The sequence below is a fragment of the Microcaecilia unicolor genome, chromosome 3 (genome assembly GCF_901765095.1).
Source record: "Microcaecilia unicolor chromosome 3, aMicUni1.1, whole genome shotgun sequence".
In the NCBI taxonomy this organism is placed as follows: Eukaryota; Metazoa; Chordata; class Amphibia; order Gymnophiona; family Siphonopidae; genus Microcaecilia; species Microcaecilia unicolor.
Genome location: NC_044033.1, coordinates 55750914 through 56039271, shown reverse-complemented (window position 1 = coordinate 56039271; position 288358 = coordinate 55750914). Strand labels below are relative to the sequence as shown.

At 44.4% G+C, this 288358-nt stretch overlaps 2 protein-coding genes across 2 annotated transcripts in view; both read right to left on the bottom strand.

Moving 5' to 3' along the window:
- Positions 1-10100, bottom strand: part of AHCTF1 (AT-hook containing transcription factor 1) — a 553711-nt gene extending 543611 nt beyond the window's left edge. Inside the window, 1 exon segment of the mRNA XM_030195951.1 lies at positions 9433-10100. The gene's annotated coding sequence lies outside the window, so the exon portion shown is untranslated.
- Positions 10101-74739: 64639 nt separating this feature from the next.
- Positions 74740-206716, bottom strand: SRD5A2 (steroid 5 alpha-reductase 2). The gene is made up of 5 exons (XM_030195950.1): positions 206328-206716; positions 106522-106685; positions 93821-93922; positions 80358-80508; positions 74740-75466 (listed from the first exon to the last, which is right to left on the bottom strand). Exons 1-5 carry the CDS (start codon positions 206687-206689, stop codon positions 75400-75402), a joined length of 846 nt encoding a protein of 281 aa, XP_030051810.1. The 5' UTR covers positions 206690-206716; the 3' UTR covers positions 74740-75399.
- Between the last annotated feature and the right edge of the window lie 81642 nt (positions 206717-288358).

The window sequence follows — 288358 nt, the reverse complement described above, 5'->3', positions numbered from 1 at the left end:
AAATCTTCAACAGAAATGTTGATGAAAAGTTTCAACTTTCAGCAGCGTAAAATAGATTTCCTTGAAAACCAAATTCGCATAAATAATTTACATTTTCTTAACTTTCCCAAATCTCCACTCATCCCAGCACTGGAAATGTTGAGGAAATATGTGCATGAGATACTGGGTGTCCCCTTTGAGGGATTCCCTCCTATTATTAGAGTACAATATATTTCTGGTGCAAGAACGGGTGATATTCCTCAAAATCCTCAAGCTGCTACAAATTTAACTGACTTCCTGGAAAGTTCTATGGAGGTCATAACCGAGAGAACCACACTGCTTGCTACATTTGCACTGCAAACAGACCGTAATAACATCTTGAGACTTTATTTTCGCCATATGAACTCCACTTTTCTTGGGTCAAAAATACAGATTTTCCCAGACTTTTCCAAGGATACCCAGAGAAGAAGAAAAGTTTTCCTGTTACTAAAAGAAAGAGTTCTCTGCTTAGGTGGAACTTTTCAATTGAGGTTTCCCTGTAAATGTCTTATTACTATTGATTCTATATCATATATTTTCTTTGACCCAGAAAAACTACAAGAATTTATTACCTCTAAAGAATAATGTTGTAATAGGCACTGTATTAAGCGCTATTTGGCTGCGATTTTCCGCCATCTCTCTCTGTTCACTTAAACTGATTGCTTTTTGATTTTAGTTATTTTCCTAAATCTTGGATCATAATTTGTGGTCGATATAATGTTGAAAATTTCCGCTTTGACTGAATTTCCTTTATTTTTTATCTTGATTGATTTATGTTGTATTGCATAAATGTAAATTTGAATAAAGTATAAATAAAAAAAAATAAAAAGAAAGAAGGTACTGGGCGCAAAACCATTCGCTCTTTGGAAAACTCCAAAAACGGAGGCCTACAGGAACAGGCTTGGAGTTCCGAGACTCTCCTAGCTGAAGCAATGGCCACTAAAAATACGGTCTTGAGAGTTAAGTACTTAAGGGAACAAGAAGACAACAGCTCAAAAGGAGGACATGTGAGTGCAGAAAGCACAAGGTTGAGATCCCAAGCCGGAAAGACAGCTCTGACTGGTGGACGAAGAAGGCCGACTCCTTTCAAAAAACATGAGATGTCGGGAAGCTTAACCAACGGCTTACCTTACACCTGGCCTCGGAAACAGGATAGAACCACAACTTGCACCTTAAGGGAAGAGAGAGACAATCTTTTATCAAAACCTGACTGCAAAAAATCCAACATCTCCACCACCGAAGCCCGGAAGGGAGAAATATCACCCTCTGAACACCAGACCTCAAAAATCCTCCAGGTATGAATATAATTCAAGGAAGTAGACCAACGACGTGACCGGAGCATGGTAGAAATTACCAGGGCAGAATAACCACTCTAAGTTAATCGAGCCCATTCAAGAGCCAGGCAAAAAGACAAAAATCGAGCCGGGTCTGGATGAGGGATCGGGCCTTGAGACAGCAGATCCTTGAGAACAGGGAGATGAAGAGGAGGCACAGACCGAAGACGCTGGAGGTCCTCGTACCACGGATGGCGAGGCCAATCCAGCGCCACTAGGACTACCGGACCCCCGTGAGCCTCAATCTTTTGCAAGAGACGACCCAAGAGAGGACACGCATACAGAAGACTGGGATGCCACTATTGTAATAAGGCATCTATTCCTGATGCTCTCCGACAACTGAAGAAGTGGGGAACCTTTGCTGGATATCCTGGAGGGCTGTTCCACCATCCACCGGAACAGTATTATGCTTGATAACCACCGAGACCACCGTGTCAATTACAGGGACCTTCAGAAGAGACCTGTCCATCTCTAGCACTGGGTAAAGGCAAGTCATCGATCTGGCTGGGCGAAAGGAGGAATCAGGAACACCCCACTGAGCCTGAATAATATCTCGAATATCTTGATGCATGGAAAAGGTTCTCCCTGAAGATCTGGTGCCTTTGACCAACAGGTCTACCTTGCAGACTTTGGAGTCTGTTCCTCTTCAAAATAGAGAGTGGAGACCACCAAGGCGATGAGTTCCTGTAGGTCCTCTATAAAAGATCCGGACCAGCAAGGGATCTTCTCCCGGAAGCAAGGTGTCAGCACTAGCCTCTGAAGGAACTTGGTCCTCACAAAGCCCCTCTGCCAGCCCATCCTCCTCGTCCAGGAAGGGCATCTCCAATTTGTGGCCTGAAGCTGGTTCCTCTTCTGGATGCAAGCAGACTCGGGCTCTTTTTGGAGGAGCTAAGGATCCGGAAGCGGACTCCCCTGCAACCCCGACTTATGCATTAAGCCTGGTACATCTGGAGGACAAACTCAGGGGGAAAGCCCCCTTCCTGAGACCTGTAGTGTGTACCGGGGACACTGCCTCTGGTTGAACTGATGGCAGAGCGCCAGAAGGGAGCTCACGGGCTGCAGAGAATGCCGGAGGAGACAAGATGGCGGACTTCCCCGCCAAAACTGAAGGTCCAGCCACCTCCGTGGCAGAACAGGAGGGCACTGAGAAAGGCACAGCTGCCGAAGCGGCAGGAGGAAGAGGCGCTGCAGGGACATCAATCGCCGTACAGAACTTGCAAGAACCTGCGCTGGCAAACCGAACATCTTTTTAATTTTTCTGCCATTGCGCTAACCCGCTCCTCTCTGCGCCTCTTTTGACTTTTTTTTTTTTAAGAAACAACCACCGCTGAAGCACGCAGCAGAGAGAGAGAGAGACAGAGGAAAAAAAATCCCAACGGAGCAGCCTGCTCGTTCGAGCGCCGGTGAACTTTTATTTATTTTTTTTCCAACAGCCACTGAGAGGCGGGAGGAATTGAAGGGGCAAGAAAACCAAAAAGCAACTAGGACACGACGTAGCTGTCTGCTCGTTCGTGCCTCGGGGAGGATTGGGGTTTTTTTTTTGCTTGTTTGTTTATTTATATAGAAAACAAAAAGACAAAGTGGCTCTCTCTCCCCAAAGGCTAAACACCTTTCCTCTTCCCTGCACAGCAAAGGGAGATGGGGAGGAAGGGGGGAGGGACCAGGGAACCCCCGAGTTTAGCACCCCAGAGGCTGGAGAAGAAAAGACTTATCTGCCTAGCCTCTTAACAAAATTCCCCAGGTACAAAAGTTAAATTTTTTTTTTGGTGGGTGGGGGAAAGGTAAAGAAAGAGCTAATGAGCTCACCTCCTACCACCTGCTGAAGGCTGAGAATACTAAGGCTAGGGTCACATGGCCAGGGCTCTTATTGGCTCTCTAGTCTGAGAAGTTTCTCAGTCTCCACCTGCTGGAAGGCATGCACAACCCATCAATCCATTCCTGGGCCGGTCCGGAGGGACGCTAAGGAATACAAGTTTTTCTTTCTATTGAAAATGCTAAGGACAAAAAGGTTCCTCATGTGAGGATTAATGGAGAATTTCAAACTGCTGTCCACCTCCTTGTGAATGAAGTGTTTTCTCATACCTGTAACACACTTCCAGATGGTGTGAAAAGTGCAAAAAAAAAAAAAACAAGGTCAGAATTCAAGCATGTATACGAGACACAAAGGGGCCTTTCTGGCAAAGGTTGTGAGATCCCATTACCTGTGACATGTGATGTATACCACTTATTTTGTCAAATGAGAAAAAAATGTGCTCAAAAAAAGTGTTTATAAAAGATACATTTGGGGATATAATCCTTATACATATCCAAACAGCTTCAATAAAAGCACTGCACAAAGCTCAATAAATCCACACATTTTTCGTAAGTCTTAAATGGTAAATCAAGTGATGTCACTTCTGGGCCTGCAGGACTCATACCACAGGCCATGGTTTTAAGCCACTTAGGTTATTGTAACAATTTATGTAAGTTACTGAAGGGTGTGTTGTAAGACTACAATCAATTCACAATCCAGCAGCCAAGTGATGACTTTGCTATTCTTTGCACTGGCTTTCAGTGGAGTTGTGTATAAAGTTCAAATCAGTGTGTCTAAAGTTTAAAGTATCCCATGAGACTGGATCCAATTATTTGAATGACAAATGGAAAAAATACAGGCCCACCAAAAATTTGAGATTTGGACAACAATGAAAATCGGTGACCAAGTCTGAAGACATTTAGGGGGTTGTTTACTAAAGCTCAGCTCGAGATATCTACAGCAGGGCCCATAGGAATAAAATAGGCCCTGCTGCAGACAAGCTTTAGTAAACAGGGGGCTTAGAATACAAAAATCCAGCTTCCTCTTTTGGATAGAGTGCCTCCCAACCCGACCCCACAATCTCTGTAATATGCTGCAACAAGAAATTCAACTGATCTCACATTATTCTTTTTTCTATAAGATTTTAAAGACATACGTATTAGAGATCCAGAAACAAAGTTATGAATAATTATGATCATTTAAAACATTGTCCAAAAAGTTTAAATAGATGACATTCTCTAGAAAACTCAAAAACTACTGACCAGTCTCTAATATTCTTTTCCTGGCAAAACTTATAGAAAGGACAGTCTGCAGTCACCTGAATGACTGGCTAACAAAGTAACTGGCTAGACCCATGTCAATCTGGCTTCAGAACAGAAACAGTTCTTGTGTCCCTTCTTGATCTGCACAGAAACCGTGAAAGGGGATCTGCCTCGATACTAGTGCTGCTAGATTTCTCAGCATCCTTCGACACCATGAATCATAATATTATGTTTACAAGGCTGGCAAAAATAGGTATTAGGGGCACAGTGTTTATCTTATCTGTCAGAGAGACAACAATCAGTTCTGTTCAGCAACAGCACATCATTTACTTTGGGCACTGGACTGTAGATTGAAACAGGTATCCATACTGTCTCCCATTTTAATATCTACCTCAAGCCTCCGACTGAGTTGCTTCCGTCAATGGACACAAAATTCTACATCTATGCTGATGATGTGCAACTACTCATACTCACTGAACCAGATCTATACCCATAGCTCTGAGTAAACTGACTGCCTGCCTAACTGCAACTCAGAAAAGGGCAAACAACAAACTTTGCCTGAGCCCAAATAAAACTGAGATTCTTTGGGTACCAAACACAAGTGGACAGATACCCAACTTCAAAATACCTTTTGGGATGAACTCCCCATAAATCACAGTCAGGAATCTTGGGATACTGCTAGACATCACTCACTCTGATCCCACAAATTCAAATAAGCTTCAAAAATTCTCTCTATCGCCTACAGCAGCTACGAAATCTCTCTCCATATATTGAAAAGACGAGCCTGATCACAGTGGTCCATACCATGATAACATTGTGACTGGACTACTGTAATGCCCAGTACACTGGCCAAACCAAAAAAAGTTTGTATCAACTCCAACTAATTCAGAATGCTGCAGCACAACCGATAGAAGGATGCAAGTGGCGTGATCACATCATGCCCTTCCTGCAAAAGCTACACTGGCTACCAGTATCTTACAGGGCTAAATTTATATGTTTGATTTTCAAGGCCCTCGGACAAAATGGACCAGAGTACTTCAAGAATAAGTTAACCCTTTACACACCTTTAAGACCTCTAAGGTCCTCTCAAGAATCATCACTATCTGTACCCTCATCAAAAGATATTGTACGATGTGATACCCGCCAGTGAGCCTTCTCAGGAGTAGCCCCCGCACTCTCAAATTTACTCACAGAGGGGCTACGTATAACTCGAGACTCTCTCTACTTCAGGAAGCAGGTGAAAGCCTGGCACTTCTCCCAAGCCTTTAATAATACATAGGGTGACTGACTATACACCCACTCCGCACCTGGACTAGCTGCTACACATACTGTAACTTCGATCATTTCCGTGTACAAAGAACTTGCCTTGATTTTAGCTAACCATCAAATTATCCCAGCTGACTCTGTACCATGCATCTTGTTCCCATCATATATCTGCTCTTGGTCCCTCAGCTATACAGTAAGCCGTATTGTAGAAAATCTTTAGTATTACATCTGTTAGTTGAATGTTCTAATGCATGTTTATTAGGTGTATCATTAGTATTATTCTAACATTTTGTTATATTTCTGGTATTTGATTTCCAGTGCTGTTAAATGTCGCAAATAAGAAAGATTTAATACCTGTAGGTCGCATATGTACTGTTCTTCCCTTAATGGCTCAGGATATTAACTAAGGCTGAAGTGTTTTCCCCTCCCAAGCGGCAAGGGATCAGGAAATACAATGTGTATATTTTTGATACTGTTTCATGTTAGTTCTATTCTTCGGTTTCAATTTACTGTTCTCAAGTTTCTCTCATTTATTGTATTTATGTTAATTCTTGATTATTTTACTATTCTTACGCCATTAACAAAATTGTAAGTTTTATGTTAAACTGTACCTGCTGTACACCGCCTTGGGTGAACCTCTTCATAAAGGCGGTTAATCTCAATACATAAATAAGATAGATATTAGTCATTACATTATAAATCCCAGTTTCAAGACACATTACACCTTTAATAAACTAAGCTACATGGTCAGAGGCAACTGTTGAAGATGTTAAGTATAGCATGCCCAAAGCTTCATCAGGGAAAACTACACTTCAAAGACAAGCCCTGGTGGACTGAGATGAGGAAACTGATTTTATTACTCAGAAGATATTATCACTCCACAGCGCACCCTTAATAAAGCTAAGTGTCTAATAATTGAGCTTTATAATGTAGTGACTGATCAATATCTAGATATTAAGTTAAAAATTGTTTGGACTATGTTTCCTTAGATTTTTTTTAAATAGAATAATATTAGCTTCAATATAATCCTTTTTCTTCATTTGAGGAAAAAGTGGGATATACAAAAAAAAACATGCAAATGCAGTACATTTTTTAAATTTGAGCAATTAAATATCTGGGAATACAACTCCCAATGGATATCAGGAAGATTTATGATCTTAATGTTGCCAAATTGCTAAGTGACACAAAAGAGCAATTGGCAAGATGGTCTTTGCTCCCTGTGTCGCTAACGGGACGGATACAGCTGTTCCGTATGATAGTATTCCCATGCTGGCTCTACATATTACAGGCCCTTCCTCTGAGGTTGGCAAGGCGGGAACTGGGGTCACTCAGAAGAATAGTGATGAAGTTTTGTTGGGCCGGCAAGAAACCCAAGATGAAGTGGCAACACCTATTAGGGAACTGGAGGGCGGGGGGGGGGGGGGGGGGTTAGGACTGCCGGATATGCAGGTGTACAACCAGGCATGCCTCCTGCGACATCTGCGGGATTGGCTCCTGGGCACGACCACATACACGGATGTAGGATTGGAGAGGGCATATTTTTACCCGTGGCATCTGAACAATTTACTACATGTTAAACGGAAAGGATAGTTGCCTGTAAGAGAAAGCATGTTGCTGGGGCCGCTGTGGTATATGTGGCGGGAGCTACTGCAAAGTTGGGGACAGGACCCAAATTCCAGTGTAGTCCTTTCGCTGGCTGGGAATGACGATTTCACCCCAGGCAGGGAAAATGCAGTGTTTCGCAGATTGCAGGAACAGGGTGTAGAGCTAGTAGAAAGCTTCCTTCAAGAGGATGATACCTTGATCTCAATCGCAGATTTCCAACAAAGATGTTCGGGGGGATTGGCGGTGCTCTTTGCCTATCAACAATTAGCACATTATGTGCGTAGCCTAGCAAAGGAGGAGTTGTCCCTCAGATCTGGGAGACAACTCAGGGAATTCATGGAGGGGGATGCATTGGGGCAGGTCTCGGTCTCATGGTTCCACAGGGAGCTAGAGAAAGGGCAACCGGAAATGCAGGTATCAGAGGTGGCAACAAGGTGGAGCGCGGAAGTCCAACTACAAATTTCTGAGCATCACATAAAACAAGCACTGATGGGCATACCAAAGGTGGTTCACAGTGCAGAACTACAAGAGTGCCAGTTTACAATTTTACACAAAGCGTACTTTTCTCCCAGAAGGACTTTCCATGCTAAAGTAGTGCCTTTGGACAGCTGCCTGAAATGTAAACAGAACAATGCAACTTTGGTGCATTGCCTATGGCAGTGTAGACCTCTCAAAGCCTTTTGGTGGAAAATGGGTAACTACATGGGAGAGGTGTTGGGGTATCCAGTTGCTCTCACCTTTGCGAAAATGTTATTGGGTATCCCTGGGCAATGGGAGGTTGGGACCCAAGGGGAGCGGGTGTTTATGAGCAAAGCATGCATAGTGAGGAAAAAGTGCATTCTCAACCACTGGGTGGCGGACGTGCCGCCCTCTCATTGGTACTGGAGGAACAGACTACATCAACTAATGCTTTGGGAAGCAAGGGGGGCACGTCAGACACCAAAGCGAAGGATGCTTACACAAAAAGTAGCACATATGAGTTTGTCTTGTTGGGCAGACTGGATGGACCATGCAGGTCTTTTTCTGCCGTCATTTACTATGTTACTATGATGCGGTTCTTAAGTGTCTGGGGGAATTACATAAACAAGATATCGCTCCGGGCGCGTAGTCAAGTGCTTAATGGGCTGCCCTGGGGTTCGGATGAGCTCACGTATAAGATATACATACAGGAAGGGGGGAGGGTCGAAGGGGGGTGCAGAACACACAGGGATGAGCATGGGGTTAGGGGATGAAGGAGGGTGGGGCAAGGGAAATAACTAGCAAAAAGCAAAATACATGGGATATGTAATTGTATTTGTATTGTAAACATTGAGTGTAACACAACAGGCTGTGTTATGCATACAGAAACCTATGTGATGATGATATTAATGTGATTGCAGTTCCAATAAAAAATGATTTAAACATAAATTTGAGCAATTATAGTTATTTGTTTACATTGTAAATGACGACAGATAAAGACTGGTACGGTCCATCCAGTCTGCCCAACAAGATAAACTCATTTTACATGGTATGTGATACTTTATATGTATACCAGAGTTTGATTTGTCCTTGCCTTTCTCAGGGCACACACCTCTCAGGTGTTTGTAGTTATTACGTTCATCACTGGAATCAAAATTTATTCCCTCATGTATTTTAACGGTGTTAGGTGGGCTAAGTGGACCAAGAGGTCCTTTTCTACTTAACATCTATTTCTAGGCAAAAACATGAAAATTCAGGGGTTGCACAATCTTAAATGCACCTATTTCTTAAATAAGCAAACCATAAAATAAGTTAAAGCTGAGATTAAGAAATTTAGCTTAATGTACTTAATAATCGTAAACTCATTTGACAAATACCTCTTTAAACATGTTTTTGGCATTACTCACGGAAATGCACACAGAGTTTAGAAAATCTGCAAAAAGCTGTTGGATTTTTTTTTTTTTTTTTGGGGGGGGGTTAAATCCGGTAATCACAATATTGCAACCAAAGTCCACTAACATCCAGTTGGAAACTAGCTCAAGATCTGGACGAAAACAGCAGCAGTAATGTCTCGCCAGATAACTATAATAAACTGCATGCTAGTAAAAAAAATACACAACATTAAGCGGAACACCTAAAGTTTGGAAGTTTCTACTACTGTGTGATATCGGCACACATTAAAAAAAAAAAAACTCACCTGGAGTGGTTTGGAAGAGAGTTCATCCGCAGCAAGCCCGTAGAAGAAAAGTGCTTGGGATCAAACACAAAAGGCGGCACACAATGTTCAAAATCATCAAGTCAGTCCTTCACGGACATGGTGCAGGCATGTAAATTCCCATCCCGCTGTGACTCACGTGAGAGCGCAACCAGGTCACTCCTCGCAGGAAGGCCCAGGAGAAGATCCCACGCTTCAGTCAACAGAGTGGCCAAAGCACAGTATCAGCACCCCCACAGGAAGACGGGAACCTGCGGGCACGCACACGAACACTCCCGAGACCCCCCCGGCCTACCCGTGTGCGGGAAGGCGCCGTCAGCGCTCCCTAGGCCGCTTCTCGCTCAGACTGTTCAGCACCAGCCGCTGCCCTGGCCAGTGGCGTAGCTAGGTGGGGCGCAGTCGCTCCCCTAAACAATCTTTCAAAAAAAATGGCGCCTATGCACCAAAAGGGCTCCTGCCGCCTCGTGCTGTATTAACTTTTCCTCTCGGCCGCTGCCTTTTGAGTCTGTGGCAACCTGGAGGAACCGCAAGCATCCCTTCCCTGCCCCTCACGGACCGGCTCACTCCATCCGCTGCTGTTAATGAATTGATAAGTTGCCTGCAACAAAATGAATCTGTTCGTTGATAGCCCTATGCGCGCTGCCTCTGAGCGAGAGCCGCCTCTCTGCCAGTTTTCCTCCTCGGCCCCTCCCCCAAGATGTAACTTCCTGTTTGGGAGGAGGAAGCGAAGGAAGGAAAAACCGGCAGAGGCAACCAACGACGCGAACAAGTCAAGGAGGTCGAACTGAAAACATTGGAAGGCAAGGCAGCCAGTGCTGTATCTGGCTTTTACCTTTTGCTTCTATGTTCTCTCTTCCGTTTGGCGCAGCCGTTTCACTCGAAGCAAGTAGAGGAGTGTGGTAGCCGTGTTAGTCCACTCTTAAGGTTATCAATAGAAATCAAACAAAATAAAACATGGAAAAGAAAATAAGATGATACCTTTTTATTGGACATAACTTAATACATTTCTTGATTAGCTTTCGAAGGTTGCCCTTCTTCGGGCAACCTTCGAAAGCTAATCAAGAAATGTATTAAGTTATGTCCAATAAAAAAGGTATCATCTTATTTTCTTTTCCATGTTTTATTTTGTTTGATTTCTATTGATAACTCGAAGCAAGCAAATCTAGGAGGAGCTGCTATATTCCCGTTGTTGATTTCAATCATTGGCAGCATTTTTATTTGATCATTGTTTCATTATTGCTACTAAGTATTATATATTAAGGGCGTTTGCTTTAATTTTTTGTTTAAATTTCGTTTATTTAGTCCTTATATGCACATGGTTTTGCTTTTCAAAAGGTGAATGAATCCTAAGGGTGGTTGAACAATTACTTATAAACTGTTGTTTCTGACTTTACTTGTTTTGGACTGCTTTGGGTCCTGCTGATCTGTACATCTGCCGTCTAGAATTTTTGAAGATGGAAATAAGAAAATAAAAAGTTTGGGATGTACTCTGTAGAAGTTGTTTTCAGTGTGTGTATGGCTGTTCTGGTGTGTGCATGTGATATTTGAATAACTGTCTATACTTATGGCTATGAGTTCTGAACAAGCTGCATCATTAAAGGACAGACTTTTAAATCCCAGTTGGTATATATGCTAATCTCAACGTTGTCAAATGTTTCAGACATGTCTTTGTGCTTGCATCCATGATATAACTGAATTATGTGGTGATGGCACAAGGAAAGCAAGTTTGGTTCAGTGAAGACAAACCTGTTCCTTAGTTGGGCTCTAGTTTTTACCATAGTGAAAATGCGACCATACCATGCCTCTGTGGTTATGTTCCACTAATAAGTTAAAAGATTAACTGACTTTCTTGAAAGGACTATATAAACTTTGGATACATAACTAGGGATACAGACGTATACTTATTTATTCAATATCACAATTCCTCATGTACAGCAACAAAACAACCTTTTAAGGTTGATAGTGTTTGCAATGAGCTCCTTTTATTACAGACCAGACAGAGAGAAGAGTTTTCATTTTTGGCACAGTATATGTCATTACAAGAACAAAATATAAGAAAACCAATGGACTGCATTAGTGGCTTATAGCATGTTTAGTTATGTTTAAACAGAAGAAATCTGCATGAAACAAAATATTTATTTTTATTTTGACTTATAAAACCAGTTGTCCCTGAAACATGCCTCAAAATGGAATAATCCATTTGTGTATCTACAATGTAAACTTCTACAAAACAGATGAAGTTAAGATGTGATTCCATATGCCCCAATGAAAGGAGAGTCTAATTTAATTTCCATTTAAATTCAGTATATTCCATCTTTATAACACCAGCTCTGGAACTCTTTGCTGGAGGATGTGATAACAGCAGTTAGCGTAAAGACTGACTCATGGAACATGGAAAAAGAAAAAGACTAGGACCAGCCCAATTAGAAAATTAAATTCCCAGACAACAAAGGTAGAAAAGAAAAATTTATTTTTATGTAGTACTTTGTAAGGACTGAGATGTACCTGCTTTGTAAAATGTACATTTTCTTTTTTCTATTTTTATTTTGCAAAGTACAGGAGAAAATTCATTCTGTTTTGCTTTTACCAGCATTGCACTGAGTCTGGCTTTCTTGGGCAGAGTGGAGGAGGTCTCTATTTCAACTTTTGTATGTTTTTGTTTTGTGGCTCCCTATTCTGTATTAGATGAGATGAGGGTCTGTCCATGTTCTGCATGTGTGACTGAGATGAAGGATTCTGCTACCATGTAGTGTCTATGTAGGAGTGTGTAACAGTGCAGCTTGTTCCAGTTTCCCAACAGTAGATATATTGGTGCTCTAGTAGGTATATTGGTGCTCTAGAGTCCAGTGTAATATATATAGCACTGTCTTTACATTGGTGGGTTAGAACTGTTATGGTGTGGTAAGCTTGGTATTCTAGGGCAGTGTTTCGTAAGTTGGACCTAGAGTACCCCCTTGCTAGTCAGGTTTTCAGACTATCCACAATAAATATGCATGAAGTTGATTTGCATAAACTGCCTCCATTACATGCAGATTCATTGTAGATAGCCTGAAAACCTGAATGGCAAGGGAGTAATCCAGGACCACCTAGGGAAACACTGCTCTAGGGCCCAGTGCAATATTTGTAGCACCGTGTTTTCATAGATGGTTTAGGGCTATTATGGTGTAAGTTTTCAGTATAGGTTTTGGGTGATTTTGCAGAGTTTTGTGTTATTTGACAAAGTGTCTGACCCTATTTGAAAGTAGGCTGTGGGGCAAGGGGCGCCTTTGGTGGCTCTTGTCACACAAAACAAAAATGCTCAAGGCTAGTGGTCTCCACATCCTGTAGAGCCCATCTGATTTAAACAAAGTGTCCAGCACTGGAAGAAGTATATGTGCTGTTCCTGAGATGATGGTCACAATTTTAATATTTTTACTTGTAGTTAAGAAGACAGGTTGCCTGCTCTGGCCAGTCCAAGGATCTCTTCTGCATCCTATCTCCTGATGTAACTTCCTGTTTCCTTGTAGGCAGGATGCAACAGAGACAGCCTGTATTAATCATTACCCGCCACAGCCACTACACCTGAAAACAACACAGGCACTGCTGTGTAGCTGACACCAACTGGCGCCTATTTTATATAAGTCTGCTCCCCCTGATGTCAAAACCTGGCTAGGCCTCTGCTGTCCCTATTTGAAAATAGGCTCTGGGCCTTTGGCAGCCCTTGGGGCTCATTTTCAAAGCACTTAGACTTACAAAGTTCCATATGGAACTTTGTAAGTCTAAGTGCTTTGAAAATACACATGCACGTCACCCAAATTAAAAATGCTCAGGACTAGTGGTCTCCACATCCTGTAGTCACCACACAAACAAAAGCCCATCTGGTGTAAAGTGTCTAGCAGTGGAAGGAGTATATATACTGTTTCTGAGGTGATGGTCACAATCTGAATATTTTTAATTGCAGTTAAGAAGACAGACTGCCTGCTCCAGCCAGTCACAAGACCTCTGCTGGATCCCGCCTCCTGATGTAACTTCCTGTCTCCTCATAGGCGGGAAGCAGCAGAGGCAACCTGTGTTAATCATTGATGGCCACAGCCACCGCACCTGAGCAAAAACATCATCCCACCACCTGGCTAACACTGACTGGCGCCTATTTTAGAAATGTCTGCTCCCCCTGACATCAAACCTGGCTATGCCTCTGGCCACTGCCAGTCTGCCAACTCAAGGCACTGTCACCACGCCGAGAAGTCCCACTCTCGCATCCATTAGCGAAGCCACACAGACAAGCAATAGCTCCTCAAGCTTCACGGTCAGGCGGGGGCATACAGGTACGCAGCGCAGCCTGTTCCTTCTCGTCTTCCCCTCCTGCCGGAGCGGCTCCGGCCAAACACTAATTGCTACTCCTTCTTCCGCAGTCTGCTCACTCCCTGGTTTAGCAGTTAAACACAAGCGCCATTCTGCTCCCCGCCCCTACTCAGCACACTGCATATTAAGGCCAAGCCCATGCCTCCTCAGAAAGGGAAGAAGCAATCTGTCAACACTCTCACCCTGCCTTCTTTTCTCCTCCACCCCCAACAAGCCCGCCACAGCTTTCACAAGACTTTGTTTCCCGGTGGGAATTTTCGAAATGTGTCGTATTATACGGGCTTACGTTATTCGCCAAATTGGGGGACGCTCTGGACTGATGATGGTTCACCCATCTTATTAGTTGTCCTCTAATTTTTTTTCTTTTGTGATGGGTTAACCTATTCCTATAGAGATGTAGTTCGTTTGTACTTGTTGATTTTTTTTCCGGGGTAATTGAGGAGTTTATTAGGAATCAGAACTACAAGTTCATATTTGACATGGAATAAGCCTAGGACTCTATCTTCTCTTTTCCCCTTTTTGTCTCTGTGTGTTTGCAGTACTTTCCTATCATACAATGGAGTTCCTTTCCTTTTCTAAATGTATTGCAGATTGTACACCACTCTGCTCTGCTTTGTCAGGGCCTCTTTTATCAAACAGTGCTAGTGGTCCCATGTGTGGTAATACCAGAGGCATAGCCCGGTTTTGATGTCAGTGAGGGCAGACATTTTTAAAATAGGCGTCAGTCAGTGTCAGCCAGGCGGTGGGCTGATGTTTTTGCTCAGGTGCGGTGGCTGTGGCCATCAATGATTAACACAGGTTGCCTCTGCTGCATCCCGCCTATGAAGAAACAGGAAGTTACATCAGGAGGCGGGATCCAGCAGAGGTCTTGTGACTGGCTGGAGCAGGCAGTCTGTCTTCTTAACTGCAATTAAAAATATTCAGATTGTGACCATCACCTCAGAAACAGTATATATTCTCCTTCCACTGCTAGACACTTTAAATCAGATGGCCTTTGTTTGTGTGGTGACTACAGGATGTGGAGACCACTAGTCCTGAGCATTTTTAATTTAGGTGACAAGGAGGGGCATAATTGAAAGGGGCCGCCCATCTGTAAGGGCGCCCATCTCCAGGAACGGCTACAAGAAGGGGCGGTCCCAACCGTATTATCGAAAAAGATGGGCGGCCATCTTTTCTTTCAATAATATGGTTGGGGCCGGCCAAATACCTAGGATTTGGGCGGATTTGAGATGGCCGGCCTCGGTTTTCGGCGATAATGGAAACTGAAAGCGGCCAACTCAAAAACGAACACATCCAAGGCATTTGGTCATGGGAAGGGCCAGGATTCGTAGTGCAGTGGTCCCCCTCACATGCCAGAATACCAACCGGGCACCCTAGGGGACACTTTTAAAAATAAAAACAAAACATTAAAATACCTCTCAGGTGCATAGCTCCCTTACCTTGGGTGCTGAGCCCCCCAAATCCTCCCCAAAACCCACTCCCCACAACTCTACACCATTACCATAGCACTTATGGGTGAAGGGGGGCACCTACATGTGGGTACAGTGGGTTTTGGGTGGGGTTTGGAGGGCTCCCATTTACCACCACAAGTGTAACAGGTAGGGGGGGGTTGGGCCTGGGTCCGACTGCCTGAAGTCCACTGCACCCACTAAAAACTGCTCCAGGGACCTGCATACTACTGTGATGGAGCAAGGTATGGCCTTTATGCCATTTCAGGCTGGCATACAGGCTGGGAAAAAAATGTTTTTAAAGTTGTATTTTTTTTTGGTGGGAGGGGGTTAGTGACCACTGGGGGAGTCAGGGGAGGTCATCCCCGATTCCCTCTGGTGGTCATCTGGGCAGTTCGGGCACTTTTTTGGATCGTGAAAAAAAAGGGTCCAAAAAAAGCAGACCAAATTTTCGTTGCGGCCGCCCTTCTTTTTTCCATTATCGGCCGAGGGCGGCTATCTCTTAAGCACACCCCTATCCTGCCTTCGCTACCCTTCTGACACGCCCCCGGGAACTTTGTTCGTCTCCACGACGGACTGCAGTTGGGGGCGCCCAAAATCGTCTTTCGATTATACCGATTTGGGCGCCGACGGGAGAAGGGCGGCCATCTCCCAATTTGGGTCGGAATATGGCCGCCCTTCTCTTTCGAAAATAAGCCTGAAGGAGCCTATATTCAAATAGGGCCAGATACTGTGAAATAAAACAAAACCCTGCAAAAAGATACTTAAAGCATTTACAGAAAACTTACTGCAACAGCCCTAACCCACCTGTGAAAACAGTGCTATATAAATATTACACTGAGTCCTAGAGCACCAAACTTACCAAACCGTAACAGCCCTAACCCATCTATGAAAAGACAGTGCAGTAAATATTACAGTGGGCCCTAGAATACCAATATACCTGCTACTGGGAAACTGGAACATGCTGGACTGTTATAGATTCCTAGACAGACACTACATGCTAACAGAATCGTTCACCTCAGTGAGGACATGGACAAATGGTCATCTGATACAGAATAGGGAACATTAAAAAAAAACAAAAAAAACATGCAGACATGAACACGTCAGGGGGCAAGCTGAAATGGAGACCATCCCCCTTCACACCTGGCCCAAGAAAGCCAGACACTATAAGCAGTACAATACTAGTAAAAGAGAAACAGAAATATATTTTCTCCTATACTTTGCAAATTAAAAATAGAAAAAATATATACATTTCACAAAGCAGGCACATCTCAGTCCTTAAAAAGTATTAAATAAATATAATTGTTTTCTACATTTGTTGTCTGAGCATTTTATTTCCACAATTAGGTTGGTCCCAGTCTCTTTCCTTTTTTCATATTTCAGTCTTCTGAATTCTTTTCTGGGTTGGCCTTTCCATTTCTTCTCTCTCCTTTTGTCTTCCTTTCACTCTCTACATCTGTTTGGCACGGATCGTTCGTTTTATGTTTTTTTCCCCCTGCTTTTCTATTCTCTGCATTTGTCCACCCATTTGATTTTACTCTCATTATCCATTTCTCTCACCTTCGCCCTTAGTCTCCTTTTCACTTTTCATCTACCTACTGGCTTTCCCCATCTCCCTCCCATTGCCCCCTCTATTCCTGTCCTTTTCCAGTCTCCTATCCCCCTCTTCATCTTTCACCCACTTCCTTACTCTCCCATTCCCATCCGCTGTACTCATTCTCTTAGCCCTCAGCTACCCTCCACTGCCTCTCATGCCCTCATCAGCCCCAGCTCCATCTCCATCCCTGTCTCTCCTTTCTTCCCTTGCCTCCAGGCCATTCTTATCTTTTACCCTATACCCCATGTCCTACTACCTCTTCCACCATCTTTTTAACACCATTTCCACCCTCACACAATCCCTTCAGAGACCCATTCCCTTCCTGCCATACCCCTCTCCAGTACCCCATCCCTTTTCAGTGCCTCTCATCCTCTCCAGTCTTCCAGGTCATTCACATTATATCTCAAGCTTCCCCTAAACCTCATCCCCCTTTTTTTTGCCCCTCTTCTCTTATCTATTTCACACCCTCACTCATTCCCCCATCCCATCAATATACCCCCACTCATACCTACCAATGCCAAGATGAGCATCCCTCAAAATCCCCATGCTATCTCCTAATGCCTCTCCAATTGGAACAGCTTTAGACTTTCTACAGATGGACCACACATTTATTTTTAATAATCTTTTGCTATTGCTATTGCTTTAGCATTTGCTATTGTTTTGGGTGAACTAAAGTCCGTATAATGGACTAGATAGGAACAAGTTAACCCATCTCCTGTTTTCTTCAACTTTCCTTTCCAACTGACCATTCAACCCTACTCTTTGCTTCCTATATTTCAACCAGTTCTTAATCCATAGTAATACCCTACCTCCGATCCCATGACTCTCCAGTTTCCTCAGGATTCTTTCATGAGGCACTTTGTCAAACGCCTTTTGAAAATCCAGATACACAATATCCACCGGCTCCCCATTGTCCACATGTTTGTTCACCCCCTCAAAAAAATGCAGTAGATTGGTGAGGCAAGACTTCCTTCACTAAACCCGTGCTGACTTTGTCTCATCGGTCCATGTTTTTGTATGTGCTCTGTAATTTTATTCTTAATAATAGCCTCTACCATTTTGCCTGGTACCTACGTCAGACTCACCGGTCTATAATTTCCCGGATCTCCTCTGGAACCTTTTTTAAAAATCAGCGTAACATTGGCTACCCTCCAGTCTTCCGGTACCACACTCGATTTTAGGGATAGATTGCATATTACTAACAGTAGCTCTACAAGTTAATTTTTCAATTCTATTAATACTCTGGGATGAATACCATCAGATCCTGGTGATTTACTACTCTTCAGTTTGCAGAACTGACCCATTACATCCTCCAAGTTTACAGAGAATTTGTTTAGTTTCTCCGACTCGCCTGCTTCAAATACACTTTCCGGCACCGGTGTCCCTCCCAAATCCTCCTCGGTGAAGACCGAAGCAAAGAATTCATTTAATTTCTCCGCTACGGCTTGGTCTTCCCTGATCGCCCCTTTAACAACATTTTCATCCAGCGGCCCAACCGATTCTTTAACCGACTTCCTGCTTTTAATGTATGTAAAAAAAATGTTTACTATGTATTTTCGCTTCTAACGCTAACTTTTTTTCAAAGTCCTTTTTTGCCCTCCTTATCTCCGCTTTGTATTTGGCGTGGCATTCCTTGTGTTTCATCTTGTTACTTTCAGTCGGTTCTCTTCTCCACTTTCTGAAGGATTGTTTTTTGGTTCTAATGACTTTCTTTACCTTACTGTTTAGCCACACCGGCTGACGTTTGGTCTTTTTTTCCCCTTTTTCTAATACGTGGAATATATTTGTCCTGTACCTCCAGGATGGTGTTTTTAAACAGCATCCACGCCTGATGCAAGTTTTTTACCCTGCGAACTGGTCCTTTCAGTCTTTTTTTTTCACCGTTTTTCTCATTTTGTCGTAATCACCTTTTCTAAAGTTAAACGCTGGTGTATTTGATTTCCTAAATTCACTTACTTCAATGCCAATATCAAAACTGATCATATTATGATCACTGTTATCAAGTGGCCCTCGCACCGTTACCCCTCGCACCAGATCATGAGCTCCAGTAATGACTAAGTCTAGTATTTTTCCTTCTCTTGTGGGCTCCTGAACCAGCTGTTCCATGAAGCTGTCCTTGATTTCATCAAGAAATTTCACCTCCCTGGCATGTTCCGATGTTACATTAACCCAGTCTATATGTGAATAATTGAAATCACCCATTAATATTACATTGCTCAATTTATTTGCTTCCCTAATTTCCTTTGACATTGCTGCGTCCATCCGCTCATCCTGGCCAGGCGGACGGTAGTACACTCCTATCACCGTCCTTTTCCCCTTTTCACGTGGAATTTCAATCCACAAAGATTCAAATAGGGGTTTTGTCTCCTGCAATATTTGCAGCCTATCTGAGTCAAGGTTCTCATTTACATACAGTGCTACCCCTCCTCCAATCCTATCCATCCTATCGCTACGATATAATTTGTAGCCTGGTGTGACTGTGTCCCATTGGTTATCTTCCTTCCACCAGGTCTCAGAGATGCCAATAATATCCAATTTTTCATTGTGTGCAATGTACTCCAGCTCTCTCCCATCTTATGTCTCAGGCTCCTGGCATTTGCATATAGACATTTCAATGCATGCTTGTTGTTCCGTTTTATATTATGTTTAATACATGGCATTATTAATATGTTATCTTCTGTCTGGTCATTATTAATTTTATTTAAGGCCATCTGATCTACTACGATTTCTTTGACATCCTTACTTACAAGTAACCTTTTCTTCCCTATCTGGGTGATATCCTCAAAAGATACCTTATCCTGAACCATGCGCTTTTGAGCGACTGTCGGCCTTCCCCCCATTTCTAGTTTAAAAGCTGCTCTATTTCCTTTTTAAAAGTTGATGCCAGCAGCCTGGTCCCACCCTGGTTAAGGTGAAGCCCCTCAGATCGAAATAGGCTCTCCCTTCCCCAGAATGCTGACCAGTTCCTGACAAATCCAAAACCCTCTTCCCCACACCATCGTCTCATCCACGCGTTGAGACTCTGGATCTCTGCCTGGTGCTTGGGCCCTGCGCGTGGAACAGGTAGTATTTCAGAAAATGCTACCCTAGAGGATCTGGATTTGAGCTTCCTTCCTAAAAGCCTAAATTTAGCTTCCAGAACCTCTTCCCCAGTGAGTCACTGCCCCTGGAGTAGAACCCCGGAGGAGCGCAGCGACATGAGAGGCGAGAAGAGGAGCGGCTGCAGAGCCGAACAGCCAATGCGTGATGGCTGCCTGCAGTGCCTGTTGGGGTGTCAGCTGAAGAAGTTGGACCCTCTCAGTTCAGTCCCAGGCCTCAGCAGTCCTCCATAGCCACAAACATGCACAGGAGCCAGCACAGTCAGTGCTCTGTATCAGGTGCACACTGACTGCATAGTGTGCATAACTGTATTCTTTGGGGAAACTCAACACTTAAAACCAGGTAAAAACAAATGTTTTCTTTTTAGTTTTATGTAATGTAATGCTGGTGGATTTATTTCTGGGTGATGGGGGGGGGGGGGCTCAGTGCCCAGCTTAAAATATTTAAAAAAAATTGTATTTAATGTTGGTGGGGATGCTCTGCAATACCGTCCTAGGTTAAAATAAAAAGAAAATGTTTATTTATAATGTAGGCAGGTTTCTGAGAGGGAGTGGGCTTTGCAGTACCCAGGACACTAAAAAAAAAAAAGGTTTTGTATTTAATGCTGGTGTGTGTTGGGGGGGGGGTTGGTAGGGGATAGGACAGGGCTGACACTAGGCTACATGGAGGTGTGGAGAAATAGGGTAGAGCTGATGTGATTCCCATGGTGGGGTTGGAGGGGAGCATAGCTCACAGTGTGGCATAGCTGCAGGGAAGCAGAGCGCTCAGGCCACAGCACAGGCATTGCGGCGCTCGCCCTGCCTTGTTGTTCACTGGAAGCTTAGTAGGGATAGATTTGTATTGGGAGTTTCATATTATTTTTATTTTATTTTGTTTTTTTGTAGACTCGGTCTTGAACACCCAAAAATGAGTGCAGCAAAAACAGATAGTGGAAGATCATTCCAAGAGGTCTGGACAGAGTCATTTGGAATTATCGAATGCAATGGAAAAGCATTATGTATTCTGTGTAATGAAAGTGTTGTGTGTCGCACATCAAGTGTCAGACAACACTTTGACACCAACCACAAAAATGTTACCAAACTAAGTGAAACTGAAAGAAAAGAGTTTATTGAAGGAAAATTGAGGAAATATAATTCCCAGTATCTTAGTTTTTGCAACTATCATTCTAGAACAAATCATCTGACAAATGCCAGTTTTCAAATTTCACTGTGCATAGCAAAACATGGTAAACCCCTCTCTGATGGGGATATTATCAAAGCGGCCATGTTGTCTGCGAGTAATTCTCTTTTTCATTATTTGCCAAACAAGGATAAAATTATTCAACGCATCTCTGAGATGCCACTTAGCAGATCGAGTCCAGCGCATGGCAAGTGATGTTAGTCAGCAGCTCACCACTGACTTACAAAAGGCAGCCTGTTACTCCATGTGCTTGGATGAAAGTACAGATGTAAATAATAACGCAAGACTAGCAGTAATTTTGCGTTATGCTGTTGGTGACATCATGAGAGAAGAGCTGGTGAAACTGTTGTCTTTGCCTGAAAGAACACAAGGGATAGATATCTACAATGCTGTGATGGAAGCTTTTTTGTCACAAGACATAAGACCAGAAAAAGTGGTTTCAATTACTAGTAATGGGGCACCTTCTATGGTGGGCACAACATCTGGTTTCATATGGTTCTTTGTTAAAGAAATAAAACATTAAGTCATTCAGTTCCATTGTATTATAATTGAAAGTTTTCTCAGGATAAGTAGAAGAGTTCTTGTGTTTATATTAATGTTGTCTTGTGTTTATTTCAATGCTATATTCTATCGAGGTTGAAATGGATGGGTTGAATAGTTAGGTTTTAAAGGATGTGTTAGTGTATTACAATAAACTTTTTCAGACTTGTAAATCCTGTGTCAACTGTTGCATTCATATTATTTTATTGTATTAGGGGTTTTGAATTTTGGTGTTTTAAACTGTGCTTAGATTGAGATTTATCACTGAGCACAGGGGGTTGGGATTTATTTTTCTAGATTCTGGTGATTAAATTTTAACTGCCAGACCTTTGACAATTCTTCTAATTTTTGGAGATCTCTTCTCATGGTTTCTACTCCTTCCAGGGTATTCATTCTATTAGCTTTCTTCTTGTCATCCGCAAAAGGGCAGACTTTTCCTTCTAACCCTTTAGCAATGTCTCTCACAAATATACAGAATCAGCAGTGACCCCCTGAGGCACTCTGTTGCTCACCCTCCTTTCCTCTAAGCGGTTTCCATTTACCACAACCCTCTTAGCTTAAGCCTTCTGTGACGGACCATATCAAAGGCTTTGCTGAAATCCAAGTATATTACATATAGCACATGTCCTTCATACAGTTCTTTGGTCACCCAGTCAAAAAAGTCAATCAGATTAGTTTGGCAGGATTTTATTTTGGTAAAGCCACGGCACCTCGGATCCTGCAACCTGTTGGCTTCCAGAAAGTTAACTATCTTTTCCTTCAGCAGCAACTCCATTATTTTTCCTACCACCGACGTGAGGCTTACCAGCATAGCCGCCGAGAGGGGGGGCAGAGGGGACAAAATTCCCCGGGCCCGGGCCTCCAAGGGGGACCCGGCGCCACAGTCCCACCCGCCCTCCGTCGTCGACCGTCTGCCCCCTGCATTGAAATCGCTGTCTCACCTCCGTGAAAGAAGCGCTGCAGGCAGCAGAACGCCTCCCTTCGGCCCTCCTTCCCTCCCTGTGTCCCACCCTCGTCTGAAGTAACTTCCGTGAGGGCGGAACACAGGGAGGGAAGGAGGGCCGAAGGGAGGCATTCTGCTGCCTGCAGCTCTGCTTTCACGGAGATAAGACTGCGATTTCAATGCAGGGGGCCCAGCCCGGTGGCGGACGGAGGGGGTGGAGGGGAGTGCAGCGGCGGCGACCTCAGGGGGTGGAGGGGGAGCAGTGGCTGCGGCGATCTCGGGGGGAGCGGTGGCAACCTCGGGGGGGTGGAGGGGGGAGCGGCGGCAGCAACCTCGGGAGGGGGGTAGGGCGGTGAGGGCAGCAGGGGCGGGGCCCTGGGGGCGGCCTTGCCCTGGGCCCGGCCCAGTCTCTCAGCGGCCCTGCTTACTAGCCTGTAGTTTCCCACTTCTTCCCTGTCCCTGCTTTTGTGAAGAGGGACCACAGCCGCTCGTCTCCAATCACACAGAACCTTTCCCAGCTCTAAAGATTATTAAATAAATCCTTAAGAGGTCCTGCCAGGATGTCTCTGAGCTCCGTCAGTATCCTGGGATGTATCCCATCCAGCCCCATAGCTTTGTCCACTTTCAAATTTTCAAGCTGTTTATAGGTGCTTTATTCCGTGAACAGTGCAATATCCACTCCATTCCCAGATATACCCTCGGCAGCCGACCACGGTCCTTCTCCAGGATTTTCTTCCATGAACACCGAAGAGAAGTAGTAGTTTAGCACATTCGCTTTATCCTCATCACTTTTCACATAGCCATTCTCAGCATCTTTCAGTATCACAATTCCATTCCTAGCTTTTCTCCTTTCCCCAATATGTCTGAAAAAGGTCTTGTCACCTCTCTTTACATCTGTAACCATTTTTTTCTTCCACCTGTGCTTTCGCTAGCCATATTTCCCTCTTTGCTTCTTTGAGTTTAATCCGTAATCTTTTCCATGATTCTCTTGTTGCGTTCCTCTGTGTTTCTTGAACAAGGCCTCTTTTAACCTTATTTTTTGGCCACTTGTTTGGAGAACTATATAGGCTTCATGTTGCTCTTTTTTTGGTTTACTTTCCTTGTATAAAGATCTGTTGCCATATAGCAACTTTCAGCTTGGACCACTGTGCTTCTACTTCTCCTATACCTACCCATGCAGTCAGCTTCTTCTTCAGGTATTCCCCCATGTTACCAAAATCAGCACGCTGAAATCCAGTACCTTTTGAGTTTTGTGTGTCTGCATTCCATTTTTGCTCTTATATCAAACCATATTGTGTGATGATCACTATTGCCTAGGTGGACACCTACATGGACATTGGAAACACTTCCTCTATGTATAAGCACTAGATCCAACATCGACCCTTCCCTCTTGGGTTCCGTCACCATTTGTCTGAGCAAAGCACTATGACAAGCATCCATAATCTCTCTGCTTCTTTCCGATTCTACCGACGGGTCATTTCAATTCACATCAGACAAGTTGATTTCTCCCAGCACCTCCCCTTTCATTCCAAGCTTATGGATATCTTCTATCAGATCCTTGTTCAGCTTCTCCATTTGTGCCAGTTTATAGATAGCATGCATATGGATACAGGTTCCATCTTCTCTTTCCAGGATGATACATATAACTTCTTCCTTTTCCCAGGTTCCCTGTATTTCAGCCACTGTGATACTATTTTTCACATACAGTGCCACTCCTCCACCTCTTCAGCCCTCCCTATCCTTCCTAAAAACATGATAGCCCAATATGATTGCATCCCATTCATGGGAATCATTGAACCGTGTCTATGTAATAGCAACAATATCCAAGTCTTCCTCAAATATCAAGGCTGTAAACCTTGAACCTTTTACTTAGACTACAAGCATTTGTGCTCATTGCTTTCCATGTGTTAAGTGAGTTTAGATGGTTTTCTATATTAACATTACCTTCCCCACTACCATCATGTTTTTTTCTAGGGGTGACTTTCTGAATTCCCTTGTTTCCTTTTGTCATCCCTGCCCTCTAGTTTAAATGTCTAGAAACATACTGTCTGAATTTCTCCCCAAGGATCTTTTTCCTGTTACAGAAAGATGTAGCCCATAATTACAGTACAGCCTGTTATTTTTCCATGTACTGCCCCATCCTCTTCTTTACACCAAGCTTCAAGCCACTTAATGAATTCCTCTGTTTTATGTAGTCTTTCCTCTCCCTTCCTATATGTAGGAATAACTTCAGAAAAAGCTGCAGTCCAAACCATAGGAGCCAACTCTATGGGTGCTTGAACACCCCTTATATTGAGCAAATCCTTGACTGTGTCCAGGGAGAGAGAATTTCTGTTGGGTTTAACACCCCCAATCAGTTTGAAGTTGGCTCCTATGGTCCGAATTAAAGACTTGAGTCCCTCCCTAAGCTTCTGGAACGCTCTCTGTGCTCCAACCTTGCTATTGATGGCCAGGTCATTTGTCCCCAGGTGGATTCCAATATCAGTATTAGAATCCTTACTGTATGTAGGGATAGATAGATAGATAGATAATTAGGTATTTGGGTTCAGACATAGAACTATGCCAATACCAAAAATGTGTTCTTTAAATACATTTGCCACAGTCTTCTGCCTGTTCTTTTCTTTGAACTACGAACCTGGAAAGTGCCATAGCTCTTTGACTTGAGCATGGGGGAACATGGGAGATGGCAGACATGGCCCCAGACACCTTGAGTAACCATTGCCCGTCTCTGATAAGACTTTTCTGGGGATGGCAGTCTCTGGCGAGTCAGTGACATATATAAAGTCTGATGCCAAGGAGATGATGGGGCTCATTTTCAAAGCACTTAGCCTTCCAAAGCTCCATAGGTTTCTATGGAACTTTGGAAGGCTAAGTGCTTTGAAAATATGCCTCATAGCTACACAAGATTGTCACCTTTCCCAAGGCCATCAACTGACTCTCCTAGTGTGTATCAGCAATTGTACCCAGACCTTGCCTCACCATCCTTCTTTTCATATTCCACCGTAGATATTGACACATTTGTTCAGTTACAGTTACCTGTGTAAGATGCCATACATTGTACATACTCGATGGCTTGTCTCTGATGCAACAAATTTTATTCACAACAGGAGCTGTAGTCAAACAGTTACAGCACGCAGTCACACAATTTGGAGTACATCACTATTGCTGTATCCACACCATATGCATGCCTCACCACAGGCAGAGAATGACATGGGGACAAAGTTTGTCCCTGTCCCCGCCCCATCCTCTTGGGTTCTATCTCTGTCCCTACCCCATCCCCACAGGCTCTGTCCTCATCTTCAGAAGCCATTTTATATTTAAATCTTTTTATTAAAGTATAAAAAGGAACAATATGCTGTGCAACTGTTGTTTTTAAATCATAACAACGAGTAACTACTGTAATTCCATCAAGATTTTTCACCATCTTCCCAAGACATCTCCCAAAGTCATCTTACCCCGTCATTCCCCATCTATTTTCTCTGAGTTCTCCCCCTGATTTTCCTTGAGTGTTACAGCTTTTCCTCTCAGCTGGGCTGAGGTTCTGGCCATCTCATTGCCTCTGAGGTGGCTAGATTCAGACTCTATGGGCAGAAGACCACAAATCTTTTACAAGCAACTGAACTCTAAGTTGGATTTTCTCTGTTTATTCTGGGTACTATAATAAAGAAGATTTGCTTGAGAATTGAGAGTCTACTAGTAAAGCTTCTACTTGGGGATGGTTTATGCTGGCTATTTAAGCTACACTATACTTTGCCTAGAACAGTACATTAACCAATATACAACCTGCATGCAAAATGGCCAACATACAGGAGAAGTAGCTTTACAGATGCTCAGCTGTTTCCTGTTTTGTGAATTCACACGTGGAAATTGCATCCTCTTACACATGTTCACCTTGGCAATATACCCGTGCAGGTAGCCATTTTAGAAATTGTCACCAGTGCTGCTGCTACAATCAAAACCATGGCAAGCAAACAGTACATCTTCACTAGAAAAGTTAACTTTAATGCTGCTGAGGTGAATGTGCTGGTGAGAGAGGTGCTCAAGCACCAGAAAGCTTTCTTTGTTGTGCCTGGCTAGTGCCTTAGCACTTACACCAAACAGAAGACATGGGTTGGGGATTTGCTACATTGTGAATTCCATCTTCCACAACAACTGGGATGCAAAGGACCTGAAATGGAAGTGGAGGTTGCTTAGGACTTAGGACCCAAAAAGAAGGTCTCCAACCCGGCCAGAAGCACACAGGAGCAACAGGTGCTGCAGATGGTGGAAGAGGAAACTTCGCATGGGGTTGGCTAATTGGATACTTGGTAACCCGAGGTAAACAGTAAGTAGGGCACTCGTACCATTTCCACAGTTCCCCCACCCCTTTCTGTTGGAAAAAGCTGGCCACACTAGCTTATGTGACTTGATAGATACTATATAGCTTCTGGTCTTCCACTTCTTACATTTTTCCATAATCTTGCTCCAACAATGGAAATCACCACCACCCTTTTGCAGGCCATGCTTGCATCGGGCATTTTGTCTCCCAGGGTTTATCTCAAATCAGTAACCAAAAATCAGTTTATCCAAAAAATAAAACCCTGGCAGCAAAATTCAACTTGCAATTCATTTTGGCCAAAACAGTTCAGCAAAAATCAAATTTTTAGGAAAGAAATATTAGCAGCAAAACTCAGCATGTCCAAAAAGCAGTTCTTTTACCTTTCTCATTGGGGTGCAGAATTTTGCCTTCTCCTTCTTAATCTCTTGAGTTCTGTGATATGTTTTTGACCATCAGAAACTCAATCTCGAATCTTTCAACAGCTGCTTTAATGTTATGGAATTCTCTACATTTCAGTTAATACTTTGAGCTGGATGTTTGTACTTTGAAGAAAAAGGTGAAGACATTTCTTCATTCAGACTTGTTGTTTAATTTGTTTTTATTATATTAATTTTGTTTTGTTATTGTAATCTTAATTTATGTTTTATAATATTTGGTGTGGAAGAGTGGCCTAGTGGTTAGAGCACCAGTCTTGACATCCAGAAGCAGCCAGTTCAATTCCCACTGCTGTTCCTTGTGATCTAGGGTAAGTCACTTAACCCTCCATTGCTTCAGGTACAAACTTGGATTGTGAGTCTTCCAGGGACAAAGAAATACCCAGCATACCTGAATGTAAATCACCTTGAGCTACCACTGAAAAAGGTGTGAGCAAAATCCAAAATAAATAAATAATTGTATTATAATATTTCTGCACTTTATTTAGAATGATTGGGTTGGTGGGTTATAAGGTGTTTTTTATTTAAATTAAATTAATTAAATAAATTCCATTGAACTAGACCTAATGCATTTTACCGTATGGTAAACAATGTTTATTATTCACAAATGTGTTACAGCAGCTTAGTAAAGAGGGGCCAGTAAGACTGATCTTGCAGTTGATTATAATGGTATTTTGTTGTTATTTGTAAAATACACAGATGTTAGAATGTACAAAGGATCATTCATGGATGGTCACCCTGAATTTTATTTATATGGCAGAACAAGCAGAAATTGACTGAGAGAACAGCTGTTATGGCTGAACTCCAAGATGAGCTAAACATGGCAGATACCAGCAGCTGCTTTAGTCCTTGACAATAGTTTCTTCATTTATTTTGCCAGGGGTGAAAGAGTAGCAGGTTTAGACACATTTGTCATATCAGCTACTTCAGATTACATGTACAAGCTCATTAGCTTCTGTCTGAATATTGTCTGAGACCCACATAAGAGCCAGTGGCCAGCACACGCCTGGATAACCTCAGATATTCATTGGTGTGCCTAAATGGAGGCACCAATTTATAGAATTGCTTCCATAGTGTCAGCAAAAATTCTGGGTCCCCATACAGCTGACCAAATACTTTCCATGGAAAGGCCATTTGTGTTGTAGACTGAATACTGCCAGCACCTGTATATAAGTATTGCCATACTGGGGCAGGCTGAAGGTCCATGAAGCCCAGCATCCTATTTCCAACAGTGGCCAATCTAGGTTACAAGTACCTGGCAAGATCCTAAAACAGTACAATACATTTTATGTTGTTTATCCTAGAAATAAGCAGTGGATTTTCCCCAAGTCCGTTTTAATAATGGCTTGTGGACTTTTCTTTTAGGAAACTAGCCAAACCTTTTTTAAACCCCACTAAGCTAACTGCTTTTACTACTTTCTCTGGCAAATAATTCCGGAGTTTAATTACACTTTGAGTGAAGAAATATTGTAGGCACATACATGGTTAACGCACGTTAAAAACCTTAACGCGCCTATAGCGCTGCTTAGTAAACAGGGCCCTAAGTGCAGCGGAAATGAACATAGAGTGAGGAGATACCAAGTGATTCTGAGCAAGATTCAAACATGTCATTCGCTGGCTGCAGCAAAATATTTGTTACTAATCCATAGGAAGAATTCTCATCAAATCAGCCTCAAAATCTTGAAGTTTCAACTGAAAAAAATCTTGTCTTTACTCCTGTATTAGATCTTGGTTCAACTATACTGGTGCCATCAGAGCCTCATTTACCCAAGTTTCCAAAATCTGTGTTTGGAAAGCAAAACTGTACCTTCACATCAGAATATTACAAGACATTTTCATTTTTAGAGTATAGTCAGCAGTTAGATGCAGTTTTCTGCTTTCCTTGCAGACAGTTATAATGTTCTAGTGTTTTGAAAGATTCTGCTTTTACTGAAAAAGGAATCAGGTACTGGAAATTTTTGAAGAAAAAGCTTCAGAATTTCACGGCTGTGACCATTCCCCTGTGTCCAGACTCACCTTTTTCCAGTGATCTGGCTCTGTGGCTTCTCTGGACTGCCTTGTCCTTGCCTGGTGTTCCTGCTATCCAAGCCTCATTCCAAGTTGTGATATCATCAGCAAAGTCCTTTTTAACGCACTTTGGAACTCTCATGCCTTGCCTTTGCAACAGATCTTTTAACCTTGTCTTCATGTTCTCTGTTGGGATCCAAAGTCCTGCTTGGCTTTATTCTTATGCCATGTTTCCTGCCTGACATTGTTCGTGAGTCTTGTCTCTGAATGCGTGTTCTTGTGTTTCTGAGTCTTGTACCTGAAAGCCTTGTTTCTGAACCACGTTCCTGAATGCCTTGCTTTTGCAAACTTTGTTCTTAAATGCCTTATTCTTGTATGCCTTGATTCTCGCCTGACTTTGTTCCTGTGAGTCTTGTCCCTGAATGCTTGTTCCTGTGTTTCCGAGTCTTGTATCTGAAAGCCTTGTTTCTGAATGCCTTGCTTCTTTGTGTGGCTTCCCATTACCTTTGAATGGCCGTGTGGCTTCCCGTTACCTTTGAATGGCCGTGTGGCCTTGCCTTGAGTGGTTTCTCTGTGTTGAGTTGCTTCTCTGTGTGGCTTCTCTTTACCCTTTGAGTGGCCGAATGGCCCAGCCTTAAGTGGTTTCTCTGAGTTGAGTTGCTTCTCTGTGAGGCTTCCCTTTACCCTTTGAGTGGCCATATGGCCCAGCTTTGAGTGGTTTCTCTGTGTGACTTCCCTTTACCCTTTGAGTGGCTATGTGGCCCAGCTTTGAGTAGTTTCTCTGTGTGACTTCCCTTTACCCTTTGAGTGGCCGTGTGGCCCAGCCTTATGTGGTTCTCTGTGTGGCTTTCCTTTACCTTTTGAGTGGCTGTGTGGCCCAGCCTTGCCTTGCTTCTTTGTGTGTACCCTGTTCCTGCTTTCTGCTATAGCCAAAGCTCCATTCCTGTTCCTGATGCCAGGCTAAATCTGTTCCTGGTTTCTGATCCTGCCAAGCCGTCCATTCCTGGTTCCTGTTCCTGGCAAGCTAAGTCTGTTCCTGATCCTGCCAATCTAAGTCTGTTTCTGATTCCTTTTGCCAAGCCAAGTCTGTTCCTGATTCCTTTTGCCAAGCCAAGTCTGTTCCTGATTCCTGTTCCTGCTAAGCCAAGTTCTGTTCCTGCCTTGTTGATAATCTTGCTTGTATCTGCCCTGTGCCAGCTTAGGTGACAGGCTAACTTTCCCTGAGTCCGTGACACAGAAACTTGTAGATTCTGGTATACATAAGCAGTGTTCTGAAAGATGGCATTTCCTCAACCAATCCAGAGAAGTGGGCTCTATCACAACAGAGCTCTCAGCTTCTCACAAGAAGTTAGCTAAAGAAAATAGAGACTATGCAGTAAAAATTACTAATGTAGGAGTCCTTTTACTATGGCATGCCGAACAATGGCCTGCACTGGTATAAGCGCATGTTTTGGATGTGCGCAGATCCATTTTTCAGTGTGCTGCAAAAAAAGGCCTCTTTTTTTTTTTTGGCCGAAAATGGCGCACATCCATTTTGGGCCTGAGACCTTACTGCCACCCAATGACTTAGTGGTAAGGTCTCACGTGTTAACCGGGCTGTAATGGTCAGCACATGTACACTGCTGATTACTGCCGGGTTAGCACCACACGGTAGAAAATAAAAAATATTGTCTGCCATGCATATCGGGCGCATAAAAATTGGAATTACCGCCCAGGGCACGAGGTAGCCAGCTGGTAGTTCCAAATTGACATGCGTAGGCACCTTAGTAAAAGGGCCCCTTACTGCTTTACTTGGCCAAACAAGGAATTGCACTGCGGAGACATGATGAAAGAGAAGAATCAACAAATCGTGGAAACTTCCTGGAATTGTGCAATTTGTTTTCAAAATAAATGAAGCATTTCCAAGAAAATTGAAGGGTTCTTTCAATCTAGTGGGCCACAGAATGCAAAATGAGCTACTACAGATTGCAGCAGATTTTGTAAAAGCTAAAATCATTCAGAAAGTGCAGGAAAATGAGTTCTTTACTCTTCATGTTGATGAAGCACGCAGTTTCAAGCAAGAAGAAATGATTGTGTGAGATATACAGAAAATCTGAAAATAAAAGAACACTTTTTGGGATTTATTGTTTGTTCTGAGCGAGGAGATACTAATGCCATCGATCAGCACATTAAACAATTCTTACAAGTATCAGGGATTGCAGATTTGCCAACTGTAGTATAGTGCTATGATGGAGCTTTTGTCATGTTAATGGAGTACAGCAAAAAATACTGCAAGATCACCCCACAGATATATATATATATATATATATATATATATATATATATATATATATATATAAGTAAAAAAAAGGCCCGTGTCTGACACAAATGAAACGGGCGCTAGCAAGGTTTTCCTTGGAGTGTGTATGTTTGAGAGAGTGTGTGTGAGAATGACTGTGTGAGAGAGAGAGTGAATGTGTGAGTGTGTGTGTGTGACAGAGAGAGAGTGAGTGTGGCAGGTGGGCGGGCCTGGAGGGAAAGTGGCTGGGCCTGGGCGGCGACCTCGGGGGGGGGGGTGGAGGGGGGAGTAGTGGCTGCGCGACCTCGTGGGGGGTGGAAGGGGGAGCAATGGCGACCTTGGGGGGTGGAGGGGTGAGCGGCAGTGGCGACCTTGAAGGAGGGGTGTGGCAGCGAGGGCAGCAGGGGCAGGGCCTTGTGCTGCTGTCGTGCGGTTGGTCAGTGCTGCTTGTGACATCAGCCTGATCTACGGAGCGTAGCAGACCAACTCTGAAGAAAGCCACGGACACAGGCAGCAAGATAGAACGTTGGAGGTGAGAATTATTATATAGGATATATATACACACACTCTGCATAGCCCATAAATTCAGGGGCTGTTTTACTAAAGTTTATCAAGTTATCTGCAGCAGGGCCCATTTTATTCCTATGGGCCCTGCTGCACATAACTCATGCTAAGTTTTAGTAAAAGACCCCCTGAATTTAGTTTTAGTAGAGGCCTGCAAAGTAAATCATGCAGCAACAGGATTTTTTTCACAGCCTGGTACACACCATGCATAGCTAGAGGTCCAAATTAGAATCGTCCAGTTTAAGTGACACAAGATGGATCTGTTGTAAAAATGTATCTGCTGTTAAAAACTCACTGGGAGCACTTCTCAGCACTTTATTGGGACTGTCAGAGCCTCCGTACCATAGATTAATTGAAGCATCAGGTTTGCTGAAAACTGTGCGCAAGTTAGAATTTTATGCTTGATTGGGGTTTTTTTTAGCATGTACTTAGTACAATTCATGTCACACACAAAGCACTGTGTACGTCTAGTAGAGCTATAGAAATGATCATTAGTAGTAGTAGAACCATTGATGTGTTGCAGAATATGCAAACAGATACTAAGTGGACTGATATTTGGGAGGAGATCCAAAAGTTCTCTGAGCTGCATGATGTTCCTGACACAGATGAAGAGCACACTTACAAACAACAGTCAAGACCTGTGAAAAGAACAACTTCACTAGAATGTTTGTTTATTACAAGCACACTTGGACAACAAGTATATCTCTCAGAGTCGTCGAGTGCAAAAGAAAAAATGGGGAAGACAACTATTTCTCTGTGCTGGTTACAGTGTTAGGAGAATGTATTCACAGGTTCTCACCTCAGTCGATGGAACTCGCAGAAAGTGTTGACGCAGTTCTGAAATGCATGTAGAGGGCAGCAATGGGCTACTCAGTAAATATGCAAGTGCACTATCGATACGAAACTTGCTCACACAGAGATAGAATTGGTAAAATTTGACTTAGAAATCACTCTGAAAACTCTAAAAGCAGCTGCTTCAACACCTTTTTATCAAAATTTTACAAAGCTTTTGAAACTGATGCTTACTCTTCCTGTCGGCACAGCTACCTGTGAGAGATCCTTTTCTGCCATGCGACGTATACGAAACTGGCTGAGATCCACAATGGCTCAGGAAAGACTGACAGCTTTATGTTTACTGAACATTGAAAGTGATCTTGTTGGAGACATTAACCCTGAGCAGATCATTGACTCCTATGATGTGAAGTCTAGTTGCTGGAAGTTACTTCACTAATGTGATCATTTCATTTTGGGGTTTCCCTGGATGGAAATAGCAATGTTTAATAATTGATATACTATTCAATAATTTTTGAATAGTATACATTGGTTAATATATGCTTATGTCTTTTGCTGATAACTATGAATGTGTTCTTTTGTATGTTCATAATATAAATGTTAGAATATATAGGTCCCTCAATTCAAGGTTTGACAAATCCTGAGGGACAGGTTGCCATGGTGCCTGCAAATTGGACCTTGGCACTGGTGCTTTTGTGTCATCCAAAAGTTCTGGCTACCTATTCTATAGAAATGTACTTTCTTTCCAACTACACTGTTCAGCCACCAAGCTCTCAGGCATTTTGAGCAGCCACTTTTTTCTTTGACATATGATACATATCTAATATCTAAATCTAATAAAGGTATTACTTGTGACTATTATACTTTTACTTATTTTCTTTCTGCATGTTGTCAGACAATTATGGATGTAAGCACCACCCCTGACCCTGACCCCTTTAGCCTTCTCAAACAGTTGGGCCACCAACTGCCTATGTTAATAATTTCTATAATATATAATCCCCCATTATAATGGGGATTACCAAAGATCATGAAAGAAGGAGGGTTCTGAGGTTTTGTGTGGTAAAGGATCCAGCCCAAGGGGATGGGTTCCTGGGTAAGATGCAGAGAGAAATGTTACTGGTTATTGAGTGACAATAGACAAGGAGTTAGAAGTTGATAAATAACGTTCATGGGGAGTGCACAAAGTCTTTGGTTGTCTGTACCCCCACTGGGACCCTTGGAGAAGAGGAGAGTCTTGGATGGGTTCGAGAAATTAAGGCTGACTAAAGAGGTGGTTTCTGCAAATTCCAGCCTGGGAGCAGGAAGAGCTGTTCGGAGCCAAAAGTAGTAGCCCAAAGAGGTACTTCTTTGGAGAATGAACAGATAGGGAGGTCTTGTTCAAATGCTACAGGCACAGCCTTAGGTTGTTTCACCCAGAAAGGATGGATATGGACTGGAGGAGCTGTAAATATGTACATACTGTAGCATAAATTGCTCTGAAGAAGATGCACCATATCCCTAAGTTTGGCTCTGGATTTGTTGTTTATATCTGAGATAATGTTTGGATTACAAAGTAACTGAGATAAAACAGTAACCTCCGCTCTCAAGACAAATTCCTACTTTCAATACCCTTTTCCACCACCGCCAACTCCAGGCTCCGCCCTTTCTGCCTCGCCTCACCCCATGCCTGGAATAAACTCCCTGAGCCCATAAGCCAGGCCCCCTCCCTGCCCATCTTCAAAGCCTTGCTCAAAGCCCACCTCTTCAATGTCGCCTTCGGCACCTAACCACCATACTTCTATTCAGGAGATCTAGACTGCTCCAACTTGACATTTCGCCCATTAGATTGTAAGCTCTTTTGAGCAGGGACTGTCCTTTTTTTGTTAAACTGTACAGCGCTGCGTAACCCTAGTAGCGCTCTAGAAATGTTAAGTAGTAGTAGTAGTAATTACAAAGTAACTGTTTGAGATAAAGGATTTGAACTGCCTGTTGCAGAATGTTCAGTAAAGTTTGGTTATTTTGCATAACTCTCTTGACTGGAATCTTTTTCTTTGATTGAGAGTGAAATCCCAAACTGGTAAAAGAAAGAGATCAGAGAGTAAAGAGAAATAAAGCCCCAGCTTTCAAAAGTGGCTTCCAAAAATGGCCAAGCCAGGTCAAAAGAAACTGGCAGAATCCTAAGCAGTAACAAGATTCCATGCTACCGAACCCCAGGGATAAGCAGTGACTTCCCCCGGAAGTCTACCTTTAAAAAATTGTTTACTCTTTCTACAAGTACAATTTATTCATGTTTACCCATTCCACTCTACTCAGGATTTTGTAGAACTCTTATCATATTCCCCCTCAGCCGTCTCTTCTTCAAGCTGAAGAGCCCTAATCTCTTTAGGCTTTCCTCGTATGAGAGTTGTTCCTTCCCCTTAATCATTTTGTTTGCCCTTCTTTGTGCCTTTTCTAATTCCACCATATCTTTTTTGAGAAGTGGCAATCAGAATTGCACACCGTACTGAAGGTGTGTCTCACTATGGAGCGATATGGAGGCATTAGAATGTTCTTTGTTTTATTTTCTATTCCTTTGCTAATAATTACTACTATTCTGTTTTCTTTTTTTTTTTTGGCTGCCACTGCACATTGAAGAAAAGATTTCATTATATTGTCCACAGTAACATCGAGATCTTTCTCCTAAGTGGTAACGTTTAATATGGAACATAGCATCATGTAGCTGTAATTTGGATTATTCTCTCCAATGTGTATCACTTTTCACTTGTCCACATTAAATTTCATTTGCCATCTGGATTCTCAGACGTCCAGTCTTATAAGGTCCTTCTTCAATTTCTCACAGTCCACAAGCAATGTAACAGCTTTGAATAGTTTTGTGTCATGAGGCATATGAACTGAAATTATTGTGTATTTGTAGTCCTGTTATTTTAGGTAGTCTCATTGCATTCCTTCTTTCTACTACTACACTCCTTCCCAGTTCTCATCTGCTCTCTTTGCTGTTCTTCACAATTAACGCAAAAAGATGCCTCCACCCCTCTTGCTCCTTTCCAACAAGAGTACTGTGAGTCCTTTGTAAAGAGAAAAATTAATAAACTACGCAACCCCCTACCATTGCAAAGTGCATAAAGAATATTCCTTAGCATCAGCAGCAGATGAATCCAGGAACTGGTGGGTTGTATCCACCTACTAGCAGGTGGAGATAAAAAACACTGATGAACAGGCAGTGACCCTGGACGTCCAGCTCCTTGTCACTTCAGTATATCTGTATCTCCAGCAGGTGGTGGACGGATTCCTTCTAGCTCCAGGGCTTCTTGCCAGTTATGCATGGGGGCGTTTAGCTAAGTGTGCCAACCTTGAGGACATACTTGTGTTGCAGGTCCCTGTCCTACCCTGTTTTCCCCCTGCTCTCTGTGGGCTCCTCCTTTCAACTGCAAAAAAACAAAAGATTCTCCTGACAGCACTGCAGCTCACAGCGAGCATTAAAAAAAAGAGAGAGAAAGTGCACTTTAGTTCTGCAAGTGCTGACTATTCTTCTGTACAGTGTCTGCCGGGCTGTGGGGGAGGGGCGGAAGCACCTTTGGGCTCCGCTGGAGAGCAACCACCACTTTTCTCTTTTCCAGCCCCAGCGAGTGTAACTTTTGCCTCTCAGGCTGCGTGTTCGGTCCTAGTAGGGTTTATGGCAGCGGAGGTTATAAAGAGATGTTCCTGCTGCGGCTCTCACTGTTACGCAGTGGAAGCTTGCGTTGCGCACTGTGCCGATGCCATTCTGCCCTCTGAGGGGTCTGTGGAAGCAGCAGGGGAGTCTTCCCACGTTTTGGATACTATCACCTGTGTCACTATGACGGTGCCTGAGGCGGTTGTGGAGCCTGCACCATTTTCTCCCTCTGAGCCCTCTCGCCTTTCTGGTTTTTCGACCGTGGGAGTCGGCAGCACAGGGGTGGGCTCGGTTCTGTTCTTGGAGCCTCTGTTAATGCTGCTGGTGCAGATACGGGGTTTTCTCCAGAATTTATCCTTCTTCTATACCAGGCTTATTTGCTTAAGAGGGGTTTGCCCTCTGTCCCCTCCCCTCCCCTCCTTCAGGCTTCATTGGAGGGCAGGGAGAACCTGGTTTCTCAGGGTGACTTAGGTTCTTCGTTACCTCTGGAGGAACTTGCTGTTAAGCGCAACAGGTTAGATTCCCTTCAAGATGGAGGATCCTTAGCTCCTCTTTCTCCTCCTTCAGTTTTAGCAGCTTCTGGAGATTCGGCTAGACCTTCTAATTTGGAAGAGTTTGAAGATGGGGATATGCTGCTTGGTGAACAAGATGATCCCACGGCAGTTCAAACTTTTCATCATGAAGAGCTGCCTGATCTCATCTCTGAGGCTTTAGCTGCTGTGAATATTTCTGAGCCTGAGGGTCAATCTGCAGCTTCTGATAATGTTAAGATGGCGAGCACGCGTAAACCACCTAAAGCATTTCCCATGAATGAGTCCATTCAGGAGTTAATTTCCACTCAATGGTCTGACCCTGAGGTTACTTTGAAAGTTGCTAGAGCTATGGCTCGTCTTTATCCATTAACCGCTTCTTCCCTGGACTCCTTCACCTTACCTAAGGTGGATGCTCTGGTGACAACTGTCACTAAGAAAACCACTCTCCCGGTGGAGGGAGGTGTCACACTTAGACATGCAAGACAGGCAGCTTGAAGCCTCGCTTAAGTGTTCTTTTGAAGCATCTGCATTAGCCTTACAGGCTTCCATTTGTAGCTCCTATGCCATCAGCCTGTCTTCCCTAGTTTCAGCAGGGCTTGGAGCAAGATTCGGCTTCTGTTTCAGCTGCTGGTGCCCCGATGGAGTCTGCTCTCACTTATCTTGCTGATGCCCTGTATGATTAGGTCAGAGCTTCTGCTAAGCAGATGACTCTAGCTGTTTCAGCTCAACGTCTTCTTTGATTACATCACTGGGCGGTCGATATGGCCTCTAAATAGCATCTCACAAGGCTTCTGTTTAGAGGGAAATTACTTTTCGGTGAAGATTTTGAAAAGATAGTGTTATGATTGGGGTCTGAACCCCTCTCAAACTTACCTCTTTCCTGGGGGTCAGCTTCTTAGCTGGCTTCTGTTTCTTTTCTCTGTCCTTTCTGAGCTGGCTCTGTCTCTCTGTGCTGGCAGCTTCCAGCAGCATGGGGTTAATTGTTTTACTTTACTACAGCTGTGTGTTGCCTGAGTTGCTCTAACTCTCTTTGGGTGTACTGGCTTCAAGGGTTTCACGGTTTTGCATTGGTGTGGGTTGGGCCTCTCTGGGTCAGTGTGCTTTTGCCTAGGTCTAGGGAGTGTGACATCATCAGGGAGGGCCTTGATAAGGAAGTGGTCTTGTTTCCTTCAGGGCCTTTGCAACAGTGGTGTTTGCTGTAGGTAGGGTGGTGCAGTGTGCACTTCTGACGTTGTGTCTAGTTTCCCTGCTTGCTTTTGCTAAGGGCCAGGTTAGTGTTAGTTCAGTGTGCACTGGTGACTGTGTGTTTAGCTTTCCTGCTTTTCCCTTTTGGTTCCCTTCTGTTCCCTCTTGGTTTTGGTAGCATTGCTGTGTGTAGGGCTTTGGAAGCTCTGTTGTTGATAGAAGTACTTCAGGGTTTGGTGTTGTTAGGAACACTGCAGAGTTTGCTGTTAGAAGTACTTCTGGTGTTTGTGCTATTAGGAGCATTGCAGTCTTTGCTGTTGGTGTTTGGTGCCTTAGAAGCACTTTTGGCTTATGTGTTAGCTTCCCTCCTTGTGGCTCCCCTGTCTTCCCTTTTAGTGCTAGGAGCTCTTCTGGTTGCTTGCCAGAGTAGTGCTTAGGAAGCACCTTGTTAGTTGTATCTAGCTTGCTAGAGCAGTGCTTAGGTAGCTTGTTAGTTTTGTGTTTAGCTTATTAGTGTAGAGCTCTGCTTGTAGCTTGGTGCTTAGTAGCACCTGTGTTAGCTTTGTGTTTAGTTCCCTGCTCTGTTAGTTTAGGGCTTAGGAAGTCCCTTTCTTGAGCAGGGCTTAGGAGCTCCTGTTTAGTATAGGGCTTAGGAAGTCCTTTTGTAAGTTTACTGTTAGGAACACTCCTGCTGGTTTAGGGATTGGGAGCACGTAGATCAGTTTAGGTTTAGGAGCACTTCTGTTTCCATTCCTGGTCCCTATGTCATCCGGTATCCAGTAAGTCCTGTCGGCTACTCGAACCTAGGAGCTCAACTCCTGGGGGGCTTAGTAGCTAAGTGCAGGTGAAGCTGTGTGGACCAGTCCGGTGTGCTCCAGTCCGGTGTTCCAGTCCTGGGTCCTCCAGTCCGGGGGATTCCAATCGAGTGTTCCAGTCCGGGGGATTGCAGTCCAGTGTGCCAGTTCTGTGTCCTCCAGTCCGGGGGATTCCAGTCCATGTGTTCCGGTTCGCTGGGCAGTGCCTGCAGTCCCTGCCGGTGTGCTTACCCAGTGTTGGTTGGTGGGTTTTGCCTGCTGCTGTCGCTCCTCGTCAGCAGCCCAAGGGCTCACGTTTGCTCCAGAGCCCGGCCCCGCGGGCTCTGAACCTGAGGACCTGACAGATAGTTAAGGATTTGGGAGACTCCAAATTCCAGCGTCTTCTGGAAGACAAACCCAGATCCAGTTCTAAATCTGTTTCTTCCAGACCTCATTTTCATGACGTACGCCATTATCGGCCTGGTCGTAGTTCATCCTTTCAGCTATCTAAGTTCCAGCAGAAGTCTTCCTTTCGGAACGATAAGCGGACCTCGGCAGCTGGTCCCAGAACTCAGGCTTCCGGGCGGTCTGCCGAATGATAGGGCGCAGGTCCAAGCCTCGACTGTTTCCATTGGGGGTCGTTTAACCCTCTTTTACAGGAGTGGGCCAAGATTACTTCAGGCTAGTGGGTTCTAGATCTTATCTGAGACGGCTACAAGTTAGAATTTGCATCGCCTGTCGGAGATGTATTTTTAGAATCTCATTGTGCCACAAAAGCCAGAAGACAGGCCATTCTAACTACATTGCACACCTTGATAGATCTTGGGGCGGTGGTTCCTGTTTCCAAGGACGAGGTGCGTACTGGCCGCTATTCCATCTACTTTGTAGTTCCTCAAAAAGAAGGTTCTTACAGACCTATCCTCGACCTTAGGAAGGTGAACATGTGTCTCCAGATTCGCCATTTTCATATGGAGACTGTTCAATCAGTTATTGTGTCAGTTCAGCCCAGGGAGTTTCTCATGGCTTTAGATCTGAAATATGCGTATCTTCACATTCCCATTTGGCCTCCTCATCAGAGGTTTCTTCGGTTTGCTGTATTGGGCCATCACTTTCAGTTCTGCGCTCTTCCCTTTGGCCTAGCCACAGTGCCTCGCACCCTTTCCAAGGTTATGGTAGTCGTGGCAGCCTTTCTTCGGAAGGAGGGGATCAAGGTTCATCTGTATCTTGACGATTGGTTGATCCGAGCAGATTTGGAACAAGACAGTCAATCAGCCACTTCTGGAGTTCTAAATTTTCTACAGTCCCTCGGTTGGGTAGTCAATCTGCCTAAAAGCCATCTTGTTCCCTCCCAGTATTTGGAATATCTTGGGGTTCTCTTCGATACAGCGCAAGGAAGAGTATTCTTGCCAGAAAGCAGGAGGCTCAAGCTTTGCTCTCAGGTTTGTGGCCTGTTGCGTTCCCCTCGGGCGTGGGATTATGTGCAGGTTCTAGGGTCTATGACAACCACTCTGGAGGTGGTTCCCTGGGCAAGGGCTCACATGCGTCCTCTCCAATGCGCCTTGTTGAGTCATTGGTCTCCTCTGTCCCAGGATTATCATCGTTGACTGGCGTGGCTTCCAATCATGAAGGACAGCATGGCCTGGTGGCTGTATGCCTCCAACCTGCGGAAGGGAATTCCTTTGGCATCCCCTTGCTGGGTGATAGTGGTCACCGATGCCAGCCTCTCAGGATGGGGGGCTCATTGTCTCCACTGAGTGGCTCAAGGACAGTGGTCTCAGACGGAGGCGCAGTGGTCCATCAACCAATTGGAACTGAGAGCAGTGATGCTGGCTTTGAAGATGTTTCAGGATCTCCTGGAAGGTCAGGTGGTTCGAGTTCTCTCCGATAACACCTCGGCGATAGCTAAGATCAATCGGCAGGGAGGTACCCAGAGTGTAGCCTTAGCTTCAGAAGCAACCAGCCTTCTGCAATGGTCGGAGGCTCACCTCCTCTGCCTCTCAGCAGCTCACATTGCAGGGCAGAGCAACATGCAAGCCGACTTTCTCAGCCATCATCTGGACTCGACGGAGTGGGAACTAGCAACGGAATCTTTCCGTCTAATCTGTCCGCGGTGGGGCACCCTGGTCACGGACCTGATGGCGACCAAAGAGAATGCCAAAGTGCTCCAGTTCTTCAACAGAAGAAGAGAGGTCGATTCTGCAGGTCTAGACGCCCTGGTGCAGCCTTGGCTGACGTTCGGTCTTCTTTATGTCGGTCTTGGTATGCGGATCTAGTGCAGCTTCTCGTGGAGCCTCCTCTGAGAAAGTCATTCCTAGGCTTCTTCATCAAGGCCCGGTTCACATAGAGGACACCTCCCGCTTTGGTCTTACAGCTTGGCTCTTGAGAGGGCGAGACTGAGGAAGAAGGGCTATGAGGATTCTGTGATCTCCAATTTGCTTTGCGCTAGAAAACAGACTACTTCGGCTTATGCCAGGGTGTGGCATAAGTTTGAGGCGTGGTGTACCGAGCGTGCATTCAAAGCTTCTATTTCCCAGATTTTAGCTTTTCTGCAGGGCGGCCTTCAGAAGGGGTTGTCTTATAACTCTGTTCGGGTGCAAGTCGCGGTTCCCGCCTGTTTCTGTGGGCATGTTGCCGGCTCTTCCCTTGCAGCCCATTCAGATGTAGCACGTTTTTTGAAAAGTTCTCTTCACCCTCACCCTCTGCTTCGCCGTCCATGTCCTTCTTGGAAGTTGAATTTGGTGCTTAGTACTTTACAAGGCCCGCCTTTTGAACCTTTGTGTTCCGCTTCAGATAAAGATCTCACATTGAAGACGGTGTTTTTGGTGGCTATTTCCTCGGTGCGCAGAGTTTCGGAATTGCAGGCCCTATCATGTCGAGAGCCTTTTTTTTTTTTTTTTTTTTTTTTTTTTACAGTTTTTTGAATCTGGCATCACTTTGAGGATGATTCCTTCCTTCTTACCCAAGGTGGTGTCTGCCTTTCATTTGAATCAGCCTCTTTTTCCTCCTTTCAGAAAGCGGATTTTCCAGCCAATTTTGCGTTGCTGCGTCTCTTGGATGTTTGTCATTCTCTGCTCCACTATCTGCAGATGACTAATGAATTCTGTTGCTTGGACCTCTGTTTGTACTTTTTTCTGGTCCTAGATGGGGTTATACGGCGTCCAAGGTGACGATTGCACACTGGCTTAAAGAGGCCATTGCTTCAGCTTATTTGGCGAAGGGTGCTGTCCCTCCGGATTCTTTGCATGCACATTCAACTCGAGCGCATGCTGCTTCTTGGGCAGAAACGTGCGTACTTTCCTTGGATGACATTTGCCACGCAGCTACTTGAGCCTCTCACCATGGAGGAGTAGCCTAGTGGTTTGTGCAGCGGACTTTGATCCTGGAGAACTGGGTTTGATTCTCACTGCAGTTCCTTGTGACTCTGGGCAAGTCACTTAAACCTCCATTGCCCCAGGTACAAATAAGTACCTGCATATTCTATGTAAACCACTTTGAATGTAGTTGCAAAAACCTCAGAAAGGCGGTATATCAAGTCCCATTTCCCTTTCCCTTTGTTAAGCACTACCAGTTTGATGTGGCAGCGATAGGGAATGCTCGGGGAGCAGCAGTTTCCCACCCTATTTAGGGATTGCTTTGATACATCCCACCAGTTCCTGGATTCATCTGCTGCTGATGCTAAGGTAGGTAAAATTAGGTCTTACCTGATAATTTTCTTTCTTTTAGTCACAGCAGATGAATCCAGGATCCTGTCCCTTTGTTGTTTTCTGATGCCTCGCCTTGATTTCTGAGATTTAACAGACTGTTAGACAGTGAAAGAAGAAGATTTCTACAGCCAGAAGACGGTGTTTTTCATGTTTCACTCGTTTGGATTTTTTGAACTGTGTTTCACTCAAGTTGCCGCATTGTTGTGAGGAGGGTGTTCTTTTCTCCTTTTCCTCCGCTTTGGGATGTGACCTATACTGAAGCGACAAGGAGCTTGGACGTCCAGGGTCACTGCTTGTTCTTCAGTGTTCTCTATCTCCACCTGCTGGTAGGCGGATACAACCCTCCAGTTCCTGGATTCATCTGCTGTGACTAAAGGAAAGAAAATTATCGTGTAAGACCTAATTTTAACTTATGTAGTGTAAAAATAAACTCAAATATTTGTTGGGGAAAAATATGAACAAGAGGAAAACAGAATTAGACAAATCCGTATCATTCACTGTCTGAATTGCAAGTCAAATATAATACTATGGTAGTTGATATTCTATTGATGACGACAAGTATGCACTAGAGAGCTGCACAGAAACAGGGTTAGCAGGAATTCTGCGGTTCCCGCCGGGATCCCCTCCCAAGTCCACGGGACTCCTCCCGGGTTCCCACGGAAATGTAGTGCCAAATCAGTCTACCTATCCTTTTCTTTTGCCATGGCAATTATAATAACACTAAAAAAAATTAATGGCTATGGTTGATAACATTGAAATCTCCATCAGCACTGAGAGGAATAGTTATCAAGATGGGCTACTGTTAAGTTGATTTATTTTACCACAAGTTGGGTTATTTTAGCACAGGGGATGGGACGGAATAGAGGAGATTACTTGTGTGGATGGGCGGAGATGGAGGAGATTCCAGTGGGGACGGGTGAAATTTCTGTCCCCGTGCAACTCTCTAGTATGCACTGTACCAGTATTTAGAACAAATCACGTTCTATTCACCAAATATTCACTAGATGGCACAGGAGGACTGAAAGTAAGAATATCTGTAGCTCACTTAGGCAAGTTACATGTCTCCATGAAATAAAGACAAGCAGGCTTCCTTTTCTTTCTGATCCTTTGTTGTTTTTAAGCATTAACCCTGGCTAAGCAGCAATATTTAGCCACTAAGGGTGCCATTCTATAAAAGATCTCAATAGCATGTCCAAAATCATTTGGGTGCCAAAATGGCCACCACATACTAAATGCCATTCTATAAAGGCCTATCAAGTGCACACATGCATCTGGAAAAAGAGCGTGTTTGGGGGAAGAATGGGCCTGTGCTGGGCAGGACCAGTATTCACGTGTGCTTGATGTATTCTACAAACGTCAGGCACGCTGATGATCCCCAAACGATGCACCCAAATGTGCACCTGCTATATATAGCAATTAAATGTCAGAGAAATTTTCTCTTTTGACCTGGAGTGTTGGATTATGCGTTGTGCTACTTGTTGGCATCATAGTGTGAGATCTGGCCTTACTTATCCCCTAGTTAGCTACATCTCTACCAACTAACTCCTTTTTGTTCCTCTTTATCAAACACCCTCTCCATACCTGACCCCTTTTCCTTCCTCCTCTTCAGCCTCCTCTCAGCCCCTCCACCCCATCTCTCTGTGCAACAGCCTGTGTGTGTGTGTGTGTGTCCATCTATTGCTGGTTGCCCATGTTTCTATTTCTGGCTGTGTATGTGGTCCTGTACCATTGTTGGTGGTGGGTAATTGTTGCAACTGATGGTGGATACTAGGTGAACATTTTAATATAAGTGTTGCCATAGTGGGACAGACCAAAGGTCCATCAAACCTAGTATCCTGTTTCCAACAATGGCCAATCCAGGTCACAAGTACCTGGCAAGATCCCAGAACAGTAAAATAGATTTTATGCTGCTTATCCTAGAAATAAGCAGTGGATTTTCCCAAGTCCATCTTTATAATGTCTTATGGACTTTTCTTTTAGGAAGTTATCCAAACCTCTTTTTAAAACCTGCTAAGCTAACTATTCTTACCACATTCTCTGGCAACAAACTCCAGAGTTTAATTACACATTGAGTGAAGAAATATTTTCTGCAATTTGTTTTAAATTTACTACTTAGTAGCTTCATTGTATGCCCCCTAGTCCTTGTATTTTTGGAAAGAGTAAACAAGTGATTCACATCTACCTGTTCCACTCCACTCAGTATTTTATAGACCTCCATCCTATCTCCCCTCAGCCATCTCTTCTCCAAGCTGAAGAATCCCAGTCTCTTTAGCCTTTCTTCATAGGGATGTCGTCTCATCCCCTTTATCATATTCGTTGTCCTTCTCTGTAACTTTTCTACATCCACTATATCTTTTTTGAGATGCGGTGACCAGAATTGCACACAGTATTTGAGGTGCGGTCACACCATGGACGATACAAAGGCATTATAACATTCTCATTTTTGCTTTCCATTCCTTTCCTAATAATTCCTAACATTCTGTTTGCTTTCTTAGAAGCCACTGCACACTGAGCAGAGGGTTTCAACATAAACAATGACACCTAGGTCTTTTCCTGGGCGGTGACTCCTAATGTGGAACCTTGTATCATATACTACTACTAGCTATAGTTTGGGTACCTCTTTCCTACAATACATCACTTTGCACTTGCTGACATTAAATGTCATCTGCCATTTGGATACCCAGTCTCGTAAAATCTCGCAATTTTTCACAATCCTCCTGCAATTTAACAACTTTGAATAACTTTGTGTCATTGGAAAATTTCATTACCTCACTAGTTATTCCCATCTCTAGATCGTTTATACTACTTGTGGTAGATAGAAGTATGAGTGGCTCACAGGAGAGAGAGGCAACAGATGAGAAGGAAAGCCCCTGTGCAGAGGGTGTACAGGCCCAGAATACAGTTGATGGACATGACTAAGGAGCAGTATGTGCACAGTTTCAGATTTGATAAGGAGACACTAGTACACCTGTGCAACCAGCTGGAAGAAAACCTAGAGCTCGCCACATGGAGAGCACAAGCCCTGTTAGTTCACCTGAAGGACACCACAAACCTAGAATTCTTTGCCACTGGATCCTTCCTTGACATACTGTCACACTTCCTTCTGTGCTCAGAAGTTCTGAGAGAAGAGAAAATTTTCTCTAGGTAAGTGACATTATTTTGCTCTGTGCTTGGTAACTTAAAGATTGGGTTTAAAAGAGGAATTGTATGTTCTTGATAAACACAGAATAAAAAAAAGGAAGCAAACTTTATTAACTAGTCTCCATACCTTATTCCCCACAGTTTTAAAACTTGAATTTTCTGCCACAGTATTAATAGACTCTAGAAGGCACAGCAGGACCTAGTTCGGTCCTTATTCCCACCCCACCCTCCCCAGCTTCCACACACCCCTAGCTCAACTCTTCATTCATAGTCAATTATCCTAATTAGGACAACAAGAGGAGAGTTTTCATTACTTTTTCTGAGAAGCAAACACTAAATAAATTACATATTATACCATATAATCTTAAGGCTCTTTATATTCATCTGATGTCCCTAGTACCTTAAGAAATTTTAATTAAACAACTCTATAACACTAAGATACAGACAGTAGTCCACAGCAAGTGCTATCTAGTCTTTTGCATTGAGTGTCACGTGTATGATTATCCCCCAGTTGGTGAGAGGCTATATATGTGTGCTCAATTCAAAGAGCTCCTAGCTCTTAATGAACGAGTCTGTTCTTGAGGCTAGAGCAGCAGGTTTGAAGGAGCTGAGGGAAATAAGTACATAGAGGAAGCCTACAGGGACATTGTAGAGAAGTCCCACCTCAGCCCCTGTGTTGCCTTGGAGGAGGAAGGTCTTCTAAAAGGAGAGCATCACCCTGGTGAAACTGGAAGTATTCCTGTAGCCAGGACCAGCCCACCAGGGAATGTAATATCCTCTTGCACCGAGGATGTGTCTCCAGGAGCTTCTACCCAGGAGGGAAAGGTTAGAATGGTGATTCAATTATTAGGTATGTAGATTGCTGGCTGGCTGGTGGACATGAGGATTGCTTGATCACTTGCCTGCCTGATGCAAAGATGGCAGACCTCACGCATCACCTAGATAGGATTTTAGATAGTGCTGTGGAGGAGCTGGCTGTCTTTACCAAGGGAGAGAGGTTCTGGAAACCAAATTTAGGCTCTTAGGTAGAAAGCTCAAATTAAGAACCTCTAGAGTAGCATTTTCAGAAGTGCTTCCTGCTCCAAACGCAGGGCCCATGAGACAGGCAGAGCTCCGGAGTCTCAATGCCTGGATGAGGTGATGGTGCAGGAAGGAGGGTTTTAGATTTGTAAGGAACTGGGCAACATTCTGGGGAAGGGGGAGCCTATTCCAGAATGATGGGCTCCACCTTAACCAGGGTGGGACCAGGCTGCTGGCATGAGCATTTAAAAGGTGATAGAGCAGCTTTTTAACTCGAAACGGGAAGGCTGGCAGTCGCTCAAAAGCGCATGGTTCGGAACAAGGTAGGAGTGTACTTCCATCCATCTAGTAAGGATGAACAGATGTAGAAATGTTATCAGAAATTAGGAAGGCTAACAAACTGGGCAACGCAATAATAATGAATAATTTCAATTACCCCAATATTGACATGTAACATCAGGGCATGCTAGGGAGGTAAAATTCCTTGACGAAATCAAGGACTGCATTATGGAACAGCTGGTACAGGAACCAACAAGGAGGAAAAATTCTAGACCTAGTCCTTAGTGGAGCGCATGATCTGGTGCAGGAGGGTAATGGTGCTGGGGGCCATTTGATAATAGTGATCATAATATGATCAGATTTGTTATTGGATCTGGAGTAAGTACACACAGGAAATCCAATACGTTAGCATTTAATTTTCAAAAAGGAAACTATGATAAAATGAGAAGAATTGTGAAAAAAAAATAGAGAGAGGAGCAGCTACAAAGGTCAAAAATTTACATCAGGTGTGGATGCTGTGCAAAAGTACCATCCTGGAATCCCAGGCAAGTTATATTCCATGTATTAAAAAAGTAGAAAGAAGGCCAAACATGGCCGGCATGGTTAAAAAGTGAGGTGAAAGAAGCTATTAAAGCACATAGAAAATCCTTCAGAAAATGGAAGAAGTATCTGACTGAAAATAATAAGAAATAGTATAAAGAATGGCAAGTCGAATGCAAAGCACTAATAAGGAAGGCAAAGAGGGAGTTTGATAAAAAGATTGCATTGGAGGCAAAAACACATAGTAAAAGCTTTTTTAGGTATATTAGAAGCAAGAAACTGGCAAAAGAATCAGCTGGACCACTAGATGACCGAGAGATAAAAGGGGCACTCAAGGAAGACAAGCCATAGCGGAGAGATTAAATTAATTCTTTGCTTCAGTCTTCACCAAGTAAGATTTGGGAGAGATACCGGTGAAAGAAATGGTATTCAAAGCTGACAAGTCACAGAAACTGAATGAAATCTCTATAAACCTGGAAGATGTAATGGTGCAATTTGACAAATTGAAGAGTAGCAAATCACCTGGACTGGATGGTATTCATCCCATAGTGCTGGTAGAATTGGAAAATGAACTTGCAGAACTATTGTTAGTAATATGTAATTTATCCTTAAAATCAAGCATGGTACTGGAAGACTGGAGAGTGACCAATGTAACACCGATTTTTAAAAAAAAAATTCCAGAGGTGATGTGGGAAATTATAGATCGTTGAGCCTGATGTCGGTGCTGGGCAAAATGGTAGAGACTATTATAAAGAACAAAATTACAGAGCATATTCAAAAGCATGGATTAATAAAACAAATCCAACATGGATTTAGTGAAGGGAAATCTTTCCTCACTGACACAATCAGAGGAACTAGATAAAGTTCTGATTACAGATATCCAAAAGTTGGGAAAGAAAAGAGAGGTGCTGTTGCTAGAAGATTTCAACATGCTGGATGTGGATTGGAAAGTGCCATCTGCGGAAACGGAAAGAAGTAGAGAGATCGTGGATGCCTGACAAAGTACTCTGCTCAGACAAAAGGTGGCAGAACCTATGAGTGGAGAAGCAATGCTGAATCTGGTGCTAACAAATGGGGAAAGGGTGCCTAATGTCCAAGTGGGTGCCCACCTGGGCAGCAGTGATCATCAAACAGTTTGGTTTGATATAATAGCTAAAGTGGAAGGCAGCCACTCAAAACTCAAAGTCCTGGATTTCTAACATGCTGACTTTAGTAAAATGAGGGAATACCTGAAGAAAGAGCTGATGGACTGGGAGGACAGACGAGAAGTGGAAAGGCAGTGGTTCAGGCTGAAAGGAGCTATAAATATGGCTACTAACTTTTATGTAAAGAGAGTAAATAAAAGCAAGTGGTAAAGGAAATCGATATGGTTCTCCAAGCAAGTGGCTGAGAAAATAAAGGCTAAAGAATTGGCATTCATGAAATACAGTAAAACTCAAGAAGAAGAACACAGAGAGGAATACAGGATGAACCTGAAAGAAGCCAAGAGAAAGATACGTCTGGCAAAAGTGCAAATGGAAGAACAAATGGCAAGAAATATAAATGGGGACAGGGGTGGCAATAATTTTTTCAGGTATAGTAGTGAAAGGAGGAAGACTAAAAATGGAATTGTGAGACTGAAAGATGCTGTGAACCGCTATGTGGAGAATGATAAGAAAAAAAGCAAACGTGCTAAACATATACTCCTATGTTCAAGAAGAAAATCCTGGAGAAGGACCATGACTGGCAAAGGTAGATATGAGAATGGAGTGGATATAGCACCGTTCACAGAAGAAAGTGTTTATGAACAACTCTTACCAGCTTTCGGTCTCACCACAGATTACGTTCTCTATATGGAACAACCAGCCCTACAAATTTCAGTAACCACCAATTCTGGGAGGTGCCAACTCACACAACAGCAGGCAAACATTCATCAATATTCTCTTTGTCCCTTTCCCTGCAGGTGACAAAGGCTATCTCCTACAAACCTGGTTGATGATCCCAATTGTCAACCTCCAGGGTGCACCTCAGGAGAAGTAGAAGGATGCACACAGAAAAACAAGGGCAGTGATAGAAAGGATATTTGGCATTCTGAAGTCAAATGTGTGATATCTTCACAGATTGCTGCATGCTCTACAACCTGGCCCTCATCTGCAAGATACTAGACCCAAAGGGACCTATGGTGCCAAGCAATGACAGCGATGAAGAGGGAGATGCTATGCAACATCAAGTCCTGACACTCTCACAGGCCTACCAGCAAGAAGTGGCTGCAAGAAATGAACTCATTCATATACATTTCTTGTGGGTTAGTGACATGTTTATTAAAAGTTACCCCATGTACATATATTTCACCTCCTATCCCAATGAACCATGGTTACATTGTGCCCAAGATGCATCTAATCACAAAATTTCCACCAAACATATATGTGCATAAGTGATCCGTGGGTAAAATACCGCCATGATATCCTCCCTCCTCATTCTCTGGGTGAAAATGTGCAACCCCTCATATCCCCTATTTTTTCCTGTCCTGTAACTACATATTATGAGATATTCCTGGAGACGTGTATTGTGGCACACTGACTGCTGGGGTGCTGAGGGCTGTCCTGGAGAGGCTGATCTACCTTGACCCACCCAACGACTGGCCTCCCTGTGGAAGTCAGGGAAGACCAGCTGTTGCTGAATGGCAAGAGTTGGCCCATGTTCAAGGCAAGGTGGACTGCAGATGGCTTGGTATAGTAGCTGCACTGAGGTGGGAGATGATGGAGTCCTGAGTTTTGATGGGCGTGGCACCATCTGGGTGAGCAGGAAGGCGAGAGTCCGGTTCAGGGACTCTAAGACTTGCATTGAGGGTACTCATGCTTTCTCCTACAGTCACCCTCAGACCCTGAATATCACTGTGGAGTCCACAGACCTCTGCCCTAAGCAGGGAGTGTTGCTGCTCAATATTGTGTGCTACCAATGTTACTATGCCCTCTTTCCCAGGGCCAGTGATCAATGGTTCTTCTGTGTGCACCACCTCAACCTTTTCTGGATGTTGAATGTCTCCTGATGTCTTTGTAGCATGGTTTTCCTCATCCTCCATCTCATCCTCATGATGTTTCATGTCTTCCATTTCTTCCACTGCATCTCCTTGCTTATCTCCCTCTCCAGACAATTCTGCAGAGATGTCAAATGCTGCTCTCTCCAGCCTTGTGTCCCAGATGTTGCCAGGTAATGATAGTGGCTGCTGAATGCTGGACATGTCTTAATGGGAGGAACCAACCTCCTTGTCCCTTCTGCCTTCCTTCCCAGTGGGAAGCACCGTTGCAGCCTCTGCCGGAATAAAAAACATTGGGACATTTGTAAGAACAGAGCAGTAACAAAGTCATGATCATCTGGGGAAGGAATGGCCTTGACTGAATTTTCAACAGTATCAGGAAAGTGGTAGAACTAGAGGACATCAATTGAGGTTGCAGGGTTTTAGACTTAGGAGTAATATCAGGAAATACTTAAGGAGAGGGTGATAGATGCCTGGAATAGCCTCCTAATGGAAGTGGTGGTGACAAAAACAGTGAAGGCTTTCAAAGAAGTATGAGATAAACAGAGAGGATCCCTATATGGAAAAAAAGATGAATCAAAATAAAAAAAAATGACCTAATGGCTGATATGTTATTTTACGCAGGAGTGGTGCTTAAGGACAGCTACCAAACTGTCCTGGTTCAGGAGGGAGAATATTTGGCCTGTCCTGTTTTTAACCTTACAGTGATGTGAAAAAGATTCCTCCCCCCCTCCTGATTTCTTCTATTATTGCATATATGTCACACTGAATGGTTTCTGATCACACAAACTGTAATAATATTTAAAAAAGGGAACCCGAGTAAACACATAACACAGTTTTTACATTTTACACTTAAATAACAGTACAACCATTCCTTTTGGAAATTATAACAGCTTCCTTGTGTTCTTCCTATTTCAGGCAACCTGAGCTGCCCTTTCTACAACAGTATCAGATAAGTACCTTTTTTTTGTATTTATTATTACTATCTGTCCACCAGTTGCAACTGTTTTCTCTCCTGTTCCCTCTCCTCGCATTTAGCAAGAATTTGATACTTTGTCCCTTTTTGTTTCTTTAGGATCCCTTCCAGTGACTACAGACTGCCCTCAGGTAAGTATGTGTCTAAAATGTATTTCTCAGTTCGGATTAGTTTAAGTAGACCTTCCTTGGACGTTACTTAGCTGGTTCCCATCTTCTCCTTGGAATTGATGCAGTTCCAATCTTGCTTGCGTGGGGGCCCGATCACCTCTTCAGACGCTTGGCTTCCACGGTTTACTTCCTTCTTCACCTCACTCTTAATTAAATAAATTTGAAAGAAGACCCTACCTCCTTATCTTCCTTAACCCATAGGACTCTACTAGGTGACATTTAAATGGACCTCAAAATACTGGGGCTGATAACTATTAGAAATAAAAATAATCAAAAAGCACCTCACTTCCAGGCCTATTCTACCACTTAAATTTCCCTATACTGGAAAGGGTATGTCCAATACAAGCATTCACAGCTTCCAAACAATGGACTCATTCCAACTACTCAAAGAGCATTATTTTCCACATTTGGCTAAGTACACTCTTTCACCCTGGTCAGACTAATGCCAGCATTTTTTTTCCATACATGCAACGCTCTTTTCTGATACCAATTACCTCCCTTTTAAATTTCCCTGCTCAGACACCATCTTGGCTGAACACTCCAAATCTCCATTTTAATTCCCCTTTCCCCATAGAAAATAATGGTAAAACTAAATTACCTCTAAAAAACCCATTCAGACTTAACCCAAATTTTCCCAACAATTAAACCCCTTACTCACTACTGAATTATGACTTTAAATTTCAAAAATACCCTTTTTTAATGCCCGCACACAATTATCGCCCCTAAAACCCCTCTAAAAATCCCAAATTTAATTAAAACCCATATCAAAAATTAAATGAACCCTTTCTTTACCTACCACATCGAATTTATAATTTTAAACCTTAAAGAACCCCTTTTTTAAGCCCCCACTTCTAAAACCCCTATTAAAAATATTTAAATTCAAAATTTAACCCACCAGAAAATTTAAAATAATTCCCTGAACTCAAATCCACAAACCAAATTCAAATCCCATTAACCCCTTAATTTCTAAAAATCAAAAACCCAATTTCCACAATTTAAAAATAAACCAATTAAAATTTTGGGCTAAAAAACCCCTTACCTTAATCCGGATTTTCTCCTCTCTCGACCACCACCAGTCGTTCCGGTCCCGATAGGCTGGATTAAAAAATGGAGCAAAAAAACCCGAAATGGCCCTAAAAACCGACATTTCTCTGGAACTCCGGTTCAAAATTTAGGCCCAGGCTTCAGCCTAACCGGAGCTCAAAAAAGAAAATGTTGATTCGTGCGCACATCCGCGACGTTCTCCTCCTTCCCGGCAGGCTAGGCCATGAGCCTGCCTCTTTCTCCTGCCGGGAGCTCCCCTCCACATCCTGCACTGGCGTCCCCCCCCCCCCCCCACAGTCGCGGCTGGACGTCAGTGAGTGGACCGATCGGCCCGGCCTTTCCGCCGTCTCCCCTCAATCCAGCAGGCCAGAACAGGCCCCCAGCACCGGAAACCACACCGGCTTTTCTCCAACACCTGGAGTGTCCCGGCCCACCGCTGCCAACCTCCACAGTTCTGAACGGCCACGAAGACATCCAGGGCAAGAAAATCGCCACGCTGCCTCCCGCAGTGCCCCTTAGGCCCGCGACTTTTCCCGGCAACTGCAGGAGCTACAGAGATGCTGTCTCCTCCTCATTCGACCCCAGAGCCCCCCTAAAACGGCCCAAAACAGCCACAGTGCTCCCTGCACTCCCCAACCCGGTGTCCTCGACCTGGGCAGCAGCCTCCAGAAACCCCCGAACTTCCCCCCAGGTACTAAAAAAAAATGTTATTTTATATTTTTTCCCTCTGTGTTACAATATCTGTTTGTTTCTTTTATTAAAGAACTAGTAAAAAAGGCCCATTTCGGTGAGCGATGAAACGGGCGCTAGCAAGGTATTTGATTTCTGCAATGATTATGTTGAAAGTGGTTTTTTTTTTTATAATTGTGTTGTGTTGGTAATGAAGCAAGGTCCACCAAACATGCAAAAAACTACCCAACTCTTCTGAACATCTCCAACATCTATCAGATGCAGTTGGGAACATATGCTTCAACCTATCAGGTGTATAGTACCATCTACTTAAAACCTTATAGGCATTTTCTTTTATCAATACACAAATTGATGCTTTTTTTCACCTCCCCACACACCCGTTCCCATTCTTTCATGCTCAGTTCACAATTTAAATCCCTTTCCCAGGCTGACATAAATGGGAACTTAATCCATTTATCTCCTCTAATATACCTATACAGTTTAGAGATACCCCTCTTCCCTCCCTCCAGAGTCTCCCATATATTCTCCAGTTGTTCTTGTTCTCTCGGATCCCCCTGTAGCCAACCCCTCTCTCTCATATAATGTGCAACCTGCATGTATGCATAATAGTCTGAGTCCGGCAAAGCATACTTCCTCTGTAACTTTTTAAACTCACGTAGGGTTCCCTCTGACATAAGATCCCTGAATTTCCGCAATCCCTTCCTATGCCATTCCCGGAATACACCCCCCTCCTGCCCTGCTGGAAATTCAGCCTCTTGTATAATGTGGGCCAATGTAGAACTTTTAACCCCCCTTTTAAATTTGCTTTTCAATGTATTCCATGTATCTTCTAAATGTCCTATAAAAGGGCTCATCATCCTGCGATGAGGGATATACATCACTCTTGACCCCCACAAGTCCCTCTCTAAATTAAACTGGAGCTCGAGTCTTTGCTGTAGAGTTGCCACCGATGATCTTTGCCCTTTACTCCACTCTGCGATCTGTTTTAACTGCGCTGCTTGGTAGTACCAAGTAATATTTGGCATTCCTCTCCCCTCTTTTTCCACCCCTTCCCACATTATAGGTTTTGATATCCTAGCCCTTCCCCCCCCCCCCCCCCCCCCCCCCCCCCCCCACGCAAACCTTGATATATCTGTTTGTATGTGATTCAAAACTGGGGTTGGGACAGCCATTGGTAATGTTTGGAAGAAAAACAACAAGCGAGGAACCAAATTCATCTTAACCACCGCTATTCTGCCCCACCAAGAGTGTAATCCATTTTTCCATCTACTCATATCTTTCCTAAGTACTCTAAGCAGAGGGTCATAATTCAGCCCATAGAGCTTTGATAGATCAGAGGGGAGCTGTATGCCCAAGTAACGGAAACTAACCCATGCCCTCTTAAAGGAGAAAGTTAGTAACACTGTTTCCAACTCAGGGTGGGTCCCACTATCCCCAAAACCTTTCCTCCCAAACCCACTTCTCCTTTCCCTCCACTCTCTATCTCAGTTGATGGCACCCTCATCCTCCCCGTCTCATCTGCCCGTAACCTCAGAGTCATCTTCGACTCCTCCCTCTCCTTCTCTGCGCATATCCAGCAGATAGCCAAGACCTGTTGCTTCTTTCTCTATAACATCAGCAAAATTCGCCCTTTCCTCTCTGAGCACACCACCCGAACTCTCGTCCACTCTCTCATTACCTCTCGCCTTGACTACTGCAACCTACTCACTGGCCTCCCACTTAGCCATCTATCCCCCCTTCAATCCGTTCAGAACTCTGCTGCTCGTCTTATCTTCCGCCTGGACTGATATGCTCATATCACCCCTCTCCTCAAGTCACTTCACTGGCTTCCGATCAGGCACCACATACAGTTCAAGCTTCTCCTACTAACCTACAAATGCACTCAATCTGCAGCCCCTCATTACCTCTCTACCCTTATCTCCCCTTACGCTCCTTCCCGAAACCTCCGCTCACAGGACAAATCCCTCCTCTCAGTACCCTTCTCCACCACCGCCAACTCCAGGCTTTGCCCTTGCTGCCTCGCCTCTCCCTATGCTTGGAATAAACTTCCTGAGCCCATACGCCGAGCCCCCTCCCTGCCCATCTTCAAATCCTTGCTCAAAGCCCACCTCTTCAATGTCGCCTTCGGCACCTAACCACCATTATACCTCTATTCAGGATATCTAGACTGCTCCAATTTGATTGACTGCACATTTTGTCCTTTAGATTGTAAGCTCCTTTGAGCAGAGACTGTCCTTCTTTGTTAAACTGTACAGCGCTGCGTAACCCTAGTAGCACTTTAGAAGTGTTGAGTAGTAATAGTAATTTACCACACACATTCTGGGGGTTGAGGTGGACAGTTAACTTATAATGGTAGATCAGGTAAACAAAGTGGTTAAAAGTTTTTCTATTAAGGAAATTAAGGGCTATGCGTAAAAATTTTGAAACATCGTGTTTTAGACTTCAAGTGCAATTACTGTTGCTTTCTAAATCAGCTTATTGCAACATAGCTTATATTGGTTACAGAAATGAGGTTTTGAAAAAGCTTCAAATAGTTCAGAACTTAGCAATGAGAGTTTATTTTTTCATTGCTTTGGGATGAACGCATATCTCCTTATCTTCATAAACTCCACCTGTAATAGCAAGATATCATTTTAAATTGTGTTCTATGATTTTTTTTGTTTCTATTTGGGGATACTTCAGTATACTTGGTTGAGTTTTTCTCTTTTTTAAAAAGACAATTAGCACGGGCTTAGGTTGTTTTGAAGTTTCCATCATGTGAACACAGTTAACACTGTTACTACTACTACTTATCATTTCTATAGCGCTACTAGACGTACGCAGCGCTGTACACTTGAACATGAAGAGACAGTCCCTGTTTGACAGAGCTTACAATCTAATTAGGACAGACAAATAGGATAAACAAGAGATAAGGGAATATTAAAGTGAGGATGATAAAATAAGGGTTCTGAACAAGTGAATAAGGGTTAGGAGTTAAAAGCAGCATCAAAAAGGTGGGCTTTTAGCTTAGATTTGAAGACGGCCAGAGATGGAGCTTGACGTACTTTTTACAAAGCTGTGCAGTAATGCCAACACAGTGTCAGCATTACTGCACTGGCAGTTGCTAGCACGGCTTTGTAAAGGGGGGGGAGTTTTGACAGCTGTCTTCATCTCTGTCTTATAAAGCTGCCTCATTTTGGCATTCTTTTCCTATCTCAGGGCCCCTTTTACCAAGCTGTGGCAAAAGAGGGCCTGTGCTGGTGTTGACGCGTGTTTTTGATGCATGCTAAGGCCCCATTTTGCCACAGCAGGTAAAAGGTAGGATTTTATTTTTTTCAGAAAATGGTCATTTCACTTGCCATGTGGCCATTTTTTTGGGGGGAGCCCTCACTGCCACCCATTGAGGTAGCGGTAAGGGCTCCTGCTGTAACCCGGTGGTAACCAGGCAGCGTGCGGCACTGCCCGATAACCGCCGGATACACACTGGCGCTACAAAAATAAAAATATTTTTGTAGCACCGGATATGACATGTGCTGGGGGTGGGAACTACTGCTGGCTTGCTGCGGTAGCCTGGCAGTACTTTCTTTTTAGAAAGCGGTGGGCCTGCTTTGGGCTTACTGATGCATCGTAAAGGGGACCCTAAGTTTGGTCACTGAGGGATTATTTAAGATTCAGAAAACAACTGAATGTTTTTCTATTTAGAAACTATGTAGGTTGATTTCCTTAGAGGCCCTTTTACTAAGCTGCGTAAGCACTTACACACGCCCAACGTGACAACTGCATCTCCTTGTGACTCTGGGTAAGTCACTTAACCCTCCATTGCCCCTGGTACAAATAAGTACCTGAATATACTAGGTAAACCTTTTTGAATGTAGTTGCAAAAAACCACAGAAAGGCGGTACATCAAGTCCCATTTCACTTTCCCTTTCCCCAAGTTACTGCCCGGCTACCGCGTGGCCCAGGTAGTAATTTCATTTTTGATGAACGTCCCCTATGGGCGTCAGAAATATTTTTATTTTCTGGCGCACGGGTGGTAATTGGCATTTGAATGCGCGTTGACCATTACCACCCGGTTAACGTGTGAGACCTTACTGCTAAGTCAATGGCTGGTGGTAAAGTCTCAGAGACAAAAATGGATGTGCGCCAATTTTCATTTTGCTGCACATCCATTTTCGGGCCCCCCTCCCCCAAAAAGGCATTTTTTACAGGTGCGCTGAAAAATGATTCTGCACATGACCAAAGCACATGCCTACACTACCGCAGGCCATTTTTCAGCACACCTTAGTAAAAGGACCCTCAGTTAACTGATTCCCAAATTAGGTTTCGGTCTCTTTGTCTTTGCAATCCACATGGAACTGCGTAGGCTTTTCTAGAATTTTAGACCGATGTGTAATGTAATATAATCCTGGGACTGTTCTGTTCAGTATCTTTGTGAGCAGTATTACTGAATGGTTAGAACACATAGGAACAGACTAGTTGAGTCCTGTCGTTTTTCAATGTCCATTTCAAAGTTTTTCATTAGGGTTGCACACATAACAACATTTCCTGTACTTTTTCTGATATTTTGGCAAATTGTTTTTAGACATTCATTTTCTTTGGTTCACTTCAAACTTTCTCCAATTTAAAAACTTTTTAACACCCATAGAAATATAATGGGTGTCTCTATCATTAGCACACGCTAATTTTTACTGCACACTAAAAAGTTAGCATGTCTACAGTGCGGCTTATTAAACAGGGCCCATAAAATCTTTTTTAACAGTAGAACATAGTAACATATAGTAACATAGTAAATGACAGCAGAAAAAGACCTGCATGGTCCATCCAGTCTGCCCATCAAGACAAAACTCATATGTGCTACTTTTTGTGTATACCCTACTTTCCTACTTTGATTTGTACCTGTCCTCTTCAGGGCACAGACCGTATAAGTCTGTCCAGCACTATCCCCGCCTCCCAACCACCAGCCCCGCCTCCCACCACTGGCTCTGGCACAGACCTTATAAGTCTGCCCAGCACTATCCTCACCTCCCACCACCGGCTGGCTCTGCCACCCAATCTCGGCTAAGCTCCTTAGGATCCATTCCTTCTGAATAGGATTCCTTTATGTTTATCCCACACGTGTTTGAATTCTGTTACCGTTTTCATTTCCACCACCTCCCACGGGAGGGCATTCCAAGCATCCACTACTCCGTGAAAAAATACTTCCTGACATTTTTCTTGAGTCTGCCCCCCTTCAATCTCATTTCATGTCCTCTCGTTCTACTGCCTTCGCAACTCCGGAAAAGGTTCATTTGCGGATTAATACTTTTCAAATATTTGAACGTCTGTATCATATCACCCCTGTTTCTCCTTTCTTCCAGAGTATACATGTTCAGGTCATCAAGTCTCTCCTCATACGTCTTGTAACGCAAATCCCTTACCATTCTCGTAGCTTTTCTTTGCACCGCTTCAATTCTTTTTACATCCTTCGCAAGGTACGGCCTCCAAAACTGAACACAATACTCTAGGTGGGGCCTCACCAACGACTTATACAGGGGCATCATCACCTCCTTTCTTGTTGTCTTGTTGGTATATTAAAATCAATTTGCACATATTTTTTGTATGTGACCAAAAAAAAAAAAAGAAAAGAACTAAGAACTAAATATGTGCTAACAAAAATGTTCATCCCTATTTTTCTTAGTTGAGAAATTTGTTGGATGTGTTGAACTGGAAGATAAAACATCAGGCTTAGCTCTCCTCGAGCCCAGTGGTCACAAGATAAAACATTGGTCTTAGCTCACCTGGATCTCAGTGGTCACAGAAAGGTTTGAAATCTGAACAGTCATTTTAAACAGTTGGGGTAGACATTAGATAGCCATCATAACTACTACTACTACTACTTATCATTTCTATAGCGCTACTAAACGTACGCAGCGCTGTACACTTGAACATGAAGAGACAGTCCCTGCTCGACAGAGCCTACAATCTAATTAGGACAGACAAACAAGAGATAAGGGAATATTAAAGTGAGGATGATAAAATAAGGGTTCTGAACAAGTGAATAAGGGTTAGGAGTTAAAAGCTGCATCAAAAAGGTGGGCTTTTAGCTTAGATTTGAAGACTGCCAGAGATGGAGCTTGATATACCGGCTCAGGAAGTCTATTCCAGGCATAACTGAAATAAATCCAGATATTCAGCAGTGGTAATGGCCAGCACTGAATATCTGGAGAGGATAGGGGCCCTTTTACTAAGCCGTGTAGACACCTATGCGTGCCCAACGCGCGTCAATTTTGACTTACCACCTGGCTACCTCATGGCCCTTGCCAAACCTGTGAAGTGAACAAGTTTCAGCACATATTGTTTTAATATATTAACGTAGAGATTTGTTTGATGTTTCTACTGTTGTTGGTTGTGTCTGTGGAGGGTCTATGCCCTACTTTTGCTAACATTATAACAGTCTGTCTTGAATAGATTGTAAGCTTTGTCGAGCAGGGACTCTCTTTTACGTGCTTGTGTTCAGCACTGTGTATACCTAATAGCGTTATAGAAATTATTATTATTTTTAGTAGTAGCAGTTGTAGTAGCTGTTACAGCAACAGACTTGGTGGAGAGCCAGAGATTGGGGGTTCCTTTTGGAATTTAGCACACATGGACCATGAATTACACTTACAGTTGTTGCTGTTGTGTGATAAATGGGTAAACACTGTCTCTGCAGCATCCCTAGATCTGCTGTCTTGATGTCTAGAAGTAAGGTTTGAATATTACATTCAGGTTTTGCACATGATAGAGCATACGCTACTGCTGGGTCATCAAGCCAATCCAAAAATGTACTCCCTAATGTTGAGCCTACAGTATCAGCATATTTTTAAAATATCTGCTGCTGAGGCAAAAATCTGGATATTCAGCTGCAGTATCTACTTACTGGATGCTGCTGAATATTTGGAATAGAGCGGTGAGGTGTTGGCACTACCTGGATAGCTTATTCAGATTGATTTAAGACAGCCATTTTGCTCTCCTAAGTTATCAGGATAGTTACCAGGTAGCAGCTATCCCAACTCTGTTGCTGACCACCCCGGTGCTATTCAGATAGTGCCAAGGTGGTCTGTAAAGATATTCAGTGGCACAATCTAAATATCGACCCCATAATTTTAAGCGTGTTTTGATATACTAACAAATTCAGGGGCCCTTTTACTAAAGTGCGCTAGGCCCTAACGCAGGCTTAGCATGCCCATGAAGGCTTACAGCAGGCCACACTAAAGCATCTTGTAATAATTTTCCTGTTTACATGCACTAAGTGCACATTATTTATATTCTTGTATTTATTTTTTGAAGGGGGCATGTCATGGGTGGAGAATTGATGTATTAATTTGCTAGTGTGCTGACATTAGTATACACTAACTGGTTAATACATCCATAATGCAGGAACCCTTAGTGCCTCCTAAATAGGAGGTGGTAAATGCTCTTGCGTTACATTTTTTTCATTTGCTGCATGCAAATACTAACATTAGTGCATGGCCTGAAAAAAATAATTGAAAAAGGGCTATTTTATAGATGAGCTAGAAATTATTATTATTATTTTTATTGTAACCCTGGCCTAGACCACGTGTAAGAGGACGAGGGAGCCCAGGCACATAATCACAGTTAATTCAGGATGTGAGCCAGGACTGGAGTCATAAGATCCAATTTTACAAAATTATTGGTGGTGCTGAACGCAACCCAATATCCTTCCTCCCCTGGAAACCACCAAAAAAAGAAATAGTCTTACATTTTATTAAACTTTATGTTCATTTTGTGTAAGTGAGAAACATATTTGCAGGATATTGGCCAACGTTCAAGACAAAATATTATCACAACAAACCAGAAGCACATGATGGGGGGAATCAGTATTTTTATATTGTCAAGGACAACGTGTTTTTTCATACTGCACTTCTGCTGATGAATTCATTTACAACAGTCTCAATAGTTTACTTAATTTGATTCTTTGTGAATCTGGAGCATGACAATACTGTTCAGTCTTGCTTGACCCATTGTTGACCCGAAAAATGTCTTCAGATGGCATAGTGCAGAGAAAGATCCCTCACTGGTGCAGGTTGTGACAGGGACTGTGAGAATTAGTCAAAGCAACTTAAACATTTCAGCAAACATAATGGAAAATGTTGGGTCAAATTTGAAAAATATCATAGTGTCTTGTATAGTTTTCATGTTGCTTGTAGATAATAAACACAGTTATGCACCCTGGAGTAGAGTCAAAGGGCAAAGGCCATAAATCGTGAGGCCCAGGAACTTATGATCTGATCTGATATCCTTACGGGCAAACAGGCCTGGGAAAAGAGGAAGCATAAACAAACATGAGAATGTGGTCTAGCAGGTGAGGGAAACCAGATCATTTTGAAAAAAGACCAGATGATCCCGAGTAAGATAACTTGCTGAAGCCTTGTAAATCATTGTTAAATACAAGTGTATAAAAATAGCTGTTTCAGGTCAGTATGTTGGAGTGATAGATACAGAGAACATATGTATGCAGTAGTTCTATCCGCCCATGAGAAAATATTAATTGTATCTATACTTGGTAAGTAAATAAATTACTTTTCTCATAAGTGGCAGCCTCGGTCTTTTATCTCTACAAATTGTGGGTAACTGGTATATGTAGATTTGGAGAGGTAGTAAAAAGACCTAAGCATTTACACTGAATTAATTCATTGGTGACTTCCGACATGATCGTGCTCGGGATCAAGCTGCAGGATTCCCGACACGGTATTCGAAGCGGTGACGAGATTCAATTGCAGGCTTCCTGTGACACCGATAGTGTTGTTTAACATGAAGTTTGGTAAGTGACATCTTTAAATTATTTCTGTTATTACTGCTAGGTCCTAGGTCTAAACTTTGCACGCAGGCTAGGTGCATTTAAAATAGCAGAAACCTCTGGTAGGTCCAGTGCATATTTTCTAGCGAAAAAGGTGCCGGTGCTCAAATGCCAGGCCACCCTTCAGGGGCTGGGGTGATCACTAAGGGACCCACCCCACAATAGCCAGGCCCCCTGCAAGCAGTCACAGAATCTTTAACAAGACAGAATTGGTGTGTAGAGCCTGAGCTCTGTCATTAAAACCTGGGTTCCTTGGGTCAATTTTAGCAGAAAATGGAAAAGGTGCCGGTACTCAGTACCCCCTCAAAAAAAAGCCCTGGGAAGGTCCTAGGGTCTGATCAGCCTTAGGTGTGAGTAAAATACCGGGTTTAGAAAATGAGTTCTAATAGGTCCTAAGTCTCGATTGTTAGAATAGGTGTTTTAAAATACTGGGCTTTTTATTATACACATAATGGTTATGCCTCTTTAGAGAAAAAAGAACTTACTAAATTAAATCAAAAATGGTATAAGTGGAATCAACAGCAAACTAATTTTTGCTGGCCACCAAATGGCTCATTTGAGGGTTCCCTATTGAAACAATTAATTGCTTACAATGAGAAACAGAATAAGGGAAAATCCCGACTGAAACACTTACCTAAGCTATTAATAAATGGATTTTGGTAGGTGAAAAACAATTAGCATCCCAAAATTTACCAGATGACACTACATTTCCAGCACCGTCGCCCACCAATCCATCATGCCCTCCTCCATATGAGCAGGAATTACAGCATACTGTGTTCAGGGGATCGTCCCAAACTAAATTACTTCCCTGTGGCATGGCTGTTGGATATCAGAAGCTGTATCCTGATTTAATTGATATGACGGAGGATACCAAGAAAATTCCCATAAACAGCCAATCCACTACTACTGTCAAGATTGTGGGAGTCGTGGATCTCATAGAATTGAATCCCGACGACCCAGAACATACTGTTGAGACCGCCTCCAATGTGACATCTCATAGCCATTGCTCAGACCCATTAATCGACCGACCTATGCCTCATCTTACACCCGTGTATCCCAGGGGGATGCCCTTGGGACCCATGGATTTAACATCGAGGTTTCAGGACATCGCTAACGAAATGCAAAATGATATGGATATCATTTGGCATAGTCTCACTAAATTACCTCCTTACTGTCCAAATCCCCAATATGATTCGGACGGTTACTGAGTACTTAACCTCCCCCATCGGGTTAATTTCCTGGGGACAGAACACCAGAATGTCAATGAATATGTAGCTCCACAGAAAAATTCCCCAAATACAACTAAAGTACTGTCTTTGCTTAATAAACAGTCTGGCGGTATAGCCCATACAGAATACACTCCGTATTCTAATATGGAATGAACTAGTTTAATTCAACAACTACACAGACTAACTGTTTGATATTTGCTGTAATAACTCTTGCTAAAAAATATTTTTATGTAACTTGAATTCTGTTCAAATTTCATTCTTTGAATTTTCTTCTTTGTTCCTATAACCAAAGCTACAGTGCTTTATAAAAAAGAAAAAAACCGGCACAGGATTGCTAGAGGAAATTCTTTGTGGCCACAGGAAATTTCTCTATATCCTTGTTTTTTAAATGTTTGATTTCATGGCTCTAAAGCACTGTAACTAGGGATATATTTAATTTTAGTGTTAGGGCAGCTTCTTTCTTTTAAACAAATGGTTTTTTTTTCTTTTCCTTCTTGGAGAGCATGGATAAATTGTTTCTTTTGTCTGGGATGAATGGTTTGTGTCTCTGTTTGTCGTGTTTACTTAGCACTTTGGAAATAGCTTTGTCTTCAGTTAAATGATAAACTGGTTTCCCCAATCTGGCTATCTCTTTGTGTAAGTTCTGAAATCCAGCAGTACCGATAAGGATGTATGCAGTAGTTCTATCCGCCCATGAGAAAATATTAATTGTATCTATACTTGGTAAGTAAATAAATTACTTTTCTGATAAGCGGCAGCCTCGGTCTTTTATCTTTACAAGTTGTGGGTAACTGGTATATGTAGATTTGGAGAGGTGGTAAAAAGACCTAAGCATTTACACTGAATTAATTCATGCTGAGGGGCTGCCAAGCTCGTATTATATCCAGCATCATACTGCATTGCAGTATTAATCTACTACTGTCAACATGTTACGTCTGTGCTCACCTCGCCCTCTGGTGGCCAGAACCAGTGGCTGGTATGGACTATCACCCGTTCCAGACTTTAGCCCAGTCCAGTCCGGATCTTCCAGGCTGCCGGATTTGTCTGTCTTGTTTGACCCTGCACAGTTCCTGTAGTGGCCTGGTGATTGCTGCAGCTGAGCCTCAGTTGCTGCCGGGCTTATTAGCCATTTGGAATCTCTCTGCCTTTGCCTTTGCATCGTCTAAGGCCCTGGTATGTTGGTGCTTGCTGCACTTCAGCCTGAGTTTGTTTCCTTGTTCTAGTTTCTTGCCTGAAGTTCTTGCCTGTTTCTAGTTAGTCTATGTTTAGTTTAGGGTTTGCTTGTTTCTTAGTCTTGCTCCTTGTTTGTAATTCTTTGTGTAGTGCTTAGGTTTCTGTGTTGTCTGTCTTCAGTGGCTGCTTGCAGCTTTTAGTTCTTTCCCCTGTTTGCCAGTGTTTGTTTCCTGCTTTTGTGGCTGCTTGCAGCTTCTAGTTTCTGTCCCCTAGCCTTGCTGCCCATGTTTATTCCTTTTCCCTCTGACCCTCAGTCCTGCCAGCCACCTGCAGCCAGGAGCTCAACTCCTGGTGAAAAGTGGCCAAGTGCAGGTGAAGTTTGAGGGTACCTGCTCTGCTTAGTCCTGCCTGTTTGCCTCTGCTGCAACTCCAGTCCGGAATTCCAGTCCTGTTCTGCCTAGTCTCCGGTGTGGGGTGATTTTGCCTGCCACTGCCGCTCCTCGGCAGTGGCCCAAGGGCTCACAAACCCAGTTTCCAGCTTTGAAAATGTGACACAACATCACTTCCATAGAACTGAAACACACTTTCTCCTGAATCTTCCACAATCACAAATTTCTCAACTTGCATAAGTAAATGCAAGCTTTCTTTGTCAAATCTGTCATGCAAAGCAGTCAATGCCTTATCAAAAACTTCAAAGCACTGCCCCAACCTACACCTTATTAAGACATTGATAATATTGACAAGGTTTTCTTTTGTTATTTCACCTGTTTCATAAAATCCAATGAAGTCTTTGCGAACCTCTTAACTGCCACCAACCAGCAAATGCAAACTGAAACTTGTTCATAGACATTTACATCAGCTGTTTCATCAATCAATCAATTTTGAATGTTTACAAGCACTTTTCTCAACACATCCTGATACAAGATCATAAGCATTGGGGCCCTTTTACTAAACCATGTAGGTGCTTATGTACGTCCAACACATGCCAATTCGGAACTACCGCTTGGCTACCGCGTGGCCTGGGCAGTAATCTTATTTTTTTCATGCGTCCACTTAGTGCGCCAGAAAATATATTTTATTTTAGGGCACAAGGTGCTAACCAGTGGTAATTGGCATTGTATGCGTGTTGATGATTACCACCCAGTTAACGCATGAGACCTTACCGCTAAGTGAATGGGTGGCAGTAAGGTCTCAGACCCGAAATGGATGTGCGCCAATTTTCATTTTGCCGCATGTCAATTTTTGGCCCAAAAAAGGCATTTTTTATAGGCGTGCTGAAAAATGGATCTGCATGTGTCTACAGCATGTGCCCAGGGGCGTAGCCAGATACCCAATTTTGGGTGGGCTTGGGCCCAAGATGGGTGGGCAGAAGAACTCCGCCTTGTCCCACAAGTGACTTGGTCTCTCCCTCTCTTGCCTGCATACCATATGGTCTCTCAACCCCCCCCCCCCCCCCACACATACCTTTTAAATAGATTTTCACCGGCAGCAAGCAGCTGCTAATACACACTGCTCATGTTGGCCCTACAGCATGTATCAGTCGCTACTTGCTGCAGGTGAAGATCTATTTACAAGGTATGCAGGAGGGACAGTTGTTGGGAGTTTTTGGCTGGTGGGGCTTGGGAAGAATGCCTGCCAGCCACATCATAGGTGTGCTGCTACTGGATGGGCCTGGGCCCACCCTTGGCTATGCCACTGCATGTGCCTGCACTAGCGCAGAACAAAGCAACCGCAAAGGAGGAAGAAAACCTCACGAAGCCATGAGAAATGAAAAGAAGAGAGTAAGGTAAATCCAAGGAGGATAACAAGGAAGTCTTTATTGAAGATATTAAAAAACGACCCAACATGGCCGTGTTTCGGCCCGAACGCCTGCCTCAGGGGTCTTGGTGAATCTCTGATGTTGTAGTGTAGTACTCAACAACAGGGAAATGTAATACAAGGATCTGACTGTGAAAATCCTTCTTTTATTTGTGGACATAGAGAGACTTGTAAAAGACCTTGCACTCTTGTACACTCTTCACGTTCTGCAGTCTTCAAGCTTGTCTTCCGAGTCGTCAACAACAGCAACAATTCACAAGTGTGAATTGTTGCCATTGCACTAGCGCAGGCCATTTTTCAGTGCACCTTAGTAAAAGGACCCCTTCATGTTGATCATAAGCATTTCATTAGTCACTTCATGTGATACCCAGCTGAAATTAGTTCACTATAGCCATTGGCTAATTTCAGGAATGCCTTCACTCATTTGTGTACTTGCAAATTTACCTGTTGCTTCCCAGTGGCAGTCTGATTTTTCATGCTTATAGAATCTTTCCAATGCATAATGCCATGCATCAAATCCATCATCAATGAATGAAGGCTCAGCTTTTGCAGCAAATTGTATTAAAGCTCTACCTGTTGTATCTTGGCAAGTTTTGCAAAATGCCTTTTCCTTTATCTTGCAATATGTGAGCCAGCTTAAATCTGACATCCACTTTTCTGGAAATGCAAATTAATTGTAAGATAATGCAAAACCTGGCAAAAAGCACACTCAGAGCTTATTGCAAACCTACCATACCATAACTGTACCATCTTCCAGGACTCACACAGCAACAATGCAAATAGGGCACCAGGCCCTACAACTCCAATATACTTCCTACTGGGAAAATAGAACAAACCAGACTATGACAGATTCCTTCATAAACACTAGCAGAATTCTACACCTTGGTCACATACAGAAAACTGGAGAGATGTTTGCCAAATGCACAATAAGGGATCATATGAGCAATGACTGGGAGCTTAGCAACAACACTCCCCCCCCTCACCCTCGAATAATATGGAGCTTGGCATCTCTCCTCACAAGAATAATAAGCGGAAGCTTATTGGCCCTCAACATATCACTTCTACTAGAAAGAAACAAGGGTGCACTGCAGCTGAACATAACCTGCCCCAGGCAACAGAATGGGGTGGGCCACTGGTACCATGGCCCAACCAATATTTTGTTCAGCACAGCATCCATAATGAGAAAACTTGGGAGGAGCCAGAGATTGGCTTGTTTGGCCCCTCCAAATAAATCAGTGTTTCACTGTTCTACTGTCCCTGACTTCCCCCATGCGTTACTTTACCCATCAACTTCCATCCTCCAACCAGGACCAGTATTTCCCCTGAGCCCCTTCTATTGCCTCTTGTTTTCCCAACAGGATCTCTTCTTCCCAGCCTCTTTTCAGCAGCAGCATTCCTCTGCTCCCCTTTTTTCTTCCTCCCCTTATTGCCCCCTCTTCTCTTTCCCACCTCAGACAGGAAAAAGGAAATTGATTTTTAGGCCTCCTTGCCAAGGAATGCATAAGGTACCTTACTATCTTTTCCAAATTCAGTTACAACAATTTCCTGTCTTAAAGAGCTTACTATTTGCGGGCAGCCTGTCCCTATACCCTATTTCTAGCTCTAGCTCCTTGCCCTCAAAATGTCCCCTCTCTTTCCCTCAAGCTCCAATCTCCCACTACCCTTAGATAGGCAAATTTGGATTCTCAGCTCTCCTTTCCAAAGTTTGTTCTAAGAAGCTTATAGTGGGCCTGATATTTAAAAGAATTTACGTGTTCTTTATTTACTCATACATCTCTCATCCTGATTCTTTATCTCCAATCATTCCTTTTTACTTCCCTTCCAATCATCTCGTCTTATCCCTCTTCATTTCATTTCATGTTCATTTCATTTATTGATTTTAACCCGCTTATTCATACAGATCTAAGCGGCTTCAATAAATACATATGCAAAATATGACAAACCTAAAACATCATTCAAAACAATTGTTGAGGCTTTCAGGTTATGCTTTCTAAACTTGCCTAGCAGAGACCTTTAGTGACTCTCCCAGGTTTCATCTTTAAAGCCTGTTGCTTCATGAAGCTGCTGACAAGGTTGCCCAATGTACCAGGACAACAAGGTTGTTATCAGAATAGACATCATGGCTAGGACACCTAAGGACTCTTGGCATTATCCTTGCAGCCGGAGACGCTCTGGTTGAGAAAACTGCACATTGTTTATGAAACCCTAACTCTTAGTCAAGGTGCCCTTGAATATGGTGCCTGTGAGACAATCTTGTTGCCTCTGAAGTCACAACAATGGGGAATAACAATGTTATGTTTACATAAGCCACAAGGCCAGGATTTGCATCATCAGTACAGCAGCAGTCCGTGATTTCTCTATGCATAAGGACCCTTATCAAAGATAAGAGCTGCTGTGTCAACATCCCACCCACTGGAGTAGAACTAAAGAGCACACTGCCATCTGGAGGTATGCACCAGGTAGTATGTGCCATGTACCTTTGTATTAGTGCTGCTATGTGGGAATAGGGTAGCCTGACTGGATTAGAACTTCATCTAGGGAGTTATGCGCATTTACTCTACTTTATTTTCATGATAAGTCTTCCTGTGTCTTTATTCTTGCTATCTCTGAACATTATTTTTGCTGCTCTTGTAAATAAAATAATTGCCTATTTTTGTATTACTTGGTTGTGGGCTTAGTTCTTTTCTATTATTTTGGCGCAGTGGGTTTGGATCTAAGGATAAAGGGAACACATTTACTTCTGACACTTCACTCACTAATGTTGGTCTTGTTTGGGACTCATATTTCCAGAATTTATACGAGGTGTCAGGTACCCCAATAATAGCACAAAAGTGTTATTTGTATTGTGCCTACAGCTGGAGCTTGGGTTCCCCCAAACAAAAAGGCATTTTGCTGCCCCTGGGGAGGAGAGAATAGAGAGAAAGGGAATTGCTAGATTGGGGGGAGGAAGGGATTAGGGAGAGGGAAGGGAGAGAAGAGATGCTGGATGGGGGTGTGGGTTTGTTGCCTACTGATAGGTTGCAGGGAGCGCCAGAAACCCTCGCTCAACCACAATTGAAGGAAATTCCAGAAAGATGATAAGAAAAGTTGTTGAAATATATCAGACTGGAAAGGATTGCAAACCCATTTCTGAACTATGGGACTCTATGAAAGCCATTATCTCCTAATGGAGAAGACTTGAAACAGTGGTGAATCTTCCTAGGAGGGGCTAACTTGCCAAATTTACTCCAAAGGCACCATAACAACTCACCCAGGAAGTCATAAAACTTCCCAGAACATCCAAAGAACTGCAGTCCTCTTTAGCCTCAGCTAAGGTCAGTGTCCATAATTCCACAATATGAAAGAGATTGGGCAAAAATGGGATTCATGGGAATGCAGCAAAGTGGAAACCACTGCTGTCCTAGAGTAATAACAATGTTCATCCCACATTTGCACAAATACACTTGGATGATCCGCAAGCCTTTTGGGATAATATTCTATGGACAGATGAGTCAAAAGTAGAAGTCTTTGGACAACCCAGGTCCCATTATGTTTGATGTAAAGCAAATATAGCATTCCACAATAAGAATATCATGCCAACAAGTCCAAAATGGTGGTGGTAATATGATAATGTGGGGATGCTTTGCTTTTCGGGACCTGGAAATCTTATATCATTGTTTATTGTAAGCCACGTTGAACTGAAATTTATTTTGGATAATGTGGGATATAAGAATGAATAAATAAATAAATGTATTTACTTTGGTTCCCTTTGTCTAATATTACATTTTTGAAACTATTCAGTGTGATATATATGCAATAATAGGGGGAATCGGGGGGGGGGGGGGAATACGTTTTCACATCATTGGAGCATTGGCGTTCAAACAAATCTGCCTGATTTTTTGTTTCTCAAATTCAATTCTGATTTCATATTTCTTAGGGATTCTTCATTGAACTTGTTGGACTTCCTTTAAATTTGCTGGCCCAAGGGTATATGATGCCGTAGGGTGGCTCAAAGCTTTTCTCTCTTGTGCCTAGCATCTCTTTTTCCTTTCCCTTTGCCTTCATTTCCTTACCTCTTATTCCCAGCAACTCCCTTTTCTCCTCCCTTCAAGGTGCCCAGCATCTTCCCTACCCCCCATCTCTGAGGTGTCCAGCATTTCCCTTCTTCTCTCCCCGTCCCCCATGTGTCCAGCATCTCACCGATTGTCGCTGTAACTGTTTTAAATCAGAGTTAGCTTGACTGGTGTATGGCCTTGAGTATCTGTTTCAGAAATAGTGGCGTTTAAATGAAACGTCAACCACGGAGTCTGAAAAATAATGTTGACATGAAAAATTCTATCTAACTTGAATCAGGTTGAAATTCCCTTGGTTCAAGTTCAACTTTAAACGGCACATATCCTAAGCAGCATATCCAGAAGTACTGATTAGCTATAATATGCAAAGAAGCTTACTATTTTGGCTACTTTCATTTGCAGTGGTTGATTAGATATACCAGTATTTAAATAACAGTACAAGTGTCATAAAGAGTTAGATCTTTAACTGGCAACTAGTTGGACTGGATTTTTGAATTTGGATTTATTTATCATTACTTTAGTACCTGAATATTATAATCCTTGATCCAGAATTATAGACACTTACATGAACAATAAGGTCACATGGTTACGAGATGGTACTTTACAACAGAATATTTTCATTCACTACAGACTGGAATAAAATCCAAGTTACAATCTCTAGAACAGAGTAATTCAGAAGCTGAAAGAGGAAAGGAAGTTGTTAAAGGCAAACTGGCCAATATTCAAAACTATTTCACCAGTCAGGAATGGCTCCTGGCCAGTTAAATAATGTTTTAGTGCCTAACTGCGAATAATCAGCGGAAGATAACCAGATATCTGAATATCTACTGTTAGTGGCTAGCCAGTTAGATGCAGATATTCAGCACCAAACTGGCTATATTTAGCGGTTAAAATAGGCCACACAAATAGCAGGCCTATCTTTGACCGCTATGCACTTAACCGCTTAGCGCTGAACATCAGCTTAACCAGTTAAGTTGCCACAGTCAAAAATAAAACGGGATATTCAATGCCAGTTGCTGCATACGGCCTGGTATTGAATATCCAGTCTGACCGCCAACGTCAGGCAGTTACCACACAGCCTGACACCAGCTCAATATTGGGAGGGGGGGGGGCTGGTTTTTAAAGTTTTCTTATAGAGAGTAATTGAGCAAATCTTTCCTCAACAGGACCCATAATATCACATCCAGCTCATTATTGGGGGTGGGGAAGAGGAGGTTTACACACACACACATCCACATTCCAATATTGAGATTGTCATCTCTATGCTGATGACTCCCAAATCTACCTTTCTACCCCTGATATCTCACCTTCCATCCAGACCAAAGTTTCAGCGTGCTTGTCTGACATTGCTGTCTGGATGTCTCAACGCCACCTGAAATTAAATATGACCAAAACCAGAATCTCTCCACACTCGTCCTTCCCTACACCCCTTCCCGTGCACTCCGCTCCATGGATAAATCCTTCTTATCTGTTCCCTTCTCCACTACTGCCAACTCCAGACTTCGCGCCTTCTGTCTCGCTGCACCCTACGCCTGGAATAAACTTCCTGAGCCCCTACGTCTTGCCCCATCCTTGGCCACCTTTAAATCTAGACTGAAAGCCCACCTCTTTAACATTGCTTTTGACTCGTAACCACTTGTAACCACTCGCCTCCACCTACCCTCCTCTCCTCCTTCCTGTACACATTAATTGATTTGATTTGCTTACTTTATTTTTTGTCTATTAGATTGTAAGCTCTTTGAGCAGGGACTGTCTTTCTTCTATGTTTGTACAGCGCTGCGTACGCCTTGTAGCGCTATAGAAATGCTAAATAGTAGTAGTAGTAGTAGCTTCTCATTTTTCCCTCTAAACCCACCTCCCTGCTCCCCCCCCCCCCCCCCCCCCCCCCCGTTTTCTATTTCTGTTGATGGCTCTCTCATTCTCCCTGTCTCCTCAGCTCGAAACCTTGGAGTCATCTTTGACTCTTCTCTCTCCTTCTCTACTCATATCCAGCAGATTGCCAAGACCTGTCATTTCTTTCTTTACAACATCCGTAAAATCCGCCCCTTTCTTTCCGAGCACTCTACCAAAACCCTCATCCACACCCTTGTCACCTCTCGTTTGGACTACTGCAATCAGCTTCTTGCTGGCCTCCCATTTAGTCAACTCTCCCCTCTCCAGTCGGTTCAAAACTCTGCTGCCCGTCTCGTCTTCTGCCAGGGTCGCTGTACTCATACTACCCCTCTCCTCAAGTCGCTTCACTGGCTTCCTATCCGTTTTCGCATCCTGTTCAAACTTCTTCTACTAACCTATAAATGTACTGACTCTGCTGCTCCCCAGTATCTCTCCACACTCATCCTCCCCTACACCCGTTCCCGTGCACTCCGTTCCATGGATACATCCTTCTTATCTGTTCCCTTCTCCACTACTGCCAACTCCAGACTTCGCTCCTTCTGTATCGCTGCACCCTACGCCTGGAATAGACTTCCTGAGCCCCTACGTCTTGCCCCATCCTTGACCATCTTTAAATCTAGATTGAAAGCCCACCTCTTTAACATTGCTTTTGACTTGTAACCACTCGCCCCACCTACCCTCCTCTCCTCTTTCCTCTACACATTGATTTGCTTGCTTTATTTTTGTCTATTAGATTGTAAGCTCTTTGAGCAGGGACTGTCTTTCTTCTATGTTTGTGCAGCGCTGCGTACGCTTTGTAGCGCTATAGAAATGCTAAATAGCAGTAGTAGTAATGGTTTAAAAAAAAATGCTGGCCTCCCTGTGCAAAAACAATCTGCATTTCAATCATAGTATCTGGATAGAGCTGTGAGGTGCTGGCACATCTAGAGAGCAGTGATATCAGCTGAAATTTGAATACTTATCTGGATAGATTTAGGACACCCTTTTTGCTGTCCTAAGTTATCTGGATATTGGCACTAAAAATTAGCGCTACCTGTATACCTGTGGGTTCTCTTCCCCAACACTATCCAAATAGTGCCGAGGCAGTCTTTAAAAATATTCAGCAGCACTATCCAGCTGCAACCTGGAAAGTCATTTTGTTATTTATTTATTTATGCTTGATATACTGCCATATGGCCTGTTCTAGGTTTCAAAGTGGTTTATAATACAATAAAATGAGAGAGAAGATGGAAAGAAGAAAAAAAAACCCAACCCAGTGAAAATCTGAAAGAAAGACTACATACTACATATTAACTCCATAATTTTTGACCCAGCATTTATCTCCTAGTTGGGATCATAGTAACGTGTAACATAGTAGATGATGGCAGAAAAAGACCTGCATGGTCCATCCAATCTGCCCAACAAGATAAACTCATATGTGTTACTTTTTGAATATACCTTACCTTGATTTGCATCTGCCATTTTCAGGGCACAGACTGTAAGAAGTCTGCCCAGCACTAGCCCCGCCTCCCACCACCGGCTCTGCCACCCAATCTCGGCTAAGCTTCTGAGGATCCATTCCTTCTGAACAGGATTCCTTTATGTTTATTCCACGCATGTTTGAATTCCATTACCGTTTTCATCTCCACCACCTCCCGTGTGCCATAAACCTTAATTCCTACTATCCGTGGATTTCCTCTCCATTTCCTCCCCCCCCCCTCTATTTTATACTTTCCCCTCCTCCACACATACTCAGTTGGATCATTGCAGAGACTATTCTGGGTTACACAGCATGGCTCCTTTCACAACCTTATAGCCATGATCCTTAATCATGATCATGTCACGCCCATAAAATTACTGCTATTTCTTTACCCCCATTCCTATTAACTGGGAATGCTGCCCTGGTGGTAATGCAAGCCCCAGCTGACCCAGCTAGTGGAAATTCTGACCTTGGGAATCATAGTGGGGACCTCAGCATTTTCCATCTGAGGCACCAGGCTGGTCCATATTTTAACACTTTAGGTACATGATATAGTTTATTTATTTAATTTATTTATTGGGATTTATTAGCCACCATTACAAATAGATTTACCCAAGGTGGGTGAATACTAGTTATTCATCCTGTACTGTAAACATACACATTTGTTTTCACTTGCAGATAAAATAAAATATTTGGACTATTGACATGAAAATAATTGATCCTCAGGTCACTTTTCCTTAGTTGTTTTCTCTAGCCAAATATGTTTAAGATCCTAAACAAGAATAAATCAACAATTTTACAGATTAAATAATGTTTGATTTACACAGCATAACTAAAGAAAAAAAATGTAGCATAAGGTCCCGAACAGCTCAGGTGACCTAGTAGTTGCACTGTATGTTGACAATTGAAAATCATCTTGGTCACTGTCTGATGTGTCAGGGATGGAGAGGAAGTGCTCGTAGTCCTAGATATGGAGGCCGGGAATATCCTTCAGCACTTGCCCTATGTCTTTTCTCCTCCCCTCTGCCATGAATAAGGCAGCTTGGTGTAGACAGACTTTATGCCTACAGTGCTTTCTTTTGGAAGGATTCATGCTGCAATGGCCTGAAACAGGGTAGAAGGACCTGAAGTTTTGAAGTTGGATTTTGCAGCTGTTCATCGAATGTATAAATGTGATGAAATACACAAAGAAGTGAAATACAGCTAGACCTTGAAGTTGAATGTTTCATTTCAGTAGACCTTTTCTAAAAAATGAAGGGAATCAGGGCCTTCCTTGACTTGGGATAGTCTGGAAACACCTGGAGATAGAACCTGGAAGAAAAAAAAAAGAAGAAAACAAATAGAATGCAAGTGAAAAGAATGAACTCATACAGACTAAAGAACTTTTTTCATATCCTAGCTTCTGGCAAATGGAAAGGCCAACACCATTAGATTTTAGGCTTTGTGAATCTTGAGTTATGCATATTAGTGCCTAGCAAAATTGACTGACTGACTATTTATTTATTTATTTATTTATTTATTCAGTGCATTTGTATCCCACATTTTCCCACCTCTTTGCAGGCTCAATGTGTCTTACATTATGCCGAAATGGTGGTATCCATTTCCGGAGTGAGAAATACATATTATTATTAATTAACAATAAGTACAAAAAGTATAAAGTACATTAGAAGTAAATGGATATATAATACATATAACATTCAGTAAAGAAAAAGAAATTAAAGTAGTTAAATAGAAGAGTTCACTGTTAACTTGTTCTAATTGAGTTTAGATGTCAGATCATTTATGAAGGATCGTTTGGATAAGTCTTTTTAAACAATTTAGTCTTTAGTAGTTTCCGGAAGGGTATCAAATCATACGTTGCTTTTATGGCATTCGGTAGTGCATTCCAAAGTTGTGTACAGATGTAGGAAAAGCTAGATGCATATACCGACTATGTGCTGTGTTCATGAATATCAGATGGAAGTACAGAAGAACAAACCCTCACAGCTCTACTCAAGTACCAACAACACAGCGAAGGTGACAACCACACACTGGTGATACTTTATGTAATTAAAAGATCTTTATTCTCAACACCCAAGACTTGACATGGGCTGTGTTTTGATCAGTAGGCCTGCATCAGGAGTCTAAAATACAAACATAAATGAAACACCATACATATTGAAAAGAAATATGCAAAAAGAAATAAAAATTAATAAAATATATTATAAAGCACAGACCAATTGTAGTGTATGTGTTTTATTTATTTTTTAGTAATGCATTGTACTATTTATTTGGTTTCTTCTCTTTTATCCTTAAGTTTTATTTTATGCTCTCCAATTGGTTTGTGCTTTATAATATACTAGTAAAAAAAGGCCTATTTCTGAGAGAAATGAAACGGGTGCTAGCAAGGTTTTCCTCAGAGTGTATGTTTCAGAAAGACTGTGTGCGAGAGATGGAGTGTGTGTGTGACAGAGAGAATGAGAGAGAGAGAAAGAGTGTGTCAGTGTTTGTGTGTGAGAGAGAGTGTGTGTAATGAAACAGGTGCTAGCAAGTGTGTGTGTTTGTGACAGAGAGAGAGAGTGTGTGGGCCAGGTGGCCCCCTTCCCTCCCTCTTGCCTGCATGCCAGATGCAAGTGTGTATTTGTGACAGACAGAGAGAGTTAGTGTGTGCGAGTGTGTGTGAGAGACAGTGTGTTTGTGAGAGAGAGAGAGTATGTGTGTGTGTGTGGCAGTGACTGCGTGCCTGCCTGGCTGCCTGCCAAGGGGCTTCCATTCCTCTGGCTCTCTCCTCACCTCGTAGTTCTCCTGCAGCCCTCCCTGGCACTTGAGGCGTTATTCGGTACTCCTCCCCCTGGCTGCTAGCAGTGACATGTTTTCCAGCGTGCCTGCCTGCCTGCCAAGGGGCCTCCCCCCCCCCCTGCCTCTCTCCCCACCTCGTACTCCTCCTCCACCCCTGCCTGCCACTTGATCAGCGTTATTCTGAACTCCTCCACCTGCCTGCTAGCAGTGACAGGTTTTACCTCCTGCTCCTCCGGGCTTCCGTGCCTCTTGATCTGCGATCGTGGTTATTCATTCCCCTGCCTGCTACACACCCACCTTCTCCTCCTCCGACCCTTCCTGTCTGTGGATCGTATAGCCTCGTTACTCCTCCCCCTGCCTGCTACACACCGACCTTTTGCTCCAGGCGGTTCATTTGTTTTTGGAGGGTGGCAGCTTCGGGATTGCGGCATTGTGGTGAGCTGTTTCCACGGCAGAGTCGGGAGGGCGCAAGAGGGCAGCGTCGGGAGGGTGGAGGTGCCTCGTTTTTTGGAGGGCGGGAGCTTCGGGGTCCCGGCGGATCAGCTTTTCTGATGGCACTCCACCCCCTGCATTGGTCACTGTTTGTCGCTGTGCATCGGGGGGGGGGGGGGCGGTGGAGGCCCTGTGTAGGTCGCTGTTTGTCGTTGTGTGTCGGGGGGAGCGTCGGAGGGCGGTGGAACTGGCGATTTGCTGAGTGTCATAGCCCCGCCCACAACATCATCACATTGTGACGTGAGGGCGGGGCAGACACTAATGGGATCTTGCAACTACAAATTTACATTTAGAATGTTAGGGTTGTGAATTATGTGTGGATGGGGCGTGGCTGAGGGCGGGTCTGTGAGTGAGAGTGAGTGGTGCTGACAGCCTGGAACACTACAGGGCTTCAGTGTTTCCCTGGCACACAGTGAACTTCAGAACATTGGAGGTGAGCTTCAGAACGTTGGAGGTGAGAATTATTTATATAGATATTATAATTAATTTTTAATTCTTAGCCATATTAATTTTCAATATGTATTATTTTCAACATGTATGGTGTTTTATATGTATGTTTGTATTTTAGACTCTTGATGCAGACCTAGTGGCTAAAACATGGCCGATGTCGAGTCTTGGATGTGATAATTCTATCCTAGAATGCCCCCAAAATAGTCAGTTTTGGCTTGAGCAATTAATAAGTGCCGCTGAACATGCCTGGTTAGTCCTGGACAAGTGATGTAAGCAGCCAGGGAACATGTAGAGCCACATAATTTAGTTAATTTCAACTTGCAAATATCGCAAAGTATGACATTCCAACCCTGGGCAGCAGAGAAGATGGACATGGCCTGAGGTGCCAGGCCATTGCTATCCTATACCTAATGCCAAACCCAGATTAATGTGGTCTGGCGAGGAGAAGAGATCTCAAGTCACCACTTTCATTTTGGCCCAGTCTTCATGGTTTCCAGTGATGCCACAGTGATTAGGGGATTGAGTGGCAAGGGCTGGATTTTACAGCCCTTGAAGCCAGATAATCACCCTAAGTTTGCCTCTTATAAATAGTTACACAGCTAGTTAGGTAGAAAAAGGACCAAAGTCTATCACATTGAACTCTATATGGTAATTGTGAGGATTTGACATTTGCCCTACCAGCCTAATAAGAGCCGCACCCAAACAATTCAAAAAAGACCTCACGAACCAAATAAACTATAGACTCCTAAATAGTCTCTTCCCCACGGAAAATGGAAACATCCTACTCACTCCGCTGCCAAAAGATGCTAAGAAAAGCACAATGGACCTAATCAACTACCGACCAGTCACTTCTATCCCACTCACAACAAAATTGATGGAAGGCATAGTGACGAAACGACTCACGGAATACCTGACCAAACACTCAATTCTACATGAGTCTCAGTCAGGATTTCAATCAAATCATAGCACTGAAACTGTACTAGTGTCTGCAATGAACTCATTCAAAAAAAACTATTGCAACCGGCAAGAACATACTCATATTACAATTTGACATGTCTAGTGCCTTTGACATTTTGGATCATGGAATATTATTACACCTATTAGAATACTTCAGAATTGGAGGCCCAGTTCTCAAATGGTTTGAAGGATTCCTCTCCACCAGATCCTACCAAGTAACAACGAATACTGACAGATCACCACCTTGGATACCGGAATGTGGAGTTCCTCAAGGATCCCTCCTTTCACAAACTATTTTCAACCTAATGATGATACCATTAGCCAAACTCCTAGTCAATCAAAACCTTAACCCCTACATATATGCCGATGACGTTACAATCTATATCCCGTTCAAAAGTGACTTAAACGAAATAACCAACGAGATTAACCAGAGCTTCCAGATCATGCACTCTTGGGCGGACTCATTCCAGTTAAAACTTAATGCAGAAAAAACTCAATGTCTAGTTCTCACTTCCCAATACAATACAAACAACTACCCCACTATAACTACACCCTACTGCACAATTCCTATCTCAGAAAATCTGAAAATTCTTGGAGCCACCATTGATCGAAACCTCACACTCGATACCCACGTGAAGAATACAACAAAAAAAATGTTCCAATCAATGTGGAAACTCAAAAGAATAAAACCTTTTTTCCCAAGAAACATCTTCTGCACCCTAGTACAGTCATTAGTAATAAGCCACTTGGACTACTGTAACGCTCTGTACGCAGGCTGTAAAGAACAGACCATTAAAAAACTCCAAACAGCCCAGAACACTGCAGCCAGGCTCATTTTTGGAAAACCTAAATATGAAAGTGTGAATCCCCTAAGAGAGAAACTGCACTGGCTTCCGCTCAAGGAACGAATTGAGTTCAAGATCTGCATGACCTTATATAAAATCATTCACGCAGATGCCCCACTCTATATGTTAAACCTAGTGGACCTACTGCCCAGAAACGCCAAAAGATCGGCCCGCAAATTCCTCAATCTGAACTTCCCCAGCTGTAAAGGAATGAAATACAAACAGGCTTATGCTACTACCTTTGCGTACAAAAGCACACAGTTTTGGAACACTTTACCCATGGCCCTGAAAACCATGAACAATCTAACCAGCTTCCGCAAAGCTTTGAAAACACATCTCTTCAACAAAGCCTACAAAAGTCATCCTCAATGAAACAAATCATTCCTTAAACCACCCAAGTACACCAAAAAACAGCTCTCACACGACCTTACCTAACACCTTTCCATCTAAATCCTCTTATACCTCAGCTTATGATCGACTGTATTTAAATCATGTAACGACTTTATCATAACAATACTCTGTAAGCCACATTGAGCCTGCTAAAAGGTGGGAAAATGTGGGGTACAAATGCAATAAATAATAATAATAATAATAATAATTTTACTACCTGTGTTACTCAGCACATGCATGGACATGCTGAAAAAAAAAATAGAAAACATGCAGCATCATGGCTTTGTTACCTGTGATGGTGGTAAGCTCGTGGTCCAATAAAACACAGTGTGAAAAATGCAAATGTAAAGGCCGGCAATGTCCATGTTGCAATTGCATAGCCAAACCATTCCACTATTTCACCGAAGTAATTAGCTCCAGATACATAATTGAACAGTCCTCCTGCATATGAAAGATTTAAAAGGTCAGATGCATCTAAAGTTCCAGCAATTAGTAACACTAGTCAAAATCCCCCAGATTCTATAAAGAGTGCCCAAAATTGGGTGTGGCTTCCAGATTGATGCCCACAATAATTAGCTAATGGGCTCCAATCATTTAGTTGTTGGAGTTAACAAACACTTAATTGGCACTAATTATGATTTGGGCACTCATCTGGCTGCACGCTATTCTGTAACAATGCGCACCTAAACTGGATTGCGTGTGACATAAAAGGGGCTGTGACCTTGGCAGGGGCATAGGCGGGTCAGAGGCATTTATAAAAGATGCGCGCAGTGTTACAGAACAGCAGGGATCTGCGTCCAACTTGCACACCAGGATTTACACCAGGTTTCAGCTGGCCTAAGTCTTTGCGCCCAAAATTGAGCGTGGAATTCAGCACTCGATGCTATTTTATAAAGAACGCTCATCACAGAGAGCCCTTTATAGAATAGCATTGAGCACTGATTTTTATCAGTGCCTAATTTTGAGCACCATTTACAGAAGATTCCCCCTAATGGAGGAGATTCTATATATGGCACCTAAAAAAAAAAATCAACGCTGAAATCAGTGCTGACTAAGCATATTCTATAATTGACACCTAGATTTAGGCGCCAATTATAGAATATGCTTAGTTGATATTTCAGCACCTAAATCTTTAGCTGGCACGTAGATTTAGGTGCACTGGGCCATATTCTATAACTAGGTGTCTAAATTTCAGAACATCCATGAAATGCCCATTTACCTCACCCATAACCATGCCCCTTTTGCCTCTGCGCATTAGAAGTTCGGCGCACATCATTACAGAATACACTTAGCAAGTTGTGTGCCTAAATTCTAGTCAGGCATTCTTCCTACGAAATCCAGACACACAGCTGAAATATAAATCTAGCAATGACGGTCTGTCTGTTTATGAGGTCTTACTATTCCAAAATTTGTTTGGCTAATCAAAAAAACAAAGTTGTTTGCCTACAAAAGGCAGAATAACTAGTCATGCATGTGGGTGACATTATCCAACAGTGCCAACACGTAGCAACTTCTGAAAAGGATTTTCTGTGTATGCATAGAAACTTTCATGTAGGTGCCAGCTTCAGCTCGTGAAGTCCCCTCAACATAGGCGGTCGGTGGCCCAACTGTTTGGGGAGGCTAAAGGGGGCGGGGTTAGGGGTGGTGCTTACATCCATAATTGTCTGACAACACACAGAAAAACAAAAGTAAAAGTAAAATAGTCACAATTAATACCTTTTATTACATTTAGATATTAGATATGTATCATATGTCAAAGAAAAAAAGTGGTTGCTCAAAGCATATATTAACCAATGTATACTATTCAAAAATGTTATCAATTACTAAAAAACACTGCTATTTCCATCCATGGAAAATCCCAAAATGAAATGGTCACATTAGTGAAGTAACATCCAGCGACTAGAGTGCGGGTCTGTGCTTACAGGGCACCCACAGCTCTAAGTTTGTTTAAGCACTGGGCCTGCCTAAGAGCAGATAAAGCAACGTCAGCAGTGGCAGGAAAGCAGGGAAGTAGAGCCTGTTATATGGGCAGTGCTATATTTGGCCAGTTTAACTTAACTGGCTAAGAGGTGAATAATGTTAAAGGTAGGCTGGCTGCACATAACTGGATATTTAATACTGGTATCCAGAAATGGCTCAGCATTGAATATCTGGGCATATGTTTTGGTGCCGCTCCTGGCTGAATATTACTTCCTCAGTCTCAAAGTAGTTTTTCTTGTGATCTTCTGTTTGGCTAAGAGGATTTTGGAGCAGCAGGGACCCTCATTTGTCTTTCTCTTCTGATGTTGTGCTGCATACTGTTCCCTTCTTTCTGCGGAAGGTGGTTTCTCCTTTTCATTTGAACCAGATGGTTTCTAGTCTTGTCTTTCAGAAGGCCCTGGGGTTGGGACTGTCACAGACTCTCCATAAAATAGACATTTGCAGAGTGCTTCTCTGCTACTTGGAGGTTGCTAATTCTTTTTAGATGCCATATCTTCCTTTTACCTTCTTTTATGTTCCTTCTAAGCAACATGTGGCCTCAAAATGTTTGATTGTGTGCTGGATTACGTGGACTATTGAATCAGCTTACATTCTTCAGGAAATTAAGGTTCATCAAGGCCTTAGACTCACTCTACCAGGTTGAAGGCTGTGTCCTGAGCTGAAGCAGAGGTCATTGCAACAGAAGATATTTGCAGGGTTGCAGGATGGTCCTCCCTCCATTCTTTTGTTAAACATCATAAGCTTGAAATTTGAGCTAGGTGGAACAATGACTTTGGTGGGATAGTCCAGGAAGGTATTGTCTTCCTTTCACCCTGTGGGTTTAAAGTTCTGGTACATCCCATAGGTCTGGACTGGTTTAGCAAGATAAGGAAGGTGAAATTAGTTTTTACCTGTTAATTTCCTTTCCTTTACCCTGCTAGACCAGTCTAGGACCTGTCCCAGAAGACTGACGGATTCTGTAAATTCCTATGTCTTAAGTCTGTGACCTGTCTGTATCAGTTCTGCAAAGGTAGCCCTAAGGTGTGCCTCTTCTGGGTTCAGTTTGGTTGTCTTTTTTTTTCCCAATCTCTAAATTATTTTGGTCTCTCTGAATGGCTTTGGTGTTAGAATACTGGAATATTCCTGGCTGTACCACGTTATACTAATGATGTCATCAGAATTTTAAAGTCTCTGCTCAGAAGACATACAGTGGTGGAAATAAGTATTTGATCCCTTGCTGATTTTGTAAGTTTGCCCACTGACAAAGACATGAGCAGCCCATAATTGAAGGGTAGGTTATTGGTAACAGTGAGAGATAGCACATCACAAATTAAATCCGGAAAATCACATTGTGGAAAGTATATGAATTTATTTGCATTCTGCAGAGGGAAATAAGTATTTAATCCCTCTGGCAAACAAGACCTAATACTTGGTGGCAAAACCCTTGTTGGCAAGCACAGCGGTCAGACGTCTTCTGTAGTTGATGATGAGGTTTGCACACATGTCAGGAGGAATTTTGGTCCACTCCTCTTTGCAGATCATCTCTAAATCATTAAGAGTTCTGGGCTGTCGCTTGGCAACTCGCAGCTTCAGCTCCCTCCATAAGTTTTCAATGGGATTAAGGTCTGGTGACTGGCTAGGCCACTCCATGACCCTAATGTGCTTCTTCCTGAGCCACTCCTTTGTTGCCTTGGCTGTATGTTTTGGGTCATTGTCGTGCTGGAAGACCCAGCCACGACCCATTTTTAAGGCCCTGGCGGAGGGAAGGAGGTTGTCACTCAGAATTGTACGGTACATGGCCCCATCCATTCTCCCATTGATGCGGTGAAGTAGTCCTGTGCCCTTAGCAGAGAAACACCCCCAAAACATAACATTTCCACCTCCATGCTTGACAGTGGGGACGGTGTTCTTTGGGTCATAGGCAGCATTTCTCTTCCTCCAAACACGGCGAGTTGAGTTCATGCCAAAGAGCTCAATTTTTGTCTCATCTGACCACAGCACCTTCTCCCAATCACTCTCGGCATCATCCAGGTGTTCACTGGCAAACTTCAGACGGGCCGTCACATGTGCCTTCCGGAGCAGGGGGACCTTGCGGGCACTGCAGGATTGCAATCCGTTATGTCGTAATGTGTTACCAATGGTTTTCGTGGTGACAGTGGTCCCAGCTGCCTTAAGATCATTGACAAGTTCCCCCCTTGTAGTTGTAGGCTGATTTCTAACCTTCCTCATGATCAAGGATACCCCACGAGGTGAGATTTTGCGTGGAGCCCCAGATCTTTGTCGATTGACAGTCATTTTGTACTTCTTCCATTTTCTTACTATGGCACCAACAGTTGTCTCCTTCTCGCCCAGCGTCTTACTGATGGTTTTGTAGCCCATTCCAGCCTTGTGCAGGTGTATGATCTTGTCCCTGACATCCTTAGACAGCTCCTTGCTCTTGGCCATTTTGTAGAGGTTAGAGTCTGACTGATTCACTGAGTCTGTGGACAGGTGTCTTTCATACAGGTGACCATTGCCGACAGCTGTCTGTCATGCAGGTAACGATTTGATTTGGAGCATCTACCTGGTCTGTAGGGGCCAGATCTCTTACTGGTTGGTGGGGGATCAAATACTTATTTCCCTCTGCAGAATGCAAATAAATTCATATACTTTCCACAATGTGATTTTCCGGATTTAATTTGTGATGTGCTATCTCTCACTGTTACCAATAACCTACCCTTCAATTATGGGCTGCTCATGTCTTTGTCAGTGGGCAAACTTACAAAATCAGCAAGGGATCAAATACTTATTTCCACCACTGTAATCAATAGGTCTGGACTGGTTTTAGTAGAATGCAAGGAAAATAAATTAACAGGTATTTTCTTTAGAGTAATAATATCTGTTTTCTTTCAGATTTAAATCGGCACTTGTCTTTTTTTAGGTAAAGATGTGTTAAATGTTTGAATAAGGGCTCCTTTTACAAAGATGCGGTAGTGATTCCTGGTGCGGCAAATGCAATGAAGTCCATTCAATTCCTATGGGCTTTAGCACAGGAGCCCTTACTGCCACTTCAATGGGTGGCGGCAAGTGCTCCCCCTTGCATGGCCACAAGGTATGAGCAATCTTACTGCATGGCCATGTCTTTTTTTGGCATTTTTATCAACTGCGGTAAAAATGGCCCCTTCTACTAGCGCAACTCCCTTTTTACCGCAGCTTAGTAAAAAAGCCCCTTAATTGTCTATCTGGCGATCTTCAGCAGAAATTAGGGAGGCTAACAGTTATCAGAAATTAGGAAGGCTAACAAACTGAGGAATACAATAATAAGTGATTTCAATTACCCCGATATTGACTGGGTAAATGTAAGATCAGGGCATGCTAGGGAGGTAAAATTCCTTGACGAAATCAAGCACTGCTTTATGGAGCAGCTGGTAAAGGAGCCAAAAAGAGGAGAAAAAAAAATTCTACGCCTAGTCCTGAGTGGAGCGCATGATCTGGTGTAGGAGGTAATAGTGTTGGGGCCACTTAATAACAGTGATCATAATATCATCAGATTTGATATCGCCTTTGGAGTAACTACACACAGGAAATCCAATAGGTTAGAATTTAACTTTCAAAAAGGAGACTATGATAAAATGAGAAGAATGGTGAAAAAAAAAAACTTAGAGGAGCAGCTGCGAAGGTCAACAATTTACATCAGGCATGGATGATGTTCAAAAATACCATCCTGGAAGCCCAGGCCAGTTATATTCCATGTATTAAAAAAGGAGGAAGGAAGACCATACGACAGGTGAAGGAAGCTATTAGAGCTAAGAGAAAATCCTTCAGAAAATGGAAGAAGGATCCAACTGAAAATAATAAGAAACAGCATAAGGAATGGCAAGTAAATGCAAAGTGCCGATAAGGAAGGCAAAGAGGTACTTTGAAAAAAAAGATTGTGTTGGAGGCAAAAACACACAGTAAAAACGTTTTTAGGTATATTAAAAGCAAGAAGCCAGCAAAAGAATCAGTTGGATCGCTAGATGACAGAGGGGTAAAAGGAGCACTCAGACAAAGCCATAGCGGAGAGATTAAATGAATTCTTTGCTTCGATCTTCACCGAGGAAGATTTGGGAGAGATACTGGGTGCCAGAAATGTTATTCAAAGCTGAAGAGTCAGAGAAACTGAATGAAATCTCTATAAATCTTGGTTTCCATTATCGCCGAAAACCGGGGACGACCATCTCAAAAACAACCTAAGGATGACCATCTCTAGGGTCGACCTAAATTTCATGATTTGGGCGTCCCCGACTGTATTATCGAACCGAAAGATGGACGTCCATCTTGTTTCAATAATACGGGTTGCCCCGCCCCTTCGCCGGGACGTCCTTAGAGATGGTCGCTCTTAGAGATGGTCGTCCCCGTTCGATTATGCCCCTCCAAGTAACCTTCCCTCTCTCCGACCACCATTGTGCCTGAAACACACGAAACTTATTCAACCACAACATTACTTTGTTACTGTTTATCTACAGGACTTGGTATACGCCTTTACGGTACTATGTAAGCCACATTGAGCCTGCAAATAGGTGTGAAAATGTGGGATACAAATGTAATAATAATAATAATAATAACCTGGACGATTTAATGGTGCAATTTGACAAATTGAAGAGTAGCAAATCGCCTGGAATGGATGGTATTCATCCCAGAGTACTGACAGAATTGAAAAATGAGCTTGCAGAACTATTGTTAGTAATAAGTAATTTAGCTTTAAAATCAAGCATGGTACTGGACAATTGAAGGATGGCCAATGTAATGCCAAGAATGTTTAAAGAATGGTAGGCTTGGAATAGGAGCCTGCCATCCTGGGAACACACAATGGTACTTTAGGTTATTATCCCACAATATTTAACACATGATGAAGTTGTGCTAATTTAGCACAGTTTAATCCTATGTTTATATCTACAGTACCTGTATTTTCTCACTCCACGATCCGTTTTGCATACAGCAGAGTGACCTGTACTTTCTCACTCCACGATCCGTTTTGCATACAGCAGAAGGAGAAATTTAAAAGAACTTTTATGTCCCTGTATTTTACCTGAGATAAGATCCTATTTTCGATGGACATAAAAAATGTGGTGTGTGCATGATGTGTCACATGATGATAGAGACTAATGTCTTTAAGGATTCAAGGACTAACAGAGAATACTCTCTATTCACTAATTATGGGGTCCTTTTAGAAAGGCATGCTGAAAAGTGGCTTGTGGTAGCATAGGTGTGGGTTTTGGGCGCTCGCAGAATTATTTTTCAGCGCGCCTGTAAAAAAGGCCTCTTTTTTTGCTGAATATGGACGTGTGGCAAAATCAAAATTACTGCGCATCCATTTTGGGTCTCTGACCTTACCACCAGCCATAGACCTAGTGGTAAATAATTTGAGCAGTAAGGACCTATACGCATTAGATGCCACTTGGCACATGTCCGAAAATAAAACCTATTTTTAAGACGCTCGTAGTAGATGCGCACAAAAAATGAAATTACCGCAGGAGCCACACGGTAGTTGGGCTGTAAGTCCATTTTGGCGTGCGTTGGGCACATGTAGGCGTCTACGCGGCTTAGTAAAAGGGGTCCTATGTTGTTTATTGTATTATTAGTTCCTGCAAAAAGATCTATGTGGGGCAGATGTTTGACTGTTCGCTTGGTTGAGCATAAAAGTACAATTAAGACTCAGAAGGTGACTTCTCTGGCGATTCATTGTGGGACTAAGCAACATGCTTTTGAGGCATTGCGCTGTCTAGCACTGCAACAGGTGGCACCGCTTTCGGGTGGTGGTGATAGATGGTGTCTTTTGCTACAGAAAGAACAGCACTTACATTTCCGGAAATCACTAAAAACCAACCTGTTCAAAAAGGCCTACCCTACCGACCCAACCTAATTGCCCAGACTCTGCACCATAACGAACCCAAAGCCCAGACTCTGAAACACAATGAACCCAAAGCACGAAATGGACATAACATAACTCTTCCGCTCAAAGATGCCATAACTCTGTTTGTACCACTCCGACCTATACTACCCAACATTACTTTGTATCTGTTTTTCTCACCGGATTTGTCTTTCTTACTGGACACTACTTTGTATTTGTTTCCTTAACGGAATCGGCAAATGCCTTTCCGATAATATGTAAGCCACATTGAGCCTGCAAATAGGTGGGAAAATGTGGGATACAAATGTAACAAACAAACAAACAAACAAACAAACAATTAAATGTTTTGCTTTTTGGGATATTTTTTTCTGCCAATGATGAAGAAGTCCTTCTCAACCAGCAGATAGCTAGGAGCTTCTTGAGGCTTTTTCCTCCTATTATTTTCATTATTCTCATTGCTTACAAGTTGTGCATGTACAGAGAACTTATATAGTTGTTTATGTTTGAACGTTACTGGTTCTCTTCCCAGTCATTAGTTCTTTAACTATTTGGATAATGCCAGGGTGGAATGAAGGCAGTTCCAGAACATCTGAATAGTGGCACTATTCAGTCTGCAATCTGGATAATTTAGGACTGCTGATGGGTCAATATTCAGATACACTTATCCATAGAGTGGCATCACTATCTGGATAGTGTTAGGGTGGGGGAAGGGTGGATTCTGCTTAACTCTTTAGATAGTTGGCAATATTCAGTCACTATGGGCCAGATTCTATTTAAAAAAATGAGCACTTTTCTATAAATGGTGCTCCAAGTTGGGTGCCATTTATAGAATAGCGAATAGTACCGAGATCTGCACCCAAGGATTTACACCAACTGAAAACTGGTGTAAATCCTTGCTCATAAATTAGGTGCAGATCCCCTGAATCTATAATACTGCATGCATTTTTAGTGAATGCCCCTGACCTACCCATGGTCCTCTCATGGCCATGCCCCCTTTTATAGTTGCGTGTTAAATAATTTGCACACGCATCTTCATAGAAATGCTTAGCAAGATGTGCTCGTAAATCCAAATTGTTGCCAATTAATGCTAATCATTGCTTGTTAGCACCCAATTGGCACTAAAGCGAATGCTACATACCTGTAGAGGGTATTCTCCGAGGACAGCAGGCTGATTGTTCTCACTGATGGGTTGACGTCCTCGGCAGCCCCCTCCATCGGAAAGTTTACTAGCAAAGGCCTTTGCTAGTCCTCGCGCGCCCATGCGCACCGCGCATGCGCAGCCGTCTTCCCGCCCGAAACCGGCTCGAGCCGGCCAGTCCAGTATGTAGCAAGACAATACACTTCAAGGGAAGACTCAACTCCAAAGGGGAGGCGGGCGGGTTTGTGAGAACAATCAGCCTGCTGTCCTCAGAGAATACCCTCTACAGGTATGTAGCATTCGCTTTCTCCGAGGACAAGCAGGCTGCTTGTTCTCACTGATGGGGTATCCCTAGCCCCCAGGCTCACTCAAAACAACAACCATGGTCAATTGGGCCTCGCAACGGCGAGGACATAACTGAAATTGACCTAAAAAATTTACCAACTAACTGAGAGTGCAGCCTGGAACAGAACAAACAGGGCCCTCGGGGGGTGGAGTTGGATCCTAAAGCCCAAACAGGTTCTGAAGAACTGACTGCCCGAACCGACTGTCGCGTCGGGTATCCTGCTGCAGGCAGTAATGAGATGTGAATGTGTGGACAGATGACCACGTCGCAGCTTTGCAAATTTCTTCAATAGAGGCTGACTTCAAGTGGGCTACCGACGCAGCCATGGCTCTAACATTATGAGCCGTGACATGACCCTCAAGAGCCAGCCCCGCCTGGGAGTAAGTGAAGGAAATGCAATCTGCTAGCCAATTGGATATGGTGCGTTTCCCTACAGCCACTCCCCTCCTATTGGGATCAAAAGAAACAAACAATTGGGCGGACTGTCTGTGGGGCTGTGACCGCTCCAGGTAGAAGGCCAATGCTCTCTTGCAGTCCAATGTGTGCAGCTGACGTTCAGCAGGGCAGGAATGAGGACCGGGAAAGAATGTTGGCAAGACAATTGACTGGTTTAGATGGAACTCCGACACGACCTTTGGCAAGAACTTAGGGTGAGTGCGGAGGACTACTCTGTTATGATGAAATTTGGTGTAAGGGGCCTGGGCTACCAGGGCCTGAAGCTCACTGACTCTACGAGCTGAAGTAACTGCCACCAAGAAAATGACCTTCCAAGTCAAGTACTTCAGATGGCAGGAATTCAGTGGCTCGAAAGGAGGTTTCATCAGCTGGGTGAGAACGACATTGAGATCCCATGACACTGTAGGAGGCTTGACAGGGGGCTTTGACAACAGCAAGCCTCTCATGAAGCGAACAACTAAAGGCTGTCCTGAGATCGGCTTACCTTCCACATGGTAATGGTAAGCACTGATTGCACTAAGGTGAACCCTTACAGAGTTGGTCTTGAGACCAGACTCAGACAAGTGCAGAAGGTATTCAAGCAGGGTCTGTGTAGGACAAGAGCGAGGATCTAGGGCCTTGCTGTCACACCAGACGGCAAACCTCCTCCAATGGAAGAAGTAACTTCTCTTAGTGGAATCTTTCCTGGAAGCAAGCAAGATGCGGGAGACACCCTCTGACAGACCCAAAGAGGCAAAGTCTACGCCCTCAACATCCAGGCCGTAAGAGCCAGCGACTGGAGGCTGGGATGCAGAAGTGCCCCTTCGTCCTGTGTGATGAGGGTCGGAAAACACTCCAATCTCCACGGTTCTTCGGAGGACAACTCCAGAAGAAGAGGGAACCAGATCTGACGCGGCCAAAAAGGAGCAATCAGAATCATGGTGCCTCGGTCTTGCTTGAGTTTCAACAAAGTCTTCCCCACCAGAGGTATGGGAGGATAAGCATACAGCAGACCCTCCCCCCAGTCCAGGAGGAAGGCATCCGATGCCAGTCTGCCGTGGGCCTGAAGCCTGGAACAGAACTGAGGGACTTTGTGGTTCACTCGAGATGCGAAGAGATCTACCAAGGGGGTGCCCCACACCTGGAAGATCTGTCGTACTACACGGGAATTGAGCGACCACTCGTGAGGTTGCATAATCCTGCTCAACCTGTCGGCCAGACTGTTGTTTACGCCTGCCAGATATGTGGCTTGGAGCCCCATGCCGTGACGGCGAGCCCAGAGCCACATGCTGACGGCTTCCTGACACAGGGGGCGAGATCCGGTGCCCCCCTGCTTGTTGACATAGTACATGGCAACCTGGTTGTCTGTCTGAATTTGGATAATTTGGTGGGACAGCCGATCTCTGAAAGCCTTCAGAGCGTTCCAGATCGCTCGTAACTCCAGAAGATTGATCTGCAGATCGCGTTCCTGGAGGGACCAGCTTCCTTGGGTGTGAAGCCCATCGACATGAGCTCCCCATCCCAGGAGGGACGCATCCGTGGTCAGCACCTTTTGTGGCTGAGGAATTTGGAAGGGACGTCCCAGAGTCAAATTGGAGCAAATCGTCCACCAATATAGGGATTTGAGAAAACTCGTGGACAGGTGGATCACGTCCTCTAGACCCCCGGCGGCCTGATACCACTGGGAGGCTAGGGTCCATTGAGCAGATCTCATGTGAAGGCGGGCCATGGGAGTCACATGAACTGTGGAGGCCATGTGGCCCAGCAATCTCAACATCTGCCGAGCTGTGATCTGCTGGGACGCTCGCACCCGCGAGACGAGGGACAACAAGTTGTTGGCCCTCGTCTCTGGGAGATAGGCGCGAGCCGTCCGAGAATCCAGCAGAGCTCCTATGAATTCGAGTTTCTGCACTGGGAGAAGATGGGACTTTGGATAATTTATCACAAACCCCAGTAGCTCCAGGAGGCGAATAGTCATCTGCATGGACTGCAGGGCTCCTGCCTCGGATGTGTTCTTCACCAGCCAATCGTCGAGATATGGGAACACGTGCACCCCCAGTCTGCGAAGTGCCGCTGCTACTACAGCCAAGCACTTTGTGAACACCCTGGGTGCAGAGGCGAGCCCAAAGGGTAGCACACAGTACTGGAAGTGGCGTGTGCCCAGCTGAAATCGCAGATACTGTCTGTGAGCTGGCAGTATCGGGATGTGAGTGTAGGCATCCTTCAAGTCCAGAGAGCATAGCCAATCGTTTTGCTGAATCATGGGAAGGAGGGTGCCCAGGGAAAGCATCCTGAATTTTTCTTTTACGAGATATTTGTTCAGGGCCCTTAGGTCTAGGATGGGACGCATCCCCCCTGTCTTCTTTTCCACAAGGAAGTACCTGGAATAGAATCCCAGCCCTTCCTGCCCGGATGGCACGGGCTCGACCGCATTGGCGCTGAGAAGGGCGGAGAGTTCCTCTGCAAGTACCTGCTTGTGCTGGAAGCTGTAAGACTGAGCTCCCGGTGGACAATTTGGAGGTTTTGAGGCCAAATTGAGGGTGTATCCTTGCCGGACTATTCGCAGAACCCACTGATCGGAGGTTACGAGAGGCCACCTTTGGTGAAAAGCTTTCAACCTCCCTCCGACTGGCAGGTTGCCCGGCACTGACACTTGGATGTCGGCTATGCTCTGCTGGAGCCAGTCAAAAGCTCGCCCCTTGCTTTTGCTGGGGAGCCGCGGGGCCTTGCTGAGGCGCACGCTGCTGACGAGAGCGAGCGCGCTGGGGCTTAGCCTGGGCCGCAGGCTGTCGGGAAGGAGGATTGTACCTTCGCTTACCAGAAGCATAGGGACCAGTCTTCCTTCCCCCGAAAAATCTTCTACCTGTAGAGGTAGATGCTGAAGGCTGCCGGCGGGAGAACTTGTCGAATGCGGTGTCCCGCTGGTGGAGAGACTCTACCACCTGCTCGACTTTTTCCCCAAAAATGTTGTCCGCACGGCAAGGCGAGTCCGCAATCCGCTGCTGGATTCTATTCTCCAGGTCGGCGGCACGCAGCCATGAGAGCCTGCGCATCACCACACCTTGAGCAGCGGCCCTGGACGCAACATCAAAAGTGTCATAAACTCCTCTGGCCAGGAATTTTCTGCACGCCTTCAGCTGCCTGACCACCTCCTGAAAAGGCTTGGCTTGCTCAGGGGTGAAAATTACGGGAAGGGCAGAAAACCCGAATGGGTCTTCCGGAACACTTCCGGAGCGCTTCCCGAACTTTTTTAAAGAAAAACAAGGAAAAAACACGTCGAAAAGGACGCGCGAGGTCGACTCTCTGGGGCACGAACGGCGTAACACGACCGTACCGAGCGCGGACGAAAGAAGACTGGCCGGCTCGAGCCGGTTTCGGGCGGGAAGACGGCCGCGCATGCGCGGTGCGCATGGGCGCGCGAGGACTAGCAAAGGCCTTTGCTAGTAAACTTTCCGATGGAGGGGGCTGCCGAGGACGTCAACCCATCAGTGAGAACAAGCAGCCTGCTTGTCCTCGGAGAATTGGTTGGTTAATTAAATTGTAAGGGAATTTGTGTGCACAGTTTTGAGCGCCATATATAGAATCCGGGGTTACCTGTATAGCTATCCAGGCACATTTAGGCCATCAAGAAAGGATGTCTTAACAAACTGCACAACTATCTGGATAGCAGTAGTATATCTCCACTATCCATACCGCTAGCAGTGGTCACTGGTGACAAGTATATTCAGCGTCTCCAGATTGGCAGATAGCAGTGCTGAATATACTTAATAGATTTTAATGCTCCACTTGATGTTTACTCAAATGGCGCAGTCAGCAAATATTTAGAGATCTTTATCTATCTATATGAGGATGATTATAATACCTGTGAAACTCAAAATATGGGACTTAGAACCCATGCAACAAAACCATTTTCTTAAAACTTACCTGGGCCATAAATCTCTCTTTTCTACCACTTTACATTTCTTTAAAAAAAAAATACAAATAAAAATAATTCTTATTTTACCTTGGGGGATCTTGTAAGTAAGTTCTTCTGGCTTCCTTAACTTTCGTAGCAAGTGATCACTGTGAATGTTGATTCCCATTCCAATGAAAAACAGTAGAATACCTATAAGTAGAAAAGCAAGCATTACTGTTTAATTGATGCCTTTTCCTATTACTATGCAGAAAGAGGGAGGGGGGGGGGGGGAGGCAATTTCCAAAAGCTATTTACCCAGATAAGTACTGATCTGCCTGGTAAGTTGGCTGTTTGTACACTGCCTCCCACATCAGTGTGGATAAAATGATGCACATCAGGTACTCACATAATTTAGCTTTGCACTGCATGAAGGTATGTAGAGGTAGGGTTAGGCCAAACAACGCAAATAACATGCATAGTTCTGCATTCTCAAAACATCATTTTTCTTGGAAAAAGTACCTGCACAAAAAGCCACTGCAAATGTCTGTGGACATTTCCTTTAAAAACTGAGACGTCTGGCAAGCAGTGAGGGGTGTGTGTGTGTGTTGGGGGGGGGGGGGGGGGGGGGCAGGAGAGGACTTTCTGTTTTCTGTTTCTTTAAGGTCACTCTGACTCCTTTAAAGAATGGTAAGCTTGGAATAGGAGCCTGCCATCCTGCATTAATGTGGTTGGGAACACACAATGGTACCTTAGGTCAGTATCCCACAATTTTTAACACATGATGAACCATACTAATTTAGCACAGTTTAATCATATGCTTGTATCTTACCAGCAATTATTAGGGTGAAATGACTTGCCAGGAATTATCAGTAGGATTTGGCTTCCCTTGCTCTCAGACTACTTTTCTCACCATTAACTTCTTCTAAACTACTCTTTCAAATTAGTCAAATATGTCATTTACATTTAAATTAGAAATTCTGGCCAGAATTGTGTATGAGGCACTACATGATTATAGGTGGCATTTGGATGATGCACAGGTGGTCAGTGATCCTAAATGTTTGGGTATTTTTGTGATGAGTCCTGTCCCTTGAGTAATACAACCTATTCTATAGCTATAAAAACATAATACAAGATGGTAGATGATGCAAAATGGCTCATACAGTTTGCTCAGCAGTGATTTCTCCATTTTGACTAGATATGCATTCAAATTCACCTGACACCAGCTTCTTATTTCCCCGTATCCTCACCCAGCCATTCAAAGTGTTTAGGATTGTCGCTGCTGCTTTATGCAAGTTACCCTATACTACTTTGGAAATCCTATCACTACTGTTTGGGGCATTTTCCTCTATGCCTTCAATTTACGGTTACTGCTGCTGCTCCATGTGGTATATTCCTGTCTTCACTGCTGTTTTGGTCTGTAATTGCTGCTTCATACAGGTTACTCCAGTGCTTCCTTTTGATCCATAACCGAAAAACATCTTGAAACGTTGTTTTACCTCTTTAGTTATCTTTTCTTCAGTTTGCATTTCTTTTCTCATCTCTTTCACCTTTAGCAAATAGTCTTCCCTGTGTTCATCTTTTTTGAAATCCTTTGTACTTTTTGAATGTTAATTTAGAAATGTCCTCTTTTACTGACTGGGTGAATGATTCTTTAAGGCTGTATAATGCAGTACACCCTCCTTATATATGAAATCCTGCTGTACATAGATCCCCCGATTCTGTAAAGGTCGTCAAAAATTGTGCATGCAAACTTAGGCGCATTCCCAATTTGCATGCACAATTTAATTGAATAACAAGTCAGTTAGTGCCAGTAATTTGCATTTAAGCAAGCAATTATTGGCACTAATTACATTTAATTGGGACCAACATGCGTAAAGTTAGGCACAGGATCTGCACCTAAAATGTATGTGCATTCCAAAAAAGGGGGCACAGAAATGGGAGGGTCATGGGCATTTCAGGGTGGAACAGGGAGTGGCTTCAAGTTATGCGCATAATTGCTCCGTGTGTAAATTTAGGTGCGGGCATTTGCACCACATTTTTGTTGGTGCAAATTTCCATGCCTAAATTTACACACAACTTTCTGCTTAACCATGTGTTCTCAATCTATGCGGGATGTAAAGAACAACTCGCAAAAAAAACTCCAGACCGCCCAAAACACAGCTGTCAGGCTATTTGGTAAATCACGCTTCGAAAGTGCTAAACCCCTCCGAGAAAAGCTTCACTGGCTCCAAATCAAAGAACGGATCATCTTCAAAATCTGCACCTTTGTCCATCTAATTATCTACGGCGTAGTCCCAGGATATATGACCTCATAGATCTACCAATCAGAAACAGAATCGGATCATCATGATCATACCTAAACTTATATTACTCAAATTGCAAAGGACTTAAATAAAAAACAACTTACGCATCCAGCTTCTCCTATGTAAGCGCACAACTATGGAATGGACTCCCAAAAGCTGTAAAAATAATCCATGACCATTTAAACTTCAGAAAATCACTAAAAACCAACCTCTTCAAAAAGGCTTATCCCACCAATCCAACGTAAATCCCCACACCCAGCAACAGAGCACAACCAATGATCGTACTGGACAATATACAACCCTCATTCCCTTCGACCTTCACGGTGCCTGACACACACCTACCTCATTCGACCACAATACAACCTTGTATTTGTTATTAACCGACTGGCGAACGTCTTTATGGTATTATGTAAGCACATTGAGCCTGCAAATAGGTGGGAAAATGTGGGGTAGAAATGTAACAAATAAATAAATAAACCACACCAAATTTTAGGCACGGCTTATAGAATACCGTTTAAGCGGGATTTTTTGGCGCCGATCTGACATGCAGGTTAGGATGCGCTCAATTCTGGTGGTATTTTGGAAAAGGATCTGCTGATGTACAGTTGTTATTTCAACTTACATGTGTAAGTGTTAGTACTTCCACATGTATGTCAGCCATTTTGGAAATTTATATGTAAATGCTGCTAATGAAATACAGAAGCCACAATCTTTCTTTATTTCGATTTAGAGAGGGAAATAAACAATGGAGGATTAAGGAGAATAACTCCCCTATTCCTTCCTGTAAGGGACTGGTGCAATGAGCACTTTTTAAAATCTTGTGGTCTTGGTTTCCTTTTCTGGTTTGTCACTACTTTGTCTATCTGTTGAGACCATTCCTCTGATTCTGTTCATTTGACCATTTTGTTTTACCATTTCCTTGGCATTCAGCTGAAGAACACCAACTTCACTGGCACCACTGTTTACAAAGCTGCGCGCTAATGTTTTGGAAGTTCTGGCTCACAATACAAATTCTGATTGTAGTTTTTTTTCCTACAATCCTACTCTGGGAAATTGTGCCATTACATCTTCCAGATTTATAGAGATTTCATTCAGTTTCTCTGACTAGTCAGCTTTGAACACCATTTCTGGCACCGGTATCTCTCCCAAATCTTCCTCAGTGAAGACCAAAGCAAAGTATTCATTTATTTTTGTTACATTTGTACCCCGCGCTTTCCCACTCATGGCAGGCTCAATGCAGCTTACATGGGGCAATGGAGGGTTAAGTGACTTGCCCAGAGTCACAAGGAGCTGCCTGTGCCTGAAGTGGGAATTGAACTCAGTTCCCCAGGACCAAAGTCCACCACCCTAACCACTAGGCCACTCTCCACTATGGCTTTGTCTTCTCTGAGTGCCCCTTTTACCCCCTCGGTGATCTAGCGGTTCAACTGATTCTTTTTGCTGGCTTCTTGCTTCTAATATACCTTAAAAAGTCTTTACTATGTTTTTTTGCCTCCAATGTCATCTTTTTTCAAACTCCCTCTTTGCTTTCCTTCTCAGTGCTTTGCATTGACTTCCCATTTTTTATGGTGTTCTTTATTATTTTCAGTCAGATCCTTATTCCATTTTCTGAAGGATTTTCTTTTAGCTCTAATATCTTCCTTCATCTCACTTTTTAACCATGTCGGCTGTAGTTTGGCCTCTCTTCCTCATTTTTTAATAGATGGAATATAACTGGCCCGGGCTTCCAGGATGCTATTTTTGAACGGCATCCATGCTTGATGTAAAATTTTGATCTTCGCAGCTGTTTTTTTTCCATACCATTCTTCTAATTTTATCATAGTCTCCTTTTTGAAAGTTAAATGCTAATGTATTGGAGTTCCTGTGTGTACTTACTGCAGAACCAATATCAAATCTGATGATATTATGATCACTGTCATCAAGTGGCCCCAGCACCATAACCTCCTACAGCAGATTATGCTCTCCAGTAAGGACTGTAAAGAGTATGTAGGCAGCCCTGGGGAACAGAAAGAAAAGAGGAGAGAGAGGGATTACAAATTTCAGCATGCCCCAAAGGAACCCTGGGGTAAGCAAGAATACCCCAGGTACAGGCAGGCAATACCCAGGGAAGAGCCCGAAATAGGAAACTACAACTCCCAGCATGCCCCAAGGGAACCTGGGGATAAGAGAAATTGTGTGCACTCCCGGGAGTCAACAGAGGAGGGCCGCAGGGGAAGGAGGAAGGCTGATTCTCCAACCTGGTGGAAGAGGTGGTGGAACAAGTGGGTGGAGAAAGAAGGGACTCCAAAGAACTTTAATGAAGAAAAGGGTGAGCAACTGGGAGAGGGGCGGGGTGAGGAGAATATGGATTGGGCTCCTGAGGAGAGAGAGGGGGAGAGTGAGCCTTGCCCTTTGGAGTTGACTGAACCGGAGAACACCCTGGAAGAGCCGATGGACTTCTCTGCTCTGGCTCAGGGAAAGCCAAGGAAGTAGCGGGGCCAAGCGGGAGGAGGTCAGGTAAGAGAGAGTGACTGACCAAGAGGGTGGGACCCTAGGCTTTGAGCCCGCGCAGAGCCATATTGTGTTTTGAAAGCCTGGCTAACCTGAACTGTGTTTTGAAAGCCTGGCTAACCTGAACTGTGGTTTGAAAGCCTGGCTAACCGGAACTGTGTTTCGAAAGCCTGGCTAACCTGAACTGTGTTTTGAAAGCCTGGCTAACCTGAACTGTGGTTTGAAAGCCTGGCTAACCTGAACTGTGGTTTGAAAGTCTGGCTAACCTGAACTGTGTTTTGAAAGCTCGGCTAACCTGAACTGTGTTTTGAAAGCCTGGCTAGCCTGAACTGTGTTTTGAAGGCCAGGCTGGGGGGGGTTTAAAGCCTGGCTAAACTGAACTGTATTTTGGTAAGCCTAGCTAAACTGAACCGGGTGTTTTTTTTTGCTTTTGGCTGCTCCTCTCTAGGAGAGACAGAGAGAGGAAGCAGCTGCTGAAGCCTGGCCTGTGTACCAAACCGGCTTGAGTAAGGTAAACGGTAACAGGGATTTGTTTTGTGTTTTGGATCTGTACTTGAAAGAAGGAGGGACACCCTTCCTATGCAGTAAATAGCTTTATTTTGAGTTGGAGGTGAGCCCGGCTGGAGAGTGTTCTTTTGTTTGGGGAGCTGCAACCTCGGAGTGAAGGGGAGCAACCTAACAGGACTAGGTCTAGAATTTTTCTTCCTCTTGTTGGCTCCTGTACCAGCTGCTCCATAAAGTAATCCTTGATTTCAGTTGGCTCTGACAGTTCCAGATATTATGGCCATTCCTAAGAAAGCAGCAAGCAGGTGGATATAATAGCCCAGTGGTCAGTGCAGTGAACAGTGAACAATAGGACCCAGTTTCAATTTCCATTTTAACTCTTCAATTTCATTACAAATATGTGAGCTCTCCTGGAACAGATAAATACCTCACGTACCTAAATATATGTGACCTGCAAGCCTGAGGGATATTATAGTGGTGGAGTTTTAGGTACAGTAGGTTTTCTCTGTTTCTGAAGGACTCACCATACAGGAATGGGTTTAAGTGGGATTTGTACCTGGGTCCCTTTATGTGAAGGCCACTGCACTGACCACTAGGCTGCCCCTCTGAACTGCTGGGATGTCTGTGTGGCCAGTTTACTAGGATTGCTGCCAGACATCCCTATGGCTTGTTTTTCTTCATAGACGGACGTGTTGAGCATGAAAATGTCTAGCTCAAAGCCATAATTAAAACAGAACTTTAGAAGTTTTTTTCTGCTAAATGTCTCAATTCAGACTTAGATGTCATATTGAAAATGCCCTTTCATGTTGCATGTTGAAAATGTGCTTTTCTCAGTGTGACACTTTTGAAAGTGAGTGATTACCAAAAAGATAATTGACCTTATTTATGTAATTAATGTATACAGTCTTTTGGAGTCCAAATTAGGTATTCATTTGCTTTCTAGAATTTTTGATTATTATTATTTTTGTTGAGTTTTGATAGCCTGCTTGTATCCTATATTGTGCATTTTTTTTTGTCTGTTGGCTGGAGAGGAGTAAAAGTTACAGTCTGGGTGGAAAAGCTGCTCCTTCTGACTGATTGACTTGGAGTAATGAGGTGATGGTGCGTAGCAAAGGAAATGTATCTTAAGAGAGAAAGACTTCTGTAGACGTAAGCAACAAACATTGTTTGCCCTCATCAGGCAGTTTTCACCTTCTGTTAGCCTCCTATCTACCATGCACCATCACTTGTCAGGAAAAAAACCTTTATTACAATCCTTAAACTTTACTTATTTATTTTGTTCAACTGTGTACTTATTCATGTTTTACTTATCATATCTTGTGACCACTTGGGTTGAGATGTTTAGAACTCAGCTTCAACAGTGTAATCCACCAAGCATAGTATTTAACTTGCAGTGGTCTTTACGCTCAGTCACTAGCCACTCAGGGTAAAACAGAAAGTGACATTCTCAACAGTAATTCTTTACACAAAACACACAAAGGTCCTCACTAAGTCTTCAATCCTTACGTGCTCTCCAGTTTAGCCCAGTGGCATAGCCAAGGGTGGGCCCGGGTGTGCCCAGGCCCACCCACTTTGGGCTCAGGCCCACCCAGTAGCAGCACACATATGAAGTGTCTGGCAGGGATCCCCAAGCCCCACCAGCCGAAAATTCCCAACAACTGTCCTTCCTGCATACCAGCCTTCCCTCTAATGTATTCCCATCTATGCGGAAACAGGAAGTTGCATCAGAGGGAAGGCTGTGGGGCCAACATGAGCAGTGTGTATTAGTTGCTGCTCGCTGCCGGTGAAAATCTGCTATTTAAAAGATATGCAGGGGAGGGGGGTGTTTGAGAGACCATATGGCACGCAGGCGAGAGAGGGAGAGACCAAATCACTTGTGGGACAGGGCGGAGTTCTGATGCCCACCCATCTTGGGCCCAGGCCCACCCAAAATTGGGTGTCTGGCTACGCCCCTGGTTTAGCCACTCCTTTTCTAGAATTAAGACTGAGAACAGGCAAGCTTAGTAGATCAGGAATCATATGCAAATTAGTTGGGAGATTTCTTATACTGGTTTCTTCAAACACAATTCCACTTTATAATACCCTCTTTTCCTATCGAGATCCTCTTTTTTTTTTTTTCGAGATCCTCTTTTTAATTGCAATTTAAAACAAATATTGTCAGTACCATGAAGCATGACAATCTCTTCATTTAACCAAAAAAGCCTTTCAGTGCCTACATGACTGGCTGACATGTAAACCACTGCAGCACAGCCCTCAACAGCCCTACCCTTCAGGATAGTCAAAAGGAATCACAATAGCATTTTCTATCCTCTATGGCTGTTTTAAAGGAAAAACAAAGAAAAAAAATCATTCATCTGACTTCTCTCCTTCAGGCTTTAATCTCTACTGAGAATATTGTCAAAGTTCCAGTTCTTTCTTCTTATTCCATTCTTGTTCCATCTGGCAGAGCCTGAGGCTGAAACATTTCAAAGTCTCAGTGTTTTATTCCCTAACAGTGAGCTTGTCCCAGTGAAGAAGACCCTCCCCCTCTCTCCCCTCTACTCTCTCCAAGGAAGGGAACTATATTGCCCTCTGGGAAACTGTGAACTCCCCCTTTCTTTGTCCTGATTGGTCTATGTGCAACGCTGATGGAGCAATGACCCCAGCTTCCTAAAGCACAAGGAACCTGCTGGTGGGTTCCTTCCCCCCATCTCTTAAAGGGTAAGCACTCCTTAACAACTTCCAGCATTCTAAGAAGCTTCTAGCCAACCCTAGCAGTTTCAACAGCTAAACAGGACCAGCTTCCATGTAGATTACATCCTAGGATCATGAGTCTAGAGTCGGAGTAGCCTAGTGGTTAGTGCAGTGGACTTTGATCCTGGGGAACTGAGTTGAATTCCCACTGCAGCTCCTTGTGACTCTGGGCAAGTCAATTAATCCTCCATTGCCCCTGGTACAAATAAGTACCTGAATATACTATGTAAACCACTTTGAAAGTAGTTGCAAAAACCACAGAAAGGCAGTATATCAAGTCCCATTTCCCTTCCCCTTCCCTTCATGTTTATACACCTCCTTATTGCTCCAGACCCCTCCTTATCACACTCTGACAATTAAATCATTCAAGCTTTACAATAATTATATTTCTATAATGCAGATAATATTCAGTAAGCATCCATTCTGTGTTCTTATAACAACAAAACACTCATAGGACTTGAAGAGTCTGTTGAACTTCTCAGGGCCAGTGTTAGCAATTGTGGGGCCCTGTGCAGACCAGTTCAGTGGGCCCCAGCACTGATGCCCGCCCCCCCGCCTGTGCCCACTCGCGCCTGCCACCATAAGCCATAATTTATCAGTTTAAAAGGAGGTTTAGAGCTCTCGAAACCTCACCTCGTCCCATACCTTGTTATGCATCCACCACATTTCAGTAGAGAGTGGCAGTGGCAGCAACATCCATATCCCGTCAGCTGCCGAGCCCAGAGCCTTCTCGCTGCTGCATCCTGCCCTTGCAGAAGCAGGAAGTGACAACAAAAGGGGGCGGGACGCAGCAGTGAGGAGGCTCTGGGCTTGGCAGTTGACGGGATATGGAAATCGCTACTGCTGCCTGATGCTCTACTGAAATGTGGTTGCTCATTAAGGTACAGAGCAGGGAGGTGTTCCGAGACAGAAGGACAGATGTGCCAGAGATGCGGGGTCCCTAGGAGTGTGAGGCCCTGTGCGATCGCTCTTGTCGCCCCTGCCTAAGACCGGCCCTGGAACTTCTAAAGATATGTCAGCATTGAAATGCTAATGCTGCCACTGATGGGTGAACACAAATCTACTCAATAAATCAATACATTTTCATAGATTCTGACAAAGGTTTTTTTTTTAATGACCTATGATGGTGGATGGAAGGCTAACAAAAGTGAAAATTGCCCGACTGATGAGGGCAAGAAATGTTCATTGCTTATATCTACTAAGGCCTTTTTCTCCTTAAGATATAACTCAATTTGTGAAACTTTGATCAAGAGCTGAATTTAAAAGCATGTTTAAGCACAAATGTACTATTTTTAAATAAAATTGAAGAAAATAAGCGGATGTATCTGTTTTCACAATGGGTTGCAAAGAGGCCTTTTGCTGCCCATGAGTTGGGAAGGATAATATTCAAAACTATTTATGTAGGTAAATTATCTTGAGGATAAATGATGGCAGCAGACTGGAGGAGCAGCCAAGATGTGTTTGACTGACAGAAACAAGGAAAGGCATGGAGATGAGAGGTGAAGGGAAGAGAAAGAAGCATTATGAAGCAGAAACTTGAGAGTGGGGTTAGAAAAGTGTGAGAACTCAGGGCCTGGGGGTAAAAGTGAGGACCCAGACAGAAAGTAGAGTCTCTGATACTAAGTGGGGTGTGTAGTTGGAAATGTTAAGCTAGAAGGGCATGAGTGAGGACTGAGATGAGATTTTGGCTGTGAGATAGGCATAAGAAAGGGGGCTGAAGGGTGATGAGGAATCAAAAGGTAGTCTGAAGGATCTGGAAGGCTATGGAAAGGTAAGAGTCAGTGGAAAAGGGTTGGGGAATGAGTAAAATTGAAGCTGGGGAGAACATGGAAGAGGAGTAGTGGAAACAGAGGCAGGGAAGGGGATGAATCTAGGAAAGGACTTTTCTTTTTAAAAATTTTTGGCAGTGGCAGGGGTAGGGAAGATATTAGATTGCATTCAGCAGTTCAGTATCCTCAATCATTTTGAAAAGTTGGCTGCTATTGTGTGAGGAATTCTGGGTTTGTAGAGATAAATTCTTCTCTGCCTGGACTTGCAGTTCTAGGACCTGTGTTGGCTTCAGGGTGTACAAATATTATCCAGCAGACTGGAGCTTTATGAATGCTATAGGCAACCCCTTGCACTCCAGTTAGATCAAACAGCAGGCTGAATGTAACAACAGAATACTTTACTTAAATGCACTTTAACTTACTGTATACATTAATACAAAGGAAATTATAGGCAGGGATATAAACAGTTTTGGGATTACGTACAAAGGCATAGAACATTAAGAATTGATTTACAGATATACCCTTAAGTTCAGTAAACCTGGCAGCTAAAGTTGCTGACAGGAAAAATAAGTAAAACCCTTTTTTTATCATGTACACATTGTTCTGTTTGAGCCGAAATATCACAGAGAAAGTAGATATGTGCTATTGGAAGAACGGGTCAGTAACATCATCCAGACGTCACCAGCTGTGTGGCTAGATGATCACGCTGTCCATGGAGAACCTTTGTTCCTTGTTTCAGCTTCTCTCATCCTGTCCCTGCAATTGGCATCCCAAGGGAGGGGATGGAACAGAAAACAGAATGTTCTTTTCTGTAGTTTCCCTGCTTCAGTCTCACCCCTTCTGTCCTCTACATTGTTGCTGGTTGCCAAGGAGGGGGGGGGGGGGGGGGGTTCTAGAGCAGAAAGCAGAGAACAGCTGTTCTCTGCAGAATTGATTTGAGGCACTTTCCCTTAGAGTCAGAGCATATGCCCTCTGTTATGGAACTTCTGCCTTTATTCAAAGACAAGTTGAACAGAGCTGTGGATGTAGTCATCATAATCCTGATCTCTTTTTGCAGAACCATTTTTAGACTGGAGCAGGCTTAGTGTTCTGCCCCCAGTGGTGAGTACGGGCCTTGTATCTATTCTTTATATCATGAATCTAAATACAGTAGTTTATTTAATGCTTTCATTTCTTAGGATTTTCAGTGCTGCATGTACTTCCTGATTAATGTGGGAGCAAAATATTCTGTAGTCCAGCATGTGAATGCAGCCTCTCTTGCTTAGTGTATAAGCTTTACTCTTGGTGGCTTTTCTCTCAGCTCAGCTTGAGCCTTTTGTCTACCTAATGTCATTTACCGATTATCTTCACAATCTATGCTCTGATGGATGAGCCAGGGTGTGACCTCTCCTTCCAATCTTAGACTGCCCTCAAAGACCTCCTCTGTGACCTGGTCTCAGTTTGTATCTGTTGATCCCCTTGCCCTGCCCTCGGGTCTTGTGGGTGTTCTCTTTGCTCTCCCCTGACCCTACAAGGCAGATGCTTCCATCTTGCCTCAGGAGCATGTGCTCCCCCGCCTGCTCACCTGAAGCGAACTCACTTTTTCACCCTGTTGCAAAATCTCCATACCCTACTTCAATTCATCTGCCAAACCCCTACACCTCTTCAGATCATTACTCTCACCTCTCAGTAACCTTGGGCAACAAGATTCTTAATTTCTACCATGAGCTGTAATTAAATTAACTACTTTCATTTGTAATAAAGTGAAATTTCAGAAAAGAACAGAGTCTTATTGTGGCACTGATGTGCAGGGTTTATATTCATGAGTTTGCATGTGCATGCTTACAAGATCAGAGTCAGTTAGGTTGTCTTTTTCACTCCCCATTTCCTTTGTTTTTTGCACCCCTCCATTTTTGCTTTTAACTCTTTCACTGCTCTCTTTCATTCCTTCCTCTTGCTGTTACCTGTCTCACACCTTTTCTTGTTTTCACCTCTCTCACATTTTCTACCCACTTGCTTTTACCTTTCACATTGGAATAGCCACAGAGACGGGAGAAAGTGCTGACTGCTTCCTTCACGCAGAATGAGACAATCAACCCGGAGAGGTGGAAATACTGCAGTTCAGAAGTGCTTCTTCCTGGATCCCACAGATATTACTCCGGGGGCTTCCCTCCTAGTCCCGGAGTTTTAGGGGACTATGTACCTTAAAGGAATAACTCATGCTATTTGCTTCTTAATGTATGTTAAATAGTAATATTGCATGTTACATTACCATAATACATGGTAGTTTGTTACTACTATGTGCAAATAATGCAATGCAGAACATCAAAATATATGCAAAATATCTCATGAATATGCAAATAAAATAATGCAGCTTGTGTTGAACTCTACAAGCTGCATTATTTGTAGAAAAATAATGCCAACTCAAAGGTGCCATTCTTTTCCTGTCTAGGAACATCTTAAGGGGTCAGATTTGTATTAATAGGAGCCCCTCCCTCCAAACAGATCCCCTGCCCCTGCAGGAACCTTTCCAAACAGTCCCCCACCATTCTGAAGACCTCACTGTAGTCTCCCCCTGACCCGGGGCCTACGTGAAGCAATCCCTGGTGGTTCAGAAGAACAGGATAGGAATGATCCCCAGTTGCTCCTACCCCTTGAAGTTCTGGGTTCAAAATGGCATGCCTGACCCATAGTGGTAGACTTGTGATAATACTACTAGGGGTCAAGTTGTAAGAGGCCCTGTTTGAGCCAGACTAATGATGGCTCCAGCTTTCAATACCCTGTGATGCACTCAAATAGGCCTCATGGCCATATGTGCTCTCATTTGCACAAATACTTTAAATATTTCCTCCTCTATAAATGAGTTTATTTCATAATCATCTATGTGCTTCAATATTGAGTTTACAGCCTTAGCCAATGTGATGTTTATATTTAGCTATGTGATATGTAGCTGATTTGTGCTAGAAAACATTTGAACTGCTCTGAAAATATCTTTTCATAATCTAACTGCACGAAATAATAAACAAATTACCTGAGGTAAATCTGCTGTCGGTAAACCAGGTTTCAGAGTATTCAGTACCATAGACCATGCAATGTCCTTGAAGGAAGCCATTAAAGGTACAGAATATTACAGCCTGGATAACTATACGAAGAGGGGTAGGTCTTCCTTTAGTCAAGGCTGCATAGATAAATGTCCTAAAGTAAATTAGAGAAAATGGAGAAAAATAAAAGAAAATCTAAGCTGATGAAAATAGACAAATACACAATCATGGATACATCATATAGTATGCTGCCAGAAGTTGTCTTATTCAAGATTAAATTAATTGTAATATCGCAGATGTTGGTAGATAGAAGTCATGTTATAACATATAATGTAAAAATTCAGGTCCGATGTGGAAAATCCTGAAAAAGCAGGCCTTTAGAAAATAGACTCACAGAACCAGCCCCTAGAGAACACAAATGGTGATGCATATATTCACTCCTGCCCAGAAGCAAGTGAAACAAGTGCATTCACTCTACATATGTGTTTGCATATTTTACAAACTACATGGGTATGTGGCGTGCATATAAGTTGGGGCTGCACGTTAATAGCAGTTAGTGCCATGCTTAACATTTTATTTATTAGTTGTGATGTTAAAAATTTATCACGTCCAATAAAATTAATCTCCCTTATCCCTTGTCTGTGGCACAATTGGCATCTCTCCCTCAAAGGAAGCCTCCACCTCAGGCAGCATATAGACACTGCTGCGTTGCCACTGCTGTCTAAGCAACTTTGTAGGTACAGGAATGAGCGAGGGAGGGAAATGCAGAAAGAGATGCTGATTACACCACTAACAGCAGTGAGGGTGGAGAAAGAGATGTTGGACTGAGGGGGTTTTATGCCAAAGCTTCCAGTAAGTTATACTGGGTTAGTATTCCACTTGGCAAGCTGAAGCTTCTAGCAATAATTGGAAGAAAAGATCAGGCGAGAACCCTACTATACTTTTCACCAATGCACAGATCAATAGCAAGCAGCTGAAACCCATTTATTTAGGGGCTTGGGATAGCCTCCCCTTTTGCCTATTGGTAAAAGTGGCTCTGTGATTCTTTGGGGTTCATTTTCAAAAGATTCTAAAAAGTGGCATAAAGTAGCATTTGGATGCTTTTCTCACCAAAAAGTCCAAACTGGTATTTTCAAAACCAATTTTCCAGACATTTTTCTATGCCGTTCATCTGCAGTGCATCCAGATCTCAAGGGGGCGTGTTAAGGGTGGGATTTGGGTGTTTCTAAGACCGGAACCTTTTTCAGCCATAATGGAACAAAACAAAAACATCCAGGACTAAAACTAAGATGTTTTGAGCTAGACCTGTTTTAATAAATACTAAGTCACAAACAAGTGCTCTAAATGACCAGATGACCATTGGAGAAGTAAAGGAATGACCCCCTTACTTCCCCAATGGTCACTGACCCCTTCCCACCTCCCAGAAATGTAAAAGAAAAAGTACATACCATCCTCTATGACAGCGTCAAATGTTATAGCCAGTTCTATTAGAGCAGCAAGCAGGTCCCTGGAGTAGCCTAATGGTCAGTGAGTGCTCTTTGGAGAAGGGGACCCAGGCCCATAATTCACTCTAACTGTTAGACTTGTGGTGGAAAGTGTGAGCCCTCCAAAACCCACCAAGAACCTACTGTACCCACATATCAGTGACACCTGCAGCCATAAGGGCTATTATAGTGGCGTACAGTTCGATACAGTAGGTTTTTGGTGGATTTGGGAGGCTCCCTATACAGTATAAAGGGGCAACGGTGAGATGTGCACCTGGAAACATTTAGGTGAAGTCCACTGCAGTGCCCCTAGGGTGCCCCACTGCTCTGCTGAGATGTCTGTGTGGTCAGTCTACTAAGAACGCTGGCTTGATTTTGAGCATTTTTCACTTGACTGTTTTTTTTTTTTTTTTTCGAAAATGGACCAAAAAGATAAATGCACAGAGCACAAAAACATCTAGCAAGTGGCCAATTAAAAAAAAAAAAGATAGACATTTTGCTGTTTCAAAAATGGCTATATTTGTTTTCGGGTTCTGGAGCAAAACATCTAAAGTCGGACTTAGATGTCATATCGAAAATGTCCCTCTGTCTATTTTTTAGTTAATTTGTGTTTATGTGTTTATAAATGTGTCTGCATATGTTTGTATATGTACATATATCTGCATGTCTTTGTGTGTATCTCTGTGTGTATTTATCTGTAGGGATATGTCTCCGAGTATATCTGTGGGTGTGGCTGTATCTAAGAACATTAGTGTTGCCATACTGGGAAAGACCAAAGGTCCATCAAGCCTAGTATCCTGTTTCCAACAGTGACCAATCCAGGTCACAAGTACCTGGCACATCCCAAAAAAGAGTAAAACAGATTTTATGCTGCTTATCCTAGAAGTAAGCAGTGGATTTTCCCAAGCCCATCTTGATAATGGCTTATGGACTTTTTTTTTTTAAGGAAAGTATCCAAACCTTTTTTAAACCCTGCTAACTGTTTTTACCACATTCTCTGGCAATGAATTCCAGAGTTTAATTGCACATTGAGTGAAGAAATATTTTTTCCGGTTTGCTTTAAATTAACTACTTAGTAGCTTCATTTGTTTGCCCCCTAGTCCTTGTATTTTTGGAAAGACTAAACAAGTGATTCATGTCTACCTGTTCCATTCCACTAAGTATTTTATAGACCTCTATCATATCTCCCTTCAGCTATCTCTTCTCCAAGCTGAAGAGCCCTAGCCGCTTTAGCCTTTCCTCATAGGGAAGTCATCCCATCCCTTTTATCATTTTCATCACCCTTCTCTGTACCTTTTCTAATTCCACTAAATTTTTTTGAGATGCGGTGACCAGAATTGCACACAATATTTGAGGTGCGGTCACACTTCTGTTGGCTCTGTGCGTGTCTGTGACTGGGTGAGGAGGTAGTTTGAAAGGAACAATTCCCTGCTATTTTTCAGTGTATCCATGGTTCAATGCTGCATCTGCTATAACCGTCTCTCCCATAGAAATTAATTGGGCCATTTTTCAAGAACTATATTTTTCTGGAGCCCTTAGTTTTCAAACTCCCCCCCCCCCCCCCCCTTTACAAAGCTGCACTAGCGGCTGCTGGTGCGGTAATGCTGACACAGCCCATTCAAAGTGAACGGGTGGTGTCAGCATTGCTGCACGCCTTTGCTAAAGGGAGCGGGGAGTTTGATTTATCTTTTTCCCAGACTGGTCTCATTCAGTTTTCAGAGAGTTCGTTTGGCCCAAAACCTATGGAGAGACATACAGTTCTGGCCCTTTATGTAGAATTTATTTTCAACATTCCACTGCACTGAAATTAATAAAAATCCATGTTATTTTACTTTTAAAAGATCAAACTCAGACACAAAAATTCATTTAGAAATTTAATTAGTGGGTACTGTTTTGGCTTTTTAAATTAAATGTAATAAATTTATTTAAGTGACCAATATTACTTATGTTTGTTTCTGGTTCCAAATTAAAAATCAATTTGAACAAAGTTTTCATTTAGCCTTTATTATTATCATGAAGATAAAGATCTACCATTTGAAGCCTCAGATCTTCACTCAGCCATGTGTGTATTTTTCATGTATCCCCAGTAGACCAAAACAAGATACTGCATGCATTAAGTATGGAGAAACTAGTCTGAGTAACAAAACCACCAAATGGTTATGTTATAGTAGCAAAAAGGACACAGAGGCTGGCAACACATTATAGACAAAGATTTGGGGGGATATCTATTAAGGTTTGGTAAAAGTCAGGCAGTTACTACACCTTGATTTCTCACAGGAGTGACTAACCACTTCTGCCATATATGAATAACACAGCTTGCGTCCTCCAGTGGGGCTGGGAGGTGATGAGAGAAATCAGGGGATCAGAACAGGGAAGGAGGGGGGGGGGGATTGTAATGGTGGAGAGAGTTGGGGCATTCATAAGTATTGCCATACTGGGAAAGACCAAACGTCCATCAAGCCCAGCATCCTGTTTCCAACAGTGGCCAAGCCAGATCACAAATACCTGGCAAGATCCCAAAAAAGTACAAAACATTTTATACTGCTTATCCCAGAAATAGTGGATTTTCCCCAAGTCCATTTAATAACAGTCTATGGACTTTTCCTTTAAGAAGCCGTCCAAACCTTTTTAAAACTCAGCTAAGCTAACTGCCTTTACCACATTCTCTGGCAACGAATTCCAGAGTTTAATTACACGTTGAGTGAAGAAAACCTTTCTCCAATTTGTTTTAAATTTACTACATTGTAGCTTCATCGCATACCCCCTAGTCCTAGAATTTTTGGAAAGCGTGAACAGACGCTTCACATCTACCCGTTCAACTCCACTCATTATTTTATAGACCTCTATCATATGTCCCCTCAGTCGCCTTTTCTCCAAGCTGAAGAGCCCTAGCCACTTTAGCCTTTCCTCATAGGGAAGTTGTCCCATCCCCTTTATCATTTTCGTCACCCTTCTCTGCACTTTTTCTAATTCCACTATATCTTTTCTGAGATACGGCGACCACAATTGAACACAATATTCGAGGTGCGGTCGCACCATGGAACGATACAAAGGCATTATAACATGAGGGGGATATGAAGGGGCAATTGGAACTAGGGCGTGGTTCATGGGATCAGAGTGTGGGTATTTCAGGGTAGGGGGGGATTGAATTGGTGACCTGGCAGCCATGATATGGAAGCTATATGGATGCCGGACAATATTCAGTGCCCGTACCCACATAGCTGAGCAGCCAAAGATGGGATAGCCTTTTGTGCATTCCTCTCTGGTCACTTAGCTATGCAGGCACCGGCACTGGATATAGCCCATGCTCGTTTAAGTTCTATCTCTTCCTCAACTCCAACCTCGGATGCCCCTGCACTGCCCAATTTTTGGAATCAGCGGTTAAAGCCAATATTCAGCAACACTACCCAGTTAGTGCCACTGAATATTGGCAGCCGGCCCACTCAGCATAGTTGAAGCAGGCTGGAGCCTCTCCTGCTTGTTTAAACCAAGCTGAATATTAACACTTTAGTTTCTAAAGCTCATTTTCTAACACAGGGGTTGGCAACCTTGGTCCTCAAGAGCCACAACCCAGTTGGGTTTTCAGGATTTCCCCAATGAACACGCATTGTCTGCAAATAGATCTCGTGCATATTCATTGAGGAAATCCTGAAAATCCAAAGACTGAAGGTTAGACACCCCTGTTCTAACACCTTTGAAAAGGAGAGAAAAGGCCTATGCCAGTCTACTCCTGGACATCAAGCTCCTGATAGATTAAGAAAGAAAGGCCAACACTTCAAGGTGGAAATGGGATTCTTGTGTGAACTGTGATTTTTGAACATGTACTGGATATGTTAACACATCTACATTTAGAAAAGAGGTGTGTTAGGTGTGTGGCATGGATGATGCTGAGGAGTACAGGTCTATGATGCATTCCACAAAGCCCATGCATATCGAGGGCAGGCAATGGCATCTGCACCTCTTATAGATCATGCCCAAATGTTGATCCAATTCTCTTCTTGACTTGGTGCTTACATTGGTGGTTACTGGAGGGGATATGAGAGCATTTTGATTTTCTGATTGTCATCTCTATCTATGTAGGCGTTTCTTTGGCTACCTTTCATACCCCTGCTCTGTACCTAGCTCTCATCATCCTTGTAGCCCCTCATTCAAACATCCTTTGTCTCCACCTCCCTTCCCTGTGTTAGCCCCCCTCCAAACTCCCAGTGTGTATGTTGGGGGGGGGGAGGGGAATTACTACTACTTAACATTTCTAGAGCGCTACTAGGGTTACGCAGCGCTGTACAATTTAACAAAGAAGGACGGTCCCTGCTCAGATGAGCTTACAATCTAAAGGACAAAATGTCAAGTTGGTGTAGTCTAGATTTCTGAGTATAGGTGTGGTGGTTAGGTGCCGAAGGCGACTTTGAAGAGGTGGGCTTTGAGCAGTGATTTGAAGATGGGCAGGGAGGGGGCTTGGCGTATGGGCTCAGGGAGTTTGTTCCACACTTGAGGTGAGGCGAGGCAGGAAGGGCGGAGCCTGGAGTTGGCGGTGGTGGAGAAGGGTACTGAAAGGAGGGATTTGTCTAGAGAGCGGAGGTTATGGGTAGGAACGTAAGGGGAGATGAGGGTAGAGAGGTAAGGAGGGGCTGCAGATCGAGTGCATTTGTAGGTTAGTAGGAGAAGCTTGAACTGTATGCGGTACCTGATCGGAAGCCAGTGAAGTGACTTGAGGAGAGGGGTGATATGAGTATATCGGTCCAGGCGGAAGATAAGACATGCAGCCGAGTTCTGAATGGACTGAAGGGGGGATAGATGGCTAAGTGGGAGGCCAGTGAGGAGTAGGTTGCAGTAGTCAAGGTGAGAGGTAATGAGAGAGTGGATGAGAGTTCAGGTGGTGTGCTCAGAGAGGAAAGGGTGAATTTTGCTAATGTTATAGAGGAAGAAGTGACAGGTCTTGGCTATCTGCTGGATATGTGCAGAGAAGGAGAGGGAGGAGTCGAAGATGACACCGAGGTTGCGGGCAGATGAGACGGGGATGATGAGGGTGTTATCAACTGAAATAGAGAGTGGAGGGAGAGGAGAAGTGGGTTTGGGTGGGAAGACAAGAAGTTCGGTCTTGGCCATGTTCAGTTTCAGGTGGCGATTAGACATCCATGCAGCAATGTCGGATAAGCAGGCCGATACTTTGGCCTGGGTTTCCGCAGTGATGTCTGGTGTGGAGAGATAAAGCTGGGTGTCGTCAGCATAGAGATGGTAGTGGAAGCCATGAGATGAAATCAGGGAGCCCAGGGAAGAGGTGTAGATTGAAAAAAGGAGGGGTCCAAGGACAGATCCCTGGGGGACTCCGACAGAGAGCGGGATAGGGGAGGAGGACAAACCATGAGAGTGTACTCTGAAGGTACGATGGGAGAGATAAGAGGAGAACCAGGAGAGGACAGAGCCCTGGAATCCAAAGGAGGACAGAGTGTCAAGAAGTAAGTTATGATTGACAGTGTCAAAGGCGGCGGATAGGTCGAGGAGGATGAGGATGGAGTAGTGACCTTTGGATTTGGCGAGGAGTAGGTCATTGCAGACTTTAGATAGTGACGTTTCTGTCGAGTGCAGGGGGCGAAAGCCGGATTGAAGCGGATTGAGGATGGCATGAGAGGAGAGAAAATCGAGGCAACAGCTGTGGACGGCGCGTTCAAGTATTTTGGAGAGGAAAGGTAGGAGGGAAATGGGGTGGTAGTTGGAGGGACAGGTAGGGTCAAGTGATGGCTTTTTGAGGAGGGGTGTGACTACGGCATGCTTGAAGGTGTCCGGGACAGTTGCAGTGGAAAAAGAGAGGTTAAGGATATAACAGATAGGGGGGGGTGGTGATAGTAGGAGAGATGGTGTTAAGTAAGTTGGTGGGGATGGGGTCTGAGCAACAGGTGGTGCATTTCGAGGAGGAGAGGAGATGGGCGGTTTCCTCTTCGGTGATATCAGGAAAAGAGGAGAAGGAGGCCTGGGTTGGTTGGTTGAGGGAATGGGTAATGGGATGAAGAGGAGGGGAGGGTTTGTTGGTGAATTCAAGGTTGATCTTCTGGACCTTGTCACGGAAGTAGTCAGCCAGTGATTGAGGAGAGAGTGAGGGGGGGGTGGGAGCGGAGGGCATTTTGAGGAGGGAATTGAGGGTGGCGAAGAGACGACGAGGGTTAGAGCTGAGGGAATTGGTCAATTGGGTGTAATAGTCCTGTTTGGCGAGGAATAGGGAGGACTGGAAGGAGGATAACATGAATTTGTAGTGAATGAAATCAATATGGGTGCGAGATTTCCTCCATAGGCGTTCAGCCGATCGGGTGCAGGAGCAAAGGTATCGGGTGCCAGGGGTCAGCCAGGGCTAAGGATTAGTACGCCTTGTGGGGCGGAAGACAGATGGTGCAAGGGTGTCAAGAGCAGAGGAGAGAGTGGCATTGTAAGTGGAGACAGCCTTGTCGACAGACTCTGAGGACATGATGGAAGGGAGGCGATCAGAGATAATAGAGGAGAAGGTGGGGGGGTCAACAGCCAGGAGATTCCTGGAAGTGGTGGTTAGAGTTGGGCGGGACTGAGGGGGAGGGTGATGAAGTGTGAATGTGATCAAGTGATGATCAGAGATAGGAAGAACTGATGTACAGAAATTGAAGGGTGAGCAGGTAGAAGAGAGAACGAGATCAAGACAGTGACCAGATTGGTGAGTAGGGGTGATGGTGGTGGAGCTCACCTGGAGGTTGAAGGAGGAGGTTAGAGTGAGGAATTGAGAAGCGTATGAGTTGGATGGGTTATCAGTGTGTATGTTGAAGTCACCAAGAATGAGGGATGGGGATGAGGGCTCAAGAAAAATGGAGAGCCAGGCATCGAAGTCGGTAAGGAAGGAAGGGAGGGACTTATCAGGGGGGCGGTAAATGACTGCAACTCTTAGTGGCAGCGGGTGGAATAGACGGATGGAGTGAACTTCAAAGGATGAGAAGCAGTGAGACTGAGGTAGGTGGAGAGGTTGAAAACTGCAGGAGGGCGAAAGTAGTAGCCCGACACTGCCACCACGGCCAGCTGGGTGGGGTGAATGGGAGAAGAGAGAGCCTCCATGGCATAGGGCAGCGATTTAGGCAGAGTCGTCAGGGGTGAGCCAGGTTTCAGTTAGGGCGAGCAGATGAAGGGAATGGGAGATGAAGAGATCGTGGGTGAAGGGAAGTTTGTTGCAGACTGAGTGGGCGTTCCACAGGGCACACGAGAAGGGGAGGGAGGAGGGGGGGAGGAGGGGAATGGAGATAAGATTGGAGATATTGCGGGAACGTTTGCATAGGTGAGGTGAGGACAGGTGTGGGGGACCTGGGTTGGGATTGATGTCTCCCGCGGATAGCAGGAGAAGGAGTAAGAGAGAGCGGAGAAGGATGGGGGAGGTAGGGCGACGAAGACGGGATGCGCATAAGAGGAATGGGGAAGGGTTCATGGCGGGAAGGAAGTGTTGAAGGTTGAAAGCTAGGAAGGAGGAGGAGGTCAGTAGGGATGGTGAGGTGGTGGGGGCCAGGGGTAGGTAGGGTATTGCAGTGGTGAGTGGGACGGGAGAGGACATGGCTGGGCAGTGAGTTTGTGTGGGGAAAAGATTAGGGAGAGATAGGGCAAGGAATAGAATGTGAGTGGGGGCCATAAGTGATAACTGAGGTGTTTACGGGCAGGTAGCTGGACTGGGAGACAGGCAGGTTGAGGTGAGCAGTCGGGGAGGAGAGTGATGAACTGGCAGGAAGATGGACTGGGAGACAGGCAGGCAGGTGAGCAGTTGGGCAGGAGAGTGATGAGCTGGTAGGAAGATGGACAGGAGAGTGATGAGCTGGTAGGGAGATGGACTAGGCAGGCAGGAACAGGTGATTGGGTAGCGGGCAGGCAGGTTGATTGGCTAGCAGTTCGGTACCGTAGCAGGACTGGAACAATCTGGAGTGGTTTGGAGCAGAAGAGAGCAGAGCTGGATCAGGCGGACTAGAAGAAGCTGGATCAGGAGGGCTGGAAGAAGCTGGATCAGGCGGGCTGGAAGAAGCTGGATCAGGCGGGCTGGAGCAAGCTGGAGCAAGCAGGGAGAAGCCGGATCAGACAGACTTCGACAAGCTGGACTAGAAGGACTGGAGCAAGCAGGGAGAAGCTGGATCAGGCGGGCTGGAACACGCTTGTTCAGGCGGACTGGAACAAGCTGGAGCAGATGGACTGGAACAAGCAGGGAGAAGCTGGATCGGGCGGACTGGAACAAGCTGGAGCAGATGGACTGGAACAAGCAGGGAGACGCTGGATCGGGCGGACTCTTCTCAGCATTCCAGTTACTTTATAAATCCAGCTATTTTTGCTAATGAGGCATCTTGGTGAAAACTTCAATATGTTACCGTGGCCGTCTCTCTCTCTCACAGACTCACACACACACACACGGCGACCCGGCCCAGCGCCTCTCCTCTATGTCCGCCTGTAGTGCGGTAGCAAAGGGAATCGGTGAAGAGGTCCAGGACAGGAAAAGGAGCTGGGAGGTCCCTTGGCCTACGACACCATTACGACCATCATCATTGCCGCCACTCGTGCTGCTAGTCTCTTCACTCAGCACAGCAGGCAGAATTAGGTCTGTCTGTCTGTGGTGAGTGACTGTAATTTAATTTAATTTAATATGAATATTTGTATTCTGCTTTACCATAGACGTTCAAATAGTTTGCCTACAAAAACAAAGCAATAAAATACATCCATTTAAAGTCATAATCATCTTAAAACAAAATGGTACAATATAAATACATTCAGTAAGATCTCTATCCTCTAAAACACTGAGCAAGCAATAGATAATGATTAAATCAATAGAAATTTACAAAAGAACCACATATTAAGAACATGTCTACAATCTGTATAGGAAGCTAAGCTTTTTAATTCTAAGGGCAAGGAATTCCAAACCATTAGTTTCCAATATATTAAATGCAAAATAGGTGTTTTTGTTGGTGGGCTGAGCATATTCTTGATTGTGATATGAAGGATTGGTCTCTTGTGGACCAAGAAGTGTCCTTTTTATCCAATGCTCTCTGTGATTTGATCTGCGCGTCCCCTAAGTCCATGGTTCTGAGTGTTGTGGCTAGGAGGGCTCTTTGGTTGCATAGTTTGTCTGCAGATGTGGCCTCTTAGCAAGTTCCTTTTTAAGGGTTCGCTCCTATTTGGTGAGGAGCTGGATAAGCAGATCAGGAGTTTAGGGGAATCTAGGGTTCCTTGTCTTATGGAGGGTAAGCCTTGTTGCGGGGCCTTGTCTATTTGGGGCAGGTTTCATGAGGCCTGGATGTATTGTCTGGGTAAGGGCGCTGCTAGTCAACAGCACAGGTGTTTCTTCCAGAGAATGCAGCCCTTTCATGGGGGCTGCAGGGGTGGATGTTACTCCGGTCCCTCCATCACTGCTGGCCCTCCGCCCAATGAGGGTGTGGGGGTCCAGCTTCTGGTGGACACTCCATTAAGGGTGTTTTACCAGAGGTAGACCCACATTACCTCAGACCAGTGGGTTCTCGAGGTCATTCGGGGTGGTTATGCTTTGGAGTTTGCTCATCCCTTGAAGGACGCATTTCTGCTGTCTCCTTGTTGGGCGTGTTGGATCACGTGGTTTGGCAGACCCTCTGTTTCCTCCTGTCCCTTCGGGCCATGGCCACTACACCATCTACTTTGTGATCCCCCAAGAAGGAGGCTCTTTCCATCCCATTCTGGATCTCAAGGGTGTAAATCTGACCTTATGGGTTCCATCCTTCCATATGCAGACTCTCAGGTCAGTCACTATCATTGTCCAGCCCATGGAGTTTCTCACTTCCCTAGATCTCACTGAGGTGTATTCCCATCTATCAGGCTCATCAGCGGTTCCTTCGCGGTTGTGGGCTGGCATTATCAGTTTTGTGCTTTCCCATTTGGCCTGGATATGGCTACTCGCACCTTTTCCAAGGTTATGGTGGTGGTGGTTGGAACAGCCTTGCAGCAGGAAGGGATCCTGGTCCATCCTTACCTCGATGATTTGGTAATCTGGGCAAAGTCCTTTCAGGACAGTGTTTGGGCCACGGCTCATGTAGTGCAGTTGCTTCAGGAGTTGGGCTGGGTGGTCAACCTGCCCAAGAGTCATCTCCAGCCTTCGCAAATCTTGAAATATCTGGGGGTATGCTTCAACATGGTGCAGAACAGAGTATTTCTGACCGAAGAGCATGTTCATAAGCTTCAGGGACAGGTGTCGTCTCTGTTTCAGTCCAGGAATCCACAAGTGAAACAGCATCTGCAGTTGTTGGGGTCCATGGTGGTGTCCTTTGAGGTGGTTCCCTTGGTCGAGGGCTCATATGCACCCTTTGCATTTAGCGCTCCTCTCATGGTGGTCCCATATGCCTCAGGATATGGAGATTCAGTTACCTCTTCATGCCTTGGTGAGGGTCAGTTTGCACTGGTGGCTGGATCATGGGGGGTGTCAAGCTTGCACCTCCAAATCGGATGATAGTTATCACGGATGCCAGTCTCTCCAGCTGGGGAGTTCACTGTGTAGGTCACATAGCCCAGAGACGCTAGTCCATCGAAGAAGCTTTGTCTATTAATGTCTTGGAAACCAGGATCATCCACCTGACCTTGAGTTTCTATAGGTGCAATTTGAGAAACTGAAGAGTAGCAAATCACCTGGACTGGATGGTATTCATCCCAGAGTACTGATAGAATTGAAAAATGAACTTGCAGAACTATTGTTAGTCATTTATCTTTAAAATCAAGCATGGTAGCAGAAGATTGGAAGGTGGCCAATTTAATGCTGATTTTTAAGAAAGGTTCCAGAGGTGATCCAGGAAATTATAGACCAGTGAGCTTGATGTTGGTGACAGGCAAAATAGTGAGACTATTATAGAGAATAAAATTACAGAGCATATTCAAAAGCATGGACTAATGAGACCAAGCCAACACGGATTTAGTGACGGGAAATCTTGCCTCACCAATCTATTACATTTCTTTGAACAGGTGCACAAACATGTGGATAAAAGTGAGCCGGTCGATATTATGTATCTAGATTTTCAAAAGGCATTTGACAAAGTACCTCATGAAAGACTCCAGATGAAACTGGAGAGTCATGGGTTAGGAGGTAGTGTTTTATTGTGGATTAAAAACTGGTTAAAAGATAGACAGTAGGGTTAAATGATCAGTATTCTCAATGGAGAAGGGTTCCCCAGTGGTCTGTGCTGCTTTTTAACATATTTATAAATGATCTGGAGATGGGAGTAACTAATGAAGTAATTAAATTTGCAGACGACACAAAGTTATTCAAAGTAGTTAAATCGCAAAAGGACTGTGAATAATTACAAGAGGACCACATCTCAAAAAAGATATAGTGGAATTAGAAAAGGTACAGAGAAGGGTGACAAAAATTATAAAGGGGATAGGACGACTCCCCTATGAGGAAAAGTTAAAGCAGTTATGGCTCTTCAGCTTGGAGAAGAGACGGCTGAGGGGAGATATGATAGAGGTCTATAAAATAATGAGTGGAATGGAATGGGTAGATGTGAATCGCTTGTTTACTCTTTCCAAAAATACTAGGACTAGGGGGCATGCAATGAAGCTACAAAGTAGTAAATTTAAAACGAATCAGAGAAAATATTTCTTCACTCAATGTGTAATTAAACTCTGGATTTCGTTGCCAGAGAATATGGTAAGAGTAGTTAGCTTAGCAGGCTTTAAAAAAAGGTTTGGATCACTTCCTAAAATAAAAATCCGTATGTCATTATTAAAATGACTTGGGGAAAGTCCACTGCTTATTTTCAGGATAAGCAGCATAAAATGTATTGTACTGTTTTGGGATCTTGCCAGGTACTTGTTACCTAGATTGGCCACTCTTGGAAACAGGATGCTGGGCTTGATGGACCTTTGGTCTGTTCCAGTATGGCAATATTTATGAACTATAACCCATCTGTGCCAATCTAGAGGGACGCTATGGAAGCTTTCAGGCTTATTTTCGAGAGAAAGACGCCCATCTTTTGACACAAATCGGGAGATGGGCGTCCTTCTCCCAGGGTTGCCCAAATCGGCATAATTGAAAGCAGATTTTGGGCGTCCTCAACTGCTTTCCATCGCAGGGATGACCAAAGTTCCCGGGGGCATGTCGGAAGCATAGCGAAGGCGGGACTGCAAGTGCTTAACACATGGGCGTCCTCGGCCAATAATGGAAAAAAGAAGGGCGTCCCTGACGAGCATTTGGCCAACTTTACTTAGTCCATTTTTTCTTGTGACCAAGCCTCAAAAAGGTGCCCAAACTGACCTCCCCTTACTCCCCCAGTGGTCACTAAACCCCTCCCACCCTAAACAAAAACCTTAAAAAATATTTTTTGCCAGCCTCTATGGCAGCCTCAAATGTCATACCCAGCTCCCTGACAGCAGTATGCAGGTCCCTGGAGCAGTTTTAGTGGGTGCAGTGCATTTTAGGCAGGCGGACCCAGGCCCATACACTGTTACACTTGTGGTGGTAAATGTGAGCCCTTCAAAACCCACCAGAAACTCACTGTACCCACATATAGGTGCCCCCTTCACCCCTTAGGGCTACGGTAGTGTTGTACAGTTGTGGGTAGTGGGTTTTGGGGTGGGGGGGTGGGGGGGGTTTAGGGGGCTCAGCACCCAAGGTAAGGGAGCTAAGCACCTGGGAGCAATTTCTGAAGTCCACTGCAGTGCCCCCTAGGGTGCCCGGTTGGTGTCCTGGCATGTGGGGTGTGCTGGTAAATTTTTAACAACAGGCTCTTTCTCCGGACGTAGCCAGCTCTGCAGTTGGAAGGGCCGGGGGGGGGGGGGGGGAGCAACACTTGCCTCTCTCTCCTCCCTCCCTTCGTGCGGGCACGCTAGGCATACCTTTGCTGGCAGCCACTACTCCCAACGTCTTGCTCTGAGCAGCATGCTGGAACTTCTCTCACATGCTTGAGAAGTCTCAGCCTGCTACCCAGAGCTGGAAACAAGGAGCGGGGAGCAGCAGTAGTCTATTTACTTGGCTGGCAGGGCTCAGCATCCCCACCAGCAAAGTAAAAGAGAATTCAGCAGGGGGCCCAAGGCCACATTTTGGAAGCCAGTTGTTAAAGTAGCAATGGAGGGCCTTACTTTAACAACCAGCTCCCAAAATTCTTAAAAACTCAACAACCGGCTCTTGCAAGCCTGTGAGAGCCTGCTCTAGCACACCACTGTGTGAGGGGGACCAGTGCACTATGAATGCTGGTTCCTCCCACGACCAAATGGCTTGGATTTGGTTGTTTCTGAGATGGGCGTCCTCGGTTTCCATTATCGCCGAAAACCGGGGACGACCATCTCTAAGGATGACCATCTTTAAGGTCGACCTAAATGTTGAGATTTGGGCGTCCCCAGACCATATTATTGAAACGAAAGATGGCCGCCCATCTTGTTTCGATAATACAGGTTTACCCGCCCCTTCGCTGGGACGTCCTGCGAGGACGTCCTCAGGAAAACTTGGGTGCCCCGTTTGATTATGCCCCTCCACGTTTTGTAATTGACCCTGATAATCGAAAGCCTCCCAGACTAGATAAGGAATTTTCTGTTGTTAAGACCTGTGCGGTTTTATAGTTGGAAGCTAGTTTTTGGTTGAATTTTCCCTGCAAATGTGTTGTGAAGTAAAGAAACATTAAATATATGTCTTATAGTCTTGCTCATTTGATTAGGTTTCTTTCAAATAAGGCAGTGTTGGGCCTTGCATTAACCTCATCCCCTAGTTAGAAGTGGTGAGTTCTATAATTGGGAAGCATATTTAAGAATAAGGACTGTGTCAGCAAATAAATTGCATACTTCCTTTTTTGGGGGGTTAGTTTTCCATAAATTGTGGGTTGAATCCATTATGTGAAATTGTGGACTGAATAGGGGTACGTAGTTATGTATTTTCCTTATAATGTGTTTTCCTTTTTCTTGTTGCTTTTTTTTAAATCAGTTCATATGTACCTTATTTTCTGCTACATCTGATTTGTTGTAATATTTTGATGTATAATAAATATTAAGAAAAAGGGTCTAATTTGCAGCATAAGGAAGCAAAATCATTGATAAGAGGCATTTCATGAGCTAAAGCAGGCACTGTCCATTTGTGTCACTCGAGCAACCCCTTCACAAAATATAATTCTGTGTTTACCATGCGATGACAGTTTTCTATAGGACTGTGGATGCTGCCATAGAGTGAGCAAACCATACCCAGGACTCCAGGAAAAGGACCAAGGAGGCACACACTTCAATAGTTCAGAGCTCAAAATGCAAACAGTTCAGTCGAGCTCATTTAAACCCATTAAAGCTATAAATCCTTTATTACAGTAATTGAACTAGGATCTTCAAATTTACATCCCTGCCCGTAGTTCAAATGGCTTGGAGCCTAATCTAATATGCATTGTAGAACTTGGCGAAGAAAAATGCAACATAAAAGAAAAGCAAGTAAAATCATATATATTGTAATAAAAGAAACTAAAAAAAAAAATTGCAACCTCTTACAATGGTAGAGAAGTCAAACAAACCGTAGACTTGTCAGACTGCTTGTCTGTGTAATGTTCTTGTGGTTGACAGTATTTACGACCCTGATTTAAATGCAGTGTTGCAAAATATAGTACACGATGAATGGAGTATTGCTGCTAGCTTCAGTTTCACAAGAACAGTTTGCTCTTAATTACTCATTTCTGTAAGAGAATTTTGAAGATAGAAAGTTGAGCTTCCAAACTGGTCTTACAATAAAAATCCTCCTTAATGACTTGATTCCATTCTATATCTAAACCAACTAATACTGATCCCTTCTAATTGGATTATGTTAATCACATTATCACTGTTGGTCATTATATCTTACCTGTTTTATTTTGTGTTATGTAAATAATTCTACTGACCTATCTACCTAATTTCTTACATAGTAATATGTTAAATTAGACCATACCTCTTACTCTGTTTATGAATATACCTTTTGCAACATAGTGTAAGCCACATTGAGCCTGCAAATAGGTGGGAAAATGTGGGGTACAAATGCAGCAAATAAATAAATAAATAAATCTTTACTGTCAAGTTCTGAATTAATGTTATTATTATCTTATTAGCTGACACCTGGTGAAATTCATGTGGATGATTCCCTTCTCCATCCCAGCACTTCTCCCTCTTCCCCCTGTTCTCATGGGAGAGTGCTTTCTCACCAACCCTATCAAACCCACCACATGTTTCTCCATCTGCGCTCTTTCACTAACACCATGCTTCCTTATCAATGCTCTTTTACCAGCTGCAGCCAGTGCACCATGTATTTCCACATCTGATGCTAACCTGGAAGTTGTAGTCCCATCCCTCCTTGAACCTACATGGGGCAGATTAATTTATCGGAAGTATTTGGTCAATAACCAGGCAGCCAACAATTTCTCAATATAAGTGGCGGCAGATCCTTATCATTTCTCTCCAGGAAATACATGAAATATTTTATACATACTAATGTAGGTTCTAATCCATTTAGAATAGATAACTTTACTGTCAAGGTCTTAAATTCACCATAAAAAAAGAAAACTGGCCTTTTAAGAATACCAGATTATTATAGGTAGGGTTCCAATACTTAGGTGTTCATCAATTATAAATTTAGAGGTTTATTTTCTAACTAATTCAGGGATATTTGAGAGCAGAGAATAATCGCAGGTCAATATTCAGTTGCCATGTTCAGCATTTTTTTTTTAGATGCCAGCTGTGGCAGTAAAAATGTAACTTGATATTCAGTGTCTGGTGCTGAATACCCAGATAAGGTGGACAGTGCCAGAACTTATCTGGGTAGTGGCAGTATTGAATGCTATCTGGATAACTTAGGACAGCATTCTAGCTGTCCTAAATTATCCAGCAAAATCATCCAGAAAGCAGACTGAATATTGCCACTATTCACATAAATTCAGGGACTGCCCTGGCATTACCTGGATAGGAAAGAGGTTGTCTGTAAGGATTTTCAGAGGTACTATCTGGAAAGTGCCTGTGAATATCCTGGTCAGCAGCATTTGTCTGGATAGTAGATGCTGTTATCCAGATAAGTGCTTTTAAATAGTGACCCCTCAGAGGGCAATATTGAGCCTGAGGCAGCTGTCATTTTTTTTAAAACACTGACTTCTGTGGGCTGAATTAGACTCAGATCTTTAGTGTTGGGCCTAATCTAGCTGCTTGCATTGAATATTGGGTCTCTTTGTGGGCTACTGGAAGCTATGTGTGTCTGGGTCAATTACATTACATTAAGGTCTTATAACCCGCTACAATCAACAAGTTCTAAGCGGATAACATCAAGAAAAAAGAGCATACTCCAGATAATTATACAAAGTAATCACAAACGTTAAAGACGGAATGCAGCATCTATAGATTATGAAGCATATTTTCTAAAAAGAAAAGTCTTTAATAATTTCCAAAACTCAGAATAATCTACTATAATAAAACTCACCCTCAACGTTCTGAGGACACTGACGTCAGTGAAGCCAAGCCCTGACTTCCTTCAAAAAAGGTTTGAAGGTTCGTGGTGGTGAAGCCACCAAAATCGCTCCGGGCCCTGCCCTCGAGGGCGGAGCAATGGCAGAACAACGAAGGGGTTGGCAGGCAGGGAGGGAGGCGGGGGGGGGGGGAATCACTCCGGGCCCCGCCCTCGCATCAAACATCATGACGTTGGGGGCGGAGCAATGGCAGAACAATGAAGAGGTTGGCCAGGGAGGGAGGGGGGGTGTTGGCGACGAAAACCTTGCTAGCGCCCGTTTCATTTGCTCTGAAACGGGCCTCTTTTACTAGTGTTCTGTATGTCTTAAGAAAGATGGAAGAGAATTCCAGCTAGAAGCTGCTTCAGAGAAGACTTTATTTATTTATTTTATTGCATTTGTATCCCACATTATCCCACCTGTTTGCAGGCTCAATGTGGCTTACAATTCATCATGGATACTGGAAATAGAAGTGAATATACATTTGGTTAACAGAGGGTTTTGTGTTACATGGTGGTGAAATACATGATGGTGATAAAGCAAAAGACATTATAAGACAATTCTTGAAGTTTTAAAGATTATACAGTTACACATGTTGATCTTTGTGATATATCTTGTCGAAGAGATAAGGATGCCAAGCCTTTACTTTATGAACAGTGGGAAAGTCTAACGAAAAAAGATTTCTGGTAACTGTCCCATGGGTCCTATTAAAAAACCCCCAATATGATCAATTAAATAACCTGGGGAATCCCCATAAAAAGCCTTGAAGGTCAAAATCAGAATTTTAAATTGCAATATAGCCTCCACTGGCAACTAGTGTAACTATAACATAAAAGAGGAGATAGGATCATATTTGCCTGCCAAAAAACAACTCTGACTGCAGCATTTTGTAGTCTCTGCAACTTCATTATTAAAGATTTTGTACAGCCAATTTAGATAAAGTTATGGTAATCCAATAATGGCAATATTAATGACTGCACTACTAAATGAAAAATCATTGGTTCAAAATATTTACTAATAACCCGAAACTTTTTAAAAAGAAGGATTTACTGACCACCTTATCAACCTGAGTATTAAAAGAAAGTTGGCTATCCAGTGTTCCACACCTAAGACTCTCCAAACTGGATCAAGGGTTAAGTCAGAAGTGCCAAGCTTGATTATCTCTCGAAAAGGTTAAAGGACCAGTCCACAGAAATTTAGTTTTTTCTTTGTTTAGTTTCAGCCTAAATGAATGTACATGCTCAAAATGTAGTTTTATTGGCGAATAACAGACCCTTATTCTCCAGTGTCCATTATTCTCCAATAAAACCACATTTTGAGAATCTTCTCTCGTTACGTGTGATTGTTTGTCAGAAGACTCATCCATTGACCTTAACTGCTTTTTGTTCCTCCACCCCTGGTGGTTTTTCCTCTCTTTTTCCTGTGCTATTTTTAAACATGTCTTTATTTTAGACACATTCACTTATGCTAGCCATAGAGTTGGTATAAAATGCTTAAGAACAGATGCACATAATAGTATTCTATAATGTACGTGCATAAATGTAAATCTAGGTCCTGCCCCTGCTCCACCCAAACTCTGCCCATATGAGCGCCTACCTGCAAAGTTACTTCTGGGTAGTGCCGTATATGGTGCGCACTGGGGGTGGGAGCTACCACTGGGCTGCTGTAGTATCCCAGCGGTACTTCTCTTTTAGCAAGCGGTAAGCCCGCGTTGGGCTTACCACCGCTTTGTAGAAGGACCTGAAAAAGTCTAGCACAGCATCCTAAAACACCTGAAGAATGCCTACACAGCAGCAAGACAGGCTAGAAGGCTCTACCATCCGAACAGAAATATCTGACAGCAATAAGGAGTCTGTCATGGAGAAACCCCCCTTGTTTCTTTTCATAAGGCACTTTTAAACAATGAAGAAAAACAATGCTGTTTGAGAAAGGGGGAAAGCTGTAGCAAGGCTTGGAGGAACAACCTGGTAGCACAAAAGGTTAATGCAGCAATAACAATGGAATTAAGACTCTAGATGTAGATAGCAAGAAATTTGCAAAACAGGAAAAGGAGGAAGATAATTGCAGAGCAACACGGAAAGAAGAGTGGCAATAAATCTCAAAGGCATAAAAAGAGGCTGAAAGAGATGGAATGAAAATCATGAAGGCACCCAGAAAGGCAACAAACCCCGAACAACACAGAACGAAGGATGGCATGAAGAAGAAGGGCAAAGGGCACAACAGTGGACCATATGACACTAGAGGGGAAAAGCAGCAGCAATAGTGATACAGGCAGCAGCGGAAGACAGCAGCAACAGAAAAGGAAGGGGGGGGGGTTCTTTTAAATTTTGGTGTATGGGGGCTCAAGATACCCGTTGGAAACTAGATAGTAGGTTGTAAAAACAGTAGAGGCAGGCAGCAGTAAGCTATGGATCACGAGAGATGGCCCAGCACATTGAAGCATTAGTGGCAGACAGAAGCAAGGGGAAAGGAGGTTTTTTTTTTCTATTGTGTGTGAGAAGTTAAAACTGCCCACTACAAATAGGCAGTAGCCCAGAGAGACAGCAGTGGAAACTGGCAAAAACACAAGACAATGAAGGCATAGGGTGTGGGCAACTGGGTTTTAGTGGAGCTCTGCATAAATATTGAGGGAAATCAAACAAAGGGGGGGGGGGGGGGGGATTGTCTTTAGAAACATCACCTTTTACACCAATTTTCATGCCGGCTGTGAGTGATGGACTTGCCGTGGAGAATATACGTTCACTGGGCTTGCTGGTTGGAGGGCAAGACAAGAAATGTTAAGCAAACTCGATCCGATTTGGCCAGACTACTGATTTTTGTGCCCAGTATGCAAAGGGATCTGCAGCCCTGGCCTTCACGGGCTCTCCATATATTGTATAATTCCAAGGTAGAATGTCACTGAAATCCATGCGAGGGTCTGACTTATGGCATACTGCTGCTTATCATGGATGAGGTAACAGTGGTTAGCGTATCTGGGTTTAAAAAAAAAAGGTTTGGACAAGTTCCTAGAGGAAAAGTCCATAGTCTGATATTGAGATGGACATGGGGGAAGCCACTGCCTGCCCTGGGATTGGTAGCATGGAATGGTGCCACTAATTGGGTTTTTGCCAGGTACCTGTGACCTGGATTGGCCACTGCTGGAAGAAGGCTACTGGGCCAGATGGACCATTGGTCTGACCCAGTTTGGCTATTTTTATGTTCTTATGTTGTGTTCTTATCACTGTAGCTAGGATTTCTGTCAAAGATTTATGCTTGGGCTTTCGGACCATTGGTGCATACAGGTGGGTGGAAGTGATAGCCTAGAGGACAGTGCTGCTCATGCTGCCACTACTGCTTGCTGGTGTGCTGCTCTTTCCCTTGCTGCATCACCACTGCTCCTCTGTTTATGATTCTCTTTCATCCACCTGACTCGCCAGCTTCTCCTTCTAGTATGTCAGTGTGCTGCTCTGCAGAGTGATAGTTCCTTTCACATTTGGGTCACAGAGAGTAGCTAGCATATAAGCATCTTCCTTCCTGAGACGTTTCAACCTTTTTCCACATGAACATGCAAGAAAGCCATCAGCACCAAAGCTGAAAACTCTAACTTCGCCTGCAGGCTATTAGCTGTCGGGATGAGAAGGCTCAGAGTAGCCAGTTTGGAACTCAGTTTTTCCATGGCATTCTTGAAATACTTCAGGACTTCCATGACCTGCATCATATTTGTCCAATCTTGAAGCCCTAAAAGGCTTTCAGTACTGATCTCAGACTGCAATAACCTGTTATGCAGAGCAGCCCATCACTAAACTAACCTCCTTAGGATCTGGCACTTCTTGATCAGTAGCTTCAGCACCGGACTCCCATTTCCCTTGCTCTCTCTAGGCCTGGGGAGTCTCTGACAGCTAGATGCTGAAAGTATGTAAAACTTATGATACCATGAAAGCCCCTGTCCCTCACTGCCTTAAACATGTTTGACTCACCATCTCTTACAAAAAAGCAGGAATCATGATGCTCCTCTTGGCTTATTTATTTATTTAGTGTACTTGATAAACTTATCTCTTCGACAAAATATATCATAAAGAACAACACGCGTAACTCTTTCTTCAAGATATCCAGGAATGTTCTTTAATGTCTTATGCGTTCACACTATCTTGCACCTAATGTCCATGGCTTTAACACTATCATGTATTTTACCATCGTGTAACCAAATCTTCTGCTAAAACAAATGTATACTCTTTTCTATTTTCAATATTATGTATTTCACCATCATGCACCCAAAACTTGCTGTAAAACCAAATGTACATTCTTTTCTATGAGCCTGCAAAAAGGTGGGATAATGTGGGATACAAATGTAATAATAATAATATACAGCCCTTCTGTTAAATCAAAGAGAGCGGTTTACAATAGAGGCTCAGCCAGTATATAAAATTAACAGCAATTAACACACTTCCCAGTGAACAAAAAAAAAAAAAAATAATGAAACAGACAAGACAAAACATAGGTATCAACTTGACTAATGAGATTCCTTCATACACTGCTTGCCAAGGTTCCCAAACACTAACCTAGGTCTCTGGAAATGCTAGTGAGAAAAGTTGTTTTTTTAATTCTTTTTTTGAGAAGAGACTGGAAGACCTGAATATGTATAGCCTAGAGGAAAGAAAGGACAGGGAAGATATGATACAGATATTTAAATACTTGAAAGGTATTAATACAGAAACAAATCTCTTCCAGAGAAGGGGAAATGGTAAAACTAGAGGACATGAGCTGAGGTTATGTTCATTGCTGATTCAATCATGAATTGATAATGAGTGTGGCTGTTGGGCAGACTGGATGGACTGTTCAGGTCTTTATCTGCTGTCACTTACTATGTTTTAAAAGCATTCAGATGACATTCTAAGTAATGCTTGTGAGGCGGCCCTGCAGCATGACCCTTATTTCTGCTCGGATATGGACTCGGGTATGGCTATCATCTATCATGTAAGTGTGCAGCACAGCCCCTCCTGGTGCATCCTCTGTATTCCGACAGCCTGTCCCTACTTCATCCAGCTGCTATCAGTGTGCTACCAGCGGGAGGTAGGCATTTGTACTGTTCTGAATAGTCCAGATATCACTGGTGAAATGCATGCTACTACGCTCTACCTTTGCCAGCTCTGCCTGCAGCTAGATATGCAACTGATTTTACAGGCTGTGAATATGCTTACTAAAAGTTGTCCTGTACAGCAGGGTGAAATGGGGCTTGACCACAATACAAAATAGCTACCGGGTCTGATGCCCACTGTTTCCAAAACCTGGAATTGGCCATCTGTGTGGCAATGGGAAAAATCATTGCACCACACCAGTAGTTATGCAGTGCCTCTGCCCAGCAGCTGCCGTTGGCATTCCGCTTTTCACATTACTAGGTAGGGGCTGGATGAAGAATGGGTGTTGCGTTGCATTCACCCTTCCTCTATCTCTTCTAAATCTGTACATTGGGGAAGGAGGTCAAACATTGTCTAGCTTGGAAGAAGTAGTTTACTTTGATATTATTTGAGGTTAATGTTATTTTCCTGTTCTTGGATCACCAATTGCGGACTAAAATGTTCTTTTCTTTACCTTTAATTGCAAATTTTCCTGTAATATCATTATGTGATTTGTGTGATTTATGTTTATTGCATAAATGTAATGTTAGAATAATCATAAATAAAATACAAAAAAAATACAAAAAAACATTGTCTAGCTTGTTTCCTCACCCCATTCCCAATCTAGCTTGTTTCCTCACCCCATTCCCAATCCAAGACTTGTTTTTCCAGCAGGTTTGTGCATAATACGGCAGACATTTTCAAGTAAATCAGAGGTTTCAGAGGCTTCAGAAGGACTATTGGTGCAGGCTCTGTAGAGCATTCAGTTCAAATGGCAAAATATGTGTTCACATTCATTTGAATCTATTGAGGCCTTTAAACTTGTATTTTTTATCCTCTCTCATTCCAGAATTAGAGTGGTATGATCCTTAAGGAGCTGTAAACTTACTTTCTTCCAGGATTTCACAAATCCAATTTTTGGATTTACATGGGTGTTGTTAAACTGTTTACCTTCTTAACAACAGAGCCATTAATGGACCCTTTTACCAAGGTGAGGTAGGGCTACCATGTAGGTAGCGTGCGGCCAAACAGCACTACCATCAGACATCCCAGGTGCAGGTGCTGTGCACCATTTCCTGTGCTGGAAAATAATTTTTATTTTGTCGTGTGGGGAGCAGGGAGTAGGCATTCCCAGTGGTAACTGAGCCGCGTGGGCACACTGCTGCATGCTGCCCGATTACCTCACGAGTAGCCCTTACCACCTCCTAAATAGGAGACAGTAAGGGCTCAGGCAGCAAGGGTCGCGTGCTGCATGGCCATTAATAGAACAAATTGAAATCTGACCATTTTCAAGTCGTACTAAAATGTGGCAGAGCATGCGGGAAACTCAAGTGCTATAACTTCTGCCAGCCACTTTTTAGCACGGCTTAGTAAAAGGACCCCTTAATTTGCAAACGTTTGTCATTAGTTCTTACAATCTGGTAGCAAACCTCCAACAAATAAGTTCTCACTGGTATGCGTTCATCAACAATAGGGAAGAGGCACATAGGGATTGGTCAACAGCTAATTTTCAAAGTAGTGCACAAAAGTGGAGGTGCCTCTATGTAATTTTTGGTAGTCGTTCGTAGTAGAAACTCAGGTTTCCTCAACCAGATCTGTGCATCGCACTACATTCAGCTGAAATTTCTGTTTAACTGAAACTTAATCGCAACTATAAATGAACTAACTGTACACCCTCCCTTTTGTCTCAATATAAAATGAGCTATTTATTACCCTTGATTATTGCTAGCTCCTAAAAGCACGTTGGCTTGCTGTATATATATTGTTGCAATTGGCACGACGCCCCTTTCACTTGGCAGAAAGATTTAGTTGAACACTTGGAGAAAAGGGGGTCTGTCTGACTAGACATAACAAAGAGATTACTATGCTTAGAAATGTGCCAAAAAATAATAATTAGCTTCTTATTTCCTTTGAGTGTGTTTTAATGATTTTTTTTTAGAAAACCTTGTTTCTAGTACAATTTCTCTGTTCCTGCAGTCATGTGAAATGAAATATTCTAGTAACCCTACTTTTGATTAGCGATCTTCTATTAATGGGGGACATACTTTCTACTCATAAGCACTTAGTGGCAGCAATCACATATGGCACTTGAACAGATTTTGAAGATATAAATTATTATGTAGCCAAAATTATCCATATGCTAAGGGGGTGGGACTTGAGACATTCTGGGAGTGGTGCCCTTTAGACATCTAATTTATATGTCTAATTTATAAGTGGTGATACTCAGCTGCTTGGAGGGCAATTTTATTGCTTGGAGGGCAATTTTATAACAGGTCACCATATGTGAAGGACAAGTACTCAGCTATTTCAAGCCTATTTTATAAAGATACATAACAGCATAAAGTACATGTGTGTGTGTGTGTGTGTATATATTTAAACATTGCATGGAAACTGACTTCTTCCTTGCTTCACTAAAAATCGACCCCTAAATATGCTTACACCAGTGTCAAGTAAAAGCAGGTGCATTTTTTCCATTGTGAGTACTTTGTGACTAGTTTTACACAGAGGTAATTTTATAAAAAGTATTTCATCTGCATATACTGGCCAAGCTGCAGCCAGATGCTCCCAGGCTGCATGTTAAATGACCTAACACCTGCCTGCAATAATGGTGGCCAAAGTGTCCCCTCTCCATGCTGAGAACCCCTCTTGGATTTTTCCCCCAATTAAGGCACCCTTGTGGTGACCCAGCCAGCCCCCTAACCCTAAGGTCCCCTCTAATGGCCAACCCCCCTGAAGACCTTCAAGGCAGTAACTCCTCTCCCAGGTGTCCCCCATTCTCCCGATGGCCTTCCCCCAGGCCTACATTATTCAAAATCCCTGGTATCTAGTGGTGCAGGCAGGAGCAATCTCCAATCACTTCGGCCCTCACTGACACCTTTGCCCAAAATGGTGCCAGTGACCTCTAGCAGTAGTCTCGCAGTACTATTCTAGGAGTCATATTTCTATATAAGAAGTAGATAACCTTACATGTTAAACATGACCCCTAGTGACGGGGATTGCCAGTGCTAATTCTAAAGCCAGCTTTGTGCCTGCTGCCTCAGGAGGACCACCCTCCATCAATACCCCAATACCTCCCGAGCTACCAAAAAATCCAGCAGTTGCATGGGCTCAAAGAAAAGACAATTTTTTATGAACACATAGAACATGACATCTAGAAAGAAATTTCATCAATTAAGTTGCACCAAGTGCCAAAACTCTCAGCTGCAAGGCCATTCTTTATAGTGCCCAAAAAAACTGTTCATGAAAATGTCAAAAATGCAAACAAGGAATTAAACTGCGATCTGGTTCCAAGGCAAATGCCTCTAGGAGTGTAGTCCTATCAATAATAGCATTGACAGAATTCTCCAAGAATGCAATGACATCCAACAAACTAGAGGCAGTATCTTCCTGATAGCCTGGAGTAGAGGTATCTTGTTTATTCTCTACCATCAAATATTGCACAAAGTCTCAGCTGGAATCAATAAAATCTTCTGAAGATATTTCCATAACAAGTTGACTAGGGATATTAATGAAGATCTGGGGAATTGTAAAAGTCTTAAATTATTTCTCATCACTTGATTTTCCAAATGCGTCACTTTATGGTCTGTCTCTTATGGACATTAATTCCAAGGTCTTAATTTCTCCCATTTGCTGCTTAAGGGCCCTCAGTTAGTTATCCTGTTGGACTAACATTTCCTCATGTGAGTCCACCTTGTTCATCACAACTGGCAATTTCTTCATCTCACCAAAGACAGGCGTTACCTTATTGGAGAAGGAGCCCTCCAACTGCACTATCACTTGGGTCTGATTTTCTTCCTGCTGCAACTCCAGCAGGTTTCCTTCACTAGTCTGCAGCTCTTCAGTCTCAACCACCATTAACATGGACACCATCCTAGCATTTGAACTCCTTTTGGGTCTTGGGGGTGCCAGCCTCAAACTGAGATTAGAAATACCTGATCAGCACTGAGGTTCATGGCTTCTACCACAGACTCCTCCATTCAATGTTGTCTGCACCAGTCAAGGCAAAGTCCCCATACAAGTGTGGGTCTTATCTTTTCACTTCTCCATCAGGTTGTAATGCTGGGTAGAGTAATGATAATAGGAGCTTGATCATCATACATCTGATCTTGTCTTCTTGGCCTTCTGCCTGCCTGTTTTTTTTCTGACCTTAGTATTTAAGATTACCAATGAAATGGGTGCTCGATATCTATCTTATTTGCCTGCTCAGTACAACTCACTTGATAAAATGCAATCTGCTCAGATGGATTTGTTGTCTGTTCCATCATTCAAACACTGGCATCTATACAGTGGTGGAAATAAGTATTTGATCCCTTGCTGATTTTGTAAGTTTGCCCACTGACAAAGACATGAGCAGCCCATAATTGAAGGGTAGGTTATTGGTAACAGTGAGAGATAGCACATCACAAATTAAATCCGGAAAATCACATTGTGGAAAGTATATGAATTTATTTGCATTCTGCAGAGGGAAATAAGTATTTGATCCCCCACCAACCAGTAAGAGATCTGGCCCCTACAGACCAGGTAGATGCTCCAAATCAACTCGTTACCTGCATGACAGACAGCTGTCGGCAATGGTCACCTGTATGAAAGACACCTGTCCACAGACTCAGTGAATCAGTCAGACTCTAACCTCTACAAAATGGCCAAGAGCAAGGAGCTGTCTAAGGATGTCAGGGACAAGATCATACACCTGCACAAGGCTGGAATGGGCTACAAAACCATCAGTAAGACGCTGGGCGAGAAGGAGACAACTGTTGGTGCCATAGTAAGAAAATGGAAGAAGTACAAAATGACTGTCAATCGACAAAGATCTGGGGCTCCACGCAAAATCTCACCTCGTGGGGTATCCTTGATCATGAGGAAGGTTAGAAATCAGCCTACAACTACAAGGGGGGAACTTGTCAATGATCTCAAGGCAGCTGGGACCACTGTCACCACGAAAACCATTGGTAACACATTACGACATAACGGATTGCAATCCTGCAGTGCCCGCAAGGTCCCCCTGCTCCGGAAGGCACATGTGACGGCCCGTCTGAAGTTTGCCAGTGAACACCTGGATGATGCCGAGAGTGATTGGGAGAAGGTGCTGTGGTCAGATGAGACAAAAATTGAGCTCTTTGGCATGAACTCAACTCGCCGTGTTTGGAGGAAGAGAAATGCTGCCTATGACCCAAAGAACACCGTCCCCACTGTCAAGCATGGAGGTGGAAATGTTATGTTTTGGGGGTGTTTCTCTGCTAAGGGCACAGGACTACTTCACCGCATCAATGGGAGAATGGATGGGGCCATGTACCGTACAATTCTGAGTGACAACCTCCTTCCCTCCGCCAGGGCCTTAAAAATGGGTCGTGGCTGGGTCTTCCAGCATGACAATGACCCAAAACATACAGCCAAGGCAACAAAGGAGTGGCTCAGGAAGAAGCACATTAGGGTCATGGAGTGGCCTAGCCAGTCACCAGACCTTAATCCCATTGAAAACTTATGGAGGGAGCTGAAGCTGCGAGTTGCCAAGCGACAGCCCAGAACTCTTAATGATTTAGAGATGATCTGCAAAGAGGAGTGGACCAAAATTCCTCCTGACATGTGTGCAAACCTCATCATCAACTACAGAAGACGTCTGACCGCTGTGCTTGCCAACAAGGGTTTTGCCACCAAGTATTAGGTCTTGTTTGCCAGAGGGATCAAATACTTATTTCCCTCTGCAGAATGCAAATAAATTCATATACTTTCCACAATGTGATTTTCCGGATTTAATTTGTGATGTGCTATCTCTCACTGTTACCAATAACCTACCCTTCAATTATGGGCTGCTCATGTCTTTGTCAGTGGGCAAACTTACAAAATCAGCAAGGGATCAAATACTTATTTCCACCACTGTAATTTACTAGGAAGTGAGCATTTTCAGTAGTATGTTTATTAAAATTTTATATACTGCCAGGTGTTCATCAAATCATGGTGGTTTACAAATAAAATAAAACAATAAAAGAAAGAACTCCATTATACAAATAGGAAAGGCCTACTACATTCACACACAGGTCACACGTACTTAAATAATCAAGAGTATCCCCTCATATATTACAGAAACATCAGTAAATCCGCACCAGGTGGAATTCAGTGATAGTCAGATTGTTTACACTTTTAGTAAAGTGGTATCGTAGCCATGTTAGTACACTTTTAAAGGTAATAAATAGAAATAAAACAAAACTGAGAAAAGACAATAAGATGATACCTTTTTATTAGATTAACTTAATACATTTAATACCCAGAGAAAATCTATTGCAGTACAAAGAAAAAAAAAAGCCACAGAGAGAATCCCCCTTGTTGAGTGTGGGGGAGTGAGTGGTACAGTGGCAGGTGTCCCTAAGAAAACTTCCTCACTGAGGTTGCAGCTTAGCCACCTTACAGCAGGTGGCACTAAACCAGCCATGTCAGATGCTGAAGTTGTCCAAGTGAGCATAGGGATGTTAGGCTGTCTGGCCAGGAGGGTGGGGCTCAACAGCAGTGTTGCCAGGTGGGCGGTTTTACCACCCAATTGGGCGGTTTTCCGCGACCCGCCGCGGGAAATTTTTGCCCGCAGTGGGTTGCGGTTTTTTGGGCTTCTTTTTTTCTTTTGGGCGGTTTTCAGGCGGTTTTTTCGGCCGCGGGGGGCGGGGCTAGTGACATTTTGGGCGGGGTTAGTGACGTTTTAGGCGGGGCCGATGACGAGGGAGGAGGGGCCGATGACGGCGGGGGCAGGGTTGATGACGGCGGGGGCGGGGTTGATGACGGCGGGGGCGGGGGTGATGACGGCGGGGGCGATGACGCGGGGGTGGGGGTGTCCGGGGCGGGGTTTGAGTTTGTGCAGGTTTTGAGCTGGATTTAGGCTGGTTTGGGTGGGAAAAAAATTTTCCACCTGGCAACCTTGCTCAACAGTGAGGAAGAAGTAAAGCAGAGAGAGGCCTACTACTACTACTACTACTTAACATTTCTAGAGCGCTACTAGGGTTACGCAGCGCTGCAGCCTACAAGGAGAGAAGGCACCCTGTAGTGTAAGGGCTCCCCTGCTTATGTGTAAACTACCAGAACCGGGCTGCGGTAAGCCAAGCTTTAATTCTAGCTTTACAAGAATCCTATTCTTGAGGGCTGACTGGAGCCAGACCTGTGTTTGTGCAATCCTACAAGTTGTTGTATGTACTGTGGGTTTGGGACCTGTCAGCTACAGACCTGGGCGAAGTTTGCTTGTGAGCAGGGCTGGTCTTAGCCAGGGGCAACAGGGGTGGTTGCAGAAGGCCTTGAGCTCGCAGGGGCCCTGTGCCAGCCTCAGCATATCCTTCTCTCTCCTTCTCCCCACCTGAAATCCAGCGTCTCTCCCTCCCTCCTGGACCCACCAAAGTTTCTTCATCCCCTTCCCCAATGCCAGCTGCCATTAAGACACGCCTTGTCCCGGGCCTGGCCCCGGCTCTCGGTGGTCGTCTTCACAAGCAATGCCTTCATGTGAACCATGGACTTCTGTATATGTACACATCTATGGAAACAATTCAACTGTATTTAAAGACCCCTTAAGAAGCAGTGTCATAATTTTAAACTTGATCAGACACAAGTCTGCTATAAAGAAAAAATACCACACCATATTAATGTTTTAATATGATCTCAATAAGGCCAACACATAATCCGCCACATCTGCCCCATTGTCCAGCATTGCCTCTCTGTGTCCCCATCTCCCCATTTTCAGCAATGCCCCTTCATGTTCCTACCTTCTTCTTTTCCAGGATTACCCTCTGTGTCCCTATGTCTCTATTTTCCAGCACTACCCCTTTCTATATTTATCTCCCACTTTTCCAGCATTGCCTCTCTGTATCTCTATGTCTGCCTTTTCCAGCATTTGCTTACTGTGTTCCACTGTCCCTCCCTAACCCCAACGTCTCCATTTACCTTCTGTTTCCTTGTTGCTATGGTCTCTCCCTGCCCAGCATCTCTTCTTTATGTCTTTGTCTCTCCACATATTCAGCATCTCCCCTCTCACTTTCCTTCTTTCCACACCCTACATTTTTTCCCCAATCCAACCCAGGGCCGCCGAGAGGGGGGGGACAAAAGTCCCCGGGCCCGGGTCTCCGGAGGGGGCCTGGCGACACCGCAGTCCGACCCGCCCTCCCTCCGTCGCTCCCAGCACTAACCTTAAATGCCTCCTTTCACCATGTTTGCAGCAAGCAGCAGCAGGGCAGGCCACTCCTTCCTTCCGTGTCCCGCCCTCGCCTGACGTAACGTCCGCGAGGGCGGGGCACGGAAGGAAGGAGAGGTCTGCCTTGCTGCTGCTTGCTGCAAACGTGCTGAAAGGAGGCGTTTAAGGTTAGTGCAGGGCCCAGGCCAGTAGCGGGTGGAGGGGGGGCCGGCGACCTCGGGTGGGGGGGGCCCGGCGGCGACTACGATGACCTCGGGTGGTGGAGGGGGGGGCCCTGGGGCGGCCTTGTCCGGGGCCCGGCTCTGGCTCTCGGCGGCCCTGATCCAACCCCTAGAGTCGTGTAATCCCCTGGTAAATGGAATTTGAGATTTTCCCCAGGGGATTACTAGAACTGATATAGAACTCTCCAGATTCACTGGGGGGAGGATGAACAGCATGAGGAGCCTAGCCCAGAGGGAGGTTTAGGAGAAAAAGAGTGACAATGGGTGTCATGGTCAGGATGGAGTTGGAAAATTATAAAAGTGATAGGATTAATAACACATGGTTATCTTCACCCCCGCCAGGACCTGTGAGGAGAGGAGGTATCTTGGTCAGGCCCAATAACCTAAGGCTGAGTAAAAAGGAAGTTTTTGCCAACAAAAGCATTAATTGTGAGGAGAGCTCGGGGTGAGTAGAAGGGTTAACACCCCCGAGAGCAGAGCAGGAAGAAGACTGTTTGGTGTCAGAGAGAGCAGCTCGTGGAAGCGAGGAGGTCTGGTCCAGAGGAGGTCTGGTGGCTGGGTAAAAGACCAGTGGGGCAGCTTACTGCAGAAGAAGTGGGAAGCCAATTGTTCTGCTGGTTATTTGTGGTTGCTGTACCTAGGTAAATGCCCTAGGATTAAAAGAGACTGCTAATTTAGGGGCCCTTTTACTAAACCGTGTTAGGCTCTATGTGCACCCAATGCGCACCAAAATGAACTTACCACCCGACTACCACATGCCTTTTGCAGTAATTTCATTTTTGGTGCGTGTCCGCTACGCACGTCTGGAAAATATTTATTTTCAGATGTGCATAGCAGACACGTGCCAAGTGGCATCTGACGCGCATAGGTCCTGACTGCGCAGATTCCTTACCGCTAGGTCTATGGCTGGCGGTAAGGTCAGACACCCAAAATGGACGCGCAACAATTTTGATTTTGCCGTAAGTCCATTTTCAGCAAAAATTTTAAAAAGGCATTTGTGGCACATGTGCTGAGAAATAGTTCTGTGCGCGCCCAAAATCCACGCCTACACTATTGTAAGCCACTTTTTACCACAGCTTAGTAAAAGGACCCCTTTGTGAATAGTACTTTTATCAATAGACTTGGACTAGCACAAAAACCTCTTTTCACTGAAGTGAATCGTTTGTTACAAAAAAAAAAAAAAAAAGTATGACGCTTGGATATCTGCTTGTTGCTCATACCAATAAAGCTATGGTTTGAATTTAGCCTAAAACCTGAAGTGGAGAGTTTCTTTGGAGTGCAAGTGAAGTCAATCTATTCCCAGACTGTTAATGAAATAATTGAAAGTGTGGCTTAAAACCCTACAGCCTACAAGGATCAAGCCTGGCCATGGCCTGCGCCAGGCTCACTTGTACAGAACTTTTGTTTTATGGCCCAGGTCTAGGATGCTCAGCTTGAAGAGATAACTGGTATCCAGGACTAGGGTGGGAGACCCGCGTTATAATTGCATCTCTCCCCTTCTCTTCCCCTCCTTCAATTTGGTCTCTCTCTCTGTTACCTACCCTGTGTAGTTCTAGCATCCCTCCCTCTTCTTCCTCCCCCTCCCTACGGTTCTCCATATTTCTTCCTGTCACCAGTGATTCAAATAGGCAGCCTTTTGCCAGCATCGGGGCCTTTCCTCTAGTGTGTCCTGCCTATCTGGAAACAGGAAGTTGTGTGAGAAGAGGTGGGACACGCCAAAGTAAAGCCCCTGATACTGCAGAAAGTTGCTTGTCTCGATTACTGCTGCTGCTTGTGATGGGGCGGAGGGGAGAGAAAGAGGAAGAGAGAAATATAGGTCTCAGTGCTAAATTTACCAATGGGCAATTGGTTGGCTGGGCCTCCTTTATGCAGGGGGGCAGGGCAGCTGCCCCCTTTGCCCATTGGTAAAAGTGGCCTTGATAAAGGGCATATGCTGGATGTGATCTACTCAGATTTCCACAAAGCCTTTGAGACTGCTCCTTCTAGGAAGCTCATAAATAAACTGAGAGCTTGGTGATGGGAACCAAGGTATGTAGTGGAGTGCCTCAGGGATCTGTCCTGTAGCTGATTCCATTCAATAAATAAATCCTAATAAATACAACAAAATAAATAAAATATATTTGTGGGTGATATTAAAGCTTTGGAAAGAAAAGTATGTCTTTTTGCACATGACATGAAGATTGGCAACAGAGTGGAATAGTAACATAGTAACATAGTAGATGACGGCAGAAAAAGACCTGCACGGTCCATCCAGTCTGCCCAACAAGACAACTCAAGTGTGCAACTTTTTGTGTATACCCTACTTTGATTTGTACCTATGCTCTTCAGGGCACAGACCGTATAAGTCTGCCCAGCACTATCCCCGCCTCCCACCACCGGCTCTGGCACAGACCGTATAAGTCTGCCCAGCACTATCCCTGCCTCCCAACCTCCAGTCCCGCCTCCCACAACAGAGTGGAATACATTTAAAGTGACCTACATAAATTATAAGCTTGGGTTAATGCTTGGTATTAATATGAAGGAATGTAGAGTTCTGCATTTGCAGTGTTGAAATCCAAAGCAGCTGAATGTGATAGCAGGTGAGAGGCTGATGTGTACAGACCATGGAAGAGACCTTGGGTGACAATATCTGAGGCAGTAGCATAGCCAGACTTCAGTTTTTGGGGTGGGCCTGGGGATGGACTGGGTGGGCACAGCCTATGCATTTCCTCTCTTCCCGCTACTCCCCTCCTTCCCAGGCAGTGAAGAAAATAATACCTTGGCTGGCAGGGCACCCCAAGCCCCACCAGTTGAAGAATCCTCTCTGAAGTGCCCTGAACTGTCTTAGCTTCACATAAGTTGGTCTTGTATTTCCAGATTCTGATACTGGCAGCACCCCCCCCCCCCCCCCACCTATGCTCATTTCAACCAGCATGCCCCCTTGCACAAATGCGTGGGGGATGCAAGTTGAACTGAACATGTGCGGGGGGCTGCTGATGGCAGCGGCTGAAAATGTGCTGCCTACTACCCAGGGTTGAGACAACTTGGGGGGGGGGGGCTCTGGAGAGGACTTTTCAGCTGGTGGGGCTTGAGGTTCCCTGCCAGCTACACTAAAGACATGTGCTGCCATTGGGTGGGCCCCTGCCCACCCAGACCCGTACATAGATACATCACGTGTCTGAGATCTCAAAATGGCAAAACAATGTCAGAAGATGGTGGCCAAGGCCAGTAGAATGCTTGGTTACATTGAGAGAGACATAAAAAAAAAACCCAGTAATAATTCCCCTGTACAAGTTATTTGGAGTACAGTGTTCAATTTTGGAGGCCTTATCTAGCCAACGACATAAAGACTTGAAGCTGTTGAGAGGAAAATAGTATGGGTTTGTGCTGGAAAACATATGAGAACAGACTTAACTGAATATGTATACTCTAGAGGAGAGAAGAGACATGATACACACCTTTAAATTCTTCAAAGAGAATAAGGAATAACAGAGCCTTTTTGAAAAACCAAGAAGCCATAGAACTAGAAGACATGAAATAAAGCTGCAGGGAGGTAGTGAATGTCTGGAATGCTCTTCATGGGAAGTGGTGGGAGTCAAAAAAAAAGTGATGAATATAAAAAGAAGCACAAAGATTGAATAGAACTATACATCATTTCCAGATAGTAAAACTTAAAATAACTTTCACAATTTAAAGAAAAAAAAATAAAAGCATTGAAGGGATAGACTGCACTGAGGGGCCCTTTTACAAAGACGCACTGAAAAATGGCCTGTGGTAGTGTTTTGGGCATGCGTAGAATCATATCTCAGTGCACCTGTAAAAAATGCCTTTTTAAAATTTTTTGCTGAAAATGGACGTGCGGCAAAATGAAAATTGCCGTGCATCCATTTTGGGTTTGAGACCTTACCACTAGCCATTGACCTAGTGGTAAAGTCTCACGTGGTAACTGAGGGGTAATGATTTACACACGTCAAATGCCACTTGGCGCGCATCTGATACGCGTGTCCGAAAATAAAAATGATTTTTTGGACATGCGTATCGGATGCGCACAAAAAATGAAATTACTGCAAGAGCCACGCGGTAGCTGGGTGGTAACTCCATTTTGGCGTGCGTTGGGTGCGCTTAGATGCTTACGTGGCTTAGTAAAAAGGCCCCTGAGTGTCATTTACAAATCAAATTGAATGGGCTGTGTCGGCATTAGCGCACGGCAGCCACTAGTGCGGCTTATTAAACAAGGGGCTAATGACAAAAGGGGGATAACCTGCTCAGAATTGTAGGTTCAACCCTGGCTGTCTTTCTGGGAAGACTGGATGGGCCACGCTGGTTTTTATTTGCTGTCATTTGCTATGTTACTTTGATCACTATTTTCTTGTAAAGGTCTTTATATGCTACAGTGTATAGTACAGTTAATAAGTGCATGCCAATGAAGTTGTTTGTTGTACACACTGTCTGTTCCAAGTTTTATTATCCAAGTCATATTAAAATTTGATATACTCCACCTAGGTAAACCATCTAGGTGGTTTACAATTAAATTAAAATTATAAGAAGTTTGAAAAGAACTATAAAGTCAATAGGACAGAGGAATCATGTAACAACGTAAAAAAGGAAAGAGACATTAAAGGGAAGGAAGAAAGCAGATTCTAAGCCACTGTGTACTATCCATACCATATCATGATGTAAAATGTTAAAGATTATCATATGCATACATTTTTTTCATGCTATTTTAAATTCTGAAAGAGAAGATTCTAAACATAATCAGGTGTGATTGACTCATTCTATACGTTGTGTCTACTATTTAGAAGTTTAAGCTAACTAATTTTTCACTTCTTTTTTTGGATCCATGAGTTGTCACTCCTGTGAAGTTTTTAGCAATAAATAGTACCAAGAGATAAGGGCATTTTTTATGCCGATGAAGAAATGGGACCCATGTTATTTCCTCCATACCGGTTTTAAAAAAATATATAGGTTGGAGGTTGGGGGTACAGAGACTTTTTCCCTTTCTCAATAATTACCTTTTCTTGCATTTCACAGGAATATAGTACTATACTAAGTATCTTGCAATCTACTTAAGAGACGTTTTTTGTACCCACATATAAATTATAAGACCATAAAAATAAAAATTCTAAACATACAGGTAGTTAATACAAATCAAATAGTGATAAACAGGACATGCATAATTAATCCATCCATAAAAACATACATTCATTCCATAAAATCAAATTATAAATGCATTAAAACAGATAATACAAATTATCCCCCCATTACTAAGCCGTGCTAGCAGCTGCTGGTACGCTAATGCCAACACAGCCCATTCACTTTGAATAGGCCGTGTTGACATAGCTGCACGGCTTAGTAAATTGGAGAGGGGGGTGTAATTAATAAACATGACATACATAAATTGATCCATCTGTGTCCATCTGTTGCTTAAAAGAGGCCATTTTTTTTGGTGAAAACATCCACAGACATGGTTTGCTGGTAACATAGTAACATAGTAACATAGTAAATGACGGCAGAAAAAGACCTGCATGGTCCATCCAGTCTGCCCAACAAGACAAACTCATATGTGCTACTTTTTGTGTATACCCTACTTTGATTTGTACCTGTCCTCTTCAGGGCACAGACCGTATAAGTCTGTCCAGCACTATCCCCGCCTCCCAACCACCAGCCCCGCCTCCCACCACTGGCTCTGGCACAGACCGTATAAGTCTGCCCAGCACTATCCTCGCCTCCCACCACCGGCTGGCTCTGCCACCCAATGTCGGCTAAGCTCCTTAGGATCCATGCCTTCTGAATAGGATTCCTTTAAAAGGCATGGATCCTAAGGAGCTTAGCATCTGGTTTGGCTTTATAATCATTTTGATAATGTTCCAATTTACTTTTCGTGGTTTCAATGATTTACAACATAAAGCAGTAGTGAAAAGGTGGGTTTTCAGCATAGATTTGAAAACAGGTAGAGATGGAGCTAGACGTACAGGCTCAGGAAGTTTATTCCAGGCATAAGGTGCCGCGAGAGAAAAGGAACGAAGCCTGGAGTTAGCAGTGGAGGAGAAGGGGGACGACAAGAGAGATTTGTCCAGTGAGTGGAGGTCACGGGGAGGAATGTAGGGAGAGATGAGAGTGGAGAGGTAATGGGGGGCTGCAGAATGGATGCATTTAAAGGTCAGTAAGAGAAGTTTGAACTGTATACGGAAGCGGACAGGGAGCTAGTGAAGTGACTTGAGGAGTGGGCTAGTGTGGGTATAACGATTTTGGTGGAAAATAAGCCGTGCTGCAGAATTTTGGACAGACTGGAGAGGAGAGAGATGACTGAGCGGAAGACCAGTGAGAAGTAAATTGCAATAATCCAAGCGAGAGGTGACAAGGGTGTAGATAAGGGTTTTGGCAGCGTATTCAGAAAGGAAGGGGCGAATTTTGCTAATGTTGTAGATAAAGAAACGTGGAATCTGTTTAGCTTGACAATATTCTGCTAGAGGTGCAGCAGGTAATTCAGCATGATTAAACCTTTTACTTAAATATCCCAATTCCTCCTAGTCAACTGTGTCCTCTGATTTCTCATCACTTTCAAAACAATCTGTAATTAGATAACAAATCACCTGCTTGCTGATCTGTAAATGATAGCACATTGTCCCAACCAAACCCTGCCATAGTTTGTAAAGAAAACCAAGATTACAAAGTTTAAGTGGGATGAATCTGATTATTCAAAAGGGTGCGTTTACTTATGGATGGAGAAAAACAGATTATCTAGAACAACATGAGACAAAACATAGGCACAATCAAGTGATTCGTCTGAAGATGAAAAGGACACAGTTTCTCAAACTAAACAAAAATCAAAAGATATGACTGAATCTAAGGCATCTGGGATTTTGAAAGGAGGAACACTGGGGAGGGGGTGGGAAAGGAGGAATGCCAAGCAGCCTCCATAGTAAGAGGCAGATGCAGCAACCAAACGTAAAAAAATCTAAATCGTTAAAGTCCCTAACGATTTTAAAATAACGAAGAATGCACCAAAAAAAAAAGTCACACATGCTGAGATCGGTATTGAAACGTACAATGTATCAAAGAATCACAATACACATCGTTAATCGGCCCCCAAATCATGCGCAGAGCAGTCAAGCGTTATGTTAGCTGCTCTGCGCATGCCACAAACAGTCAAAACACAGTCAAAACACAAGCACATGGCTCCCAAATCAAAACAAAAATAAAAAAAAAGGGTCGGGAGGGGGCAAAGGCGCTGGTCAGGAGCGTCCTGTATGGCCGTCCTTGCCCCCCCCCACCCGTGGTCGCTGTTCCCCCCGCCCCACTTCCCCCTGCATTCTAAATTAAAAAGCAAGAAGAAAAGCAAACGTACCTTTAGCAGCCCCGGCCCCCCTCCCTTCCTCACTACTCTGTCTCCCTCAGCTCCGCCTCCCGACATCCTCCGCCCTGTGCCCCGCCCCCTCTTGGGGTCGTCGCCGCCATTCCCCTCCTCCATCGGGCCCCCCTCCCTCTTACCGGGCCCGTGCAGCGCCTCTCTCCTCTGTCCGAAGGCGCTGCACGGGCAAGAAGAAAGCTGATGCCTGCCTTCGCACAGCTTCTGTCGCGCGTCTCTCTCCTCCTGGGCCCGCCCCTGTCTGACGTCGGTAACCTACGTAGGTTACTGACGTCAGACAGGGGCGGGCGCAGGAGGAGAGAGACGCGCGACCGAAGCTGTGCGAAGGCAGGCATCAGCTTTCTTCTTGCCCATGCAGCGCCTTCGGACAGAGGAGAGAGGCGCTGCACGGGCCCGGTAAGAGGGAGGGGGGCCCGATGGAGGAGGGGAATGGCGGCGACGACCCCAAGAGGAGGCGGGGCACAGGGCGGAGGATGTCGGGAGGCGGAGCTGAGGGGAGACAGAGTAGTGAGGAAGGGAGGGGGGCAGGGGCTGCTAGAATTTTGCTTTTTCGGGGGGGGGGGGGAGCGGCGGAAAGTGGGGAGCAGCGGGGGGGGGGGGGGGCAAGGCCGTCCATACAGGACGCTCCTGATGAGCGCCCTTGCCCCCTCCCGATCCTTTTTTTATTTTTTTTAATTTGATGTGTTTTCTGACGTCCTTTGGACCAATCACAGCGCTTTTAGCTCTGCTAATGCGCTGGGATTGGCTCAAAGTTTGTTTATTTTTTCACTTAATGATTTTTTCTGGCACAGAGCTGTCCTAACGAGAGGTCCAGACCTCTCGTTAGATTTCCTGCCTTTTTCCTGCGTAAAGGCAATCGGAAAAGGTTAGTGCATGTCGTTTCAATGGGGTTTTCACACTAATTGCTCATCTCCATTCCGTTTTCGTTAGCTGCTGGCTTCCTCGGTAAAAGCCCTTTGATGCATGCAACGGATCAAATTTTCCTCGTTGGAGGGTCATTAAAGGCTCATTTAGCTTTAGTGCATCTGCCTCTAAATCAGAGTGTATTCAATCTATCAAGATGCAATTTGTTGGAGGTGGAACTGCAGGTGTTACAAATAGGCATGTCTTTTATGCCTTCCTCCCCTAATTGTGCTTTCAATGTGAGGGTGAGCATCTTTAAATTTATTGCAATGGGGGCCGCAATGGCCCCAACCTTAACATGCCTATATGTTGCTTGGTTTGAAGAGAAATATTTATACACATGGACAAAATATGGACCTGGAAGCATTATATTGACGACATATTTCTAGTTTGGCAAGATTCCAAAAGTGCATTCAATTCCTTTTTTGCAGTGGTTAAATACGTGTAACCTGCATTTACAATTTTCTGTGTTTATTAATAAATATACTTTATCTTTTTTAGATATACAAATTACACTGTCAAGCTAAATTTGTTACTACATTGTACAAGAAACAAACATACCGCAACACATTATTGCACTATTCGAGCCATCACCCTAACCATTTAAAAGACAATTTACCAACAGGACAATTTTTTAAAGATGTCTTTGCTCCAGTACAGATGTGTTTAAACATCAAGCTGAATTAATGAAATCAAGATTTGTGGAATGGGGTTATTCTCCCAAAGTGATATGCAGAGCCTTTAAATGGGCTCTGTATGCTAATAGAGATATTTTACTTCAACCCACTCAGAAATCACATGAGTCTGGTACGGTATGTGTTCTTCTATATTCTCATTTGGGGTTCCAGATTAAATGTATTATCAAAGACAATTGGTTTATTGTGCAGCAATTGAATGGGTTAGAAGATATCCCATGGTTTGCTTTTTCCAGAGGTACTAATCTACAACAATGTTTGACCAGTTCCACATTGAAAGTGGATCAAGAATTTAATCAGGATGCAATAATGGGGCATAATCCATGTGGTCATTGGTCCATGTGTCAGTATACAAGTTCTGTTGCAACAATAGGGCATCCAACATTGAATTTGACTTACAAATTGAAGGAAAGTACCGACTGTTTTACTCAAGGAGTTGTATACATGATTCGGTGCCTTGTGCCCTAAAATTTACATAGGTCACACTACATGAGCCATAAGAACTTGCATTGGTGAACATTTAAGCCGCCTCAGGACTGGCTTAATGGAGGCTCCATTAACAGACCATTGGTTATCTTGTCAACATACTTTGGATGATTTGTTCTTTGCTGTTTTGGAAGCCTCTAGTTTTGAATGGGGAGGTGGCTGGAAGAGATTATTATGGAGGTGTGAACAGCGATGGATATTGGAATAGAAAACACAAACACCTCACAGTCTGAACCGTGAAGTGGAATGGTGGGGCGTATCTGTGACAGGTTTTGTTTCTGTCCATTTCAGCATTTTAGTTCTCTTTAGTGGTTTCTATGTCATTGTTTTGTTCGCTGCCAGCTTTTCCAGGGGGGGGGGGGGTCACGTGTCCCAATAGTTTAAATGTGGACTGTGTTCACTTCCGGTTTGAAAGGCAATGTATTTATGAGTGTGTTAAGAACATCAGTAAGGTACTTGTTCCTCCATCCTGCTTTATACATATATATATATATATATATTGGTAAAGAATGTATCTTTTAAAGTTTTATACAGTATATTATGAATAATTGCTGTCACTGTCTTCAGAGACCCTTACACTGCCCGAGCGAAGTAATAGTGAGTGCCATGTTGGGACCCGAAAAAAGCAATTTAAGTAAAGTGCATCCAACACTGTTACAAGGATATAAATGCTGTGATCACTTTGTACGATTGTGCGATGATTACAGCAAATGAGGGGTCTTTGAATATCCCTTGAAAAATATAAGCACATAAAAATGTATTAAAATTTATTAATATTTCACGTGAAAAGCATTTTTAGGGTAGCACTCTATGAGGCTCATTTTCAAAGCACTTAGCCTCCCAAAGTTCCATAGAAACCTATGGAACTTAGCCTATATGCCTCTATGTATGCCAGACGTCACTGGTGAAATGCAGTTGCACTGCTAGATGACTGAGGAGGTAAAAAGGCCACTCAGGGAAGACAAAGCCATAGCGGAGACATTAACCCTGGGATTCTATATCTGGCGCATCCCCCCGTTTTCTTTTGCACAAGGAAGTACCTGGAATAGAATCCCAGCCCTTCTTTCCCTGGTGGAACGGGTTCGACCGCAGTGGCCTTTAGAAGAGCGGAGAGTTCCTCTACAAGTACCTGCTTGTGCTGGGAGCTGAAAGACTGAGCTTTCGGTGGACAATTTGGAGGCCTGGATTCCAGATTGAGAGTGTATCCTAACCAGACTATTTGAAGAACCCACTGGTCGTAGGTTATAAGAGGCCACCTTTGAAAAAATATTAACCTCCCTCCAACCGGTAAGTCGTCTGGAACAGACACTTGCACTGTGGCTATGCTGCACTGGAGCCAGTCAAAAGCCCGTCCCTTGCTTTTGCTGGGGAGCCGCATGGGCCTTATGCGCATGCTGTTGACAAGAACGAGCGCACTGGGACTGAGCCTGGGTAGGCTGCAGAGAAGCAGGAGTGTACCTACGCCTATTATAGGAATAGGGAGCACTCCTCTTCCCTCCAAAAAACTTCCTAGATGAGGAGGTGGTAGCAGAAGACGCCCGGTGGGAGAGAGAATCCATAGCATCATTGTGCTTTTTGATCTGATCGACCACATCCTCTACTTTTTCGCCAAAAAGGTTATCCACCCTGGCAAGGAACATCTACCATTTGCTGCTGGATCTTATGATCAAGGTTAGAGACACGCAGCCATGAGAGTCTGCACATTACTATACCTTGAGCAGCTATTCTGGATGTCACATCAAGAGTGTCGTAAGTACCCCTGGCCAGGAATTTTCGACACGCCTTCTGCTGCCTGACCACCTGGTGAAAAGGTTCAACGAGCTCCGGAGGAAGCGCTTTGACCAAACTAGACAGTTGCCTCACTGAGTTCCGCAAGTGGGTGCTCATGTAGAGCTTGTATGTTTGAATTTTGGCTGCGAGCATAGCGGCTTGGTACGTCTTCCTCCCAAAAGAATCCAAGGTCCTAGACTCTCTGCCTGGGGGCACCGAGGCATAGTCCCTAGTACTCTTGGCTCTCTTGAGAGCAGAATCCACCACCATAGAATTGTGAGGTAGTTGAGACTTCACCATTACCGGCTCTCCATGGACTCTGTACTGGGACTCAGCTTTTTTGGGGACCACTGGATTAGAGAGAGGGAACAACCAGTTTCGCATAAGAACTTCCCTGAATGTGTTATGCAAAGGAGCCATTGCAACCTCTGTAGGTGGAGAAGGATAATCCAAGACCTTGAGCATCTCGGCCCTGGGCTCATCCACAACCTCCATAGGGAAGGGAATATCCTTAGACATTTCCCGGACAAAGGAGGAAAAAGAAAGACTCTCAGGCGGAGACATCCTTCTCTCAATGGGCGGAGCAGGATCAGAGGGGACCCCATAGGACTCTTCTTCAGAAAAGTATCTGGGATCTTCCTCTTCCTCCCACGAACGCTCATCTTCGGTATCGGACAAAAGCTCTCTAAGAGCATCCCGAACCCGAGCCTGTCTCGATGTCGAGGAACAACGACCTCGAGGGGGATGTCGAAAAGTCGACCCCTGCCTGGACTGCTCCGAAGCTCCCTCTGCCGACGTCGAAGGAGAATCGACCTGGGTGGCAGCCGACGCTGATGCCGCAAGCGGCACCGAGGTCGGGGACCTCGCCACAGGCAAAGGACCAGATGCCGCTTCAACAGTCGGTGCAGAAGGCACAAGCACCCCTGGCACCAAAGTAGACTGGCGCAGCAATCCTTCCAGAAGCTCTGGCAGAAGGGCCCTGATGCGCTTGTCGAGAGCCGCCATCGGAAAAGGCTACGGGGCCGGTGGCAGAATCTGTGGGGGCTCCAGAGCCGGTACCAGGCTGCCAGAAGACTGATGCATCGGCACCTCCTGTATAGAGGGTGAGTGGTCCTCTCGGCGCTGACGCTTCTTGGGTGCCGAATCCCTTGGCTCCCGGGAGCTCTCGGTACCGCACATGGAAGGAGATCGATGATGGTGCTTCTTAGCCTTCGCTCGACACCCGTCATCGAGATTCCTCGGTACCAAAGAGGAGGACGTGGAATCCTCACGCCTCCTCGGGACCGGGTCCAATGAAGGGCGATCCCGGGGGGCCTGCATAGCAGTAAGCCTCGAGACAGATGGAGACCCACTCGATGCCTCACTGCTCCCAGCACGATGTGGTCGTTCGGCAGCCATTATCTGTGCTCTCGAAGTCGATGCTTCCCTCGACGTCGACGCTGCCGACCTCAGTACCGAAGCCGATGCTGACGTCGAAGGACCGAACCGATCAGCAAAATGTTTTTCCCATTGAGCCTCCCGAGATACTTGGGTCCGTTTTTTCATTAAAGGACACAGCTTACAAGCAGCTGAAAGTTGATCGCGCCCAAGGCACTGGAGACACCACAAGTGGGGGTCGGTACCCGAGATGGTCCGGTTGCAGCGAGTACAATGCTTGAAGCCGCTGGGTGTCCTCGATGACATGGATGGAAAAACGGTGGCTGTGAAATTAAAGGACACGATTATGCCAAATAAGAAAGGCACAAAAAAAAAAGAAAAACAAAATCCGGCCGCGCGGCCTAAAAGAGGGCCGCGACTAAAAGAAAGAAAACTTATACCCAGTGACTAAAACTAAGGAAAACAAGGGCTAATAAAAACCTTCTTTTTAAAACTAAACCAAAAAGAAGATAAAGAAGTAAAAGAGAAAGCGGTAACGCTAAGATCTCCTGGGCCGAAGGTAACACAGCGAAAAAACTCCATGTCACCTCAGTCTCAGAAAAAATGAAACCGAGGATGACACGCTCGTGCGGCGGGCGGGAAGCCATTCACGCATGTGCGGTGCGCTCTGCCAGCGCTCCTGAGCGTTCTCAAACATTCTTATTTTGCTTGCAAAATTTTTTGTCAGTCTCCTGGGCTGCTGCAGGTGGTGACCCAATTGTGAGAACAAGCAGCCTGCTTGTCATCTGAGAATTATTTGTACGTGGGGCAATGGAGGGTTAAGTGATTTGCCCAGTGTCATAGTGGAAATCAAACCCAGCTCTCTAGGGTCAAAGTCCATTGCACTAACCACTAGGCTACTCCTCCACTGAAGGGAGGTGAGGGGAGATATGATAGAGGTCTATAAAATGCTGAGTGGAGTGGAAGGGAATGGGTAGACGTGAATTGCTTGTTTACTATTTCCAAAAATACAAGGACTAGGAGGCATGCAATGAAGCTACTAAATCAAAGAAAATATTTCTTCATCTAATGTGTAATTAAACTCTGGAATTCGTTGCCAGTGAATGTGGTAAATGCAATTCATTTAGCAGGGTTGAAAAAGGTTTGGATAATTTCCTAAAAGAAAGGTCCATAAGCCATTCTTAAGATAGATCTGGGAAAATCCACTGCTTATTTCTAGGATAAGCAGCATAAAATCTGTTTTACTCTTTTAGGATCTTTTCAGGTACTTGGAACTCAATTGGCCACTTGGAAATGGGATACTGAGTTTATGGATCTTTGGTCTGTCTCAGTATGGCAATGCTCATGTTCTACCTTGTACAGTTTTCCCAGCAGATAGGCATGATACTGATTATTCCAGTTGAGGGTTACATGCCTACTAAAAGCTGTCCTAGAGGACACATTATAACTGGAGCTAAGGGAAGCATTCTCAGTTACCTTCAGGAGTGGATCATCATGGGTAATAATATCCTTGATTTACCATGTCACCACCTTCTATGCTGCTTGTATCTTGCTCTGGGACAGCAATATTGAACACAACTTCATCTGCCCCATGGCATCAGAGCTGCTCACCTGCTACTTCACTGGGGGAAAGGGCTGGGGGCTCAGCTTGAGATGAATTTCCTTCTTTCTGTAGTTTTCCTGCCACTATTACCTACAGTGCAGGATTGAATCACCAGCACTGTCCCTTAAACCTAGCTCAAAAGGGTCTTGTTTCTACAAGTGATGTAATTATGCTACTCTTTGGAAGATCCGTTAAATTAACTACCTCCCATAAAACTCTGGTATGCCATAGACCTCGGCGGTGTCACTCACTGGATTTAGATGTTGAACCTGTAAGAATTATGTACCTACTTCCTCATTGGTCCATGGTGTAGATATTTTACATTTCAATTCTTATTTGTTCAATTATTCATAGAATTCTATCGTAATGAAACTTCAAAATAATTGTAAATACTCATCTTAAAAATGAATTCATTATCAGTCAGTCAGGGGTTTCTTAGACATAGACTATGTTTTGCCCTGGAGCTGTTTCAAGGAACACCCCCAACAATGACAAAGGTAGAGATTAATGTATATCCCCACCTCATCATCATTATCACTACTAGTAATCCAAAAAAAAAAAAAAATATGATATATAAAGTTACACAAATTTACCTATTTTAAACAGCGCTGGCATTTCTCAGCATCATACTCATACAGCTTTGAATATGGCAGGTAGGTAGCACATTAATTTTTCTTTACAACAGATCTTCTGTCAGTACATATATTCTGAATGATATTGATCCTGAAGCTTTCACACATCTGATTTTTTTTTCATGAAGTTCCTCTTTGCTTTCTTGGGGTTTGCTGCTGCTGCTACTGGAATTGGGCCAAGGGCAGAGCAGAAGATGAAAGGTCACAGTATCCTTTATACTCTTCACTACCTGCTCTACCTATGGGGGTATCTTAGCTCTGGCAGTATCACTTCCTATTTCCTTACCACCTAGTATACTAGCAACTAGATTTTCCAGACATTCCTCAACTAAAAAATGTCAATTTCTGATTTGCAGGAATTCCTCACATGAAGATTCTTCAGATTCTGTAGCTGCCAAACCCTTCTCCATATATGTCACAGCAGGAAACAGGATATGCCTGCTCTGATTGGTTCCAGTGCCCCCAGGATATGCCTGCTACTCAACTGCCGGTTTCCAGTTGCTCCCATCCTGTACCACCTCTGCCTCCTGGAAGAGCAGCCTAGTGGTTAGTGTAGTGGACTATGATCCTGGGGAACTGTGTTCAATTCCCACTGCAGCTCCTTGTGACTGTGGGCAAGTCACTTAACCCTCCATTGCCACTGGTACAAAATAAGTACCTGGATATATGTAAACTGCTTTGAATGTAGTTGCAAAAACCACAGAAAGGCAGTATATCAAGTCCCATTTCCCTTTCGCCACTGTAATTTTTTTTTTGTTACATTTGTACCCCGCGCTTTCCCACTCATGGCAGGCTCAATGCAGCTTACATGGGGCATTGGAGGGTAATGGAAACAGGATCAGACAATTGGTCTTTAACGTTTCCACTGGAAGCTGAAGCTGTTGGTACTCTCCTCTTAAATGTCTCTTCTGCTTGGCTGGTGGATTTCAGTGCATTATATAAGAACATAGAAAAGTCATGGTGAGTCAAACCAAGGTCTATCAAGCCCACAATTCTGTCTCTGACAGCGGCCAATCATCTATTTCCCATGGAGGGGAATAATCGAACGACGCCGGCGAAATAGATTGCCCCTAACGGTATACCTGGTAGAGCTTTAGAAATAATATAGTAGTTGATGACTGCCTGCCTCTGCCTATCTGTCCTGTCTGTACTCTCTTTGGATTCCTTTTCTCTCTATACTGTTTCTCTGACTAGAGACCAGAAACATTCTGAGCTGGAATCACATCCTGTGCGACACACCCACTAGCACCACCATCCTGCCGACTGTGCTGCAACCACTGCAGGGGAGACAATGAATGAAAAACGATTTTTTTCACCCTTATCTCTCTTCTATCATGCGTGGCCGCACTGCTTGCATAGCCCTCAGGATGGCCCTGCTAAAGGCAGTGTTGCCTGTCTCTCTCTCAGAGCTCTGTTTCTGCTTCTTCTTTCTGACTATGCAGTCATTCTTTCTGGCTCTATTATTATTAGCATTTGTAGCGCTACCAGACACACGCAGCGCTGAACACCTGATACAAAGAGACAGTCCCTGCTCAAAAGAGCTTACAATCTAAATAATACAGACAGACAAGACAGTTATGGGTGAGGGAGTAATGGGAGCTAAAAAGCAGCAGTGAAAAGGTGGGTTTTCAGTGGGAGTGGACAGGGAGCCAGTGAAGTGACTTGAGGAGTGGGCTAGTGTGGGTATAACGATTCTGGCGGAAAATAAGTCATGCCGCAGAATTTTGGACAGATTGGAGAGGAGAGAGATGGCTGAGCGGAAGACCAGTGAGAAGTAAATTGCAATAGTCCAAGCGAGAGGTGACACGGGTGTGGATAAGGATTCTGGTAGCGTATTCAGAAAGGAAGGGGAGAATTTTGCTAATATTGTAGATAAAGAAATGACAGGTTTTGGTGATCTGTTGAATATGCGCCGAGAAGGAGAGAGAGGAATCAAAGATGACTCCAAGGTTAAGAGCCGAGGAGACAGGGAGGATGTGAGAGGCATTAACAGAGATAGAGAAAGGGGGAAGAGGGGAGGTGGGTTTAGGGGGAAAAACAAGAAGTTCAGTTTTGGACATGTTGAGCTTTAGATGGCGTTGAGACATCCAAGCAGCAATGTCGGACAAGCAGGCTGAGATTTTGTCCTGGATCGAAACACAACGCCTGAAAGACTTTTAAAACTCACTTTTCTCTGCCACTGAGACAGAACACTGCTGTTTGTCTCTATCTCCTGACACTGTCTCTGCTAGATACTTAATTACCCCATCAGCACCCCTTCCTGCTCCAAATCTGTGTTTTCTGACAATAGTTTCCTCTTTGCGGCCAATCAGATGGGCTCCACATGTCATCCCATTAGTCATTTCACCTCATTTTCCTATTCAGCAGGCCACCCTAGTTATGTTCTTCATTTGCTTCTTCAAATGAATAACAAAATGTTATTCCACATCATTCTGTCAAAAATTAAACCCTTTCAGCAAATCATTTTTATCTCAATATCTATCATTTATATCTTTGGTCTGGTTTGGTGACATTTCATCATCTGACACTTCATTAGCATGAACATTTCATCATGCGACACTTCATCATTTATTCAAGTTAAATGTATTAAAATTATATGTGTGGAAAACTTGCAGCAAATGGGGAGGTGGCCAGCACACATCTACGCCTGTTTTTGCTCCTAAATATGGGTTTTGCTAAAATCTCTTACATATAAAATTTTCATGAGGCTCATTTTTAGGTTAGTGTTTTCATCTCACGTGCAGAAAGGTAAATATAACCAAATTATATGCATAGAAAGCTTGTGCAGCAAATTGAGCAAATATATTTATATTTTAAAATAGCACAAATCACATAATGCACAATGCATGGAAAAATCCACTCCAAGGTGATGAAAGGTCAAAACCACGACAGTTCATCACTGGCAGGTAATTACATATCACCGTTGGGTTGGGGAGGATGGGAATAGGATGAGAGGCTATCCTATGTTGTAGTTCTGCCCTCTTCCCTCTTACGTCTTGTATTGTCAATACATACATGTTAACCTATTTTAGGTTTTTAGCCTGTACGCCGCCTACCTGCTTTGATAGGCGGGAAAGTAAATCTCTAATAAAACTTGAAGTGACTTGGCATCTTGGAGACCTGTATAGATAAAACAGGTAAGAGAATCAGGGGTGTGTGGTTTGAATAAGTGTGTAGCAAAGGTCATATTTAGATGCAAAAGAACAGGTGTCAATGTGTGCTGGTATTTCTGGTTTCCTTTGGACATGCACACAAAGAAGCCTACTTCCCCCCCCCCCCCCCATGTACTGCATATAATTTGAATGTATTTAGCTTGAATATGTGATGAAGTGTCATGTGATGAAATGTCAGCAGTGGCCAGGTGTTACATGATGAAGTGGCAGATTAAGGTGATGAAAACACTGTTCTTCTGCACTTAAATAGAAGACGTTTTAGCGAGACTCATATTTAGGTGCAAAAGAACAGGTATGGACGTGCATTGGCATGTCCCACACCCCATTTGCTACAAGTTTTCCATGCATATAATTTTAATAAATTTGGCTTGAATACGTGATGATGTGTTGCATGATGAAATGTCCATGGCGTTGAAATGGCAGGTGATGATATGTCTTTACACTCTTTGGTCTATGAAGAGCAAGGATCTAACTCCCAGTTCTTTCAAACTGTCTGTATGCCAGTGGTTCCCAAATCTGCAAGTTCAGATTTTAGAATATCCACAACAAAGAAAATAGTTCAGTTCCGAAAATTAAGTACAAGGTTCGAGCATAAAAAATACATACATTCTTTACAATACCACTGGCTATTCACCTTTGTGTTTATGCACAAAGACCATGAAAAATCAGATCCTTAGTGTAGAGCTGGGAACTTTAACAAATAGTTGGTGGCTACCTACTTTGTTTACCAAGTTTATGGCATCTAGGGATGTGGTGTCTTTCATTAATAAATTTTGGCAAACCTTAAGTGAGAGAAGCTGCATTAGAACACAGAAAGTCTGGGAGAATGATTTGCAGCATTCGCTCACTGACCAACTATGGCAGTTGTTTTGGGCACGTGGCTCTCATTCCTCTATGTCGCATCGCTCACTCAGTTACTCTTTTATCATCGGTCTTTATGCACTCGTGTAAAGCCCAAGAAGTGTGGATGCCAGCAGGATAATTTGTGTTGGTCATGTAGGGATTTGGTGAGAATTTTGCTACACCTTTTCTATGAATGTCCTAATATACAGAATTTTTGGTTGGATGTTTGGCCACATGTTACAATGATTTTGCACTTTGATGTTGCACTTTCTATAAAGTTGATTATATGGAAGTCAATACTGCTTCCTGATGATGTTCCTAAGAGTGAAAAATATCTTCTTGATTTTTTGCTGTCTGTGGCTTTAAGTTATGGTGGAACTGTATGAGTTATGAGAGGATTATAGAGCAAAAACGGATATCAGGTAACACAGTAAATGAAGGCAGATAAAGATCTGCATGGTCCATCCAATCCACCCAACAAGGTGGCCAGAGCCATGCCTGCTACTCTGTTCAGGCCTCAGTCACCCATGCCTAAACACTGGTTGTCAAGTCTCCACCTTGCCAACCATATAGGCAGCCAAAGATGATGGAGTCTTGTTTATAAGCACACACCATCCCCCAAGTATTGCTGACAGTATTCAACTTACCAGTCAAGATGTCTTCCCCTCCCCAAGCTGCACAGCACCCTCACTCCCAGCATGTGACAATAAAGTGATCTACGACACTGGAGTTGACAAAGCTTCACCTGTCTTTTGCCATTTACGGGACACACATTGTAGAAGTCTGTCCGGCATCAGTCTTATTTCCCTCATCTGGATTTAGCTAATCTTCTCTCAGTCTTTTGCCATTTGCAGGACACAGACCGTAGAAATCTGTCCAGCATTGGCCTTAGTTCCGCCATGCTGAATTTGGCTAATTTTAGTTCAGTCTTTTGCCATTTTCAGGACACAGACCATAGAAGACTGTCCAGCTTTGTCCTTAGTTCCTTCTACTCTTGCCCAAAGTAACACCTCAATAGCTATGTTGCATTTTCATCCTCTTTCTATTTAGATATCCCCTGTGTCTATCCCACACATTTTTGAATTTGCTCACCATTTTTGACTCTACCATCTTTCCTTGAAGGGTGTTCCAGGCATCTACTACCCTCTCTGTGAAAAAGTATTTCCTGACATTACTCCTAAGTCTACTTCCCTACAACCTCCATTCATTCTATTCTATTTGAGTCTTATATACTGACAGTTGTTCCGCAAAGGATTCATGGCGGTTGACAATTAAAGAAGCTCTCAAATGGCCGTGTGGCCATTTTGGGGGGATCCCTTACCACCACCCATTGAGGTGGAGGTAAGGGCTCCCGCGTTAACCTGGCTATAAATTTTTGTAGCACCAGAAATGACGGCGTGTTAGGGATGGGAAGTACTGCCAGGATGCTGCAGTAGCTCAGTGGTACTTCCTGTATAGCAAGCGGTAAGCCTGCATTGGGCTTACCACTGCTTAGAAAAAGGAGCCCTAAAAGAGTTAGAGTGGGATTTGAACCTGGGTCCCTTTGTTTAAAGTCCATTGTAATAACCACTAGGCTGCCCCTCTGCCCTGTAGAAAGGTCCATGTGGCCATTCTTCTAAGAATGCTGCCAGGTAAACATCCTTGTCACTGCTTTTTTGCTGTTCATATGCTGGATGTTCCAGTTTATAAAATGGCTGTTCAAGCTAGACGTCACCGACACATGCCTTTCCATCTCACATATTTTCAAACAAGAAATTTCCTGTTGGAAAATACCTAACATAGTAACATAGTAGATGACGGCAGAAAAAGACCTGCACGGTCCATCCAGTCTGCCCAACAAGATAACTCATATGTGCTAATTTTTGTGTATACCCTACTTTGATTTGTACCTGTGTTCTTCAGGGCACAGACTGTATAAGTCTGCCCAGCACTATCCCCGCCTCCCAACCATCAGCCCCACCTCCCAACCACCGGCTCTGGCACAGACCGTATAAGTCTGTCCAGCACTATCCCCGCCTCCCACCACCGGCTCTGGCACAGACCGTATAAGTCTGCCCAGCACTATCCCTGCCTCCCAACCACCAGTCCCGCTTCCCACCACCGGCTCTGGCACAGACCGTATAAGTCTGCCCAGCACTATCCCTGCCTCCCAACCACCAGCCCCGCCTCCCACCACCGGCTCTGGCACAGACCGTATGTCTGCCCAGCACTATCCCTGCCTCCCAACCACCAGTCCCGCTTCCCACCACCGGCTCTGGCACAGACCGTATAAGTCTGCCCAGCACTATCCCTGCCTCTCAACCACCAGCCCCACCTCCTGATCTTGACTATGAGATGGACGTCCATTTTGGACGTTATGACTTGGTCAACCCTATTCTGACTTGGATGTCCTTTCAAAAATGCTCCTCCAGATGTTTACTGTATAATGAGAGGAAGTGTTGTCAGTTTTTAGATTGTAAGCTCCTTGAGCAGAGACTGTCCTTCCATGTTAAATTGTACAGTGCTGCGTAACCCTAGTAGCGCTTTAGAAATGTTAAGTAGTAGTAGTAGTTCTTGGATGTATTTTATTGTTTGCAATTTTTTAATTACAAAGTCTTAAAAAAAACAAATTCCAAACAAAAACAAACAAAAAAAAGAAAGAAAGATCATGTACTACCACATCAATGGATAATTGTTCTGTTGGACCAATAAAAGGTATTTTAACCTGGTAATAATCATAGCAATTGGTCTTTATGTGTTGAAAAACGTTTCTTCCATCATTTCTTCCTCAGACCATCTATACTCCTGCTAGCATCAAGTGGTACTACAGACTGACGTATACTGTACTACTAAGTACTTAAAAAGTGAATCACTCCCTTACAGTTTTGTACCCCCCCAAAGAAACTAATATACCAGAGATTCAACATAGCAAAATTTCAGGTTTATTTGACATTGGACTCAACATCTGTTTTTTCTTAGCCTTAACTTTTATATACTAACTCCTTTGGCTGCAGAGTGTCCGTACAGTAATCCAAGTTGTAAAACAACTCTCCATAAATCTTTTGGCTCCATTGGGGGATTTACAAAACTTGTGTGCATTATCAATGTTTGCTAAGTTTTGTATGATATAGTGCAGCCAAGTTAATAATTTTTACATAGAGTGCTTTCCATACCTTTCAGTTCTTCAGATATTGGCTGGTGTCTCTGGTAATTTCAGCACTGCCATTCAATATTTAGTTGGTATTTCCAGCATGTGCAATTCCTTACAGTCTATGTAGTGTATGTGAGATTTTACCAAAACCAATAATTATGCCACTAAGCTCATAAAAGTCATCTGGATACCTCTGGAAGTTCTTGAAGGGTATGTAATGTTCTCTGATATCAACTTTTTTTTTTTATTCAATATTTAAAATCTGTTTTTGTCCTAATAGATAAGAAGTGCTGGAAAAATTATAAAGGAGAATTGTTAGCTTGAATAAACCATCAGACTTAGGCAGAATGACTTGGAATTTATTGAATGTAATTTTCCCTTCTTTTTTTCTGTAATAAAAATGTTTAAGAAAAAAACCCATTAGACTTAGGCAAGGGGTTTGATTGGTCAATTGGGATAGATCGAGGTCTTCAACATCATTTTCAAAACTGTTGTTACTTCAGGAACTTACCATGTAAATCATATTTGTAATTTTGGGGCTGTTGGCTGGTTAACTTTTATGCAGCCAAAATTAGGGGTCATTTTACTAAACTACAGGAAAAGGGCCCTGCGGTATAAGCAGGGGCAATTTTTCCTGTGTGCCAGGGCCCTTTTAACCGCAGTGGGTAAAAAGCCCCCCCCCCCAAATGGCCATGCGGCGGGGAGCATTTACCGCCACCAATTGAGGTGGCGGTAAGGGCTCCCGCAGTAACCCAGTGGTAACCGGGCAGCACGTGGCAGTGCCCGATTACCGTTGGGAAACCTCCACATTAGAAAAAATATGTTCTGATGCGCCAGAAATGGCATGCACTCGAGCTGGAACTATCGTCGGTGACTGTGTTGGGCTGGCGGTTGCTGCAATTTAGTATGCAATAAGCCCGCATTGGGCTTACTGACACTTTGTAAAAGGGCCCCTTAACTAGCTAAGAAAAAGCAAGATATGAAATACGTTGGGGCTTTAACCAGTTACAGTGGGCTGCACAACTAGCAGATATAAAGATAACCAAGTAAATTATCATGCAGTGGTGCTGACTTATCAGGTTATAGTTTAATATCTGGTTAGAGTTAACCAGATAACTTATCCAGGTACCTTTAACCTGATACGTTGCTGCTGAATATTGACCTCTGGATTTCTTAGTGACAATCTACTTATAACAACACTATTGATTAAAGAATGCAGATCAGTGGCGTAGCCAGACTGCCAATTTTGGATGGGCCTGAACCCAAAGTGGGTGGGCACAAAATTTTCTCTCTACCCCCCTCCCCCAGCAAAATTTAGTCACGCTAATCAGATGCATTTGTCACACAGGGTAAAGTGCTGCTTTTCAGTGCATCAGATTTCAGAAAATTTATTTAATAGCCTAACACCCTTTTCAGTGAGCTTTCAGAGGCCAAAACCTCCTGCCTCAGGTCAGTATAATGCTGTTACGGTATCCTCGCCTGACCTAAGGAAGGAAGTATTGGTCTCTGAAACTTCATTAACACAGGTACCATATTACTTTATCCTAAATTAAAAATAAAATTATTTTCTTTACCTTTCTTGTATGGCCATTTACTTTTTCTCATTGTGTCACTCCCAGTCTCTAGATTCTGCTTTCCCGGTTTCCTGGCCATTTCTCATTTTTCTCTCCTTTTTCTTTGCTTTCTTCAATATTTTTCTGCCTCTCTCTCTCTCTCTGTCCTGATTTAATTCATTCTTACTATCCATTCTTTAATTTCCTTCATCTACTTATGGCTTTTCATCTTTTTCTCACCCTTGTTCTCCCCATGCCCCTTCCTCTTATTCTCAAGTCTTTCACTACTCCCCTTTTCCATCCAGCAGCTCTCTTCTTTCTCTCCCCATCCTTCCAGTCTCCCCTCTCTCGCCCCATCCTTCCAGTAGTCTCCCCTCTTTCTTTCTGCATCCTTCCGTCCAGTGTCACCTCTTTCTCCCTACCCTTCCATCCAGCGTCTTCCCTTTCTCTCCCCATCCTTCCATCCATCTACCCTCTCTCCTGATCATAGGCGCCCGGTATAAGAGGCTTGGGGAGGCTAAGCCTCCCCAAGCCGAACGATCGGAGGCGGAGCCTGATGATGTCACTAGTTTCACGCGGCACGCCCCCCCCCCCCCACGACGACACCGACACACACGACCCAGTTCCGCGCGCCCGGGGCTCGGACAGACTCACCGACGACGCGATCAGCTGATCGCAGTAGTTCCGCCCGCTCGGGCTCTCACTGGCGCTACGTGGTCCTGTGCCTTGCCCCCTCGCCCTCAGGCAGCCATTCAGTCAGCCTCCTCACTGCTCGCTCCCGTGCTGCATAGGCGGGAACACGCGGGAGGCGGGGCGCCTCACGTAGGGAAAGCACTGCAGGCTCAAGGCTGGCTGGTAAGAAGAACAATTAAGACAGGGAGCCAGGAACAGAGACTCCGCTGCCTATAGTGAATACCTCATTTCCCAGCAGATGGTGATGACTTCCTGACCTGCACTGAGCACAGATAGCAACAGAATCAGATACTGGACCAGCATGATCAGAAAAAGTCACCAGACTACAAAGGTAGAAAATATCATTTTATTTTCATTATAGTGTTTGGAATATGTCCACTTTGAGAATCAGGTGCTCAACATTAAAAGTTTATATTTATTTACTTATTTATGGCATTTTATCCCACATTAAACATGAATTAGGGTGTTTTGTGGCTCTACATGAGAATTGTGATGATATGATCCCTTGTTCATATTGTGACGGTCTGCATTTTTCTGTATGGGTGGTATTTTGGTGTATTAGGTTCTGCCCAGTGTAATATTTATGGTACAGTAGGGTTCTGAATGTATTTTTGCACAAAGTTGTGCATAGTGTTTTGCAGTTGAGCGACTGTGCTTAGAATATGCTTTGAGCAACTTTATTCTTTGACATATGATACATACAGTATCTAATATCTAAATTTAATAAAAGGTGTGACTTTTATTCTTATTTATTTATTTTTTCTGTGTGTTATCAGAGAATTATGGATTTAAGCTCCACCCCTGGCCCCACCCCTAACCCCGCCCCCTTTAGCCTCCCCAAACAGTTGGGCCACCGACCGCCTATGCTCCTGATCCTTCCATCTAATGTCTCTCCCTCTTTCTAACCAGTGTCTCTGTATCACTCTACCCTTTTCTGTTCAGTGTCCCTTCTCTCTCCACATCCTTCCAGTCTCTCCCCTTTCTCTCTGCATCCTTCCAGTCTCTTCCCTTTCTCTCCCCATCCTTCCATCCAGAGTATCTCTCCCCATCAATCCGTTTTCCCTCTTTCTCTCCCCATCCTTCCATCTGTTTTCCCTCTTTCTCTGCCATCCTTCCATCGTTTTCCCTCTTTCCTCTGCCATCTTTCCATCTGTTTTCCCTCTTTCTCCCCATCCTTCCATCTGTTTTCCCTCTTCTTCTCCCCATCCTTCATGTTTCCCTCTTTTCTCCCCATCCTTCCATGTTTTCCCTCTTTCTCCCCATCCTTCCATGTTTTCCCTCTTTCTCTGCCATCCTTCCATGTTTTTCCCTCATTCTCTGCCATCCTTCCATCTGTTTTCCCTCTTTTCTCCCCATCCTTCCATGTTTTCCCTCTTTCTCCCCATCCTTCCATGTTTTCCCTCATTCTCTGCCATCCTTCCATTTTCACTCTTTTTCTCCCCATCCTTCCATCTGTTTTCCCTCTTTTTCTCCCCATCCTTCCATGTTTTCCCTCTTTTCTTCAACGCGGCACCGGCAGGCACTGTCTAGGCAGCCTTGAGGCATTGGCTGCTGGCTCGCAGGCTCCTCCCGTCTCCTACGTCCTTAGCGCCGTTAGCGCTTCTTCTTTTTGTAGCGCCGGCCCTGCTGCTCAACAGGAAAAGCAGCAGTGGCCAGCAATGGGTGCTGGGGCTGGCGCTGGGCGGGCCTGGGCTGAAATTGGGTGGGCCTGGGCCCAGCCAGGCCCACCCGTAGCTACGCCCCTGATGCAGATATGTTCTTTTCAAGTACATAAGTACATAAGTACATAAGTAGTGCCATACTGGGAAAGACCAAAGGTCCATCTAGCCCAGCATCCTGTCACCGACAGTGGCCAATCCAGGTCAAGGGCACCTGGCACGCTCCCCAAACGTAAAAACATTCCAGACAAGTTATACCTAAAAATGCGGAATTTTTCCAAGTCCATTTAATAGCGGTCTATGGACTTGTCCTTTAGGAATCTATCTAACCCCTTTTTAAACTCCGTCAAGCTAACCGCCCGTACCACGTTCTCCGGCAACGAATTCCAGAGTCTAATTACACGTTGGGTGAAGAAAAATTTTCTCCGATTCGTTTTAAATTTACCACACTGTAGCTTCAACTCATGCCCTCTAGTCCTAGTATTTTTGGATAGCGTGAACAGTCGCTTCACTCCACCCGATCCATTCCACTCATTATTTTATACACTTCTATCATATCTCCCCTCAGCCGTCTCTTCTCCAAGCTGAAAAGCCCTAGCCTTCTCAGCCTCTCTTCATAGGAAAGTCGTCCCATCCCCACTATCATTTTCGTCGCCCTTCGCTGTACCTTTTCCAATTCTACTATATCTTTTTTGAGATACGGAGACCAGTACTGAAACACAATACTCCAGGTGCGGTCGCACCATGGAGCGATACAACGGCATTATAACATCCGCACACCTGGACTCCATACCCTTCCTAATAACACCCAACATTCTATTCGCTTTCCTAGCCGCAGCAGCACACTGAGCAGAAGGTTTCAGCGTATCATCGACGACGACACCCAGATCCCTTTCTTGATCCGTAACTCCTACGCGGAACCTTGCAAGACGTAGCTATAATTCGGGTTCCTCTTACCCACATGCATCACTTTGCACTTGTCAACATTGAACTTCATCTGCCACTTGCACGCCCAATCTCCCAGTCTCGCAAGGTCCTCCTGTAATCGTTCACATTCCTCCTGCGACTTGACGACCCTGAATAATTTTGTGTCATCGGCGAATTTAATTACCTCACTAGTTATTCCCATCTCTAGGTATTTATAAATACATTAAAAAGCAACGGACCCAGCACAGACCCCTGCGGGACCCCACTAACTACCCTCCTCCACTGAGAATACTGGCCACGCAATCCTACTCTCTGCTTCCTATCTTTCAACCAGTTCTAATCCATAATAATACCCTACCTCCGATTCCATGACTCTGCAATTTCTTCAGGAGTCTTTCGTGCGGCAACTTTGTCAAACGCCTTCTGAAAATCCAGATATATAATATCAACCGGCTCCCCATTGTCCACATGTTTGCTTACCCCCTCAAAAAAATGCATTAGATTGGTGAGGCAAGACTTCCCTTCACTAAATCCGTGCTGACTTTGTCTCATCAGTCCATGTTTTTGTATATGCTCTGCAATTTTATTCTTAATAATAGCCTCCACCATCTTGCCCGGCACCGACGTCAGACTCACCGGTCTATAATTTCCCGGATCTCCTCTGGAACCCTTCTTAAAAATCGGAGTAACATTGGCTACCCTCCAGTCTTCCGGTACTACACTCGATTTTAGGGACAGATTGCATATTTCTAACAGTAGCTCCGCAAGTTCATTTTTTAGTTTCTATTAATTACTCTGGGATGAATACCATCAGGTCCCGGTGATTTACTACTCTTCAGCTTGCTGAACTGACCCATTACATCCTCCAAGGTTACAGAGAATTTGTTTTAGTTTCTCCGACTCCCCCGCTTCAAATATTCTTTCCGGCACCGGTGTCCCCCCCAAATCCTCCTCGGTGAAGACCGAAGCAAAGAATTCATTTAATTTCTCCGCTACGGCTTTGTCCTCCTTGATCGCCCCTTTAAACACCATTTTCGTCCAGCGGCCCAACCGACTCTTTGGCCGGTTTCCTGCTTTTAATGTATCTAAAAAAATTTTTACTATGTATTTTTGCTTCCAACGCTAATTTCTTCTCAAAGTCCTTTTTTGCCCTCCTTATCTCCGCTTTGCATTTGGCTTGGCATTCCTTATGATCTATCCTGTTACTTTCAGTTGGTTCTCTTCTCCACTTTCTGAAGGATTGTTTTTTGGCTCTAATGATTTCCTTTATCTTACTGTTTAGCCACGCCGGCTGACGTTTAGTCTTTTTTCCCTTTTTTCTAATACGTGGAATATATTTGTCCTGAACCTCCAGGATGGTGTTTTAAACAGCATCCACGCCTGATGCAAGGTTTTTTACTCTGCGAGCTGCTCCTTTCAGTCTTTTTTTCACCATTTTTCTCATTTTGTCGTAATCACCTTTTCTATAGTTAAACGCTAGCGTACTTGATTTCCTAGTTTCACTTCCTTCAAAGCCAATATCAAAACCGATCATATTATGATCACTGTTATCAAGCGGCCCTCGTATCGTTACCCCCTGCACTAGATCATGAGCACCACTAAGGACTAAGTCTAGTATTTTTCCTTCTCTTGTCGGCTCCTGAACTAGCTGTTCCATGAAGCTGTCCTTGATTTCATCAAGAAATCCTATGTCCCTTGCGTGTACAGATGTTACATTAACCCAGTCTATATGCGGGTAATTGAAATCCCCCATTATTATTGTGTTGCCCAGTTTGTTTGCGTCCCTGATTTCCTTTAACATTTCCGCATCCGTCTGTTCGTCCTGGCCAGGCGGACGGTAGTACACTCCTATCACTATCCTTTTCCCCTTTGCACATGGAATTTCAATCCACAGTGATTCCAAGGAGTGTTTTGTTTCCTGCAGAATTTTCAATCTATTTGATTCAAGGCTCTCGTTAATATACAATGCTACCCCTCCACCAATCCGATTCACCCTATCACTACGATATAATTTGTACCCCGGTATGACAGTGTCCCACTGGTTATCCTCCTTCCACCAGGTCTCAGAGATGCCTATTATATCTAATTTTTCATTTAGTGCAATATATTCCAACTCCCCCATCTTATTTCTTAGGCTCCTGGCATTCGCATATAGACATTTCAAACTATGTTTGTTGTTCCTAAGTACATCATGCTTAGTACTTGACAGTATTAATTGGCAATCTTTTGTCTGATTTTTATTGTTATTTAAAGATACCCGATCTACTACAATCTCTTTTGCAACCTCACTATCAGGATACTCTATCTTCCCTGTTATGGTGATATCTTTGAAAGATACCTTATCCCGAACCATGCTCTTTTGAGCGACTGTCGGCCTTCCCCCCATTTCTAGTTTAAAAGCTGCTCTATCTCCTTCTTAAACGCCGATGCCAGCAGCCTGGTCCCACTCTGGTTAAGATGGAGCCCATCCTTTCGGAATAGGCTCCCCCTTCCCCAGAATGTTGCCCAGTTCCTAACAAATCTAAAGCCCTCCTCCCTGCACCATCGTCTCATCCACGCATTGAGACTCTGGAGCTCTGCCTGTCTCTTGGGCCCTGCGCGTGGCACAGGTAGCATTTCAGAAAATGCTACCCTGGAGGATCTGGATTTCAGCTTTCTACCTAAGAGCCTAAATTTTGCTTCCAGAACCTCTCTCCCACATTTTCCTATGTCATTAGTACCCACATGTACCAAGACAGCCGTCTCCTCCCCAGCACTATATAAAATCCTATCTAGTACTTTTCACAACTGAAGTAATATGTCATGGGAATCATCTGGCTTAAATTTGTGCTTCATAACTGTAGTAACTGGTCACTATTTAAATACTGGTGCTTGCCTTTAAATTAATATACATGTTATATGGTAACTGTTGCAGTCACTCTGTTTAGTTCAGGCCTGCTATATAGCAAGCTTAAACTAAATGTATAGCTTATCTAGATAACAGCTGAATATTACAACTGTGCTAACCTCCATCCACCCCTATACAGATGGCATTAGAGTGGTTAATGTATTTTCAGCCCGATTCTATCCATATACCCCAGATTCTACATATGGGGGGAGAGTCCATATATGGCGACTAAACTATCAGCGCGGAAATCAATGTCAACTAAGCGTATTCTATAAGCGGCACCTACATGTATGTGTGGTATACAGAATACACTTAGTTGATATCTCAGCGCCACAAAAATGTGGTGTAAATCCCAGGATGTAGATTTATGCGCACTGGGCCATATTCTATAACTACGAGTGGAAATTTCAGAATGTCCATGAAATGGCCATTTCCCCACTCACAACCACACCCCTTTTTGCCTGCATGTGTTAGAAGTTAGGCACACTGCTTAGTGAGTTGTGTGCATAAATTCTAATTATTTCCAGTTAGTACTCATTATTTATTTTTATTACATTTGTACCCTGTGCTTTCCCACTCATGGCAGGCAGCTTACATGGGGCAATGGAGGGTTAAGTGACTTGCCCAGAGTCACAAGGAGCTGCCTGTGCCTGAAGTGGGAATCGAACTCAGTTCCTCAGGACCAAAGTCCACCACCCTAACCACTAGGCCACTCCTCCACACATTATTGCTTGTTAAGTGCTGTTATCAAGTCTAACTTACACGTATTGTTATAGAATTTGCTTGTATTTCGGCGCGGATCTCTAGGCACGCTATATAGAATCTGGGAATGGTGACTACAGTTATGCATGCAAATTTTGCAGTGCAGCTAAATTGCGTGCACAACTTAATTGGTTAACAAGCCGATAATTGGCCAATAATAAGCAATTATCAGCATTAATTGGCACTAATTAGAATTTACACACGCAACTTTTTAAGTGCATTCTGTAAAGTGTTGCGTGTAAATTCTAATGCATGGATCTCAAAATGGGGAGTGCTGCAGGGATCTGTACTGGGACTGGTGCTATTTATCATATTTAAATGATCTGGAAATCGGAACAACGAGTGAGGTGATTAAATTTGCAGATGACACAAAACTATTAAAATTGCAGGAAGACCTTAGGAAACTGGAAGACTGGGCATCCAAATGGCAGATGAAATTTAATGTGGACAAATGCAAAGTGATGCACATTGGAAAGAATAATCTGAATCACAGTTACCTGATGTTAGGGTCCACGTTAGGAGTTAGCACTCAAGAAAAAGATCTAGGTGTCATTCTAGACAATATGCTGAAATCCTCTGCCCAGTGTGCATTGGCAGCCAAAAAAGTAGACAGGATGCTAGGAATTATTAGGAAAGGGATGCAAACTAAGACCAAGAATATTATAATGCTTCTGTATAGCTCCATGGCACGACCTCACCATGAGTATTGTGTTCGGTTCTGGTCGCCGCATCTCAAAAAGATATAGCGGAATTAGATAATGTTCAAAGAAGAGTGACCAAAATGATAAAGGGGATGGAACTCCTCTCATATGAGGAAAAACTAAAGATGTTAGGGCTCTTCAGCTTGGACAAGAGATGGCTGAGGAAGGATATGACTGAGGTCTATAAAATGAAGCGTGATTTTGCATAGATCATCTGGGTAGGACAAGAAACACCCAAGTGTAGACATTCACAATTAGAAGAACATTTTACCAATGGCTTGCTAAATGCAGAGCATTTTGTAAATAAATAAATAAGGGTGTGGGGAAATATACATGAAAGGTGGTATATTAAATATTGTTTAAACATAAACATATAAAGGGGACCTTTTACTAAGCTGTGGTAAAAGGGGCCCTGCGCTAGTGCTGGTGGCCATTTTTACCACACGCAGGGGCCCCTTTACCTCAGCAGGTGACATGGTTGAAAAAAGAAATGGCTGTGCGGTACGTTCGCACTTGCCATGTGGTCATTTCATGGGGAAGCACTTACCGCTACCCATTGAGGTGGCGGTAATGGTTCCTGCGCTAACCTGGCAGTAACTAGGCAGCGCACCAAGCTGCCTGCTTACTTCCGGGTAACCCCTTGTGAAAATATTTTTAAAATAGTTTTGTTAGTGCCAGAAATGGCATGCACTGGGGGTGGAACTACCACCAGCACCCGCATTGGGACAGTGGTAGTTCTGGATTGCTGCGCTACAACTTTTTAGTAAAAGGGCCCCAAAGTGAGGGCACCTATTTTACAAACAAGCTAATAAAAAAGCATGGCATCACTTGGGGCTCTACATTTGTCAAATCTAGCATTTACATGGATAAGCAGTGGATTTTGCTGTAACGAAGTTCATAGGAATTGAATGGGCTTCATTGCATTTGTTGCACCAGAATCGCTACCGCAACTTTGTAAAAGGGGTCCTTAGTAAGTGCTGGACTTTACAAAACTGTATGCCCAAGGGAAGCCAATTAAGCTGAGGGGGAAAAAAAACCTAATTTTTGGATTTTGGGGATAGTTTTAAACACAAGAGTGGCATTCAAAGCTGTCCCCTAAACTACTCCTCCAAAGCTTAAGTCCAAATCAGCAGTTATCTGACAATGTAAATGGCAATGTTTAGATTTGTAAAGCATTGCCATTGCAAAACTGGAAATACAAGTATACTTTTCTAGTACAGCAAAACCCAAATCACACTCACAACATGTCCCTTACATGGAGTGGAGGAGTGGCCTAGTGGTTAGGGTGGTGGACTTTGGTCCTGAAGAACTGAGTTTGATTCCCACTTCAAGCACAGGTAGCTCCTTGTGACTCTGGGCAAGTCACTTAACCCTCCATTGCCCCATGTAAGCCGCATTGAGCCTGCCATGAGTGGGAAAGCACGGGGTACAAAAATAATAGGAGGAAATATTTTTTCACTCCAAGAATAGTTAAGCTCTGGAAGATGTGGTAACAGTAGTTAGCATATCTGGGTTTAAAAATGGTTTGTACAAGTTCCTGGAGGAAATGTCCATAGTCTGCTATGGAGACATAAGTACATAAGTACATAAGTAGTGCCATACTGGGAAAGACCAAAGGTCCATCTAGCCCAGCATCCTGTCACCGACAGTGGCCAATCCAGGTCAAGGGCACCTGGCACGCTCCCCAAACGTAAAACATTCCAGACAAGTTATACCTAAAAATGCGGAATTTTTCCAAGTCCATTTAATAGCGGTCTATGGACTTGTCCTTTAGGAATCTATCTAACCCCTTTTTAAACTCCGTCAAGCTAACCGCCCGTACCACGTTCTCCGGCAACGAATTCCAGAGTCTAATTACACGTTGGGTGAAGAAAAATTTTCTCCGATTCGTTTTAAATTTACCACACTGTAGCTTCAACTCATGCCCTCTAGTCCTAGTATTTTTGGATAGTGTGAACAGTCGCTTCACATCCACCCGATCCATTCCACTCATTATTTTATACACTTCTATCATATCTCCCCTCAGCCACTGCTTGCCCTGTGATTGGTAGCATGGAATGTTGCTACTAACTGGGTTTCTGCTAGGTACTTGTGACCTGGATTGGCCACTGTGGAAGCAGGATACTGGGCTAAATGGACCGCTGGTCTGACCCAGTATGGCTATTCTTGTTATTATAAAACTGTGTATACTGCCTATACACATGCTTAAGCATTTTCTATAAAATCACTGTACACATGCACAGGGCATTTACACATATAACTGACACTATTTCCATGCACAAATGGTGTGCAGGTCTTTGAAAATTATTTCCATACCATGATGATCCAGTCTGATTCAAATACTCATGATCTTCTTGGTGAAAAATATATGTTTTCACATTCCTTTAGAACCTCTAGCCAGCTTCATATGATGACTGCTGGTCCTGGTACTCTTCATTCTATACAATAAGCTGCCTTCTAGCATCTTATTGAAGTCTGCTCGATATTCCAATGAGTGTATATCTCCTCTTTACCTCATTTCTTCTGGAGAATGGAAGATTTAGGATTTACCTAATAATTTTCTTTCCTTTAGTCGCAGCAGATGAATCCACGAACTGGTGGGTTGTATCCGTCAACCAGCAGGTGGAAATAGAGAACACTAAAAGAAGGCAGTGACCCAGAGATCCCAGGTCCTTCCCTATATCACACATTCCAAAGCAGAGAAAAGCTCAGAGCAACCAAACATTACTCAGAACAAAAAACATTCACTGAAATGCAGTGGACCAAAGTCCAACACATGAACCAAGAAACTCATCTCTTCTTTCCTGAACTATATATACACAACATGAAACCATGAAGGGACCCTGGATTTATCTACTGCGACTAAAGGAAAGAAAATTATCAGGTAAGTCCTAATTTTTCCTTCCTTAGCTTCAGCAGCAGGTGAATCCAGGAACTGGTAGGATGTACCCAAGCACTCCCTAAACCGGGTGAGAATCCGCAGCTCCTCGAGAGAGGACCGCCGCTCCAAAACTAGCATCGTTATGGGCTGCCACATCAATCCTATAATGCTTCACAAACGAGAGGTGAGAAGCCCAAGAAGCAGCCAGGCAGATTTCTAGCACAGAAAACATGGAAGTTTCTGCCCAGGAAGAGGCCTGTGCCCGCATAGAATGCGCCTTCCTCTGGCTGTCTAACACCTGCTGGAGATAGAGATGTACTAAAAAGGGAAGGACTTGGGATCTCTGGGTCATTGCCTTCTTTTAGTGTTCTCTATCTCCACCTGCTGGTAGATGGATACAACCAAGCAGTTCCTGGATTCATCTGCTGCTGAAGCTAAGGAAACATAGCTCATTAAGTCTCTATGTAAGATTTACCATACAGAGTAGGCATCTGTTTTGTGCTCTCTGAACTGCAGTGCTGCCCTAGTGGTTAGAAAAGAGAACTGAGAACCAGGGAAGCCAGCATTCAAATCCCACTTGGCTATCCAAAACTTAGAATCGAGCCCTCTAGGAACAGGGAAATACCTGCTGTACCTAAATGTAATGTGTCTTGATCTACTACTGGAAACACATGTGCTAAAACCCCTTCATCCATTGAAACTAATGAAATCTAATATAGGCATTTCTATTCTGCTTTACCTGGGGAGGCTCAAGGCAGATTGCAAAGTATAAGCAAATGGAACACATTCCATTAAATAAACAATTAAGTTCATTATCATGCTTATTTTTGAAAGAGAAGGGCGCCCATCTTCTGACACAAATCGGGAGTTGGGTGTCCTTCTCTCAGGGTCGCCCAAATCATCATAATCGAAAGCCGATTTTGGGCGTCTTCAACTGCTTTCCTTTGCGGGGATAACCAAAATTCACGGGGGCGTGTCGGCAGTGTACCGAAGGCGGGACAGGGCGTGGTTAACAGATGGGCGTCCTCGGCCGATAATGGAAAAAAGAAGAGTGTCCCTGATGAGCATTTGGCCGACTTTATTTGGTCCCTTTTTTTCAGGATCAAGTCTCGAAAAGGTGCCTGAACTGACCAGATGACCACCAGAGTGAATCGGGGATGACCTCCCCTTATTTCCCCAGTGGTCACCAACCCCCTCCCACCCCCCAAAAATATAAAAAAAAACATTTTTCCAGCCTCTATGCCAGCCTCAAATGTCATACCCAGCTCCATCACAGCAGTATGCAGGTCCCTGGAGCAGTTTTTAGTGGGTGCAGTGCACTTCAGGCAGGTGGGCCCAGGCCCATAACCCCCTACCTGTTACACTTGTGCTGGTAAATGTGAGCCCTCCAAAACCCACCACAAACCCACTGTACCCACATGTAGGTGCCCCCCTTCATCCCTAAGGGCTATGGTAGTGGTGTACAGTTGTGGGGAGTGGGTTTTGGGGGGGGGGTGGGGGGCTCAGCACCCAAGGTAAGGGAGCTATGTACCTGGGAGCAATTAGTGAAGTCCACTGCAGTGCTCCCTAGGGTGCCCGCTTGGTGTCCTGGCATGTAAGGGGGACCAGTGCACTACGAATGCTGGCTCCTCCCATGACCAAATGCCTTGGATTTGGTCATTTTTGAGATGGGTGTCCTCGGTTTCCATTATCGCTGAAAACTGGGGATGACCATCTCTAAGGACAACCTAAATGTTGAGATTTGGGCGTCCCCGACCGTATTATCAAAACGAAAGATGGACACCCATCTTGTTTCAATATTATGGGTTGTCCCGCCCCTTCGAGGCGGCGACCTTAGAGATGGGCGCCCTTAGAGATGGTCGTCCCCGTTCGATTATGCCCCTCCACGTTAACCAACATTACTCCAGACTACAAAGTCCTACAAAGTTATTCAACAGGGGACTAACTTCACAAAACCTGCCTGATCCTAAGATTAATGTAGCAGATGTATTCTGCAGAAGTTAGAGTCGCTGCATTTGTAGTTTATTTTTACCGCAAAATAAATAATTACAATAATCCAATAATTGAAGCAAAATTGCCTGTGCTATTGTTTGAAATCCACCGGGGCTTAAGGATGCCCTAATAGCTCTCAATTTCCTTACATGAAAAAGAATTTCCTTACCAAAGCATTAATTTGGTGTTCATAAGGTAGCTTAGAATCTACAATTCTACCAAGTACTTTTGATTTATTATCACATTTTTAAAGCAGTATCTGAGGAAAGATTTATTATTTCCTCTACTAGGATAGCATTAATCTGCCTTCTGAATAAAATAAGGTGATATATGTTTTCAGGGATCTGTACTTTTTTGTGTTGTACTTCCAGCTCTTATAATGCTGCCTTAAGCACCCACCTTTTCTCCTGATTTTCTTTTTTAACCCTGATCCCAATCTTGGTGAGTTTCCCTTTGAGGACTGTTTTCATCATATCCTAAAATAAGTGTTTCTACGACATCTAAAGTAATTAATTTTTTTATTTATTTACTTATTTATTTTGACATTTATACCCCACATTATCCTGAACATACTTGAGTTCAATGTGGTTAATGGTAAATAACAGACAAGGTTTACAAAGCCATAAACAAAATATCAAATATAGGCCATTGATCGTCAGTTGCAATCTAAGATAGAAACCTCTCAAAGAGGAGAGTTTTCAGTCTTTTATGAAATACCAAGTAATCAGGCTGACCCTCGATTGCCATTGGCAGTGAATTCCACCATTCAGCACCTTGCAGAGTGAACTGACTTATAGCGCACTCTATTGTAATCTGAAAGATGAAGTCTAAGGTAATCCTTAGAATCAGAGGCTATATTGCGTAGGGGAATAGTTACAAGAGCTGCATATAATCTGGTGTCATGCCATATAATATTTGAAAGACAAAAACACACAATTTAAAAATAATCCTGGCTTTAATGGACAACCAGTGCAGCTTGCATAATAATGGAGTGACTTTATCAAAACACGATACCTTGAGGACAAGCCTAGCTGCAGTATTTTGGGCCGTTTGTAGCCTTTTTAGGACACCCTCCTTACATCCAGCATAGATGGAATTGCAGTAATCGAACTGAGTTAAAACCAAGGATTGAACTAGCAGTCTAAAGATGTCTGGTGAGAAATATGATCTGATTTTCTTCAGCTTCCAAAGAGACATGAGGGATTTTTCCACTACTGAGGAAACCCGAGCCTTGAACATGAGATAACTGTCTAGGGGGTACAACACATTGAGGGGCATTTTCGAAAGAAACATCTATGTTTGGATTTGGACGTCTTTGTAAAACGTCCAAATCTGGGGGGGGGGGGGGGGGGGAAGCGTATTTTCGAAAAAAGATGGACACCCATCTTTTGTTTCGAAAATACCAAGAACATCTTTGAATTTGGACGTCTTTAGACATGGATGTCTTTGACTTTCGGCGATTCTCGAAACCAAAGACGTCCATGTCAAAAACGTCCAAATGCAAGCCATTTGGATGTGGAAGGAGCCAGCATTTCTAGTGAACTGAGCCCCCCAAAACCCACTACCCACAACTGTACACCACTACCATAGCCCTTAGGGGTGAAGGGGGCACCTATATGTGGGTACGGTAAGTTTGTGGTGGGTTTTGGAGGGCTCGCTGTTTCCTCCACAAATGTTACAGGTGGGGGGGGGGGGGGGGGTATGGGCCTGGATCCGCCTGTCTGAAGTGCACTGCAGTACCCACTAAAACTGCTCTAGGAACCTGCATGCGCTGTCATGGACCTGAGTATGACATCTGAGGCTGGCATAGAGGCTGGCACGAAATATTTTTAAAGATGTTTTTTGAGGGTGGGAGGGGATTAGTGACCACTGGGGGAGTATCGGGAGGTCATCCCCGATTCCCTCCGGTGATTATCTGGTCATTTCGGGCATTTTTGTGCCTTATTTGTAAAAAAACACGTCCGGGTGAAAACATCCAAGTTTTACTTTAGGACATCCTTGCTTTTTTCAATTATGGCTCAAAGACGTCCAAATCTTAGGCACAGCCAAGTCCCGCCTTCACCACGCCTCTGACACGCCCCTTTGAAATTTGAACGTCCTTGCGATGGACTGCAGTTGGAGACGTCCAAAATCGGGTTTCAATTATATCGATTTGGACGTCCCTGGGAGATGGACGTCCATGTTCCGATTTATGTCAAAAGATGGACATCCATCTCTTTAAAAAATGAGCCTGATAGTCAATAGCAAAATTATTATATGCGGTAAAGTCAAAGGGGTTGGTTACCACAAGAAATTTAGTCTTATCTCTATTTAACTTAAACTTAAATTCAGAAGCCCAGGATTCCAATAAATCCAGACCAAGCCTAATCTTAGGGACAATTTCTGGAAGACCAGTCTTGAAAGGGATATAAATTGTGACATCATCCGTGTAAATAAAAGTGCAGAACCCCGCTACTTCTAGCCTTTCACCTAATGGAGCCGTCATAACCTTGAATAGGATTGAAAAAAGCGGTGAGCCCTGGGGCACCCCATAGTCAGGAGACCAGGAAGGCGAAAGAGAACCTGACAACTTCACCTGATATGATCTTGATTTTAGGAAGCCGCAGAACCATTGGTGGACCTTCCCACACAATCCAATAAATAAATATCTACAATCCATTCTATCCACAGTTCTAGGCAGAGTACAGGTTTACATACAAAATATTTATTAAAAATGGACATACAACAGTGGCGTGGCTACGTGGGGCCATGGGGGCCTGGACCCCCTCAAATTTCCTCTGGGCCCCTGGTTTTGCTACGGTGTTAAACACACACACACTCCATCTCTCACATTCCCCCCCTCCGAGTCTGGCCCCGCAGATCTCCCTCCGTGCATGTTGACCCATCCCCCTCCCAAATCGCCAAGCCCGCCCCTACCCCTCTGTTGCATACACACACAATGTCTGTCACACACGCACAAAAACTTCCTTGAAATGCCTTCATCCATGCTGCTACCCTCCCCACCCCTGACTGGCCCCGCCGATCCCCCTCTGTGCACGTCGCCCCCCTCCTCGAAAATTGTCTACCCCACACCCCTACCTCTCTCTGTCTCACAGACACATTCTCTGACACACACACACACTCTGTCGGTATCTCACACACACAGCAAAACTCTCTCTCACACAGCCTCGCTGTGTCTCTCTGACTGTGACACACACATACACAATCAATCGACATTCTGTCTTTCTCTCTCCCACACACACACACACACATACTCTGTCACACTCTATCTCTCTCTCTCTCACTCACACACACACACACACACACACACACACACACACACACAGTCTCATACACACATACACCCTCACATTCACTCTCTCTCTCTCTCACACACAGTCACTGTCAAACACACCCTGTCAAACATACACACTCAAAGGAAAACCTTGCTAGCGCCCGTTTCATTTCTTACAGAAATGGGCCTTTTTTACTAGTTAACTAATAATACTATACAGTGAAGATAGAGAGATACATACCTTTTTTGGATTATGGTGGCTTAAGCAGAGTTTACATCACTCTTATTGGATATCTGTATTTTCTTGTTTGATGACTGTTTATACACTTTCACACTTAAGGCTCCTTTTACAAAGCCATGCTAGCGATTAGCAGTACACCAAATGTGCCAAAACCCATTCAATTCCTATGGGCTTTGTCGCATTTGGTGCCTGGTAATCACTACCAAGGCTTTGTAAAATAATCCCTTAATGGGTAATAATTCATGATATAATAGTTATTTTCTTGCAAAGATGTACAGTGGGGGAAATAAGTATTTGATCCCTTGCTGATTTTGTAAGTTTGCCCACTGACAAAGACATGAGCAGCCCATAATTGAAGGGTAGGTTATTGGTAACAGTGAGAGATAGCACATCACAAATTAAATCTGGAAAATCACATTGTGGAAAGTATATGAATTTATTTGCATTCTGCAGAGGGAAATAAGTATTTGATCCCCCACCAACCAGTAAGAGATCTGGCCCCTACAGACCAGGTAGATGCTCCAAATCAACTCGTTACCTGCATGACAGACAGCTGTCGGCAATGGTCACCTGTATGAAAGACACCTGTCCACAGACTCAGTGAATCAGTCAGACTCTAACCTCTACAAAATGGCCAAGAGCAAGGAGCTGTCTAAGGATGTCAGGGACAAGATCATACACCTGCACAAGGCTGGAATGGGCTACAAAACCATCAGTAAGACGCTGGGCGAGAAGGAGACAACTGTTGGTGCCATAGTAAGAAAATGGAAGAAGTACAAAATGACTGTCAATCGACAAAGATCTGGGGCTCCACGCAAAATCTCACCTCGTGGGGTATCCTTGATCATGAGGAAGGTTAGAAATCAGCCTACAACTACAAGGGGGGAACTTGTCAATGATCTCAAGGCAGCTGGGACCACTGTCACCACGAAAACCATTGGTAACACATTACGACATAACGGATTGCAATCCTGCAGTGCCCGCAAGGTCCCCCTGCTCCGGAAGGCACATGTGACGGCCCGTCTGAAGTTTGCCAGTGAACACCTGGATGATGCCGAGAGTGATTGGGAGAAGGTGCTGTGGTCAGATGAGACAAAAATTGAGCTCTTTGGCATGAACTCAACTCGCCGTGTTTGGAGGAAGAGAAATGCTGCCTATGACCCAAAGAACACCGTCCCCACTGTCAAGCATGGAGGTGGAAATGTTATGTTTTGGGGGTGTTTCTCTGCTAAGGGCACAGGACTACTTCACCGCATCAATGGGAGAATGGATGGGGCCATGTACCGTACAATTCTGAGTGACAACCTCCTTCCCTCCGCCAGGGCCTTAAAAATGGGTCGTGGCTGGGTCTTCCAGCACGACAATGACCCAAAACATACAGCCAAGGCAACAAAGGAGTGGCTCAGGAAGAAGCACATTAGGGTCATGGAGTGGCCTAGCCAGTTACCAGACCTTAATCCCATTGAAAACTTATGGAGGGAGCTGAAGCTGCGAGTTGCCAAGCGACAGCCCAGAACTCTTAATGATTTAGAGATGATCTGCAAAGAGGAGTGGACCAAAATTCCTCCTGACATGTGTGCAAACCTCATCATCAACTACAGAAGACGTCTGACCGCTGTGCTTGCCAACAAGGGTTTTGCCACCAAGTATTAGGTCTTGTTTGCCAGAGGGATTAAATACTTATTTCCCTCTGCAGAATGCAAATAAATTCATATACTTTCCACAATGTGATTTTCCGGATTTAATTTGTGATGTGCTATCTCTCACTGTTACCAATAACCTACCCTTCAATTATGGGCTGCTCATGTCTTTGTCAGTGGGCAAACTTACAAAATCAGCAAGGGATCAAATACTTATTTCCCCCACTGTATATTCAGCTCTGTATATATTATCTGATATATCTAATCTTTATCTGATATTCTGATAAATGGTATTTGTTGTTATTTTGAAAGGTTAATAAAAATTTTTGTTACAAAAAACCTTTCAAATGCCCATTAAACAGGAAGCTTGCTGGAGGAATATTACAAATGACCTCTGTGCCCATGACTACCAACTTTATATACATTCCATGCTGATAAACCCACACACAGGAACAATCCTTGTCTTTGAAGCATTTACCAGTTACAGCATGAGTACTAGTACATTTGTGTTCAAATAAATAATTTGGCAGTTAACTGCTTTAATGCCAACAGTGTTTGCCAGCTTCATAACCAAATTTTATGGGTTAAACAATTTTCAGTCCTCAACAGCATTATATATACAAGAGCAAAAAATACAGGGGCCCTTTTACAAAGGTGTGCTGAAACATGGCCTGTGGTAGTGTAGATGCATGTTGTGGGCGCACACAGAATCATTTGTCAGCGCACCTGTAAAAAATCCCTTTTTAAATTTTTGCCGAGAATGGACGTGCGGCAAAATGAAAATTGCTGCGCGTCCATTTTGGGTCTGAGACCTTACCGCCAGCCATTGACCTAGCAGTAAGGTCTCACGTGGTAATGGTCTACATGTGTAGGATGACGATTACCGCCCGATTACCGCTCGTGCACTAGAAAATGAAAATAAAAATAGCAAGGGATAGACAAGCTGTGCAGGGCTCCAGGGAGCCTGCCTGTCCCTAGTTATTGAAAACACAATATTGAAGCACCACCCTCTACTGGCAGCAGTGTAGTTGGAGGACTCCTGCTCATCTTAGAGAGAACAGTGTTTCACCATCGACCTCTTACACCCACTTAAGTTGGTATAAATGCAGTGTTGTATAGCAACTAAGTAAATGTAACTAGTTACTGTACGTAAGTAAAAGTTTTGTTACCGTTACTTGTAAAGAAGTACAAGATAACATTTGTTACTTTCACTTTCATAGAAGTAATAATTTTGCTATTTTTTACTACTTTTACTCAGTAACAGCTTATGTTTGCAGTTAGAAGTAAAAAGTAAAAGCAGAAGGGAGATATAATTGACGATTCCTCAGTAAACCAAACGAAACAGCAAAACTGGGAACAGGATTTTGCTATTGCAAACCTTGTCACACAAACAGTGGATCATCTCATCTTAAATTTTGCTGTTCATTACTACTACTACTTCTTATCATTTCTATAGCGCTACTACATGTATGCAGCGCTGCACACTTGAACATGAAGAGACAGTCCCTGCTCGACAAAGCTTACAATCTAATTCAGTGAATATAATCTATAAGAACAGTGGAGTTGCCTGTTTTTGTTGAACTTGTTATTGGCCTCCAGTCAAACAGAACAGTGATGAGTTGGGGCACTTTAATGTGGAGATGAAGCTGAAGCTGGTAGCAATTCTTGGTGAATAGATATATGTCTCTACCATAAAAGATTGCTGGTCATCTCATGGAAAATTTTACATTGGGGTGACTGTCCGCAGAGTCTTTAGAGAGGAAGTCTGCTTGTCTGGCCGTAAGACTGAAGGGTTCCCACACATTTGATGCCTTTCTAAAGACTGTAGTGGAAAATTGATTCTGATCTGATTTTTTATATACACTGGTCCACAGACGCCGTGCTGCCATTATGGAAATGCTCAGTATGCTTTAGTCAAATGATAGAGCAGTAAGCACAATGCTGTTGTAACATTTAAATGAATCAAAGATGTATGGAAACTGATTTAGATTTTTTATGTTTTCTCTGCAGTGTTGGATTCAAAATTCTTTACTCCCTGAAGCAACACCGTGAAAACGTGGCCAGTGTTCAGGTATTTTCAGCCGAGGTGACAAGCTAAGTTTTTGTCTTTTTGAATAGAAAAACAATTGCAGAGGTTTTTTTAAGCCAATGGTAGAAATAGACGGGTGAAAGCCATAAGACACCTGCACAACTCTGAGGATTTTCCTCCTATTTAAAAATAATTTGTTAGCTTGAAACTTCACAGCATTGGTGATATATAAGAACTGTATCATTGAGAGTTTGAAATACTGTGCATATATTTAGTGGAGTTCTTTTTCTTTTTTTGCTTTAACCGCCAATATTCAGCAGCACTTAACTGAATAGCAGCAGAAAACGGCCATTTTGGAGCAGTGCTGCACAGGGGTATTATGGGGGCGGAATTGGGAGTTACACGGATGCTGACAATATTCAATGCTGGCAGCCCAACAGCTAACTGGGCATGTAGGATCACATAAAAAGCAGCTCTAAAATCACCTGGTCAGCTCTGTGGGTGCTGGCACTGAATATTGGTCGGAACCCGAGTAACTTCCAGTACCAGCTGGCATGCTTTGAGTGTCCTCCTCTCCCTTCCACCCCACCAGTGAGGTCCAGGCCCCCCTCCCACTCCTCTTCGGCAAGGTCCAGACCCCTCTTCTACCCCCCCCCCCCCCCCGATGATAATGAAAGACCTCCCTCCCAGTCCGAATAGGCTCCCTGGGCCTACCTAATTTCCCTGGTGGTTCAACAAGGTGGCAATGGGCCCTACTTTCTCTTGCCTCTAGCAGCCATTTTGTAGAGGCAGCAGCTATGAACAGGAACAAGTGGGCTACTCTCCAGGGAGTTTAAATAGTCCTGCCCTGACCGGGGGGGAGGGGGGTTTGGGAGAGGGTATGAACCTGTGTATGTAGGGAGGAGGGGAAGGGCTTGGAGTCTAGCATTGCTAGGGAGGGGGTCTGGACATTGCTGGGAGGGGGGAGAGGAGGCATCAGAACTGCAGCAGTGGAGGAGGGGGATTGGAGGGGCTGAGGCAGCTTTGTTATGCCAGGACCTGTACAACTGTCCTATGCAGGCCCCAGCTGAACACTGGACGGGACCTGCATAAGCTCCAATGGCTACTGCAGTCCAGTGGCGTTCTTAGGGGGGCTGACACCCGGGGCAGATCGCCGATGCGCCCTGCCCCCCAGGTGCAGTGCCCCCCCCGGAACAGCGCGACACCCCCCCCCGGCGAAAGAACCTCCAATCCCCTGGCGAAAGAACCCCCCCCTCCGGGTGTACGCTGCTGGGGGGGGGGGGGTGCCGCGCGCCTGCTGGCTCTTCGTTTTCATGCTCTCTCTGCCCCGGGAACAGGAAGTAACCTGTTCCGGGGCAAAGGGAGCATGAAAATGAAGAGCCGACAGGCACGCGGCACCCCCCCCCCCCCCAGCGGCGTGCACCTGGGGCGGACTGCCCCCACCCTTGGTACGCCACTGCTGCAGTCTCAATTAGCCCTGGAAATTCAGTGCTGGTGCCTGAACATAGCTCAGCACTGAATATCTGAGGCTAATTCTGCCTGCAGTGGTCAGCACGTAAAAACTGCTGACTGCCAAGGGCTGAATATTGACCGGGGAGTCTTTTTTTAACATTGTCATTTATTTAACAAAATTACAACTATAACCCCTTCCTCTTTAAAATTCTTTCCCCTCAGAAGTCCATACAGAGACAATTACCCATTCATTTCCATTACCCACATTCTAAGAAAAATCTATCACATTTGCCTTATCAAGCACTTTGGCACTACCTTGAAGGCCCCTAGAGCTGCTCTTGGTCATACTGGCATCTGATATCTGGGCTTTTCATATCACTTATCTCCCATCCCTGATCCACCAGCTTCTCCCTCTTCCCATTTTCCTCCCTTTCCCTCTTCTTCATTATGTGCTGTAATTGCCTTATTGACCTCTTTGCCAGCTTCTCTCCCTCCAGTCCCTCCTCCTCCTATGCCCTTTTACTCTATCCACTGGCCCCATATTTCATGAACCTTTCCTGGTTTTCCCCTGATGTGTCTTTTTAGCTTTCATATTTCATGATCTTTCTCCGTATTCTGAACCATTCCAACATCATGGGACCACTTTCAGATTTCCATTGTCTGATGAATATCATTTTGGCAGCAACATGAGATGTTGAATTAATTAAAAATAATTTGTTAGTTAACAGCTTTTTTGGCTGCACATCAACCGTTTTATTGCCTGTTGTGTTGCCAGAGGCCATTGGCAACTTATAATGTTCATAATTTCATGTATGTCGAGTCCTGGCAGTTAACCAGAGGCTTTTTTTCTTTATGTCTTAAAACTGGATTCTTGCTAATTATCTTTTTGGCTCTGCCCTCTATACTGTGGACTTTGGTGGATGATATTTATCATATTCCTGTATAATTATTTTTGTGATCCTTGGTGCTTCATATCATTTCACTTTTCCTTACAAGCATTGCTGCTCAGTTATTGTTTTGCATTTGTCTAAAGTAATTCACATTATTTTCTGGGAGATGCCTGTCCAGCTGTAACTTCAGCAAATAATTTTTGAGATCCTCTATTATATCTGCTCATAGGCGCCGACTCCGTGGGTGCTGTGGGTGCTCAAGCACCCCCAATAATTTGGCAGTGGCACGTGGGCATAAAGTCCCTCCCAGTCCTGCTCCCTGCACCGTCCCGAGCCGAGACTCCCGACTCCCTGCACCGCTGTCTGACTGTCGCTGTGCTGTCCGACGTCCGTCCGCTCCTACCTCCGCTCCTTCAATCATGTTCCGGACCGGGACCGCCGATGCCGTCAGTGACTCTCCGTGACGTGTCAATGCAGCAGCCAGTAAGCACAGCACACTGCCTTCTGCGATGGTCGGAAGCTTTCCCTCTGACTGGCTCGCTCTGTTACACACAGTTTCCTATCCCGCATAGGCGGGATGATGATCATGCTGCCTGCAACAGTCAGAGCCAGAGGAGCTTCCGCAGCCGCTATTGCTTCTCTGGCCGGACGGTCCCGCGCCTTCCTCCAGCAGCCTCCAGCCCAGTCAAGTTGTCACCACCACCGCTACTGCTTCTCATCCAGCAGACTAGCAGCGGACAGCGGTAGCGGTAAGCAAACGCTGGAAGATTGCATGGTCTCTAAGCTACCCGTGGCTGCCGATCCCGCCCCTTTGATGTCACTTCCAGTTCTGGAGCAGAGTCGGCAGCCACGAGTAGGTAAGGCCCCGCGATTTGGTTATTATTTTTTCTTCTGATATTTTGAAGCGGCAGGAGGAGAAACAGCAGCATTTGGGGGGGGGGGGGGCGAATGGATCTGGAAAGGATAGAGAGGGCAGACAGTGGATTGAAGACAGGGCAGAGAGAGGGAGGGCAGATGGTGGATGGAAGGGGGCCCAGGAGCAGAGAGAGAGAGAAAGAGAGGTAGAGAGGGAAGACCCTGGATGGAAGGGACAGAAAGGACAGATGGTCGATGAATGGAAGGGGAAGAGAGAGAAAGAGGACATATCCTGGATGGAACGAAGAAGAGGGAGAGCAGACCCTGGATGGATGGGACAGAAAGGGCACATGGTAGATGGAAGGGGCAGAGATGGAAAGGGCACATCCTGGATGGAAGGGAGAGGAAGGGAAGATGGTAGATGGAAGGGGCAGCGACAGAGAGAGGACAGATACTGGATGGAAGGGAGAGGGCGGGATGGCAGACCATGGATGGATCAGAGAAAGAAAGGGCAGATAGTGGATGGATTGGGGCAGAGAGAGAAAGGGCAGACCCTGGATGGAAGGGAGAGAAATGGCAGAGGATGGAAGGGCAGAGACAAAGAGGGCAGATCCAGGATGGAAGCAAGAGAGGGCATACAATGGTTGGAAGTGGGAGAGAGAGGACAGACAGGGGCATACGGTGGATGGAATGGGCAGAGACAGAGAGAGCAGACACTGGATGGAAGGGAAAGAGGCAGCAAACAGTGGTTGGAAGGGGCAGACACTGGATGGAAGGGAAAGAGGTACAGACGCTGGATAGATGGGGCAGAAAGAGAGAGGGCAGACACTGGATGGAAGGGAAAGAGGTACAGACGCTGGATAGAGGGGGCAGAAAGAGAGAGGGCAGACACTGGATTGCAGGGGCAGGGAGAGAGAGAAGGCAGACCCTGGATGGAAGGGGCAGATGGTGGATAGAAGGGAGAGCGTGAATAGAAGATGAGGAAAGCAGAAACCAGTGACAGCAAAGGTAGATAAAATATTTTTTTATTTTTTCTGCTTTAGGTTAAAGTACTATTGTAGCTGTGTTAATACATGTTTATAAATAGGAAATGGAAATAAGGTAATTTTTTATTGGACTAATTTTAATACATTTTGACTAATGTTCAGAGACCAAAACCCCCTTCCTCAGGTCTGGACAGGATACTGTAATAGCAGTATACTGTATTGACCTGAGGAAGGAGGTTTTGGCCTCTGAAAGCTAAATGTATTAGTCCAATAAAATGGTATTGTCTTGTTTTCCTTATTTGTTTTGTTTCTATTTGTTAATTTATAAAGTGGGGATTGGTATTTGCTAGTTTTTTCAAATTTACATCTGCTATCTTTATATTTTGCACAGTAGTAGGGGACATACATCACTATCACTGTTTCTGTGGTGTTGCATTGTATTCAGACTCTGGCTTCTTGGGGGTTCAGTTTAATTTTGTCTAAATATTTCTATTGTTAGTTTATATTTTATTTAAAATTTGCTATACTGCTAATGCTCACTAGCAGGTCTCAGTGTTCACAATGATTAAAACCAGTTTGTGGTTACTTATTTTATAGTGGATTAGGGTGTATCTGTGTCTGTGAAAACGACATGGTTTTCTGTTGGCATTGACTATGCAGGATCGAGAATCTGTACTATTCTGGCTGGTTTAGTTTTACAATAGATGTTTGATGTTCTACTGCTCACTGCATTCAGGGAATACTTGGTGGAGCAGGGCCTCTTGGCCTCGCTGTGCCACTTCCTTAATAATGCTCTTTTGCTCATCAAGAAATTGATTCTGTCCTATTGAGTGGCAGAAGATTCACCACCACCACTATTTTGGGAAGCTTGCCAGGTGCCCTTGGCCTGGATTGGCCGCTGTCGTGGACAGGATGCTGGGCTCGATGGACCCTTGGTCTTTTCCCAGTGTGGCATTACTTATGTACTTATCTGTAGCTATGGTTAGTCAATATGAGGGAATGACCTGTTTTGAACTTAGGACCTATCATCACAGCTGGCAGTCTCACTGTCTGTCACAGCTGATGATAAGAAATGCTGTGGCACAAATTTTTACACTTGTACCATGCAACTAGACTCATTTTGCACACCATTCATTTTCGATTTGGTATTGCTCTGTTGTTAATTGTTTTATCTGAATGTTGCAATAAAATACATTAAAAAAAAACAAAAAAAAACAAAAGGTGAATGTAGTCTAAGACTATTTTTGGTGGTGGCAAGTGGAGGGAGAAAGAGAATATTTGATTGCGTTCATTCAGCACCCCCAATCATTTTGAAAAGTTGGCTCCTATGCATCTGCTCCCACCTTTTTCTTTATTTCAGAGTGGACCTTCCCCTAAAAGGCTTGAACCACTTATATTTGTATGATCCCTCTTCCCCACCAGTACTCCTTCCCATCTGACCTCCCCATTTTATAAAGAAGTGTAAAATGTAACTAATGGGGTCATTTAGAAAAGGTTGCAGAAATTTAGGTGTTAGGATGCTGCGCGTCAAGTGTGAATTTTATTTTGGCAATTACACATGTAATTGTTATAGAATAATAGCATAAGTGGGCATTTACGCACTAACATTTAGGTGCAGACACTTACGCCATGTGAATGGCTGGTGTAAATGACTGCAACTAATTGGAGCTGTCAGCATTCTAGAATCTTAGAGGCCGATTTTCAGATCATGGGAGTTACACCAGCTAACTCCTGCGGTCGATGCTAAGAGCCGATATTCAATGCCGGGCCATTTCCAGTGACCGGCATTGAATATCCGGTTTAACTTTGGCCAGTCAGACTTTAACCACCCAAGCTGATATTCAGCGCTGGCCAGTTAAAGTCAGACCAGCCAAAGGTTTTCCAGGGTTTCACGAAGCTTGGCCAGTTTGACTTTAAAAATCAGCGATAGCTGGTTATATTGCCTGATATAACTAGTTACTCGTTCTAAAAGTACAAAGACTAGGGGACACTCGAGGAAGTTACATGGAAATATTTTTAAAACAAATAGGAGGAAATGTTTTTTCACTCAATGAACAGTTAAGCTCTGGAACTCTTTGCTGGAGGAAGTGGTAACGGCGGTTAGCGTACCTGGGTTTAAAAAAGGTTTGGACAAATTCCTGGAGGAAAAGTTCATAGTCTGCTATTGCGACAGACATGGGAACTGCTTGCCATGGGATTTGTAGTAGTATGTAGTATGTATGTAGTATGGAATGTTGCTACAATTTGGGTTTCTGCCAGGTACTTGTGACCTGGCTTGGCCACTATTTGGAGAACAGGATACTGGGTTAGATGGACCATTGGTCTGACCCAGTATGGCTACTCTTATGTTCTTAGCTATCTGCTGGCAGCTAAGTGGCAATATTCAGCAGTACATGGCCGGCCATGTACCACTGAATATTCCCGCATTTAACTGGCCAGGTGCCATTCCTGGATGGTCAAATGCGGCTGAATATCAGGGGGTTAGTGTGTAAGTGCTGGGCACACCCCTGACACACTCTTGCCCTTCCCATGTACACCCCCCCCCCCCCGGCAGTTATGTGGTATAGCTTCTGTGTGCTCCATTTCGAGAATACTGTACAACAATTAGCAACAATTTACTCTAATTACCAGCAATTATTGGTTTAGTGCCAATTAGCACTTAATTTACCAATTAACTTATGGGCATAATTGGCAAAAAAAATAGCACAAATGGTGGTACTATAAAATGGGATTTTTTTTGGCCAACCAGTGCCTCTAGTTGTCACAAGGGCATAAAAAAAATGCCTTGAGCACCTTAAACGCAATTGCCTCCAAGTTGTTTCTAAATTCTATGAAAATGCAGAAGCAGAGAGGTGGAAGCTCCTCCTCCTGAAGCAGATCACGAAACAAGAGGGCCCTCGTCAGCAACCTTACTCTCGAGACCCAAGTAAACTCAGTAACAAAGAAAATGTTCTATTCAATGTGGAAGCTCAAATGATTAAAACTTTTCTTCCCAAGAGCAACCTTTCGATATCTAATACAATCAATGGTCCTAAGCCATGCGGATTATTGCAACGGAATCTATGTGGGTTGCAAAGAACAACTCATAAAAAAACTCCAGACCGCCCAAAACACAGCAGCCAGGCTGATATTCAACAGAACACGCTTCGAAAGTGCCAAACCTCTTCGAGAAAAGTTGCACTGGCTCCCAATCAAAGAACGGATCGCCTTCAAAATCTGCACCTTAGTCCACAAAATCATATACGGCGTAGTCCCAGGATACATGACAGACCTTATAGACCTGCCAATAAGAAACAAAGTCAAATCGTCAAGATCCTACCTAAACCTACACTACCCAAATTGCAAAGGACTGAAATACAAAACAACTTACGCATCCGGCTTCTCCTACATAAGCGCAAAACTATGGAATGGCCTCCCAAAAGCTGTAAAAACAATGCACGACCACATGAACTTCAGGAAATCACTAAAAGCCAACCTCTTCAAAATGGCCTACCACAACGACCCCACGTAAACCTCTTCACCCAGCAACACAGCATGACTATAAGCGTACTGGACAACACACAATCTTCATCCCTTACGACCAGTGGTGTGCTGGAGCAGGCTCTCACAAGCTCTCGAGAGCCGTTTGTTAAGTTTTTAAGAATTTTGGAAGCCGGTTCTCCATGGCTACTTTAACAAATGGATCCCAAAATGTGGGCTTGGGCCCCTCCTGAATTCTCTTTTACTTTGATGGCGAGAGAGAGCCCCCTGTTAACAATTTACCAGCACACCCCTGCTTACGACCCTCCACTTATAACTCATATGATCACTATACAACCTTGTATCTGTTATCAACTGACTGGGCAAACGCCTTGACGATACTATGTAAGCCACATTGAGCCTACAAATAGGTGGGAAAATGTGGGGTACAAATGCAATAAATAAAAATAAAATAAAAAATATTAAGGCTGCCTTTGATTGTATGGAGTAGTTGGCAGAGACTTTTGGGATTTCAAAGATTTCTGAGGATTGGATGAAAACACAAGCTGCCAGATAAGTTTTTTTTACGAATGCCCTGTTTTTGATGCAATGGAACAATAAGTTTTTGGTACATTATTATAAGACACGCCGTTGAGCCCATTAAAACGGGCAAGAAAGATGTTGGAGCAACGCCGGGTGCAGCCGAGCCCCCGCCCAGGAAAGCCGCCTCGGGGGATGGTGGCAGAAGAAAGCGCCCGGGTCACAGCAGCGGCGGCGGCAGCAGCTCATCGTACCTGTCGGAGACGGAGTGCGCTCGGAGCTGCTGTTGGATGATCCCCGCCCACCCGGTGCTCGCTGGTCAACGTCGGAATTTGGAAGAGATTTGTGACGTGCTGCGCTGTTCTGCGCATGTGTGGCACGTCGGTCACTCTTCATTTATATAGTAGGATTAGGTAAAGAGGACACTGCCAGTGTTTGCAATTTTTGCACTTTGATATAGGGTGGGACAGCTTTTTTCAATAGTAGTTTTTTCTCCCTTTTTAGGGGGGAGTTGTTTCCCATTATTGTTTTTGTAGTTCGCCACACCGAGCTGATGAGAGAAGCCCTGTTGGGGTAATTTTAGGTTTAAAGTTAAAACCTGCCCCAGGCAGTTGAGGCTTGTTTGTTTAAACTAAGTTTGAACGCGGGTGTGCTCTCTTTTTTAATTCTTTGTAGGCAAAATGTTCACTGTAAGTTTTGTATATATATATTGATTTGCCTTCCACAGTAGTATTTGCTTATAAATAAATAAGTTTGAAAATGCAATCAGTTCTGGGAACAAAATAACAGCAAGCTGTGGCAAACTCTTCAAGAAGCAACCTGGGTTATCAATGGCAGCGGTAAACCACGTTAGGAAAAGGTAATCTGCCATACTAGCCTCTGCACAGTAGCAGGTAGATTTCTACAGAAGCTTCTAATTCAAATTCAAATCAATTCTTGTATACCGCTAATATCCCCTTTCCAGGGTTCAGAGCGGTTTACAATCTAGGTGAGACAAAAGCAGATAATGTTAGTGTGAGGTATGAGAAGATTAGATATCATTGATGTAATGCTTTTTTAAAAATTCCCACGCTATGTAGCTGTTAGATTTGCTAAGTCTATCATCCTCACCCTCAATCTCTTTAGCCATTTTCCCTCTCCTCTTTTTCTTTAGATGCTATATCAGCAGTTTGCTAGTCCTGTTCCCACATTTTACAAATTCCCTCTTGCTTAGTTAGCATAAAAATTCTGTTTTCTCACTCGCCATCTGCTCAAGTTTGTTCTTAATTTGCACCATCTTCTTGAACATCCTGCTATCCAGGGAGATCATATAAAGTCTCTGCAACTTCTCCAGCTGTTCATGTATCTTTCTTAGTTGCTTCTTTTTCTTTCTTTATCCTAGAAGTGATTTGAATAAGCCCCCCCTGCCCACCAAGTAAGCTTTACCAGTTTCCCAAAAAGATCTAAAGAAAATACCCTCTTGATCATTACATTCGAAATATTTCCATGCCCATCACTTGAGGTGGTGCCAAGTCCCACCAGATTATCTTTCAAATATTTGAGAAGCCCTTTCTCCTTAATAAGGCTATTAATCCCCTTCCCCTCACAAAGGATGTAACCCTGTATATCTCCACTTCAAATCAACCTTGGATTTTCCAAGCATAACCCCCAATCTCTCCTTCTGTGCGCTGCTGCCTCTTCCCTCCTCCCCATTTCACTCTGTTAGTGCAACCCTCCATTCTGTGTTAGACCTGGATATTCAATACTGGGCACTGAATAACTGCGTCTGACCAGACTGCTGCTGGCCACTTGCACTTATGCGAGACCCAGACAATATTCAGCAGGGGCCCACATAAAATATTTATGTGTGTCCCAGCAAAATATGTCAGATTCTCTTTGCCCCCCTCCCCCAAATTCAGACACCCCTTCCCAAATTCCCATGCCGAATCTAACCCCCCCTCCCATAACCCCACACCACTTCTGGCCCTCTCCCGACCCCTTCCCCTGAGATCAGCCCCCAACCTGAGATCCTCACCCAGGAATTGGCCCACCAGAGCCTATCTACATTCCTGGTAATCTAGTGAGGGTATCCTGAGCAGGAGTGATCTCCACTTGCTCCTGACCTTTAACGGTAGTACCACGAGACTGTCGCAGAAACTTGCAGCAGCCATTTTAGAACATGGAGCCACTAGAAGCAGGAAAGAAAGTGGAGATCGCTATTGTTTGAGACATCCCCATTGCACCACCAGGGATGGATATAGGTAGGCCCGATGGAGGCCTGGTCTCAGGGGGGTCAATCTTGGGCTGGGGAGGGTTCAATAGGGGGCGTCAGAATTGTTTTTTCGGGGTGGGAGGTGGTTAGTGACCACTGGGGAAGTCAGGGGAGGTCATCCCCGATTCCCTCCGGTGGTCATCTGGTCAGTTCAGGCACCTTTTTGATGTTTGGTTGTGAAAAAAAATGGACCAAGTCAGCCAAATGCTCGTCAAGGACGCCCTTCTTTTTTCCATTATCGGCCGAGGACGCCCATCTGTTAACCACGCCCCCGTCCCACCTTCTGTACACTGCCAACATGCCCCCTTGAACTTTGGTCGTCCCCACGACGGAAAGCAGTTGAGGACGCCCAAAATCGGCTTTCGATTATGCCGATTTGGGCGACCTTAGGAGAAGGATGCCCATCTCCCGAATTGTGTCGGAAGATGGGCGCCCTTTTCCTTCTAAAATAAGCAGGATAGGCACCAAACATGATGAAGTCTTAGTTATAACCACATATCATCCCCAAGTATTGCTGACATTATTCAACTTACCAGTCAAGATGTCTTCCTTCTCCCCTTAGCTGCACATCACCCTCTCTTGCAGCACGTGACAATAAAGTGATCTACAACACTGGAGATGCCGAAGCTTCAAGTGTCTTTTGTCACTTGCAGGACACAGACCATACAAGTTTGTCTTGCATCGGCCTCAGTTCCCCCATGCTGGATTTTCTTTCAGACTTTTGCCACTTGCAGAGCACACACTGTAGAAGTCTGTCCAGAATTGGCCTCAGTTCCCCCATGCTGGTTTTGCTTAATCTTCTTTTCAGTCTTTTGCCAAAGCATCTGCTAATATACAGCCTTTTCTAAAACACGCACAGGAATGGACATATATGTGCTAGATACATGTAGCAGCAGCAACCATTTTACATATGTCAATGTCTTAAACATCAATGGGACCAACATGGCAACATATGCATGTGTATGTTGGCATATACATGTGTATGTTGGTATTTCAGAACAAAGAAACATGGGGCCCGGATATTCAATGCTGGGCCGTATCTGGTGACTAGCATTTAATATCTAGGTTTATTTTGGTTGCTAAAAGGTTAACCAGCTATGCCGATATTTAGTGCAGTCAAAGATAGGCCTGATATTTAAGTGGCCTATTTAGATCGCTCAACATAGTCGGTTTGGCACTGAATATCCATGCCTAACTTGCTATGTCGTAGTTATCTCCCACTGAATATACATGGTTAGGTGCTTAAATACTATTTAACCAGCCAGGAGCCATTCTTAGCCAGTTAAATAGTATTGAAGATCGGGGGAATGAAACATAGAAAATTACCATATGGCCTATCCAGTCTTTCTATACATACCATCTACTATGCCTTCCTTTCCCTTACAGATCCTATGTGCTTGTCCTATGCTTTCTTGAATTCAGATGCAGTCTTTGTCTCCAACACCTCCACCAGGAGGCTGTTCCATGCATCCACTGGCTTCTCTGTAAATAAGTATTATCTTAGATTACTCCTGAGTCTCTTTTCACGTTCATCCTTTGCCCCCTCATTCCAGAAATTCCTTTTGATTGAAAGAGACAATTCCTGTGTATTTTTGCCACTGAGGTAATAAATGTCACTATCATAACTCCCCTCTCCCGCCTTTCTTCCAAAGTAAACATATTGAGATCTTTAATTCTTTCCCTACTCTTTATGATGAACACCTTACACCATTTACATAAGTACATAAGTAATGCCACACTGGGAAAAGACCAAGGGTCCATCGAGCTCAGCATCCTGTCCATGACAGCGGCCAATCCAGGCCAAGGGCACCTGGCGAGCTTCCCAAACGTACAAACATTCTATACATGTTATTCCTGGAATTGTGGATTTTTCCCAAGTCCATTTAGTAGTGGTTTATGGACTTGTTCTTTAGGAAACTGTCTAACCCCTTTTTAAACTCTGCTAAGCTAAACGCCTTCACCACGTTCTCCGGCAATGAATTCCAGAGTTTAATTATGTGTTGGGTGAAGAAAAATTTTCTCCGATTTGTTTTAAATTTACTACACTGTAGTTTCATCGCATGCCCCTTAGTCCTAGTATTTTTGGAAAGCGTGAAAAGACGCTTCACATCCACCTGTTCCACTCCACTCATTATTTTATATACCTCTATCATGTCTCCCCTCAGCCGTCTCTTCTCCAAGCTGAAAAGCCCTAGCCTCCTTAGTCTTTCTTCATAAGGAAGTCATCCCATCCCTGCTATCATTTTAGTCGCCCTTCGCTGTACCTTTCCAATTCTACTACATCTTTATTTATTTGTAATATTTGATATACTGCCAATTGCAAAATGTTATTGCAGCTAGGGGGTGCCCAATGACGTAAAATAAGTACAAGAGAAAGAGGGAAAAACAAAGAAACAGGAAAGAAAACCCCCTGAAAAGTAAGCGATATGATTATGAGGAATGAGGGATGAAGTCAGAGGAGTGGACAAGGGTATTGGAGTTGTAGACTTGTTATAAGAGCCAAGTAGCTGCCCTCTGGACCAACTTCATCTACATAAGTACATGAGTATTGCCATACTGGGAAAGACCAAAGGTCCATCAAGCCCAGCATCCTGTTTCCAACAGTGGCCAATCCAGGTCACAAATACCTGACAAGATCCCAAAAAAGTATAAAACATTTTATACTGCTTATCCCAGAAATATTGGATTTTCCCCAAGTCCATTTAATAACAGTCTATGGACTTTTCCTTTAGGAAGCCATCCAAACCTTTTTTAAACTCCGCTAAGCTAACCGCCTTTACCACATTCTCTGGCAACGAATTCCAGAGTTTAATCACACGTTGAGTGAAGAAAAATTTTCTCTGATTTGTTTTAAATTTACTACATTGTAGCTTCATCGGTTGCTCCCTAGTCCTAGTATTTTTGGAAAGCGTAAACAGACGCTTCACATCTACCCATTTAACTCCACTCATTATTTTATAGACCTCTATCATATTTCCCCTCAGCCGCCTTTCTCCAAGCTGTAGAGCCCTAGCCGCTTTAGCCTTTCCTCATAGGGAAGTCGTCCCATCCTCTTTATCATTTTCGTCGCCCTTCTCTGCACCTTTTCTAATTCCACTATATCCTTTTTTGAGATACGGCGACCAGAATTGAACACAATATTCGAGGTGCGGTCGCACCATGGAGCGCTACAAAGGTATTATAACATCCTCATTTTTGTTTTCCATTCCTTTCCTAATAATACCTAACATTCTATTTGCTTTCTTAGCCGGGGATTTTTTTGGCCAACCAGTGCCTCCAGTTGTCACAAGGACATCAAAAAAATGCCCTGAGCACCTTAAACGCAATTGCCTCCAAGTCGTTTCTAAATTCCATGAAAATGCAAAAGCAGAGAGGTGGAAGCTCTTCCTCCTGAAGCAGATCACGAAACAAGAGGGCCCTTGTCAGCAACCTTACTCTCGAGACCCAAGTAAACTCAGTAACAAAGAAAATGTTCTATTCAATGTGGAAGTTCAAATGATTAAAACCTTTCTTCCCAAGAGCAACCTTTCGATATCTAATACAATCAATGGTCCTAAGCCATGCAGATTATTGCAACGGAATCTATGCGGGCTGCAAAGAACAACTCATAAAAAAACTCCAGACTGCCCAAAACACAGCAGCCAGGCTGATATTCAACAGAACACGCTTCGAAAGTGCCAAACCTCTTCGAGAAAGGTTGCACTGGCTCCCAATCAAAGAACGGATCGCCTTCAAAATCTGCACCCTAGTCCACAAAATCATATATGGTGTAGTCCCAGGATACTTATCTTGGCTGTCTTGATGAGTGTGTGGTCTATGTTACCTCCAGGAGATACGGGCGCAAAAGATCGCCAAATTTAAGCGTGAAGAGTTGGACTACACTAAGTGTTTTGTTTTTCCATGGATGGACTTGACAAGGAAAACACAACGTCTTAGACTTATTAAGTGGGTTGCATTCAATACCTCCAGCGGATCATCTAGTGACGATGATGCATCAATAGAATTGGAAGCACCAAGACTCAGGGAGCAAGACATTGGACAATAACCTTCATCACAGGTCAGAAACCCTTTAGATCTCCCGTTAACCGAGCAAGCTCCCCCCAGACTCCTCAGAACCAAGAAACAAAAGCAAAACATCAAACAGTGATCTTCAATTTGTCCAGTAAAGTATTAACAAACACACAGATACAAGTGTTATCTTTAGGATTATCCTTTGTTCCTTTCGCAAAGATACAACTCATATCAGACCAAGAGACAACTATATAAGTTCTTCAGGATGCTTAACCTTTGTTTATATTTTGACAGCCCAACATATGACCAAGAACAAGTGATAATGGGTGACACTTCATTCATTAGAAAGTACCATCTTCCATCTATATGGTTACCCCCAGGTCCGCCAGACCACGTCATAGAAACTTTTCCAACTAGTATTAAAAGAGGTCACAGAATTAGAAAAGCATACACAAAAAACTAGATAACTTAACAAGAACCCAATGGAATGCACTATTAGAATTACAACAGGATCCTACTCTGGTGATACTGAGAGCTGATAAAGGAGGAGCCATAGTGCTACAGGATAAAGTGGATTACTTAAAAGAAGCTCAGCGTCAATTATCTGATACGACATATTATAAAAATTTACCCGGGGATCCTACAGGTAGTTATCAGTTGGAATTACGGGACATACTGATTACAGCCAATCAAAAGGGCATTATAACTTTATGAGAATTTAAATATCTATATAGATCATTCCCTGTGATTCCTAGGATGTATTTTATACCGAAGATCCACAAGTCTGCACAGAGTCCGCCGGGGAGACTGATAGTATCAGGTAAGCAATCTTTATTTGAACCATTGTCCCAGTATCTGGATAATTTCCTATGGCCCAAGGTACAGGAGACTCCATCGTATTTGAGAGACTCAACAGATTTATTACAGATCTTGGACACTATCAGCCTTATTTCTGAAAGTGATATGCGCCCATATTTAAACCCAAATCGGGAGATAGGCACCCATCTTGCAAAGGCGCCCAAATCGGTATAATGGAAAGCCGATTTTGGGCGTCTTCAACTGCATCACGGTGAACGAACAAAGTTGATGGGGGCGTGTCGGAGGCTTGATGAAGGCGGGACTGGGGCGTGTTTATCGGCCGAGGAGAGATGGGCGCCTTCGTCCGATAATCGAAAAAAGAAAGGCGTTTTTACCGCTAATTTGGGTCACTTTTTTGGACCCTTTTTTTCACAAACAAGTCCCAAAAAAGTGCCCTAAATGACCAGATGACCACCGGAGGGAATTGGGGATGACCACCCCTGACTCCCCCAGTGGTCACTAACCCCCTCCCACCAAAAAAAAAACAACTTTAACAACTTTTTTTTCCAGCCTGTATGCCTGCCTCAAATGCCATACCCTGCACCATCACAGCAGTATGCAGGTCCCTGGAGCAGATGTTAGTGGGTGCAGTGGACGTCAGCCAGGTGGACCCAGGCCCTTCCCCCCTACCTGTTACACTTGTGGTGGTAAATGGGAGCCCTCCAAACTGCCCCCAAAACCCACTGTACCCACATCTAGGTGCCCCCCTTCAGCCATAAGGGCTATGGTAATGGTGTAGAGTTGTGGGGAGTGGGTTTTGGGGGGGATTTGAGGGGCTCAGCACCAAAAGGAAGGGAGCTATGGACTTGGGAGGTATTTTACTTTTTTTTTTTTTACTTGTTACAAGTGCCCCCTAGGGTGCCCAGTTGGTGTCCTGGCATGTGAGGGGGACCAGTGCACTACGAATCCTGGCCCCTCCCACGACCCAATGCCTTGGAGTTGTTCATTTTTGAGCTGGGCGCCTTCGTTTTCCATTATCGCTGAAAAATGAAACCGCCCAGCTCAAATCCGCACATATCCGAGGCATTTGCCCGGCACAAACCATATTATCGAAAAAAAAGATGGGTGCCCATTTTTCTCGAAAATACGGTCTGTCCCGCCCCTTCGCATACCCGTTCTCGGACATAGATGCCCATGGAGATGGGCATTCGCGTTCGATTATGCCCCGCCACAGATTTAAGTGCGTATAGCAATTACACGATGGTGATTATGGATATACAATCCCTTTACTCTAATATCCCTCAGTCAGCAGCATTACAGATCCTTGATTCATATATTCATGATTTACAGATTTCATCAGAAAAAAAGCAATTTTTGAACAATATTGGGGAATTAGTTATTTGCCGTAATTATTTTTGTCTGGAAGACACCTTTTACTTACAAACAAAAGGAGTAGCCATGGAGGCTACTGTGGCTCCCACAGTAGCCTGTTTATACATGGCCCAATTTGAAAAGGTACACGTATATACTTCATCTCATTATACAAATGTTATATTATGGCGTCGCTATATAGCCGATATTCTACTAGTATGGTCTTGGAGTTTATGTGAACTGGATATATTTATATATGACCTCAATAAATGTGATCCTAATATTAAATTTACTTCCACCATAAGTCATCAGGTGGCAGACGTTTTAGATATTCACATTGAAATACAGCAGGAGAAGTTCATCACAGCGCTCTTCAAAAAACCCACTGATAGAAACACGATTCTCCATTACTCTAGCCACCATCCAGTACCTCTTAAGAACGGCATTCCAGTTGGTCAGTTCCTCAGAGTCAAGTGATTGTGCAGAGAAAAACAATCATTCATCTTTCATGCTAACTAAATGACAAATAAATTCAAACAAAGGGGATACCCCAATAAAGTCATCAAACATGCACGAGAGAGCATTAAATGCCAACAGAGATTGGTTAATTAGCCCGCGCTTAGACAATAGGAGACTGAGTAGCAACCTGCAATGCGTTTTACCATTCTCCCCCACAGACATTGCAATATCCAAAATTATACAGAAGCATTGGCCAGTTTTACAGTTACATCCCCAGTTTAAAAATAGACCTCAGACCACTTATAAAAGAAGTAAAAACATGGGCGAGTTTCTATCCATATTCAGACAGATGCATGACAAGATAGAATCACCAGGTCACAGTAAATGTCAGAATTGCATTTACTGTAAACACGCAATGACAGTTGATAGTGTCACGAATCCAGCTACTGGTAAAAGATTCAACTTACGTTTTAAGACTAATTGCAATACCACTCAAGCGATTTATGCTATTTGTTGCCCTTGTCAAAAGTGGTGTATTGCTCAAACTCGCAGAAAGGTCAAGTTACGTATAGGAGAACATCTCAGCAATATTCGGATCAACAAAACAGAAGCACCTTTAGTAAGTCACTGGCATGCCAATGGTCACGTAGAATTTGACTTACAATACGTTGTACTGACACGAATACAGCTCCGATGGGGAGGAGAGATTACATCTATATTAACGCAGCAAGAACAGAGATTCATATACACCTGGAATACAGTTCACCCGTATGGACTAAACAAAGAAATAGAATGGCTGACCCTTTAAAGTTTGAAAAAATTTTGGGGGGAGTTTCCGGTGGGAGTGTCAGGTGCTGATGACGTATAAATACTAATTTAGCTCCACAAGTTCCTGGCTTACAATAGTAGGGAGGTGCGAGCATAGGAATCTCTCTCGGTAAGCTAAGAATATAAATACAATGGTTATTATTCACAATTGATATAAGCCTAATGAAGATATTATAATGTTTAAAGGTATATGTCTGTAGCTTTATTTAACAGATTTGAGTTATATTCCCTTGAAAAAACTTCACAAAGTGAAACGCGGCTCCGCGTTGGGGATAAAGACGGAGTAAATGATTTTAACCACCATGCACTAATGTGGGTGTTCTGGAGGTAACACAGACCGCGCACTCGTTAAGACAGCCAAGATAAGTAATCTATTAGCGCTTACATAAACATATTCGACTGTCAGCACTAGCAGTTAGTGTCTCACGTTAGTGAGAAAAGGAAGGAAGGGAGGGCGAGTGCTGTGATGTATGGCGGCTGTGTACCCAATCCAGAAACATTTGGTTTAAAGGGCACGACAGCATTACTGAGCACTGAAAATTAAAAATAAAAATTGTTTAATTTATTATTTGGCTTTATTAAAAGACACCTGCCAGCTTATTTTCAAAAGAGAAAGATGCCCATATTTCGACCCAAATCGGGAGATAGGTGTCTTTCTCCCATGGGTGCCCAAATCGGTATAATCGAAAGCCTATTTTGGGCGTCTCCAACTGCAATCTGTCGCAGGAACGGACAAAGTTGACGGGGGCATGTCGGAGGCTTGGTGAAGGCAGGACTGGGGCGTGTTTATCGGTCGAGGAGAGATGGGCGCACTCGGCCGATAATCGAAAAAAGAAGGGCGCCAGAAGCAAGAATTTGGGTCAGTTTTTCTGGACCCTTTTTTCTCACGAACAAGTCCCCAAAAAGTGCCCCAACTGCCCAGATGACCACCGGAGGGAATCGGGGATGACCTCCCCTGACTCCCCCAGTGGACACTAACCCCCTCCCATCCCAAAAAAATAACTTTAAAAACTTTTTTTTTCCAGCCTGTAAGCCAGCCTCAAATGTCATACCCAGCTCCATCACAACAGTATGCAGGTCCCTGGAGCAGTTGTTAGTGGGTGCAGTGGACTTCAGCCAGGTGGACCCAGGCCCATCCCCCCCTACCTGTTACACTTGTGGTGGTAAATAGGAGCGCTCCAAACCGCCCCCAAAACCCACTGTACCCACATCTAGGTGCCCCTCTTCAGCCATAAGTGCCAAGGTAATGGTGTAGAGTTGTGGGCAGTGGGTTTTGGGGGGGATTTGGGGGGCTCAGCACCCAAGGTAAGGGAGCTACGGACTTGGGAGGTATTTAAAATTTTTTTTTTACTTGTTACAAGTGCCCCCTAGGGTGCCCGGTTGGTGTCCTGGCATGTGAGGGGGACCAGTGCACTACGAATCCTGGCCCCTCCCACGACCAAATGTCTTGGAGTTGTTCGTTTTTGAGCTAGGCACCTTCGGTTTCCATTATCGCTGAAAAACGAAACCGCCCAGCTCAAATCTGCCCAAATCCGATGCATTTGCCCAGCACAAACCGTATTATCGAAAAAAAAGATGGGTGCCCATTTTTTTTGAAAATACGGTCTGTCCCGCCCCTTCACGTACCCGTCCTCGGAGATAGACGCCCAAGGAGATGGGCGTTCGCGTTCGATTATGCCCCTCCTGGTCTACTATGGTCTCTATTGCAACCTCGCTATTGGGATGTCCTATCTTCCCTGTTTTGGTGATATATTTTAAAGATTCTGAACCATGCACTTTTGAGTGACTGTCGGCCGTCCCCCAGTTTCTGGTTTAAAAACTGTTCTATCTCCTTTTTAAGTGTTGATGCCAGCAGCGTGGTTCCAACCTGGGTTAAGGTGGAGCCCATCCTTCTGGAATAGGCTCTCTCTTCCTCAAAATGTTGCCCAGTTCCTAGCAAATCTAAAACCCTCCTCCCTGCACCATTGCCTCATCCACACATTGAGACTCCAGAGCTCTACCTGTCTCTTTGGTCCTGCACGTGGAATGGGGAGCACTTCTAAAATGCTACTCTGGAGGTTCTGGATTTGTGCTTTCTACCTAAGAACCTAAATTTGGCTTCTAGAACCTCCCTCCCACATTTTCCTGTGTCATTGGTATCCACGTGTACCAAGACTGTAGGCTCCTTCCCAGCACTGTCTAAAATCTTATCTAGGTGCTGCATGAGGTCTGCCACCTTCACACCCAGGCTGGCAAGTGGCCAAGTGATCCTCAAGTCCACCAGCCACCCAGTTATCTACATGCTTAATGATTGAATCTCCAACTACATCTGCTGTTCTAACCCAAGGTATTTTATATCTTGTCTTTTATCGTATAATGCAGACAGAACTAATTGTTTTTTCTGGTTCCGGCCTGTGGTGAATGCAGTGGTGACGTCCTTATCTCTGAAACGCTCAATCTCCTGGATAAGATGCCAATGTATGGGACAAATCTCAACATGTATACATACTTTAGAAGAAAGCTGTGAGAGGGGAGATATGATAGAGATATTTAAATACAGTAGGACGCTGATTATCCAAACTCTGATTATCTGGACTGCTTCCGTTCTTTATTTTTTTAAATGTTTTTATCATAGTCTCTGCATTATAATTATCACATTATGCCTGATATACAGTAAAAAGAAAATTATAACATCACAAATAGTTTGGTATTTTTTCCCATTTATTACTGAAAACAAAAAATAATGCTCAACATGTAATGATCAAAGTGTGTGCTTTTTTCAAAAAGGAATGTCCAATCACCTGAATTTTCCATTATCCGGACTGCTCTCTGCAGAGATTAGTCCGGATAATCCAAATTTTACTGTACCTCTGTGGCATTAATACATAAAATATGGGCCTCTTTCAGTTGAAAGGGAGCTCTGAAACAAAGGAGCATAGGATGAAGGCAAAAGGGGATTGAATCAGGAGTAACCTAAAGAAATATCTATAGAAATAATTCTCACCTCCAACGTTCAGTGAAGCACTGAATGTACTGTTCCTAGGGTAGGCTGTCAGGACCACTCACCCTCACTTATAGACCCGCCCTCAGCCACGACCCTTCCGGACATAATTCTCAACCCCAATGTTCTAATGAAGCCACATTTTTCCCCTCCAACTTCCGTCATGGTGTAGATCGAGCTGGCACCATGACTGTCTGCCCCGCCCTCGCGTCAAACATCATGACGTTGAGGGCGGAGCCACGGAGGAACCAACTCCCCGCTGTGGCTGCCTGCTTGCACTCACCGTCCACCCTCTCTCACCTGCACCCCCACTCAATGGTCCACACCACCCTCTTTATCCAGTCCCTCCCACTCGCCACTGCACCCGCTACTCTCTCACTCCCCCCTCCCAAGTCCCCTCACGGCCGTCGCTCACTCGCATTCCCCCCCCCCGGAGGATGCCACTCACCCCCCCCCCGAGGTCCACGGAAGCAGCGCTTAAAACTTCTGCGACCGCACAGCAAGATCCGTTGCTCACTCGCTTCTCCCCCCCCCCCCCGGAGGCCGCCACTCACCCCCCGAGGTTGACGGAGCCAGCGCTTTAAAGTTATGCGAGCTGACAGCAAGAGAAGCACAGTACAGCAGCGTCACGTTCAACTTTCCCCTTCTCTCTCTGTGTCCCGCCCTCATTTCCTGTTTCGCTCACAAAGGGAAAGATGAATGCGACGCTGCTGTACTGTGCTTCTCTTGCTCTCAGCTCACATAACTTTAAAGCGCTGGCTCCGTCGACCTCGGGGGCCGAGTGGCGAACGTTGGAGGTGAGAATTATTTATATAGATTGTGCTGAGTGCTGACCTCGGGCTGGGGGGGAGTGAGCTACCACCGACCTGGGGGGGGGGGGTAAGGGGGTGCTGTTCTCGGAGGGACGGAGGGAGGGGGCCTGCAAATCACAGGACACAGAGGGAGAGGGAGGGAGGTGCTCTGGAAATCAAAGGCAGAGGGAGAGAAAGGGAGGGAGGGGACGCCTACAACTCACAGGGGACAGGGAGGAGGGCCTACAACTCACAGGGCACACAGACAGGGAGGGGGACACTCTATATGGGTGAAAGGAAACATACAGACACATATGGAGGGGAGACAAGGGGGAGACAACACATTGCTCGATCTGGACACAAGGGGACACCACGGCACAGGACACACTACACTCACTCAGACAACCTTGCTAGTGCCCGTTTCATTGCGTTCAGAAACAGGCCTTTTTTCCTAGTTTCTTTATAAAATGAGTGGTAGATCCATGGAACACCCTACCAGTGGAGGTGGTAGAGATGAGGACTGTATCTGAATTCAAGAAAGAATATGACAAATGCAGATGATCTCTAAGGGAGAGACTGTAGGGCTTATTGCTTGCATTTTCTATGCTTGTTTTATTAAATTTCAAAGACTGAACATTTCCTTTAGGCAGTGGTGTGCCGGAAAATTTTTTAACAGCAGGCTCTCTCTCTCAATCTACTTGTGCTGTTGCCGGCTTCCTTCCTCCTCCCGGGGCCGGTACAGCAGCAACCTGAAGGAACCATGAGCTGCGACCCTCATGCTCGCGGTGGGCAAAACAAAAACCAGCATGAAACCATGCATGGGGCTGTAGCCCTGAGCTTGCCGCTGCTGGCTTCCTTCCTCCTCCCTCCCCTCAGGATGTAACTGCCTGTTTTGGAGAGGGAGGAGGAAGGAAGCCAGCAGCGGCAAGCTCAGGGCTACAGCCCCATGCATGGTTTCATGCTGTTTTGTGTTTTGCCACTGCGAGGGTTGAAGAGGAGGAGTGCAAATGAGATGCCCAAGGATGCCGCCAGGAGGGGACCTGAGTCACCCCAGCCCAAATTTTGGGAGCTGGTTGTTAAAGTTTAACAACCTGCTCCCAAAATTCTTCAAAAAGTAACAAACAGCTCTGGCGAGCCAGTTCCAGCACACCATTACCTCTAGGTAACTTTATAAAGCAACACTTCAACAACTTTGGACAAAAGTCAATAATAATAAAATGTGGTGAATTCACACTTTCTATGCGGAGGGAAGGAGTGAGGTATATGTTTCAACTTACATCCCACTGCACTGTGGTATTTGTAGTCTTGTTGGTTCACTCTAAAATCAGCACTACAGCTAGCAAAAGTGTACCAGGTGGGTAATATAAAATGAAGGTGGAGGGGACTGATATGCAGACAGGATGGAGTTACATTCAAGTTTAAGGATGGGTGGTTGATGTACCAAACGGATCCCAATGAAAGAGAATTCAAAGAAGCACAGTACAGGAACAATACCATTCATAGGGCTATATTTACTAAGCAGCGTTATAGGCGCGTTAACATTTCTAGCATGCATAAACCATTACGCTAATTAACCATGTATGTGCCTACAATATCCCTATAGGCGCCTACATGGTTAGCACGTGCGCTAAGTGTAGGCGCGTTAAAAACACTAATGCACCTGAGTAAACAGGGCTCTTAGTGGAAGGGAAGCAAGAACAAAGCCAGCTTTGTATTTTTCATCTGCCATCATGTTCTATTATTTTATAAATTCTGCCAAAAACTCAAGAATGACTTAAAGCATCTCTACAGACACAGGACCACTTAGCAGCCTGGTTGACATGTACCAAGCAGGGATGTAGCTAGATGGGGCCACGGGGGCATGGGCCCCTGCAGATTTAGCCCTGGCAGATTTAGCCCTGGCCCCCTGCTTTCACCCCCTGCCGCCGCCCCTCCCCGCCACATTCGTACCCCTCGCCGCCGCCGCCGTCAGGTACCTTTGCTGGCGGGGGTCCCCAACCCCCACCAGTTGAAGTCCTCTTCAGCGCTGGTCTCCAGTGCGTTGCTGATCTGGATTCTGTTTCTGTGAGTCCTGACGTCCTGCACGAATGTGCAGGACATCAGGACTCACAGAAACAGAATCCAGATCAGCGAACGCGCTGGACTCGGAGACCAGCGCTGAAGGGGACTTCGGCTGGTGGGGGTTGGGGACCCCTTCCAGCAAAGGTACTTAGCGGTGGTGGGGTAAGGTTGGCGGCGGCGGGAGGGGGGGTCAAAAGGGACGGGGGAGTGGAAACCAAAAGTATGGGGGGGGGGGGCGGCGCTGCCGGGGGGGATAAATGTGCCCCCTCACCTCAGGCTCTGGAGTCCCCTCCCACCGAAGTCTGGCTAGGGCCCTGGTACTAAGGGCTTGAGGATGCCTGAATAATTTGCAGACTTGGGGACTTGGGGGCACTTTTACAAAGGCGCGGTAGGGTTATCACACGGGCAGACAGCACTACCGCCGGGTACACCCAGGGACCCTGGGGTAGTTATGAGTTTGCCACACGCAAACTCCCAGGGGGCGAGAAGTAGGTGTTCCCAGCAGTAATAGGGCAGAGTGGGCACATTGCTGCACACTGCCCAATTACCACACAAACAGCATGTGATCCCTTACCACCTTCTAAATAGGTGGTGGTAAGGGCTCAGGTGGTAATGGCTGTGCACTAATTTGGAAATTATCACTTTGCCATTAATAGTGGAAACAGAATTTTCGCCATTTTAGAGCCATGCTAAAAAGTGGCCGGAGCATGCGGAAAACTACCACTGGTCACTTTTTAGCGTGGCTTAGTAAAAAGACCCTTTAAAGAAGAAATGCAGAGGTGTAAAAATTTCAACCACCACCCTAAGGACATGTCCAACTTTCTATAGTTTTTTGGAGAAATTTTCACACACATCCTGTACCCTCCTAAGTTACATATTCATGCCTATTTTTCTGAAGGTACAAGATATCCTATTTATCTTTACAAGAGGCATTGTCAGGGTGACCTGCATAAGTTCCTAAACAGAACAGTTGAATGATTTGGAGCAAGAAACCATCATCGTCAAACAAAAGAGCAAAACATTTATTTTTTTTTATTTTATTTATAACAGCATTTATATCTCACAATTTTCCCAACCTGGTTGGGTTCAATGTGGCTTACAAGGTTATAAAATGACTGGCAAGGTTAACATATCACTTACAAGGTTAGGATATGAACATCAATGCATAGTTGAACATAACTTTAAAGGAATAAAACAGCACCATTGGCTTTTCAAGAACACCTTGAACTAATGTAATTTCATATTCAAGCCTATTGTCCACTATTTTCAATTATCACAGTTGTACAAGGCTAGCCTGTTTCATTTTCTGGAGAGGGGAAAAATTGCCGCTGTCCTGACTATGTTTCTCAGCAGTATTCACATGCAGTCTGGAAGAGATACTGTGTCTCTGATGCTCAACAAGAACACATGTCAAGTCTGTGTTTTCTATCCAACAGACTCATATCACTTACTCTACAAACTAAGCCAGCTCAGTATTTTTGCTTTAGATTACCTGTAAAAGTAGTGTGTGCAGAAGAGGAAGCAGAGCAGCTTGCACCCTGGAGAGCTGGGCTGGGGGCTGTGCAGGATGAGCAGCACAGGTACCAGGAAGGAGGGCAGCTCCTGGAGGAACCAGCCATGTTTCGCTGGACACAGGACAGTCGTTTTGGCTTGTAAATCCAGATACCTCCCGTATTCGTATGGAGTTCCAATGCAGTACCAGAGGTACAGTAACCCTGTGATGAACAGCACAGAGCTGAGGTAAAAGTCCATGTCCTGGCTGCACTGCATGCTGCTATTCTTTCTGCCACCTGTGCAGCAAGTCAGAGCTGGGAGGGAAACTGCTGCAGTACACAGTTCTCCACCTCTCTCCATGTGTCTTAAATACTGTATCCCAAAGGCAGAGCTAGCTGAGATTTATAGCGAGGTTTCGGGAGTACAGTGGACTAACAAAGCTTAAGCTCCTCCTAGCATGTCAATGCAGGAGAACTATTTACTTAAGCAGTGGCTTTTGCTTGAAGGGTGATTCGAAATGACACAAAGTAAAACCAATAAATCTGCTCTTAAATAAAGAGAGAAGTGGGCACAGTTGAATATCCACAGGCTTCCAAGAGCATGTGAAGCCAGGTCATCTAGTTAGCAAAGGTAAGGGCCAAACTTGCCCTGGATATCACAATAAGCTGAGGGGGCAACATTCACCCAGTTTCTTTAAACACTGACCACCACCAGGCTAAATTAGACTCCAATATTCAATGCTGGGCCCTATCCAGGCACTGGCACTAAATAGCTGGGTCTCTGGCAGCACCTGGAAGTACCGCTTGACAGCAAGAAAAACTGCAGTGCATAGTAAGGAACAGCATGAGATAGTGTTCTCAAAATTGGGTTCTGTTGTGTAGTCTCCTGATAAAGCCCAGTAAGGTGAAACAGACAGCTCCGTAGAGCCTTGAGAGCCTTGTGAAAAAGATGTGCATTTTTGCTTTGCATAAAGGAGGTTTACAAAGAATTTTGTGGAAAAATGAGGATAATAGAGTAAAATATGGTGAATGTGTAATAGGAGGTTTTTGACCAGTGATGATGGTGCGATTGTGAAGCTGTTTAATGTGCCTAAAATATTTGGCCATTAAAGCCACTAAGTTCCCCCCAAAAAGGAATATATATAATAAAAAGAGTAAATATATATATATATATATATATATATATATATAGTAAAAAGAGTAAATATTTGTAAGAATTAAAAGAGTTGAAGAACAGAACAGTGGGGACACTTGGATTTAATTAGTTAGTTAGCACCTAGAAACTATCCAGGTAAGGCTGATATTCAGGGCTGGTTCAAGGGAGTGTGGCACCCTGAGCCAGTTTGTATCATGCCGGCATCCCCTCCCCCTTACCTACCCCCACATCGCTTCTGCCCCTCTCCTCCTCCTCCCCCTCGTGGGCCTGGCGTCTCTCACCTTCTGCCCCCCCAACATGGTCTTCTGTATCCGCACCCCCTCCCCTGCGGGTTCAGCATCACTCCTTCTCCTCTCTCCCTCTTCCCCCCTCTCCCACAGTTCTGTAAACCTTGTGTGAGTTACCAGCAGTAGCCTGAACACAGGCTGCTTTCATCCAGGCTCTGGGTCTTCCCTCTGCTGCCCCATCTCCTCCGATACAATGTCTTGTGGGCAGGATATGGAAGAGGGATGACCCAGGGCCTAGCTGAAAGCACTTTACAGAACTGTGGAGAGGAGGGAGAGGGAAAGAGGTGAAAAAGAAATGATGCTGGATCTGCGAGGGGGGGGAGGCAGTAGAGAGACTGGACCAGGGTGCAAGAGAAGGGGAGAGATGCTGGACCTGCGGGGAGGGGGGGGAGAAGAGAGAAGAGAAGGCTTTAAACATTAGACAGGTGAGGTCAAAAGGTAGGAATTTTGGCGCCCTTTATCACTGGTGCCCTAATCCAGTGCCTCACCTGGTCCAATAGTTAAGCTAATCTTGCTGATAGCCATACCTGTATAGCAAACTGGGCAAAATGGTGGCACCCTATCCTGTGTGGTGCATTTGAAAAATGCAGATGCACCGCACAGAGTGCATCCCTTATATGGCAGTATGACTCTGCCCGGTGCATCCCAGGATACAAAGGCTTCTCTCTGCTGGATCCCGCCTCTACAGGAATAGAAAACAGTATCACAGGAGGCAGGACTGCGACGTGATAGACAGAAAATTTCAGAGCCGTCCGGTAGTGGGTACTTCAATTACTGATGCTACTGGTAACCTATTGGAAAGTTGGAGGACTGCTGGGGGAGGGGACAGACTAGAGAAAAAAATGCTGGTACAGTCTGCAGGAGGAGAGGAAGAGATGCTGGACTTCGGAAAGGGTGCATAAAAGATCCCGAACTGCATGCTTTAGTGAAACTGGGGTGGCAAGCCACCCCATAGCGATGCCTAAGGGTGGCCTTTCACTGGGGTGGCAAAAGGTGCAATATTTTGTGGGGGCATTTGCCCCCCTTGCCTCCCCTCGTAGGGATGCCTATGCATCCCACTCATTCATTCACTCCCAACTTACACACTCCCCTCCCTCCAGAGGTCTGCTCCACACTCTCTTCTCACCCATTCCATCCTTTTATTTCTCCATCCTGCTCTTCTCTCATCCTTTCATTCCCTCAGCTTCCAGGGGGACTTTTTCCTCCTTTTCTTGCTCATTAGTCCCTTCTTTCTTGCATCTACCCACCTATTTCATTCTCCAATATTAATTTCCTCTGCTTTTCCTCCTTCTTACCTTCAGCATCCCTCTTCCCCAATCCCTCCTCCATCTCCAGCTTCCATTGCACATGTCCTTGAATCACTCCCCCCTTGTATCTTTCCTTTTCCTTCCCACTCTCCCTACATCAACCTCCTTTTCCTACTTCCAACCTCTAGCATCTGCCCCTTCTTTCAGCCCCAGCATTAGACCCTTCTCCCAATTCAACCTCCAACCTGAGCACTGCCAACATCAGCCCTCTTCTCCCATTTCCAGCATCTGCCAGAATCAACCCCCTTCTCTCATTCCTCTTCACCTAGCCTAATTATCAGACCCTTCTCCCAATTCAACCCCCTTCTCCCAACTCAACATCCAGTCCTAGTATTGGCCCCCCTCTCCCATCCTTAATATATGTCAGTCAGCCCCCTTCTTCCAGCCCAAGCATCAGACAATTTCCTATCACCAGCATTAATGTCCTTGTGTTTCTCTTGCCTTCTACTTCCCTCTCCCCAATCCAGCACCTCCCTCTGTCTATCTATTTCATCCTTTATGTCCAGTACCTCCCCTCACTTTTTCTTCTGCTCCCTCCACTTAAAATATAGTCTGGCATCATTCCTCTTTCCCTGCCCCCATGTGGTGCAGCACCTTAGCCTCTTTTCCTCTACTTCCTGTGCACCATCTCTCCCTCTGTCATCTTCCTCTTGTCTCACATCTCCCCTCTTTCCTTTCTTCCTCCCCAAATAGTCCAGCATGATCTTCCTTCCTCCCCCCCTATCCGTGGTCCAGCATGATCTCCCCTTCTTTCCACTCCCTTCCCTCAAACCTTCATATCATTGCATCTTCTTTTTGCCTGATAGCTTTAGCACCATAAAGAACAACAACTCAGCATGGAGCCTCACACTGAGGCACACTGCAAGTTGCAGCCAGGTTCCACCCACACAGCAGCTAAAGTCTAGGACAGAGGGAGCAGGACCTGGCAGCAACTAGCAGCACACCTTAGTAGCAGGATACATAGGGCCAGATGCACTAAACAATCGTTAGAGCCCTTCCCTTACCGATTCCCTTAGCGAATCGGTAAGGAACGGGCATGCATTAAGGATAGGGAATGCAAATGAGCTGCTCATTGTAGCTCACTTGCATTTTCTTTCCATCGTCAAACAGTCGGCCAATCAGCCGGTCGAGCATGCACAGAGCAGCCAAGCGTTATGCTGGCTGCTCTGCGCATGCCAAATACGCCTCCCTGTGCCACCCAAAGACGCCGCGCTGCTCACCCCCTCCGATGCGGCTTGATCCAGAGGACAGTGCAGTTGAGGACGCCCATCCAAAAAAACCCATCCATTTTGGCTGTCATTCCCCACCGCAATAATAAAAACGTCTTTTTTGGCAGTGCTTCACTCAGCTGAGAGATCTGGAAGTCTCTGAGCCAATCACAACGCGTTTAGCTCAGCTAAACCCATTGTGATTGGCTCAGGGACTTCCAGGTCTCTCAGCTGAGTGAAGCACTGCCAAAAAAGGCATTTTTATTATTGCGGGGGGGGGGGGGGGGGGAATGACAGTCATAATGGACGCCCATCCAAACAAAACGCCCATCCCCCTTCCCCCCAGGGATCGCCGCCTCTCGAGATCGCTGCTCACCCCCTGCATTGAAATGACACCTTCCCGCAGCCCCGGCCTCCCCGCCATCCGAGGCACCCCCAAGGCACCGCCCTCGCCGCCCCCTCCTCCACCGCCCCCCTCCGTGTGCCATCAGGCTGGGCCCTCACAGCGCCTCTCACCTCCGCGTGAAGGCGCTGCAGTAGGCAACAGCTGATCGCCTCCCTTCAGACTTCTCTCCTTTCCTCCCTGGCCCGTCCTTGTCTTACGGAGATCATGCTGTAGCACATGTGGGGGAGAGGACAGGTAGGATGCTAGAATTGTGCTCTGGCAGCAGGAATTTTAGCTCCCCCAGCGGGAGTCCAAGAGATGACCTGCCAAAGTGGGAGTCTCCCGCAGAGTGTAGGTCTGCATGTAGAAAACCTGCTTTTAGAAAGCTTATATTTGAACATATATAACTGCAGTATTTGCAAGTGGCAAGAGGGAGAAACTTGGGTGGGAAAAAAAATCTGCATGTGTATTCCCAATTTCAGAAAGGGAGTGCATGTGGATGCCTTAATTTTTCAAGGGGCCCTTTTACAAAGGCGTGCTGAAAAAGGGCCTGTGGTAGTGTAGACGCATGTTTTGGGCGCGCGCAGAATCATTTTACAGCGTACCTGTAAAAAATACCTTTTTAAAAATTTTTGCAGAAAATGGAAGTGCGGCAAAATGAAAATTGCCGCTCGTCCATTTTGGGTCTGAGACCTTACTGCCAGCCATTGACCTAGCGGTAAAGTCTCACACAGTAACCAGGCGGTAATGATCTACACACGTCAAATGCCACTTGGAGCGTGCTCAATACGAGCGTCCAAAAATGAAAATTATTTTTCGGACCCATGGCAAAAATGAAATTACCACAAGAGCCACATGGTAGCTGGGCGGTAACTCCATTTTGACGTGCTTTGGGCATGCATAGATGCTTATGCGGCTTAGTAAAAGGGCCCCCAATTATGGGATTTAGGAAATAGGACAATTCCAAGAATTTCTTACCTGTCTATAACTCCCGGATCACCTCTGGAACCCTTTTTAAAAATCGGCATTACATTGGCCACCCTTCAATCTTCCTGTAGCATGCTTGATTTTAAAGATATGTGAGTGTGGGTAAAGGCAGAACTTACTGATTAGCCAGCAGCCAATGATCTGACCACTCTGAAATCTCTCATTGATCCATCCCCAAGAGTGAGAGGATGTATGAGTCATAACAGAATCCTAGGAAGCAGGGAAAGGCATCTGTTATCTTGCCCAGGGGGTTGAATGTTTAGGCAGGAATGGGCATTTCTGTCCTGATTTGTGGCCTTCTTCTCTCTTGGTGGCCCCCCCCCCCCCCCCCCCCAGGACAGATGGTAAATGGGCTAAATTATAAAGCTGGATCATTGTTTGGTGCTTCTGTTGCACAGTGTGAGGGAAGGCTATGTAGTCTGAGGTATGGGTGAGAAAGGTTATCAGGAACTGGGTAATGCACTGTTATATGCCTGACTGGCAGTGGCCTGCAGTGACAGCAGGTATAGACTGGAAACTGCCTGTGGTGAAAAAGGCTAGGGCTGAACCAGCACAGGTTGCCCCCTGCGTGAGATGGAGTGGAGAAGAGGTTCTAGCAACCATATCAAAACGGAACCTGGTGAAGATCTGGTCATCTGTGAAGTCCAGAAACTGGATCCTGGGCCTTTGTATCTTGTGACAGGGATGCCTTCTGGTGGCCTGTTTCTCTTCCCTGTGTACTTCATGCAGTATGGCCTGCACAGTGTGACATGACTTCTGCTTCACACCACCAGCACTAAAATTATCCTATCACCAGCTCCCAGTTTATCCCACCATCAGAACCCAAATTATCCCACCACCAGCACTCTGACCCACACAAACCACCAGCACTATCCGCACACACGCACATACTCTGTGGCAAGACCCAGGGAAGCATACACTAATATAGACAGATACAGAACACAGAAACATAGAGCTATCGATCAGCAATGCGCAGCCAGACAGACACAGATTGAAACAGGGTGGGCTAACAGATGGGGGTTAAGAGGTGCACAGGTGGTTTGGGAGAAGCAGGGGTGGGGGTTTGCAGGGTGATGGTAGAGAAGTTACAGGGATGGACAGTACACAATTCAAGGCAATAAAGCTTTGAAAATGACAGACCAACATCTCTCTATCAGCTCTCCTTCAGTTATCACCAACTCAAGCAGTCCCAAAAGACAAGTGAGACCAGTGTTTGGATGTGTTTTATAGCAGGTATAAATGCTGACACCAAAATCTTCTGACCTGCATGTCAATGTATATACGTAATCGCTCGTAGATATCTATGCTACCGCACCACCCATACCATGCTCCCATCAGCCTCCTTGTTAGCACTACCTGGACATTGCCAGTAAATCCACATTGAAACTCTGGCATTTCTAAAATGACGATTTGAACGTGGATATAACATCAACATGGATACTTTGGTATATCTACTGTACGTTCACATCGCAAATAGCATTTCTATGACTGCCATAAAGAATGTGCACGTTTATACTATCTTATACCTGCATAGCTAACCAGGAATATATAACCAGAAACACAGCAGTAATAACTTTGTCTGGTTAGCTTTGTGAGTGAGGGTACTGAATATTGTTCGGCACCTACATAACTATGGAGTTGCAGCCTGAAGCTGATCCCCTATCCCAACCCCCCCCCCCCCCCCCCCACACAACAAGGTCCAATATCCCTCCCATCCCTGACCATGTCTGATCCTCCCTCCTAGCCCCCTGAAGTCCAAGCAGGCCCTCCTGGGCCTACCTTAACAGGTCTGGTAGTCTAGTGGTCATCATGGCAGAAGTGAACCCCTCTTGCTCCTGCCCTTGTGGCTCCTGAATGAAAATGACCACTGCAAACTCTAGTGGTAGTCTCATGGTACTTCTGCTAGGGAGTCAGCCTCTAGTGGTAGTACCACTAGATTATTGCTAGAGGTCATGATGGTCATTTTCAATCAGGAGCTGTCAGGGGCAGGAGCAACTGTGGTTCACACCTGCTCAGATGATCATTAGACCACCAGGCCTGTTAAGATAGGACTGGGGGGGGGGGGTAATCAGACGGGGAGGGGGGCCTGGGTGTCCTATTTGGACTTGTGGTGAGCTGAAAGGGAGAATCAGACATGATCAAGAGGGGGGGGGGGGGGGGAAGCAGGAGCAGGGATTGAAGAAGGTCAGGACAGGAGGGGAGAAATGTGGACTCCTTTTATACAGTTCCCAGCTGAATACTGGCCAGGACTTGCATAAATTTTGGCAGCCAGCACATGTCCAATGCGAACCATATATTCAATTCTGGTGCTTGGGCATGGCTCAGCATGGAATATCTGGGATTAATTTAGCTAGCCACTGGCCGGTGTCCATAAAAACACAGACTGCTGCCAGTAAATTTTTAAAGGCATGCTAATGAACTGGATGTTGCTAATGAATGCACATCCCTATTAGAGATATCACTCAATAATCAGGATCTAAGAGGCCAATATTCAAAACAATTTAACCGGGCAGGTGAGGTTCCTGCACAGTTAAATCACACTGAGTGGGTTTGTTCAGGAGGAGATATTCAGCAATGTGTAACCAGACAGTGCCACTGAATATCCCCTCTGACTGCTGTGACATGTGCCAGTTAATGCTAGGGTGTTCTGGGGCAGAGCCAGAAGTTATGTGGGCACCAGCAATATTCAGTGCCAGTGCCGCATAGCTAACCTGGTAAGTGGACCACATAATTAGCAGTCCTAACTTTGACTGGTTAGCTAGGTGGATATAGTACTGAAAATCAGCCATATCTTCATACCTTCTGAGTAGTAGTAGTACTAATAGTACTGCCAATGCCTGGAGAGGGCGTCAGATGTGACGCAGGGCTCATGCATGCACTTACATAAGTATATAAGTGTTGTCATACTGGGACAGACTGAAAGTCCATCAAGCCTAGTATCCTGTTTCCAACAGTGGCCAACCCAGGTCACAAGTACCTGGCAAGATCCCAAACAGTATAATACATTTTATGCTGCTTATCCCAGAAATAAGCAGTGGATTGTCACGTCCATTTTAATAATGGCTTATGGACAAACCTTTTTTAAACCCTGTTAAGCGAACTACTTTTACCACATTCTCTGGCAACGAATTGCAGAGTTTAATTAGTACGTAAGTACATAAGTATTGCCATACTGGGAAAGACCAAAGGTCCATCAAGTCCAGCACCCTGTTTCCAACAGTGGTCAATTCCGGTCACAAATACCTGGTAATATCCCCAAAAAGTAAAAAACATTTTATACTGCTTATCCCAGAAATAGTGAATTTTCTCCAAGTCCATTTAATAACAATCTATGGACTTTTCCTTTAGGAAGCCGTCCAAACCTTTTTTAAACTCCACTAAGCTAACTGCCTTTACCACATTCTCTGGCAACAAATTCCAGAGTTTATTTATTTATTTATTGCATTTGTATCCCACATTTTCCCACCTATTTGCAGGCTAAATGTGGCTTACAGAGATCTGTTATGGCAATGTCATTTCAGGGTGTCAGATACAATTGGTGATGCAGAGAGATTAGGATGGGAAAGAATTTCTAAATGAGTAGATCTAGAAAGATGTTTTCAGAATGGATTGGGTTGGTGAGGTGGTATGTTTAATCTATGGGTTCTCTTTGTAGGCTTTGTTAAAGAGATACGTCTTCAGAGATTTGCAAAAGTTGGATATTTCGTCAATTGTTTTCAGGTCGGTTGGTAGTGCGTTCCACAACTGCGTTCTCATGTATAAACTTGTATTTTAGTCCTTTACAGCTGGGGAAGTGCAGATTAAGAAATTTTTGGGATGATCTTTTGGCATTTCTGGGGGGTAGGTCCACAAGGTTTAGCATGTAGGTTGGGGCGTCTCCGTGGATGATTTTGTGCACAATCGTGCAGATCTTGAATGTGGTCCGTTCCCTAAGTGGGAGCCAGTGAAGTTTCTCTCTTAAGGGTTTTGCACTTTCATATTTTGGTTTTCCAAATATGTCTGGCAGCGGTATTTTGGGCTGTTTGGAGTTTCTTGATGGTCTGTTCTTTGCAGCCAGCGTACAGTGCATTGCAGTAATCCAGATGACTTAGTACCATTGACTGTACCAGGATACGAAAGATGGATCTTGGGAAGAAAGGTTTTACTCTTTTGAGTTTCCACATGGAGTAGAACATCTTTTTCGTAGTATTCTTCACGTGGGTTTCGAGTGTGAGGTTTCAGTCAATGGTAACTCTAAGAATTTTCAGATTATTTGAGACGGGAAGAGAAAAGTTTGAGGTGGTTATAGTGGTGAAGTTGCTTATGTTATGTGATGAGGTGAGGTGAGTACAAGACATTGTGTTTTTTCTGCATTAAGTTTTAGCTGGAAAGCATCTGCCCAGGAGTGCATGATTTGGAGGCTTTGGTTGATCTTGTTGGTTATTTCATTTAGATCCTGTTTAAACGGTATATAGATCGTGACATCATCCGCATATATGTAGGGGTTGAGGTTTTGATTAGCTAGTAATTTAGCTAAGGGTATCATCATCAGGTTGAAGAGGGTAGGTGAGAGGGGGTATCCTTGGGAGACTCCACATTCGGGTGTCCATGGGGCTGATATATCCGCGTTCGTTGTTACACATTGAGTGAAGAAAACTTTTCTCTGATTCGTTTTAAGTTTACTACATTGTAGCTTCATTGCATGCCCCCCTAGTCCTAGTATTTTTGGAAAGCGTAAACAGATGCTTCACATCTACCCATTCAACTCCACTCATTATTTTATAGACCTCTATCATATCTCCCCTCAGCCGCCTTTTCTCCAAGCTGAAGAGCCCTAGCCGCTTTAGCCTTTCCTCATAGGGAAGTCGTCCCATCCCCTTTATCATTTTCGTCGCACTTCTCTGCACCTTATCTAATTCCACTATATCTTTTTTGAGATGCGGCAACCAGAATTGAACACAATATTGGAGGTGCAGTCGCACCATGGAGCGATACAAAGGCATTATAACATTCTCATTTTTGTTTTCCATTCCTTTCCTAATAATACCTAACATTCTATTTGCTTTCTTAGCCACAGCAGCACACTGAGCAGAAGGTTTCAACGTATCATCAACGACGACACCTAGATCCCTTTCTTGGTCCGTGACTCCTAACCTGGAACCTTGCATCACGTAGCTATAATTCGGGTTCCTCTTTCCCACATCCATCACTTTGCACTTGCTCACATTAAACGTCATCTGCCATTTAGACGCCCAGTCTCCCAGTCTCGTAAGGTCCTCTTGTAATTTTTCACAATCCTCCTGCAATTTAACGACTTTGAATAACTTTGTGTCATCAGTAAATTTAATTACCTCACTAGTTACTCCCATCTCTAGGTCATTTATAAATATGTTAAAAAGCAGCGGTCCCAGCACAGACCCCTGGGGAACCCCACTAACTACACGTTGAGTGAAGAAGTATTTTCTCCAATTTGTTTTAAATTTACTACTTATGTGCAGAGGAGGGGAATGTGGAAGCAGAGCGGGAGTAGGAGGGGGAGCAAGGGGACAGTTTCACTCATGCAGCGAATGCTACATACCTGTAGAAGGTATTCTCCGAGGACAGCAGGCTGATTGTTCTCACTGATGGGTGACGTCCACGGCAGCCCCTCCAATCGGAAACTTCTCTAGCAAAGTCCTTTGCTAGTCCTCGCGCGCCCGCGCGCACCGCGCATGCGCGGCCGTCTTCCCGCCCGAAACCGGCTCGAGCCGGCCAGTCCAGTATGTAGCAAGACAATACACTTCAAGGGAAGACACAACTCCAACGGGGAGGCGGGCGGGTTTGTGAGAACAATCAGCCTGCTGTCCTCGGAGAATACCTTCTACAGGTATGTAGCATTCGCTTTCTCCGAGGACAAGCAGGCTGCTTGTTCTCACTGATGGGGTATCCCTAGCCCCCAGGCTCACTCAAAACAACAACCATGGTCAATTGGGCCTCGCAACGGCGAGGACATAACTGAGATTGACCTAAAAAATTTACCAACTAACTGAGAGTGCAGCCTGGAACAGAACAAACAGGGCCCTCGGGGGGTGGAGTTGGATCCTAAAGCCCAAACAGGTTCTGAAGAACTGACTGCCCGAACCGACTATCGCGTCGGGTATCCTGCTGCAGGCAGTAATGAGATGTGAATGTGTGGACAGATGACCACGTCGCAGCTTTGCAAATTTCTTCAATAGAGGCTGACTTCAAGTGGGCTACCGACGCTGCCATGGCTCTAACATTATGAGCCGTGACATGACCCTCAAGAGCCAGCCCCGCCTGGGCGTAAGTGAAGGAAATGCAATCTGCTAGCCAATTGGATATGGTGCGTTTCCCTACAGCCACTCCCCTCCTATTGGGATCAAAAGAAACAAACAATTGGGCGGACTGTCTGTGGGGCTGTGTCCGCTCTAGATAGAAGGCCAATGCTCTCTTGCAGTCCAATGTGTGCAGCTGACGTTCAGCAGGGCAGGAATGAGGACGGGGAAAGAATGTTGGCAAGACAATTGACTGGTTCAGATGGAACTCCGACACGACCTTTGGCAAGAACTTAGGGTGAGTGCGGAGGACTACTCTGTTATGATGAAATTTGGTGTAAGGGGCCTGGGCCACCAGGGCCTGAAGCTCACTGACTCTACGAGCTGAAGTAACTGCCACCAAGAAAATGACCTTCCAGGTCAAGTACTTCAGATGGCAGGAATTCAGTGGCTCAAAAGGAGGTTTCATCAGCTGGGTGAGAACGACATTGAGATCCCATGACACTGTAGGAGGCTTGACAGGGGGCTTTGACAAAAGCAAACCTCTCATGAAGCGAACAACTAAAGGCTGTCCTGAGATCGGCTTACCTTCCACATGGTAATGGTATGCACTGATTGCACTAAGGTGAACTCTTACAGAGTTGGTCTTGAGACCAGACTCAGACAAGTGCAGAAGGTATTCAAGCAGGGTCTGTGTAGGACAAGAGCGAGGAGCTAGGGCCTTGCTGTCACACCAGACGGCAAACCTCCTCCACAGAAAGAAGTAACTCCTCTTAGTGGAATCTTTCCTGGAAGCAAGCAAGATGCGGGAGACACCCTCTGACAGACCCAAAGAGGCAAAGTCTACGCTCTCAACATCCAGGCCGTGAGAGCCAGGGACCGGAGGCTGGGATGCAGAAGAGCCCCTTCGTCCTGCGTGATGAGGGTCGGAAAACACTCCAATCTCCACGGTTCTTCGGAGGATAACTCCAGAAGAAGAGGGAACCAGATCTGACGCGGCCAAAAAGGAGCAATCAGAATCATGGTGCCTCGGTCTTGCTTGAGTTTCAACAAAGTCTTCCCCACCAGAGGAGTGGGAGGATAAGCATACAGCAGGCCCTCCCCCCAATCCAGGAGGAAGGCATCCGATGCCAGTCTGCCGGGGGCCTGAAGCCTGGAACAGAACTGAGGGACTTTGTGATTCGCTCGAGATGCGAAGAGATCCACCAAGGGGGTGCCCCACGCTTGGAAGATCTGGCGCACCACTCGGGAGTTGAGCGACCACTCGTGAGGTTGCATGATCCTGCTCAATCTGTCGGCCAGACTGTTGTTTACGCCTGCCAGATATGTGGCTTGGAGCACCATGCCGAGACGGCGAGCCCAGAGCCACATGCTGACGGCTTCCTGACACAGGGGGCGAGATCCAGTGCCCCCCTGCTTGTTGATGTAATACATGGCAATCTGGTTGTCTGTCTGAATTTGGATAATTTGGTGGGACAGCCGATCTCTGAAAGCCTTCAGAGCGTTCCAGATCGCTCGCAACTCCAGGAGATTGATCTGTAGACCGCGTTCCTGGAGGGACCAGCTTCCTTGGGTGTGAAGCCCATCGACATGAGCTCCCCACCCCAGGAGAGACACATCCGTAGTCAGCACTTTTTGCGGCTGAGGAATTTGGAAAGGACGTCCCAGTGTCAGATTGGACCAAATCGTCCACCAATACAGGGATTCGAGAAAACTCGTGGACAGGTGGATCACGTCTTCTAGATCCCCAGCAGCTTGAAACCACTGGGAAGCTAGGGTCCATTGAGCAGATCTCATGTGAAGGCGGGCCATGGGAGTCACATGAACTGTGGAGGCCATGTGGCCCAGCAATCTCAACATCTGCCGAGCTGTGATCTGCTGGGACGCTCGCACCCGCGAGACGAGGGACAACAAGTTGTTGGCTCTCGTCTCTGGGAGATAGGCGCGAGCAGTCCGAGAATCCAGCAGAGCTCCTATGAATTCGAGTCTCTGCACTGGGAGAAGATGGGACTTTGGGTAATTTATTACAAACCCCAGTAACTCCAGGAGGCGAATAGTCATCTGCATGGACTGCAGGGCTCCTGCCTCGGACGTGTTCTTCACCAGCCAATCGTCGAGATACGGAAACACGTGCACCCCCAGCCTGCGAAGCGCCGTTGCTACTACAGCCAGGCACTTTGTGAACACCCTGGGTGCAGAGGCGAGCCCAAAGGGTAGCACACAGTACTGGAAGTGACGTGTGCCCAGCTGAAATCGCAGATACTGTCTGTGAGCTGGCAGTATCGGGATGTGTGTGTAGGCATCCTTCAAGTCCAGAGAGCATAGCCAATTGTTTGCCTGAATCATGGGAAGAAGGGTGCCCAGGGAAAGCATCCTGAACTTTTCTTTTACGAGATATTTGTTCAGGGCCCTTAGGTCTAGGATGGGACGCATCCCCCCTGTTTTCTTTTCCACAAGGAAGTACCTGGAATAGAATCCCAGCCCTTCTTGCCCGGATGGCACGGGCTCGACCGCATTGGCGCTGAGAAGGGCGGAGAGTTCCTCTGCAAGTACCTGCTTGTGCTGGAAGCTGTAAGATTGAGCTCCCGGTGGACAATTTGGAGGTTTTGAGGCCAAATTGAGGGTGTATCCTTGCCGGACTATTTGCAGAACCCACTGATCGGAGGTTATGAGAGGCCACCTTTGGTGAAAAGCTTTCAACCTCCCCCCGACCGGCAGGTCGCCCGGCACTGATACTTGGATGTCGGCTATGCTCTGCTGGAGCCAGTCAAAAGCTCGCCCCTTGCTTTTGCTGGGGAGCCGCGGGGCCTTGCTGAGGCGCACGCTGCTGACGAGAGCGAGCGCGCTGGGGCTTAGCCTGGGCCGCAGGCTGTCGAGAAGGGGGATTGTACCTACACTTGCCAGAAGAGTAGGGAACAGTCCTCCTTCCCCCCAAAAATCTTCTACCTGTAGAGGTAGAGGCTGAAGGCTGCCGGCGGGAGAACTTGTCGAATACGGTGTCCCGCTGGTGGAGATGCTCTACCACCTGCTCGACCTTCTCTCCAAAAATATTGTCCGCACGGCAAGGCGAGTCCGCAATCCGCTGCTGGAGTCTATTCTCCAGGTCGGAGGCACACAGCCATGAGAGCCTGCGCATCACCACACCTTGAGCAGCGGCCCTGGACGCAACATCAAAGGTGTCATACACCCCTCTGGCCAGGAATTTTCTGCACGCCTTCAGCTGCCTGACCACCTCCTGAAAAGGCTTGGCTTGCTCAGGGGGAAGAGCATCAACCAAGCCCGCCAACTGCCGCACATTGTTCCGCATGTGTATGCTCGTGTAGAGCTGGTAAGACTGGATTTTGGCCACGAGCATAGAAGAATGGTAGGCCTTCCTCCCAAAGGAGTCTAAGGTTCTAGAGTCTTTGCCCGGGGGCGCCGAAGCATGCTCCCTAGAACTCTTAGCCTTCTTTAGGGCCAAATCCACAACTCCAGAGTCATGAGGCAACTGGGTGCGCATCAGCTCTGGGTCCCCATGGATCCGGTACTGGGACTCGATCTTCTTGGGAATGTGGGGATTACTTAGTGGCTTGGTCCAGTTCGCAAGCAATGTCTTTTTTAGGACATGGTGCAAGGGAACAGTGGACGCTTCCTTAGGTGGAGAAGGATAGTCCAGGAGCTCAAACATTTCAGCCCTGGGCTCGTCCTCCACAACCACCGGGAAGGGGATGGCCGTAGACATCTCCCGGACAAAGGAAGCGAAAGACAGACTCTCAGGAGGAGAAAGCTGTCTTTCAGGAGAGGGAGTGGGATCAGAAGGAAGACCCTCAGACTCCTCGTCAGAGAAATATCTAGGGTCTTCCTCTTCCTCCCACGAGGCCTCACCCTCGGTGTTAGACACAAGTTCACGAACCTGTGTCTGCAACCTCGCCCGGCTCGACTCGGTGGAGCCACGTCCACGATGGGTGCGTCGAGAGGTAGACTCCCTCGCCCGCATCGGCGAAGCTCCCTCCGCCGACGTAGTCGGGGAGCCCTCCTGGGAGGTGGCCGCAGTCGGCACCGCACGCGGTACCGACGTCGGGGACCTCACCCCGGGCGATGGGCCAGCCGGCGCCACGCTCGATGGTACCGGAGGCGCAAGCATCGCCGGTACCGGAGGGGTAGGGCGCAACAGCTCTCCCAAAATCTCTGGGAGAACGGCCCGGAGGCTCTCGTTCAGAGCGGCTGCAGAGAAAGGCAAAGAGGTCGATGCAGGCGTCGACGTCAGAACCTGTTCCGGGCGAGGAGGCTGTTCCGGGCTGTCCAGAGTGGAGCGCATCGACACCTCCTGAACAGAGGGTGAGCGGTCCTCTCGGTGCCGATGCCTGCTGGGTGCCGACTCCCTCGGCGACCCAGAGCTCTCGGTGCCGACGCGGGGAGGCGACCGGTGTCGATGCTTCTTCGACTTCTTCCGAAGCATGTCACCGGAGCTCCCCGGCACCGATGAGGAGGACGTAGAATCCAGCCGTCGCTTCCTCGGGGCCGAGGCCGAAGGAGGTCGGTCTCGGGGGGGCTGTACCGCAGGAGCCCTCAGGGTAGGAGGAGACCCACCCGAAGGCTCACCGCCACCAGCAGGGGAATGGACAGCCCTCACCTGCACTCCTGACGATGCACCACCGTCCGACGACATCAGCAGACGAGGTCCCGGTACCACCGACGTCGATGCAGTCGCCCGATACCTTGGCGCCGATGCAGAGGCCCGATGCCTCGATGCACTCGATGCAGTGGCGGCCGAGGAAGATGGTCTGGACGCTGACGACGTCGATGCACTCGAAGATCCCGGTGCCGATGCCGACGAAGAGCCCGAGAACAACACGTTCCACTGGGCTAATCTCGCTACCTGAGTCCGCCTTTGAAGCAGGGAACACAGACTACAGTTCTGAGGGCGGTGCTCGGCCCCCAGACACTGAAGACACGACGAGTGTCGATCAGTGAGCGAGATTATCCGGGCGCACTGGGTGCACTTCTTGAAGCCGCTGGAAGGCTTCGATGTCATGGGCGGAAAAATCACGCCGGCGAAATCAAAATCCGAAATGACGGAAAAAGAGCACCAAAAATTTTAAGGGAGAAAATCTCGACCGAGGCCGAAAAGAGGCCTACCCCGACGACGAAAGAAAACTTATCGGGGCAAAAAGCTGGAAGTACGGGAAGGGGTTGACATGAAACCCAGGGGGGGGGTTTCCGGAGCACTTCCCGACACTTTTAAAGACTTTTCCGAAGAAAAAAAAAAAAACACGTCAAAATAAATTTGGACGCGCGAGGTCGACTTTCCGGGGCTCGACACGGCGAAACACGACCGTACCGAGTGCGGACAAAAGAAGACTGGCCGGCTCGAGCCGGTTTCGGGCGGGAAGACGGCTGCGCATGCGCGGTGCGCGCGGGCGCGCGAGGACTAGCAAAGGACTTTGCTAGAGAAGTTTCCGATTGGAGGGGCTGCCGTGGACGTCACCCATCAGTGAGAACAAGCAGCCTGCTTGTCCTCGGAGAACATCTTTTAAGCAAAAATTAAGCAAAAATGACAAACAGCACTGATGTGATATATCCTGACAAGTATGTATACATGACGGCAGCAGAAAGTTAACAATGCTTTTTGCTGCACGCACTTTTATTGTAAATACATATAATAAAACATTTTTTAAAAATCGTATGCCTCATGTTCAGCAACCTCGTAACACAAGCCTTGATCTGGCATTATTTTCAAGCATTGTTTTTTGTCTAACGCCATTCAACACCTCTGATCATTGCGATACTATTTTTTGATCATTGAGGAGGAATACAAAATAGCTTCATTTACATGCAATTTACTACATTTACATATTATGTGCACTGGTGCCTGGCGCGCTCATTGTTTACCAAAATAGCTCCTCTGATCATTGTGCGCTGTTAAGTATATGCGCTAGTATGGTGCTAAAGGCCTTTAGCACTCACATTTACTTTTGATCATCTCCCCATTAGCTGGCAGCAGTCAGCATTTTAAAAAATGCTCATTGCCGCTGGCTGAATATCAACCCCCCCTCCAAATGCCACCATGAACAATATGTTGAGATCTTCTGGTCTGCATGTGGTAGCAGCCATAAAAGCAAACAGAATGTAAGGAATTATTGGGAAAAGAATAGAGACCAAAGTAAAAAAAATCATAACACCTTTGCATTGCTTCATGATGTGACCACACCTTGAGTATTATGTTCAGTTCTGGTCATTGCATATCAAGAAAGACATAGCAGAATTAGAAAAGGTGCAAAGAAGGGTGACCAGAATGACACTGATATAAGGAAAGACTAAAGAGATTGGGGCTTTTCAGCCTGGAGAAGAGATGGCTGAAGGGATACAGGTCTGTAAGATCCTGAGTGGATCGGAAAAGGTAAATGTGAATCAATTGTTTACTCTTGCAAAAAATAGAAAGACTAGGGAATAGACCATGAAGTTGCTAAGTAGCACTTTTAAAAGAAATCAGAGAAAACATTTTTTTTCACTCAATGCATAGTTAAGCTCCGGAATTTGTTACTAATTTGTTAGTGTAGCTAGGTTTATAATGAAAAGTCTATTAACCAATATTAAAGTAGACCTAGGGAAAGCCACTGCTTATTCCTGTAAGTAACATGGAATCTTGCTCCTACCACTCCTATCCTAGCTGAGATAACATTTAATCATCTCTCTGACCTCATGTGCAACTTTCTTTAAATTAGTCACCTTATTTTCTAACTCCTCTTACTCTCTTACCTATCTGTATGTTCAATCTTTGCATATACCTTACGCAGTCTATTAAAATGTTCTATTACATATTGTGTTGACATTGTAAATAGTATACTATGCCATACTTTGTATTGCTATTTGATTATTTTTACTGCTGTAATTGTCTATTACTTATGTTTGATTTATTCTTACTGTACACTGCCTTGAATTAATTCTTTCAAAAAGGTGGTAAATAAATCCTAATAAATACATTTTAGGATCCTGGAAGCAGGATACTGGGCTAGATGGACCTATGGTCTGACCCACTATGGCAATTATTATGTTCTTTTTTTCTTGATAGCTTTCTAGTTTAGTAGTTACAATGTAGGTTCTTTTAAAGCAGTGGCGTAGCAAGGGCGGGGCGGTGGGGGCGGTCCGCCCCGGGTGTCAATGGGTGGGGGGTGCATCCGTCCACCCCCCCGGCACAGCGCCTCCCCCCGACATGGTCCCCACCTGCCTACGAGCTCCATCCATCTGCAGCGCTGCTGTAAAGAAGAAATCGCTTCGTCGGCCCTTCCCTCATTCACTGTGTCCCGCCCTTGAGGAAATAGGAAGTTACGTCAGAGGGTGGGAGACAGTGAGTGAGGGAAGGGCCGACGAAGCGATTTCTTCTTTACAGCAGCGCTGCAGATGGATGGCGCTCGTAGGCAGGTGGGGACCGTGTCGGGGTGGCGCTATGCCGGGGGTGGGGGTGGGGGTGTCGTGTTGGTCTGCACCTGGGGGGGTGCAGCGGCGATCCGCCCCGGGTGGCAGCCGCCCCCGCTATGCCACTGTTTTAAAGTACTAATGGAAGGATAAAATCACAGTGCTTTCTCCACTGCATGGCTGTCCTACCTCTCATAGATCACTAAAACAATTGAAAAACAAGGAAATGTTGGATTTATCTTGTGTCCTGATTGCTGCTTATTCCAGGAGTCTGCTCCAGCACATTTATTTATTTGGATTGTGCTCACACCTTTTTCAGTAGTAGCTCAAGATGAGTTACATTCAGGTACACTGAATATTTCTTTGTCCCAGGAGGGCTCACAATCTAAGTTTGTACCTGAGGCAATGGAGGGTTAAGTGACTTGCCCAAGATCACAAGGAGCAGCAGTGGGATATGAACCGGCCACCTCTGGATTTCAAGACTGGTACTCTAACCACTAGGCCACTCCTCCACTCTTGAAATGTACTGTCTGCCAATGCTACCTATATAAGCCTGGCTTGTCGGTGGCCCTGATGCAATTATCAGCATATGCATCATGGCCAACCATATCTGGGATGGTGAAGAACCAACCAAACATTTGTCCGCTTAGTTAGCCTTAGAACATTCATTCACAAGCCAGATCGGTTAGTATTGACTGTTGAGAGCCTGAGATGCCCCAGAGAGCACAGGGCCTTTGCCAAATGAACTGTACACCACCTTAGGTGAATCTCTTCATAAAAGTGGTTAATAAATCCCAATAAATAAATAAACCAGCAACAAACAAATTCAGGATGGAGATTCTTACTCTACCTCTTTGCCTTCTACTTGTGGTGTTCCCCAAGGGTCTGTTCTGGCTCATACTCTTTTACATATCTTCCTGGCATCACTCCTGATTTGATCTCTTGGATGTAGTCCTTCTGTTATGCAGATGACATATAGATTCTCCATTGTCCCAGGTACAAATAAGTACCTGTATATAATGTAAACCGCTTTGAATGTAGTTGGAAAAACCACAGAAAGGTGGTATATTAAGTCCCATTCCCCTTTCACTACACTCTGAATTCCTCTTCTCATGCATCCCTTCTGAACACTTGCCTTCAGGATGTTGCCTCATGATTGAAGGAATACTATCTTTTTCTAAATTCTTCTAAGTGTGAAACAATTCATTTTCCTCAGCCTCACTCTTTCTGTCCCTCTCCTCCTCTTCTACAGGATCATTCTGTTCTGTTTCAGGACTCAGTTTGCATCCTGGGTTTCATTTTTTACTCAAAGTTCACCTTCAGACCTCAGGTTGACACTGTGATCTATTCATCATTCTTTGCAGTTCACTGTACCTGATCTGTTAAACCTTTTCATTCATTTAACCTTATTAGGACTGCTATTTCTTATCACTGCAATTTGCTCTACAATGGTTTGCCTCTTACCACTCTTAAACATTTGCAGTTAATTCAATGTGTTAAACAATGCACATTGGTTGGAACATGTCACTCCTTACTTAACCTTGGAACACTGGCTTTCAGTATCAGCACAACTTATGTTTAAGATTCTTAATTTGGTTTTTAAAGGTTTATTGCTGACAGGGCCAGCTCAAGGGACAGTGGCACACTGAGCCAAATTGCTTTAGCAGCGACCCCCGCCCTCCATCACATTGCTTTCAAAAAGTACAAAGACCAGGGGACACGCAATGAAGTTACATGGAAATACTTTTAAAACAAATAGGAGGAAATATTTTTCCACTCAATGAACAGTTAAGCTCTGGAACTCATTGCCAGAGGATGTGGTAACAGTAGTTAATGTATCTGGGTTTAAAAAAGGTTTGGACAAGTTCCTGGAGGAAAAGTCTACAGTCTGCTATTGAGATAGACATGGGGGAAGCCACTTCTTGCCCTAGGATTAGTAGCATGGAATGTTGCTACTAATTGGGTGTCTGTCATGTATTTGTGACCTGGATTGGCCATTGCTGGAAACATGATACTGGGCTGGACAGACCTAGTATGGCTATTCTTATGCTGTTGTGAAGAGGGACCACATCAGCCAATCTACAATCCCATGGAGCATTCCCTGGTTCTAAGGATCTATTAAATGCATCCTTTAGAGGACTTGACAATATCTCATCTGAGTTCCCTCAGTATCCTGGACTGTATCTCACTGAGTTCTATGGCTTTGTCTACTTTCCATTTTGCAAGCTGTTCATAAACTCTATCTTCTGTAGAGGGTGTGGTATCTATGCCATCCCTATATGTATCCTTTTCAACTACCTGTTGAACTTCTCCAGGTTTTTCTTCCATGAATATCAAACTGAAGTGTTTGTGGAACATTTCCACTTTTCTCTCATTAATTTCTACACATTGGCCTTCAGTATCTTTGAGTCTCATAATTCCACCTCTGGCCTTCCTCCTTCCCCCAGTATACCTGGAAAATGTGTTGTCACCTCACCATTTTTACTTCTGTCCATGCTTTTGCCATCCTAATTTTTTTTTCTTTGACTCTTTCAAGAATTTCAGCTTTATGTGGAATTCTTGTTTGTGCTCCTCCTTTTGTAATCTTCAGCATTTTGTGAATGCTACTTTTTTGCCTTGATTTTTGCAGCCACTTCAGATAACAATATCAGTTTCCTTTATCTCTTGCTATTATTTACTTTCCTTACATAAAGATCAGTGGCCCTTTTTTATAGCCCCTTTAAATCTAGCCTACTGTCTTTCCACTTCCTTTATATTCTCCCACTCTGCCAGCTCCTCCTTCTAGTACTTCCCCATTTTACCAAAGTAAGCATATTTGAAATCATAAACTTTGTGTTTGGTCTATCTAGTGTCTAGACTCAATTTATCTTTTATATTAAACCACACTGTGTAGTAATCACTGCCACCCAGTAGGAGCAGCCACATGGCTATTGGGCATGTTTTCTCCATTCATGAGTAGTAAATCTAGCATTGATCCTTCTCTGGTGCGTACCATCACCATTTGTCTGAGCAAAGCCCTTGTAAGGCATCCACTATCTTTCCAGTGCATTAAAGTCACCCTTGTGTAATCATCTTTCCTTTCATTCCCACCTTTGCAATATCAGATCCCTGTCTAGTTCTTCCATTTGAATTGGAGGTCTGCAAACTATACCAATGTGGATGGACGTGCCCTCTCCTCTTTCCAACACGATCTCTAGGGCTTCCTCTTTTCCCTATGCCCCCTGCATTTCAGCCACTTTGAATTGGAGGTCTGCAAACTATACCAATGTGGATGGACGTGCCCTCTCCTCTTTCCAACACGATCTCTAGGGCTTCCTCTTTTCCCTATGCCCCCTGCATTTCAGCCACTTTAATGTTTTTTTTATGTAAAGAACTACTCCTCCCCCCTTTTTTGTCATCTCCATCCCTTCTAAATAGATTGTAGATGGGTATGGTGATATCCCATTCATGAGACTCATTGAACCATGTCTCCAAACTGGCCACCATGTCTCAGTCCATTTCCAGCATTAGGGTTTCCCAGATCAGGAATTTTTTTGCCTAGTCTGAGAGTGTTTGTGCTCATAGCTTTCTAACAAACTTTAGATAGTACTCTTTTATTAAGTAAAGTGAAGATACATACCTGTAGCAGGTATTCTCCGAGGACAGCAGGCTGATTGTTCTCACGATTGGGTTGTCGCCTGTGACAGTCCAGGATACCAGCAAAATTTGTATAGCAAAACAAAGAACTCTCCAGAATGCTCCGGCATGCAGGTAGAACACACCGCGCATGCACGAATGGCTTCCCACCTGCGATGCAAGCGTGCCCTCCTCAGTTTAATAAAAAGCAAAACAGAGAACTGGAACAACAACTCCAAAGGGGAGGAGGGTGGGTTTGTGAGAACAATCAGCCTGCTGTCCTCGGAGAATACCTGCTACAGGTATGTATCTTCACTTTCTCCGAGGACAAGCAGGCTGCTTGTTCTCACGATTGGGGTATCCCTAGCAGCCAGGCTCACTCAAAACAATGAACGTTGGTCAATTGGGCCTCACAACGGCAAGGACATAACAGAGATTGACCTGAAAAGAAACACAACTAAATGAGAATGCAGCCTGGAACAGAACAGAAACAGGCCTAGGAGGGTGGAGTTGGATTCTAAACCCCGAACAGATTCTGCAGCACCGACTGCTCAAACCGACTGTCGCGTCGGGTATCCTGCTGAAGGCAGTAGTGAGATGTGAATGTGTGGACTGATGACCATGTTGCAGCCTTGCAAATCTCTTCAATGGAGGCTGACTTTAAGTGAGCCACCGACGCAGCCATGGCTCTAACATTATGAGCCGTGACATGGCCCTCCAGAGTCAGCCCAGCTTGGGAGTAAGTGAAGGAAATGCAATCTGCTAGCCAATTAGAGATTGTGCATTTTCCGATGGCGACTCCCCTACTGTTGGGATCAAAAGAAACAACAACTGGGCGGACCGTCTATAGGGATTTGTCCGCTCCACGTAAAAGGCCAACGCTGTCTTGCAGTCCAAGGTGTGCAACTTGTCTTCACCAGGGCGGGTATGAGGACGGGGGAAGAATGTTGGCAAGACAATTGACTGGTTCAATGGAACTCCGATACCACCTTCAGCAACAACTTAGGGTGAGTGTGGAGGACTACTCTGTTATGATGAAACCTAATATAAGGTGCATGCACTACCAAGGCTTGGAGCTCACTGACCCTATGAGCTGAAGTAACAGCCACCAAGAAAATGACCTTCCAGGTCAAGTACTTCAAATGGCAGGAATTCAGTGGCTCAAAAGGAGCTTTCATCAGCTGGGTGAGAACGACGTTGAGATCCCATGACACTGGTGGAGGTTTGACAGGGGGCTTTGACAAAAGCAAACCTTTCATGAATCAAACAACTAAAGGCTGTCTAGAGATAGGCTTACCCTCTACACGTTGATGATAAGCACTAATTGCACTAAGGTGAACTCTTATGGAGTTGGTCTTGAGACCAGACTCTGGTAAGTGTAGAAGGTATTCAAGCAGGGTCCGTGTAGGATAAGAAAAAGGATCTAGGGCCTTGCTGTCACACCAGATGGCAAATCTCCTCCATTTGAAAGAATAACATTTTTTCGTGGAATCTTTCCTGGAAGCAAGCAAGACTCGGGAGACACCCTTTGAAAGACCCAAGGAGGCAACTTCTAAGCTCTCAACATCCAGGCCTTGAGAGCCAGAGACTGGAGGTTGGGATGTAGAAGCGACCCCTTGCTCTGGGTGATGAGGGTCGGGAAATAATCCAATCTCCACGGTTCTTCGGAGGATAACTCCAGAAGAAGAGGAAACCAGATCTGACGAGGCCAGAAGGGAGCAATCAGAATCATTATTCCTTGGTCTTGCTTGAGTTTCAGCAAAGTCTTCCCTACTAGAGGTATGGGAGGATATGCATACAGAAGACCTGTCCACCAATGCAGGAGAAAGGCATCTGACGCTAGTCTGTCGTGGGCCTGAAGTCTGGAACAGAATTGAGGGACTTTGTGATTGATCTGAGTGGCAAAAAGATCCACCGAAGGGGTGCCCCACGCTCGGAAGATCTTGCGGACAACGCCCATGTTGAGTGACCACTCATGAGGTTGCATGATCCTGCTCAACCTGTCGGCCAGACTGTTGTTTACGCCTGCCAGATACGTGGCTTGGAGAAACATGCAGTGATGGCATGCCCAAAGCCACATCTGAATGGCTTCCTGATACAGAGGGCGAGATCCGGTGCCCCCCTGCTTGTTGGTGTAGTACATAGCAACCTGATTGTCTGAATCAGAATGATTTGGTTGGACAGCCGATCTCTGAAAGCCTTGAGAGCATTCCAGATCGCTCGTAATTCCAGGAGGTTGATCTGAAGACCCTTTTCCTGAAAGGACCAAGCTCCTTGAGTGTGGAGACCATCTACATGAGCTCCCCACCCTAGGAGGGATGCATCCATCGTCAGCACTTTCTGTGGCTGAGGAATTTGGAATGGACGTCCCAAGGTCAAGTTGGATCGAATGGTCCACCACTGAAGGGAACTGCAAAAGTCGGTGGAGAGATGGATCACATCCTCTAGATCCCCTGTAGCCTGGCACCACTGGGAAGCTATGGTCCATTGAGCTGATCTCATATGTAGACGTGCCATGGGAGTTACATGAACTGTGGAGGCCATGTGTCCTAAGAGTCTCAACATCTGCCGAGCTGTAATCTGTTGAGACGCTTGAGCCATGGGCATGAGGGCCAGGAGATTGTCTGCCCTTGCCTGGGGAAGATAAGCTCGAGACGTCCATGTGTCAAACGGAGCTCCAATGAACTCCAATTTTTGAACTGGGACAAGATGGGACTTGGGATAATTGATTACGAACCCCAGTAGTTCTAGCACTCGAATAGTCATCCGCATGGATTGTAGAGTGCCTAACTCCGAGGTGCTCTTCACAAGCCAATCGTCAAGATAAGGGAACACATGCACTCCCAGTCTGCCTAGCGATGCTGCGACAACTGCCAGGCACTTTGTGAAAACCCTGGGCGCAGACGTGAGGCGAAAGGGCAGTACACAGTACTGAAAGTGCTGAGTTCCCAACCAAAACCGAAGATACTTCCTGTGAGCTGGGAGTATCGAGATGTGGGTATAGGCATCCTTTAAGTCCAGAGAGCATAGCCAATCGTTTTCCTGAATCATGGGAAGAAGGGTGCTGCGGGAAATCATCCTGAATTTTTCTCAGACTAGGAATGTTGTTCAGGGCCCTTAGGTCTAGGATGGGACGCATCTTCCTTGTTTTTTTTTGTACAAGGAAGTACCTGGAATAGAATCCAAGCCCTTCTTCCCCTGGTGGAACGTGTTCGACCACATTGGCTTTAGAAGGGCGGAGAGTTCCTCTGCAAGTACCTGCTTGTGCTGGGAGCTGTAAGAATGAGCTCCTGGTGGGAAATTCGAAAGTTTGGATTCCAGATTGAGGGTGTATCCTGACCGAATTATTTGAAGAACCCACCGATCGGAGGTTAAGAGAGGCCACCTTTGGTGAAAAAATATCAACCTCCCTCCGACCGGCAAGTCGTCTGGCACAGATACTTTTTCTGAGGCTATGCTGCACTGGAGCCAGTCAAAAGCCCGTCCCTTGCTTTTGCTGGGGAGCCGCAGGGGCCTTAGTCGCACGCCGTTGACAGGAACGAGCGCGCTGGGACTGAGCCTGGACAAGCTGCCGAGAAGCAGAAGTGTACCTACGCCTATTGTAGGAATAGGGAGCACTCCTCTTACCTCCAAAAAACCTCCTAGATGAGGAGGTGGTAGCAGAAGACGCCCAGCGGGAGAGAGAATCCATAGCATCATGGTGCTTCTTGATCTGATCGACCATGTCCTCTACTTTTTCAACAAAAAGGTTATCCCCAGCAAGAAACATCTGCCATTCGCTGCTGGGTATTATGATCCAGGTCAGAGACACGCAGCCATGAGAGTCTGCGCATCACTATACCTTGAGCAGCTACCCGGGATGCCACATCAAAAGTGTCATAAGTACCCCTGGCCAGGAATTTACAACACGCCTTCTGCTGCCTGACCACCTGGTGAAAAGGTTCAGCGAGCTCCGGAGGAAGCACTTCGACCAAACTAGACAGTTGCCTCACCGAGTTCCGCAAGTGGATGCTCATGTAGAGCTGGTAAGTTTGAATCTTAGCTGCGAGCATAGCAGCCTGATACGCTTTCCTCCCAAAAGAATCCAAGGTCCTAGACTCTCTGCCTGGGGGCGCCGAGGCATAGTCCCTAGTACTCTTGGCTCTTCTGAGAGCAGAATCCACCACCATGGAATTGTGAGGCAGTTGAGACTTCACCATTACAGGCTCTCCACGGACTCTGTATTGGTACTCAGCTTTCTTGGGGACCACTGGATTAGAGAGAGGGAACGACCAGTTTCGCATAAGAACTTCCCTGAGTGTGTTATGCAAGGGAGCCGTTGCAACCTCTGTAGGTGGAGAAGGATAATCCAATACCTCGAGCATCTCGGCCCTGGGCTCATCCAAAACCTCCATAGGGAAGGGACAATCTTCTTTCAATTGGCGGAGTAGGATCAGAGGGAACCCCATAAGACTCTTCTTCAGAAAAGTATCTGGGATCTTCCTCTTCCTCCCACGAGCGTTCATCATCGGTATCGGACAAAAGCTCTCTAAGAGCAGCCTGAACCCGAGCCTGTCTTGACGTCGAGGAATGACGACCCCGAGGGGGATGTCGAGAAGTCAACCCATGCCTGGACTGCGGCGAAACTTCCTCTGCCGACGTCAAGGGAGAATCGACCTGGGTGGTGACCAACACCGATGCCGCAAGCGGCACTGAGGTCGGGGACCTCACCACAGGCGAAGGCCCAGATGCCGCTTCCACAGTCGGTACAGAAGGCGCAAGCACCCCTGGCACCGAAGTGGATTGGCGCAGCAGTCCCTCCAAAAGCTCTGGAAGAAGGGCCCTGATACGCTCGTCGAGAGCTTCCATTGGAAAAGGCGGGGGGGTCGGTACAGGAGCCGGTGGCAGAATCTGAGGGGGCTCGAGAGCCGGTACCAGGCTGCCAGAAGACTGACGCATCGGCACCTCCTGTATAGAGGGTGAGCAGTCCTCCCAGCGCCGACACTTCTCAGGTGCCGAATCCCTCGGCTCCCCGGAGCTCTCGGTACCACGCATGGAAGGAGAACGATGACGGTGCTTCTTAGCCTTCACTCGACACCTGTCATCGAGACTCCTCGGTACCGAAGAGGAGGACATGGAATCCTCACGCCTCCTCGGGACCGGGTCCAACGAAGGTCAGTCCCGGAGGGCCTGCATAGCAGTAGGCCTCGAGACAGGTGGAGACCCACTTGATGCCTCGCTGCTCCCAGTGTGATGTGATCATTCAGCAGCCACTACCTGCGCTCTCGAAGTTGATGCTTTCCTCGACGTCGATGCCGCCGACCTCGGTACCGATGTCGATGCCGACGTTGAAGGACTGGACTGATCAGCAAAATGTTTTTCCCGTTGAGCCTCCCGAGACACTTGAGTCCGTTTCTTCATTAAAGGACACAGCCTACAAGCAGCTGGAAGATGATCGGGCCCAAGGCACTGGAGACACCACGAGTACAATGCTTGAAGCTGCTGGGTGTTCTCGATGACATAGACGGAAAAACGGCGGCTGCGAAATTAAAAGATTCGATGATGCCAATAAAAAGGCACAAAAAGGAAGCAAAAACCCGACCGAGCAGCCTAAAAGCCGGCCGTGGCGAAAAAAGAAGAAAACTTAAACAGAATGAGAAAAAACTAAAGAAATAAAGGGTAGACTAAAGTTCTACTACTTTTTTTTTAAATTTTTGTGAAAACAAAACAAGAAAGAAGAAGCGGGACGCAAAAAGTCTCCTGGGCGTAAAAGGAACACAGGAGAAACACCGTGTTGCCTCAGACGCGGATGAGAAGAAACTGAGGAGGGCACGCTCGCGTCGCGGGCGGGAAGCTGTTCGCGCATGCGCGGTGTGTTCTACCCGCACGATGGAGTGTTCTGGAGATTTCTTTGCTTTGCTATACAAATTTTGCTGGTCTCCTGGGCTGTCGTGGACGACGACCCAATCGTGAGAACAAGCAACCTGCTTGTCCTCGGAGAAAGCTTTTTATTCTGTTCTCCTCTTCCCCTTTGTTATTGCTTAGTTATTGAGATGTTGCCCTTGTTATTTATCTCATCACCATAATGCTTTTGCCAGGGGTAACATTCTGAATGTTTCTCTCATTTACCACACCCTTTCTGTAATTTAAATGCCTCTTCACATATTGATTAAATTTTTCACCCAGAATCTTTTTTCCCACCACAGCGGCAGCCAAAAAAGTAAACAGGATGCTAGGAATTATTAGGAAAGGAATGCAAGAATATTATAATGCCTCTGTATTGCTCCATGGTTCAACCTCACCTTGAGTATTGCATTCAATTCTGGTCACCGTATCTTAAAAAAGATATAGTGAAATTAGAAAAGGTTCAAAGAAGAGGGACCAAAATGATAAAGGGGATGGAACTCCTCCCATATGAGGAAAGACTAAGAGGTTAGGGCTTTTCAGCTTGGAAAAGAGAGGGCTGAGGGAGAGGGGATATGATTGAGGTCTATAAAATCCTGAGTAGTGTAGAACGGGTAGAAGTGAATTGATTTTTCACTCTTTCAAAAAGTACAAAGACCAGGGTATACTTAATGAATTTACATGGAGATACTTTTAAAACAAATAAGAGGAAATATTTTTTCACTCAAAGAATTGTTAAGCTCTGGAACTCGCTGCCATGGGATGCGGTAACAGCAGTTAGTATATCTGGGTTCAAAAAAGATTTGGATAAGTTACTGGAGGAAAAAAGTCCACATTCTGTTATTGAGATGGATATGGGAGAAGCCACTGCTTGCCCAGGATTGGTAGCGTGGAATGTTGCTACTAATTGGGTTTCTGCCAGGTACTTGGGACCTGGATTGGCCACTATTGGAAGCAGGATACTGGGCTAGATGGCACATTGGTCTGACCCAGTATGGCTATTCTTATGTTCTTATGATGTAGTCCATCATTGCAATATAGCCTCATATTGTTCCACCTATTGCCCAGCTGGCTATGTATTTAAAACCTTCTTGTTTATACCAGGCTCGGTGCCATAAGTTAAAGCTGAAAGCTGGTTGTGTGATGTAGTCTCTCTTCTCCCTTACCATCCTTACCATATATCATAAAAACTGAATGCACTGACAGTACTAGCCAGTACATTTCATAATCGATTTAATTTTACGGGAATGCAAGGAATACGCATCACACAAATTAACTGATCTTCCCATGAGAGGATTCTACTTTGGTGCAGTAGTAAATCTTGATTGTTATATAGAACATGCAGTGCCAAGTTTTTGAAAGGGTTCCAGGGATGATCTGTAAAACTATAGACTGGTAAGCCTGATGTCAGTTCTGGGCACAAAGGTAAAGACCATTATAAAGAACAACATTACAGAATAAATAGACAAGCATGGTTGAACTTAACTACGGGAAGTCTTGCCTCACCAATCTGCTACATAATTTTGAAGGCATGAAAAAAAACATGTGGAAAAAGGTGAATATAGTATATCTAGATTTTCAGAAAGCTCTTGACAAAGTCTCTCATGAGAGACTTATGAGAAAGTAAAAAAAAAACAAAACATATGAATAGGATGCAATGACCTGTTGTGGATTGGGGACTAGCTAAACAATAACAAACAGAGGGTAGGATTAAGTGGCCATTTCTCTAAATGGAAGAAGGTGAGTAGAGGAGTACCACAGGGATATGTACTGGGGGACTGATGCTTTTAAACATATTGCTAAATGATCTACAAAGAGGAACAATGAGTGAAGTGATCAAATTTGCAGATTATACAAAATGATTTAAAAAATGTTAAATCACATGCACACAATGAGAAATTTCAGGAGGATCTTGGGAGACTGGAAAACTGGACTTCCAATTGTAGATGAAATTTAATATAGGCAAGTGCAAAGTGATACGAATTGGGAAGAATAGCCTAAATTGTAGCTACATGATGCTAGGTTCCACATTAAGAGTCACCACTAAGGAAAAAGATCTAGGTGTCATTGTGGACAATATGTTGAAATCTTTTGCTCAGTGCATGGTGACAGCCAAATAGATTGCTAGGAATTATTAGGAAAGGAATACAGAATAAAACACTGGATATCCTAATGTCTCTGTATCACTCCATGGTGCAAGTATACAGTGGGGGAAATAAGTATTTGATCCCTTGCTGATTTTGTAAGTTTGCCCACTGACAAAGACATGAGCAGCCCATAATTGAAGGGTAGGTTATTTGTAACAGTGAGAGATAGCACATCACAAATTAAATCCGGAAAATCACATTGTGGAAAGTATATGAATTTATTTGCATTCTGCAGAGGGAAATAAGTATTTGATCCCCCACCAACCAGTAAGAGATCTGGCCCCTACAGACCAGGTAGATGCTCCAAATCAACTCGTTACCTGCATGACAGACAGCTGTCGGCAATGGTCACCTGTATGAAAGACACCTGTCCACAGACTCAGTGAATCAGTCAGACTCTAACCTCTACAAAATGGCCAAGAGCAAGGAGCTGTCTAAGGATGTCAGGGACAAGATCATACACCTGCACAAGGCTGGAATGGGCTACAAAACCATCAGTAAGACGCTGGGCGAGAAGGAGACAACTGTTGGTGCCATAGTAAGAAAATGGAAGAAGTACAAAATGACTGTCAATCGACAAAGATCTGGGGCTCCACGCAAAATCTCACCTCGTGGGGTATCCTTGATCATGAGGAAGGTTAGAAATCAGCCTACAACTACAAGGGGGGAACTTGTCAATGATCTCAAGGCAGCTGGGACCACTGTCACCACGAAAACCATTGGTAACACATTACGACATAACGGATTGCAATCCTGCAGTGCCCGCAAGGTCCCCCTGCTCCGGAAGGCACATGTGACGGCCCGTCTGAAGTTTGCCAGTGAACACCTGGATGATGCCGAGAGTGATTGGGAGAAGGTGCTGTGGTCAGATGAGACAAAAATTGAGCTCTTTGGCATGAACTCAACTCGCCGTGTTTGGAGGAAGAGAAATGCTGCCTATGACCCAAAGAACACCGTCCCCACTGTCAAGCATGGAGGTGGAAATGTTATGTTTTGGGGGTGTTTCTCTGCTAAGGGCACAGGACTACTTCACCGCATCAATGGGAGAATGGATGGGGCCATGTACCGTACAATTCTGAGTGACAACCTCCTTCCCTCCGCCAGGGCCTTAAAAATGGGTCGTGGCTGGGTCTTCCAGCACGACAATGACCCAAAACATACAGCCAAGGCAACAAAGGAGTGGCTCAGGAAGAAGCACATTAGGGTCATGGAGTGGCCTAGCCAGTCACCAGACCTTAATCCCATTGAAAACTTATGGAGGGAGCTGAAGCTGCGAGTTGCCAAGCGACAGCCCAGAACTCTTAATGATTTAGAGATGATCTGCAAAGAGGAGTGGACCAAAATTCCTCCTGACATGTGTGCAAACCTCATCATCAACTACAGAAGACGTCTGACTGCTGTGCTTGCCAACAAGGGTTTTGCCACCAAGTATTAGGTCTTGTTTGCCAGAGGGATCAAATACTTATTTCCCTCTGCAGAATGCAAATAAATTCATATACTTTCCACAATGTGATTTTCCGGATTTAATTTGTGATGTGCTATCTCTCACTGTTACCAATAACCTACCCTTCAATTATGGGCTGCTCATGTCTTTGTCAGTGGGCAAACTTACAAAATCAGCAAGGGATCAAATACTTATTTCCCCCACTGTACCTTATCGATCCATGGTGCAACTATACCTTGAGTATTGTGTGTTATTCTGGTCTTGCATCTCAAAACAGATAAAGTGAAATTAGAAAAGGTACAGAGAAGATCAATAAAAATGATTAAGGGAATGGAATGACTCTCCTATGAAGAAAGGCTAAGGGGTCCTTTTAATAAGGCACGCTAACAGATTTAGTGTGTGCTAAGTGATAAGATGCCCATATGAATATAATGGGTGTCTTATCATTTAGTCTGTGCTAATCGTTAGCATGCGCTAAATCTGTTAGCGCACTTTATTTATTTATTTGTTTGTTACATTTGTTTCCCACATTTTCCCACCTATTTGCAGGCTCATTGTGGCTTACATACTACCGTAGAGGCGATTGCCAATATCGGTTTGAACAAATACAAAGTGAGGTTGTGGTAAAGTTAGTTCTTATGTGAGTCATAAGGAGGAAGAGTTAAGTTATGTCCAGTATGAGCTTTGGTTTTGTTGTGCTGCTGGGTTAAGGCATTTACGTTGGATCATTGGGGTATGCCTTTTTGAACAAGGTAGTTTTTAGTAGTCTCCGGAAGTTCAGGTGGTCATATGTTGTTTTCGCGGCGTTTGGTATTGCGTTCCATAGCTGTGTGCTTATATAGGAGAAGCTGGATGCATAGGTTGATTTGTATTTGAGACCTTTGCAGCTTGGGTGATGGAGATTTAGGTATGTTCGTGTTGATCTTGATGTGTTTCTGGTTGGTAGGTCTATAAGGTCTGTCATGTATCCTGGGGCTTCTCCGTAGATGATTTTATGAACCAGGGTGCAGATTTTGAACGCAATACGTTCTTTGATTGAGAGCCAGTGTTGTTTTTCTCATAGGGGTTTGGCACTTTCGAATCTCGTTTTTCCAAATATAAGCCTGGCTGCTGTGTTTTGAGCAGTTTGGAGTTTCTTTATGATTTGTTCTTTGCATCCCGCATAGATTCCATTGCAGTAATCCAGGTGGCTTAGTACCATAGATTGTACCAAGTTGCAAAATATTTCCCTCGGGAAAAAAGGTTTCACTCATTTGAGTTTCCACATTGAGTAGAACATTTTCTTCGTTGTAGTTTTCACTTGGCTCTCTAGTGTGAGGTTTCGGTCGATTATAACTCCGAGAATTTTCAGGCTGTCTGAGATAGGGAGGGTGTAGTCTGGGGTGGTTATGTTAGTGGGTTTGTACTTGTTATATTGGGATGTGAGGATGAGTGAAAGGACGCCTAAAGATAAGGCTCTTCAACTTGGAGAAGTCAGCTGAGTAGAATTGGTAAACAAGAATTGATTTGCCAGGAGACACAAGAAGTTATACAAAACAAAAAAGAGAAAATAATTGTTTGCTCAACACATAGTTAAGCTCTGGAATTCATTGCTGGAAGATATGTTTAAAGCAGTAGCATAGGCTATCGGTGACTCAACTGTTTGGGGAGGCTAAGGTGGGTGGAGCTGAAGTGGGGTGGGAAAGCACCTATGTTAATAGTAAGGGGACACCAGGGGCTTCCCTCTTTCATCTATGAGCTGCCTCCTCTCCGCAGTACCTTTGTTACACTGATGGTATCATGTACACTGAATACATTCCAGAAAATTAAATACCAAAAAAAGAAAAATCAAAATAATACACACCAGAACAATACAACATATTAAACAATCACTATATTAAACAGAATAGTGTTTGCAGTATTATGTGCAGACACTTTAAAACTTGGTTCCCAGTAAGCCCTAGCTCCCAGTCCAGCATATTCCTGTTAGCCATGAGAACAGTGGTGCCCAGCAGGACTGTATCAGAAATCTTATGGTTACTTAACTGTACTACATGATTCTTATATTCCGCTAAGTTCAGAGCACTAAACGACATCGTTTCAACAAAAAAAGTGACTTTAACACTTTTCAAAAAGCATAGTACAATGGTATTCTCCGAATTTCCAAAGAATCTGTTCCAAAGCTTCACCCCCTGATATAAATAGGACAGCTCTAACATGGATTTCTTTTGAATGCAATGAACCAAAAAAAGTGAGGACGAATTGAGGAGGAAGTCCAAAAAACTTTATTGGGTCGTCATTTTATCAATAAAGTTTTTGGATTTCCTCCTCAATTCGTCCTCACTTTTTTTGGTTCATTGTTTTTGATTTGCGTGAGGATTCTCCTCCCCGCTTTTTGTTTTCTTTTGAATGCCCCTAAAAGATGGATAATTTAATTTCAAATTACGTTCTGATCTAGCTGAGGAAAAAGATGATGGACAATCCAAATACTTAATCAAATTACCAGGGCCATCACCATGTAACAATTTATACATCACACAAGCTAGTTTAAATTGTAATCTTGGGAGCATAGGAAGCTAATGTAATTCCTTTAATAAGGGGGATGCTGTTTCATATTTTCCCAAACCATAAATCAATCTTGCAGCTGTGTTCTGTAGAAACTGCAACCTTTGTAGCAACCTTTTAGTAAGAGCCCCAAATAGCGAGTTGCAATAATCCAAATGCCTGTGCCACTGTTCTGAAACTATCAGAGTGGAGCTTTGAGTAAATTACTCTTAGTTGCAGTAATTGAAAACATTTTTTAGACAAGGTCTCTACATGTAACTCAAAAATTAGACCTGAATCAATTATAACTCCTAAAACTTTTAATAACCTTCAGTCACTAATATCTCACCTGATCCCAATTCCAAACACTTCACTGGCAACATCTCATAAGCTACAAACCAACCTTAGGGGTATGTTTACTAATGTGCGTTAGCGTTTCTAACACGCCCTTAAATTTAAGGTGTGTTAAACGCTAAGGGTAAATTAGGCCTTGCCTGCTAATTTGCTTTCCTTTAGTCCCTCTGGACCGGCCCAGAATGTGACTGATGGGTTGTGCACGCCTTCTAGCAGGTGGAGACTGAGAAAAAAACTGTGACTCTAGCGAGCAAATAAGAGCCCTTGCCAGCTAGAGAAAGATCCAGTAATAAAGTACCAAAGCAGAAGCAAAGCCACAGAAGAAAGACATAACCTGTGCATCCCAAAAACCTGAGCAGCCACCGGCACATTGCCAACATAGGGTGAGTGCCTCCAAATATATGATGCTCCTGCATAACAGGACGTTTAGTAAACCAGAAAAATTCTTTTTTTAAAAAAAAATAAACTACCAGCTAGCAACACAGCTCCAAACAAAGAAATCTCAAAACACAGATAACTGAAGGGAGGGATCTGGGCCGGTCCGGAGGGACACTAAGGAAGGGTAAATTAGGCCTTACCTGCTAATTTGCTTTCCTTTAGTCCCTCCGGACCGGCCCAGAATGTGACTGATGGGAAGTAACAAAGCAGTGAAATTATGGGAGGGATCCTAGCAGCCCCGCCGACAAAACGTGCGTTTCGAAAGCAACCTGCCGACGACTGAGGACATCCAAACGGTAGTGCTTAGAAAAAGAATGCAAAGACGACTAGGGAGGAGCCGGCTGTCTTGGTACATGTGGGTACCAATGACGTAAAAAAATGTGGGAGAGAGGTTCTGGAAGCCAAATTTAGGCTTTTAGGTAGAAAGCTCAAATCCAGATCCTCTAGGGTAGCATTTTCTGAAACACAACAGTTCATTCTGTATCCAAAGAGTTCAATTTGCTGAAAGAGGTTTTTGTGCCAGTCCAAGACAATTGGCAGAAGTACTATTCACTAAATTAACAGTCTCTTATAATCCCATACCCATCCTTTTGGGCAGAATAATCCAAGGTTATGCTTGAATCGCTTTTGCAGGAAGCTGTCCTGCTGAGCTTTATCCAGCTGCCAGACCCACTCAGGACCAAACATCCCTGTCTTTCCTCCAAAGGTGCACTGCCATGAGCTGTTGCCTCTGGTACTGACCAGGCTCTTTCCTGTTCTGCTCCCGGGTTGGGTTAACCCTTTCTACCCACCTGGAGCACTCCTCACTCTCCAGTTAATGCTTTAGTTGGCAAAAGCCTCCTCTTAATTCAGCCTTAGGTTATTGGACCTATACAGGACACTCCCTTCCTCATGGGTCCTGGTGGGTTTGAAGGCAACCAAAGACCATGTGCTCTGCACAACAACAGCTTTTATTAATTCTTAACTCCACCCCTATATGACATCTCCTATCCATCCAAACCCACAAACATTTCTCCCAGCAACTTCCCATAAACACTCCCCTTTTCCAACCCACTCCCTCCGCCCAGTAACTGAAGGAGGGGTCTGGTTTCAGGTTTCAAGTTATTTTTATTTGATATACCGCTAAAAGAAATATAACATCATAGTGGTTTATAATGTCAAAAAAGAGGAAGCACAGGAAAGGGAGCTACAAATATTGATAGGGTAGACATAATAGAGATGGAAAGGAAAAGCACAAGGAAAAGAAGGGAAGGGGAATAGGCTAGGGAGGTAAAGCCTCTAGCAGGCCGTGGACATGAGACTGATGCCAACAACACCAGGAATCAAGGGTCTAAGATGAGTCCCAGAGTTATATAGTAGGCCCATGTATCTGTTCAAAAAATAAGTTTTTAGAGCTTTCTTAAACTCCACATGGGAATGGAGTTGGCGTAGGTTAAGGATGAGTGCATTCCACAGTGTGGGTCCAGAAACTGAAAATATTGTTTTATGAAGGGTAAGTAAAGGTACTATCTGCAGAGGAGGGACTACAAGAAGGTAAAATTATGTATCATACCTGATAATTTTCTTTCCATTAATCATAGCTGATCAATCCATAGACTGGTGGGTTGTGTCCATCTACCAGCAGGTGGAGATAGAGAGCAAACTTTTGCCTCCCTATATGTGGTCATGTGCAGCCGGAAACTCCTCAGCCCTCAACCCCAGGCACTCAACAAAACCTAAAAATTAGGCTTGGAGGCCTAGCCAGAGCTGCTGCTGTGTGTGACCACCACCTGCTGAGATAGAGAACATACTGAGGAGTTTCCGGCAGCACATGACCACATATAGGGAGGCAAAAGTTTGCTCTCTATCTCCACCTGCTGGTAGATGGACACAACCCACCAGTCTATGGATTGATCAGCATGATGATATGGAAAGGGGGAATAGGAGAGTAGATATTGGACTAAGATAGAAGACTGACTGAACTGAAGTGTCTTACGAATCAGTCAATATCTTATAGTGAAAACGCGTATCTATTGGAAGCCAATGTTCCTGTCTTAGAAGGGGGGTTATGTGATGGAACTTCTTCCCGCCTGTAATCAGTTTCATTGCCACATTCTGAATGACTTGAAAGTGTCTCAGTTCTCTCTGAGTCAAGCTATTGAACAGTGAGTTACAGTAGTCTACATTATTACAAACCAGAGCATGTCTGAGGACAAGGAGCGCTGGAGGTTCTAGGAAGGGATTGAGAGATCAAATCTGACAGAGGTGTAAAAAACATCTGGAAACCAAGACCAAAATATGGGCAGAAAAGGTCAACGAGGAATCGATAGCAACCCCTAATATCCACAAAGAATCTAAGATAGGAATTGGTGTATTAAATAAATGAATGTGAATGTGAGTTGGTTAGAGAAGTTAGCAGTTCGAAAGAATAGCATTGCCTGGGTCTTCTCAAGATCATCTGTTTGTTGGAATCCATTGTAAGACAACTTCTAGACATTAAAGTGGTAAATTTAGAAGGATCAGAAAGGGTCAAAAGAGACCAAATTTTGTATATCATCTGCATAGATGAAGGAGACAAAGTCGGAGGATGCAATAAGGGATGGAATGGGATCTGACAGAACATTGTGCCAGAGGACTTGAAAGGAGCATCCAGTTAAGTACAACTGGAGAGTTTAATTCTACTTCCATTTAATTTCAATATATTCTATCACCTTTAAAACACCAGGCTTCCCAAGGCATTACCTCTCATCTGGACTACTGCAACCTACTCCTCACTGACCTCACACTTAGCCATCTATCCCCCCCTTCAATCTGTTCAGAACCCTGCTGCACGTCTTATCTTCCGTCAGGACCGATATGCCCATATCACCCCTCTCCTCAAGTCACTTCACTGGCTTCCGATCAGGTACCGCATACAGTCCAAGTTTACCTACAAATGCACTCGATCTGCAGCCCCACACTACCTCTCTTCCCTCATCTCCCCTTACGTTCCTACCCGCAACCTCCGCTCACAGGTCAAATCCCTCCTCTCAGTACCCTTCTCCACCACCGCCAACTCCAGGCTCCGCCCTTTCTGCCTCGCCTCACCCTATGCTTGGAATAAACTCCCTGAGCCCATACATCAAGCCCCCTCCCTGCCCATCTTCAAATCCTTACTCAAAGCCCACCTCTTTGATGTCGCCTTCGGCACATAACCATTACACCTCCATTGAGGAAATCTAGACTACCCCAACTTGACATTTCGTCCTTTAGATTGTAAGCTCCTTTGAGCATGGACTGTCCTTCTTTGTTTAAACTGTACAGCGCTGCGTAACCCTAGTAGCGCTATAGAAATGTTAAGTAGTAGTAGTAGTAGTGGAACCAGCCCCACATTGCACCTGTGATGCCCAGTCTCCTCAAAAGGATAGTATGGTCGACAAGGTTGAACGCTGCAGTCAAGTCAATTGTTACGTCCCTCACCTGTTCGACGCTCCTCCCGGCTAAGTCATTCCGCAGCTCCGTCCAAAAGGGACAAGGTTCAGTCTTAGGAGGGTCTGTTTCAGTTTCCTAAGTCTGGCAGCCGTCATCCGGCTTGGAGCAAGAGCAGCAGCCATCTTGGCTAGCTCAGGAGGGGGCAGCCATCTTGTCTAAACGAGAACAGGAAGGAACTCCATATCTGGTCGTGGGAGGGTCTCCTATGGGGGCTGCCATGTTGGATGCACCTGAGTTTGGTTTGCTCTGATTGCTTCACTATTTAAAGCACTGCCTCCAGGCCTTCTTTGCTTCGGCCTCAATTGTTCTGAGGAGTTGCTGTCGGAGTGCTGTTTGCCGGCTATCTTCTGTTCCTGATTTCCTGTGTACCTGACCTTGGCTAATTCTTGGATTTCGCTTGTTTGATGCCTGCCTTGACCCTGGACTGATTTTTGACTTTTCTTGCCTATTCGGAGTTCTGGTGCTGGACTGTGTCTGTTTCCTGCCATCCTGGTCAGCAGCTGTGCAACCCTGCCGGTTCCAGAAGTCCTGGTGGCCACCTGCAGCTGAGGGCTCAACTCTCGGTGAACGGTGGTCGCTTCCCAGGTGAAGCTAGGGGTTGTCTGGCTGCCTGACCGAGTACGGCATCACTCCATCTCAGCCGTGCTCAGTCGGGGCACAGGGGCTCACTACTACCGGGTCACAACATCAATGGATAATAATAGAACAGCCTGATTATTAGAGTAGCCTGAACGACAGTGATTAGAGCAAAAAGCGCTGTTTCAGTATTATAGTGTGCATGAAAGCCTGTTTGGTGAGGGTGGAGAACTAAAATCGTGTGGATGTGATCCGTCTATCATTAATTCTAGTAATCTCCAATATATTGGGGGACTACATATCTATTGGACCATGTCAGCTTTGGGAAATGTGCATATCTGATATCTTGTATTTACTTTTCTGTTTCTCTAGTATTGCTGGGGTGAGGGGAGCACAGACTGGGTGTCTGTGCTACTGGAGGGGGAGTGAAAACTGGTGTCAGTGTGGTGGGGTGCAGGAGCTGGGAAAGTATGTACAGGTGGAGAAGATAAAAAGTTGGAGAGAAGTACTGAGAATTTAGGTTTTGTTTTTGTTTTTTTTTTGGGGGGGGGAAGTCATCATTGGGAGACAGCTATACCATAGGAGGGTATATGGGATGGTGATTGACAGATCTATGGGTGTGTTTATGCTGGGGGCAGGCAGAAAGAAAACAGTGGGTGTGGGAGTGTGCGTGTATGTGTGTGCTGGGGAGAGACAGAGAGCGCTATGGGTGTGAGGGGGTGGATGTGTGCCTGCATGCTGGGAGGAAGCAGAGAGAGAGAGAGAGAGAGAGAGAGAGCTATGAGTGTATGTGTGTGCACTCTGGGGAGGGGGGAGACAGAGAGAGAGAGAAAATAAAACGGGGATATCTACTCTGGAGAGGCAACCCAGGGTAGCTGGAGTGCTGGCTATCGCAGAAGTAGCCCTTAAGGAGCATTGTTGCTGAGGAGGTGATTCTACAGCAGGCTTGTTGGTAGGATAAATAATTTTTTTTTTTTAATTCTGTTTTTTAAATTTTTTTTTTTTTTTTTTTTTGGGGGGGGGGGGAGTGTACAATGAGAGAAGCTACTGTTTTGGGAGAGGGGGTAGAGAAGAGATTCAGAGGCTACTGCTATGGATGGGGATGTGAGCCAAGGATGCTGCTCGGGTGGCTGCAGTGGCGTAGCTAGGGTAGTTGACACCTGGGGCCAGTCATTTTTTAACACCCCCCTCCAAAATCCAGTACTAGGCATACCGAGAATACAAAACACTCAGGATCTCTAGAACAATTTTACCATACCATAAGCAGTAATTTCTACGAGTCACATAAGGAAAAGGAAAGCATCTTAAACACTACAGTGAGCACTAGAACATCAATTCGCCTATTGTAAAACGTAACCAGACAGAATAGTACAGATCGTCGATCCTGCACAGTCAATGCCAACTGAAAGCCGTGTCTTTTTCACAAACACAGATAAACCCTAAACCACTATAGAATAAGTAATCAAACTTTCTATTTAGACAAAAATTAAACTGAACCCCCAAGAGGCCAGACTGAGCATACAATGCAACACCACAGAAACATAGTAACATACATAGTAGATGACGGCAGAAAAAGACCTGCATGGTCCATCCAGTCTGCCCAAGACAAACTCATATGTGTATACCTTACCTTGAATCTGTACCTGTCCTTTTCAGGGCACAGACCGTATAAGTCTGCCCAGCAGTATTTTCCACCTCCCAACCACCAGTCCCGCCTCCCATCATCGGCACTGGCACAGACCATATAAGTCTGCCCTCCCCTATCCTAGCCTCCCAACCACCAACCCCTCCTCCCCCCACCTGCTCCACCACCCAATTTTAGCTAAGCTTCTGAGGATCCATTCCTTATGCACAGGATTCCTCTATGCATATCCCTCGCATGTTTGAACTCCGCCACCGTTTTCATCTCCACCACCTCCCGCGGGAGGGCATTCCAAGCGTCCACCACCCTCTCCGTGAAAAAACACTTCCTGACATCTTTCCTGAGTCTGCCCCCCTTCAATCTCATTTCATGTCCTCTCGTTCTACTGCCTTCCCATCTCCGGAAAAGATTCGTTTGCGGATTGGACTAATACATTTAGCTTTCAGAGACCAAAACCTCCTTCCTCAGATCAGATCAGTACAGTATAGTGATTTTACAATATCCTATCCTGGCCTGAGGAAGGGGGTTTTGTTCTCCGAAAGTTAGTCAAAATATATTAAAATTAGTCCAATAAAGATTACCTTATTTCCATGTTCTATTTATTAACACAGCTACAATACTACTTTATCCTAAAGCAAAAAAATAAAAAAATATATTTTACTTGCAGTTTGTTGTCTCTGGTTTCTGCTTTCCTCATCTTCTTTTCACTGTCTTCCTTCCATCCACCATCTGCCTTCTCTCTCTCTCCCTGCCATCCAGTGTCTGCTCTCTCTCTCCTGTCCCCTCCATCCAAAGTCTGCCCTCTCTCCCTGCCCCTTCCATCTAGGATCTGCCCTCTCTCCATGTGCATCTCCTTCCTTTGTCTTTCCTTCCCTCCATCCTTGTCCAACATTTCTCCTCTCTTCTCTTTTCCATCCATGTGCATTTCCTTCCTGACTTTCCTCCCCTCCATCCATCCATCCATCCATGTCCAACAAATCTCCATTCTCTCCTGCCGTCTCCTCCATCCACCCATATCCTTCAAATTTCCTCTCTCCCCTGCCCCCATTCATCCATCCATATCCAGAAATTCTCCATCTATGTCCAGGAACTCTCCATTCTCTCCTGCCATCTCCTCCATCCACCCATATCCTTCAAATTTCCTCTCTCCCCTGCCCCCATTCATCCATCCATATCCAGCAATTCTCCATCTATGTCCAGGAACTCTCCATTCTCTCCTGCCGTCTCCTCCATCCACCCATATGCTTCAAATTTCCTCTCTCCCCTGCCCCCATTCATTCATCCATGTCCAGCAATTCTCCTCTCCTCTACCCCTCCAACCATCCATCCATATCCAGCAAATTTCCTCTCTCCCCTGTCCCCTCCATCCATCCACCAGCAATTCTCCTCTCTCCCCTGCCCTCCCCTCCTCTCCAGTGATCTCTTCTCTCCCCATGCCCTCCCCTCCCATTCATGTCCAGTGATTCTCCCTGCCCTCCCTCAGCTCCCCCACAGCCCTCCTCTCCGTTCCTTCCTGCCCTTCCCTCCATCCATCCACCCACGTCCAGCAATTCTCCTCCCCTGCCCTCCCCTCCAGCGACCTCTTCTCTCCCCCATGCCCTCCCCTTCTCTCCCCCATGCCCTCCCCTTCTCTCCCCCATGTCCAGCAATCTGTTCTCTCCCCCATGCCCTCCCCTCCAGCAACCACTTCTCTCCCCCATGCCCTCCCCTCCAGCAACCTCTTCTCTCCCCCATGCCCTCCCCTTCTCTCCCCCATGTCCAGCAATCTGTTCTCTCCCCCTGCTCTCCCCTCCAGCAATCTCTTCTCTCCCCCATGCCCTCCCCTCCAGCGATCTCTTCTCTCCCCATGCCCTCCCCTCCAGCAACCTCTTCTCTCCCCCATGCCCTCCCCTTCTCTCCATGCCCTCCCCTCCAGCAACCTTTTCTCTCCCCATGTCCTCCCCTTCTCTCCCCATGCCCTCCCCTTATCTCCCCCATGCCCTCCCCTTCTCTCCCCCATGTCCAGCAATCTGTTCTCTCCCCCTGCTGTCCCCTCCCATCCATGTCCAGCATTCTCCTCTCTCCCCTGCCCTCTCCGTTCCTTCCTTCCTTCCCGCCCATGGCAGCCCTCCTCCTCCTCTCTGCCCCCCCCCCCCCGTATTACAACCTTTTACTTCCCATGGTGGCAGCGGCGTCAGTTCCGTTACAAAGAAGGCACTGTGCAGGTTCCCTTCTGGCTTCAGCTTCTCCCTTTGCTCTTCATACAGTGAGTGTCCCGCCTTCGCGATGACGCATTTCCTGTTTCCGCGAAGGCGGGACACTCACTGTGTGAAGAGCAAAGGGAGAAGCTGAAGCCAGAAGGGAACCTGCACAGTGCCTTCTTTGTAACGGAACTGACGCCGCTGCCACCATGGGAAGTAAAAGGTTGTAATACGGGGGGGGGGGGCAGAGAGGAGGAGGAGGGCTGCCATGGGCGGGAAGGAAGGAGGAGGAGGGTTCTACAAGGCGCCCATGGAGGGGGGCAGATTTTGGGTGCAGGGGGGTGCCCGGAAGCCGCGGGAGCGGCGGAGCACCCCCCCCTTGTGCTGACACCCGGGGCGGACCGCCCCCCCTTGCTACACCACTGGGTGGCTGGGTAGGTGATGGAGAGTGGCTGTGTTTGCTGGATGGGATTAGCAGTGGGGAGGAGTTAAAACTACAGCTCCTGGGAGCAGGTGGGCAATGGAGAGTGGCTAAGGCTGCAGCTTTTGGGGGTAGGTGGGTGGGTGCACCATCCCACCCACTCTTAGTAGCTACAGCTTTGGCTTCTCTCCCATTGCCCCACTAACCACAGCCTAAAACTTCTCTCCATTGCCAGATTATGGGCTGTAGGTGGGTGGGTGAAGGGTAGAGCAGTTGCCTCTTATCTGCTCTTTCCTTGCTACTGTGTTAAACAACTTGCTGTGCATCATCTTGAGTACATTATGAATCTGCAATTTATAAATGCGCATAAATGAATAAAAATTCTAGTTGTTACAAGTCTGGCTCTTAGATTTTTGGGCTGGTTCCTAGAGCCTAAGAAACTTTGATGAGCCCTGAAAAACTATACAAGCCTGATTACTACAGATTGATTCTACACATTCAGATCTAACAGATTACCTGATCTCTTTCACACAAGCAGAACACAGCTAGTAATCACAAACTAAAAATAGAGATGTGTAGATAAAATTTACTCAACTCCCAAGAAGCCAGACACTGCACACAATGGAACAATAAGATAAAGAGGAGCAGTGCTGCATGTCCCTCTGTACTTTGTGAAATATGAACATAAGTGTAAATTTCAAAAATTGATCATTCCAATCACTACATTACAAATTTAGGGGCTCCTTTTACTAAGCTGTGGTAAGCACTAATGAATGCTTACTACAGATTAAAAGAACTACCATGGGGTGCGCTCAGGCGTCCCATGGTAATTTTAGGATCAGTGCACGCTACCCACGCGCTGCATGTTAACCAATTACTGCGTGGTTAGCACATGAGCCCTTACTGCCTATAAAATAGCTGGTGGTAAGGACTGACAAGCTAATAGCCATTCACTAATGGGGGGAAATTAGGAGTGTGGCCATTAATAGGAAAACTGAAAGATGGGGCCATTTTACTGCTGTGCTAAAAGTGGCCTCAGCACACTTGAAAGACCTGCACTGGGGATAGCGCAGGCCACTTTTTAGCACGGTTTTATCAAAGGGCCCCTAAGAAACAAAAATAAAACAAAAATCAGAAAATAAGGTACTACCTTTTCATTGGACTAACTTAATAGTACTGTGTATAGTATACTGTTCTTTCTTAAGGAAGGAGGTTTTGGCCTCTGAAAGCTAGTCAAAAATATACAGTTAGCCCAATAAAAAGGTATCACTTTTTTCCAATTTTTTAAAATCCTCCCTCCCCCTTTTACAAAGCCGTGTGGTAATGCCGACATAGCCCATTCGATCTCTGTTGGCATTACTGCACCGGCACACACCAGCATGGCTTTGTAAAGGGGGGGGGGTTATTTTTATTTATTAACCTCTAGAGTAGATTAACACAGCTACCACATTAATTATCCTAAATTTAAAAAATAAGATTCTTTTTTCTACCTTTGTTGTCTGGTCATTTAATTTTTCTAATTGTATTGGTCCCAGGCCTTGATTTCTGCCTTACTGTCTTCTCTTAACTCTCCTGACATCGATTCCTGTCCTTGTGTCATTTTTCATTCTCCTCCTGTCTTCTTCACTTTCTCTATTACATCCATCTCCAACATTGATCTTTTCGTCTCAGCTTTCTTCCATTTATTTTTATTTATTTATTTATTGCACTTGTATCCCACATTTTCCCACCTATTTGCAGGCTCAATGTGGCTTACAAAGACCTGTTATGGCATAGCCATTCCAGGGTAACAAATATAATTGGTGTTACCAAAAGATCATGGATGATAAAAAAGATCTAAGCAAGCAGTTAGAGGGAGATGACTTTCAGAATGAGGGTAGAGTAGTGAAGTGTTATAATTAGGCTATGGATTCTCGTGGTAGGCCTTGTTGAAGAGATAGGTTTTCAGAGATTTGTGAAAGCTAGTTATTTTGTTGTTTTCAAGTTAGTTGGTAGTGCATTCCACAGCTGCGTGCTCATGTAGGAAAAGCTGGTCGCGTGTGTTAATTTGTATTTTAATCCTTTACAGCTGCGGAAGTGTAAATTAAGAAATGTGCGAGCTGATCTTTTAGCGTTTCTGAGAGGGAGGTCTACTAGGTCTAGCATGTAGGTTGGGGCATCGCTGTGAATGATTTTATGAACAATCGTGCAAATCTTGAACGCGGTACGTTCTTTAAGTGAGAGCCAGTGAAGTTTCTTTCTTAGGGGCTTTGCTCTCTCATATTTTGTTTTTCCAAATATGAGTCTAGAATTCATTTATTCTTACTATCCAGTCTTTAAAGTTCCTCTTTATACTACGTCTATCTACAACTTTCCATCTCTTTCCCTCACTCTGGTTCTCCCATTCCCCTTCCTTTCCCCCCCCCCCCAGTCTTTCACTATCCACTCCCCCTTCCATTCAGCATCTTCCCTCTTTTCTCTATTCCCTTCTATCCAGCATCTACCCTCTCTCTGCACTCCCTTCCATCTAACATTTCTCCTCTCTCTTTACTGTTTCATCTAGCATCCTTCTCCACTTTCCATCCAGCATCACCTCTCCCTCTTCCAATTTGGATTGCCTCTCTCCCTTCCATCCAGCATCTCCCTTCTCTATCTTCCCCTCTTTCTTCCAGCATCTGCCCTCTCTTACTCCCCTTTCCATTCATCTTTTTTCCTCTCATCTCTCTTCCATCCATTATCAACTTTTCCCCACCTTCTTTTCCTTGCAGCATTTCCCCTCTTTATTTATTTATTTATTTATTTATTTATTTATTTATTTATTTATTTATTAAACTTATATCCCACCTATCCAGTCCTTCTAAGTGGGTTACAACGTAACATCCATAAAGCAAAAACATCACATACAATAAAACCTATAATAAAACTACAATAAAACATAAAATGCATAAAAACAAAGAACACACCCTAAAACCACACTATATGCAGAAAGCCTCATGAAGCAAGTATGTTTTCAATTGCTTTTTAAACATTGACAAAGAAGCAATTTGGTGCATTTCCAAAGGAACAGCATTCCACAAAGTGGGCCCAGCTACAGAAAACATTCGCAAACAGTTCTCTTTAAGACAGACCGAACATCCAAAAAACCCACCCACTTTGAGATCTAAAAACTCACAAAGGATTATAGGCCGTCAGACACTACATAATGGCCACTGGGGCCTCACTATGCAGGGCCTTGAAGAACAACAACAAAAGTTTAAACTTAGGGCTCCTTTTACCTAAGCTTTTACATTTTTCAAATTGTTTTCTTTGAGAAGCTTTTTTACTATCACAACTAGACTACTGCAACGCGGCATACGTGGGGTGTAAGGAAAACACTAAAATCACTACAAACTGTCCAAAACACAGCAGCAAGACTTATATTCAAAAAGTCAAAATAAGAAAGAGCGACTCCACTACTCAAAACACTACACTGGCTGCCAATCAATCAAGGCAAGACTAATTTTCAAAGCTAGCATCCTCATTTTCAAGATACTATTTGGAATGGCACTTGTGTACATTCAGGATATGATGTAAGCCCAGAAACCAGAAGCTATCTGCTACTCCACCTACCTAACTGCAGAAACATAATATACAAAACTTTCTACACAGCAGATTTCAGCTTCCTGGGACACAAATGGTGGAACTCAATACCAAAAGCCACAAGAAGTATCACTAACTATCTCTAGTTCAGACAAGAACTGAAAACATACCTCTTCAAAAAAAAAAAAAAGCAACAACTAATCATATAAGCTAGAAATGACCTCTTTAACTCACAACTGTAAAACACTACTGTAATTTTACTGTACACTGTAAGCCACTTTGAATTTGGATAGCAGTGGAATACAAGAATGCATAAATAAATAAATAAATTACCAAGAGCATGTTTCCAAAACTCAGTCCATTTTTTTTTGTCAGTTTTGACCTTTGTGATTAATTTCTTTCATCAAGGCAAGATTTATTTACTTTACCTTATTCCTATGCCAAATCTCATATAGTTTTGTGAGGTTTGGCACAAGAATAAGCTACAGAAACTGAATCTTGCCTTGATGAACAAAATTAATCGCATAGCTCAAAACTGTCAAAAAAAATAGACTGAGTGAGTTTTGTAAAAGTGCTCTTCAATTTTTGTTTTTTTGAACCTTTGAGAGGATTGCTCTTATTAGTCTGCCAGTCATGAAACTATGCTGTCCCCTAAAGCAGCATCTGGTGAAATGGGGACCCGGTTAAGAGTTTGAAATTGTGCTTTCAGATTTTCTATGCACAACTCTGAAACTTTGGTGAATGCTTGAAGTACCTTTTTCATATTAATTGAAGTGTGTTGGGCAAAAACCTGACAAGTCCACTATAGGCGCAAACAGAGATTTTCTTACTAATGTATTCTTTCATAGAACTGTCCATTATCTACTTATTTTTGCTGAAAAACAAGTCGGGCCTAATATTCAGCCAGCGGTGATCAGTGTTTTGCTGACTGCTGCTAGCATTAAACCTCAAAATTCAATGCTGGGCCATGTCTGGACTCTGGCAGTGAATTTCCAGGAATAGAGAGCCGGCTAAAACATAGCTTAGTAAGGTGTGCTGAAAAATGGCCTGCGGTAGCGTAGGCATGAGTTTTGGGCATGCACAGATCCATGTTTCAGCCCGCCTGCAAAAAATGCCCTTTTTTAAAATTTTTGCCAAAAATGGTCGTGCAGCAAAATAAAAATTGCTGCGCGTCCATTTTGGATCTGAGACCTTACTGCCAGCCATTGACTTAGTGGTAAGGTCTCACGCATTAACCGGGTGGTAATGACCTATGCACGTAGAATGCACTTGACGCGCGTAGCTGATGCATGTCAGAAAATAAAAATGATTTTTCGGACATGCGTAGCGGACACATGGCAAAAATGAAATTTCTGCAATGGCCACATGGTAGCTGGGCGGTAACTCCAAATTGGCGCGCTTTGGGTGCGTGTAGGCGCCTACGCAGCTTAGTAAAAGGGCCCCTAAGTGCAAAATTCGGCACTTAACTGGCTATGAAGAACTAAGATAGAACTGCATTTTATGCAGTCCTATGTATACAGTTATCCTAACTGGTTAAGTGCCGAATGATAGCACATAGAGGCCCTTTTACAAAGGTGCAGGAGGGCTAATGTGCAGGTAGCGCGTGCCCAATTGGCACTACCGCCGGGGTAGCATGTGCAACCAGTGGTAATTCCGATTTTGGCACGCACCGAATTCCACGGTAGAAAATAAGTATTTTATTTTCTATCACAGGGGGCATTCCCGGCAGTAACTGGCATCACACCCACATTGGCGCGTGCTGCATGGTTACCATATGGGTAGTGCGTGAGCCCTTACCACTAGGTCAATGGGTGGCAGTTAGGGCCCAGGCCATAAACAGGCATGCGCTAGTTTTAATATTAGCACAGGCCCATTAAAAAATAACCTTTTTCCCAGCTGCGGTAAAAAATGGCCCAGCGCACCTAAAAGACATGTCCACGCTACTGTAAGCCACTTTTTACCATGCTTTTGTAAACGGACCCTTGATCAGTTAAGGGGGTCTTCTATAAAGCCACGCTAGCATTTTTAGCTCACGGTAAAAATCAGCTGGCAATAAATGCTGACATGCCCATTATATTCCTATGAGTGTCTCAGTGTTTACCGCCAGCTGATTTGCACCTTGAGCTAAAAATGCTAGCATGGCTTTGTAAAAGGCCCCCTAAGTTCTGACTGCACTCCTGGAATGCCCCCCACATAGGTGGTTGTGGCTTGAGTGCTAACTTGGCATTTACAGAATGACTGTCTATCTGAAAATGCCCAGCTAACCCCGAACAGGTGATTTAAACGGCCAGGAGCCTCTCCTGGCCATTTAAATCATTTTGAATATTGGGCTCGTCAAGTTCTTGTATTAGCCATTGCAAAATGTTATTGTGTCTTTGACTTTGTGCAAATCCACAAGAGGTAGTCCCACAGAAAAAGAAATTAAAAAAGGGCTAATTTCCTAATATATTAATCACTATGCATGCACAATTTTTTTATCTGCTATTGCTATAATTAATTTTAAAGAGCTAATTTAGGTCAGTTTAATTTTTTTTATTGTATTTTTCCACTTTACATCAACATACAATTTCCAAGGTTAAACACTTGAAACGGAAAAACATTACAAACTTCCATAAAAAAAGAAAAAGAAAAGACAAAATAGAAGTAAATATAATATATAACAATGAAGTCGTAATACTCAAGTCCACAAGCTCTGGATCCAAGAATTCCATATTTCAAGAGGCATATTTGAGGAAATAAATCAAGTAATTTATCTAGAACAGGACAGTTAATTAAGTTATTGATTGAACTCCAGTTGAATTTTTGGAGGCTATAAGTGCTGTCAGATGTGAGGGATCCTGGAAAGCATATTTTGTCAAATTGTGCCGAACAATGCATTTACATGGAAATCTTAAGTGGAACACTCCCATTTGGAGCACAGCTGGTTTCAAAAGTAAAAATTGTTTCCGCCTTCTTTGAGTCTCTTTCGAGACATCAGGAAACATATTTATTTTTAATCCAAGGAATAATTTATCTCTATTTCTGAAAAACAGTCTGAAAAGCCAATCCTTATCTGGTGTTAAAGCTAATGCAGCTATCAAAGTTGCAGGTTTGGCTTGTTCTGTTTCAGAAGTTTCCAAAATAGCAGATATATCTAAAGAATCATTTTGTTGCTTCGGTATTTCTTTTTGTGGAATGTGGAGGGGCATAATCGAATGAAAATGCCTATCTCAATGGATGTTTATCTCCGATAACGGGTACGTGAAGGTGCGGGACAAACCGTATTTTCAAAAAAAAGGACGTTCATATTTTTTCCCGAAAATACGGGTTGTGCGGGGCAAATGCCTTGGATGTGTTCGTTTTTGAGCTGGGCGCTTTTGTTTTTCAGCGATAATGGAAACCGAAAGCGCCCAGCTCAAAAACGAATACATCCAAGGCATTTGTTCGTGGGAGGGGCCAGGAGTCATAGTGCACTGGTCCCCCTCACATGCCAGGACACCAACCGGGCATCTTAGGGGGCACTTTTACAAATCAAAGAAAAAACATAAACGAGCTCCCAAGGGCATAGCAGCTTTCCCTTGTGTACTGAGCCCCCCAAATCTCCCCCAAAACCCACTGCCCACAAGTCTACACCATTACCATAGCCCTATGGGGTGAAGGGGGGGCACCTACATGTGGGTACAGTGGGTTTTGGGGGGGTTTGGAGGGCTCAGTATTACGCACCACAAGTGTAACAAGTAGGGGGGGATGGGCCTGGGTCCACCTGCCTGAAGACCACTGCACCCACTAACAGCTGCTCCAGTGACCGGCATACTGCTGTGATGGAGCTGGGTATCACATTTGAGGCTCGCATACAGGCTGGAAAAAAAAGTTTTTAAACTTCTTTTTTTTTGGTGGGAGGGGGTTAGTGCCCACTGGGGGAGTCAGGGGAGGTGATCCCCGATTCCCTGTAGTGGTCATCTGGTCATTTAGGGCACTTTTTGGGACTTACTCATGAAAAAAAAGGGTCCAGCAAAAATGCCCTAAATTCTCGTTAAAAACGCCTTTCTTTTTTCGATTATCGGCCGAGGACGCCCATCTCTCCTCGGCCGATAACCACGCCCCAGTCCCGCCTTCACCATGCCTCCGACACACCCCTGTCAACTTTGTCTGCATCCGCCATGGAGTGCAGTTGAAAACGTCTAAAATCGGCGTTCGATTATACCGATTTATTCATTTTTGTGAGATAAACGTCTATCTCCCGATTTGGGTCAAAATATAGGCGTTTTTCTCTTTCGATTATAAGCAGGATAGTAAACTTGATTAAAGGGTGGCAAATTTACTTGAAGGATTTCCAAAATTTCTTGAAGATATCTTTTCAACATGTCTATCGGTTTCACCATTTTAACCTTTGTAAAATTTATAAATCTAAGGTTATTAAATCTTATATTATTATCATAATTTTCCATCTTTTCAACATTACTGATTATAGATTTTCCATATCTAAGATCTTTTTACCTATTTTGGCTCCCTTTTCAGTTAGAGTTTTTAAGTCTACTTCATTTTTGTCCAATCTTTGCTGGATCACTGTTACCTTTTTGTCGATCATTTTCTGAAACCTATGGTGGCAACTATGCCATCCTACATTAAAGATACGAAGCATTTTCTTCAAATTATACACAAGATTTCCGTACCTATAGATACGGAGATCCTATTGGTAACTTTAGATATCAAATCGCTCTATACATCCATTCCACAACAAGAAGCTCTAGGAGTGATTCAATTATTACTAGATAAATGACCACGTCCCGTAGAGGTACCTACTGAATTCCTAATGCAATTAAGCACTTTGGCTCTGACAGAAAATTATTTTCTGTTTCAAGACAATTTGTATTTACAAACCTCAGGGATAGCTATGGGCGCGACGTTTGCACCCTCAGTAGCAAATCTTTTTATGTCCCATTATGAAGCAAACTGGTTACAGGATTGTCCATTTGATAATAACATCATAATTTGGCTCAGGTACATCGATGATGTTTTTCTGATTTGGCAGGGAGATAATAACAGTCTTATCTCATTTGTGGATTGGTTAAATTCTTTAAGTTCAGCAATACAATTCACATTCGATAGTTCCAAGGACAACATTCATTATTTAGATGTGAATATACAGAGAACACAAGAGGGTTGGAGAACATCTGTGTATAGAAAAACAACTGATCGGAACACATTATTGCACTATCATAGTTGCCATCCAAGATCTTTGAAGAACAGTCTACCATATTCACAGTTTTTGCGATTCCGGAGGAATTGTACGACAAGACAGGATTATAAGATACAAGCTAAGAATTTTTCTAAAAATCTAATGGACCGGGGGTATACAGCTAAAATCATAAGAGATGCATACAAACGAGCCAAATATAGTGAACGGGACTATTTGTTATTAGACAAGGATCCAGTAAGGGACATAGGAGACACACCAGAAATTTTTATTCTGAATTTCACAAGGGGTGGAGAGGAAATTTTCAACATTATACGTAGAAATTGGGATATAGTACAATCTCATCCGTTGTTTACTGATAAGGTCCTACGTATTGCACACTCCAGAGGAAAGAATTTAAAGGAACATTTGAGTCCAGCGAGATTAAGGGAGAGATCCAGTTCCACAATAACAAGGGGGCATTTGAAATGTAACGGTTGTAGTAGTTGCAACATGATGTTGGAATGCAAGGAATTTGTAAATCCGGTTGATTTGGTAAAATACCAGATCAATTCGTACACGAATTGTAAATCGGACCATGTTGTTTATCTATTACAATGCCCTTGTTTTAAGATTTATATAGGTAAAACCACTAGACAACTGCATACAAGACTTTTAGAACATAAATCCTGCTTGAAAAGAAAACAATTAGGTTCCCCCCTGGTAGCCCATTCCAACATTTTTAAGCATGAGTTTGCTGATTTCCGATGTACAGTACTAGATCAGGTTGCGGTGGACATCAGGGGGGGCCATAGAGCTAAATTACTTTTACAAGCAGAACAAAGGTGGATCTTTAGACTCAAGTCTCTTGAACCTAATGGTTTGAACACCACGATTCAATGGGCCACGTTTTTATAACAGGGGCCCTTTAAGATTTAGTCTGAAGTTTTTCAGACAAGGGGCCAGCCAATCACAGAATAGTGACGTCAGAGTAGAGTAGTGTTAAGGCGCCATTTTCAAGGATAGCGATGTTCAGATAATGAGCACGGCAGGGCTGAACAAGCAGGTCAGAATAAGAAAAAGGAAAAAAATTACGAAGCGTTATTAAAAGCAGGAGTGTGGCATTAGAGCAGGGGCTAATTCATGCTTTTATTTGTTAAAGCAGATTTACATCGTAGCAAGAGATGTTTCCCTTGAGAAAGCCTGCACGGCGAAACGAGACCCCGTCGGCATATTAGAGTGAAGCCAAATTGCAACGGCAAGGACGGCACTAAAATATAAGTGTTCGTCAAAATGATGTGTTTTTGTTGATTAAAAATATGAGGAGGTTTTTTAGCCTATGAAGATTCCATCCCGGTTAACAGACACAAATATGTACTGAAACTGGAATACAGAGGCTTTTTTCCTCCTTATTTTTACACATATTAAAAAAGTTAAAAAAAGTTGAATATTTCAAAAACAGGTGTATATTTAAAAAAAGTTGAATAGCAACTGTTAATTGATTGAGCCACTTTGGATGGTAAAATACCTTTTCAGATATAACATTAGTTTGAGTATTAAAAGTTTGCACGGATTGGGATATTAACTCCCATAAGGAATCGAGGGTTACCTTTGCCGGTTTCTCCAAAAATTTAGAAAGAGTATTCACAGGCTGTTCCGGATTCCTCAGGTCTTCCATTCTTCCCATTCCTCCTTGACCCGCAATTCTCTCCACAGGATAGTTTGTCTCAGGGGTTTCCAACTGCCCCGTGTTCTCTCTCTCTCCAGTTGTCTCACAGCTTCAATCGTGGTGCTCTCTCTGCTCTGTGGCGGAGGCCCCATCGATCCCTCAGAGGGAGAACTGGTCAACTGCAGCTGCGGTGGCAGAGCTCTCTGATCGGGGCTCAGCATGACATCCTGCCCGGAGGACGCTGATTGCTCTGCATCGCCGGGGTGCATCAAGGATCCGCTCCCGGTCAATTCATTCTGTCTTGGGGTCCTCAGAAAGCGGTCTAGCAGACCGTGAGGTAAGGGGGAAGAAGGCAGAGAAGCTCGGGCTGCAAATCTTCCCCGTCTTTTCGGCATAATTTTATCTTAAGAGAGTGAGGTCCACAATGTATCTAGATAGCAGCAGCCATCTTGGATCCTGGGTGCCAGGTCTGTTTAATTTTTAGTGATAGTTTTGTGTAGTAATATGTGTTTGGGCCCATGCTTTATTAAGCATGTGCATGACAAACTAGCTGATCATTCAGCGATGCGAGGCAAAGCAATCCTTAACGTTTTTGAGCATGGTAGCTGTAAGTGAAAATGTTGAATTATCCTGACAAAAAAATACTAAAAAAAAAAAAAAAGTGATGACAGCAACTGGAAATGAACTGTAACAAAAATTAAACATGTGAAGAAAGAAGAATCTGTGAATGGGAAAGAGCAGACAATTCCGCAGTGGTCTACAGGCCCCAATTGTGGTTGCAAACTCCGCTGTATGGATAATTTAAATGACCAGAGTAAGCAAGAAATCCTTTCAACTTTCAACAAATTTGGAGTTCATGCCTCCCAGAACCTGTATTTGTGAGGAATGGCAGTAAAATTAAATGTCAAACGGCAGCAACTCTGAAAAGAAAATGGGAAACCAAGAAGCTGCTGCTGGCTGTTTAAAATGAGTGGACTTAACAGGTTCTTGCACAAAAGAGTTGTGTTAAGTACTACTTTTGCAATGTGCAATAAACATGACATAGATATGAAATTTTTAACATTTTTATACAGTATGGTGTTATATAATATAACAACGCATAATTTCTAGAGCACACAATAAATCTGGACCTGCTCCACAAAAGGTGACAAAGGTGAAAGACATCCAGAGTTTAGATGAGAAATATGTTCCTGAAACTCACAGAGATTTCTACCATAAGCTTGTAGTTAAAGATAACTCAGCAGATAGTTCAGCAGATGAAATGGAAGAGGACTGTGAGTGAATTTAGAATATAAACTGTGCTTCTTTTATTAGCACAACTATTGCATTATTAATTTTTCGACAAAAAATAAGTTAAGACGCTTTAGACAGTAGTAGTCACATTATTTTTGTTATTCTAGCATTGCTTTGATGACATAGCAAAGTTAAGAATAATAATATAACCTGCAAATGATGGCTTTCACAGGAAAAAAAATCTAAATACAAAAACTGCTTTTGTAAAAAAATGTGATTTTTGTGACTTATCACATTTTGTCCAGTACCCTTTAATTGGTAATATGAACTTGAGGAGTTTTTCTGACCTGTGAATGAAGCCTAATAGCCAATTATGTTATTAATTAATCAGGACTTGAGAAATGCTATGGTCTTTTCTCTCATATTTATTATTATTTTAACTACCACTTTTCTATGAAGGGTTGCACACTCCTTAGCAAAATTATGGGCCCTGTTTGCTAAGCCACATTGTAGGTGCGCTAACGTTTTTAATGTGTGCTAATGCTAGAGACACCGATATACAGGTGTCTCTAGCATTAGTGCACGCTAACTAGGGGCTCCTTTTACTAAGCGGCAGTAAACCCAATGCGGGCTTATCACTCTCTATACAGGAAGTACCGCTGGGCTACCACAGCAGACCGCCGGTACTTCCCACCCCTAACGGCGCTACAAACATTTATTTATTTTCGTAGCACCGGAGTGTACCCATTGATAATCGGGCAGTCCCACGCACTGCCTGGTTACCGCTGGGTTAACTCAGGAGCCTTTACTGCCACCTGTAGGAAAGCGAGACTTCCCTTTTACCAGCTGCAGTAAAAGGAGGCCTCGGCGCGCATGTAAAACACGCACCGAGGCCAGAGCCAGCCCCATTTTTGCCGCAGCTTGGTAAAAGGGGCCCTAAAACTGCTAGCGCACCTTAGTAAACAGGGCCCTATGATTTTTAATATATTTATAGATTTGCTTCACTTCCTTAATCGAATCTACAAATCACCACCATGCTACCTCATGTTTGAACCATTCAGTCGTACAAAAATGTTTCCTCAAAAAATGCTACACAAAGATTAGCCACAGTAGGAGCTATGTCCATGTCCATAGCAGCACCATGAAGAAAGAAAGTAATTGCATTTTAGCACAAAGATAGATAAGGACCTCAAAATTCAGTTAATATACGGTGAGGTTAATCCATGGTATCAATATTTCTTCTATAATCCCCAAAGCCAATGAATGTGGAGTATTAGTATATAAAGCTTCCAGATCCATAGTAACCAAAACCACTGAAGAAGAACTATTGTAAAGGGGCCCTTTTACAAAGGAGTGGCAAGCCACTACCTCAGTAGCCCAGCGATAGTTCCCACCCCCCACCGCACACCATTTCTGGGGCTTTAAAAATATTTTTTTATTTTTAGTGCCAGGTAGCGCGGGAGCCCTTACCGCCTCCTAAATATGTAGCAGTAAGGACTCCCCCAGAGAATGGCCATGCGGTGAGTGTTTACCCTACCGCATAGCCATTTCCTTTTTTTTAAAAGCCTTTTACCCACTGCGGTAAAAGGGGGCCTCAGTGCACGGCAAATCCACGTGCTGACACCACCGCAGGGCCCCTTTACCGCAGCTTGGTAAAAGGGGCCCTAAAAGATTTAGCTCTAGAAACATAAGGTCTCAAAAAATGTCCGCAAACTGAGACAAAGGCTCTAAAACAGTGTCCCATAAAGAAACCATAGGGCATCCTAAAGGAGTTTATAATGATTTATGGACCTTAGATATGGTGTAAAACACTGGTGCCTTGGGATGGCTGACTTTAAGAAAGTCTCCCTCCCCATTTGTCAAAAAGCCTTGTTTAAAAGCAGAATCTACCAGATCTACTTTTTCTACTCAGTGCTAAAGTAGATTCTGAATTCAGGAGCTTCCTCTGAAAAGAACATATCATTCGTGATTTGTATAGCAATAGAACCACCATTATCACCAGGTTTAATTAATAAATGAGAATCTATTGCAAGCTAAACAAGTTTTCTTTGATATTTCAAATATAAAGTTGATGTAATATTTAGATCTTTCACACTGCTCCATAAGTCTTAACACCCCTAAAGGGCCAATATTCAGACCGCGGGAAGCAGCCCTACTAACTCCTGCACTTAGTGGTGAGGCTGGATATTTAATTCCAGACCATTTCCGACGACCGTCATTCAATATTTGGTTTATTTTTGGTTGGTTAAACTTAACTGTCCAAGCCAACATTCAGTGTTGGCTAGTTACATTTATAGCAGCCAAAGATAGGCCTGCTATATGGGCAGGCCCAATTTGGCTGCCAAACTTAGCTGGCAAGGCACTGAATATTTGTAGCTAGCTGGCTATATCGGACGATATAGCTGGTTAGCCGCTATGCGTCGCCTGTGAATATTCAGCGGGAGATAGTTGGCTATTTCCCACTGAATATTTGTGGCTAGCCGGTTAAGTGCTATTTAACCAGCCAGGAGCTGTTCCTGGACAGTTAAATAGCGCTGGATACTGGCGGGCGGGGGGGGGGGGGGGGGGGGGGGGTTGTCATATTTGATTCATTGCTTACTTTTGAGTCACAAATTTCTCATGTGTTACAGTTGGGTTTTCTGACACTACGTTGTCTTCGTGCTCTTGGGGCTTTTGGAAGTTTTTCTGCTGTGCACGCTCTTATCCATGCATTTATAATATCGCATTTAGATTACTGTAATTCTGTATATACAGAGATTACTAGCTGTCAGTTACGTCACCTAAAGACCTTACAAAATACAGCTGTCCGGTTTTTGTATCATGCGAAATGATATTTTATTTATTTATTTGTTGCATTTGTATCCCACATTTTCCCACCTATTTGCAGGCTCAATGTGGCTTACAATTTCCGTCATGACATATACCATTTCAGAGTGCAGATACAATTGGTAATATATATAGAAACACGTATGATATAATGAACAATGATCATATTACTCCATTACTTTGTTCATTGCATTGGTTTCCGTGATCAATTTAAAATATTGTGTTTAGCTTTTAAAGTCTATCATATTGTGGTTCCCTCTTATCTGTCTAACATGATTACACCTTATACTCCACCTCAATCACTTCACTCACTAGATGGGCATCGTCTTGTCCTTCCATCTCCTAGATTGGTAAGCTATGATAGTACTAGATCGTCAGCTTTTCTATGTTTAGCACCTAAGTGGTGGAATGATCTGCCAAAATATATCAAAGTTGAACTTTCTTTTACAAAATTTAAGTCCAATCTTAAAACATATATATTTTTTAAAATTAGCTTATGGTCCTTAAATTATGATTTATTTCCAGCGAAATTGATGGGCCTGTGAGATAGGGAATGGCCTACCCTAGCTTTGCTTTTTCTTGTCTCGCCTAAGCTTCCCTCCTTTATTTATTTCCCTTTTAGGGTGTGTGTGGAACTTTTTTTTGTTATTAGATGGCGTTCCTTTCTTTGGCTTTTAATTAAACTGTTTTTAATACTGTAAACCACTTTGACCAGGTTCTGCATAGTGGTATATCAAGTCAATGAATAAACATAAATGTAAATGACAGAATTTGAGGATCAATTGCACTTGGGAGAAACTAACATAATTGAGTCTCACAATTGATATGTCACTACCAGCTTTTTGAGCTTCAGAAAAGTATAATTTGACTTGCAAGTTCCTGAATATCCAAGCCAAATCTGCCCTGCACTCTGTATTTAAGTCAGGTCATTGCATTCCATTTACCAGAGACAGGAACATTCAGAACTTAGTGGTGCATTCTTGTTTGCCTCCTTTATAGGCAGTTTCAGCATCATGTAGGACACTGTGTCTGTGGGAGGTGTAATTGCTGTACTACCACAGTACATTGTTCAAAGTGGATTCATCCTGATACTAGCAAGAAGTATATGATTAAGGATTAGTCTAATGGTTAGAGCAGCAGGCTGAAACCAGGGGAGCCTAGTTCAAATCCCACTGTAGCTCCTTATGATCTTGGGCAAATCACTTAACCCTCCATTGCCTCAGGTACAAACTCAGATTGTGAGCTCCCCAGGGACAGAAAGATACCCACTGTACCCGAATGTACACTGCTTCAATAGATTCTGTGCTTACAAGTGGTATATAAGAAAATAAGTAAAAACGTTTGTAATATATGCCGTTCAATGTCCTTGCTTGAATATACAGTGGAGCCTCGATACAACGTGCCCCGCAATAACACGAATCAGTATAAAATGTGATCATGTCTTAGTTCCCCTTTTTTTCACATACAGCACATTTTGCAATAGATCAAGTTTTGGTTCAATTGACCCCGCTATAATGCGACCCCACATTTAACGCAATGATATTTTATGGATCCCAATCACAGTGTTATATCAGGGCTCCACTTTATTTATTGTAATTATTTGTTTATAAATTTCTATACTGCACAATCTACCATTCTAGGTGGTGTACGATACAACACACAAAATCATTAATTATATAAAAGAACCACATAAAATCACACATTAAACAAACATTTACTCCCTTCTATTACAGTTCTAAGCATCACATGACCAACCTGACACATTCTTCATTCTCATTAAATATATAAATAGGCTGCAAAAGCACACTGAAACAGGTGCATCTCTAGCATTCTTTTAAATTGATTCAAAGATTTGAGCATTCTCATTATTGGGAGTATCTTATGCCACAATATAGGTCCCATAATATAAAAAACTGAGGGGCCCTTTTAATAAGCTACGGAAAAAAGGGCCCTGCACTAGAAGCGAGGGCCATTTCTGTCATGTGCTGCGGCCCTTTTTACCGCAGTGGGTAAAAAAGACTGAAAATAGCCATGGCCATGCAGTAAGATTGCTCTTACCGCATTGCCATATGAGGGGGAGCACTTACCACCACCTAAATGGCGGTAACTGAGTAGCATGCAGTGCTGCCCGATGACCGCCGGGGTTAGCGCCATGCTAAAAAATACAGCCATATTTTCCCCAGCATGGGAAATGGTGCATGCTGGGGCTGGAACTACTGCCGGCAACTGCGTTGGGACAGCGGTAGCTCCAGATTAGTGTGTGGTAAGTCTGTGTTGGGCTTACTGCCGCTTTGTAAAAGGGCCCTGAGGCTCTGTATTGCTGCAAATGCTCCACCTGAAAAGAAGGCACATCAAATAAATTAGATAGAGCACTAGACCAATGATCATCAGAACATTAAAGTTGGACCACTACATTATGGTGACAACTTTTTGGTTCCTCACTGTTTTGGAGACAAATCACTCTTTTGATGTCTTTAACTGGCTTTCCATCCTACATCTGAGTCCATCAGAGAGGGAAACCAAATAGCAAGATTAGCCCGACAGGAACAATTTAGGATATCTTGACTGTAACACACAAAAACCTTTGGGGTTAAATGCTGAAGTAGAATGGAACACCATTATAGAAGTTTCAGGTTGAGTATGGATAATTACTTAGGGGTCCTTTTACCAGGTTGTGGTAAAAAGGGCCCTGTGGTAGCGTCGGGAGCCATTTTCCCCGCTCATCAGGGCCCTTTTTACTGTAGCGGGTAGAAAGCCCCTAAAAATAAAATGGCCATGCGATAAGATTATTCTTACCATGTGGCATTGCGGTGGGGAGCACTTACTGCCACCAATTGAGGTGGTGGTAAGAGCTCCTGTGATAACCCAGCGGTAACCAGGCAGCGATTACTGTCGGGTTAGCGCCATGGTAAAAATAACAAAAATATTTTCCAGTGCTGTCACATTCCTCACATCCGTCAGCATTTCCAGCTCATTCACAGTCAGGCTCAGGATCACACAATACTCAGGCCCAACTACTTCAGGCCTGAAACCAAAATGAACTCTAGCACAAGATTGTTAGAAAATCTTCTCTTAACACATACCAAAATGTCAGAACCTCTTCACAGTAGCTGTCGTTTAGGGGGTCTTTTACTAAAGATTACCTTGAGTTATCTGCAGCAGGGCCCATTTTATTCCTATGGGCTCTGCTGCAGATAGCTTGAGCTAACCTTTAGTAAAAGACCCTCTTAACTTCTCATAACCTAAAACCAGTTTTACCATCAGCCATAATCATCACACTTATAGCACTGTTTCAATAGGACAAATCAGGGTTTTTTTCAAAATCTGTTCTGAATCTATTAAGCCTGTCACTCCTAGACAGCAATGATATAGCAGCTACCTCAAAACCATACTTTATGAAGAAAAGTCTCTGATGCCTCACAGAGCCACGCATCTGCACATTCAAACTCTTATAATGTCACAGCTCTTCTGACAAACTGTCAGCCAACCAGTGTTGCCAGATGGAAAAAATTTTCCACACCCAAAACCAGCCCCAAAACCGCACAAAGTTATTTGCATACGAATGACATCATTAATAAATATAATGAGGCCATTTGCATACAAATGGCGTCATTAAGCCCGCCTCCGTGGGGCTTCTATTGGCCGCGGCAACGAGAAAATGAGCCAACCTGCAGCTGTGCAAAAAAAGCACGGCCGGCAAGAAAACCGCGTCAGGGCAAAAAAAAAGCCGCCCAAAATCCCGCAACCCGCACGTGGCGTAAAAAAGCCGCAGCGGGTCGCGGAAAGCCGCCCAATTGGGTGGGAAACCCGCAGCCCTGGCAACACTGCAGCCTACTTAGCCAAGCCATCTCCTAAGCAACAGAGGCTTGGCTGCCGTCAGCAGACCTTCCCCAGCCAATCAGCTGTATTCTCATGGAGCTTTCAGGTTTTTTTTCTGAACATGGAATATATTCTATACCAGAATCATCTCCAATTTGAAAACCTACATTCTCATACACTTTAATGGGAAATTTACAGTTTTACCAATTTTACCACAAAAATCTCATTAAATTTCAATAAACGTTATATCCAACAAATCCAGCCCAGACCTGTTATTCATACCATTTTTTCCAAATTTAAAAATACATAAATTAGTGAATGTTACACATTTTTCACATAAAAATGTTCCAGATTTCCCTGAAAACCCCTAACCTGCCCATAGGTGGTAGGTGGCTCAGATGTTTGGGGAGGCTAAAGTGGGTGTGGCCAGAGGTGGGGCCTCAATCTATAATCATTTGGCAGCATGCAGAATGGTCAGCAAAATAGTTAAGGTCATACAATTATATTAATGTTTTGATGTCACCTTAGTAAGGCCAACACACAATGCCTCCACAAAACAATATACACAAATGTTTGCAAAAAAAGCACACTCTGAACCTTGCCATACAATAATCCCTCGGGTATTGTGAGTCACCTTAAAACCCTTAGCCCTTCTCAGGGAGGAAATGAGATGGGAGGGGTGGAGCTAAAACCAGGAACTATAAAAGGCAGGGCCAGTGGGGTTAAGAGCAGGGCCGGTTTTAGGGCGAGGCAACCGCATAGGGCCTCGCGCTCAAGGGGGCCCCGCGCGGCACGCCTCCGCCCGACCGCCCGAGTTCCAGTCCCCCTCCCTCTGAATTATAAAAGTTACCTCGTCGGGTTACATGCAGCGGCAGGCGGCAGCAGTGAAAAGCGTGTAAGCTGCTCGGCGCTTCAGGAGCCTTCTCTTCCCTCTCTCAGCTCTGGTCCCGCCCTTGTGGAAACAGGAAGTGAGGGTGGGACCAGAGCTGAGAGAGAGAAAGGAAGGCTCCTGAAGCGCCGAGCTCGCACGCTTTTCACTGCTGCTACCAGCCGCTGCCTGTAACCTGATGAGGTAACTTTTAAAATTCAGAGGGAGGGGGACTGGAGCTCGGAGGGAGGCCTCGGAGGGAGGGAGGCCTCGGAAGGAGGGGGCCTTGGAGCTGGGAGGGAGGGAGGGGGGCCCTGGAGCTCGGAGGGCCTTGGAGGGAGGGGGGATGGTCCTGGAGCTTGAAGGGGATGGCCTGGGAGCTCGGAGGGAGGGGTGGCTGCCCTGGAGCTAGGTTGGGGCGGAGCTAGGGTGGGGGCGGGGCTAGGATGGGGCCCCATCAAATTGGTCTGCACAGGGCCACACACTTGCTAAGACCGACCCTGGTTAAGAGGGCGCAGAAGGAAGGAGCGAAGACCACTGCATACACCTTCATCACATACCTGTAAACCGGAACGACAAAAGCCAGGAAGACCAAGTTTAACTTGCACCATCACGTCTATCAAACTAAGAAATGAGCAATACCCCTTCCACATAATCCTATTACTTCAAACTATATGAATTTTTACCACTCCAGTTATATTTAAGTGTACTTCTACTCTTATCCTACTCTGTAGTGCTCACTAGAAGCTGTAGTCCCATCCCCGGAGACTTATCAGCCTCATTTGGATTACTTCTCTCCAGGGGCGTAGCTACTATGGGGCCACAGGGGCCTGGGCCCCCATAGATTTGGCCCTGGACCCTGCTGCCGAAGACCCTCTCAACCCCCCTCCCACCGCCAACCCGCCATCGCCGTCTGCTACCTTTGCTGGCGGGGGACCCCAACCCCCGCCAGCCGAAGTCTTCTTCCTTCGTTTGGTTTCCGAGTCTGACGTCCTGCACGTAGCCGAAGTCTGGCTACGCCCCTGCTTCTCTCTATATGCTACTATATATTCGTCCCAGAGTTGTATTCTCTTTTCCGGAACCTTATCAGATTCCTTGCACCTACTGTTACTCTATTTTCCACTCTGTATATATTCCCAGAGTTGGTACTCTCCTCTCCGGAACCTGTAAGCCACATTGAGCCTACTGCTATGCAGGAAAATGTGGGATACAAATGTAATAAATAAATAAACATCTATATTTTACTTTGGCATCCTGAGTCTGTCCTTGAAGAGTCGGATCTAGTTCCCACTCCTTTTTGACCCCCTAGAATGTACCACCTGTGGCAACAAGTATATCCTGGTTATTTTGGATTAGGCCTCTCGTTATCCAGAGGCCATTGCCCTGTGCAATATGAAGATTACCATATTGACCAATGCTCTGTGGGAAGTCTTCCTGGATGGGGATTCCTACTGAAATACTGACTGACCAAGGCACTATCTTTTTGTCCAGGGTCATGATGCAAGTGTATGCCCTGCTTAAGGTAAAGACCTTGTGGACATCTGTTTATCATCCACAGACAGATAGCCTGGTGGAATGCTTCAATAAGACTCTCAATCAAATGTTGAAGAAGTTTGTGGTTGAAGATGGAAAAAACGGTGATTCTTTACTCCCGTATGTGTTATTTGCTATCTGGGAGGTGCCCTAGAGTTTAACAGGATTCCCTCCATTTGAACTGTTATATAGACAGAGACTTAGGGGAATCCTAGATGTGGTTTGGGAAGCTTGGGAAGAGGAACCCAGCATGCAGGAGAGGCTGAAGAAAGCCAGTGAGACATTCAAGCTCTGCTTGGAAAAGGCTCAAGCAGGTCAAGCCCAGGCCTATAACTAAAAAGCAGTACAGATAACCTTCCAGCCAGCAATAGTTCAGAGAGTGAACTATTATGGTCCTTATGAAGTTGTGGAAAAGACAGGACCTGTCAATTATAACGTGGCCCAACCAGACAAGAGGAACAAGGCAAAGATCTTCCACATTAATTTGGTTAAAAAGTGAGTCCCCATGATTGCAGCACTAGTCCAAAAAGATGACTTTTCATCAGTGATTCCGATAGAGTCTGGGCCCCTGCAAGTTCCGTTTAGCGACCAGCTTTTCATCTCACAGAAGGCCGGCCTAGAGCAGTTGGTATTCCAGAATCAAGATGTGTTTTCCAGTATGCCAGGTCGAAACTACCTTGCAACTCATGATATTATCACCGAGTCAGGGGTTGCAGTCCAGTAATGCCCCTATTGGATCCCCAAGGCTCGGCAGCAAGCCATAGTGAAAGAGGTTGCTGAGATGCTGGAACTGGGTGTCTTCGAGGAGTCAACTAGTAATTGGTCATCTCCCATTGTGCTGGTACAAAAGCCGGATGGGAGCATCCAGTTTTGTATTGAATTTCAGAAGGTGAATGTTGTCTTTAGAGGCCTATCCAATGCTGAGAGTACATGAACTTATTGAGCAACTAGGGTGAGCCCAATTCATCTCAACCATGGACCTGACCAAGGAATATTGGCAGGTACCACTCACTTTGGATACTAAGGAAAAGACAGCCTTTTCTATATCCCTGGGATTGTTCTAGTTCACGGTGTTGCTGTATGGCCTTCATGGAGCTTCAGCTACATTCCTATTCCTTGTTGTGGACCACCTACTTAAACCGCAAGGTGTCTATGTGGCTGCCTACTTAGACGACATTGTCATCTACAGTAAGGATTGGAAGACCCATCTTATCCAGGTAGAAGCAGTACTGGATAGTGCTGGGCTAACAGCAAATCCTAAAAAGTGCATCTTGGGAGGACATGAAGTCCAGTACCTGGGGTACTCAGTTGGTAAAAGACAAGTGAAACCCCAGATCCAGAAGATAGAGGCAATCGCCCAGGTACCAGTACCCCAGACAAAGAAACAGGTACGAGCCTTCCTTGGACTCATTTGTTATTACTGCTGGATTATTTTAGGATTTGCTGAAAAAGCAGAACTACTAACCCACCTCCTGCAGAAGAAGGCTCTGGAAAAGATATACTGGATTGAACAGCTGAATGCTGCCTTCCAGACCTTGAAGAGAGACATTGCTCAGAGCCGGTGTTAGTTAGCACGGAATTCAGTTGGCCCTTTATCGTGGAGACTGATGCGTCAGAAGTTGAACTCAGGACCATTCTGTCCCAGGAAATGGATGGGGAAGACCACCTGGTGGCCTACAATAGCCAGAAGCTATTCCCAAGAGAGAATTATGCGGTAATTGAAATGGAAGCCCTAGCTGTTAAATGGCCCCTGGAGATGTTCCAATATTATTTATTGGGGCGACACTTCCTATTGGTCACTGACCATCAACCCCTTCAGTGCATTGCTTATCATAAAGACTCAAATGAATGCATTATGCACTGGTTCCTTTAGCCCTTTAACTTTCGGGTGAGACATCGGGTGGGCTGAGAGCATGTTAATATAGATTTTTTTTGTCTCAGAAGGTGACCCTGATATAGAAGGTGCTCATGGTTGTAGTTTGGGGGGGGCTAGGGGGGCATTGCCCCCCCCCAAATGCAAGGGTGGTGCAACCCAGCTGCAGGCAGCTCTCGGTCTCCCCTGCCCACCCTTAGCTCCCCGACAGCCCTCCTCTCCGTTTCTGCCACCCTGCATGTAAACCTTTTAAGTCACAGCAGCGGCAGTGAAAGAAAAATAAAAAAGCACAGCAGGCTCACCTCCAGCCTTTCCCTTCCCTCTCAGTGTCCCGTCTTCCTCTGATGATGTATTTCCTGTTTCTACGAGGGTGGGACACTGAGAGGGAAGGGAAAGGCTGGAGGCGAGCCTGCTGTGCTGTTTTTTCACTGCCGTCGCTGTGACATAAAATAAAAGGTTTACATGCAGGGTGGCAGGAACGGAGAGGAGGGATGTCGGGGAGCTGCGGGTGGGCAGATGGGGCTGAGTTGGAACTCGAACTCGGGGATTGAAAAGGGGGGACTGAGGCAAGTCACTGGACATGGATGGGAGGGGAGGATAGGGAGCAAAGGAGAATAGTTGGACATGGATAGGAGGGGAGGGCAGGGGAGAGAACAGAAATCACTGGACATGGAGGGGAGGGCAAGGGAGAGAGGAGAATTGCTGGATATGGATGGATGGAGGGGGCAGAGGAAAGAGGAAATTTGCTGGATATGGATGGAGGAGAGGACTGGGGAGAATGGAGAGTTGCTGGACTTGGATGGAGGGGAGGGCAGGGGAGAGAGGAGAGTTGCTGGACACAGATGGATGGAGGGGAGGGAAGACAGGAAGGAGATGCACATGGATGGAGGGGAGGGAAGAGAGGAGAAATGCTGGACATGGATGGAGTGGAGGGCAGGGAAGAGAGGAGAAATGTTGAACATGGATGGAGGGGAGGGAAGACAGAGGAAGTAGTTGCACATGGATGGAGGATGGAGGGGATGAGAGTGAGGAGAAATGCTAGATATGGATGGAGGGAAAACTGCTGAATTTAAGGGCTGGATCGGAACACTTTGAGGGCAGATGCAGAAACTGGAGGAAGGATAGGGACAGGACTACAGATGGTAGACAGGAGGATCGTGGACATGGTGAGAGAAAAAATATCAAATGGAAAGAAGACACTGCATAAAACAGAAGACACTGGGACCAAAGCAAAAATAAAAATTAAATGCTCAGACAAAGGTAGAAAAAAGTATTTTATTCAGAATTTATTAACTAGAATATGTCAGCTTTTGGAAATGTGCATCTGTGATATATTGCATGTACGTTTCAATTTCTCTAGTATTGCTGCATGCCGAGTCTGATTTCTTGAAGTAACTTTCCAGTTCAGTATTTTGCCTTCATATTTTTTTATTTCTAGTTCCTTGTGTCATATCTGTTGTGTCATGTGTTTTTCATGTGTGATCAAGGTGCAGTATTCTGCTAGCGTGTAGTATTTGCAGCCCTTTTGGTTTTGTTTTTTTCACTAGGTAAATGTATTGGTGTTTTAGAGCCCGCTGCCTTTTAGAGAATGCTGCCTTTCCACGCATAAGGTTGTAGCTCGTCCTGTCCTTGGAATTAGTGCTGTTATGGTTTGGTAAGGTTATGAGTGTGTTTTTGCACAAGTTTGTGTATAGTGCTTTGCAGTGGAGATATTGTGTGTTGGCCTTACCAAGGTGGCACCAATCAGAAAGGGTTTTGGAGGCTGAAACATGACACACTACCTCTTGAAGGATCTACACAAGTTTGTATATAGTGTTTTGCAGTGGAGAGATTATGTGTTGGCCTTACTGAGGTGGCACCAAAACATCAGAAAGGGTTTTAGAGCCTAAATCATGACACACTATCTCTTGAAGGATCTACATATAGAGCTTATGCATTTCTAAGGTCAGCACTGGCATGGTATGGGAAAGGGGGTGGGAAAATACTACTGGAGAGGAACAGGGAGTGCTGGGTAAGGAGGAAAGAAGGAAGGAAGGGAGAAAGAGCTGGCTTTTGGGGGAATAACCATAATGAATATGTATGATATATGCAAATGAATATGCTAATATGCCCCACCCCATCCTTTGCCCCCCCCCCCCCAAATGAAACAGTCAAACTACACCCATGAAGGTGCTCAACCGGGCACAGTTGAGCTGAGGGGAGGGTATGTGAAGCGGTATACAGAATACTACCCCTCTCCTTTAAGAAGGAACCCTCAGCAGTGGTGTGCTGGTAAATTTTTAACAACAGACTCTCTCTCTGGGTGTAGGCAGCCCTGAAATTCATGGAGGGGGCGGGCTTTCGGGGGGCACATAGTCCTTTCCCCCCCCCCCCTCACCTTGCAGGCACGCTAGGCATATCTTTGCTGACAGGGATGCCAAGCCCTGCCAGCCAAATACATAAACTGCCACTGTTCCCCACTGTTTGTTTCTGTCTCTGAGCAGAATGCTGGGACCTCTTGCACATGCTCAAAGTCCCAGCAGCGGCAGCAGGCTATTTCAGCATCATGGTTCTGTTCAACACAATGGGTGACCATCGGAGCTGTCATTTTCTGATTTTTTTTAACCTACTGTGATGCTCATTTAGTCTTTGCCTGACTGTTCTGCTAACAGTTCTTAGTGTAAGAACATCTACAGATTGTTCTTCTACTTACGTCATTTATGTTATCATTTGCCCCTATTGTAAAATTTATGTGGTTTGCACTAGCAGAACAATCAGGCAAAGACTAAATGAGCATCGCAGTAGGCTAAAAAAATTGAATAATGACATGCTCTGATGGTCACCCATTGTGTTGAACAGAACCATGATTGGGTGTGTCCATGTTAGTGAACAAGTTTCTTTGCATTTTCAGGGCAACCGTGATGTTTAAAATTTTTGCTGATAATGGACGTGTGGCAAAATGAAAATTGCCGCTCATACATTTTGGGTCTGAGACCTTACCACCAGCCATTGACCTAATGATAAAGTCTCAAGTGCTGCTTATTTGGTGTTGCGAGAACAATTTTGGATTTTCAAGCTGCATACTGTGAACCCCTATGGACTTAATGAAGAAATTGAATGGAACGCTACTATTTGACAACGGGACTGCCATTCATGATGTTCCTTTCAATGACGTCAGCCCGTATTAAACGCCATGAACTTGTTTAAAGACGCTAACTTCACGCTGGGTTTATTCAAGATGGAGGACCTTTGATAAGAAACAGCACTGGCGTCCCTGACAAAGATTTTCTTGAAACAGAGATTTCAGTAGGACATGGGATCTTCCAGAAACAGCAACCAAATTCAGATGTCAGCTCCTGACAGCCTTTATCCCTCCAGTGCCTAATTTTTTTCAGTCATTTAGGTAGTGACTTGAGTAGTAGTACATTTGGGTTGGAATTTTTTCTCCCCCATTTAGCGGATCTGTTTATTTTATATAGACATCTACCAAGTAATTAAAGATTAGCATTAAATTTGATTTATTGGGTTTATTCTAAGTTTCTCAATGGTGCATTCACATATAAAATGGTGTATTTACACATAAAATAGAGGTCACACGTATTGAGAGTAAAAACATGATGTATAGAGCTTGGTAGTGAGCCGCTGAAATATAAGCTCGGCTGTGGGAACAGCCTATACTGAACTCTCTGTGTGCCCTCCCACACATTATTTATTTATTGTTTACTATTCTAAAGTTTCTTTGGTAGATGCCCTTGTAAGATTCTAGGGATTGACTATTTTTGGTTGTGAATACTGCCCTCATAGGGAAGTCGTCCCATCCCCGCGACTAAAATGATAGCGGGGATGGGACGACTTCCCTATGAGGGCAGTATTCACAATGGAGAAGGGTAGTTAGTGGGGTTCCTCAGGGGTCTGTGCTAGGACCGCTGCTTTTTAATATATTTATAAATGATTTAGAGATGGGAGTAACTAGCGAGGTAATTAAATTTGCTGATGACACAAAGTTATTCAAAGTCGTTAACTCGCGACAGGATTGTGAAAAATTACAAGAGGACCTTGGGAGACTGGGAGACTGGGCGGCTAAATGGCAGATGACGTTTAATGTGAGCAAGTGCAAGGTGATGCATGTGGGAAAAAAGAACCCGAATTATAGCTACGTCATGCAAGGTTCCACGTTAGGAGTTACGGACCAAGAAAGGGATCTGGGTGTCGTCGTCGATAACACGCTGAAACCTTCTGCTCAGTGTGCTGCTGCAGCTAGGAAAGCGAATAGAATGTTGGGTATTATTAGGAAAGGTATGGAAAACAGGTGTGAGGATGTTATAATGCCGTTGTATCGCTCCATGGTGCGACCGCACCTTGAGTATTGTGTTCAATTCTGGTCGCCGCATCTCAAGAAAGATATAGTAGAATTGGAAAAGGTGCAGCGAAGGGCGACTAAAATGATAGCGGGGATGGGACGACTTCCCTATGAAGAAAGACTAAGGAGGCTAGGGCTATTCAGCTTGGAGAAGAGACGGCTGAGGGGAGACATGATAGAGGTATATAAAATAATGAGTGGAGTGGAACAGGTGGATGTGAAGCGTCTGTTCACGCTTTCCAAAAATACTAGGACTAGGGGGCATGCGATTAAACTACAGTGTAGTAAATTTAAAACAAATCGGAGAAAATCTTTCTTCACCCAACGTGTAATTAAACTCTGGAATTCATTGCCGGAAAATGTGGTGAAGGCGGTTAGCTTAGCAGAGTTTAAAAAGGGGTTGGACGGTTTCCTAAAGGACAAGTCCATAAACCGCTACTAAACGGACTTGGAAAAATCCAAAATCCCAGGAATAACATGTATAGAATGTTTGTACGTTTGGGAAGCTTGCCAGGTGCCCTTGGCCTGGATTGGCTGCTGTCGTGGACAAGATGCTGGGCTCGATGGACCCTTGGTCTTTTCCCAGTATGGCATTACTTATGTACTTATGTACTTATAGATATTGTAAGTGTTTCTCCCGGAGGATTTTTTTTTTTTTTATTGTATAGATTGTTTCATGCATTCTACAGCAGTGCTTTTTGGCACGCAGTAGGCATTTGCTATTGCCTACTGCTGCTTAGTAAAAGGGCCCCTTATTGTTTTATTTCCTTTGGTGTTAATTTCCTCTTTTTCCTATATATTCTTTGGAATGTAATCGTTAAAAGCTTCAAGAGAAAAATGTATTTTAGTGTGTGCATCGTTCAAGTCACTGAATTTTATAATCAGCTTCTGTGTATGATTGCAATACGAGTTACTTTCTTCTCTTAAAATGTTAAGCTCATCCGCTGACGTGGATAGTCTCTGCTCACTTTTCTCTGCATGACCTGCTATCTCATCTATCTCTGCTCTGGTTGCTTTGATTGATTTTTGTTTAATTTTTTCATTAATCTTTGCATTTCCCGCTTGTATCCCCACAAGGAGAGTTTCCATAGTTGGTCTAGTTGCTTGCTGTGCCTGCAAGGGAGCAAGATACATTTGAGCACAGGGTGGGATTATGGCTTGTTGATCTTGAAAGGATATACATTCCAACATGATTTGACTGCCTTCCCATTAGAATTTGTGGTTTGGGGTGGATCTTTTCCTTTCGTTTTTTTTAATGGAAATTGATTACTCCACATTTTTCAAAGGTGGCTGTAACCAATAATTGCTTAGAATCACAATGAAGGGCTAAATACAGGGCTGGTAGGCCAGGAGCAAAACAGAGCAGGTCTTTTCCTCAGACTGCCATCATGTGATCCCTCAACAATCATTTTTAACTTGTGTTAAGACAAGAAATTTAGAAGAGTTCAGCAAGATCTGGGGGAGGTAGCAGCCTGTGTGCTTGTTGCTGAAGGGAAAATTAGAATGGTTGAAGATGACACTGCATTAAGAAAAGAACAAAACAATCAGCACAAAGTCATTAAACATTTGTGTAATAAATCTGATTAGCATGAGAGCCATCAAAGTGACAGTGAGCTATAAACCTGTTTGGATTCCTTGAAGCATTTAGTGCAGCTATATGGGATTATAGTCTGAAAATCTCCGGAGACAGCTTTTATGAAGGGCAGGCAGTATTGATAGGTATTCCTGTTGAATAGTGGTACTTTACCCCCTCCCCTTCCCCTTGGCCTTCCAAAGTGGGGCAAGCATTCCAGATTCTATTCCACTGAAAATCACAGGTTTTTGTGATAAGGATTAATAGCAGATATTATTTATCAGAGAAACAAGCATGATTGTTTCAGGCACTACAGTCAAGACTTGGATTGTCAGCAGCAACAGTTCAGGGATTTAAAAAACAATTAGACCCCTGATGGCGAACCTATGACACGCGTGTCAGTACTGACACGCGTAGCCATTTTCAGTGACACGCGGCCGCATGTGGCCGCATACAGAGAAGCAGCGGAGTTCCTTGCTGACACCCGGGGCGGATCGCCGATGCGCCCCCCTCCCCCCCCGGTGCAGCGCGACCTCCCCCCCCCCCGGCGAAATCATCCGGTGCATGTTTACCCGCTGGGGGTGTGCCGTGTGCGCTCCTATTGGCTCCCTCCCTGCTGCTCCCTCTGCCCCGGCTCCTCACTTCCGGCCGGCGGAGCAGAGAGCAGCGGAATGCCGTGGGGGACGCATCTCTGAGGGCCCTGTGATCACCATTACCAGCAACCATCATCCAATCTACTGTTCTGGGGTGTCGTGGATTTGTAATTGACCACCATTACTGAGATAGGTGAGGGGGAGGCTGGGAGAGGCGAGGGCATGTGCTATGGGTGCCGTTTCCCGCCATTAGAAATAGCGGCAGCCATCTTAATTTACATAAGGTGGTCAGTTAGGCTAGTTAACCCTTAATTGCCTGCAGGGCTAACAGGCTATCTATAATTCTATCTTCTGTCTCTGCCCCCCTGATGGAGAACTCAAAAAATAAAAAACCAAGGTTAAGTAAAGGAAGTGGTAGTAGCAGTAGCCGACCCTTTCAAAAGACATGGACCGAGATGTATGGCATTATAGAAAAAAATGGCAAATCATTTTGCGTTCTATGTACTGAAACGGTAGTAAGCAGAACGTGGAATATAAATAGACATTTTGAAACTAATCATTCCCAGCTCTTGAAAAAAAGTGAGGATGAACGGAAGGAATACATTTCCAGGCAGCTACACTTTTATAAGAGCCAATCTAAGTCCATCCTTAAATTTGTAAAAGGTTCTACAAATTTAACATCTGCAAGTTTGAGCATTGCTCACTCCATAGCTCAGCATGGAAAAGCACTCAGTGAGGGAGAATTTATTAAAGAAACTCTCCTAAGATGTGCACCAGTTCTATTTCACGATATGCAGAATAAAGATGCAATTATTAAGAGAATATCTGAGTTACCAGGAAATTTGGAGTGCCTGGATCCGATTACCAGACACTTTTAGCACCCTGAAAAATATAGCAATGGCTTTACTCACAATTTTTCCCTCTACGTACTTTTGTGAAACCTTATTCTCAGCGTTAAATAATATCAAAACCAACAAAAGAAACAGATTGACAGATGAAGTTAGTAGCGCTTGCTTGGGCTTGAAGTGTACAAAATACCAACCTTCAATTGAAGATTTAGCCAATGAAATTCAGCAACAAAAAAGTCACTAATAGGCAGATTAGTTAAAGAATTCCCCCTCCCCCTCACTTATCTTAGTTCATGGCACCCCACACAAGTTAAATAATATCAAGACCAACAAAAGAAACCGACTGACAGATGAACAAAGAAGTCACTAAGTAGGTAAGTTAAATAATTAGTTTTTGGTTTATTAAATACAGTTTTATATTACAATTATACATTTTTGTTATTTAAACTATAAATATCGCGAAATTATGGTTTTTTTCTCGAAGTGACACACCACCCGAGTTATGCTCGGTTTTTTGGCGAATTTTGACACACCAAGCTCAAAAGGTTGCCCATCACTGAATTAGACCTACCTGATTGTCCCTTACACCATCCTTTTCTCAGTCGTATTTATGAGCTAGATAGGCAAAAACATTCTGTTGACTGATGTGATCTCTTTAAAAATGATTGAGACAGAAAGTTGAAATTGTAATCTTGAGGAAGCTTGTGTGAGTATCAGCAGGTGCCTGGTTAACTTCAGTTTTTTTTTTTGTTTTTGTTACATTTGTACCTTGTGCTTTCCCACTCATGGCAGGCTCAATGCGGCTTACATGGGGCAATGGAGGGTTAAGTGACTTGCCCAGAGTCACAAGGAGCTGCCTGTGCCTGAAGTGGGAATTGAACTCAGTTCCTCAGGACCAAAGTCCACCTCTAGGCCACTCCTCCACATACCTGGATATTCAAGGCCGGAAGCAGCGAATGCCCCAGCATTGAATATCTGACGTTAGCTCAGCCCACAGTTAGAAGCATCTGCAAGCCACTTAACAGCACAGGCTGAAAATCCCCCCTCTCAGAAAATGATGGCAGATAAAGACCTTATGGCCTATCAAGTTTACCCATCCAAACCATCTATTATCCCTTCCTCTCAATAAGAGATCCAACAAGCTTGTCCCATGCTCTCTTGAATTAAGATACAGTCTTTGTCTCCACCACCTCCACAGGGAGGCCATTCCACATATCCACTACCCTTTCCATAAAGAACTATGTCCTTAGATTACTCCTGAGCCCATCCTCCTTCACATCCATTCTATACTCCCTCTTTCTACAGCTTTCTTTCAACTGAAAGATACTCGCTTCCTAATCATTATGCCACATGCTGCATCAGTTAAGTCCCAGTGAATGTGAGCAATGCAAGCATAATACTTATATTTTGCAAGTCTAATAAGGAATTTGTTGACAGTCTTTCTGATATATAACAGATTACATGGACATATCACTACATAAATAACATTGAGTGGGGCACAATTGGATAAACAAGTAAACAGCCACTTAATTAATTGCCATGAAAGAATTCAATCTCATTAGGCATTTGTGCCACAATAAATAAATTAAGTGTCCATTTACTTCTTTGGATGAATTTTATACCCCGGAAGCAGGTGCTAGAGTGCTGCCAAAATGCTATTGATTCTCCCTTACGTTTTGTGTACACATCAGGTGGATTCTGTGTCTCAGTGCTGAGCTAAATTTTTGAAGATAGTGACTGCATTCTTTTTAGTATTTTTGTGATTGTTTTGGAATTTTGAATCTATTTTTGAGCAGAGATCTTGTGTTTGTATTATCAATCATGGCGGGGTTACAAATAATTACACTTGTAAGTCTCATCTTGAAACAGCTTGTACTATAAGAGGTTGGGTGACCAGTTTAAATTCATTTATGATGGACCCCTCCTGGTTCTGGATGATCATTTCATGTATATTAATTAAACACAAAGAGCCATAATCTCATCCATCTGCTCCATATTAGAACCCCTACCTGTTTTTATTGACCAGTTTCTTAGACCTTTTGTAAAATCTCATCATATACAAAAAAAACTGAATAAACATTATCAATATGACATATATGAAAGATATTCTACTGGTAACATTTGATATACAATTTCTATACATCGATGTTCCACAGATGGAAACAATGTGAATAATAAGAGATACACTCCCAGAAGATCAACCTCAAATTCACCACTAAACCTTCTCCTCCTCTTCATCCTATCACCCACTCCCTCAACCAATCAACCCAGGCCTCCTTCTCCTCTTTTCCTGATATCACCAAAGAGGAAACCGCCCATCTTCTCTCCTCCTTGAAATGCACCACCTGTTCCTCAGACCCCATCCCCACCAACTTACTTATCACCATCTCTCCTACTATCACCCTTCCCATCTGTCATATACTCAACCTCTCTCTCTTCACCGCAACTGTCCCTGACACCTTCAAGCATGCTGTTGTCACACCTCTTCTCAAAAAACCTTCACTTGACCCTACCTGTCCCTCCAACTACCGCCCCATCTCCCTCCTACCCTTCCTCTTCAAAATACTTGAACGCGGTTCACAGCCGTTGCCTTGATTTTCTCGCCTCTCATACCATCCTCGATCCGCTTCAATCTGGCTTTCGCCCACTTCACTCAACAGAAACAGCATTATCCAAAGTCTGTAATGACCTGTTCCTCGCCAAATCCAAAGGTCATTCTCCTCGACCTATCCGCTGCTTTTGACACTGTCAATCACAACTTACTTCTTAACACACTATCCTCTTTTGGGTTCCAGGGCTCTGTCCTCTCCTGGTTCTCCTCTTATCTCTCCCATCGTACCTTCAGAGTACACTCTCATGGTTCTTCCTCCACCCCTATCCCGCTCTCTGTTGGAGTCCCCCAGGGTTCTGTCCTTGGACCCCTTCTTTTCTCTATCTACACCTCTTCCCTGGGCTCCCTGATCTCGTCTCATGGCTTCCAGTATCATCTTTATGCTGATGACACCCAGCTTTATCTTGCTACACCTGACATCACTGCGGAAACCCAGGCCAAAGTATCGGCCTGCTTATCCGACATTGCTGCCTGGATGTCCAACCGCCACCTGAAACTGAACATGGCCAAGACCGAACTTCTTGTCTTCCCACCCAAACCCACTTCTCCTCTACCTCCACTCTCTATTTCGGTTGATAACACCCTCATCATCCCCGTCTCATCTGCCCGCAACCTCGGTGTCATCTTCGACTCCTCCCTCTCCTTCTCTGCGCATATCCAGCAGACAGCCAAGACCTGTCGCTTCTTCCTCTATAACATTAGCAAATCGCCCTTTCCTCTCTGAGCACACCACCCGAACTCTCATCCACTCTCTCGTTACCTCTCGCCTTGACTACTGCAACTTACTTCTCACTGGTCTCCCACTTAGCCACCTATCCCCCCTTCAGTCCGTTCAGAACTCTGCTGCACGTCTTATCTTCCGCCTGAACCGATACACTCATATCACCCCTCTCCTCAAGTCACTTTATTGGCTTCCGATCAGGTACCGCATTCAATTCAAGCTTCTGCTACTAACCTACAAATGTACTCGATCTGCAGCCCCTCCTTACCTCTCAACCCTCATCTCCCCTTACGTTCCTACCCGTAACCTCCGCTCTCAAGACAAATCCCTCCTTTCAGTACCCTTCTCCACCACCGCCAACTCCAGGCTCCGCCCTTTCTGCCTCGCCTCACCCCAAGCGTGGAACAAACTCCCCGAGTCCATACGCCAGGCCCCCTCCCTGCCCATCTTCAAATCTCTGCTTAAAGCCCACCTCTTCAATGTTGCCTTCGGCCCATAACCTCTACACCTCTACCCAGGAAATCTAGACTGCCCAACTTGACATTTCGTTCTTTAGATTGTAAGCTCCTTTGAGCAGGAACCGTCCTTCTTTGTTTATTTTGTACAGCGCTGCGTAACCCTAGTAGCGCTCTAGAAATGTTAAGTGTGGGATACAAATGCAATAAAATAAATAACTAAAATACATAGGTACTTCCTTTTAAGAATCCCCATAGAACTTAGGGACTTCCTTTTAAGAATCCCCACAGAACTTATCATTGAGTTGGCCACCTTGGCACTCGCCAATAATTTCTTTTCATTTGAAGCTACCTTTTACCAACAGATTAAAGGCACGGCAATGGATGCCACTATCAGGCTTATTTTCAAAAGAGAAGGGCACCCATCTTCCGACACAAATCGGGAGATGGGTGTTCTTCTCTCAGGGTCGCCCAAATCGGCATAATTGAAAGACGATTTTGGGCATCCTCAACTGCTTTCCGTCGCGGGGACGACCAAAGTTCACAGGGGCGTGTCGGCACCATAGTGAAGGCGGGACTGGGGCATGAACTTTGGGCGTCCTCGGCCAATAATGGAAAAAAGAAGGGCGTCCCTGATGAGCACTTGGCCGATTTTACTTGGTCCATTTTTTCTTGTGACCAAGCCATGAAAGGGTGCCCAAACTGACCAGATGACCACTGGATGGAATCGGGGATGACCTCCCCTTACTCCCCCAGTGGTCACCAACCCCCTCCCACCCTAAAAAAAACTTTAAAAATATTTTTGCCAGCCTCAAATGTCATACCCAGCTCCATGACAGCAGTATGCAGGTCCCCGGAGCAGTTTTAGTGGGTGCAATGCACTTCAGCCAGGCGGACCCAGGCCCATCCCCCCTACCTGTTACACTTGTAGTGGTAAATGTGAGTCCTCCAAAACCCACACGAAATCCACTGTACCCACATCTAGGTGTCCCCTTCACCCCTTAGGGCTATGGTAGTGGTGTACAGTTGTGGGGAGTGGGTTTTGGGGGCTCAGCATCCAAGATAAGGGAGCTATGCACCTGGGAGCAATTTGTGAAGTCCACTGCAGTGCCCCCTAGGGTGCCCGGTTGGTGTCCTGGCATGTGAGGGGGACCAGTGCACTACAAATTTTGGCTCCTCCCACTCCAAGGGCTTGGATTTGGTCATTTTTCAGATGGGCGTCCTCGGTTTCCATTATGGCTGAAAACTGGGGACGACCATCTCTAAGGTCGACCATCTCAACATTTAGGTCAACCATCTCCAAAGTCAACCTAAATGTTGAGATATGGGCGTCCTCGACCGTATTATCGAAACGAAAGATGGACGCCCATCTTGTTTCGATAATACAGGTTTCCCCGCCCCTTCATGGGGCCGTCCTGCGAGGACGCCCTCATGAAAACATGGGCGCCCCATTCGAATATGCCCCTCCACGGCACCCTCAGATGCCAATCTATGTGGCACATTCCGAGAAGCAGTTTTTATCGGAACAGCTGCATAAACCTAACATTTTATTCTGGAAGTGTTATATTGATGATATATTTATGATTTTGCAGGGAACTGAAGCCAATTTGAAAGAATTTTATTCATGATTAAATGATCTTGATAATAATTTTAAGTTCCAATTCAATTTTTTGAACTACATTAATTTTTGGTATGTAACCATTAATAGAAAGAGGATTCCTTTCTTAGATATCCGGATTATTTATAGTGAAGGCAGTTTCTCCACAGACTTATATAGAAAACCTACAGATATTAATACATTTTTGGCCTACAACAGTTGTCATAGCAGAGCACTAAATCTAACCTACCATATAGTCAGTTTCTCAGGATCAAGAGGCTTTGTTCTGAAAAACTTTCCAGAGAAATGAAGAAATGGTTTATGGAAAAAAGGTATCCCACCAAATGTATTAGTAATGGGTATGTAAGGGCAAGAGCCATAGATAGACTATACTTTTGAGACCTACAGCTAGATCTGATATAGGTAAAGTGATCTGCACAATGCCCTTTACATATTTATCTAAAGACATTGTCAAGAAGATCTTAAAACAACTCTGGCACATCGTTCAGAGTCTAGACCACTTTTCTGGGAACAGGCTCATTGTTGCACACAAGAGAACAAAACCTCAAAGATATTTTGGTACCATCAGCACTACTTGGACCAATGACCATCCATAAAAAACTATCCCTGGCCCCTTCAAGTATGGGCAACTGCTCAGTGTGCAATGTCCACATGAGAATCAGTACATTTATTCACCCTAAAACCGGAGCAAAATATGACCTAGGCACTTCTCCAATTGCAAGAGTGATGATATGATCTACATAGCACTTTGCCCCTGTAGACTTCAGTATATTGGAAAGATCAAGTGCCAGTTCAACAATGTACGACTGGTAGCGCTATACAAATGATTTATAGTAGTAGTAGTAAACATAAGAGTACTATGAAAAGATCCAGAACACCAGGTGTCAGGACCCAAGATGGCAACGGTGCGAGTAGCTTAACCGGTCACGCTCATGAATCTGCAACAGTTGACTCTAGTGTGAGCGTCTTACCCGTTGTTTGGATGGAGAAGAGGAGAGGCAAAGTCCGGGAGGCTCCCCATGTCTCGGGCGGAACGCCCCAGCTACACCAGACGAAACTGGAGCGATTTGGAGTTCTATCCGGTCCCGGAATGGCGTCCACTCCTTCTGCCAGAGCCGGCATCTCGACGCTGGATGACAGTGTAGACGGGGCTTCCCTGAGCCCCGTCGAACATGCGGTGCCCCCTCAACCCGGAAGAGTTTCTCTCACTGCAAGCCCTGTAGCCGTACCTCGTGGAGGAGAAGGGGAACAAGGAGGGAGCCTGCAGGAGAGATCATCTGGTGCCGAAAACTTGGGAAGATCGGGTTTGACAATGGCTCACGTGTTGTCTGAAACAGTGAGTACCCTGGAGCAAGTTTTAAAGGCCCCTCTACCGGATTTTTCTATGGGGAGAGTGTTGAAACCTGCCGTAGTGACTTTAGAGTCACTGTGGGACTTGACCTCTACGACCCAATCTGCACTACAAACTTTAATTCTTAAAAATATGGAGACAATTAAAGTTCTTTCAGAGACTGCGTTAAAACAGATACAAACTAGTGAAACTCAAGCCTCTGAGATTAAAAGACTGTCTGAAAAAACTGAAAAGCTTGAACTTGTGGAACAGATGTTTGTTAAAGACAAGTGCTTTACTCAAAGACGCTTGGAATATTTAGAAAATCAATCAAAGAGACTAACTTTACGGTTCATAAATTTTCCTCGGTCCCCTTTGATTCTCCCAATTCAAATGGTTAAAAAATATCTAACAGAGACTCTGGGAAGGTCAGAAAATTCATTGCCACCTATAACCAGAGCTTATTATCTTCAAGCTGGTGGTACGCCATCAGAAAACTTACAAGGACAAGGAGCAATGAATCTTACTTCATTCCTTGAGTCTTCTCTTGAGGTTATTACACAGAGAATAACCTTGTTGGTAACCTTTGCGTTGGAAATAGATAGGGGCGCAGTACTCAAACTTTCCCTAAGACACTTGGATTCTCTGTTTCTAGGTTCAAAAGTTTGAGTCTTTCCGGACTTGTCCAAGGAGACTCAAAAGAGACGTAGGATGTTTTTGTTGTTACGATCAAGGGCACAGGCAATCGGTGCTGATTTTCTGTTGAGATTTCCCTGCATATGTAGAATTAAATTTCAGTCTAAACAATATCAATTTTTTGACCCTAAGCAGTTAGAGGATTTTCTTATAAGCAGAGAAGAGGTCGATGTACAGGTTTAGTCACATATGTAACACTGTAAGGCAGGCTTGAGTGAACCACTCGGGAATTAAGCTACTTTTTGATTTTGATTATTTCTTTGTTGCTTAATTATTAAGTATGTTATTTCTTTTCTTGGGTCAATTACCTATATAGTGGTCGATAGTAGAAATATTGAATAATTGACTTTAAAAAGTTATTTTTTTTCTTTATAGTTGATTTTTCTGATTTGTGTATTAGCATTCATATGTGTATTATGATTGTTAAAAAATTATAAATAAAGAAGAGAACACCAGGAAAAAAAAAAAAAAGATCCATAAAAAACAAACCTCTGGTGGAACACTCCATCTCTAAGGGTCATTCGTTTGATGATTATCGTTTCTACATCCTAGCCATGCCGTGACCCTCTTGGAGGGAAAGGGACATGAACAAATCACTGCTAAGGACAGAGCAACATTTCATCTTTAGAATTAATAGTCGCTTCCCAAGGATTAAACCAGGATACAGATACAGATCTGTCAGTATTTCTTTAATGTTGTTTAGTCTCTGAATATTTTTTAATGATGTTTTATTTATTAATTTGTTTGCTTCAGCTTAAATATTCTCTAATTCATTTATTTATGTATTTATTGTGATTATTATTATTTATTACATTTGTACCCCGCACTTTCCCACACATAACAGGTTCAATGCGGCTTACATTGTAAATAGAATTACAAAGTCTTGAAGAAGAATATTACAAATTGTAGTAAAACATAGTAATAGTGGGGTTTTAAGGATATGTAAATTGAACATATTGAATCACTCTCTTCCTTCTTCTTTTTTCCCTTCCTAATCGCTACACATTACTAACTGTATCTGATCTGATATCCTGAAATGACAATGTTAACAAATCTATGT

Coding starts and splice junctions, on each gene's coding strand:
- SRD5A2 (XM_030195950.1), bottom strand. CDS start 206,689: ATGGAGAGAGGTGGAGAACTGTGTACTGCAGCAGTTTCCCTCCCAGCT. Junction 80,509..93,820: donor TACTTACAAGATCCCCCAAG/GTAAAATAAGAA, acceptor TTTCATATGCAG/GAGGACTGTTCAATTATGTA. Junction 75,467..80,357: donor CGAGCTTACCACCATCACAG/GTAACAAAGCCA, acceptor TTTTTCTTCCAG/GTTCTATCTCCAGGTGTTTC.